The 255,538-nt window shown below is 38.1% G+C and overlaps 1 protein-coding gene, 1 long non-coding RNA gene and 1 pseudogene across 2 annotated transcripts; 2 read left to right on the top strand and 1 right to left on the bottom strand.

The window, feature by feature from the left end:
• Positions 1-43,168: 43,168 nt before the first annotated feature.
• Positions 43,169-70,380, top strand: LOC107651694 (uncharacterized). The gene is made up of 5 exons (XR_001628502.2): positions 43,169-47,171; positions 49,948-50,030; positions 60,088-60,168; positions 64,607-64,805; positions 68,761-70,380. It is a non-coding gene; the product is annotated as an uncharacterized LOC107651694 (long non-coding RNA).
• Positions 70,381-96,241: 25,861 nt separating this feature from the next.
• Positions 96,242-216,663, top strand: ZNF366 (zinc finger protein 366). The gene is made up of 6 exons (XM_056824736.1): positions 96,242-96,522; positions 139,486-139,541; positions 170,214-171,555; positions 178,435-178,626; positions 205,377-205,551; positions 210,093-216,663. The coding sequence occupies exons 3-6, from the start codon at positions 170,227-170,229 to the stop codon at positions 210,626-210,628; spliced, it is 2,232 nt and encodes a 743-aa protein (XP_056680714.1). The 5' UTR covers positions 96,242-96,522; positions 139,486-139,541; positions 170,214-170,226; the 3' UTR covers positions 210,629-216,663.
• A 20,231-nt stretch (positions 216,664-236,894) lies between these two features.
• Positions 236,895-238,217, bottom strand: LOC100011903 (phosphoglycerate mutase 1-like; annotated as a pseudogene).
• Positions 238,218-255,538: the final 17,321 nt, after the last annotated feature.

Raw genomic sequence — 255,538 nt, 5'->3', positions numbered from 1 at the left:
AACTCTGTTTTACATCTTAGGCTCCTCATTACTCAGTCCCTTCCTACCTTTCCAGTCTTTGTAGCCTTTATTCTCCAACTTATGCTCGGTGATTCAGCTACAAGGACCTTCTGGCTTTTTCTTGAGCAAAACATTCCACCTCCCACATCTTTGCTGGCTCTTCCACATTTCTGGAATTCTCTCCCATCTCACCTCTGCCTTTTAGTTTATCAGCTCAAACTCCACCTTTATTATCAGGTCACTCTTGGTCCTCCAGAGGCTAGCACAGGTGGTTTTGACCTTTTTATTGTCCTTGATCTTTCTGGTAGTCTGGTGAGGTCTATGGATCCTTCTTAGAATCATAGTTTTCAATGCATAAGATCAAATACATAGGATGACAAAGGAAGCCAATTATTTTGAAATATGGTTCTCAAGTTAAATAGATATATTTATCAAATATCAAATATATAACTATATCAGGAAAAATATATTTTTCAAGAAAAATATTATATATATATTAGAATATATATTAGAAACCCATGGACCTCACATGAAAAACCCTGTGCTAGGGCCTTCTGTCTGAGATAACCTTCTATTTATTCTATTTTTTATATTTTGAAACTTATTTGCATGTTGTCTCTTCCATTAGAACTTGAGTTCCTTGAAGGCAGAAATTGCTTTTGTCTTTTTTTGAACCTCCAGTCTTTAGCACAGTGTCTGGCCCTTAGAAAATGCTTATTAATTTTTTTTTAAATTAAGAGATTGATTGTTCAATGAGATAAGCTAATGAAGAATTGAGAGACTCAGAGTGCAGCAGATTGAAGCATTTCCTTTATTTTTTTCTGGATCATGGCTAATATAGAAATATTTTTCATGGCTATATACATATATATTTATATGGGCATCAAATTTCTTGCCTTCTCATTGGGTGGAAGGAGAGAATGTAAAACTGAAAATATAAATAAAATTTAACTTAAAAAAAGAGAGATAAGCTCAAGTTTAATTATCTGAAAATTCAAGTTAGTAGAACAAATCATTCTCCTTGGCCTTGAATATGAGGTAGGCTTCATGGAGGATCTGAGGGAGTCCCCCTCCATCCTTTAGTTAATCAAGCAAAAAAAATTAATTAAGACCCAACTTCATAATGTGTTGGACTGTGCTAGATGCAGATAATACAAATACAAAAGTTAGATAGTCCTTGCTCTCAAGAAGCCTCACAATTTATAGAGTTTTTGTTCTCCTTCCCTGTTCTTCCTTCTCAGGCATATAGTACAACCTCTCATGTCTTTGTTCAGAGGATTATGTAAAAAATGGATTAATAAATCTTTGAGAAGCAAAAAAAGCTAAAGCTTTATATATATATGTATGTATGTACATTTTGTATATATAGTAATAATGCCCAAATATAAATACTACACATTTAGCCCATAAATAAAGCTTATTTTATAAACCCTTACCTTCAGTCTTAGTATCTATTCTAATAAGACAGAAGAATGCTAAGGGCTAGGCAGTTGGGGTTAAGTGACTTGCCCAGGGTCACACAGCTAGGAAAATCTGAATGTAATTCATAGAGACTCCAAGCCTGGTGTTCTATCCACTGTGTTACCTAGCTGCCCCATACATAAAGTTAAGTCTGAAACCACTAGTCTACAGAATTCTAGCTGGCAAAGAGTGGTCAATGATTTCCTTTTCCAAGCCAAGATCAATTTACTCATCTAGTGGGTGGAATGATGACAATTGAGTAGATGGTAACAGAAGAAGGTTATGTGACTTTCCTTTCTCTCCGCATTGGTCCAATTAACCTCTAAGGTTCCTTCATGTTCTAGTTTTTTTCCTAGCTATGCCTCAGCTCTCCCATATCCAATCACTGGGGAGCCCTTTATCCAACATACTTTGTTTCCTAAGCCTCTGCCACTGAAGTTGAACACTAGGGGTCACATTTAGATAAAGGCTAACATCCTCTCAAGCACATCTGTCTGCCCTTGGCAAACACACATTCCTTCAGCAGGGGGCTGTGGATTCCCATGGATCCTCCTGGACTCTCACTGTGTGTTCAGCTGCTTGATGCTGATTGGTTTGGTTTCTAAGCACCATGCACTTAAAATAGGACCATGTTATTACCCTTTTTTGGCTGCATTGAAGATTTTGAAAGAGAGTAGGGACCATAGTTTGAGTCAGAGGGAGCCCTGGGGATTATTGCTATTTTCTTTCTTTCCTTAATATTTAACTCTCATTTAGGCCAATCTTTCACCCTTACTTGGCAGCTTGTTGGTCTAGATCCTTAGTTCTTTTGGGCTCTGCTGCCTTGGAAATTAAGTCTGTAGCTTAATGAAATCCCCAAAGTTGGTTCTCCACCTGATGTTATTTGCACATTCGCTATCTTCCCATCCTAGTTTTCATTAAAGAATTAGATATGAAAGTCAGTGTTTAATTTTCATGACTGAGCTAGCCCTCCCCCCCCCCTCCCCTTTTCAGTATTGGTCAACCCAAAGTCCTCAACAATTTAGCACTTCAAGGACCCAGGATTTCATTGATGTGGTTTGTCTCCAATGACTAAGTGCTCTGTGATGCAGCAGGCAGTCTTAGGACACGGTTTCTGTGGCTGAAAATTTTATGCTCTGATTCTCAACTGCTGATAAGCATATCAGAACTTTAGCTAGCTTGTCTTCCAACCATGAACATGCAAGCTGTCACAAGACCCAGCCTGGTAGGATTGGTCAAAGTATTTGCTCCGTGGTGGTACAGTGGATAGAACACTGGGCTTGGAATTAGGAAGATTCATATTTAAGAGTTCAAATCCAGCCTCAGATACTTACTAGATGTGTGACCCGGGGCAGGTAATTTATCCCTGTTTGTCTCAGTTTCCTTTGTAAAATGAGCTGGAGAAGGCAATGACAAACCATTCCAGTATTTTTGTCAAGAAAACCCCAAATGAGGTCATGAAGAGTCAGATATGACTGAATAATGACATGAAAGTCTTTAGGAACTCAGGTGAGGCATTAAATTAAAGCATTATTGATGGAAACTCTCTTAACCAGACAAATCCCTTCTACTCCACAAGACCTCCAAAGAGGGATTGTCTACCACTCACAATTTTTTGTTTCACCTACAAGCCAATCACTGAAGTTTAAGGCATTTCCTTATGCTTGGTACTCAGGGGAATGAGTTGATGAATGTATGAAAAAGTATTTATTAAGCCCTTACTATGTGCCAGGTACTGTGATCCATGATGAAGATACAAATACAAAAGCCACAGTCCTTACCCTCAAGGAGCATAGCACAGGGTCCTCCTTGACTTGTCCCCTTAACATACCTCCTTCATCCAATCTTTTGCCAAGCCTTGTTTATTCTATCAGGGGAAGATAATACATACGGCGAGATGTGGCCAGGGAGGGGTAGTTTATTCTGGGAAGTCATAGAGGTGCTGAGTGGAGTCATAAGGTAATTAATTTCTTCCCTACAATATTAGTCTTCATTTGATTATTGTTCCCTGAGCTAAAGGTAAAAAATAGGAGTAGAGAGTGAGAGTGGGGAGGTATGATGATAAGAAATGATATGAAAATGGTAGGAGAATAGTGTATTTGGTATGGTTTGAGCGGGATATGGAAAACTTTCACTAATCATGAGCCTATGGTTTCAAAATGGGAACTAAAGTGCTAGGTTGGAGGCCAAAAAGAATTGCTGACTTCCATTCCTGATATTGTAATATTGCAGTCAGTTTTTTCAAGTTGACTTATGAAGCCAATGCTTGACTTTCTTTTGTCCGTTCTTTTGTCTATTCCAGTGGTCCTCAACCTTTCTAATGCCGTGACCCTGCAATATAGTTCCTCATGTTGCGGTGACCCCAAACCAAAAAATTATTTTGGTGGCTACTTCAAAACTGTAATTTTGCTACAGTTATGATTTGGAATGTAAATACCTGATATGCATTATGTATTCTCATTGCTACAAATTGAGAGGTTGAGAACCGCTGGACTCTATTCCTTTAATGCTTCTCCCTGAATTCTAATTTTTCTTTTTTTTTCTTTCCTTCTTTCCTTCCTTCTTCCTTCCTTCCTTCCTTCCTTCCTTCCTTCCTTCCTTCCTTCCTTCCTTCCTTCCTTCTTTCTTTCTTTCTTTCTTTCTTTCTTTCTTTCTTTCTTTCTTTCTTTCTTTCTTTCTTTCTTTCTTTCTTTCTTTCTTTCTTTCTTTCTTTCTTTCTTTCTTTCTTTCTTTCTTTCTTTCTTTCTTTCTTTCTTTCTTTCTTTCTTTCTTTCTTTCTTTCTTTCTTCCTTCCTTCCTTCCTTCCTTCCTTCCTTCCTTCCTTCCTTCCTTCCTTCCTTCCTTCCTTCCTTCCTTCCTTCCTTCCTTCCTTCCTTCCTTCCTTCCTTCCTTCCTTCCTTCTTCTTTCTTTCTTTCTTTCTTTCTTTCTTTCTTTCTTTCTTTCTTTCTTTCTTTCTTTCTTTCTTTCTTTCTTTCTTTCTTTCTTTCTTTCTTTCTTTCTTTCTTTCTTTCTTTCTTTCTTTCTTTCTTTCTTTCTTTCTTTCTTTCTTTCTTTCTTTCTTTCTCCTCTACTTCCAGGTTCAGCCATTCCATCAGTGAGTGACAGTGGGTCATAAAAGAAATCAGGTAAGAGAGAGGTAGGAGGGGGAAAATGAGAGGATGAAATGAAAAAAAGTTCAGGGTAGGGGAAGAGGAAAGGAAGGAAGGAGGGAGGGAGAGCTAGAAATAGAAAGATAGAGAGATAGAGAGAGAGAGAGAGAGAGGTATCTATCAAAAATGGTGACCTTCTTTTTAACTCTTGAGATTTTGGTTGAGTCTCTTTCAACATATTACATGAGATTAGTTTATATTAATTCCACATATGATTTTCATGGCTACTTGTTTACCAAGTAGAGCAGAAGATCAAAGGCCCATCTCCTCAGTCAGGTGTCCAGATACTTTTAAATCTGGAAGGCATTTATTCTGAAGAGATAGACTACATTTTAAGAAAACTTGCAAACTAAGTTATTTCTGCTTAGAAAAGTGACTTCTGCATATTTCATAGTCTTTTATCTCTACCCTGAAGAGAGTCAATAATTCATTTCAATAGACTCACAACTGTCCTGTTGATATTAAACAAACTCCACTGCCCTTATGAGATTCCAGAAGGGAACTGTAGTACAAGATATCAACCTCTTTCATTCTTCTTCATCTCACATTGACTTAGAAGGACCTAAGATGGTTTGATTTTTTGAAAAAAATTCCATTTCATTTCCATGAGATAAATGAAATGAAATATCTTGACACTTATTAAAATAAATGGAAGGATTACTGTAAAGTGAAAGCCAAATGTAAGATATGTTCCTGGAACTCCCAGGACTGAATATTCACTCCTTGGCTGAACTTAGGCAGATTCTTTCTTTTGTAATGGGTGGGGTTAGCAATGTGCACCTCCGGGCAGAAGCCTTTCTTCCTGAAAGCATCCTTTCAGTGTTTTCTACCAAGAGAGGGGAAGGGGAAAGTCCTGATCACTGAGTCTAGGAGAAGACTGCTTGGAGGATTCTATTCCCCATATGTTGCTGGGTGTTGTATCAGAAACGTTTTTGCTAAGAGCAAAGAGATCTGGTTTCTAGTTCTGCTTCTGTGACTAAGTCAGAGACTAAGATGCAATGCTCAAAATGAAACTCAAGATAGGTACTGGTGAGCTTCAGATTTTCCCAGAAGTCATGGGGAATGACCAGCAGTTATACTAGGTGGGCTCAAGTTCTTCAGAGCAATAAATGCCCCTTCCAATATCAAATCTATGATTATGTAGTCCAAGAGGTAGTAGCAGACTGGGGTTTGGTAAACTTGTTCAACCTGAGTGATAGGACTAATGGGATTAAATAATGGTGATAAGGGCCATCAGTAGGCTCGAGGAATGTATAGCACTGGAGGAAGAGTGAAGGTTAGAATTCTACTAACATTGTGATCTGTTATTAATTGTGTAGCCTTGATCAAGTCCCTCAATCTATCTGGGCTCCAGTTTCCCCATCTGTAAAATGAGGAGATTGGACTAGCTGGTCTCTGAGTTCCCTTCTAGGACAGAACTCTAGATCCATGTGATTCTATGAACATGACAAGGAGCTTGCATCAATGATTGTTCCCTTTTTCCTTTTCCTTTTCCACCTCTCTTTCTATACTGAATCCTTCCCTGCCACCTGCAAACATAGATTCCCCCATTCTATTAAATGATTTTTCTGAAACACAACATTCTCTCAAGCCATTGACCTATATGTCTCTTCTCTTTTAATGACAAGCTCCTAGAGTCACCTTCACTACCTGCTCCTTGTACTTTGACCTCTGACCCTACCTCTCTATCGAAAATGATGGCTGAAAATTTTCTAGTAAATTTTCTTTTTTTAAAAATTTTATTTAATTTAAAATTTCTTAATATCGAATCAAATGGCCTTTTCTCAGACTTCATCTTCATTGACCTCTCTGCTGTTTTTGACATGGTCAGTTTTCTCTTCTTTATCTATAGTTTCTTCTTTTGGTTTCTGTGACACTACTCTGCTGGTTTTTCAATTTCCTAGTCTGTGCTGCTAGATTGTCATCCATATTTTAACCACTATGGATGAGTCTCTTCCAAGTTTTTTCTCTCTCTATGTTCTCTTCCTCAAATAATCTCCTCCGCCACCATGGATTAAATAATCTTCTTTATGCTTATGACTTCCACATTTATAGATCTATTCCTAATATGTCTATATGGACATAGGCAGGGTTCAGGGATGTCTAGCACCTTTGGAGTGAGGGCTTTTCAGGATCTTTTCGGGGCTGTTCATCAACTTTTGGTCTCCATCAATCTCCTTTCCTTCAACCATAGCTCCAAGAAGCTGTAGCGTGTGTAGCAGTCACACCCTGGTACAAACCATCTTGTCAGAAGAGCTAAAGCAGGTTGAGGATAACTGATAAGGTCTCAGACCTGTTGGTGACTTAGCAGGATGTCTACCCCAAGCATGGGAAGACTTCCCTTGGCAGAATGGGCGAATGAGACAATTTGTTCCAATGACCATGAAGGCAGCTGAAGCAGTCCCTGTGGATTGTTTGGTTAGATACCAAAGATACCAAGCCAAGGTCATCTATGAAATACAAAGCCATTGCCAATGGTCTTGATTTTTGTCTTGCCCCTGGACTTCCAGGAATCTGGAAGAGAGAATGAGGCTGATAATTTTTTTCATCTCTGCCTCACTAAAATCTAATTCACGAGCATCATCTTGTGATATCATCGGTCCTTTTTGAAAATGAAAGATGAACAATTTCTCCCAATCTCTAATTCCATAGAGTTAATTGTCTGTTGAATATTTCATCTTAATGCCTTAAAACTAAAATTCTATTTGGAGTCTATTTTGAGTACTTGAGTTTCTTTATATGTGAAGAATATATCTATGTGCATGCATGTGTATGTATGTGCATATGCTAACACATCTGAGCCCAAAGACCATCATGCTGAACTAAATTTGGCCTGATTAATCAGCCCTGGGGTTCCCTTTCTTTGTTGTACCCTGTATAGCTAAGCTGTTTTGTCTTCCAGAAAGTTTCTGGGGCATCTAAGTGGCTTAGTGGATAGAGTACAAGAGGTCCTGGGTTCAAATGTGACCTTAGACATATACTAGCAAGTCACTGAATCCCGTATGCCTAGCTCTTGCCCTGCTGTCTTACAGTGGTTACTGAGACAGAAAGTAATAGTTAAGGAAAAAATTCCAAAAGGTGATATTATAGATTAAGCCAGTCTCAGGAGGAATTCAGAGGCTTCTCTTCATTCCTGTGAACCCCCCAACACCTTCAGTTTCAGTTCACTCTATTACTCAGATTGAAAAAGAAATTTGACCTCGTGCTGGTGTGTATCCTCCCAATTGAATTGCCCTCAGCACTCAAGTGGATGAAGTGGAAGAAAAAACATCAGTTGCATTTCTCAAAACCAGGTTTCTGCTCTGAGCTCCTGCTGTTCATGTGTGATCGCATACCAAGATGCTTGGCAGTTGTGAAATTAAATTCAGAAAAGAAATGCTGACTGGCCGGATAAATCTACTCTGGGTACACCAAGGGTAGAAATGCTTGAAATCTTTAAGGCAAAAAGGGCCTGAGTTATCTGTTAGTTCAAATTCCTCATTTTGCAGATGAGGAAACTGTCTTCAAGGGGGAAAGGGACTTGCTCAAGGTTACACAGTGAATCGGTGCATGACAAAGACCATTTTCGGATCTTGGAAAGGTTGCTTGGTAAATGTTTTATAAGCAGTTCTTCCCCAACAAGATAGGCACAATGCACTTCTAAATCTAATCTGCATTATTAACATTTGCTTCACGGTTTTTATGTCTAGACAATCCACAAAACAAATCTAGTCCTGGTTTAAAGCGTTTGTCCGTTCCTAAAGTGTTAATTCTCATACTAAAAATTTATCAATCTGTTTTCAGGAATCCGCTCTAGCAAACCACTAGACTGAAGTTTCCAACAGCCAAACCTGGTATACAGAACTGCAATTCAGAATTCCTTTTCCAAGAGAGGTGGAAGGAGCCTGAGGTGGCTCAGGGACAGTTGGGTCAACGATAATACAAGGGAGAATTGGTGGTTGGTGCTCTGATAGATGATAGAGGGGAAGAGCAGCGGTACAAGTGATCTTATGGAGATAGTTGTGCTGGGAGGTGGGAGAGACCATCAGTCAATCCCCCAGAAATACCTGGTTGTACCAGCTAAGCTTTGGGAGGGAAGGTGGCATATTGGGAGAAGTATGGCAAACTGACTAGACCCTGAAGGTGGGGATGAAAGAAGTTACAGGACTGGGTAAGAGAATAGAGTTATGCTCAGTGGTCACTAGACACTTCCTTGTGGAGAATCTACTTCTCCACAGGGATAAACTAGTAAGTGCTATTTGGCTCCTTGGGGAAAACCCTCATATTTTCTCTTTAATTGGAGTTCTATTGGAGTATGAGAAAATTAATGGTCTCATTCTGTGTTTCATCCAAGCCTTGATCGTTGAGATTCCATCATATGAACAAGCCATTGAGTTTTAACTATACATAATAGTAATGTTGTCCTTTATGTATGAGCATAGTATCACTGACCTACCATCAATATGGCAGGGATTTGGAGAGATTTTTAAAATTATGGTGATGGATTATTTTTTATTTTCTTTTTTAAATGTTTTATCTTCATAAGGAATTTCCACATTTTGCAAAGTTATATGATTCATGTGATCTCCCTCCCTTCTACCCTTCCGGAATTGACAAGCAATTCATGGATTTAAAAGTATTTGGCACATTGTCTAACTTTTTGGGGTCACAATAATAAAATGAAGGGACTAAAAATAAATTATATCCATGGGTCTTTCTAACTATATATTCCATGATATGGTGAATAACCCTCCTATCTAGCATTTTAGCAATTCTGTGGGTTTTTGCCCAGACTCTAGAATAATCTTAAATTAAAAATTAATTCATTTAATTAAAAAAAAAAACCTTATCCTCAAGACAAAAGAACAAGAAGGGCTGGGCATGGGGAGGGGGAATAAGTGACTTTCCTAAAGTCACATAGCTAGTAAATATGCAAGGTCAGATTTGAACCCAGGACCTCCCATCTTTAGGTCTGGCTCTCAATTCACTGAGTCACCTAGTTGCCTCAGAGTGGTGTATAGAGTGAAAACCAATGTTATTCTCAATTAATTTTAAGATAAATATCCTTGTAGAGGTTGTTTAAATCATTAGCTTAATTGGATACAGCTGTGCTTTCCATTGACCTTTCCCAGTCTTTCATTTTAGACCTCTAATTGGTGCTCTTTTGCATAGGTGGAGGGTATTGTGTTGGTTTCCTATAAACTGGAGAATCCATTTGTATCTTTGGGTCTCTGACTTGAGAGTAATGTCCCTATATGTTGCAAGAAAGTCACTGTCTGTCTTCATCTTGTATTGGCCTCTCACTGATTATTTGAGTGATTAAAGGAGGTACATCTTGCTATATCAAGACACCTCCCCCAAGTTCCCCCCCCCCCCCATACAGAGGTGATGGATTTCTATGGTCATCCATATTCTTTCAGATACCAAAGATACCAAGCCAAGGTCATCTATGAAATACAAAGCCATTGCCAATGATCTTGATTTTTGTCTTGCCCCTGGACTTCCATGAATCTGGAAGAGAGAATGAGGCTGATAATTTTCCCTCTCGCTCAATGGCATGCACTTTGGAGATGGTTAGTTGAGGTTGGGAGCTCAGCCTGTAACTGTGGAACTGAGAGGAGCCAACTGGTTGATCTAAGATAAGAGTCAAGTCTATGATTTTGACTCATTCATTATCATGTCATCCTGTGACCATGGTCAAATCACTTACTCTCTCTGGGCCTCTGTTTCCTCATCTACAAAATGAGGGATTAGATAATCTAACTTCTATATAATAAGACTTCTAACATCTCTTCCAACTCTAGATCAAAGATCCCCAAGTGTCATGAGGAAAGAACTCAGCATCTTCCCTAGTCAAATTTGACCCTTGAGTTTGCTCCTGATACTTTCTTCAAGACTGTGAGTTCCTTATGGGTAGGAGCCTCATTGATGCATTTCTTTGTACATTCACCACCTAGCACAATGCCTGGCTTACAGTATTTGATAGATGCTTGTTGACGGACTGATTGGGCATAGCCTCGATTCCCTAAAAACACTGAAGTAGTCAACACATATCTACTGACTAGATGCCCACACTTTCATTAACCAGAGGTAAGTTATATAATGCACGGGGAGAAATTGAATGAATTCCAAAATGACTGACTGTATGGTTCTTATTCCCTTTCATCATTCCGACTTTTGATCCTTACCCAAAGGCTTTTCTAAAAGCCTCAGAAAAGGTCTGGGTTTTAAAGAGCAGCCTGAAATAGGAAAGTCAGGAGAGTAATGATAAGAAGAAGAAAGCTGGCTTTGTTGCAGAAGGAAGGCCAAGAAAAACACCCAAGAACATGGGCAGCAGAAAAAATCCTAGGGAGTTATCCAAAGGCAAACTTTGAGTGAAAGGAAGAAAGAAGGAGAAGGGTAATGATGGAGGGAGGCAAGGGAGTTATGGCAGTTGGAAGAATGATATGATTATGAAGGACAAAAAATTTGGGTTGGATTTGTAAGATCAGAAATAGAGTTATTTGTTGTTCGGTTGTTTCAGTCGTGTCTGACTCTTTGACATCTCACATGGGGTTTTCTTGGCAAAGACATGACAGTGGTTTGCCATTCCTACTCTGGCTCATTTTACTGATGAGGAACTAAGGAAAACAGGATTAGATTACTTGCCCAAGGTCACATATTAAGTGTCTGGGGCCAGATTTGAATTCAGAAAGATAAGCCCTCCTGACTCCAGACCCAGAACTTTTATCTACTCTTATGTACTATAGTGACTTTGTAAAGTCATTTTGGAGGTAGCATAAGGAACACTGTACAGAAAAATGCTTAATGCCCAGATGCTCATTTATGGTGAGGAGAGTATCAAAGAATGAAGGGAGTATTGAATCACTAAACTGAAGTTCCCCTCCATCAGGCACAACCCCCTGCCTGCAGTCAAAACTACCTAACCATCTTGGTCACTCCTTAGAGTCTCAGCAAGGAGAATTCATACCTTATTTTGTGTGGTTATCCATTCTAGTGTCTATTGTTATCCAACACATTTTCTTTGGGGAAATGAGAAAGAAAAGGGTAGAATTTAAAAATATGATGAAAGGAAATACTGGCAGAATTAGGAGACAGCCTGGATGTAGGAGGTGGTAACTGGAGGGGGTAAGAAGGAAGATGCCAAAGATAACAGCCATTACTGTATCAAGTCTTGGCTATTTTTATAAGCTATTCCACAGATCATTTACTAGAATGCTATGAAACACTGCCCAGAGAAAAAGACCAGCATATTAACAGGCATGGGAACAGTTTGTGGTGCAGTAACCTTGAGAGTTGAACATATTTTCCCCACACACTTGCTAATTTGAAGACCAGAGTAATCTGCCTTCTTCCGTGACTAAGGCTCTCCTAAGCCTGCTCTTCAAGATGGAGAACAGCTGCAAAAGATTTCCACAATTAGAGAAGCTTCTAAGGATTTATGTAAAGATGTCATCATTGCTTTTTCTTTCCCTTCCTGCATGTGTAGCTTTTCAAGTAGGGATCCATCTTTCAGATCCATCTTCCTATCTTTTCCTTCATCTTCAGCACACTCTCCTAAGAGGGTTAAGCTCTGTCCTTAGGCCTGTTCTGTATAACATTTTTATTGAAGATTGTACCCATTATGATGACTAAAAACTGGAGATAAGATGTCCCATATTCGAGGAACGAGTTATGATCTATCCATATGATGGAGTATTATGGCATTGTAAAAAACAAAGAAATAAATGATTTTGGAGAGACTTAAATGAACTAATAATGCAGAATGAAGTGAGGAGAATCAGAGAAACAATTTATTCTATCACATCAATAATTCTAAAAATGAATTTTTTTAGAACTTTTTATAAACAGATAAAAAAGGCAAATAACAGAACCAGGAGGGCAATTTATACAACAATAACTGCAAAAACAAATAACTTTGAAAGCTATAAGAACTCAGACCAAGATAGTAACTATTTTTTATTCCAGAGGGCTGATGATAAAACATGCCCTCTATTATAGAAAAATCATGGGTTTAAAGGGTAGCTAGATGGCACAGTAGATAGAATGCTGAGCCTGGATTCAAAAAGATTCATCTTTCTGAGTTCAAGTCTGGCCTCAGACCTTAGCTAGGTGACTATGGACAAGTAAATTAACCTTGTCTGTCTCAGTTTCCTCATCTACAAAATGAGCTGGGGAAGGAAAAACCATGCCAAGAAAACCGCAAATGGTCTAAGAAGGGATACACATTGGAAAAGTAGTGAACAAAAGAAACTGGACATCGGAGGAGGGATATGTGTGAATTTTAGATTTACTCCACCCTGCTTAGTTTTTAGAATTCTAGCAACTAGGAATGTATATACCCCCACTTAAGGATTAACTGTGAGGAGGATGGCCTATTACCAGCATGTACTAATAAGTGACAAATCAGAAACAACGGACCCAGAGCTCCCAAAGCTGCTAAGAGGGCCCAATGTCTCTGAGAGAGAGAGAGAGACCCAGAGAGAGGAAGTGATACAAAATATATAGGCAGTTCTACATTACTTCCTGCGTCTCACATGTACCAATGGTCTTGGCTTAGGACAGCCCAGGGGGTCAGTCCATTGGAAGCTCTGGGAGGCATTTTGGCATGCTGGCAGCATTTTGGTTCTGTAGTGTAGTTTAGGTGAGGCGTCTTCTCTGAGCGACCTTGGTGAGTGGTAAGACTGCTGATTCTTCCTTTCCTTGACCTCCTGAAAGGGCACTATCCTCCCAAGGAAGCCCCTCATCTCAGAAGAGACCTCGTGGCTGGAGGTGAGCTAGATTTAATATTCTGAGAAGGCCCCTTGGCTGAGGCCTCTGAAATCCCTTTGACTTACTCCAGGCCAGAGAAAATTTCCTACCCTTACCCTCTTCTCCTTCTAAATTTCTTCTTACTATTATAATTAAACCACTATAAAAAATCCCAAACTGACTTATTTCATTGAGATTGAATTTTAATCCCTGGAGACCACTAATATAATATAATCAGTTAACAACCCTAATTTTACCTTTACAGTCAGCAAATAAATAAATAAAAAAAAGAGTAGTTATGTAGTTATGACTTTGAATGTGAATGGCATGAATTCACTCATAAAATGAAAATAGCATAATGGATCAAAACCTCAAACCCAACAATATGTTGTTTACAAGAAACATAATTAAAAATGAGAGACACACAGAGTAAAAATAAAGGACTGGAGCAGAATATGCTAGGCCTTTGCTGATACAAAGAGAACAGGGATAGCAACCATGATCACTGATAAAGTTAAAGCTAAAATAGATCTAATTAAAAGAGATAAACAAGGAAACTATATTATGCTAAAAGGTATCATAGATAATGATGTATTATCACTGCTAAATCTATATGTACCAAATGTTATACCTACTAAATTTTAAAAAGGAAAAACTAAATGAGTTACAGATGGAAATAAAAAGGAAATCAATAATAGTGGGGGACTTTAATTTTTCCATCTCAGAATCTTAGATATGTTAAATATGACATGTATCTGAAAAGAATTGAAGGGAAACAGAAATAAGTATATCTTTTTAGCAATACATGGTACTTTTATGAAAACTGACCATATTTTAGGTCATTATATTACATACATTAAGGCATAAAACTTTACAGTTGAATAAAAAAAGCAAAAATATTAAATGCATCCTTTTCAGACCAAATGCAATAAGAATTGTATATAATAAGGGATAATGGAAACAAAAGCAAAAGCTATTTGGAGTCTAAATTACTTAGTCTTAAAGAATAAATGGGTTAAAGAACAAATCATAGAAAAAATAAAGGGATTCATTAAAGAGAATGATAATGATGAAACAATATACTAAAACCTATGCGATACAGCAAAAGCAATAGAGGAAAATACATATCTCTGAATACTTATAATAATAAAGTAATTGAGCTCTTTCCTCTCAAATCTATTTTCATCCAACCATATTTTGTGTTTGCTCTTACTGGTACCTGACAATACATCACATAGAAACTTGCCCACCATTGTCTGGAATGCTTTCTCCACAATTCCATCTCTTGGAATCGCTAGCTCCCTTTAAGTCTAAGTTCAGCTTCCACCTCCTAAAAGAGGCCTTTTTTCACTCCCCCAGTTAGTGTTCCCCTGCCCTTTGCCTATATCCACATATTTAATTTTATTCTTATTTTCAAAGTATTTTATCCCTTGCGGTCAGGAACTTTTAATTTTTTAGTTACTGTATCTCCAGAAACTAGTATAGTGCTTATAATGCCAAATTAGTATGTGGGGTATTTAGGGAGGTCTGGCACCTCTGGTGTGAGAACTTGCTAAGCCCTTTTCAGGGCTGCTCATCCACTTTTGGTGAATCCTGTCCCCCCACTTCACACCTGTGGCTCCAAGAATCTGTAGTATGAACAGTGGCCACTCTTTGGTAAAAATAATCTTGACAGGTGGGCTAAACCAAATTGAAGGTAACTGTTAGACCTCAAACCCATAGTTGACTTATGGAAAAGTCTTCCCTTAGCAAAATGAATGGAAAAGAACAATTTGTTTCAGTGGTCATGAAGGCTGCCAAAGTAGGCATGAGTGCTTAGAGCTTTATCAGCCATCAAAAAAGCCATGGCCATCCACCTCAGCCTTGACTTTTGTCATTGATTTTGATAACTCTGGAAGAGAGTTGATGACTTTGTGTAGCTTTGACTCACTTAAATTCAATTCATGAGCAAATCATAACTTCACTCATGATGCCACTGGTCCTCTTCAAAATGAAGGACAAACAATAACAGTGCTTAGCACATAGAAGCCCATTAATTGTTAAATAGAACTGAAATATTCTAATCATCCCTTTCAGATCCCCATAAATGCACCAAGTGAAATATGTCAAGTAGATGATGATGGCAGTGATGGTGGGTGATGGTAATAATGATGGTGATGATGATGCCAAAGAATTGACTTTGTAAAGGAAAGTAGTAAATGTTGGAGAGGATGTGGCAAAATTGGGGCACTAATGCATTGTTGGTCGAGTTGTGAACTTATTCAATTATTCTGGAGGGCAATTTGGAACCCAAATTATAGCTTCAAAGGACTATAAAACTGTATATACCCTTTGATCTGGTAATACCACTACTGGGTCTGCATCCCAAAGATATAAAGTGAAATCATAAATAAATTAGGTGAACATAGACTAGTATACCTGTAAGATCTGTGGGAAAGAAAGGAATTTAAGACCAAGCAAAAGAAAAAGAACATTACAAAATATAAATTGGATGACTATGATTATCTCAAATTAAAAGTTTTTGATGAAAAACCCCAATGCAAACAAAATTAAAGGGAAAGCAACAAACTGGGAAAATATTTTTATAACAAAACTTTCTGACAAAGATTTAATTTCCCAAATATATAAAGAACTGAGTCAAATTTACAAAAAATCAAACCATTCCCCAATTGACAAATGGTCAAGGGACACAAATAGGCAGTTTTCACATGAAGAAACTATCAAAACTCTCAATAAGCACATGAAAAAGTATTCTAAATCCCTCCTAATTAGAGAAATGCAAATTAAAACAACATTGAGAAGACTGGCCAGTATGACAGCAATGAAAATGATAAATGTTGGAGGGGATGTGGCAAAATTGGGGCACTAATACACTGCTGGTGGAGTTGTGAATTGGTCCAACCATTCTGGAGGGCAATTTGGAATTATTCCCCAAGGGTTTTAAAAGAATGCCTGCCCTTTGATCCAGCCATACCACTGTTGGGTTTGTACCCCAAAGAGATAATAGGGGGAAATACTTGTACAAAATATTTATAACCACGCTCTTTATGGTAGCAAATATTTGGAAGATGAGGGGGTGTCCCTTGATTAGGGAATGACTGGGCAAATTGCGGTATCTGATGGTGATGGAATACTGTTGTGCTGAAAGAAATAATGAACTGGAGAAATTCCATGTGAACTGGAAGACCTCCAGGAATTGATGCAGAGTGAGAGGAGCAGAACCAGGAGAACATTGTACAAAGAGACTGATACATTATGGCATAATCAAATGCAATAGACTTTTCTACTAGCATCAATACAATGATCCAGAACAATCCAGAGGAATTATGAGAAAGAATGCTATCTACATCCAGAGAAAGAACTGTGGGAACAGAAACTCAGAAGAAAAACGTATGATCAATCACATGGTTTGATGGAGGTGTGATTGGGGTTTTGATGTTAAAAGACCACTCTATGCAAATATGAATAACATGGAAATAGGTTTTGAACAATGATACATGTATAACCCAGTGGAATTGCTTGTCAGCTATGGGGAGGGTGGGAGGGAAGAGGGATAGGAAAAATCACAAATCATGTAACCATGAAAAAATATCCTAAATAATTTTTTTAAAAAGAGATAATAAAAATGGGGAAAGGACCTACTTGTACAAAAATATTTCTTTCTCCTCTTTGTGGTGGCAAAGTATTGGAAATCAAGGGGATGTCTATCAGCTGGGGAATGGCTGAACAAATTGTGCTACACATTGGTAATGGAATATTATTATGCTACAAGAAATGATAAGTAAGATGATTTCAGAAAAAGCTGGAAAGATCTGCAGGAACTGATGCAGAGAGAGATAAGCAGAACTGGGAGAATATTGTACACAATAATAGAAATATTGGGAGATGATTATCTGTGAATATTTGGCTTCTTTTAGCAATACAATGATCTGGGACAATCCTGAAAAGACTTATGACAGGGAATGCTATCCAACTGCTGAGAAAGAACTGTTGGAGTTGTCTTTCACATCAATGTATTTTTGGTTTTATTTTGGGGTTTTGGTTATATATGACTTGCTCTTACAATAAATGACCAATGTGGAAGTATGTTTTGCACAATAATGACAAAATAAAAAAAATTTGTACAAGTAGAAAAAAAATTTGACTCCTATAGATCTACGATTTTATCAATTTAATATTCACATTTTGAAAAAGGTTAAATACACTAAGGACCCATGAGATGTCTCAATAGCCTGCCAGTCTAAAGTAAGCATGAACAAAAAGAGGGCAAAAATCCATAGCTCCAGTGACAGGATCACCTGTCAGTCCAGTCACTCCAAATTCCCATTTACATTATTCTGTAAACATAGATAATGCAAAGGTTAGTCATTGACATTTGTAGATCAGCTAAATTACAATCTCATAGATTTAGAGCTAGAAACTGGGACAATCCCAAAAGGCTTATGATAGAACTGTTGTCTTTCACATCAATGTATTTATGGTTCTATTTTGAGGTTTTGGTTATGTATGACTTTGCTCTTATAACAGTGACCAATATGGAAGTGTGTTTTGCATGATAATAAAAAAATGGGAAAAAAAATTAGAGCCACAAGGGGTTTTTGTTATTCCTTGAGTTGTTTCAGTCATGTCCTACTCTTCATGACCCCATTTGGGATTTTCTTAGTAAAGATAATGGAGTGGTTTGCCATTTCCTTCTCTGAATCATTTTACAGATGAGGAAACTGAGGCAAACAGGGTTAAATGACTTTCCCAGGTTCACATAGCTAGTAAATGTATGAAGCCAGACATTCAGGTATTTCTGACTTCAGATCTGATGATTTATCTACTCCACTTCCTAGATGCTCCTGGAAGGAATGGTAGAGATCATCTAGTTCAAATTTATCACCTTATTGGTAGAGAAAATGAGGCCCAGAGGAGTTAAGAGATTAGCTTAAGGTCAAACAGGTAGTGACAGTCAGGATTTGAACTCATATCCTCTGACACGTGGAAGTAGGAAGGACAAGCAGGAAAGGAAGAATCTTAAAGGTTCAAACTAGAACAGTATTTGATTAACAGGAATTGGTGAGATTGGGAGTGTAAGTAATATTTAATATTTCAAGTATTTAATGCATCAAATCTCTGCCAAACTTATAAAAGAATTAAGCTGTGAACTTGTAACTCACCTTGGTTACCTACAGTTTGATACCCAAGATGTTTTCAAGCTGTAGTAAAAATTTCTGTGATTTTAAATAGCCTCTCTGTTTTGCATTGCGGTGGGCAGTCAACAAGCTTTCATTAAGTGCTTTCTTTGAATGAGATACAGTGCTAAATTCTAGGAATAGAATTATAAACAGAAAGAAGATTGGCCCTGTCTTCAAGGGGCTTATAGTCTAAGAGAAAGACAATGCATAATAGAAAGCTAAAAATGGGGGAAGGGGAGGGAAAAATATCCAAAATAGAGGTATCATAGAGAAAATCCAGAGAGTCTGAGCTTTCAGGTCCTAGTGAAAGAGAAGGATTGGCTGACCTGGACACTTGTCTTAAAATAGTGGTACTGGGAGGAAACAATCAGTCAGAGGAAATGACCACAAGGGCAAAGTTAACTTCCATTGTGAGAAGGACCAGAGTGAGGTGACTTTCCATAGTGAAGAGGCCACAGGGACAGAATGAACTTTAATGATGGAGAAAATTTGGAGGATCTGGAGTGGAGCCCAGAGATGAATGGACATAGTAAGGGAAGGTGAAACTGGGGAAAGGTTATGAACCCAGAGAGATAATCTTTGGATGAGGACTCTCTTTTTAGTCACTAGATTGATGACAGTGGAAAGCTATCAAGACAAGTGACAGTGAGAACTGAGTCGGGGGAAACTTCTATTGGGGAATTTTGTTCAATCATCTTTTTCCAGTTTCTAGCTTTTAGTTGCACTATGAACATGAAACATAGAATGGTAGAACTTTAAAGGACCATGGAGGGCTTCAAGCAGAGAGTCTGTATGACCAGATGTCAAGAATGTTGTAGACAGGATTATTATTATTTTTTGGACAGAGTTATTTTTGCAAAAGGGTCAGCAAACTATGACTCACAAGACAAGCCCAACCTACCACCTGTTTTTCTCTATGATACCTCTATGATACCACCTGTTTTTATATGGCTCATAAGCTAAAAATTATATATATATATATAATTCTAATTCTAAGACAGAAGGTAAGGGTTTAAATAGTTAATATATAATATATAATATATGTTATTATATACATAATAATATATATAATATATTAACTATATATATGTAATATATGTAATATATTAACTATATATAATATATAATTTTATTATTATATTATATTATAATTATAATACAATAAAAATATATATAATTATATAATATATTATATATAGTTAATATATTACATATATTATATATTATATATTAACTATTTAAACCCTTATCTTCTGTCTTAGAATTAGAATTATATATATATAATTCTTATATATAATATATTAACTATTTAAACCCTTACTTTCTGTCTTAGACTCAATACTGTGTATTAGTTCTAAGGCAGAAGAGCAGTAAAGGCTAGGCAATGGGGGTCAGGTGACTTGCCCAGGGTCACAAATCTGGGAAGACCAGATTTGAACATGGGACCTCTCTGGGCCTGGCTCTAAATCCACTGAGCCACCCAGCTTCCCCGATTTTTATATTTTTGATTTGCACCTCAGGCCATAATTGTTGATTCCTGAACTCTCAGACACTAACTATGGTGTTCTTCCCACAGCTGAGAACTAAAGAAATGGAATTAGAAACTATAAAGGAGATTTGGTTGGACAGTTAGGGAAAGTGCCTGAAAATTATGAATAATGTATGTCAAACTGGGCTCCATTAGGAAATTATGAATTCTTTGTCACTAGAGATACATATATATTTATCAATGACTGGATTAGTGTGTTAGGGTCATGAAATTGATTTAGTCATTAGATTGAGCAACTCAGAGAAGAGAATACATTTTTATACAATCTACTGTGTGCCAGGTACTGTGTTAAGTACTGTTACAAACATTTGATCCTTCATAATAATCCTGTGAGCTAGCTTATATTATTTTTCCCATTTTTACAGTCAGTTGAGGAAACTGAGGCAAGTAGAGGTTAAATGACTTACCCAAGGTCACACGTTAGTATGTGTCTGAGTTCAGACTTGAACTTGAGTCTTCCTGGCTCCAGACCCAATATTCTAATCACTGTACCACCAATTCCCTTTAGCCCTGGGATACAAAATAATAGAAAGGGCATTTGTCTTGAACTCAGGAGACAACTGGAATAAAATCTAGCCTTCTTTAATCTCTAGCATTTATTAGCTATATGATCCTGTACAAGATGCTTCACCTTTCCAGGCTTAGCTTCTTTATTTATTAAACAAGGGTTGTGGCATCTGTCTTATGGTATTCTGAGGATCAAATGAGAAACTGGCTAGAAAGTATTTAATACATCTTATAGCATTTTATAAGTGTCATTTATTATGATTACTGTTATGATTATGAAGGACATGCTTCCTGCCCTCAAGGATCTTCTCCTTCCATTTGGGCCATCATTCCCATCCCTTCTTGACATTACTCCATTAATCATCCTCTCTGTCTTTTGCATATTCATTTTCTTTCTTTTTTGGTTCCTTTTTCTTAGATTACAAATATTCCCAGAGACAAGAACCATTTTTTGTGATTCTTGCCACTTTCACTTCCTCATTCCTCAAACTTGGACAATCCTGCTTCCATTCTACCATTTTACTGAAACATCAAATTGATCACTATTTATTAAGTACCTTCTATGTGCCAGGCACTATGCTAACATCTGTCTCCAATTACCTTCCTCCAACCCTTGTTCCAATCTTCTGGGTCCTCTCTATAATATCTGAAACATGTATAACCCAGTGGAATTGCTTGTCAACTCTGGAAAGTGGGAGAAAGAGGAAGGGTGGGAAAAATCATAAATCATGTAACCATGGAAAAATATTCTAAATAAAAAATTTTAAAGAGATAATAAAAAAGGGAAAGGACCTACTTGTACAAAAATATTTATAGCTGCTCTTTGTGGTGGCAAAGAATTGGAAATCAAGGGGATGTCCATCAATTTGGGAAATGGCTGAACAAATTGTGCTACATATTGGTGATGGATAAGAAATGATAAGCAAGATGATTTCAATAAGATAGACTTTACTTTTTATTGTTTTTGATAACATTAAATAACTTGATTGATATATTCAACATTGGTTCCAGTGAAAGGGAAACCATCGTTGGGGTTGATTTTGGTTCCCTGAATTTGAACATCTCATGTCAGTGATTTCTTCTTTCATGACAGAAATCGGCAAACTGGTTACTCTTGGGGTAAATCTTTAGAGATCCCACAGTACTCTCCTTATTTAGAAGGAGAAAATTGAAGCAATGGTGAGTTGCCTCTTGAAAGGCAGCTTTATGGTAACAGTAAATTAAAGTGTTCTCTGTAGCATTATAAAATGCTATGTGGCCTTTTTCATAATCTAGGAAAATGTCCAACTTGTGAAGAGGCTGCCTTATTTGAATACTTTCTTTCATAGTTATTACAGAGGTAAAAATAATTTCCCATTTTCAAACTGAGTAGGGTGTAAGCATCCCCAGGTAAACATGAGAAAATGCCCTTCCTTCTGACTGATTCTTCACAGATGCCTACTTCCCACTTTGTTTTTTCCCCTCCATGTCTACTTCCCAGTAGTGTTTCCCTGAAGTGAAACTCTGGATGGCCAAGACAGTATGAGAAAAGACAAATCTTTCTGGGTTGTTGGGAACACCCTGTGGGACACAGTCTTCAAGTCATCAGAGACAATGAGATGACAATTGACAGTTTCTGGATCAAGAGTGAGTGACATCATTGTGAAAAGTCATTAGCATTTCTGTCATGCCAGAGATGAGACATTTGGTCCATCTGGGTGAAACAGTTCATGAAGGAGGAGCTCCTCATTTCTTTCCAAAATGCACTTTGCATCCTCGAGCATTTCGATGTGAGGCTTATCAAAACTATCTTCTAATTTTGATATCGCTATTTTCAGATTGTGGATCTGTTGGCTCAGTCTAGCCTTGCTCTCTTCAGACTTTGCCAAATTGTCTCTTACCTCCTGGTCTAGTCTTTGCAGATGAAGCTGCTCTTCCTTCAACAAGAACTGGTGCTTCTCAAAATCAAGTGTCTCTGAATCTTTCACAACCTACTTTTGGCTCTTCTCTCTCTTCCACAGTCCAATTCCATTTGAACTTCAACATTTTTATCTCTTAAGTAGTTTCTACACTCTGGGGATTCTCCTTGATCATCCCTTGGAGATTGAGGGTCATTTCACATGACTGGGCCTTGCTCTCCTAGATTTCCAAGTCATCTCTTACTTCCTTGTCCATTCTTTACAAGTATAACTCTTCTCCCAGCAAGAACTGGTGCATTTTTCTATATTCAGATGCAACAAATGCTTTCATAGCATCCCCCTAGAACTCACAGCATGTCTCTCTAAAATCTTCAAAGTATAGAACATCTTGAACTTCATCCTTCTTTCTCCCTAAAATAGTCAATGATTCCTGGAGCTTCTTTATACACTGACCAGCAGCCTTTTTCATAGGAAGGACTTTGTGGTCCTTGTGTTAAAAAGTAAGAACTACACAAAGGTCATTGGTCATCCACACTGAGCAAGGTTTCTTCTATCCCATGTTTGTCACAGCTGGTCAGGTCCCTGATACTCTGCATTAAATGAGATCTAAGAATTTGCCAATGACAACTAGATTCTGCAGCTTTATGTTGCAAGAAGTCTCCAAAATGAATATTTGCCCTGCATGTTGGACAGGTTGTTGGTGTGTTGTCATCCTGCCAGCACCTGAGAAGACACTCTTAGCAAAAGTTATGGCCATAATTGATAATCATTGGATCAATGAAATATTGTAAGCAGCTGGGACAGGTAAGATCCAATTTGAAGCTTACAAGCAAGGTTTTGGCAGCCTTGTTCCAAGTCCTGGGAAGAAAAAGTCAGTTAAAATTTTGACCAGGGCATTCATATTTAAATTACACAGCTCAGAACTATGAGAGAGACTAATTTTCAGGGGTTGAGAAGAAGTAGAGGACCAGGACCAGAACAGAGCCAGATTCTCCACTCCTCCTAAGCTAATGGATGGATTCCCAAGTTTCAGGTTGCCCACTCAGTGTAATCAGGGAACTGGGAGTTCAGGGACTGAGAGGTTAAGGCTTCTGCTCCCTAATGGGTTCCTTCATCTCCAGTGATTTATTGTAACAAAAAAAAATGTCTTTTTTTCTTTTTCTGGGTTGATGGTTGATTTTTCCAGGTTCAATTCCATTCCCACCCTACTCCCAGGCCAGATTATTAGGAATGAGACTCTTTGCCCAGAAGCTACCATGTTCCATATTAAATTCTGATTTAGGAGATAACTTCACATCTCCATCCAGCACAAGGATCACTCAGCAGTCCCAGAATTCTCCTTCCTCATCCTCTCCAATCCTCTTAAATATGTTAAAAAACTGTTTTAATGTGTTCATGCATTTGGATCAAGGAGACCATGAAACATGATACATCTGGAGGCAAACCTGAGCTCAATCTTCCATGCACCTAGAGTAAAGGAGGCTCTCATCAGTGATTTCATCTTCCTAACTTCTATTCATCTTATCTCTCAATTCAGAGCCACTATATTCTGCATGAAACCTCTTTGGTTTCTCTTAAGTACTACCAGGCTTCACTAGTTTAACTTAGCTTATTGGTTTTCTTAGGAAAAATTGATCTCATTTCTAAGGATTGGACAATTATATATTTTTTGAAAATTTTATTTAATTAGCCAATTTAGAATATTTTTCCTTGGTTACAAGAGTCATGTTCTTTCCCTCTGACAATTGCATTTTTTAATTCTATGAAATAGGTGTAAATGGTTATGTCTTTTCCCCAAACTCTCTTGATTAAATCCTCATATGTGGGTGTATGTGTCTCTCACCTTCTATAATTCTAAATCATTCACTAAACTGAGATTTTATCTTCATCTTCCCAAATGTAACGAAGAGAAAAAAGCATTTCTAAGAGATACTTCCCTTCTAGTTCTTTCTTCAATGATAGTCAACTCAGAAAGGATGCCTCTGGCTATTTACTCCTATCTTGCAGCAAAAGATGACAGGACTGAGTCTTTGGGATCTTTTAAAGGGCTTCCCTGGCTTAGCCCCACCCCTTGCTCTATCAGCAAAAGTGTTAACTCACAGAGAGTACTTCTAGGTTTGTTTTTTTTTTTTTAATTCAGATAAGTTGTCACCTAGGTGAGTTGCCACATTGACATTTAAACTAAGAATTAGACCATAGTATTCACAATGTTATTTAAACATAGGAAATTCAGGCCACAAACACAATTCTAAAGGCCCAAAGTAATGATGATGGGGTTCAAACAATTTCACTTTTCTTGGAATCTTTTAATGACAGTAGGGGAATGGAACACTGGTCAATCACTGGTCACATTGCTTTGTACTGTTTGCAACACAATTGTCTTACACAGTTCCTGGATAAGATTTGAACCAAGAATCCCTCATCAAATTTCCAGGGCAGAAAAGTTGTGGTTACAAGTAAACAAGTATCCCTTCTAAGTTGGGACTAGAGTGCAGACCAGGAGAATGGTATAACCACACTTTCTCCAAATCAAACCACCCTATAAGAATCAAAAACTTATCCTATAATTATTTGAACAGAATTACAAAGCACCTTTCACATAAATAAGGGCAGATCTAAATTGCTCATGAATAGGCAGAGTCAATATGATAAAATGATAACCTTATTAAAATCAATTTCAGTACCATATCAATCAACTACCAAATAATAATTTTACAGAGCTCTCTTAATATAGGTACATGATTAGACATAAAAGACGATATCATAAGTCAATTAAGGGAGTATAGAAAAGTAAACAATATAGATCTAGAAGAATTTATGGCCAAATGAAGCAGAATGAGGAATATAAAGTATAATTTTAATTGTATGATCTTAAAACTTTTTTCCACCAACAAAACCAATAAAGCCAAATTTAAAAGGAAAATAGTCAAGCTAGGGGGACAAAAGCAGCCTGTAAGTATTTTGGGTTAAGCCTTAGGAGTTTGTCTGGGAACTTGCCTTAGAGAGGTCCCAGACTGACCTTGTCTTAGACCCTGAAGTACCCAATGATCAAATTTTAAGTTTCCCATTTTATCAAAGGCTTCTCCCAGGTGATCAAGCCCTAGGGCTGAAATTATCCTCTTGTATCCATTATAAAACATCAGTGTCTCCCAGTTAATCCAGCTCTGAACTCCTCTTTTTGTTTAATATTCCTCCCCTTTATTTCTGGATTAAAATCTGTCTCCAACCATTTTGCTCAGTACTTCAAAGATCTGTGACTGTCTTGTGAGTTTTTCTTTTCTTTTAAGAAATTTTTATTTTTTAAACCAATTACATGTGATAAATTTCCACATAAGTTTTCTGAAGTTATATGATTGAACTTATGTCCCTCCCTCCCTCCCTTCCCTTCCGTCCACCTCTTGGAGCTGGCAAGTAATTTGATCTGGGTTACACTTTTATTATCTTGCAAAACATATTTCTATGTTGTTCATTTTTGTAAGTGAATAATCACATAAAACCCAAACCTCAGAACAAAAACAAGTGAAAAATTGTATGCTTTGATCTGTATTCTGACTCCAGCAATTCTTTCTCTGGAGGTGGATAGCATTCTTAGTCATAAGTCCCTCAGTATTGCCCTGGATCATTGTATTGCTGAGAGAAGTTAAGTCTATCACATATGATTGCGTTATTACCCTCCTCAGAGGGGGAACTCTGTTATTGTTATGAACTTTGATTTGAATTTGAGCTTAATTTGGAACAAGAGACTACCTCCCAGAATCCAGAAGGTGAACTTTTCAGAGAAGGAATCACCAAGATGCCTGCAGAGACCACACAGTGCACCAAAAGATCCAGAGTGGACTTTGAGTTATAGTGAATTTGAACTATGGGGGGTTGAATGAATTTATTTTGAATATACACTCTGTTTTTAAAAAATAATTTTTTATTTGATCCATTTCCAAGCATTATTCATTAGAGATAAAGATCATTTTCTTTTCCTCCCCCATCCCCCATAGCCGATGCGTGATTCCACTGGGTTTCACATGTGTTCTTGATTCGAACCCATTTCCATGTTGTTGGTATTTGCACTAGGGTGTTCATTCAGAGTCTCTCCTCAGTCATTTCCCCTCAGCCCCTGTAGTCAAGCAGTTGCTTTTCATCGGTGTTTTTACTTCCCACAGTTTATCCTCTGCTTGTGGATAGTGTTTTTTAGATCCCTGCAGATTGTTCAGAGATGTTGCATTGTCCCTAGTGGAGAAGTCCATCACCTTCGATTGTACCACAATGTATCAGTCTCTGTGTACAATGTTTTCCTGGTTCTGCTCCTTTCACTCTGCATCAATTCCTGGAGGTTGTTCCAGTTCACATGGAATTTCTCCAGTTCGTTATTCCTTTGAGCACAATAGTATTCCATCACCAACATATACCACAATTTGTTCAGTCATTCCCCAATTGAAGGGCATCCCCTCATTTTCCAATTTTTGGCCACCACAAAGAGCACAGCTATGAATATTGAATATACACTCTTATGCCAAAAGGGGACTTCCCCCTAATTGGCTTTTTTGTCAATGCACCTAACATTGGTTTTGTTCTTTTTCTCTTTTACTTCCCTCTTATCCACATATTATTGTAATTTTCCTTTAGAAATTGTAATATTGTATGCATCTCTAGTTAAAGTTATAAGATGATTATATTTAAAATTATCCCTTTGGGGGGCAGCTGGGTGGCTCAGTGGACTGAGAGCCAGACCTTGAGACAGGAAGTCCCAGGGTCAAATCTAGCCTCAGACAATTCCTAGCTGTGTGACCCTGGGCAAGTCCCTTAACTCCCATTGCCTAGCCCTTACCACTCTTCTGCCTTAGAACCAATACACAGAATTGATTCCAAAACAGAAGGTAAGGGTTTAAAAAAAAAAACCCAGAAAACCAAAACAAACAAAAATAAGATGATCTTTTTAGGAAGACTGGTCTCCCAAGGATCACAGGGGGAATGTGTAATTAGAAAATCTTGAACCTTTGAACTTCATCTCCCAGAATCCTTTTCCCTTTGTCCATGTAGCATTCTTGCATATTGTTTATAAGTTCTGTAACTCCACCTTTTTTCTTTCTCTTTTCCCACTACCACAGTTAGGTTAACTCCTTCTTTGCTCTAGCTTTTTATTTTCCTTTACTTCAAGTTATTATTAGTAAATCTTATTAAATATAATACTTGGGGTATTTGGATATTAATTTTTAATCTTACACTATCATTCCATAATATTGCTGTTACTGTGTATAATGTTCTCCTGGTTCTGCTTATTTCACTCTGCATCAGTTCACAGGTCTTTCCAGCTCTTTCTGAAATCATCCTGTTCATTATTCCTTATAGCACAATAGTATACCATCACCATAATATACCACAACTTGTTCAGCCTTTCCCAGATTGATGGATATCCCTTTAATTTCTAATTCTTTGCCACCACAAAAAGAACAGCTATAAATATTTTTGTTCAAGTAAGTCCTTTCCCTGCCCCACCCACCCCTTTTAAAAAAAATCTCTCCAGGATAAAGACTTAGTAGAGGTATTACTGGATCAAAAAGTATGCATTGTTTTATAACCCTTTGGGCATAGTTCCAAAATTGCCCTCCTCCCTTGTGGGTTTTTTTTCTCCCCTAGTGAAGATTGGCTTAATAGATAGATTTTAAGAGGTGCTGTGACCAAAATTTCTTTACCCTGTTTCCAATCTGATGCAGGGCTTCTCTAGATTTACCTCTGCTGGTCCTCAGACATAGCTCACCAGCTGCTCCATACCTGAAGCCTATTCTGCCTTTGATAGAACCTCCTAGGGATTCTGGAATAGGTTTCTAGAGTCCAGAGTCACCTTCATACCACTCTTGGATACAGGAGTTCCTGACGCATGCCTGTTGAAATGAGCTGAATGTCTCCAGAGGCAGTTATGAGTAGATAGAGCACCAGGCTTGGACTCCGGAGCTCCTGGGTTACAATCTGACCTCAGATACTTCCTAGCTGTGTTACCCCTGGGAAAGTCACTTAATCTCCAGTGTTTAGCTTTTACTCCTCTTCTGTTTCTGAACTACAACTTAGTATTAATTCTAAGACAGAAGGTAAGGGTTAAAAAAAAAAGATAACTACCTGGAAAAAGCTGTTTAAAGGTCATTTGTAAGAAGAGTTCCAGGGAAGAATGCTGTTACTGTCAAGGGGGGCTTGAGGTGAACCCCCATGGTTTGGGAAGGGCCCCTTTTGCAAGGATGCAAGACTCTAAAACTTAGCTTAAAAATAAAAAGAGAAATGTATTCATTTAGAAGGTAATGTTGAATCTGGCTAGAAAGACTGCCTCCTAGGGGAACAGCATGGATGGGAAAGCTGTTCTCCCAGATGGCATGATTTCTGGGGACTTAACAACAGTGGAGACATGACTTTGTGCCACACTGAAGATGTGACTCTAGAGTGGTCATGGGCAGGGGGGAAGTCTGCCTGAAGACCCAAGGGGTGACCCTCATAGTTTAGGGGATGTAACAGGTAGATGTCTTAGATACAACCTGATGGTATCAAGGCATAGGCTGGAGGTGTATCTTTCTGTCCATCTTGAATCTAAAGGACAGGATGATCCAAGGAGGATCATCTTCTCAAGGTCTTATAGGAGTTATCAGATGTTCTTGGGTCAGGAGACACAAGGATAGAAGAGAACAAAGGAATTTCCCTGCTTATACCTTGCCTGAAACACTTCTATGTTTTGGGGGGACAATACCCATGCCATTACTACCCTTGGAAGTCACAAAAAGATGAAGATAAAGGAGTGGACTTATTCCCTTTTCTTAGACAGGCGGGCCATTGAGCGTAGTATAGTAGGAAGAATGTTAGATAAAGAGTTAGGAAGAAACTGGGTTCAAATTTTGCTTCTGATACTTACAAGCTGGGTCCACCATCTTGGGCAATCTCACCTCTTTGAGCCTAAAACTGAACTGAGATGATGTACAGGCAGTGCTTTTAGGTCCTGAAAACTTCAGGAAGGTCAGCTGTTATCATTTCCTACTTCATCTTAATTGAAACAGTGAGTAAATGAAATTTTAAATGTGTTTTGTTAATGACTTTTGTTTTCCTATCACAGACATTTTTGGATATAGCTATCAATGCAGAGAAGCAAATATTACCCAACTTTTAATCTTGGGGAACTGCATGGGGCAGGCACTTTGCCAGGGTTTGACAATTGGTATATGTCAAGAGATAAGGCTTGAACTTCATAGACAATTTTGGTGACATAAAATTTAAAAATTTCCTCTTGCCAAGGATATATGAAAATATGTGAATAATTACAGAGCCATCTTTCATTTCTCTTTCCCTCAGCTAAATTTTCTTACTTCTTCTGAGAGCAGTTCTTCTGCACACCCTACCTAATGAGTTTTCTAATTTCCCCATAGTCTAATCAGTTTTCCTAAACTTAATATATATTTGCAGACATACATGTATATTTTTTTCTGATTTTTTTTAAAGCTTCCAACAATGACTCTGTCCATTCCTATTTGGAAATCTGACCTTCTCTCTTGGCTGGTACCAGTAATTATACATCTTTATGGATTCAATTTCTCACCTCAGCTGAATATCTTTTGTCTTGGCAACTTGGGCTTTCCATAAATGGGAAAACATCTTGTTTGTTCTCACTTATTTACTAAGAGTTGTGTCTTTACCCCAAAGCATTTTATTTTGGTGATTTCCTTTCTGTTAGTATCCTTAGTTCACACCTGAAGCCTTCTACCAATTCTGTACTTCCTGGAGTTAACACCTGAGGGAACAAAGGTTTCTCTAATCTACCTCTGAGTTTCCCCAAGCCCAAAGTTCTTTCTGGGAAGTTATGTATGCCATGTAGCAAGGAGAGGCTGTTTAATAGAGATCTGAGATTTTTCCCTCCAGATAAAAAGGTCAGGCTTCAGAAAATGACCCTACCCTCATCCTCAGTGGACTCAGTGGGAACTTTGTTTGGTGAATTAATGAGGAAAAATAAAGGGAAAAAAAAGGAACCAAATCACTCTCTCATTGTGTTGTCATGTGCATAAACAAATGAATCCTTAAGCAATGGATCTTAGCTGCCAAAAAATCCACAATAGGCTTGGTAAAGACCCTTATTCATTTATTCATTCCAATCACTAGCATTTATTAAGTGCTAACAGGGTGCAAGGTACTCCTTCTCATGGTTATTTCATAGCAAGAATAAGAACAGAACATTTTTACATCTACCACGAATTTTATTCTGGTCATGACTCTGCCACAAATCACAGGCTCATCATGTGAATTGTGTGTAGGTCTGGCTGTTTGCTTCCTCTGGTCTGGAGCACATTTTCAGCTCCAGCAAGAAAACTCCCTCCCTCTGCTTCCTCTGCCTCTGCCTCATATTTCACTATGGTAACCAGGTAGAGGCACTTAAAATCTACTTCAGAGAGATCTTTATTTTCAAAAGGCCAAGCAGAGGGGTAGGAGAAAGAGAACTGATTAAGAGGCCAGAGGTCCTAGGTCCCTTGATAGTTTGGGGGAAGAGAATATGTCCCCTTAATAATAAGCTTGAAGAATATTCCAGGAGTGTTATAGTATAGTAGAATGGAAACTGAAGGTGCAATCAGAGGAGCTGGGTTCAAATTCCATCCCTATATGGTATAATCTATATTTCTGAGTTTTTATTCACTTATTAATTTGCTTTGGCCTCAGTTTCTTTATCTGTAAGAAGAGAAGATTGGATTAGAATGGGGATAAAGTCCCTTCCAGCTTGACACAATCATCCTTAGATAAATTTGCTTTATCTCCCTTGGTCTCAGTTTCTTCATTTGATTAACCCGGGGATAAGATTGTTGTTCAGTCGTTTCAGTTGTGTCTGACTCCTTATAGCCCATTTGAGGTTTTCTTGGCAAAGATAATGGGGCGGTTTGCCATTTCTTTCTCCAATTCATTTTGCAGACTAGGAAACCCTGGCCAATAGGGTTGGGTCACTTGCCCAAGGTCACACTGGGAATAAATGTCTGAGGCTGGATTTGAACTCCTGTCTTCCTGACCTCAGGCCCACCGGCTGGAGAGGAGATTAGAAGACCTCTAAATCTCTTCCATCTCTAGATATCCTGTTCACATTAGCTGTAAAATTCCAAACCAGATGGTGAATGTAGCTGGTAGCCTAGACCACCTCAGCCTCCTTGTTTGCTGTCCGCCATCTGACTTCCTCCCCAAGAGCTGAGAAGCTCCGACTCCTCCATCTCCTGGTACTCAGTATTTGTTGTTGTTGGTTCAAAGTGTCCCCTCCACCCATTTCCTTCTCCTCCTCCTGCTGAAGCCATGAGGAAACAGAATTAGGCCCTCTCACCCTTTTCTAAATCAACAGGGAGGGAGCTCCGGGCTTGAGATCTGCCTGCTGTATTTATTGCTTGCACGGTTCCCTCCCTTCCTCCTTGCACTTCATCGAATTGCTTTTAAAGTGTTCCGAATTACTGATTCTACCTGAGCTCTATTCTGCCCCAGCACTCCGCAGCTCACAGGTGCATTGTTTACTGGAATTTGAGATCCACGAATCCCCCTCGCTATTCAATTCACGTTGCTGAATAGGTTTGAAAAAAATGCGGCTTCCAGCCCTCCTTGAGTTTATTTTTACCCAGTCGCCACAATATGTAAAATCCAGGGATAGTATTTTCAAAGGCACAAAACAAAAATTAGTTCATGAACCCCAGGTTTAGCAACCCTGTCTTAAGCCTTTGGCCATCCCCATCCCCAATATACAAACATGCGCAGATATTTTTGTGTCCCTAGGGTCCCTTCCTAGGATGGTCGAATTCAATTGTTCTCCTCAAAATGTTCAAAAAAATCGGGTCAAAGACAGCGGAAAGATCTGAAGAAACCCCAATCTCTGGCCCCAGCTCAGCCCTGGCAAGGAATTCAAATTTGTTATCTTGGATTAATTTATTGCAGCCTTATTGGGGCTGTGCCTGTGCCTGCCATTTTCTACTTGCAGAGTGGGTGCCTGGTTAGATGCTGGGAGGAGACCATTGCTGAAATGGTAACATTTACTGTGCCTGAGAAGCACTCATCATTAATATTTTAGCGAGGTACTAGCATCTACATTTTATTTTATTATTTTTTTAATTGAAAAATTTTATTGAATTAATTTAGAATATTTTCCCATGGTTACATGATTCATGTTCTTCCCCTTCCCCCCAGCTTCTACATTTTTGTTTGAAATTTGGGTACAATTGTGAAAAGGTTTTGATTTTTGAAAGTGGTCAAGGAGTTTGGGTTTTGTTTTAGGAAAAATAAATAATGAAGGCCACATGATAATTATCCTACCCAGAGTATTCACATCCAAAGCTAAGTGCTAGCGGTTCATTTCAAAATTAACTAATTTAAATGTAGTGAGTAGAAGGAGGAAGATCATGAAAAGACTATAAATTTATATAAGGCAGGTGGAGAGGCATTCTGGGAAGCTTAGGTCATTAAAAAAAATCAAAACCTTATTTTCTGTCTTAGAATCAATACTGGGTATTGGTTATAAGGCAGAAGAGCAATAAGGGCTAAACAATGGGAATTAAGTGACTTGCCCAGAGTCATACAGTTAGGAAGTATCTAAAGCCACATCTGAATCCAGAACCTGAAGCCTTGCTCTCAATCCACTGAGCCATCTTGCTAACCTCTGATTAATTGTTTAAACAATGAACCAATATACTGCTGCTGTACCTAGTGGCTCAATGCCTCCCAAATTTGGGCTTATGTGATTTGGTTCCAGCTTGGGGTGGCTTCTCAAGTTAGGTCTCTCTGGATTGTTTTGTCCTTTCCCAGAGTTCCCTCTAGGAAATGCTATAGCTTGAAGATAACTCATATTTAGGCAAGGCGTATGCCAGTAAATGTTTAACAACTGATTTTCTAGGGGGAAAATCTAGCTGTTACACACTTAATAATCTGCATTGTTAACATTTTCTTCCTCATTTTCTTAAGTCTAGACAATAAACAAAATAATTAAGTCTTGATTTGTAGCTTTTCTTGATTTCTTAGTGTAAAATGAGAATTGAAGTATGAATGAACCTCATTAGAGTTCACCCAGGTGTAAATGCTCACATTGAAAATTTAACAATGGAGTTCAGTCTCCACTAGAAAGGGTAGACACATCTCATTCCAAACAACAGCAACAATGCATGATGACTAAGTGTGAATGACTTGATTATTAACAGCCATGCTTGTTCCAGGACAACACCAAAGGACTCAGGACAAAAATGGTGCCCATTGCTATAGAAGGAGTCTGAATGTAGATTCATGGTTTGCTTTATTTTCTCCATGACTTTTTCTCTAATGTAAGCGATATGTCTTCTTTCACAACATGATGAACATGGAAATTTGTATTGTGTGATAGCACATGTACAACCTATATCACATTTCCTGCCATCTTGAGGTCAGGGGGGAAGGATGAGAGGGAGAAAATGGTATGGGCATTGTATCCCCAAAACTATAGAAGTGTTTCAGGCAAACTGTAAGTAGGGAAATCCTTTACTCCCTTATGTTCTTGTGACTCCAACCCAAAACATCTGATAACTCTGCAAGGATCATTCTCCTTGGATCAACCTTTCGATGGACAGAGATCCAACTCCTTGTTATCATCAAGTTGTATCTCAGGCATCCATCTGTCCTCTAAACTATGAGGATCAAGGCAAACCTTCCCCTCCATGCTTTAGTGAATACCACTCGAGAGTCATGTCTTCACTGTTGTAAAGAGTATAAAGACCCCAGAATTGATGTGATCTAGGAAAGCTGTTCAGCTTTCCATCTATGCTGTTCCACCTATGAGGCAGTCTTTCATCTATGCAGCCCTCCTGGCCAGATTCAAGATTACCCTCCAAATTGATAAATTTCTCTTTTTTAATTTTAAGCTAAATTGTAGAGTCTTGCATCCTTGCAAAAGGTACCCTTTCCAAACCCAGGGGGTTCACCTCAAGTCCCTCCCACAACAAAAGCATGTCAGAAAATGATTATTAAAATTGTATTGACTTGTAATCTGGAAAAATATTTTTAAAAATCATCTCATTCAAGTATTCAAGGCACTAACACTTAGTGAGCAGGGGACAGCCTTTCTCTTCCCAGAAACTGTATAAAGGACTCAAAGTAACCCATAAATAGTAAATATCATTCTCTCTGTTCTGTGAATTCTCCCAATGGCGTTAAGACAATACTCAAGACATAGTTTAGACTCTTTGGAAGGAGAGACAGCATTAAACTTGCTATATTGGCAGCTCCATGACATCAGGCAAGTCTTACTTTCACCCCAGGATAGTACTTTCTGGTACTACTCTTAAGGTTTATACTTTAATCTCAGAAGGAAAAGGAAGTTGGATTACTAGAGAGGCAACCTTCTTGTCAATGCACCTGCACCACCTGAATAACTCCTGGTGATATCAGGGAGCCAAATCCAAGATTTTGAGACTTAATCTATTGTTGCCCTTCCAGCTGCCAGGGTCAGTTGGATAGTCCCCCTAATCCCAAGAGGCTGGTGCCACTCAGGAACCACTCCTTCTCTCAAAAGAATGTTAGACTCTGGGATCCTCTTCTTTCTTAAAACCAATCAAATAAATAGAATGCATTTTTAAAAATTCTGAACATAGGGCAGCTTGAGGGCTCAGTGGATAGAAAGCTAGTCCTGGAGTCAGGAGATCTTGGGTTCAAATATGACCTCAGACACTTATGACTTGGGAAAATCACTGAACCCCAATTGCTTAGCCTGTACTGTTCTGTCTTGGAACCAGTACTTATTATTGATTCTAAGACATAAGGTAAGGGTTCAAAACAATTTCGAACATTAGAAATCTCACAAAAAGAGAACACTTTAATATGCAAAGTAAAAGAGAAAAAGATTTTGTGTGAATCTGTGAATTCTTTTATGAATGGCTTGATTTTTCCAAAGTATATACTAAATTCGACATGTTACTTTCAAAGCTATCCTGGTTGTTTGTCTGTCCTCTTGAACTTTCTTCCATGTCTTTTCTTAAATGCTTCTAAGGAACAGTTAGATATTGTGGTGGGCAGATAGAGTATCTGACCTTGAGACAGGCAGACTCATTTTCCTAAGTACAATTCTAACCCCAGATATTCACAAGCTGTGGGATCTGAGGTATGCCACTTATAACCCTGTTTGCCTCAGTTTTTTCATTTATAAAATGAGTTGGAGAAGGAAAAAGCCAACTGCCTCAGTATCTTTGCCAAGAAAATCCCAAAAAAGAACTATCAAACAACTGAATAACAACAAATATTTTTGTAACTCTTTCTTTTTCTTTCTTTCTTTCTTTCTTTCTTTCTTTCTTTCTTTCTTTCTTTCTTTCTTTCTTTCTTTCTTTCTTTCTTTCTTTCTTTCTTTCTTTCTTTCTTTCTTTCTTTCTTTCTTTCTTTCTTTCTTTCCTTCCTTCCTTCCTTCCTTCCTTCCTTCCTTCCTTCCTTCCTTCCTTCCTTCCTTCCTTCCTTCCTTCCTTCCTTCCTTCCTTCCTTCCTTCCTTTCTTTCTTTCTTTCTTTCTTTCTTTCTTTCTTTCTTTCTTTCTTTCTTTCTTTCTTTCTTTCTTTCTTTCTTTCTTTCTTTCTTTCTTTCTTTCTTTCTTTCTTCCTTTCTTCCTTTCTTTCTCTCTTTCTCTCTTTCTCTCTTTCTCTCTTTCTTCCTTTCTTTCTCTCTTTCTCTCTTTCTCTCTTTCTACCTTCCTTTCTTTCTTCCTTTCTTCCTTCCTTCCTTCCTTTCTTTCTTTCTTTCTTTCTTTCTTTCTTTCTTTCTTTCTTTCTTTCTTTCTTTCTTTCTTTCTTTCTTTCTTTCTTTCTTTCTTTCTTTCTTTCTTTCTTTCTTTCTTTCTTTCTTTCTTTCTTTCTTTCTTTCTTTCTTTCTTTCTTTCTTTCTTTCTTTCTTCCTTTCTTCCTTTCTTCCTTTCTTTCTCTCTTTCTCTCTTTCTCTCTTTCTTCCTTTCTTCCTTTCTTTCTCTCTTTCTCTCTTTCTACCTTTCTCTCTTTCTACCTTTCTCTCTTTCTTTCTTTCTTTCTTTCTTTCTTTCTTTCTTTCTTTCTTTCTTTCTTTCTTTCTTTCTTTCTTTCTTTCTTTCTTTCTTTCTTTCTTTCTTTCTTTCTTTCTTTCTTTCTTTCTTTCTTTCTTTCTTTCTTTCTTCTCTCTCTTTCTTTCCTTTTTGGGCAACACTATTTCTAGTTCCCCTTTTCCCACCAAATCCATACCCCATGGAAAGAAGAAAAAGAAAAATTTTCATAAATAATCATAGTCAGATGAAGCAAACCCACACATTACAGCTAGCATGCCTACTCAATGACTAGGCACTCTACTGGGTAGGTGTTAGAGATCTCAAAGGCCGAAGTGAAATAGTCTCTGCCCTCCAGAAACTTACATTCATTCCAAGAGATGGACAACTTTTACATGCATAAGAATATTCAAACTGCATACAAAATAATTAAAAAGGCAAAGTGTATTTGTAGGGGTAGGGGAGGCAGTAGGTAGAGGTATCAGGAAAGCCCTCATGTAGGAAATGGCATTTGAGCTGTTTAAACAAATTTTTTTTAAATTTTATCTTTATTATCAAGCAAAACATCTTGGAAACTGTTGAAGACTTCCATATTGGTCATTGTTGTAAGAACACATACATTTGAACTGAGTTTTGAAAAAAAAAAAGGCAAACAAGGGATTCTAAGAGTCAGAAGTGAAGAGTGAAGACAATGGGGGCAATTACAGTTGGATTTCATTTTACATGACCAAGACCTTTAATGTAAGTTGAAAATCATAAATAATAGCAAACCCCATTACTTAATAAGTAGTTCTATATGAATACATTTATCACACTTAAAAGTGTGATTTTTTAATTAAAAAAGATTTTAAAATTCAGGCAAATAAACATGAATAATGCAGATTAAACAAAAGGGGGTCATTGTGAAACAAAGAGAAGCAGTACTCTGACCCAGTCATAGCTTGTTACAATGAGAACATTGGACAAATTGACATGGGACCTGATGTTTGGTGCAAAACAATATAAGGACTTACACTAAGGCTTATTGGTGCAAGAATGAGGGGAATTAGGTGAACTGAAAGATTTTATGCTGATTGGAAAAATGGCACAGATCCAACTCACAATTAAAATTTTGTTTTCTGTATTTTTCTGTCTTTATTTTTTTTATTCCAAATCTCATATACTTTGATTTGTGTGTGTTGAGTTTGAATAAAACAAATTCCTACTATATTGAAAGAGGCCTGTAGATGGGAGATGGAGTGTGTGTGTGTGTGTGTGTGTGTGTGTGTGCGCGTGTGTGTGAGGAAGGGCAAGAAAGTCAATTTGACTGAACTATAGAGTATATGAAGAGGAGTAATATGTTTAGAGTAGAAAAATAAAATAATTCAGTCTAGGGTCTCAGATGCCAAAGAAATAAATTTATATTTGACCCCAAAGATAATAGGGATCCACTAGAGTTTATTGAGTGTGTGTGAGTGACATGATTAGACATATATTAGGAAAACCAGCTTGGCAGCTATGTGGAGCATGGGTCGGAAAGGGAGGAGACTTAAATCAGGTTTATAATAGACCAGGACAGGAATAATGAACCCCTGATTCAGGATGGCACTTACATGAATGGGTGCATGTAAACCCTTCATTTTCACCTCATTGGATCGTTGGGGGCAGCTGGGTGGCTCAGTGGATAGAAATCCAGGTCTAGAGATGGAAAGTCCTGGGTCTAAATCTGGCCTCAGATACTTCCTAGCTGTGTGTGTGTGTGACCCTGGGCAAGTCACTTAACCCTCACCACCTAGCCCTTTCTACTCTTCTTTCTTGGAACCAAAACACAGTAGTGATTCTAAGATGGAAGATAAGGGCTTAAAAAAAAAGAAAAAGACAGCTGGATCCTCAAACATTTGATCTTGGGGTTTCTAGAGAGAGAGATCATTTTGAGGTTGGTAATTCTTGGGAATATGCCCCCTCCTGCTCTTGAAAGTTGGAATCCACAACTTTTCACATGCTTGTCTATCTGCTGGCTGGAGAAAGGGAAAAAAGAAACACTTTGGGGTGTAGGAACAAGAACTTTCCTCTTCCTAATAGGTAAAATCGCATTTAGCTGCAAAGTGTCTATATTCTAAGTCAGTCATGGGGAGGAGATAGATGCATGCAGATTTCTCCTCCCTAGACAGAGGTATCTCTGAATCTTGAATCAAACCAAATCATCCATTATTAATATTTCACTATAATGATAGACTCTGCATTTCAATTTGCAATAACAATTCACAGACCATGGACCCCAATCTTTGACAATGGGTTGATTGGCAGTCACTTTCTATCCCTTCCAAAGATCCCAATCAAAAGCTGAGCTCATCAATACCATCAGGGACCTCCCCAACCCAACCCCACTCCTATATACCTAAAACTCTTACTGGGATATTGCAATAAGAACCCGTTGATTTCTGTCATGAAATACTTGCCAAACCAATCAAAAGCTGGCAACCCTCACTAACAAGAATCATACACTCGGGCAGCATCCCCACTAAGCAAAGGAAAAGAGAACATTAAAAAATATTAAACTAGGCTTTTCAATCAAATTGAAGGCTCTGACTTGCCAGGGAACTAATTCATCACTCCCAGTGACTCTTCCTGGCCCAGCTCTTTCTCTCTCTGATCCTAGGACAGCATTTGAAGAGCCTCTTTGCATGCACAGTGTGATATTTCAAATTGCCTAAATCCTATCATAAGAAACTCTATAGACTGGACTAATCATTTTGGATACAACAAATATTGCTTGAAATCATCAGACCTATGCTCAGGGAAGGGAACCGAAAGGCAGAAGAAGCAAAGGCACAGCAATCCCAAGATTCTTATTTCCAGACAAGAACCTCTAATAACCCTCCATACTTTACTGGGTTTGGCACACCCAATTCCACCTGGCTCCCCCAAAAGACTCCTTTCCAGAATCTTTGACAGCTTTTCTTATTGTATTTCCCTCCAATAAAGGGCTTGCTCTCTACTGACTCTGTCTGTCTTGTATTCTCTGATTCCTTGTACTACAATTGAGAATCCCAAACCTCACTTCAAACTCCATTAAGTCAGGCTCCTACACACATAATAGTAGTGGGATGGTCTATGGTGGAATACTTAGCATGTTGGACCCAGAATCCAGTGCTGTAAGCTCAGTATTTGGTGGATCCTTAACTTTCCCCCAAAACAGATGATCACAATACAAAACAATTTGTGTTATGCCTGTGAAAGAGGTATAAACAAAACAACATGTGAGGACTACACAGAGAAAGGTCTATACTGACTGGGAAGGTTTCTTGAACAAGGAGGGCATTGGAGTTGGACTGTAGGCAAATGGGTGAGAATTCAGTTACAGTAAGTTGGGGGGATGTCCAAGAACATGGAACAGACAATATGAGCAAAGGCTTGATGGTAAACAATTACAGAACCTGTCAGGGGGGTAGAAAACAGTCATTTGATAGAAGTTTAGAAGAGATTAGCAGGAGAAAAGATTAAAAAATAAAATTGAAGGCAGATTGTCCAGGGTCTTTTATGCCTAACAAAAGAGTTTGACTGACTCGCTTGGCTTTAGGGAGTCAGTGAAAGAATTAAGGTCTAAAATGTCTAGGACTATTCATAAAGAAAATTAGACTGACTGCAGTGTGAAAGATTTGAAAGATTTGAAAGTTATTGCTGTAGTACAGAGTCTTTACTAGGGAGGTGGCAGAGGGAATAGATTTTAAAGGCAATATATTGAATTTCTTTTCTTTTCAGGACTCAGACTGGCCAACCTTCATTTCCTAGCCCTAATTTGAGCTCATAATCAGAATTAAATTCCAGTATTTCTGACTTTTCTAGACAGCAGCATCATGCATCAGCTTTATGATTTGGGGCTCCCTCAGTGAGAAATATTCCTCCTTTCTGATAACTTTTCACTCAGAAATCTCTCTCCTCATGCTGCTCAGCTTTTCTTTTTCATTTTAGAGAGGAGCCCAAGAAAGTCAACCTTCATTCCTTGCTGGCCTGTATTCTGACATTCTGGAATTCTGTGCCCCAAGACAGTATCTCTATTCCTGGACCCATTCTCAGATCCCTTTTGTGTATTGTTTTCTCCCATTAGAAAGTAAGCCTTTGGGGGCAGTGAGATGGCACAGTAGATAAAGCATCAGGCCAGGAGTCAGGAGGATTTGGGTTCAGATGTATCCTCAGACATTTCATAGGTATGTGACCCTGGACAACTCACATAACTCTAATTGCCTAGTCCTTGCCATTCTTCTGATTTATAATTGATACAGAGATAGAAGGTAAGAGTTTTAAAGAAAAAAAAGAAGGTAAGCCCTTGAGGACAGGAACTGTTTTTTGCTTTGTATTTGTATCCTCAGTACTTAGCATAGTGCCTGGCAATAGTAGGCATTTGACAAAAGCTTACTGATTTGCCAATATTGATTTGTAAGTATAGGCATATTTATTTTTTAAAAGCCTACTGAGCTTCTGTTCCTTTATAATCATTCAATTTGGGTAACTATAGTGAAGGTGATTAAGTAGATCAGGACTTCCTAATCTTTTTTCTGTCCTGGACCACTCTGGCAGGCTTCAATGAAGCTTGGGGACCCCTTCTCAGAATATTGCTTTTAAATGTATAAAATAAAATACACATGATTATAAGAGAAACTCATTATATTTAAATACCGTTTTGAAAGGTTTTTTTTTTTAAACCAGTTCATGAGCCTTAAGTTTAGAAAACCTGAAGATGAATATTTTCAATCTTTGAGGGTAGCACTGCCAATAGCCTCAGTTCTCTTTGGTCTCTGGATCTGTGAACCTTTGATCCTCTTCTGTTCTGGACAAAGCTCATTAGCCATTCATAGTATCTGTACAATATATACATTCTGATGGAGGACCTTTATGAGCTGTCCATCTAAATGCAAATCATACCGTGGAAAATTAGCATTCTTTCTTCATTTGGTTTTTCTTGTGTGAAGTGTTAGGTTGAGCACAGTATTTTGACAGAATGAAAATTAACATTTATATAACATCTCTGAATCATCAAGGAAACATTCAGTTTTTAAAGATAGTCAATAATTCATACAGTCAAGAATTTATTAAGAACTGCTGGAGGGGGCAGCTAGATGACTCAGTGGATTGAGAGAGAGGCCTAGGAGGACCTGGGTTCAAATCTAGCCTCAGACACTTCCTAGTTGTGTGTCTGTGGGCAAGTAATTTAACCCCACTGGCTTAGGCCTTACTGCTCTTCTGTCTTAGAACCTTATTTAATATCAGTTCTAAGATGGAAGGAAAGGATTTTAAGATGAAAAAAAAAGTTTACTATATGTTAGGCATTGTGCTAAGCACTGAGGATAAAGAGAAAGTAAAAAAAAAAGCATCATTTCTGCTTTCAAAGAGCTCATATTCCAATTAAGAGATAATATGTATATATACATAAGATATATACAGTGTAAATGGAAGGTATTCTCAGAAAACAGGCACTAGTAGTGTGTATTTACTGGGGATGGAACTGGGGAAGGTTCCTTGTGGAAAGAGGAATTTGAGCTGTGCCTTAAAGAAAGCCAGAAGGCAGAGGTAAGAAGAGAGAGCATTCTAGATATGGGGGACAACCAATAAAAAGGCATGGAATTGGGAGATGGGTGTCTTCCATAAAAATCTTTATCTGATTTCTAATTAGAGTGTGAAGGTAACTTTGTGTTCCTGAAGGTTATATTAGCTAAATGAACTTTCTGGCAACTTCTACCATGATGAAAAAGTTTCAAGCATCGTCTCAGTCTTGAATTATGTTTGTTTTTTGAGGACCAGACAAGTCAAGGATGGAGTTGTCCATTGCTAGTCAACTGCCCATCTAGTGATGTTTATTTGGCCATAGCAACTCATGTCCTATTTAGTAATGCATTACCTATTGTTCATGTATAAGACGTACCCAATATAGTGAAGATGACACTCCTTTCTCCTACTGGATCTATATCCCAAAGACATCAGAGACAAGAGATAAGGACCCACCTGTACCAAAACAATTTTTGCAGCTCTTTTTGTGGTGGCAAAGAATTGGAAACTGAGGGATTGTCCAGCACTTGGGAATTGGACAAACAAGTTGTGTGTATAGTTGCAATGGAATACCATTGTACCATAAGGATCAATGAACAGGATAAGTTCAGAAAGACAAGAACTGATGCAAAGTGAAGTAAGCAGAACCAGGAGAACAATGTATGCAGTAACAGAAATATTATACAATGATAAACTGCCATTATCAGCAAAGCACATCTCCAGAATAACCACAAGGGAGCCATGCAGATCAAAGCATGTTTTCTTCCACTATATTTTTTTCAGGAAATTTCTAATGTATGTGCAATTTGTGTTTTCTATCATGAAATGAATGTGAAAATATGAATTACATGAAAGTATGGGTATAACCTATATCAAACCATTCACTGCTATGGAGAAGGTGGAGAGAGTAGGGAGGGAGAAAAATCTGAACTTTAAAATGTCAAAAGACAATGATCAAAAATTGTTTCTACATGTAACTGAAAAAATAAAATAATGCTTTACTTTACATCTTAGTAAGACTGTATTAAAACAGTGATACAAAAAGTGTTGGCTTTGGAAAGTCTGGACTGCAGGCTATATGGTAGAATAATATAAGATACAATAGACTGTGTTAATTTTTCAAAGTTGCTATTTCCTTTTCATTCTTGCTGCCACAACTGCAGTCTAGGTTTTATCACCTCAATCGAGCTTATTATAACAGTTTCTTATCTGACCTAAATGAACCTTCCAAAAATAACTTAAAAAACCCCCCAATACTATTTTCCCATTCAAAAACTTTTAAAAGCTGCCTATTACTCACTGTTGTCAAATATGGGCTCCTTGCTCTGGAATTGAAAGCTCTCCATTAAGTGGGTTCATAATAGACCTGTTAATTCCTATTCTTTATCATAATGTCTTCACTTCAGTTGTATGTTCTCCCCATTGTCCCCTTCACACCTGTGCTCATTCATGGCTTTATTTAGGTTGTTCAAAAAACTGGATGGATAAAATTTACTGGATGCTACTTGATCTGTGCTGGGGACTGCTATGGAGTTGCAAGAAAGAAAGACTGGAACATTATCAAAGAAAGGATAATGAACGTTTATTGTAAGCAGCACACAAGATTTTAAGCTCTTCTCGAGAGAAATAATCTATCCTCCCCAATCCTCCCCAGAATGTGAACAGGGGAGTTAACCCATTCTCAGGAGATCTTGAAACTGTTCATGCATCCTTGAACTGAGATTACTATGTTTTGGCGTACTCAGTAGGAATGGTATGTCACAAATACCTGGGAAGAGGAACTCTATTCCATGAGGTCATGAAAAGTTCACTGCAGATCTGCCTTCACAATTTATTTATACCAAGTTGTTTTCCATGAATGACGAGAAGAAAGGCTCTTATTTTATATACATAGCTATTTTGTGTGCCTTTGTGTATTACATGTATGTAAATGATATGTTCTTAGATATTGTGTTCATCCCATGCCAAGTTTGTAAGAGTGAAAAAAGGGATTAATTATTGTAGCAATCCAGCCCATATGTATAATTAAGAGGCAAGGATTGTGTGTGGGCACATGGCCATTCTGTGCATGGCAATGAATTCTGTTCCCAGCATGGCTAAGGCTAGGGCGTGAAATCTTACTTCCCTTTGTCTTACCCACCTGGGATACAACCCCACCTTCACCTTGTCGTAATTTGCAATTATCCAATGGCAATACACTATGTAATTCATCAATATGTATTGGGTACATTTGCATGTCAAAGAGATTAAAAGGAGAGCTCGCAGCCATCTCTCTCTCTCTCTCTCTCTCTCTCTCTCTCTCTCTCTCTCTCTCTCAGAGATCTCACAGGATTGCCTAACCCTATCTCTTCTCTCTTCTCTCTCCTCTCTATCTCTCACCTGAAACCTGGCCTTTGGCCAGGCCTCTCTCTTTTCCAATGCTAATACCTAGCACTCTCTAATTCATCCTACTATACTCTGTTTATTCTCCCAGCTAAGCTATAATATCCTCTGACCGGTGAAGTGTTAAATTGGGATCATTGGACGGAATTAGCCTTTTGAGAAGTCCACTGATTGGAGTATGGCTGCGGCTCCATTGTAATCGATACGGCCTGGTTTCTGACTCATTTCTGACATCTCGAACTTGGTTCCCTCACGCCCTTCATGGAATCCTAAACTACTATCCTTTCTCTATCTTTCTTATCTTGTGGCTTCTCACTGGCGAGAGGCTATAATTATTAAAAAGAGTAGGGTCACTAGGAATTTAATTTATTCCAAAGAGATTTATTTACAATTTATTTTCAAAATATAGAAAGAGTGAAGTAAGAAAATCAGAGAGGATAGGGTAAGATATCTAGCCTAAGTACTAAGTAATTTACTCCTGACCCTTGGCTCAGTCCGGACAAGGAGAGTTAGTCCTTAGCTGGTCTTGGCAAAGCCAAGGACCTGGGAAAGTCTCTCTCAAGAGGTAGTTCTTTCCTGAGGCTAGTTTTTTTCCCCCAGAAAATCCAGGAAAGGAGTCAGCCTTTTCACTTACCATGTGTCAGGAAGAGATTTAAGAAAAGCCTCACTAGGAACAGGGTCTCAGGTCCAGTCAGTAGATTCTTTTCCAGTCTCAACTCCAAAGAATGAAAAACTCTGTTTCACAAGAAGTTCTACTCCAAGTAGAACTATACTCAGGAAGTTGTAACTCCCCTTTAAAGACATTTTCTTTTGTGTCACTTCCTGTGCCTCCCCCTAATTTTATGTCTACCAATCACAGTTGAAGCTTTGCTTTAAGACTGCCCAGGAGCAGTCAGTTTAATTCTGATTCATCACCCACTATTGCATATGTAGGTCACGGACCTCCCACTTAATGGTACATTTACACTTTTGGTGATTAAATCTAAAAATGGGCAGGGGAACTAATTTAATTTTCACAATCAGGGGGAGAGTTAATTAATTTCATTTTCACAATCAGGGGAGAGTTAAATTTAATCTTCACAAGTTCTATATAAATAAAATGGTGTCTGTATATATAAGTCGTGAATGATAAGAAAGGAAACAACAGTGCCTAACAACAAATCATGGTTTTAGGACTTACCAAATAATTTAGTGCAATCTCTTCAATTTATAAATAAGTAAATTGAAATCCAGAGCAATAAAGTAATTTACCCAAAACCACACAGATAATAAATAGTAGAAAAAGGATTTGAACCTAGAACCAGAGGATGCAGTTTCTCAAAATTCAAATCCAATGCACTTTCAGGTGTAGATAAATTACAATCCAGGGTACACAAAGTTTTGGGGTAGGTGTTCATGAATTCACTTTGAGAAATCATCTAGAACAGGAAAAAAATGAAGAAGAAACCTAGGAATAGGCAGATATCTCAATTTTCATTAAAAAATGAGAAGCCAGAGAGGTCATGATAACATGTTTTCAGATACTGAATAAGAAAAGACTTAGAAAGAATGTGATAGATGGCTTCAATTCTAGAAGGGCTGTTAGAAATAAAAATGATGTGTGTGTGTGTGTGTGTGTGTGTGTGTGTGTGTGTGTGTGTGTATCCAAAAGGCAAAATTAGAACCAATGGATGGTAAAGGGCAAGAGTTCAATTCAATGCAAAAAAGAATTTTCTAGCAATTAAAGCTATCCAGTAAGGGAACAAGCTGCCTCACAAAATAGTCAGCTCCCCTGCTGGGAGCCATCAGATCACAAAGCCTTGACAGAGTCACATGTGGTAGCTGGGGATACCACAGAGTGGTCCTTGGTGAGAGATGACTGCCCACTCTATCCCCTTTATATGACCTCTTTCATCAATGCCCCTTACCTATGAATTGGCATGATTACTATTCCCCCTAGTCTCAAAAGAAATAATGCAAGAGCAAAACACCTGTACCCTAATTCTCCAAAAACATCACCAAAAGATCAGACCCTTAAACCCAATCCCAAAAAGACTATCATGGGTTAACTTTTACTTAGGTACATAATTCTCACTAAATTCTCACTAAACCACAGCTACAGGCCAAGCCCAAAACTTTCTCATGAAGCCAGCACACAAATCAATAATAAAGGCCCATACAATACATACAGGTACACTACAAGTATATCAAGCTTCAATATGCCTCAGTGACTCGATTTCACAAACCAGTAACTTGCCAGTGGGAAACTCCCTAGTAAGAACCCTGAGAAATGACCAGTCTAATACTAAATTTGAATTGTGTTCCCAATACCCCTCAACCTCAATGATATGATTGTTGAATTGTCTTTTAAGAACTGCTGATTAACTATTCCATTTTATTAAAAGCAATAAGTAATTTTCCTTGATTGTTTATAAGCTCAGAACTTCGCACAGGATAATGAGAAAATTAAGCCACCTGTGATAAAATCATTTATCTTGTATTCTGACTGTAATCACAATACAAAAATATAGAATGTTAATCAAGTGATTTGTTAAAAGTTAATGTATCACTTTTCCAATTATCTCTCTTTGATTTTATGTACCTGCATGCCAAGAAAATGGGTATAAAAATAAAAAGCAGACATTGGAATGGCGGAGCAGCTGTCAAGATGCAAAGCAGTTCCAAGGCCATAATTATTAAGCTGTCTTCAATTTGTTATTTATTTTGACTGATTGTTTGCCACCTGTCAGGAATCCTGGAGTCGATAGTGAGGCTGGATCCTGCCCGCAGCACTCCCCCTTCCAAGAAATGCTCAAGCAAAAGGTGAATGATTTTTTTTTTAAATCAGGAATGTCAAAAAGGGAATACCTAAACTGGCAGGGAAGTTAGACGAGATGTTCTCTAATTATGGTAATAGTCACAACTGTTCCATCTACATTATTATTATTATATTATCTGGCACAGAACCCATTAGCTGAGACCTGTAGAATACTGCCTATTGCATGTTCATCTGCTGGGTCATGGTGTGGTAAGTTTCTTGAGGACTGATTTTGATGTGAACATGAGGGCAGCAGCTGGAGCATCCTAATTTTCAGTGATTGGGGAACTTAGGAAAGATAACTATAATTTGGGACTTTAGGCAGAAAAATAGAGAACTAACAAGTTAGAGTTCTCCAAAAGTCTACCATTGGACAATAGTCAACAAACAAAATTGTGTACACACACATACTGTAGCAAGGGAGAGAATGATTTGACAGGTCTTGAGACATAGAATATTGCCTGAGCTGGTTGAATCAGAGTTCTAAGGAACAGTTTTACCAACTGCCACTCTGGAGCTGAAAGGTGAAGGAGGAAGGTGTATAGCTGAGACATCCTGGAAATCCATCAAGCAACTGGCCTTTGAGGATCTACTGACTTTGGAGAGAGGAAATCTCCGGTCTTCTGGTGGACAGATACTGGAGATCAGACCTGTACTTTGCTGGGACCATCTAAGAACACCATACCTGAGATTCCTGAAATCTGATCAACAATTGACTCTGTTTGTGAGATTAGAGGTTTGCAGTGGGATTTAGCCTTGATGGTCTTTAGTTAGATAGGTAGTTGGGGGTAAGCTTAATTAGATAAATATAGAGTATAAGAGTCAGATGCTAACCTTTTCCCCTTATTCCATTCCCCAAACCTTTCCCTTACCTGTTAATAAATTCAATTTTATTTATATGTGCCTTCTCCTTCTGTATAACCTTCCTTATCCCCTTTTCTAAAAATCATAACAACACACACACACACACACACACACACACACACACACACACACACACACACACTCTGTGCAGAACTTTATGAGAGGCTTTGGAGGTTCAAAAAGTTTAAGCAGAAAATTTGGTCTCCCCCAGAAAAGTTTATGATCTAGGAGAAACATGACGCACGATAAGATAAGAGCTATAATATAAATAAAATAACAAAGAGCATTGTTAACCATAAGATGAAACATTATCTAATAGGTATGCTAGAGAATTACTACATAAAATACTATGTGAGGTACAATGGACAGAGGTCATTACTGCCTGGTCAGATCAGGGAAGATGGTCCCACTTTGGTGGGGCTTTAAAAGATAGGGAGGTATTCCATGGACAAAGTCAAGGAGGACATTTCAAGCATAGAAAACAGCCTGAGCAAAAGGGTAGAGGTGGGAAGATACTTAGTATATTTGGGAGATAGAAATTAGTTTGGGTTAGGTGGACAATAGAGTACATGGTGGCTAGTAATAGGAGAAGGAGGAGGAAAGGTAAGGTGGTACCCGATTGTGAAGGATTTTAGATACTAAACAAAAGAGTTTGTAGTGTATTTGGAGTCTGGGGCAATAGGGAGCCAATGACTTTTTTGGTATTTTTTTAGCAGAGGTATGATAGGATTACATTTCTGCATAAGGAAGAGTATTCACTCAGTACTTTGAGGGAAAGGTGAGACAGGGCAAAAAGTGGAGGGGAGATTTTTACATAGATCATTGCTGCAGGGCAGGTGAGTAGTAATGAGAATGTGATTTGGAGAAGTCATAGTAGGAAAGGAAAGAATGAGATGAATGTGAGAGATGTCCTTACAGTCAAAGTGATAGGACTTCTTATAAAAGTTGATGGAGAAGAGTCAAAACAATGGAGTGGAGTTGGGGAGACATGCCACAGAAAGAGATGATGATTTTGAATATGATGGGTGACTAGACAGAGGAACCTTACTGATCTGAGAGTTGCTTCATGTATCTCCTAAACTGGAAAAACTGGACTTGGTAAATGACATTGTGAGACTATAGTTAGAATGTTTTATATAATTAACTTATTCTTTTGGTAAAATCTCTTATGCATTCTGAACAACTTGCTCAAGTGGGATATAGATGATGGCTCATTACTTGGAGATCTATGATGGCAGAGTGAGGAATTATGACTATAGTCCAAGGTGGGCAGTTAGGTGGCTCAGTGGGACTGAGAGGCAGGACTAAAGATAGAAGGTTCAAATCTGACCTCATACTTCCTAGATGTGTGACATTGGGCAAGTCATTTAACCCCATTGCCTAACTCTTCCTATATTTCTGCCTTGGAACCAATACAGAGTACTGATTCTAAGACAAAGTAAGAGTTTTAAAAAAAGACTGTAGCCCAAGGATGCCATGAGTCTTTGGGAAGGGGAAGCAAAATGGAGATTGGCCTTTGGCTTTACCAATCCATGCATTCTGATTAAGGGGCAGGTAGGTGATACAGGGGATAAAATGCTGGGGCTGGAGTCAGAAGACTCCTCTTCCTAACTTCAAATCTGACCTCAGATATGTACTGGTTGTGCTACCCTAGGCAAGTCAATTCATTCTGTTTGCTTCAGCTTTCTCATCTATAAAATGATCTGGAAAAGGAAATGGTAACCAACCTCAATATTTTTGCCAAGAAAACCCCAAATGGGGTTGTGAAGAATTGACCAGGACTGAAAAACAATACAATTATTTGCCTGCTTTACCTTGTTCCCAGCATTATGTAATAATGGTAAAGTTTGTATTAACTACTTTGTATTGCTTTGTCTCCTCTCTATCATTTAAAATTTTCTTCTCCTTTTTCCCTAGGTAGGTTGTCAACTATTTGAAAATGCATGCTAACCAAGACTTGTGTTTCTTTTGTATATCCCCAGGACCACAAATAGTCTGAGGTAGGTAGTAAGTACTGAAAAATCCTCATTGAATAAATAAAAACATCATATTAACCCTGCAAGCAAATATATTTTATTTATTTATTTTTTAAACCCTTACCTTCCATCTTGGAGTCAATACTGTGTATTGGCTCCAAGGCAGAAGAGTGGTAAGGGCTAGGCAATGGGGGTTAAGTGACTTCCTCAAGATCACACAGCTAAGAAATGTCTGAGGTCACATTTGAACCTAGAACCTCTGGTTTCTAGGCCTGACTCTCAATCCACTGAGCCACCCAGCTGCTCCCCAAACAAATATATTTTAAAGAAAGGTTTCCTGTGGATCATTGCTTAATCATTGATTGTATTTTTATTAAGATTTCCTTAACTCTTTTCTTATGGCAGATTAAAAATAGTAAGACCTATTCAGATGTTGATGAGGTTCAGATTATAGGTTTACTCCCCAGACCAATCACTTAGTTTTACAAACTGAAAAACTGTTATTTACTATTGATCACATGGTGATGTTAGGGAGGACCCATTGAGAAACTGGCTATCTTTGCCCTTAATCTTTGTAGAAGCACCCTGCATCCTTGAATTCTGACTGTCTATCTTCCCTGGATGGGAGGGACAAAATAATTAGTTAATGAATAATTATTAATGCTGATTATGAACCTACTGAGTATGCTCCTGAACAGCTGGTCTGTCATTCAGGCATTGAGCATTCATAATCATCTCCTATGTCCTAAAACCGAAGACATGAAATAAAAATTAGATAGTGACTCTTCTCAAGGAGCTTATCTTTTTGAAATTACATTTTTTCATTTAAAAAATCTATTTCCTCTTCCTTCCACTTCCAAAAAATTAAAAAAAAACAATACTTTGTAACAAATATTCATAGTCAAGCTAAACAAATTCCTGCCTTGACCGCTGGCTGTGTAGAAATGTGTGTGTACATAAATTCTGCACCCTGGGTCTATCCGGTCTCCTTCAGATGAGCTTAATGAAATTTAATAGGGATGGAAACATTAATAGGGATGGAAAGGGAGTTTTGGTTTATGCAGTCACAAAGATTGTGAGTGAAGCCATAAGAAGAGTTAAGGTCTTTCCAATAGCATAAGGAATATTGATTTGATAACTGTTTTCCAAAACGAGGACAAGAGTTGAAAAGGTGGAAAATGGGATACACAGGGAAACAAGGTGGTGCAGTGGATGGAGCACTGGGCCTGAAATCAGAACTGAGCTAAAATCTGACTTTGGACACTTACTAGCTGTCTTCCCCTGGACAAATCAAGTAACCTCTGTTTCTCTCATTTTCCTCATCTGTAAAGTGGGGATAATAATAGCACTTATCTTGTAGGGTTGTTGTGAAATTCAAATGAGCTATTTGCAGAAGTTCTTAGCACAATACTTAGGACAAGCATCCCTTCCACATCACAACTTTCCCTATGTTGGTTTACATATGTATATTCTCTGTCTCTCTGTCTATCTCTCTCACTCTCACCCTCTCTGCCTCTCTCTTATTCTCTCTCTCTATATATACATAAATATATCTATATGTATAGAACATATCTGATATATTCTATATATTAAATGGGAATTGGAGGGAGTTTTGCTGAAGCTGCAGAAGACAGATGAAGGCCAGCAGAAGACACAGAAAAAGTTTAGAAACTCAGAAATGCAAACTTAACCCCAAATTTACAATAAGGTACTATAAACACCTCATAAAAGAAAAAGGAAAAATTCAGACTTCTTTGTTATGAAAAGACGGCCAAATTTTTTTTACAAGAATTTTCCAGACCTTTGGGGCAAGAGCACCCCTAATCCCTGGAATATGAAAGGGATAACTGTAGTTGCTTTATTGTTGTTTAGCTACAGTGAAGAAGTGTCTGAGTCTGTACTTGAACTCAGGAGGAGGATCATCCTGACTCCAGGCTTTGTGCTCTATCCATTGTGCCACCTAGCTACGCATTTGTTTTTATAAAAGTTAGCCATTATTATGGCAAGATGCCTATGCTAGGTATAACTCTGAAGACATAGTAGATGGCTAGATAGGAAATTTTAATGTGAGAATCAGTCTAAGGAGAGATAGGAAGGGAGGACTGAAGGGCAAGAATTACTCTTTCTGTCTAGAAGATGAGGATAAGAGAAGGTGGAGAGGGGCATTTCTAAGCAAGTTGCTAGAAGTTCTTTAGTCAATTACAGTCAGAGCTGGGAAGAAAACTAGCAGGATGGCATCCTCTGATTCTATCTATGAATTCATCTGCCTCCCTCTTTGATACTGATGTTTGTTTTCTAGGAAAGAATAAAAAGTGTAATTAAGGGAATGCCATTACCCAAATGGACACACTAGTGTGTATATGGTTCAGGTTCTTGGCCAGGGTTCTCTAAACTTGGGTCTGGATGTTACAAATAATGCAAAAAGACCATTTTTCATAAGAATAAAAGAGCTTACAACCAAAAAAGGCTTGCAACTTATTGCTTTATGCTTGCCCCTGGATCCCTGAAATGCTGTACTTGTCTTTCCTCCCATGTCCTTGCAGTCAGTGCCCAAGGGCTGTCTGACCTATAGATTGAGACAAGATTATGGTAGGTTGTCTTGACTCTCTCTCCTTCCCTGGTCTCCTCAACTCCCATCCCTTCTTTATGGTTTCTTCTCCATCTCTGTAGGGACCTCCTTAAAAAAGAGATGGGCTTGTCATGGCTAAGGTCTAGAAGCTAGCAGTTCTAGAATGATGTGAACATATTTGGTTTACTTTACAGAACTGTATTGGTAAGCTTTGCCATGTTAGAGAAATTACAATAATATAATCTCTAGGCCTTTTCTTTCCAGTTTTTCCTTTAAATGTAATCTTCTTCCACTAGAATGTTAGCTTCTTAGCTGCTAGATGCTCAGTGGATAGAGCAAATGGATAGTGTTGGGATGACCTGAGTTCAACACTGACCTCAGACTCTTCCTACCTGTGTGACCCTGGGAAAGCCACTTAACGCCAATTGCCTAGCCCTTGGCACTCTTCTGTCCTAGAATTAATACCAAGACTGAAGGTAAGGGTTTAAAAAGAAAAGAATGTAAGTTCCTTGAGCTTATATTGTCTTCTATGTTTTTATGCTGTCTTTTATGTATTTATGTCCCTAACCCTTAGGATGGTGCCTCGCACATAGTAAGCCTTTCATAAAAATTTATTGAAAATGTTATTTGAGGCAACTAAGTGGAACAACTTATTTGAGGGAACTAAGTGAATAGAGTGCCAGACCTACAGTCAAGAAGACCTGAGTTCAAATGCTGCTTCAGCCACTTACTAGCTTTGTGACCCAGGGTAAGTCACTTAACCCTTTTTGCTCTCAAAAAAAAAAAAAGGCTCTATGGAATAGCTAGTTGGCTCAGTGATTAGAAAGCCAGGCCTAGAGATGAGAGGTCTCAGGTTCAAATCTGACCTCAGATACTTTCTTGCTATGTGGTCCTGGGCAAGTCACCTAACCCTTACATTCTTCTGTCTTGCAAATGATACTTAGTATTGATTCTAAGACAAAAAGTAAGGGTTAAAAAAAAGGAAGAAAATGCTTTTTGAATTTGATATAATGAGAAAGCTTTTACTTTCTTCCTTCTGCTTTATTCCTACCTTTGACTTTTTCCCTGTCCTGATTTACTTTACCTCTCATTTTAACAGAGTGCTTTTCATTTTAGAAAAACTGATGAGCCTGCAAAAGAGAGCAGAGCAGGACTTTGCTTGGGCTTGCAGCCTGAGAAGGAGTGCTCATGCTTAGAATATTGATGTCCAAGGTAAAGGACTGTCTCCAGAATGCTCAGCCAGAATGCTCATTGGCATGAATTAAAGTCATGCACTGGGAAAACCCCATCTCTGAGCAGACTTGTTGTTGTACAAGGGGGTACGTTTCCTGGAAATCATACATGAGACAACATAAAGAGAAAAGACTGAAATCAGAGAGTCAGAAGATGTATTCAAGTTTGGCTTCTGATGCTACCTGTAGGATGTCACTTACCCACTCTAGACCTCAGTTTCCTTATGTGTAAAATGAGGGAGTTGTATTTCTTGGCCTCTGAGGTTCTTTTTACCTCTAGATTTATAATGGAGATAAGTCATTGATTTTCAAGCTGATGGAGGCCTCAAAATGACCATCTGGTTTAGTCTTTTCCCGTCAGAGAGACGAGACATCATTAACTACATAAAAAATCCTTCCCTTCCTTCTTAGAATCAGTCTTAGTATTAGTTCCAAGGCAGAAGAGCAGTAAGGATTAGGCAATTGTAGTCAAATGATTTGCCCAGGATCACATAGCTAGGAAGTGGTTGAGGCCATATTTGAACCCAGGACCTCTCTTCTCCAGGTCTATTTCTCCATCTATTTCTCCATCTCACTACCACATTATTAATTATATTTAAAAGAGAAAATGAATTAGGACTAAAATCTACCTCAGTTCCTTGCCACATTCAAATATACCATCTTGGAATAGTGGAAAATTTCTAGATCTCCAAAGTTAGTTCTAAAGGCAGCTACACAAAGAACCTGAAGTTTGGAATAGTGCTTCCTTTGCCATAGGAATGGAGTCCATACATAACAGTTTTTTAATTTAAAAGACAAGAAAAAGGTTAGAAATTAAGCAAACAACAACAACAAAAAGAAAATCAACCTAGAAAATTATTTGGTGACAGGGAAAACCAAAATACAAACTCAGATGTCAACAAAGTCAATACTGCTGTATGCAGAGACTTCAAGAAAAATGTGAATGAGCAACAGGCTCAGAAAGAATTACTAGAGGAGTTCAAGAAGGATTTAAAAAATTAAATAAGAGAGGTACAAGAAAAATTTGAGGAAAGAAATGAAAGTGATGCAGGAAATTCATGAAAAAAGAATTGACAGCTTGGTAAAGGAGTTATAGAAAAATATAGAAGAAAATATCTTTAAAAACACAATAGGTGTTTAAAAAAACACAATAGGCCAATTGTTTTTTTAAAAAAAGGCCCCCAAATCCACTGAAAAGAACTTCTTTTTAAAAATTTTTAAATTTAAAAAATTTTATTTAATTGACTAATTAAGAAAAAATGTCCATGGCTACATGATTCATATTCTTTCCCTCCTTTCCTTATACCCCCCTCCCATAGCCAACAAGCAATTCCACTGGGTTTTACATGTGTCATTGGTCAAGACCTATTTCCATATTATTGATATTTGCACTAGGGTGATCATTTATAGTCTACATTCTCAATCATATCCTCGACTAATATGATCAAGCAGTTGTTTTTCTTCTCTGTTTATACTCCCACAGTTCTTTCTCTGGATGTGGATAGTATCCCTTCTCATAAGTCCCTCAAAATCTTCCTGGATCATTGTATTGCTGCTAGTAGAGAAATCCACTACATCTATTGTGCCACAGTGTATCCATTTCTATGTATAAGGTTCTCCTGGTTCTGCTCCTTTCACTCTGCATCAATTCCTGGAGATTGTTCCAGTTCACATGGAATTCCTCCACTTTATTATTCCTTTTAGCACAATAGTACTCCATCACCAACATATACCACAATTTGTTCAGCCATTCCCCAACCGAAAAGCATCTCCTCATTTTCCATTTTTTTTTTGTTACCACAAAGAGCGTGGCTATAAATATTTTTGTACAAGTCTTTTTCCTTATTAAATAGAACTTAAGAAATCAACATTGGCCAAATTGAAACAGATATATAAAAACTCACTGGGAGAAAGAGCTTCTTAAAAATACAATTGGTCAAATGGAAAAGGAAGTTCAAAAGCTCACTAAAGAAAATAATTTCTTATAAATTAGAATTGGGCAAGTGGAAGCTAATGATTTCATGAGATATCAAGAAACAACCAAAGTCAAAAAGTAAAAAAAATAGAAGAAAATGTTAAATATTTCATTGGAAAAAACAACTGACCTGGAAAATGGATCTGGCTAGCACTAGCATTAAGAGATGAAAAAGAAATGGAAGAAATCAGAGTGGGCAAAGAGGTAATAAAATTACCTCTTTTTACAGATAATATGATGGTATAGAAGGAAAATCCTAGACTTTCAACTAAAAACTTTGTTGAAATTATCAACAAATTTTAGTAAAGTAGCAAAATTTAAACTAAACCCACATAAATCATCAGCATTTTTATATATTGATTACAAAGTCCTAAAAGAAAGATACTCCATTTAAAATTACCATAGGAATTCAGCAGTAGAACAAGATACCCTAGAAGTATGCCTTCCCAAACAAACCCAAATACTACACAAATAGAATTATACAACATTAGTAACACAAATTAAATCAGATTGAAATAATTAGAGAAAAAGTAATTGTTCATGGATAGACAGACATTCTAACTTAAATTATATACCTAAAATAATCTACTTATTCAATGCTATCCCAATCAAATTACCATAAATTTATCTTATTGGGTTAGAAAAAATAAGAAAATTCATTTGGAAGAAGAAAAGATCAAGAATGTCAAAGGAATTAAAAAAGTAAAGGAAGCAAGTTTACTAATACTATATTTTAAACTGTATTAAAAAGGAGTAATTATCAAAACTAGCTAGTGCTGGCTAAGAAATAGAAAGGCAGATCAATAGAATAGAAAAGACACAGAACAAAGAGTAGTAAAAGATTATAGCAACCATCTATTTGACAAAAGTATAGATCTAATCTATTGGGATAAGAAATCACTATTTGGTAAAAATTGCTGGGACAACTGAAAAATATTTGGCAGAAACTAATATGGAACAATATCTTAAGCCTTCACTAAGATAAGATCGAAATGGATACATGACCTAGGCATAAAAGGAGATATTATAAGCAAATTAGAAGAATGGAGAACATATTACCTATCAGATTTATGGAGAGGAGAGGAACTTATAAGTAAACAAGAGATGGACAGCATTGTAAAATGTAAAATGGATAATTTTGAGTATATTAAATTGAAAAAAATTATACAAAAAACAAATTTGCCAGGATTAGAAGGGAAGCAGAAAATTGGGGGGGGGGGATTTCGGAGATAGTCTTTTGGATAGAGGTCTGATATCTAAAATTTATAGAGAATTTTGTCAAATTTATAAGAATAAGAGTGATTCCTCAATTGACAAATGGGCAAAATATATGAATAGTTTTCAGATGAAGAATCGTTTTCAGATGAAGAAATCAAAGCCACATATAGGTATATGAAAAAATGCTCTAAATCACTACTAATTAGAGAATTGCAAACCAAAATAGTTCAGAGGTATCATTTCCCACCCATCTTATTGGCTAAATGACAAAATGATACATGTTGGAGAGAATGTGGATAAACAGGTATACTAATATACTGTTGGGGTGTATGGGGTGCTCAGGGAGGGATAATATCTCTGGTATGGAGGGCTTGTCATGCCATTCTAGGGCAGCTCTCCAGCTACTGACCCTCACCTGACACCCAGCTCTCACTTGTGGCTCCTAGTAGCTGCTAGCATGCACCAGCGGCCACACCCCGGGCAACCGCTTCGACAGGCCAGCTAAACCTTGTGAGGGTAGCCATCGGGTCGACGTCGACCCCTGGTGAATTAGGGCTTTGCTCACCCAGCATGTGAAGACTGCTTCAGCGGAACAGACAGAAGAAACCAACAAGAAGGTTCAACGGCTGAGATGGCGACGCAGCAAAGCACTGTGGAGTGCTTAGGGCGTGTTAGAGCACAAAGGACAACACGGCCATCCAATGCAGCTGAGGAAGTCTCCAGGTGTAACGACTTTTCGTGCCAATGGACCCAGGCTTCCAACGCCGAGAGAGTGGGACTGTCTTTGTGCATCGACTTTTCCTCTTAAATCTTCATGCACAGGTGTCTTTGTGCACAAAAACGCACAAAGAAAATCGTCATCCTCGGTTCGAGTGACAACCAACAACAAATATACTGTTGGTGAAACTGAACTGATCCAACCATTTCAGAGAGCAATTTGGAAATATTCCCAGAGAGTTATAAAACCATATATCCTTAGACTGAGCAATATCATTGCTCATAGACTGAGCAATATCATTTCCAAGATTCAAGGAAAAAGGAAAAGAATATATATATGTTCCAAAATATTTATAGCAACTCTCTTTGTAGTGGCAAAGAACCAGAATTTGAGGGAATCAGTTGGGGAATGGCTAACCTATTGTGGTATATGATTTTGATGGAATACTATTGTACCATAAGAAATTATAAACAGATTAATCTGTTAAAACTTGGAAAGAACTACATGAAATAATTAGGAGCCAAATGAGTAGAACTAAGAGAACATTATATATAGCTATAGATTTAATATTTGAAAACTAACTTGTGAATCTGTACCTTCAGAGAATGAACTGAAAAATGGAAACATGAAAGACATAATAAACTGTGTATACATATACACACATACACACACACATATACAGTTTTGCATCTATGGTATGGGGAGAGAAAAGCTAGGATACGTGGAAATAAATTTTATTAATACATTTTTATATACTTTTTGACCCAGCTTTAATTTTGATTATGCAAAAGGTTTTCTATTTCATGAAATAAAACTTGTTCATTTTATCTTTTACTAGTATTTTTATCCTATTTGGTCAAGAACTCTTCCTTTTTGGTACTTAAGAAAAGTATCTCCTTAACTTCTTTGTTTATGACATAATCTTTTATATTTATATTATGTAACAATTTATTTTATCTTTCTTTTATGTATCCATTTAGAACTTAATGTGGTATATAATGTAAATGTTGATCTAAACCTAATTTCTGCAAGACTAAAATATAATTGGGCAAAATAGTCTGTACTAAGTCCCATTATTTCTTCTCCATTAATGCTGAATTCGTCTTCATTTTTAACCTCAGTAATTTGGTTTCCTTTTTTTACTTAAAACAACAACTACTACATTTACTAATGGCTTTTCTATTTTATTAGTTTTCATCCCAGAAAAAATAAAAAAATAAAAAAATCTCTCCTTCTGCATAATATTTCTAATTTCCCTTAATACCAGAGTCTTTTCTCTGTTGATTACCTCTAATTTGTTTTGCATATAGTTTGTGCAACCCAAACTTCCAAGCCTATTTATATGGGATTCTCCTTATTGGTGGAGATTGCTTATTTAATACTTTGTGACTACTGAGTTGGTGAGAGCTTGTGAGGAGAGATTCTGGTCTTTTCGCTTTTAGCTTTAAGAGAAAGATGTGAATTCCAAACTCCCTTTAACCTCATTCCCAACTTACTACCCTAGGGACTTTGAGGAATTTCCCCTTGGGTGAGATTTCTCTATCTTGGAATTCATTCACTCAGTGTCTTGTTTGATAGATGTTCTCCTATGTACATCCTCTCTGATTTTTATTTCTTTATCAACTTGGACATAAGTGTTTATTTGTTATTTGCTTTGTGTGTTCACTGTGGAATTGACATGGTGGGAAGGGAATCGGATAAAGAAATTGAGACTGATAGAGTTAAGAAACTTGCCCAGATGACTTGTTCAGGGTCACATAAACTCTTTGCCCTAATGGAGCTCAGTTTCTTTACTTTTAAAACGTGGTGGTAATGGTGGTGGTGGGGCAGCTAGATGATTCAATGGATAGAGAGCCAGTCCTAGAAACAGGAGATCCTGGATTCAAATTTGACCTCAGATACCTTCTAGTTGGGTGTCTCTGGACAAATCAACCCCCCATTGCCTAGCCCTTACCATTCTTTTACCCTGGAACCAATATATAATATTGATTCTAAGACAGAAGGTAAAGATTATTGTGTGTGTGTAGAGGTAGGTAGGTGATTCCAATGATAAGGGCACTGGGCTAGGTGAGCTCAAATCCAGCCTTAGGCACTTACTAGCTTTGTGGCACTAGGCAAGGTACTTAATCTCCATCTGCCTCAGTGAATGGGGATCAACTCTTATGTAAAATCAAGATAATAATATCATCTATCTCCCAGGATCATTGTGGGGATCAAATGAGATCATATTTATAAAATGCTTCATTGTTGTTGTTGGTCCTTCATTTCCAAAAAAGACCAGTGGCATCACTGGGGTGATATCTGGACTTACATGTGAATTTTAGTGAGACAGTACTGAACAAAATCATCAGTCTCACTTTTTCTTCCAGAGTCATTGATATCCAGTGGGAAGACAGAAGTCAAGATGATTGGCGATGGTCCAGGATACAGCAAATAACCTTGGTGTCTAGGTATTAATACATCCTGACCCAAATCTTATAGGAGGCCAGGAAAACTAAGAGATGGAGGTGGATAGAGAGAACATCCCAAACCTAGGAGACAAGTAATTCAAATGCTGGGATATAGGAGAGGGAGCATCTTGTTTTAGGAACAATAAGGACAGTGAAAGTAGATTGTATAGTGCTGGGAGGATATTAAAATGAAAGAAACTAGAAAGGTAGGAAGGGAATAGGTTGCCTAGGGCTTTCATTGTCAAATGGAGGCCTTCATAGGGGTTGTGGGGAGATATAATCAGAATGATGCTTTAGGAAGATCATTTTGGTAGCTGAATGAAGGATCTGGAAGACTAAACACTTGAAGCAAGGAAACCATTAGAAGACTACCATGATAGCCAAGAGTTGATGATGAGGGCCTGTGCCAGGATGGGATGTCTAGGGACATAGAATCAAGATGGTGGATGGCTGGTTCAGCTTTTTTGTTGATCCATTAACTTATATAATTTAAGGAAGGAAGGAAACAAGCATTTGTTAAATGCCCACCATGTGTCAGGCATTGTGGTAAGGGCTTTACAAATGTGAGCTGTGCGGATCCTCACACTAGCCCTTGAAGGTAGGTGCTATTACTATCCTTATTTTATGGTTGAGGAAACTGAGGAAGAACAAGACTAAAGCTAATATTTACATAGCATTATGTGCCAGGCATTGTGCTAAGCACATTAAAATTATTGTCTCATTTTTTCCTTACCACCACCCTTGGATATAGGTAGGTGTTATTATTAACCTCATTTTAGAGTTGAGGAAACTGAGGCAAACAGAGATTAATGACTTGCCCAGGGTCACATAACTAGTTATGTATCTGAGGCTGGAATTTGAATTCAGATCTTCCTAATTCCAGTACAGAGCTCTATTGACTGAGCCAATATATTTAAGAAGGTTTATAGTGTATAGTCAGGTCTGAAAGTAAAACTCAGATAACTAAATATTCAAAAATAGCATCATGAAACTTCCATAGCTTATTCCCTCTCCACCCCCAGCCCCTATCCCAGAGTACAGTCCCTTAGTACTGCTTCATAGTAAACCACCTACAGTAAGGGAGTGTGGGAAAGCCTGAGAAGCAAAGGAAACTCCCTTGTTCTTTTCTCTTCGGTGAACGAGGGGGAATGATGGCAGCATTAACCATGAAAGAGGCAAGAGTGACCTGGCTTCTTGGCTTCCTGGTAGGGTTTGGGGAGTGCAGGATTGATTCACTCTTATGGTGACTCACAGAGATACCTACTTTGGAAATTCTAGATTGTTTGCCTTGCTTTTAAGAAATCAAATACTTTTGGAAGTAAGGCATTTCATTAAACTTATGAAAATGGTGAGACTCAACCAAGCCCACATACTCTGGAGACCATTAAAAGGATAGCAACACAGGGGCTGGAGTGACAGGTCATTGAGCCTTCAGGGCTCTGAGAGAGTGTTCATTTCTTTATGTTGTTGACAGAAGGGACACGGATCAAAACTCAATCCAGGTGTGCCCAGATAACCACAAAGGCTTCAGCTCTCAGACAGCAGGGTTTTATTTGTGGTTGAGAATTAAAATGGTCAATTTGCCACTCCAAATTGAAGTCTCCTGCCCTGGCTTTAATTTTAATGAGTCCCATTCACCTAGACAGAGAGATGGAAGACATTTTGCTACATGCTAATGTTCCCTCAGGAATACTCCTAAACCATTTGGGGCTGGGAAGATAGTTCATGAGCAGGAAGTTTTAATAAAAGCCACTATAGCCCATGCATGACCTACTGCTCCTTGTATAGAAGCAGAACAGGGTTCTATGATGAGGGCCTTCTTTACCTGGAATTCTTCCTCCTCTTCCCTCATGTTCTTGTTCTCCTCCTCATCCTTCTTCTTCTTCTACTCCTCTTCTTGTCCCCCCCCCCTCCTCCTCCTTGTTCTTGTTCTCTTCCTCTTTCTTCATCTCCTCCTCCTCTTCTTCCTCCTTTCCTTACTCTCCCTCCCCTCTCTATTTTATCAAAATACATTAATTCTCTTCCTTGACTCCCTCATCAAAACACACAAATGTTAGACTACCTTCTTCCTGCCCACTCCCCTCCCTTAGAGCACTGAACTCCTGATAATTTCCTCTCACACTTTCCATGGGCACTTTCCTACTTTCCCTAGAATGTTCTCTTACTTGCTTACCTCCAGTAGCTGTAGTATAAGACAATCTGAACAAAGCTGCCTAAGCTCTGGCAAATGTTTATAGTTTCAATTGCAGGAGAGCCATCTGCATCTTTTGATTTCCCTGATGTACCCAGGATGCATTCAGATGCCAGGATGCTAGGGCTGAGATATTACAATTAAATTCAATAATTCATTGTACATTTATTAACAGCCTATTTACTACATGATGTATTGGGTATGGGGGAAGGGGGTGAGATAACTATAGGGGTTAAATCAGAAGGGGTCACTGACCCTTCATGCAACCTGTAGTCTAGTAGCTCATTAGAGGAACCGTGTAAACCCACCTTCTGATCATTCTATCTAAATTCTTGCCCCCACCTCCTTGAATGTTTCACTTCCTCACCAGTGTGAGATGAAAGGGAAAAGGATCTGATCCCTTGCTCATGATTATAATTTTTATATGCTGAGCATAATATAGGGATTGCAAACTGCTCAAAGGCATAAGGAGTACAGTGCTAGGCACTCTCTGAGGATCCAGCCAAAACTTGCTGGAAAAGAGGAGGAAGGAGGTCTTTTTCATATGTCTGTTTTGCTCTTCCTGAATCCCAGACTCCATGTCTGATATCTTACAGCTGTAAAATCTTGTGATTCCTTCCCAAGACAACCCCAAAATCCACTCCAAGGGTATGTGTGTAGGTATGTATTATGAAATATTTGATCAAAAGCATGGCCATTCTTCCCTGTCCACTGTGTAAGCTTGTTCTGTGGCAAGGCTCAAACTTATGGAGTTGGGAATGACTAGACAGAATGAAGGGCATCACAAACAATTTGATGAGTTCCATCATTCATCAATACTAGAGGTGGGTTTTCAGAATTCTTTTTTTTTTTAAACCCTTACCTTCCATCTTAGAATCAACACTAAGTATTGGTTCCAAGGCAGAAGAGTGGTAAGGGCTAGGCCAGTGATGGTGAACCTTTTAGAGCCTGAGTGCCATGATGCCCCCCTCATTGAGTGCCTGGCATGCCTTGCCCCCCCTCCCCTTATCCCACACAGGGGAGGGAGACAGTGCTTCTATTGGGCAGAGGGGCAGGGGATGTTAAAAAATGTTGTCAGGCTGGTGGAAAGGGGGAAGGGGAACAACTCCACTCAAGTCTCTCTGCTTTTCTAGTTATGAACTCTGGTGGGAGGTGGAGGGTGACCACATGCCCATAGAGAACACTCTGTGTGCCATCTTTGGTACCTGTGCCATAGGTTCACCATCACTGAGCTAGGCAATGGGGGTTAAGAGACTTGCTCAGGGACACACAGCTGGGACTGTGTCTAAGGTCAGATTTGAACTCAGGACCTCTTGCCTCTAGGTCTGACTCGCAATCCACTTAGCTACCCAGCTGCTCCCTCAGAATTTTTCCAAATCACATCTGCTAAGTTCTGTTTTTTATCTCAATGTACTTTGGAGAAGAAGGAGCCCTCTGTTATTAACATCTGTTTCCTTTTCAAAGGGAAAACCAGAGCAGGAACTTAGAAGTAGAGTGGAGAAATGTACCCATGTAGAGATGAGAGAAGGCAGCAGAGTGCAAAGATGAATTTGAAACTGGGAGTCAGAGGATAAGGCTTTCTATCCCGGATTTGCCATTACTGCTCATATCACTGGACAGTTCCCTTTACCTCACTGGACCTCAGTTTTCTCACTTTTAAAATGAAGAGCTAGATAGGGGCTATTATAGAAAAGAACACCGAGTCAGGTGTCAGGAAGACCTGAGTTCAAATCCAGCCTCAGATGCTTACTAGCTATGTGATCCTGGGCAAGTCACTTAAACCTTTTGTCTCAGTTTCCTTATCTATAAACTGAACTGGAGAAGAAAATGGAAAAGTATTCTAGTATCTTTCCAAGAAAGTCCTCAATGGGGCCATGAAGAGTCAGACATGACTAAAAAGTGACTGAGTTGATCTTCAGGTGTTGGGCAAGGCATTGAATTTCTGTCTGCCTCATTTGATGGGAGTCAACTCATATGTAAAATGGAGATAAAAATAGTACCTACCTTCCAGGGTGACGGTGAGGATAAAATGAGATATTTGCAGACTGGTTTGCAAACCTTGAAGCTCTATATTAAAGCTAGCAAAAGGAAGAAGTAGATAGACTCTAGGATCTTTTCTAGTTCCAGATCTATGAATATATGGTATTGGGTTCATATTAGGATAAGATTTGTTACATTATGTGAAACAGGAAAAGGAAGGCAAGAGTGTGTTGAAGAATTATGAAATTTCCTTTTATCTTTGTACAGTGGATACCGTCAGACATCTTTAGAAGCTTCCTAAATCTGTGTCTGTCCTGGGTTTGTTCTTGGTACATCGCCAGAACCAAAGCATGTTGTTTTCCCTGGTGGGTACTAATGAAGATTGATTGTTACAAAATCAGAGTTAGAAAATGCAAAAGCTGGAAGGCCCTTGGAGATCATCAGACATACATCCCTCACTTGATAGGTAAGGAAAATCAAGTCCTGAAATCTTTAGTCTGCCTAAGCCAGATTTCAAACCCAGGCCTTCTAATATCAAGTCCAGTATTCCTTCCATGATGCTACATTTCAGAATTTCAGTAATTCTCCAGAGAGAATTAAAAAAGACAGCAGTTTTCAGCTCTCCAATTTCTCTGTAAAATTTCCATTTTCTCCTGCTGCTATACTCACAAGTGTTTCTCTCAAGAGAATCTCCCTGGTTTTTTTTTCCTTTTTTTAAGAAGTTGCTTTCATTTCAATAAACATGCTTCTGCTCAGAGGTCTTTCTCTGGTGCTCCTGGCTGGCATTTTAGATGGATGCCTACCCTTAGATCTTCAACCTGCTTAGTATTGGGAAAACAAAATAGTCTAATCCAGTGGAGTTTCCTTTAGAACTCTGGCCCTTTAGGAAGAACTATATAGGAAACTAGCACATCCATGTGTTTGACCAGCTTTTCCTGAGATTGTGAAGCTCTCCAGTTACCATTAGAGGCAGCTGTGGCTCACTGGTTAAGAGCCCTGGGTCTGGAGTTGAGATAACTTGAGTTCAAATACAGCTTCAGACACTTCCCAACTGTGACCCTGGACAAGTGGCGTAGCCTCTGATTATTTGATGGAAAGATCCTCTGGATCTTATGAAAATTAAAATTTTGGGAAACTGAGGCAGGTAGAAATTAGTTTCTTTCTGCAAGGAGTATTATTTTTATGAGGTTTATTAAAGGTCAAGGGTTAAAGAAAATACAAGCAAGAGAAGCACGTGCTAGGTGGGCCATGAGGCCCACCCAAATTTCACTCACATCATAAATCACGTCTGTTTGCCAGAGGAGCCAGGAAGAGAAGACCCTGCCGTGGGCGGAGACCCTTTAAATAATGATTTTGTTCTCGGCACAGGTGAGAATTCAGTGAGATTACAAAGCATTCTGGGGAAGTGGAGCAAGGACTTCTGGGGACTGAAGTCCTGGATTCAAGTCTATTTTTACAACCTGTTGCAGAAAGCTCCCCTTTCACTTATTCTCATAGGTATTATAAACATTTACCACCATGTCTGGCTCTTCCTTGCTAGCATTCAAATGAATATATATTATATTACATAAATATAGAATACAAAATATATATAGAATAGCATAAGAATATGTACTATTCTCTCTTATATATAGTTTCAATAGATTATTTTTTTAAATCACATTTACTTTGAACACTCCATATTTAACAAGATTATAGGTTTTCTTCTCTTAACCAGTGTCCCCCAGCCTCCTTTGCTCAGCACGACACTAATTTAAGAGAGCTCATCTACCACAGTAAATAAACTGAAAAAAAAATCCTCTTCTTGTCTTCCCCTAATCTCAAAGTCAGGATACATGCACTCTCTCATACCATCCCCCAAACAGCCTAGTGAAGTAGACTGAACAGGCATAAAAATCCTTGTTTTACAAATAAGGAAACTGACATCATAAGCCAAATTAATGAAAGGGTGAGTCAAAAAAAAAAAGAAAAAGAAAAATTTTAGCCCTCTTTGGGGCAGTGTATGGATTTTTGGTTTTTGTATCCTCAGTGACTTTCACATTATATATAGAATGGCACTTGAGAAAGGGTGCTGAACTTGGTGTCAGGGGCACCTGGGTTGAAATTCAGCCTCTGCCACCAGCTCTGTGACCATGGTCAAGTCATTTAGACTTCTCTTAGCCTCAGTTTCCTCATTCACAAATGTGGATAGTAATACCTGGAGTATTTACTTTAAAAGATTTCAGGGATGATCAGATGAGTTGATGGATATAAATTTCTTTGCTAAACTTAAAGCCCAATGTAAATGTTAACTCATAGTAGGCACTTACTAGATGTTTAATGAATTAAATTAAATGCAGAGAAAGAAACTCTTAAGCTCTGGGCATAATAATAGTTGGCATTTTTATAATGCTAACTATTATCTCATTAAAACTTCACAAATGAGATATCCTCATGTGTAGAAACGAGATATCCCTCTATTTCCTCACAGATGAGACATCCTCACATATAACCCCTACCTCAATGTAAGGTATCATCATGCCATTTTACAGATAAGGAAACTGAGGGAGATAGAGGTTAAGTGGTTTATCCAATTATACAACTAGACAGCATATGAAGCTGGATTTGAATAGAAAATATTCTGACTCTCGATCCAGGTACCATCTTGCCACTTAGTTTAGCATATTGGCCAATATTTATGTCCATGACAGGCTCAAGGGGTAGAGACTAGGTAGACAGGGCCTATGGAAATATAGACCTAGGGAAATGAAACTTTGAAATTCAAATTTTAAAATCTTACAAAGATAACTTACATAGCCAAATAGGACCTACATTCTGCTTTACCACTGAATAATTTTCACTACACATGTTTAGATTTTGGTATATTTTAAGATATTGGTTAACACCCGACATGCATGAATATCACATTGCACCATCATTTAGCAAGTTAAAATGAAAGAAAAGCAGTGACAAGGTAGTAGTCGTAGGCAAATGGTATACAAGAAAATTCCATTCTGCCAATAGTTAGTTGATTGCTTTCTTAAAAGTAGCCCATTCAATCTCCCAAGCCCTTTTTCTCAGTGGTTATCTAATCATTCAAAAGCTCCACAGTACAAAGTGGTATAATGGGGGAGAAATATTGATTTGGGGGATAAGGATAGTTGGGTTCAAATTTCAGCTCTGAGCAAACCAGTTAATCTCTCTAAGCCTCAGATTCCTCAACTCTAAAACAAGAGCAACAACACTTGCCTTACCTACATCAAAGGCTTAGAGAAGATATGTGTAAGTCCTTTGAAAATTATAGGATGCCAAATAAATATAGAGAAGCATCTTGGAATTGTGGCTAGGAAGTTGGCCTTGGAATTAGGAAGACATGGGGGCAAGTCTTGTCTCTGACGTATGCTCCTTTATGTAGTAGTAGTAGTAGTAGTCTCTCGGTAACCGAGGATGACGATTGTCTTTGTGCACTTTCATCTGAGGTGTAGATGAGTGTGCACAAAAAATACTTGTGCGAGAAGGAGATTTAAGTGGAAAAGTCGATGCACAGAGACAGTCCCACTCTCTCGGTATTGGAAGCCTGGGTCCATTGGCACGAAAAATCATTACACCTGGAGACTTCCTCAGCTGCATTGGATGGCCGTGTTGTCTTTTGTGCTCCAACATGCCCTAAGCACTCCACAGTGCTTTGCTGCATCGCCCTCTCAGCCTTTGAACCTTTCTTTATCTGAAAATTGCCTATTCATGTCCCTTGCCCATTTATCAATTGGGGAATGACTTGCTTTTTTGTACAGTTGATTTAGTTCTTGATAAATTTGAGTGATTAAACCTTTGTCAGAAGTTTTTATTGTAAAAATTGTTTCCTAATTTGTTGCTTCCCTTCTAATTTTGATTGCATTGGTTTTGTTTGTACAAAAAACTTTTTAATTTAATGCAATCAAAATTATTTATTTTGCATTTTATATTTTTTTCTAACTCTTGCTTGGTCTTAAAATCTTTCCTTTCCCAAAGATCTGACAAGTATACTATTCTGTGTTCATCTAATTTACTTATTGTTTCCTTTTATGTTCAAGTAGTTCACCCATTCTGAGTTTATCTTGGTGTAGGGTGTGAGATGTTGATGTAAACCTAATCTCTCCCATACTATTTTCCAATTTTCCCAGTAGTTTTTGTCAAATAATGGGGTTTTGTCCCAAAAGCTGGGATCTTTAGGTTTATCATAGACTGTCTTACTGAGGTCACTTACCCCAAGTCTATTCCACTGATCCTCCCTTCTGTCTCTTAGCCAGAACTGTATGGTTTTGATGATCACTACTTTATAGTACAGGTTAAGATCTGGGACTGCAAGGCCACCTTCCTGCACTTTTTTTTCCCGTTATTTCCCTTGATATTCTTGATCTTTTGTTCTTCCAAATAAACTTTGTTATTGTTTTTTCTAATTCAAGGTAACCATCTAAAAGGAAAGCAGTCTGAGGTCTCCTACAAGAGCTCCTCCAGGGGTCGAATTCCACAGCCAAGTGTCTTCACTCCAAGTCTGGGTGTCTATTTTCCAGTCTCTCCTCAAGTGACTCTTCTTCACTCCTTTATGTACCCACAGGCAAATGACTTAAATTCTTAGTTCTCCATGTAGACAATTTTCCAAGATGAAATTACATAGAAATTGCTAGATTTACATCAGTGGAAGGACTTTCCTATACCTATGAAATAACGAGTTTGGAACAAATATCTTTCTGTCTTCCTGTCTTTCTATCTACATATCGGTGTATCTATGTATCCATATATTTGTTTGTCTGTTCACCCATCCATCTGTCCATCCATCCATCTATCTACCTATCTCACCATGTTCTCTCTCTCCTTTCCCTCTGTTTTTCTGTTTGTGTGTGCATATGTCTAACTGTCCATCTATCTATATATCTTTGTATTATTAACAAAAGGACTTTTCCCACCTCCACTAAAAATTGTCTGGACAGCTAGGTGGCACAGGGAATTGTGTACTGAACCTGAAGTCAAGAACACTCATCTTCCTGAGTTCAACTCTGACTTCAGACATTTACTAGCCATGTGACACTGGGCAAGCTACTTCACCCTGTTTGCCTCCGTTTTCTCATCTGTCCAATGAACTGGAGAAGGAAATGGCAAACTACTCCAGTATCTTTGCCAAGAAAACCCCACACGGGGTCACAAAGAGTGGGACATATCTGAAATGACTAAACAATAGACTCTCATCACTTCATGCCCAGGCTATTGCAATAGCCTTTTGGCTTCCTTTCCCTGTTAGAATGAAAACTGAACAACAACAACAATTGTCTTTTAATAATCTGCTTTTATTTTTGGAGTAATAATTTCTATGTCTAAAGTTCAACCAATAGCAAAAAAGAAAAAAAAAACCTCTAATAGTTAATCCCTTACAAGGGGTCATTTGACCTTCTTTCAGAAACCCATTGATGGGAAGCTCATTACTTCTCTAGGCCATTCATTCCACTTTTGGATAGTTCCATGTTAGATGCCTCTCTCATATTGGATACTATGGCTCTATTAATACAGATCACATTAGATATTTTGGCTGCCATATTATACTGTTGACTTAGTATGAGCTTGGGGTCCACTAAAACTTTCCAGATTTTTTTCAATATGAGCTGTTATTTAGCTCTGCTTTTCATTTCTTATACTTATAAAGTTGATTTTTAAACTTAAATATAGACATTCACATTTATCTCTATAAAATTTCATTTTTTTTTCTATTTTGCCCAATGTTCTAGCCTATCAAAGTATTTTTGGATAATAAACTTTGGCATCCAACATGTTACCTATTCCATAGCTTTGTATCATTTGTAAATAAAATAAGGACACTTGTTATTTAAATTATTGATGAAATTGCTAAGTAGCACAATTTGAAACTGTTTTACAAGTTGATAAAATCATTTGTCTCTATCTTTTTCTGAATCCATCTACTTGTTCTTTGTCAAGTCCATATCCTGCCATCATCTTGGCAAAAAGGCAAAAGACTTTGTCAAATGTAGTTAACTAAATCTATGACACACACACACGCACACACATGCATGCACATATAAAGAGAGAGAGAGAGAGAGAGAGAGAGAGAGAGAGAGAGAGAGAGAGAGAGAGAGAGAGAGAGAGAGAGAGAGAGAGAGAGGTCATATAGATAATGATTTAATGGAAAGAAAGTCAGACTTGAAATAAGGAAAGCTTGAATTCAAGTCAAGCTTCTGTCATATAATGGCTGTGTGACCCTGGGCAAGTTACTTGATCTCTAAAACTTGCAGAGTAAATTGCAGAGAAAGTGCCAACCTGTGTTGGTAGAAGGAGTTTCCTCAACTAAGAATTTTCTATACCAATGAAATCACAGATTCAGTTCCTATCCCAATAAAATTAATATCTCTATCTCTTGGTCTAGCCACCCCTGTCAAAAGAAAAGAAAGAAGGAAGAGGGGAGGGAAGGAAGGAAGAGAGGGAGAAAGGAAGGAAGTGAGGAGAGGGAGGGAGGGAAGAAGAAAATTCATATGGTCTGACATGATCTGTGCTTGAAAGCATACTGGCATTTTTGTGGTCACTGCTTCTTTTTCTGGATATTTACTGGCCATCTCTTAGTAATATATCTTAGAATTTCCCCAGGAATTGAAGGAAAATGCAGTGATTTAGACTTTGAAGGCGTGCTCTCTCTCTCTCTCTCTCTCTCTCTCTCTCTCTCTCTCTCTCTCTCTCTCTCTTTCTGTTTTTCTCTTTCTCTCTCTTCCCTTCTCAGTCTTGAATTGAGAAATTGATTCTTTTCCAGGTCTGCAGCTCCTCTTTCATTAATCTTTCAGAGACTATATTCACACCTGCAGTTCTTTCCATACTCCATAGTGTAATTTCTTTGGCTCTGATAATTTGGACTCATCCAGGAAAGCTAAGTACTGTCTTCTCAACTTCCTATTTATCTTGAGGTCCAATTCCTCATAACATTCTCCTAATCTCCCTCCTCTCGTAACCCCATCAAAAAAGGAAATGAGTTTAGCTATAATGACTTATTCTTGATGAAGTCATGCTAGCTCTTAGCAAACACCACTTCCTTTTCTAAGTATTCACAAACCATCCCTCAAATAATAATTTCTAGACTTTTGCCAGGAATCAAAGGCAAGTTTACTATTTTATGGTTTGAAGACTTCATTCTATTTCCTTTTTTGACATTTCAAAGGGTATTCAGTTTCACACATATATACAACTATGCAGCAACCACTGGAGAGACAAGAGCCCCGGCAAATGCTAAACAAGGAATAAATGCAATTTTAATATTGCATTATGGACAAACTCCTGATGAAGGCCATGTAATTTAGTCCTTAGCTGGAAGCTGGGAGACCTTTGTTTTAAATCTATCTGACTTTTTGTCCTTATTTAATTTTCCTATGCCTCAGTTTCCCCATGCAAGATGGCAGCAATATATTTGTTACTCTTTAAATAAGAGATGTAAAGATAAAAGTAGTTATGAAAAATAATAACTTATTTGCATAGTGCTCCTAAATTTGCAATGGGCTTTTCTCACAATAACCATTTGAGGTAGAGATTACAAATATTCTTAACCCCATTTTACAGATGAGGAAACTGAGGCTCAGAGTCGCTAAGTGATTTGTTCAAGATTCACTAGTACTGTAAACTTGGTTTCTTCCAACTCCAAGCCCAGCACTCTTTCTAAGTAACCAGGCTGGAGAGGAAATTTCTTTCATTTCTTAGTAAAGAAAGAAAGAAGAAAGAATCTATAGAAACCCAAGGTATTGTAAAAACCTCTAGTTCTTTTTTAGAGAAAGGCTGCCTAATGATGCCTCACTTGTGATGTACTTATGATGTTTATTCTCTTCTTATTAAATTTTGCCTGATTTGACTTGACTCCATTTCCTAACTTGCAAAGATCTTTTTGAGCCCTGATTGTCCTGCAGTTTGCTAGCTATCATTGTCAAATCTGAATCATCTTAAAACTTGATATACATGAGATTTCTAGCTTTGCCTAGGTTGTGGATAAAAATTTAACAATTAAGTCATTCTTGAGGTTCCTGGAATCCTAAGTCTACAGCTGGAAGAGTCTTCAGAGGCAATTCAGTCCATTTTTTGTTGTTAAATAACCCACAATCACAGCAGTGATTGTGCTCCCCTGCAACATTCTCCTAGTTGATCTTGAATGATTTAGAACTCCTTTTTGTGTCCATTCCTTCTCCCCAGTCATATTTTTATTTAACTTTTGTTCCTCCATCTTTTTTGGATGAGACACCTTTTCAAATATTTTGTACAAATTTGGTTAGACCACGTCTACAGAATTCTTCTGCTTTATAAATTCAAGAAGGACTATTTGTTGACTTTGGGTTTTGATATAAAAACCATCTTGTAAATAAATCATTTGTACAGTCTGGTGCCCACCTGGTGTCACATGGAAGTTTTGATGCACTATTGCTGTGGGATTTTAGAAAGCTGGGAGTTTTGTTTATGTTTAGGGAAAAGAAACACTTTTACTTTGCTAGAGGGTAAACAGCTCAGTAATACTAGAATGAGGTTATTATGATGGAGTCATAGATATTATGAAGTCATTGACAATTTAAATCAGGCAAGATTTTTACAAGAGGTGGTTTCAGGAAATTTTTGAAACAATAGAAATCAGAGAACACTCAGCAAAAGGATAGAGAATGTAGAAAAAAAATTTAAGAGCAAAGAGAGATGTGAGAAGACAGGAGAGGAGAGGGGAGGAGAGGTGGAGAGGGAAGGGAAGGAGAGGAATGGAGAGGAGAGGAAGAGAGGGAGGGAGGGAAGGAGGGAAGGAGGGAATAAGGGAGGGAGGGAGACACAGACAGAGACAAAGACAGAAAATAATATAACCAGAAAAGTCTAGGGCAGGGGTCTTCACCTTTTTTATATTATAAATCTCTTGGGCAATTTTGTGAAGTCTATGGATGCTTACTCAGAATAATGGTTTTAAATGCATAAAATACAGATGATTCCCAAGGAAATCAATTAAGTTGAAATAGTTGTCTATATCATATATACACATTATATATATATGCATACATGTATATATGGGGAGGTATACACACAAACATACACCCACATATACATATATACCTCCAAGTTCATGGACTCTCAGTTAAGAATCCCTGGTCTAGTAGTAGAAATTCTATGGCTTCCCCAAACCAGGGGATTTTTTGTTGGGATCAGAGGAACAGAATTAGAAAGGAGGGAAATCATATCAAGAAAACATAAACCTAAATGATTGTATCTTCTGGGTCTTTCCCAAACACCTCCCTTTCCCTTGACTTGCCCATTTCCCCTTTTCCACAGTCAATCATAGTTTAGGAGCAAATTTCCCAAAGACCAAGCTTTCCCTTGAAAATAAACAGAAAAGAAATCAGCTTGACTATTTCTTTCTTGATCAATCTCTGTGCACAGTGGTTCTTTTTTCCTAGTCCTACTTTTGCAAATGTGACCATAGACATAGGCCACCACTCCTGTCATGTCTCCCTTCCTGAAGGGTATCATTTCTGAATGCAGAAGCCATTATCAGAAGACCTGACCAAAAGGATGAGTCCCAGCAGTCCCCTTGATGAGATTTCAGCCAAATGACTAGAGCTTTCCCTGATTACTGCTACTAGATGAATAAAAAGCAATCCCCTAACAAGAACCACCCCTCACCAAAAAAAAGCTACTTCCCTAACATTCACATAACCTCTCCTCTTAAAAACAATGAGCAACAACAATAAAAAACCAACCACCAGCAGATTGTTTGATTTGATTGTCAGTGAGACACCAGTGGAACCATTATTGGTTTGGAAGAGGATCTCTTGGCTTGGTTATGGGATGCCCGAAAGTCTAAGGGGTTATGGTCAAGGTCCTGGGGATGGGTCTCTGGGCTGAGCCCTAGAAGGGAAATAAGCAGCTGAAACCCTCCTAATGGCAAGGCTTCCAGGCAAGTCTATGACTCTTCCTGTAAGAGAATGCTTTTTCCTGTGCTTTAATTTGCCACCAATGGCCATCTTACCAAATATAAACAACAGCAGTACAAGCAAACTTCTCTTTCCCCAAAAGAAACCTTTCAACTTAAAAAAAAAAAAACTCATGTGTCATTGCCTGCCTTCCCCCCACCCCCACTCCCACACCCATAAGGGGCAGGGAGTAGAGTGAAGAGGGAGGGCCGGCAGAGCAGAGGAAACCCAGCCGACCTTAGAGCTTCTCTGTTCTTTTTACCTCATTCATTATTCTTGGCAGAGACCTTTTAAAGGCCACTTCTATGTGCTGATAACTGCTTTGAAGCGCCGACAGCAGCCATACGGGTTCATTTGCCAAGCTGAGCAACTCTTAGTCACATCCCTCTGAAGCAGGAGAGAACAATCGTTCTTCCCATTTGTCATCTCAAAAGAACTTTATAAGCACTAGCAGACCCTCTAAGAAAGATTTTTAAGAAAGGAGATGGTGATATATGATCAACAAACATTGGAGAGTCGAAAGGAAGAATGAGAATTTTGGGGGAAAACAATTAAAAATTTTTGTCAAGCACGCAATTCACGCAGAGCATCTTGCTAGACTTTGGGGGATGTACAAAGCTGACAGGGTGGTGCCAGATGACTGGAAGCTTTGAATTAGCCAAATGTCATGTAGGAGGTGATGGGAAGCCCCTGGAATATTTTTTAGCAGAAGAGTGATGGCTCAGATCATCTGAGTATAAGAAAGACATTCTAGCAATGGTAGGAAGGATTGGAGGTGGGAGAAAGTAGAGTGGGAAGCCTCCTCATAAAACAATTGTTTTTGTTCAGTCTTCATTTTTTTTTTAGATTTTAAATATTCTTTTATTGTTTTTCTAATTTCTTCTTTAACTCACTTTTTAAAAAAAATTTAAACATTATTTTATTTGGTCATTTCCAAACATTATTCACTGGAAACAAAGATCATTTTCTTTTCCTCCCCTTCCCCCTCCCACCACCTTTCCCTCTCCCATAGCTGACGCAGGATTCCACTGGTTATCACATGTGTTCTTAACTCGAACCCATTTCCCTGTTGTTGGTATTTGCATTAGAGTGTTCATTTAGAGTCTCTCCTCAGTCATATCCCCTCAACCCCTGTAGTCAAGCAGTTGCTTTTCATCGGTGTTTTTACTCCCAAGATTTATCCTCAGCTTGTGGATAGTATTTTTTAGATCCCTGCAGATTGTTCAGGGACATTGCATTGCCACTAATGGAGAAGTCCATCACCTTCGATTGTACCACAGTGTATCAGTCTCTGTGTACAAAGTTTTCCTGGTTCTGCTCCTTTTGCTCTGAATCACTTCCTGGAGGTTGTTCCAGTCTCCATGGAATTCCTCTACTTTATTATTCCTTTTAGTACAATAGTATTCCATCACCAACATATACCACAAGTTGTTCAACCATTCCCCAATTGATGGGCATCCCCTCGTTTTCCAATTTTGGGCCACCACAAAGAGTGCAGCTATGAATAGTCTTGTACAAGTCTTTTTCCTTATTATCTCTTTGGGGTACAAACCCAGCAGTGCTATGGCTGGATCAAAGGGCAGACAGTCTTTTATCACCCTTTGGGCATAGTTCCAAATTGCCCTCCAGAATGGCTGGATCAATTCACAACTCCACCAGCAATGAATTAGTGTCCCCACTTTGCCACATCCCCTCCAACATTCATTACTTTCCATAGCTGTCATGTTAGCCAATCTGCTAGGTGTGAGGTGATACCTCAGAGTTGTTTTGATTTGCATCTCTCTGATTATAAGAGATGTAGAGCACTTTTTCATGTGCTTATTAATAGTTTTGATTTCTTTGGCTGAGAACTGCCTGTTCATGTCCCTTACCCATTTGTCAATTGGAGAATGGCTTGATTTTTTGTACAATTGATTTAGTTCTTTGTAAATTTGAGTAATTGAACCTTTGTCAGAGGTTTTTATGAAGATTATTTCCCAATTTGTTGCTACCCTTCTGATTTTGGTTATATTGGTTTTGTTTGTACAAAAACTTTTTAATTTGATGTATTCCAGATTATTTATTTTGCATTTTGTAACTCTTTCTAAGTTCTTGCTTGGTTCTGAAGTCTTTCCCTTCCCAAAGGTCTGACATGTATACTATTCTGTGTTCACCTAATTTTCTTATAGTTTCCTTCTTTATGTTTAAGTCATTCACCCATTTTGAATTTATCTTGGTGTAGGGTATGAGGTGTTGATCTAAACCTAATCTTTCCCACACTGTCCTCCAATTTTCCCAGTAGTTTTTTTGAAATAGTGGATTTTTGTCCCAAAAGCTGGGATCTTTGGTTTGTCATATACTGTCTTGCTGAGGTTGCTTGCCCCCAGTCTATCCACTGATCTTCCTTTCTGTCTTTCAGCCAGTACCAAATTGTTTTGATGACCGCTGCTTTATAATATAGTCTGAGATCTGGGACTGCAAGACCCCCTTCCTTTGTATTTTTTTTTCATTATTTCCCTGGATATCCTTGATCTTTTGTTCTTCTAAATGAACTTTGTTATGGTTTTTTCTAAATCAGTAAAAAAATTTTTGGAAGTTCCATGGGTATGGCACTAAATAGATAGATGAGTTTGGGTAGGATGGTCATTTTTATTATATTGGCTTGTCCTACCCATGAGCAGTTAATGTTCTTCCAATTGTTCAAGTCTAGTTTTAGTTGTGTGGAAAGTGTTTTGTAGTTGTGTTCATATAGATCCTGTGTTTGTCTCAGGAGATAGATTCCTAAGTATTTTATTTTGTCTAAGGCAATTTTGAATGGGATTTCTCTTTCTAGTTCTTGCTGCTGAGCTGTGTTGGAATTATATAGAAATGCTGATGACTTATGTGGGTTTATTTTGTATCCTGCAACTTTGCTAAAGTTGTTGATTATTTCAATTAGCTTTTTGGTTGAATCTCTAGGATTCTTTAAGTAGACCATCATGTCATCTGCAAAGAGCGATAATTTGGTCTCCTCCTTGCCTATTTTAATGCCTTCAATTTCTTTTTCTTTTCTAATTGCTACTGCTAGTGTTTCTAATACAATGTCAAATAATAGAGGTGATAATGGGCATCCTTGTTTCACTCCTGATCTTAATGGGAATGGATTTAGTTTATCCCCATTGCAGATGATATTAGCTGATGGTTTTAGATATATACTGTTTATTATTTTTAGAAACGGCCCTTCTATTCCTATGCTTTCTAGTGTTTTTAGTAGGAATGGGTATTGTATTTTATCAAAGGCTTTTTCTGCATCTATTGAGATAATCATGTGGTTCTTGTTGGTTTCCTTGTTGATGTGGTCAATTATGTGGATAGTTTTCCTAATATTGAACCAGCCCTGCATCCCTGGTATAAATCCTACTTGATCATGATAAATGACTCTTCTGATCACTTGCTGGAGTCTTTTTGCTAGTATCCTATTTAAGATTTTTGCATTTATATTCATTAGGGAGATTGGTCTATAATTTTCTTTCTCTGTTTTTGTCCTGCCTGGCTTTGGAATTAGTACCATGTTTGTGTCATAAAAGGAGTTTGGTAGAACTCCCTCTTTGCTTATTATGTCAAATAGTTAGTATAGTATTGGAGTTAGCTGTTCTTTGAATGTTTGATAGAATTCACTGGTGAATCCATCAGGCCCTGGGGATTTTTTCTTAGGAAGTTCTTTGATGGCCTGTTGGATTTCTTTTTCTGATATGGGATTATTTAAGAAATCTATTTCTTCTTCTGTTAGTCTAGGCAATTTATATTTTTGTAAATATTCATCCATATCACCTAGGTTGGTATATTTATTGCCATATAGTTGGGCAAAGTAGTTTTTAATTATTGCCTTAATTTCCTCTTCATTGGAGGTGAGGTCCCCCTTTTCATCCTTGATGCTGTTAATTTGCCTTCTTCTTTCCTTTTTTTAATTAGATTAACCAGTACTTTGTCTATTTTGTCTGTTTTTTCAAAGTACCAGCTTCTAGTCTTGTTTATTAGCTCAATACTTCTGTCACTTTCGATTTTATTAATTTCTCCCTTAATTTTTAGGATCTCTAGTTTGGTTTTCTTCTGGGGGTTTTTAATTTGTTCATTCTCAAGTTTTTTGATTTGCATTTCCAATTCCTTGATCTCTGTCCTCCCTAATTTGTTAATATATGCACTCAGGGATATGAATTTTCCTCTAAGTACTGCCTTGGCTGCATCCCATAAGGTTTGAAAGGATGTCTCGCCGTTGTCATTTTCTTCAACGAAATTATTAATTGTTTCTATGATTTCTTCTCTAACTATCCAATTTTGGAGTATCATATTATTTAATTTCCAATTAATTTTTGATTTGGCTCTCCATGTACCCTTACCGATCAATATTTTTATTGCCTTGTGATCTGAAAAGGCTGCATTTATTATTTCTGCTTTTCTGCATTTGAGTGCCATGTTTCTGTGACCTAGTGTATGATCTATTTTTGTGAATGTGCCATGTGGTGCTGAAAAGAAGGTGTATTCCTTTTTGTCCCTATTTATTTTTCTCCATACGTCTATTAACTCTAATTTTTTCTAAGATTTCATTCACCTCTTTTACCTCTTTCTTGTTTATTTTTTGGTTTGATTTATCTAAATTTGATAGTGGTTGGTTCAAGTCTCCCACTAATATGGTTTTACTGTCTATTTCCTCCTTCAATTCTCCTAGTTTCTCCATTAAAAATTTGGATGCTATACCATTTGGTGCATACATGTTGATTAGTGATGTTTCCTCATTATCTATACTCCCTTTTAACAGAATATATTTACCTTCCCTATCCCTTTTGATCAGGTCTATTTTTGCTTTGGCTTTGTCAGATATCATGATTGCAACTCCTGCCTTCTTTCTATCAGTTGAGGCCCCAAAGGTCTTACTCCAACCTTTAATTCTAACCTTGTGAGTGTCAACCCGCCTCATATGTGTTTCTTGAAGACAACAAATGGTAGGGTTTTGGGTTATAATCCAATCTGCTATTTGTCTACCTTTTATGGGTGAGTTCATCCCATTTATGTTCAAAGTTATGATTGTCATTTGTGGATTTGCTGGCATTTTGATATCTTCCCCTAGTTCTGACCTTTCTTCTTTAGCTATCTCCTTTTGAACCAGTTATTTACTTTAGGTCAGTCCCCCTAGTCCCCTCCCTTGAGATGCTTCTTTTCTAGCCCCTCCCTTTTTATGCTCCCTTCCCCTCCCCCCTCTCCTTCCCTCCCTTTTTAGATTCCCTCCTCCCTCTCCTTCCCTCCCTTTTTATACTCCATCCCCCTCCCCCTCCTTAATTTTCCTTTCTTTCTTGCCCTAATGGATAAGATAGAATTCAGGATCCCACTGGATCTAGATGTTCTTCCCTCTCAGATTTGATTTCACTGAGAGTAAGGTTTAAGTAATTCCACTTCACGCTCTCTTCCTCTCCTTCTCATATGAGAGTTCTTCCCCTCCCCTTCCCATGTATATCTTTATATGAGAAAGATTATTCTATTAAGTCCCCCCCTATTTCTTGAAGTAAATCTTAGTATTATCGACGGTTCCCCCCCTCCCTTTTCCTTTCTTTGCCCCCACTTTCCCCAAATCTTCTTAATGCCCCAATCTTTCCCTATGCATGTTTCTTCTAACTACTCTTATGATGCTACAATTTTTGAGAGTTACACAAAACATTTTCCCCACATATTAATATATATAATTTGATGTAAATGTAGTCCTTATAGAAGAGAGTTTGACTTAAAGAAAAAGATAAGATTTATCTCCTTTTCCCTTTCTTTTATATTTACCTTTTCATGTTTCTCTTGCTTTCTGTGCTTGGATATCAAATTTTCCACTAAGTTCTGGTCTTTTCTTAGCAAATGCTTGGAAATCTTCTATTTTTGTTGCATGCCCATACTTTCCCCTGGAAGTATATAGTCAGTTTTGCTGGGTAGTTGATTCTTGTTTGGAGACCCAGCTCTCTTGCCTTTCTAAATATCGTGTTCCATGCTTTGTGGTCTCTTAGTGTGTTAGTCGCTAAGTCGTGTGTGATCCTTATGGGAGCCCCCTTATATCTGAAGCTCCTCTTCTTGGCTTCTTGTAGGATTTTCTCCTTTTCTTGGAAGCTCTTGAATTTGGCAATTACATTCCTAGGGGTTGTCTTTTGGGGATTTAGTATAGAGGGTGTTCTATGAACCCTTTCTATTTCTATTTTGCCCCCTTGCTCCAGAACGTGGGGGCAATTTTCTTTTATAATCTCCTGTAGTATAATATCGAGTTTATTGTTTATCTCTGGTTTTTCTGGGAGACTGGTAATTCAGAGGTTGTCTCTTCTGCCTCTGTTTTCCAGATCTGTGACCTTCTCAGTGAGATATTTTATGTTTTCTTCTAATTCATTAATTTTTTGGGGGTTTGCTTTATTGATTCTTGCTGTTTTATGATCTCATTTTCTTTGAGTTGCTTAATTCTGGTTGTTAGGGACTGGTTTTGGTTTTCAGCTTTGTCTGCCCTTCTATTGGATGCCTCGAGCTCTTTTTCCAATTGAGCAGTCTTATCTGTCAGACTGCTGATCTCTTTCTCCCATTTTTATCTCCAGGTTTCCATCTTTTGAATAAGTTCCAGTTTGAGATCTTCCAGAGCTTGTTGATAGTTTCCATTTTGGGAGGCATGTTCTGAGTTTTTTTGGATTTCCTCCTCATTCTCTTCTTTTCCTTGGGTACTTCCACCATAAAAGTTTTCAATAGTCACCTTTTTCCCTTTCTTCCTGGAGGCTTGATTTTGGGCCATGTGTGCCATCCCTTTGGTGGTTTTATTCCCCTTTCCTTTTTGGTCTGGGGTCTGGGTGATATGGGCGGGTTTTCTGTGAATTTAGGTTGCCTCAGACTAGTTCTTCCCAGTCTCCGAGGTTTCTTAGAGCGCTGGGGCCCTGATCACAGCCAAACTGTCCAGGTGCTCAGCTCCGCCCAGATAATCAGTGTGTGGTCCACCCCTGGTGTTTAGCTCCGCCCAGATGTTCAGCGCAACCGCCCCAAGTACAGCTCCGCAGACCCCCATGCTCAGCACCGGGTTCTCCCGTGAAACCGTCCTGAGATGTTTTTCCTGGCAGTCCCCAGATCCCAAGGACCCTGGAGTGCCCCCCCCCCCCCGACAGAGACATTCCCCACTCACTCGCTGTCTCAGTGAGTGCTCAGGTTTGGTGGGGGAGGTGGGGGGGGGAGGGCAGCTCAGTTCACGTTTCTGTGCAAGCTTTTCCTCCTTCTTATTATGGTGTGGAAATGTTCAAACCCCACGTACCTTCGCCTCTGTGGGGTACTGGGGAGTACTGGGGTGTCCTTCTGTTCCTCCAAAGGTGATTTTTATGCTCCTTTGATGTAGTCTATTTCATTCGGTGCCGGGGAGAGGAAGAGTGTGGTGTCTAGATTGCAGCCATGATTACCCGGAAGTCCTCCAGTCTTCATTTTTGAAGAGGACCAATCGTGGGGAAGACCATCACAGGGCAATGTTTTGACTTGTGACTGAACTGAATTTAAGTGAGTCAGAGTTGTACAAAGTTGTGAGCCTCACACTCTCTTCCAGTCATCAAAGTCCAGTGGTAAGACAAAAGTCAGGATGACTGACAATGACGCAGGATGCAGCAGATGACGTTGGCATCTTTGAAGTCTGACTGAACTCTAAGTGCTCCACAGTGCCCAAGGCAGTGGAACAAGGAGCTGAATTAGGATAGTGACAGCAGAAATATAGAGAGGGTCAAGGATGCAAGAGATACTGTAGGATGGAGTCAAAAGGCACTAGTAACAGTGAATGTGTGAGGATGGAGAAGGAATATTCAAAAATATCAAGAAGATCATGAAAACATGGGAGACCAAGCAAGCCATCAATGTCTTTATTTTGAGGTTCCATTTGAATCTGTTTAGTATTCTTCTCTAGGGTGTTTGTTTTAAAAAATCTTTAAAATTTTATTTTTAAAAATATATAACAACATTATAATACATATGATTTACTATAAATATGCAATAAATCACAATAAATTTGTTCATCTAAGAGAAACAAATTCTCACATTAGCTATGTCCAAAAAATCTGTCTCATTGTTTTTTCTTCTTCTCTCCCATCCCATCCCCTACCCAAGAAGGCAGGTAATATGATATAAGTTGTATATATATTATCATATAATGTATATTTCCCATTTCATCATTTTGTGAGACAAAACACATATTGCTTACACTATAGAAAAAGTCATGGAAGAAATAAAGTGAAGAATGGTATGTTTCAATCTACATTTGGACTCTGTCTGTTCCTTCTATGGCAGTGGATAGTCTTTTATTGTTATGAGTCCCTTAGAGTTTTCTTGGATCCTTGTCTTGTTGATAATAGTTAAGTCATTCACAGTTGACCATTATATATTATTGTTGTTTCTGTGTACAATGTTTTCCTGTTTCTGCTTACTTCACTTTCAGGGAGAGATACCATAACTCATGTTTTGAATCTTTGACTTTGAGATTTCAATAGAAATATGGGTAGAGATATCTAAATGGCATCTGAAAATGCTTAGAGTACAAGAGAAAGCTTAGAGCTAGAGATATAAACTTGGGATTTTCCCATGTAGATTTGATAGTTAAATGAAGGAAATGGATCAGATTACTAGGAGACAACAGACAGAAAAGAGGGGAGTGGACAAACCTTGGTGAATACTCACAATACAGAGTTAGGTAGAGGAAATCAAGTGAGTGAAATAAGACGTAGAAGGTAATAAGATAACTGGGCAACTAGGTGGCACAGGGGATAGAGTGCTAGAGTTGGAGTCAGGAAGACCTGAGTTCAAATTTGACTTCAGATACTTAATAGCTATGTGATCCTGGGCATAGGGCTGTTTGCTTGTTAATTTCTATTTCCCTTAGTTTTCTCATCTGTAAAATGGGGGCAGTGATAGCACCTATTAGGATTGTTGTGTGGATTGAGTCAAATAATAATTGTAAAGTACTTACAAGAGTGTTTGGCACACAGTAAGTGCTATATAAATGTAACATATTATTATTATTAATATCATTAGTCCAACAAGAAGTTATATACTCTGCCCAGTGTTGCACAGCTAGTAAGTATCTGGGGCAAGACTTAACTCCAGATCTTTTTGTCTCCAAGTCCATTGCCCTAGCTGGCTAGAGCTGGAAGGAACTACAGTGTCATTTAGCCTCACTCCTTCATTTTACAGAGGTGGAAATTGAGACCAAGGGAAGATGAATGGCTCTCACATAAGTCATATGCATCAGAAATGGGAGTTGAACCCGTTTCTTAACTCCAGAATCAGTGCTCATCACTTCACCTCATTGATACCATTCATTTTGACAATATTTCTATGCCATTTTCTATTAGTTTCTAAATGTTCTTTGTCATTGGTTTTGTCTTCCAGCAAGGATATCAGCCCACAGGGTTGAACCATGAACTATGAGTTTTATCTTCTTCTATTCCCTTGCCTGGAACAGTGCTTAAGTAGGTGTTTTAAATGTTCAATAAAGGTTTGTTGTGGTGAATTAAATACTCCATGTTATCTTTCTCTCTTTGAAAAGAAAAGAAAAATCATAGTTTTGTCAATTGGAACAGTCCTCTTTTCTCCTCTTCTGTCCTTTGACACCTGAGGAAATTGAACCCTTAAAGCATTAAGAGACATTTGCCACAAATTCTGATCTAGGACTTGAAAATTCTTATGTCCAGCCCTTTCCATAGACTACATTGTGTAGTATCTCCAGTACTCTGTTTAGTCTCCCAACCATTAGAATATGGTGTTATGGATAAACCATAAAGCATAGTTACAGATAAAGAGGAAGATATATTTTATACGCAAGTTTGTCAAAGAAATGAAGAATCATTTAATTGAGAATTTTAAGCAGAGGAAAAGAGGATCTCAAAGCTAGAAAAGTGAAATGAAAACAGGAGAGATTAGCCTTCAAAGCCCTGGTTTTTACAACTCAAGATCATAGGATTTCAAGCTAGAATGAAACTCATCATCTATCTCATTCAGCTTTCTTTCTTTTTATTTTATAAATAAGACCACTGAGGCTCAGAGAGGTATAATTGACTTGGTGGCACAGACAGGAATTGAGTTCATAGAACAAGGAAAGAATTAGGGATAATGGAATAGTAAAGTCAAAATTTTGTTGATTTTTTTCAGTCGTGTCCAACTCTTTGTGACTCCATTTGGAGTTTACTTGGCAAACATATTTAAGTAGTTTGCTATTTTCTTCTCTAGCTCATTTTAAAATAAAAATAAATGTGAATTTTAGATTTACTCCACCCTGCTTAGTCTTTAGAATTCTAGCAACCAGGAATATATACACCCCCACTTAAGGATTAACTGTGGGGGAGGCTGGTCTATGATCCTCGTGTGCTAGCAAGTGACAAATCAGAAACAACTGACTGACCCCCTGGGATGTCCTAAGCCAAGTTTAAGCCACCATTGGTACATGTGAAACACAGGAAGTGATGTAAAGAGCTGCTTTTATATTTTGCATCACTTCCTGTAAGAGGGACCCTTGAGAGCTTGGTGGTGGAACTTGGCTTGGAAGAGCTGAAGCGTGAGACCTCAGACTGTTTCCCTTAGACTGTCACGTGGTGAGTCCAAGGCTTAATCCCCTTTCCCTGGCTTTCTAAAGGCACCAGCCTCCAAAGAGGTGCCTGATTTTGGAGGAGGTCTTGTGGCTGGAAGCTGAGCTAGATTTAATCTTCTGGGAAGGCCCCTTGGCTAAGGCTTCTGAACTCCTCCTGGCTCAGACCAGGCCAGAGCAGATCTTCCCTTTCCCCTCTCTCTTCCTCATTCTTAATTTCTTCCTTTGATTGTAAATAAAACACCATAAAATTCCATTCTGACTTGAGTATTTCATTGGGATTTAGAATTTAAATTTCTGGTGACTGCTAAAAATATATTCAGTATCAACCCTAAAAATTACTCTTATAAAATAAAAAGTATCTCAATCTTTAAATATGAGGGAACTGAGGTCAACAGAACTAAGTGATTTGCCCAAGGTCACACAGCTAGTAAGTATCTGAAATAAAATTTGAATTCAGGTCCTCCTGACTCTAGGTATAGCATTCTATCCACTGTGCCAACTAACTGCTCACACAGTCAAGAAGAGGGCCTCCATAAAATTGGAATCTGCCCCCAAATCCATAACCATTTTCATTGTACCATACTGAATTCTCTATATTTCATTAGTGAGATGCTGGACTCTTCTCTTAATGATTTTCCTTTCGTGTGGCAGTCAACTTCATCATCATATATTTTGTTCTTTCTACATCATAATTATTCAAATATTCAATACTAATATTCTCTTATTGTCAATAATAACTTATGAAGATGGGGTTCACTCTCCCCTTGCCTACTTTTAAATTTAATCAACTAAAAGCGAAGACACTCCTACTTAATGTTAAGGGGAGGATGTTCACAAACCACTTACTAAAGTGAGATATACCTCCAAAAGTGACTGACTGCTCTCTGGGCAGTGCTAAGCAAATTTAAAGACTACAATTGGTCCCCGAAAAGTGGAGGAAAGGACCGGAAGTGATGTTAAAAAAAGGACTATAAAAGATGATGAACTTCCTGTCCAAGAGGGTGTTCTGCCTGAATCTTGGGCTTGGAGGATCTTGGAGTGGGGCTGCAGCTCAGAGCTATGACTTGGGTCTTCGCCCTGAATTTTTGGGTTGGAGGATCTTCTCCTTTGGGACTTCTCCTTGGGACTTTGGTCTTTGGCTTCACTTGGACCTGGGACTCTAGCTCTTGGACTGCTTCTGGATCTTTTCCCTTTGGACTTCAGTCTGGTGAGTGAGTGAAAAGCTGACCTTTCTTTCCTGGCTTCTGGAGAGATTAGTTCCAGAGAGGCCTCCCTTTCTTGGAGGAACCCTTGCTTAATTCACCACCAAGTTCTCTGGCTGAAGGGTCAACGAGTCCTGTGTTGGTTGAGCTGGGGACTGGAGCAACATTTAGGTTGATAAGCTAGACTTCTTACTCTACCCTCTTTCACATTTCTCTACTTTCAATCTCTCCACCTTCTTTGTAAATAAAAGCTCCTAAGTCATTTTGACTTGGGCTGTATTAATTTTAAAATTGGCAAACAGTATTATCTTTAAATTCTTATATATTTAGTCCAACCATAAAATTTAATTCCTTAAGCATGACATAATTCTAGGAGCAGTATTGTTACATCTCAATATCTCAAGGATCTTTGCCATATTCATGCCAAAAAAACTCAAAGCAAATTTCATATGAATTTTTTTTAATTCCATGAAATACTTTTTTTTTAAACCTTTACCTTCCATTCTGGAATTAATACTATGTATTGCCTCCAAGGCAGAAGACTGGTAAGGGCTAGGCAATGGGGGTCAAGTGACTTGCCCAGGGTCACCCAGCTGGGAAGTGTCTGAGGCCAGATTTGAACCTAGGACCTCCCATCTCTATGCCTAGCTCTCAATCCACTGAGCTACCCAGCTGTTCCCCTATGAAACACTTTTAAGATGGGGTGGGGAATGATGAACAGGATGATTTCAGAAAGGGCTGGAAAGACCTACATGAACTGATGCAGAGTGAAATAAGCAGAACCAAGAAAACATTATACACAATAACAGCAATACTCAAATGTGATAGACTTTGCTACTAATAGCAATGCAATGATCCAGAACATTTCTGAGGGACTTATGAAAAAGAATGCTCTCTACCACAATGTTGGAGTAGAAATGTAGATGAAAGCATATGGTTTATTACTTGTTTATTTGGGTATATGATGTGGGGTTTTGGGTTTGTAAGACTATTCACTTGCAAAAATGAATAATATGGAAATATGTTTTGTGTGATATTACATGTATAACCCAAATTGAATTGCTTGTCAACTCCAGGAGCAGGGAAAAAAGGAAGAAGAGAGACAATATGGATCATATAACTTAAGAAAACTTATGTGGAAATTTGTTATTAAAATAAAAAATCCAAATAAAAAAAGAAAGGGAGGACATCATGAAATACAAAAACAGTGTATGTGTCTCAAACTCCCAAAAGGTGAAGAAGAAAGAAGTGTGGGAGAAAAAGGTCTAGACATAGGCTACCTTTGTGGTAGGAGGGTCTAGGTTAAGACTGTTACTAACTCAAAAAATTTTCTGGGGGAACCAAAACATTGTAACATTATATAAGCTAACAATAACATTATAAAGACAAGCAGCTTTGAAAGCTGAGAGATCAATACAATCAATACAATAGCCATCCTTGACTTCAAAGGATCGATGATGAAACATATTATCCACCCCCTGAGAGAGACATGATGGATTTAGGGCACACACTGAATGAGATAGACATATTTTTGTAAATAGTGAGGGAATTTGTGTTCCTTTATTATGTCTATTTGTTACAAGAAATTCATTTTTTCTTTTTCTCCTCCTCTTTTTCAATTGAGTAAGGATAGATGGAAGAGAAAATAGATTTCTGTTAATTTTTTAAAAAAAAATTAAAAATACTGCTTACTGTCAGTGGAATGGGAGGGAAAGAAATTGAAACTCAAAATTAAAAAAAAAAAAAAGGATGTTCATGATTGCCTATGTAAAATCTCTGTCAGAGTGCTATCTGTCCCAGGGAATGGGGAATGGGGAGGGGTGGAAGAGAGGGAGAGAATTTGGAACTCAAAATTAAAAAAAAAATAAAAAAAGGAATGTTAAAATTGTTTTTTAGATTGCAATTTAGAAAAAATAAACTCATAAACATTTAAAATAAAAAAGATGGTGGAAAGAGACACTACAGAAATGGAATATTGCATGCACTTTCAGATGAGGTCAGTGTATTATTAGTTTTGCTTAAATGTTTTACTTTGTTAAAAGGGCTCTCTCAGGGAGTATGTGGGAGGGGTAATCTGTAAATGTTTGTAATGTAAACTTTTTTTTTTTAAGTGTACTGTGTTTGAAGTGCTTCCGGGCAGCTTGACCTGGCCAGCCCGGACCAGTCTCCAGCTGACACAATATGCCCCTCCCACAAGAGGGAAGGAGCCTTCAGTCCAGTTCCTACTTTGTGGTGGGGGCTCGGTCTCTACTTGTCACAGCCTGTCTATTGCCCCTGCCTTCCTAATCACTTTTCCACCCGAAGGTCTGGGTCACCTGTTTCTCCACAGGGAACTCCCTGGGACTTCACACAAATGAAAGAGAGATGGGGGTGGGGTGGGGTGGAATTGGGGTGGGATGGGGGGTATGGGGGCCATGGGGCGGTGAGGGTTTTATCAGGAGTGATTGAATGCATGCTAGATAATTATTTTTGAATGTGGAATGCGATCTGAAAGAATGAGGTGATTCCAGAAGCCCTTTACACTTTACACCACAATAAACCAAGCAAATTAAAATAGTTTGGCACAGGCAGGCTTGGGAATTGGCCTGATGCTCTCTGCTGTGCTTCTCCAACATGGACTGATAAGATAAAAGCCAATCATGGGTAGGACATATAAAGCAATTCAATTTATTTCCATTCAATAAACATCCATTATTTGTTAGGCTCTGGGGATACTGAGAAACAGAAATGAAACAGTTCCTGCCCTCAGGGAGCACACATTCTACTAGGAGAAACATCCTATAGATAAATAAGTAAAAAGGTTATAGGGGGAGAGCCTTTAGGGTGCAGACCAAGAAAGGCTTTAGGGAGGAGATTGCATAACCTTAAAGATGCGTTCTTAAAGGCTGCAGTGGTCATTTGCCTTTGAAACAACAACAGCAGGGTCTAAACGTGACAGTCCCCACATTCTGGGCTCCTTGGAGGGAAATCCTTTGGATTCCACCTGGACTCCTGTGGCTCTTCATGTTGAATGACTCTCAAGTCAGTCCAGCCTGGAATGTCACAAAAAGAAATAAAGATACACAAACAGCTCTATGTGGCTGCTGTGACAGTCATTCTTGGGTTGGCTGGAACTTTTCAGAACTGCTTTGTCATCCAGAGGACTCTGCAGTCCAAGTTCATTTTGTTCCTTCTCATCCCCCCAGTTCCTTCCCTGATTTCTTGTTTACTAATCACTGAGTGACTTTGAAGTTCTCTGACAGGCAGCCCTGGCTATATTTCTTTTTCTTTTTTGTCTCCAATAATATTTTATTGTATTTTTTCCCTCACACATAGAAACAATTTTTGACATTTGTTTTCTGGCATTTTGTTATCCAAATTTGCCCTTTCTCTCCCTCCCTCTCCTCTCCCTTCCAGGAGACAAGTAATCTGCTATAAGTTAAATATGTGCTATCATGAAATACACATTTCCATATCGGTCAGATTGTGAAAGAAGACACATAGTGCACATACAAGAAAAAACTCATGAAGGAAATAAAGTGAAAAATGAATACCAGTTCTTTTTATAATTATTTCAGTAAGCTCAATGATTTTTGAGGCAAGCAAAGCATAGGATTATAGCTCTGGAATTAGAAGGGAGCTTAGGGCCATTTTATTAAACTAGAAAAAATAATAACAAAATTCATTTGGAATAGACCCAGGTTGTATTTCAAGCTTATCCCAGCTATATCCTTTTTTTCCTCATTGGCACCTACAGAACATTAATTTCAATGTCCAACACTCTCTGGTTCCTGACTCTCAAATGTCTCCTTTCCAAAGTGAATCTCTAGTATTCTATCCTCTAACATTCTTCCTGCTTCCCCTTCCCCTTCCCCCCAGTGTTAAAATAATAATAATATTGGTTTCCTTTAAAAATCTACATATGTGTAAAATCATGATTCTTTTTTAAAAGCGTATTTGTTTGTTTATTACATTAAGGCACTCAATTTACTCCCTCCTCTCCTTCCCCAGTTAGAGACAGTATCATTTGATAAAAAGATTCATGTATATATAAAAATACGTCTTACTTAGGTCTATTGATCAGTTCTTTCTATGGAGGTGGATATATACAAATCATTCTTTAAACACTATTTCTGGTGCTATATAAAATGTTCTCTTAATTCTGCTTGTTTCACTCTTCATAATTTCTTATAGGTCTTTCCATGTTTTTCCAAAATTAACCTGTTTGTCATTTCTTACAGCGCAGTAGTATTCTACCATCTTCACAACTTGTTTAGCCATTACTCAATTGATGGATATCCCTTCAATTTCCAGTTCTTTGCCATTACAAAGAGAACTGCTATAAATGTTTCAGAATATATAGTTTCTTTTCCTTTTTTCCCCAATCACTTAAATAAACCTAATAATGGAGTTACTGGGTAAAAATAAATATCCAGTTTTATTACTCTTTGAGTAAAATTCTAGATTGCTCTCCAAAACCGTTGAATCAGTTCATAGTTCCACCAACAGTGTATTAGTGCCCCTATTTTTCCACATTTGTCTTTTACCCTTTAATTATTTTAACCAATATGATAGGTGTGGGGTGATATCTCAGAGTTATTTTGATTTGCATTTTTCTAATCAATAATGATTTAGAGCTTTTTTTCATATACTTATATATAGCTTTGATTTCTTCATCCAAAAATGGTTGGTTCATGTCTTTTGCTTTCTCTTCTCAGAATATAATTTCCTTGTCTCTATTTCTCATTTTAAAAGGTTAAGGAGGCTCATATATGATAATGGGGCTATAGACAGAACTAGAAGCTCTTAGCAATCACATAGGCCAACATCTTTGTTTTATAGATGAAGAAACTGCAAACAAGATAGATTAAGTGACTTCCTTGAAGTTACACAGAAAATGGCAAAGTTGGCATTTGATCCACATTTTCTAACTCCAAATCCAGAGCTTTTACCAGGAATAATTTTTAAAAAATTACTTTTATAATAGCTAACTTCTAATAGAAAGACCAATGAAGCAGGTATCTGGAGACCAAGAGGCAGCCAAAATGGTACAATGGATAGAGTGTTAGCTCTAGAGTTAGGAAGACTCATCTTCCTGAGTTCAAATCTGACTTTAGACCCTTACTAGATGTGTGATTCTGGGCAAGTCACTTCACTGTTTGTCTCAGTTTCTTAATCTGTAAAATGATCTGGAAAAAGAAATGACAAACTTCTCCAGGATCTTTGTCGAGAAAATCCCAAATGGGGTCATGGAGAGTCAGACATGACTGAAAACGACTGAACAAAAAAAAGTGGGAGAACAAACTTAAAATTCTGAATTTATTCTTGAGTTGCTTTATGATCTTGAATAAAACATTGAATCTTTAAGGGTCTCAGTTTTGCTTTTTTACCTAGAAAATGGAGATGAAGACATCCCCTTCTTCCTTCAACTCTTAGCTATTTAGGAAAAATGCAATAAATGGGAGCTTAGTTCTGTCAGTGGCATCACCATACATATGTTAAGCACTTTGCAAAATTTAAAGAGAGATCCATACAAATATTATTATTATTGCTCCCATTATTATTAATCCAAGATTTGCCCTCTTGGTGGACCTGCTCAGACTACTGTTCTGCTCAGAATCATTTAGTGGCTCCTTACCTAAAGCTGAGAGAAGTTTGAGCTACTTTACACTCTCTTCAATTTGGGGAATCACTCAGTTGTGCCTGGTACCTAGTTCTGGTTTTCTTGGCAGAGTCAGGAGTGATTTGCCATTTCCTTTGCCATTTGCCATTTAAGTGAAACAGAGGTTAAATGACTTGCCCAGGGCCACAAAACTAACAAGTGCCTGAGGCTGGATTTGATCTCAGATTTTCCTGACTCCAGGCCTAGTGCTGCTTCAGTGGGGCCATTCTACTTTTATCATACTACTCCTCTCCACATTCTGCCCTTCATATATATAACTTTATATTATATTAATATATATATGATATATTTTATATCACATATATATAAAATAAAAAATAAATTAGAATCTCTCTCTCTTTCTGTGTGTGTGTGTGTGTGTGTGTGTATCAACCTTGCTTTCTAACCTAGTAACAACTCTAAGATAGGAGGGCCAGAGATAGGGAAACAGGATTAAGTGACTTATCCAAGGTCACACAGCTTGGAAGTATCTTAGGTCACATTTGAACCCAGGTCCTTCCAATTCCAGGCCTGATGTTCCATTGAATAAATAATAATACTGTGCCACTTCACTGTGCCATATCTTGCAGTCACACCTCACACAGTGACCCCAACAACACACACATGTCTGTAGGAATTCCTCATCATCCTTCAAAGCTCAACTTAAAAGCTACCTCCTCCAAGAAGTTTTCCTTGATTCCTCACTTTAGTAACAACATAGCACTTCACTTCTTTCTTATATATTTCATGTATTATTTTGTATTATAGCCATTTGTGTATGTCCTATTCTTCTACTAGACTGTAAGCTGTATGAAGGCAAGAGCCACATTTTTCTACCCTTTGTGTCTTAATGCACAACTTAGCAGGGTATGTTGTTGCATCTGATAAGAACTTAATAAACATTTTAAATTGAATTAAATTAAATTGACTAGAAAGATTTTTGTATTCCTCTAGGGGAGAGATGTTATATGGAACAAAGAAATGATCTTCCAGAACCAAGGATCTCTATTAGAGCCATGTTTGATAAGGGACTCTACTTTTTAGTCTCTAGAGACTCAACAACAATAATAGCTTGCATTTATATAGATTTTTAAGGTTTGCAAAGTGTTTTTATATACATAATCTCTTTTAATCCTCAGAATATCCTTGTCAGGTTGATGCTCTTGGTTCCTCCATTTTACAAAGGAGGAAACTGAGGCTTATAGAAATTAAGTGACTTTCATGGGGTCATAGAATTGTCAGAGGAAAGATTCAAGGCCAAGTCTTCTCAGCTCTACCCTCTGTTCTGCTTACTGCTTCCTTACAGGTTCCTTCTCCTAAGCTCATTTTAGTTTCTTGCTTTCAGGTATAACTTCCCTCCTCAATTTTCCCCGTTATATTAAATAAAGGAAGTAGCCCCAAGGCTGGTTTTCCTCTAGCTACCACAAAGGTCTGTGTAACTGCTTGTTCCTCTAAGTGGTGAAAATGACCTGATACATTTACCTTGAGGCAGTTGATTGAAGAGGCAGAAATGCACGGAGGTGGGATGGAACAGAACACAGACTAAAGCAAATGGGGAAATCTCCTTGGTATGAAGCTGACCTTAAACAGAGCTCAGTTTCCACCACACTTGGCTCTTTCTGTTGGTCCTAACTGTCACATGTTAGATAAAGCAGAAAGTGTAAATTTTCCTCTCTGTTTTCTCCTTACTTCCATCCTTAACCACTCTCCCATTGCTTCTTTTTAAGATAACTTGATTTCCCACCACCTTTATTCCAGATAGATTGCCTACCATCCCTTACTCAGAGCCATCCCTTAGAATGAAGACAAAAAGAGATTAAAAAAAAATCAGCAAAACTGAGCAACATATCAGCTGAGTCTGCCAATATAGCAGTTGTTCCATACCCAGAGTCTCCCAGCTCTTTAGAGAAGGGAGGAAGGAGAATTTTCTCATCTCTTCTTTGAGGTCCTGCTTGGACATAATAACTACATGGGGGTCAGTTTTGCTATTGTCCTTTCCAATTCCATTATTGTGGTCATTGTGTATATTCTTTCTCTAGGTTCTGCTCACTTTGTTTTACATCATTTCATATAATAATGTCTTCCCATACCCCTCATTTTTTATGGTATAATAATAATTCTAGGACATTTACATACCACAATCCTGAGTCATTCACCAATCAACGAGCTTCTATTTTGTTTCCAGTTCTTTGTCTCTAGGACAAAATATACTACTTTAAATGTTTTAGTGTACATGAGACTTTTCTTTCCTGGTACATGTCTAGTAGGGGGATATCCTTGGGAGGAATTTCTGGGTCCAAAAGATGGGCCTTTTTTATCACCTTCTTAGCATAATTCCAAAATGGTTTCCAGAACTGTTGGACCAATTCACAGGTTTATCAACAATACTAGTATCCTAGGCTTTCCATAACCCCTCCATTGTTGATGGTTCCTTCCCAACCCTTTTTTTTTCTCACTATCTTTGCCAATGGGTAAGTTATCAAGTGAAATGTCTGTTTTCAAAGAAAATTGTATCCTTATTGATCCTTAGGAAGCTCATTTGATTTTATTCAGTTTAGAAATTTTGCCACTCAGAAGTTCTAGAAGGACAAGGTCAGTGTCTTAGCCAAATTTTGTATCTTACTCATTGCCCAGTATAGTTTCCAAAGATAGTCATAATTTCCAGAGTTAACTAATGCTAAGAAGCCTAAAGAGTATGAGGAATGGGGCGGGGTGGGGTGGGGGTGGGGGAGCTAAGTGGCTCAATGAGTTCAAAATGGGCCTCAGACACTTCCTAGCTGTGTGACCCCACGACTTAGCCCTTACTGCTTTGGAACTGATATTTAGTATCAATTCTAAGACAGAAGGTAAATGCTAAAAAAAAAAAGAATGTGAAGAATGATATATGTAAAAATTAGTCAGATATGGTGATATCCAATTATTGGATCCCAATTCATTTAGGGGTGAAGGAAAACTAATTTGACAATGTATTGCCAAGCCAAAAACAGATCAGTATATTGGATAAACCAAATGGCCACAAGCATCAGTCCCAAATGTCTTAATCAAGAGAATACTAAGGACCAAGGTCTGCCTGCAAAACTCAACCAAAGTGCTAAGCAAGTCTTCCTTCCTTCCTTCCTTCCTTCCTTCCTTCCTTCCTTCCTTCCTTCCTTCCTTCCTTCCTTCCTTCCTTCCTTCCTTCCTTCCTTCCTTCCTTCCTTCCTTCCTTCCTTCTTCCTTTCTTCTTTCTTCTTTCTTCTTTCTTTCTTTCTTTCTTTCTTTCTTTCTTTCTTTCTTTCTTTCTTTCTTTCTTTCTTTCTTTCTTTCTTTCTTTCTTTCTTTCTTTCTTTCTTTCTTTCTTTCTTTCTTTCTTTCTTTCTTCTTCCTTCTTTCTTCCTTTCTTCTTCCTTTCTTTCTTCCTTTCTTTCTTTCCTTCTTTCCTTCTTCTTTCTTTCTTTCTTTCTTTCTTTCTTTCTTTCTTTCTTTCTTTCTTTCTTTCTTTCTTTCTTTCTTTCTTTCTTTCTTTCTTTCTTTCTTTCTTTCTTTCTTTCTTTCTTTCTTTCTTCTTCTTTCCTTCTTCTTCCTTCTTTCTTCCTTCCTTCCTTCCTTCTTCCTTTCTTTCTTTCTTTCTTTCTTTCTTTCTTTCTTTCTTTCTTTCTTTCTTTCTTTCTTTCTTTCTTTCTTCTTTCTTTCTTTCTTTCTTTCTTTCTTTCTTCTTCTTCCTTCTTTCCTTCCTTCTTTCCTTCCTTCTTTCTTCTTCTTTCTTTCTTTCTTTCTTTCTTTCTTTCTTTCTTTCTTTCTTTCTTTCTTTCTTTCTTTCTTTCTTTCTTTCTTTCTTTCTTTCTTTCTTTCTTTCTTTCTTCTTTCTTTCTTTCTTTCTTTCTTTCTTTCTTTCTTCTTTCTTCTTTCTTCTTTCTTTCTTTCTTTCCTTCTTCTTCTTTCTTTCTTCCTTCTTTCTTTCTTTCTTTCTTTCTTTCTTTCTTTCTTTCTTTCTTTCTTTCTTTCTTCTTTCTTTCTTTCTTTCTTTCTTTCTTTCTTTCTTTCTCTTTCTTTTCTTTCTTTCTTTCTTTCTTTCTTTCTTTCTTTCTTTCTTTCTTTCTTTCTTTTCTTCTTTCTTTCTTTCTTTCTTCTTTCTTTCCTTCTTCTTCCTTTCCTTCTTCTTCCTTTCCAATCTAAAGTTCCTGAATTGCCCCGACTGGACGCTTCCATATCTCAATGACTGCCATCTCTCCAGAGCAGGACTGACAAAACTTTCCCTTGCTCAGAGTCAGGATGAAGTGATTTGTTCCCTCTGGCTGGGTCGGTTCTGCAAATCAGATAGCAGCCAGTCGAGTGAACTCAGAAGTTGGGCCCTTTTGGAGCTCCATTTGTTTGGACAGCACAACACATTGGACAATCAACCCCTCCAGGCAGGAGCCTGGTGCTCCCAGCCCACTGGAGGTATTCCTTTTTTGGATTTTCTTTTCTTTTTTTCTCCAAGCTCCCCCCCCCCGCCCCCCCCCTCCCCAGTGTTTAAGAGAAAACGAGATGTCTATCTTCTGTTTCCTTATTTTTTTTCAGGAAAGCAAAGGGTTGTTGACTTCCTCCCTCTCCCCTCCCTTCCTTCCTTCTTCCCGAAGGTACTCATCTGAGAAAAAGAGAACGAAGTAATTGTTCCTGTTCTCTTTCTTAAGTCATTTGAAACACTGTCCCCGCTCCTTCTTTAAGTTCACTGCAATCAGAGAGAGAGAGAGAGAGAGAGAGAGAGAGAGAGAGAGAGAGAGAGAGAGAGAGAGAGAGAGAGAGGAGGGAGTGTATGAGAGCCAGAGAGCAGGTAAAGGAACTTGGTGCTGCAGCTATTCAGACCTCAGGAGCTGGTAAGTTACCCATCAAATCATTGCTGCTTCTTTTTCAATGCAACTAACACAGATTCTCTGCTAGGCATCTTTAGATGAAGATGTCTCACTGGCCACATCCTTGACTCAGAGACTGAAGAATGGTTGACCCAGAACTGGAAATTCGATTTTTTTAAAAGGGAATACTGATGTTTAGCATCCAAGATCTGGCAAGGATGAAAAGAGTAATGCGTTGGGGATAAGGAGGTGCATTCTGTGGTCAGGCTGATTGGGGCAGAGATAATGTGACTAGATGAGCCCTGAGTCACTAAACTGTTACTTCTCCTGCTGGAAGGGTTATTGTCTTTCCCTCTTCTGGCTTCAGTCAACTTGGTTGTTGGGGTACATCTGCCAAGGGTTGCCATTTGCCATAGGGATTTTGTATAGAAATAGCAATGCCTTCCTCCTTCTCTCTATTCCCCAGCAGACATTCTCCAAATAGGCATTGTCATATATGAGATTCATTAAACTAAAAGAAAGAGAAGAGAGTTGTATGATGTTGGGGGGGTTGTGTTTGAGGCATGGGTGTAGATTGACCGTGAACCTGTGGCCCATATATATTGTGGACCCACCAGAAGGCATAACCTCTAAGGTGCTCAACTTCCAGTTGAGAACATCAACCTGAGATTGGTTTGGAGGTTAAGGACTGATCTTATATTACAATAATTCCATCCTAGACTTTACTGCAAGCTCATTTTAATACTTTCACTGAGCTAAACAGCTAGCTGCTTTCTAAACACCAAGAAGAATGTCACCCATTAGCCAAGCAAAACCAGCTGGTAGATATTTGGATCAGCCATTACAAGGAGTCAAACTTGAAATTCATGAGCCAGAATACTGTAAGAGCCTATCATGACATGCTGAGAGGGAATCTAGGACCAAATAGGTAATTTAGGTCACCTAAAAGGACCATATGCATTTGAGAAACTTATAATACAATACAGGGAAAGAGATGCTAAGCAAGGGATATTACGTATTTCTTTTCTATCTAGTTTTTGATGAAATTTGCCGACTAAAATTGCTTTGCGGGTAGGATGAGACTCAGAACAGCCAGCCTTTTAACGATAAGGATAAGGACCTAGTCTTATATCAGAAACTTGGTCATTATCTTCATAAATGATGATAAAATATAGTCGTGGTGGGTTATTGAGAGACTTCTATTTGAAAAGGACATCTGTGCTTTTTCTTTTCTTTCTCTTTTTCTCTGTAGACTTTCCTTGGTAACTCTATAAAACAGAGTAACTTATGAGATACAGGAATGAAAGTTTATTTTGTAGCAACTTGTTAATGTACTCCAATATATCCTTTTCTGTATTTAAAACTATGACTTTGGTGGTGTTGCGATTAACTTAATAATCAATAGCTGTGACATATAAAAAGTCCCTTCTTTCCCCCCAACCCCAAATTGATCTTAAGGTGGAAAGGGATCATAGATTGATAGTCTAGCCAACTGGGCAACTGTGAATTTATCAGCAATCATGACCTCCAGGAGGGAATTTTGACCTGCACTCTCATTTGATTTGGGTCTTTTGGTTTCATTTTTGTTTGATTCTATACACCGGATTGAAAACAACATCAGAAAACTCCCTTGGCTTTTGGTTGTTGAAATACAAAATCAAAATGTTGAAAAATAGAAATATAACTATGTGTTTTCTGATGGAATGAAAAGAAAAAGCTGATGTTTATGATTTGGAGAGTAGCCTCCAGAACACGTAGAGAGGGAGAGCACCTGAATGGCCCCAGAGCAAGATGAACCCAATTTATAATCCTGCCATTTGTTCCTGTTTGTGTCTAGGGATTTGTATACTAGCCTTCTTTTATTTTCTTTAAAAAGGTCGCAACTTCAATATATCCATTTAAAGGAAAAAAAGAGAGTCACATGAAAATATCTATTGGTTACTTGAATAACATATAAGGAAACCATGGCCCTTATCTAGTTTGCTTTGTTCTACTGCCTTCTAACCCATAATAGTCTAGAGACACTGTGCCCTGTCAAATAAGTACATTTCACCAAGAAGATTTGGACATTTCCAATATGTGGTTCTGTGGTGTATACCAATTCTTTTATGTCATCAAGGAGAATTCTTACATGGAATCTCCTACTATACCAAAATTATGGCTTTAATTCATCTTTGCTGTGTGTGGGTATGTTACAAATAGATAGATCAAAATATCCAGTTGGTAGCCTTGCATGCATAAAAAATACATTTTTCCGGGTACACACTTGGCAATTCTTTAATACTGCTTCATCTATTTAATACTTACCTAGCCCTTTCCTTTCTTGAAATACACATTAATTCAATTTAAAAAATGTTAAAGTTAATTTTATTTCCATGTTCTGCTTTTTCTCCCTCCCACTTCCACTGCACCTCATTGAGAAAGCAAGAAAAATAAAACTCCTATTGTAAATATGTGGAGTCAAGCAAAATAAATTCCTATACTAGCCATGTCCAAAAATATATTCCTTAGTCAGCAACTCTGAGGCCATCATTTGTCTATCGGGAGGTAGTTAGGCTGTTTCATCATGAGTCCTCTGGAATCGTGGTTGGTTATTCATTGTGTTGATCAGAATTCCTAAGTCTTACAAAGTTGTTTGTCTTTACAACATTTTAACAAACATTAAGATCTCCTTTCTGGAAAGCAAAGAGGCCAACTTGTAAAGTGATAAGAGTATTGGACTTGAGATCAGGTAGCTCTCATTTACTGGTTTAGATAAATCTCTAAGATTTATTTGCTATTTATTGATGAGCTATTGGAATCCTTAAACCAAGGAAATCACTGATGTACAAAAATCTGTACCTTTAATAGTTTTCCTAACCGTGGGTACCTAAATCTTCATCAGTATGACACTCTACCTCTGTCTGAGCTTAAATTATTTCTTGTAGCTTTGTGGATGAATACACATTGAGCATAGATTTTCTGTATTCAGAACTCCTGTGAAATAATCACAGATGGGCCTTAAAATATTGATGATTAGCTCTCAGCATTGCAGAAAAGCTAAATCTTTCTTCTCCAGAATAAATTTACTAACGGTGCCCAGTGGAGATCAATGGTGGAGAAACAGTGGCTTGGAGATGAATCTTTCAAGTTACAGAATGTGAAAAGACAGTGCTCAGGTCTATTTTTAGATTTCTATTGTCCCCTTCCCCCACTTCCCCATCCTCCCCAGTCCTGTGTCTATGGCGACCTTTCCCCTGTCTACAGAGAGCTGGATTCAGTTTTTTTTAGAGTCCACCAGCTCTCCTCTATGATTTAGCCAGAGAAGATGATTTGTCAATAACCTGAACATTCTTCCTCCTCCACACCACCTCACTACTGAACCTCTCCCCTCTCCTCCAGAATAGATCAAAATAACATTCTTCTGGGCAACTTAACAAAAAAAAAATTCAGTTCAGGAGTAAAAATCAGATCTCTCTTGTTTCTACTTTTGTGGGGAGGGTCAAGAGAGTATGTCCAACTTTTTTTCCCCTATACTTGAAACTATTGAAACACATATATTGATTTTCTTGTCTGGTTTAATTGCTATTCTAATTTATTAGAATTAGTCCATTTCTGATTTAATTTTCCAGAAAACCTTTGCTAGAATAACAGAAACTGGATCCTTCTGATGACTTGTCTGGACATATCTCTATCAGGATGAAACAATGCTGGGTTATGTTATACAAAAGGGCATGAAGTGCCTTCCAAGGCAACCTGATCTGGTAGAAAGAATAAAGTGCAGTCAGGAGCCAAAGTGCCTTTTCTAGATCAATAGCTAATTGATTGCATGACCTTGGATAAACAGATACTGGATAATATTAGGGATGTTTTAGAGGAGATTTCTCTTTCAGGTAAGGGTTTGGATAGATGGCTGCTAAGGTCCTCTTATCTCTGAGATTTCCCAATGCAATGAAGTCACTTAGTTCCTTTCATCTTCACAGACTCTAGTTATAAAAATGATGGGTTTGGACTAGAAGCTCTTAAAGTAGATCCATATTATGGCCAAAGGACTTTAAAAGAATGCTTGTCCTTTGATCCAGCAATGCCACTACTGGGTTTGTATCCCAAAGAGATTTAAAAAATGGGAAAGGTTCTATTTGTACAAAAATATTTATAGCTGCGCTGTTTGTGGTGGTAAAAATTTGGAAAATGAGGAGATGTCCCTCAATTGTGGTATACGTTGGTGATGGAATACTATTGTACTACAAGGAAAGATGAACTATTTGATTTCTATATGAACTGGAAAGACCTCCATGAATTGATGCAGAGTGAAATGTATACATAAAGTGAAATATTGTGGGATGATCAAATATAATGGATTTTGCTTCTAATAGCAATGAAACGATCAAGAACAAACCCCTGGAGCTTATGAGAAAGAACACTATCCACATCAAGAGAAAGAACTGTGCCAGTAGAAATCCAGAAGAAAACATATGATTTCTTACTTGTTTATATGGGTATATGATTAGGGATTTGGGTTTTAGAAGGTTATTATAAAAATGAATAATTTGGAAATAGGATTTGAGGGATAATATATATATATATATATATATATATATATATATATATATATATATATATAAAACCCAGGGTAATTGCTTGTCAACTCCAGGCTCTAGGAGGGAAGAGGGTAGGAAGACAACAAGAATCATGTAACCATGGGAAAATAATTTTTTTTAATTAAAATACATTTGTAATGAGCAGTTTTGACTTCTGAGGCAAGCAACACAAAAACTGCTTGGGTCAAGCTACGATGTCCTCAAATCAATTTTAAAGACAAATTTAATTAGGGATCTAGCCATATATCTTCCCTACTTGGTAAACTCTAGTAGCTCCCTATTACCTCCAGGTTCAAATATAAAATCTATTTAAAGCCCTTCCCAACCAACCTCCTTCCCATTTTTCCTTTATTTCTACACAGATCCCCTCCACAGACTTCATGACCCATCCCCACTGATCCACTTGCTAAGCTCACACATGACACACACTCCATAACATTATCTTATACACCCATTCATCTCCCAACTACATGTCTCAAAATTTCCCAGTTTCCCTGGCCTCTTTCACGACCATCCTTTCTGGAGTAGCCCTTTCCCTGTCCCCTCACAAGTGACTTCTTTCTACATTGCCTGTATCTTGTTTCACATCCTTTTCTGCACATTGTCTCCCTCATTAAAATATGAATTCCTTCAGAGCAAGATTAGTATTTTTGGTGTCTTTTTCTTTCTTTCTTTTTGCATTTCTTTGAATCCAAGATACGTAACCCAATTCTTGGAACAGAGTAAATGCTTAACAAAAGTATATGACAACTAGCTGACCCAAGGTGAGGTTGAGAGGACTGAGCTATAACCCTGTAATGGAGAGACCCAGCAAGGGAACCCAAGAGGGCTGTATTGGGGAAGAAAGCAGGGTGGGGAAGGACTGGGGAGGAGGTTGTCTTGGGTGGAAACAATTATCTAGCTAAGCTTCCCACTTTAAAACCTTTTTCTGATTAAGTAGGTATTGGGCTCAGTTGTTTATCCTTGTAGAAGAGGGTAAGTGCTCTTAGAACCCTATCCATTTCAGCTCCCTGTGTGACCCCACCCTAGAAATGACTGCATCTGAGGTCTCTTCTCTTTCGAATTTTCTATGATTTTCAAGGGTTCTTTTTCCCTCCCGTTTCTTTGGTATTGCTTTAGAAAACCCAATGCATAGAATTCTAGCTATTTTATTTCATTTCATTTATTTATTTTTAAAGCCTTACCTTCCATCTCGGAGTCAATACTGTGTATTGGCTCCAAGGCAGAAGAGTGGTAAGGACTAGGCAATGGGGGTCAAGTGACTTGCCCAGGGTCACCCTTCTGGGAAGTGTCTGAGGCCAGATTTGAACCTAGGACCTCCTGTCTCTCAAACCACTGAGCCACCCAGCTGCCCCCCCAGCTCTTTTATAATGTAAAATAACTTTGAATATAGATATCCCTCTAGAGAAACAGACTTAGAAATGGAATCCAAATTACGTTTCAAACATTCAAAACTCTTCTAATGTGTCATGTGGATTTATTACTTATATTCATACAATTAAGTTTGCAATTACAGAGACAAATTTTTCTTTTTGATTCTTTAAGCCATTAGAAGTTTCAAGTGAGAAAGTTTTTTCTTTGTTTTTGTTTTTGTTTTTTTCCTCCTGCATGTTGCATGAAATTATATGAGCTGAAGATACTGACGTTTAAATTTTGTCCTCATGGGGTGTGAGGGGGCTGAAGTAGACCTACAGTAACTCTTTTTTAATGGCTTTTGAGGAGTTAGCTTTCCTGGAAAATCTGAAATTGCTTCTCTGAGAAGAACAGTACTGAGCTCATTTTAGTAATCTTGACTACAACACCCATTGCCCTATTGGGTATTATACTTCCTTACTTCCTTTTCTTCGTTTCCTCCTATCAGTAGCCAATCACAACCCAATCCCACTCTTAACTGCCATAGGACTTTTGACTTGCTCCATCTCTATACTGGGCTGGTTCACCCCTCCTTAGGCAGCCTAGTGGTTCCCCATTCCCAGGAGTTGGGGGACTCACAAATACCAGATGGGATTTAGCCTATCTGCAGCTCAGAACTTCAGAACTCCAGCAGTCCATCAACCCCAACCTCCCTTGTAGTAGGGATACAGACACTTACCATCATGCCCTTCATACTATAAATTTTATAGGTATGTCTAGTAGATTATATGCATATATATGTATACATGTATAAATATATATGCATATATATATATTTTGGAGATGGGAAGAGGGTCTAGGCCTATGATTTAATTGGCTCAGAAATCTCCTGCCTAGGTAGAAAATCTTTTCATCCACAGATGAACATGGATAATTTCTCTGTAACATAGTCCCTTTCTTCCATTATCTATTTATTCATTTAATATACATATATATTTACATTTTTGAGTTCCAAATTCTTGGAAGGCACTTTCTTTACTTGGTCAGGACAAGTAGCGATTTAGAATCACATATATAGAACATCATGATTCCCATTTTAAAATTGGAGAAACTGAGGCTAAAAGTAGTGATGTTCCCAAGGTCAGACAACTAAGAAGTGCCTGAGTCAGGAGTATCACCCAACTCTTCTGATGTCAGTCCAATGTTTTTGTTTGTTTGTTTTACTTTTATTATCATATAAGATATACTTCATTGTTGTAAGAGCATACTCATACATAACCAAAACCCCAAAATAAAACCATAATCACATTGATGTGAAAGATCCACATCCATCTGACTTTGATCCACATCCATCTGACTCTAACAGTTCTTTCTCTGGAGATGGATAGCATTGGCTCTCATAAATCTTTCAGGATTGTCCCAGATCTTTTCATTCCTGAGAGTAGCCAAGTTTTCATAGTTGATCATCATACAATATCACTGTTTCTGTGTACAATGTTCACCTAGTTCTGCTTATTTCACTCTGCATCAGTTCCTGCAGATCTTTCCAGCTTTTTCTGAAATCATCTTGCTTATCATTTCTTATAGCACAATAGTATTCCATCACCAACTGGTACAACAGTAAAATATTGCAGCACCTGGCAAAATAGTGGATCTTAAAAAATGCTTGTTACACACACACACACACACACACACACACACACACACACACACAATTTGTTCAATCATTTCCCAATTGATCAACATCCCCCCCTTCAATTTCCATTTCTTTGTCACCAGAAAAAGAGCAGTCATAAATATTTTTGAACAAGTAGTTCCTTTCCCTTTTTTTTAATTATCTCTTTAGGATACAGACCTAGTTACTGGTATGACCAGATCAAAGGATATGCACAGTTTTATAGCCCTTTGACCATAGTGCCAAATTGCCTTCTGGAATGGTTCTATCAGTTCACAATTCCATGAAAAATGCATTAGTGTACCAATTTTGCCACATCCCCTCCAACATTTGTCATGTTTCTTTAGTCATATTAGCTAATCTGAAAGGTGTGAGATTGTACCTCAGTGTTGTTTTAATTTGCATTTTTCTAATCCACGAGGGATTTAGAAGTACCTTTAAGTGAAAGGTATCAACCATAAATAGGCATTTATTAAATACCTATTATGTGCCAGATACTGTACCAGGTCATGGTAATACACAAAAGAAAATGGAAAATATACAAGTTGTCCTCAATAAGTTGAATTTTTATAAAAGCTTCCAGGTCAGTTCAATAAAGAAAACATAATGACATGCTTGCTATGTGTAATCCACTTTTCTTTATTAAATTAGACAAATGAGACACTTAGAAATAATCCTGAATGAGCAAGGAATGGGCTGTTTTGGAAAATTCAAAGCACTAAATGTCAGTGGTAAATAATATAGCTGAGTTGAATTAAAAAACAAAACAAAACAAAACAAAACAAAACAAAAAGCAAACAGCGATGCAAAATAGTTGCTATTTGGTAAAGCAAAGCAACACTGGGACAGCCAGGTGCCATTCCTGGAGTCAGGAAGGGCTAAATTCAAATCCAGTCTCAGACATTTACTAGCTGTGTTAACCTGGACAAGTTGCTTAATCTTGTTTGCTTCAGTTTCCTCATCTGTTAAATGAGCTGGAGAAAGAAATGGCAAAGCACTGCAGTATCTCTGCCCCAAAACAACCCCAAATGAGGTCACAAAGAGTCATATATGACTAAAATGACTGAACACCAACAAGGAGCTGGAGGTTTCTAATTAACAGAGGCTGAGGGGATTTTCCCTTAGTCCTTTCTCTCCACTCATTCACAATTTAGGGGAGGTCTTTTCCCTCATGTCAGTTACCATAGACATCCAAAGACAACTCCATCCTCCCAGTACCCCAAAATATCTGAGTCTTATAGTCCCTCTATAAGCCCAGGCCATCATGTGTTGGTTTGGTTTTTCTGTAGCTACTTCAGCTTGCTCTTTAAGCTGGAAGCTTTTCATCCTTAATCCTTTTTAAAAATCAAATATCTCATACTCTATGATAAATAGAAATATAGAATTAAGAAAAATGAAGGAACCTTATATGTGAGTTACATCCTCAATATTTTTTGCAGAGGAAGACTCTGTGGCCCTTAAACATGAAATGATTTACCCAAATCTACTTAAGTAGAGCCAGGATCTGAACCCAGGTAGTCTGACTCCAAACTGAGTACTTATTCTGATGCATACATTATGTCTAACTTTGACCCTGGCAAGGACAAAGGAATTGCTTATTTTATCTTCAGGAAGCACCACATGGGCTGTCTCAGTTTTGTGTAGCCTTGAATGGTGTTATCCCAAAAGCTTTCCTCTGCCCATCATCATGAAAAGACCTCTTAGAAATTTTTCTTTCTTCCTTTTTTCCTTCCCTCCTTTCCTCCTTCCTTCCTTCCTTCCTTCCTTCCTTCCTTCCTTCCTTCCTTCCTTCCTTCCTTCCTTCCTTCCTTCCTTCCTTCCTTCCTTCCTTCCTTCCTTCTTCCTTCCTTCCTTCCTTCCTTCCTTCCTTCCTTCCTTCCTTCCTTCCTTCCTTCCTTCCTTCCTTCCTTCCTTCCTTTCTTTCTTTCTTTCTTTCTTTCTTTCTTTCTTTCTTTCTTTCTTTCTTATGAATGAATGACTGTAGGCTTTCCTTTCTCACATGAACACAAGACAAAGCTAACTTCCTTTAACCAAGATCCTGTCTACTTTCTCACATTTCCTCAGGGATAAAGAAAAGAAAATCTCCCATGACACTGCCAGTACATATACTCCAGCTTTTGAAATTTGTTTAGGGGCAAAAGACTCCTAAAGATCTTTATGGTTTACTTCATTGGCATCAAGGTATATGGAACTCTATTCTAGTCAGCGTAAAATCGAGGAAGATTTGGTTTCACATCAATGCCTCTGACTCACACTGGCTATATGACCCTGGGCAAGGTATTTGTGCTCAAGACAACTCTAATATTATAAGTACAGAGAAATTAATGAGTGGCATTGATAGAGTTTTCTCACCTGGGAGTCCCCTGTACAAATGAAATCATAGGTGCAGTTCTTTTCCCCATTCCCCATGATAATCTTTGAACCATGGGCTTATTGCTCAATCTAAAATTCATGAACACATTACGGTCAAAGATGAGAAGAAAATGAAGGGAGGTCAAGACAAAAGGAAGGGAAACATCAGGATAGACTTGAGAAACTAGATACACAGCTTCTAAGTCTTTCCTGAATTTCAGTCCCACACCATTTGTGGGATGTCACTTCTTGACTGTCCTATAAGAATTTCAATATTAATATTTCAAAAAAGGAACTCATTTTCTTTTAAAAGATATAATATTTATTTCCCCTCAATTATGCATATTATTTTAAACTTTGTTTTCCAAAATTTTGAGTTCCAAATTCTCTCCCTCTTTCCCTGAGAGAGCAAACAACCTGGTCTAAATTTATTTATATATATTATATATATACATATATATATATATGGTGCAAAACACATCTCCACATTGGTCATGCTGTGGAAGAAGACATACAAAGCAAGAACAAAAAAAGTGGGAAAAAAGTGAAAAAGGTATGCTTTGATCTGTATTCAGACTCCAACGGTTCTTTCTCTGGAGATGGATCAAATTTTTCATCATGAATTATTTGGAATTGTCTTGGATCATTGCATTGTTGATAACAGCTAAGCCATTATTATTTGATCATTGTATAATACTGCTATTACTGGTATACAATGTTCTCCTGGTCCTGCTCACATCACTCTGCATTAGTTCATATAGATCTTTCCAAGATTTTCTGAAATCTTCCTGCCTGCCATTTCTTATAGCACAATCATTTTTCATTATAATACCACAACTTGTTCAGCCATTCCCCATATGATGTATATACCCTCAATTTCCAATTCTTTGCCACTACAAAAAGGGAACTTATTATCTTTGCCCCTAAGTCTGATCCACCTCTGAACTTTCTTTGTCCAGGGCAACACCATCCTTCCAGGCATCCAGATTCTTCCTCAACTCTCCCTTCTCTTTCTCCACCATATTCAATCAATTGCCAAGTCTTATTGATTACACCTGCACAATATCTCTGGTATCTGCAATTCTCTGCACCCACAATGTTACCATCATAATTCATGCCTTCATCAGTTTTCACTGGGATTATCACAATAACCTTGGTCTCCCAGCTTCTAATCTCTATTCTTTCCAGTCCTGGTCCAAAAGAATCTTCCTAAACACAAATCTTATCATATTTTTTCCCCAATCAAGAATTTTTAGTGATCCTTAATTGTCTTTAGAATAAAATATAAACTCCAGCTTAGCATGTAAAGCTGGCCCAAATGGATTTCAATCTACCTTTACAGAGTCACTTCACACTACTCCCTTTTGGGCATTCTACATTGCAACCACATTGGCCTAACTGACCTTCCCTCACATTATGGTGCTCCATTTCAACTCAAGTCAACAAACATTTATGAAATGTTTACTATATTCCAGTCACTGAGCTAAGCACTGAGGGTGCAAAGAAAGTACTTTAAGAGCTGACAGGAGCTGACAGTCTAATTGGTGAGATAACATGCCATCAAATATTTACAAACAAGATATATGTAAGAGAAATTGAAGGTCATCTCAGAGAGGAGATGCCAAGACTAATGAGGACCAAAAAAAGGCTTTTTGCTGAAGTTTGGACTTGAGGGAACACTTGAAGTAAACCAGATAGTAAATATGAGGCCGGAGGAGTTTCAGGCAAGGGGAAAACCAGTGAAAATGCTTAGAGTTGGGAGATAGTGTCATATATGGGTAACCACGAGGAAGCCAGTATCATTGGATATATGTGGAAGAAAGACTGGAAATGTTGGAAGTGGGGCAGGTTATGAAGGGCTCCAAAAGACAGCTGATTTTTATATTTGATCCTAGAGGTAATAAGGAGCTACTAGAGTTTATTAAATAAGAGAAGGGATATGACCAGACCTGCATTTTAGGAAGATTTGTTTGACAGCTGAGTGGAGAATAGACTAGAGTGAGGTGAGAAGAATTAGAAAGACCAACCAGCAGGATATTGTGAGTCTAGGCATGAAGTGATGATGACTTGTGCTACAGTAATGGCAGTGTCAAAGGACAGACATAAGTATATATTAGACATGTTTTACGTTAGAATTGATAAGGCTTGAAAACTCGTATTTGTATTTGAAAGAAGAGAGAGAGGAGTTGAGGATTACTCCTAGAGTGTGTGCTTGGGTGAGCAGGAAGATGGTGGTATCCTTGAAAATGATAGGGAAGTTAGGAAGAGTTGAGGGGATGGGGAGAGGAGAACAAACTCCTTTATGGACATAGAATCCAAGATGTTTCAAAAACATCAATTCAAAATAGTTACTAGGTAGATGGAGACTAGAGACTGGAAGTCAAGAGAGATCGAAGGCTCAAATAAACCTGAGATTCATTTGCAGAGAGATAATAAATTCATGTGCCCTGAGGAGATCACCAAGTGAGGCAGTCAAGACAGAGAAGAGAAAAAGGTCCAGGACAGGTCCTGAGGGACACCTATAGTTAGTGAGAACAACCTGGAAGAAGATACAGTAAAGACTGAGGAGGAACAATTAGATGAGTAGGAGAACTAGAACAAGAGAGTGGCACCCCCCCAAAAAAAAAAACCAAACCCAACCTAGAGAGAAGTGAGAGAAAGGGGTGATTCAGAGTGGTAAAGATTGAAAAGAGGTCAAGAAAAATGAGGATTGAGAAAAGGTCTTCTCAATTCCTTTGTGTAGACATTCCCCATCTTTGGAATGCAGGTTTCCTTACCTCTGCCTCTTAGAATACTAACCTTGCTTCAAGACTTGATTCAGGTAGAACTTTTCCTTGGAAAGCCATTACTGACCCCTATGATTATTGATACTATCACTTTTCAAATTATCCTGCATTTCCTTAACTGTTTATATCTTATATCAACCCTCACCTTCCATTCCCAGAAAATTGTAAGTTCCTTAAAGTATCCTTGGACTGTTATTAGCATAGTAGACACTTAATAAATGCCTATGGAATTGAATTCAGAAGGGGCAATCTTCACAATTAGATCATGTCTCTGATCCAAAATTTCAAGTCAACAAGCCACTAGATGGTTCAGTGGATAGAACGCTGGTCTTGGAATCAAGAAGCCTTCTCTTCTTGAGTTCAAATCTGGCCTCAGAAACTTACTAGCTGTGTTTTCCTGGGCAAGTCACTTTACCCTGTTGGCCTCAGTTCCTTATCTGCAGAATGAGGTAGAGAAGGAGATGGTAAACCACTCTAGTAGCTTTACCAAGGAAACCACAAATGGGGTCATGATAAAGAGTTGGGCATGGCTGAAACAACTGAACAACAACATGTGTCAAGGAATGTGTTAAATGCTAGGGATTCAAGGTTAGACAAATAAAACAATTCTTTTTCTCAAGCAGTTCAAAGGACCTTTTAGTGAGATGGACAAAGAAATAGGATCTGAGGCTACTATGCCTGGCTGGCTGCTATGATTGTCAGGGGTATAGGAAGAAGAAAGAAAACCATCTAGTCTTAATTGTTAACATCTTGATATTTCCCTTAGCTGTCTTATAAAGTTGCTGTTCAATAACACATTGGCTTCTGGAGTCAGGATTTCAGGGGAAAGAGAGATCTTTTCTCTCTTTTTAGAAAGAGAGTTTTTAGAAATTCAGTAATTCTACCTAGCTACCACTTTCCTGTTGCTCGGTCCATTTTTACAGTGTTCCCCCATTTCCTTCCATTGGAATACTTATTCAACAAACAATAATAAAAACAGAAATTTTGAGTTGTCTCCATCTAAGCTGACATGTCCCCTAGCTTTTAGATGAGCATATTTTCAAAGATTCAGAGAAAGTAGAGTCTTATGGATTAAAATTGTATAGGAGAATGAAAATCAGGAGAGATCATTGATGATAAAAGAATGAGAATGAGATTTATCAAGACATGCAAAAGTTGGAAACAAGGGTATGTGATGGAAGGTGAATGAAAAAAGAATGATGTGATCCTTTAGGAATAGTCAGGAGTCTTGAAGCTCAGAATGAGTTGAAGTTAGAAAGGAAAGCTGAAGGCAACAAAAATATTTGAGATTTTAGCTATATTAGAGGAAAGAAGGGGATGAATAAGGGTTGGGGCCACTGACTAGAATAGATAGTATAATGATAACAGATTATGGATTATGGAGAGAAAGCAGAACTGCCCAAATTTCATTTTGCTTTTATTTTCTCTGCCAAGGTGAATAGTCTTTACAATGGAAAGGGCAAAACAGAGTAGTAAAGGAATATATAAGAAAGCACTTAGCTGTCTTTGATGAATTCAAGTCACCAAGCCTAGATAAATGGCATCCCAGTTTATTGAAAGAACTGGCACATAAAATGGCTAAAATCTTAGTGTGCTCTTTGAAAGGCCCTGGAGAACTAGAGACAAGTTGCAGGTCTGTAGAAGGGCAAATGTTGACACCATTTAAAAAAAAGAGAGAGATTTGTTGTTGAGTCATTTCTTTCTTTTTTTAACTCTTGCATTGTCTTAGTATCAATTCTAAGACAGAAGAGCAGCAAAGGCTAGGCAATCAGGGTTAAGTGACTTGCCCAGCATCACACAGATAGTGAATGGATGAGGCTGGATATGAACTCAGATCTTCCTGACTCCAAGAGTGGCATTCTATCCATTGCACCATCTAACTGCCCCCAAAATGAGATAACAGCAATCATTAAACTCTAGGCCAGAGAGCTTCATTTGAATTCATTCTAAATGAATTATTAAAAGAATGAATAGTAAGCACCTTGAAAGGAAAGCAATGATCATAAAGAGTCAGTATGTGTTCATCGAAATTAACAAGTTGTGACAAACTAAGCTCATTACCTTAATTGACTGTATTACAGTAGTTTGTTGTGTAGTTTGCAAAAAAAAAAAAAAGGAGAATTTGGTCTGTTCCTTCTCTCTCCCCATATACCTTCTCTCTCTGTCTCTCTCTGTGTCTCTTTTTCTCTTTCTCTCTGTCTCTCCCTCTTCTCTGTCTCTCCTGTCTCTCTTTCTCTTCCTCCCTCTCCCTCTCTCTCTCTGTCTCTGTCTCTGTCTCTGTCTCTGTCTCTCTGTCTTTCTCCCTTCACCCCCCACCCCCACTAGTTTTTAGCAATGCACTTGAAAAACTCTTATGCTTTACAAATAAGACAGGGAGTTGTACTTTAGACAGTGGTACAGTTTGGCTGATTTGGAAACAGTTGAAAAGCTGGACCCAATGAGTAGTCTTGAATGGTTTGATGTAATCTCAGACAGGAGTCTGTGATGGAGGGCTATAAGGATCTGTGCTTGGTCCCATACTCTTTAAAACCAATATTGACTTGGATAAAAGTGCAGAAAGCATGTTTACTCAATTTGTAAAGGACAGAAAGCTGAGGAAAAGGAAGAGCTAATAAGCTACATGAAAGAATCATGATCCAAGGGCAGTTAGGTGGCTCAGTAGATAGAGAGTTGGGCCTTGAGACAGGAGGTTCTGGATCCAAATGTGACCTCAGACACTTACTAGCTGTGTGACCCTGGGCAAGTCACTTAATCCTGTTTGCCTCAGTTTCCTCATCTGTCAAGTGAGCTAGACAAGGAAATGGCAAACGATTCTAGTATCTTTGCCAAGAAAACCCCAAATGGGATCAGGAAGAGTGGGATACAACTGTAAATGACTCAACAATAACAAGATAGATTTGAGAATCATTAGTTTAGAGATGGTAATTTAAAAAATGGAAGCCTAAGAGATTACTAGGTGAAGTGGCATAGGATGTCCTTTGGACTCCATTCCAATTCTGAGTCTATGATTATGATTCCATGATTCTGATCACCAGAAAGTCCTGAAAATCATGGGGTATCAGGATTTGTGCATACCAACATAAGCACAGTTCCTGGCTTCTAGGCACTTGACTTCTAAAGAAATCTAGACAGCATTGGATGGCCCTTCACTATCTAGTTAGTGCATGCTTCCAGACTCACTGCTCATCATTCCTTCATGTATCCTACATTCCAGCCAATTCAGCCTCAGGGGATCATTCATTTCCTGCCTTACTCTCTGCATAGATTCTCTTTCTTATCTGGAATTCTATCTTCCTCACCTCAGCCTCAGAGAATCTCTAGATTCCTTTAGTTCTAGAGGCCTCTCTAGATTTCTACAGGTCCCAGTGATCCTCTCCAAATCATTTTTCTTTAATTATGTGTTTCTAACTTTACTTACATGTACATATGTTGTTTCCCCCAATAAAATGAGAGCTTTTTGAGAATAAAGGGCTATTTTGTTTCTGTCTCTGTAATCCCAGAGCCTGGCACATGGAAGGTATTAAAAACAAGCTTTTTTGGATGAATGATTAGACAGCCAGGTCTGCTAACTAAGATCTATAATTTCTGCACCATAAAAGCCTTTAAGAGATGGGCAAAGGAAGAATCTTCCTGAAGATGATTATATTGGTTTAGTTTAGATCTCAGAACCATAAAATCATACATTTAGAGCTGAAAAAACCATTGGATATTCTAATGTCCTCATTTTTATAGATGAGGAAAGTGGGTAAATGAGACTTTCCCAAAGCCACATGGGCAATGAGCATTAGAGATGGCCTCTGGAGAAGGAGAAAGGCTTCCAGAGACATGAACAATAAGAAGCTGAGATTTTCTTTTAGCTTTCTTCCAAGGCTGCCTCACAAACCTCTGGACATCTACAGTGTCTCTGGCACTCAAAATACCGGGTCCCTTGAACACTCAGAATATCTCATCTCCCCTCACCAACACCTCCCATAGAGCAGAAGGTTGTTGAGCTGTTGCTCTTATCTTTTGCAGCCTTGCCTCAAGGTTAAACCTGGAATTTAGAAGAAGGGGAAAACCCAACACAGATTCTGTTTTTTTGTTTTTGTTTTTAAGAGAGAAAAAGGCTCCGCGTTAACAATACTTCACTCTGAAGTGTGAAATCCCACTTGGTATGTGCTCCCAGCCTACACATGCCCAGGCTCAACCAGCCATTTAAAGTTGCTTCCTGTCAGCTCCTTTGGATGCCCTCTGGACCATGCAGGCAGTAAAGGGGAAGGGGCTGCCATATCTCTTACGTTTAAAATGTACTGATTGAAAGGGCATTGAATTATAAACAAGTTGCTTTCCAAGGACGGAGCACCAGCCACAATGTCATGAGTTTCTTTGCCCTCCAAATCAGAGAAATTCAATTCCTTGTTTTACTTAATAAAGTTCTGCCCCTTTGTTTTTGTGAAGTCTTTCTCAGCTCATCTCTCCATCTCTCCTTCCTCTGAATTACTTATGTTACCAAAAGGGAAGAACAGCTAATTCCTGCATTGCTTCCATTTGGCTTTGGATATCTTTACTCCAGAGACTTTCCTTCCTAAATATAATTTTTTAATCTGGTGGAAAAATACGCTTTTAACATATACATATAATATACACACAAATAGACTACTTTTTTTTTTTAAATAACCCTTACCTTCTATCTTAGTATCAATTCTAAGAAGAGTTACACAACCTAGGTAATTGGGGTTAAATGCCTAGTCCTGAGTCAAACAGTTGGGGAGTGTCTGAGGACAGATTTGAACGGAGGACTTCCTGCCCCCAGGCTTGGCACTCTATCTACTGTGCTAACGAGACTAACTACATTTTTTAAGTTGATGGGAAAATATGCTTGTAAAATATACATATATACACATACAAACTACATTTTAAAAATTGATGTGAAAATGTATGTATTTTGTATATATGTTAGATATTTATTCATATACTACAAATATATTTCTAATATTTATATATAAATGTATTTTTAAGCTGACAAGAAAATACACTTATATTTTATTCATATTTAAGCAGATAGGAAAATGTGCTTCTATTATATATATAAATACAGATTCTATCTATAATATATGAAATATTATATATAATATAATATGCTATATAATATATTATGTCATTAAATATATAATATAAAAATTATAGTCAGGAAAGTATGCTTGTGATATATATATGTATAAAACATATGTAATTACAGTATATCTATATAGCATATATCCTAACTACATTTTTTAAGCTGATGGGCAAATACACTTGTATATTTACATATATGTATGTATATATCAAACAAGCAGACTTACGTATAGTATATAAAATGCAAGCAAGTTTGCCCATCAGCTTACAAAATTGTCATTAGGAAGATAGATCTCCCAAGTTAAGAAATTGTTGTCCAAAGCAATGCAGAGATTAGCTACTCTTCCCTTCTAGTGTGTAAGTAATTTAGAGGACGGAAAGGTGGAAAGACTGGGAAAGAAAGGCTTTATAGAAACATAGGAACAGCACTTTAATTATGCATTATTATTCTTTAATTATTAATTAAGTATTAATCTCTCTCCCTCCCACAAAGCTTTAGCAGGGACAAACCTATGAGAAGACAGCTCAGTGAAAATCCAGACTGCAGACCACCAACAAAGAGGACAAGCAGATAATTGGGCACTGACTGTAAATGATTTTGAGAATAAAAACAAAGGAGAAAGAGCCAGTTATAGAGAGTATTTTGTTCAAGACCAGGCCATCTTGGATCTCTTAGATTTTCTCCATTTCTCATAGTCTGTTGCTGACTTGGAGTTACCAAATCCTACAGTTAAAAGCCAAGGCATCCAGGTGTCATTTCTCATAGTGACAACTATTTCCTCAGTGGCAGCATCTTCAGCATGTTTGTAATAATAGCTAACAGTTAACATATTATTTTATGGTTTAAAAAGGACTTTATAAAAAAGAAAAGAAATAACTCTGCATATAATATCTAATTTGATGCTCACAACAACCCTGCTGTTATTTACCTCTATTTTACAGATGAGGAAACTGAGGCACATAGAGGTTAAATGACATGCCCAAGATCATATAGCTCCCAGGATTGTTGTGGAGATCAAACGAGATAACATATATAAATTGTTTTCAATCTTGAATGGGCTATATTTATTGTTGTTGTCTAGTCCTTTCAGTTATATCTGACTCTTTGATGCCATTTTGGAGTTTTCTTGGCAAAGATATTGGACTGATTTACCATTTCTTTATCCGGCTTATTAAATGTATGAGGAAACCGAGGCAAACAGGATTAAGCAATTTGCCCAGGGTCACAGTAAGTGTCTGAGGTGGGATTTGAACTAAGGAAGGTGAATCTTCCTGATTATAAACCCAGTCCTCTACTCACTGAGATGCCTAGCTGTCTCAGACATACTATATAAATGTAGCTCTTATTAAGAGTTTGAGGCAAGATTCAAATTCAATTCTTCCTAACTCCAAGTCCATGATTTATCCACTGAGCTGTCTTGCCAGCAGTAGCAATAGAAAATGTAAGCAATATACATACATATATATATATATAAAAGTATATATGCATATATATATATATATATATATCACTGAGTTTGCTTACCCTTAATCCTGAAAAAACCTAAATTCTTCCACCTGGTGGGCTGGGCAGGGAGATGGGTCACTAAATCACTGGGTTGTGTCATGATAAAACACTAAGAGCTTTTGGGTCTGGGAGTGAGAATGGAACTACCCCATCTCCAAAGAGAAGAAACAGAGTAGAATAAATTTCACAGGCTGAGTGGTGTGGGCCATTGAAGATAATTCCTTTTCCTATCCCCATGAGTCAATTTTATGTAGAAACTATGATCAATGTAGGCTGTAGAATTGTGAAATAATACCGCTGTGCAAAGGGATGGAGCCACTTAAGTTAAACAACAGAGGTTCCATTTGTGTGATGCATAGGCTTTAAATTATACCTGGATCAAAATATCATTAAATATTAACATTAAGACTGTGTGCACACCACCACTGATTTAAAGCCCTCATGCCCATGCATAGAGGAGAATAATTCCCACCCTAGTTTCCAGACACCTAAATAAGAAAAGGCTGCCTTCCTTTCAAGAGAGAAATATTTTACCTCAGTAGCTCCCCTATCCCATTAAGATAGGGAAGTCACAAAAAGAGTTTCATCTCCAGTGTAAGGTAGAAAGTATTTTTCTTGGAGAGTAGGGAGCTTGGGGAGGGGATGACTTGCTATAGATCTGAAATCTGAAGATCTATGCCCAGGTTCCTATGCCTCATAGTACCTAATATTCCTGAATGGTAATGCCTTGCAAGGCAGGACAGTGCAGGAGAGGGAGCAACTGAGGAGGGGATGCTCTTAGAGTTAGAAACTTTCTAAAGTCTCTATCACTTCAGATCATTTGGCCACAAATCACCCCACTCTTCAGTCAGTAATAATTTATTTATTTAAATTATTGTTATGAGTTAAATGACTGTGTTAAGTGCTAGGAATCCAAAGAAAGGCAACAGGTAAATAAATCCTGTTCTCAGAGAGCTCACAGTCTAATGGTGGTGGTGGGGGACAATATGCAAATAATTTTTGTGCAAGTCATAGAAAGGATAAATCAGAGATGATCACCAGAAAGAAGGGATTAGCATGAAAGAGAATCAGGAAAAGCTTCCTGTAGAAGGTGGAATTTTAACCTGAACTTGAAAAAAAAAACAGGAAAGCAAATAAGGATAGAGAGAATTCCAGGCATGGGGAACAGCCAGTGAAAATGCCAGGAGTTTGGAACTATAATGTCATATTTAGAGGAACAGCAAGAAGGCCAGTGGTACTGGATATGTGTGATGAGGTAACTAGTCAAGTCAAGTCAAGTCAACAAACATTTCCTTAAGTACTTATGTGCCAGGCATTGTGCTATGTACCAGAAATACAATACAAGCAGAAAGAAAGGAGCTGAGGAACTTACACTGGAATAGGGGAAGACAACACACACACACACACACACACACACACACACACACAAAAGATAAAATGGGGAGGTAGAGAGATGAAAGTACCTAGTATGGGGACATGGTAGAGAAAATCCAGTCAAGAGTGCAGACTGAAGGGGAATAAAGACACAATTGGCTTGGCCCTCCTCCTTAAAATAGAGGACCTAAGAAAAATTCGGTCAGTCAGAGAGAGAAAGGGGCTGAAGGGCTGGAGGGTACTTCCACTGTGAGAAGTAGTCTAGGGTAAGCTTTCAGCATGAAGAGATTTCTGAGGTATAGTAGAGAGAATCCAGAAGTCAGGGATGCATCCTGGAAATAGATGAAGAAATTGTTTTAACTCCTATCCTTATCAATACAACATGGAGCACCTCATTATATTCTCTTTCTCTCATGGTCTGCGGTGCATTGCAAGTTAGCACATTAATTTACTGTCTAGTTAAAGAATACTACCTATCCTTTTTTGGCCTCCTCAAAAAAGATGGTAAGATCCTTTTGAACAGAGAGAGACCTGCCATTGTAATGATGATGAGAACGATAACTAATATTGATATAGCCTTTGAACGTTTGCAAAATGCTTTATGTACATTTTGCCATTTATGGAATCTTCTAGATTGCTCTTGTGCTTTCTAACACAATGCAGATGTTCAACTGATATCTGTTGATTGATACACATAATAGAACCCTTTACCCAAACTCATACTGTCCCCTGAGAATCAGAGGTTGGCTTATAATTAGAGTTTCTTTGTCTTTTCAAAAATCCTCATCTTCCATCTTAGAATCAATACTAAGTATTGGTTCCAAAGTAGAAGAGGGCTGTAAGGGTTGTAAGGGCTAGGCAAATGGTGTTAAGTGATTTGTCCAGAGTCACATAGATAGGAAGTTTCTGAGATCACATTTGAACCCAGGACCTCTGTCTCTAAACTTGGCTCTCATTTCACTGAGCTGTCTAGTGGCTCCTCCCCTTTCTTTTGCATATTACTAACTACACCATTGTCCAAAGTCTTCCAGAATTCAACTAAGAAGCAACTCAAGGTGGCTGAGTCTCTACAAGCAGAGATTCTATGACTCAAGCAAAGTTTTGAAGTCTGGGAATAAGATTGTTTTTTTCTAGTGGAACAACTTCTAGCCTCATCTTGATAACTCTATCTCCTACTTGGAGAAACTAGAATATTATTAGTTCCTTGGTAGGTTTCCTTTCTGACCCAGAGTGTGTCACAGTGTCTGGGAAGATGGGAAGGTAATTGTTTGTTGAATTGAATATAATTGTCTTATATAAAATTCTGTTCATTCATCTATCTACTATTCATCCTTTCATTCATCTGTCCTCTATTCATCCATCCATTCCTTCATTCTATAAGCATTAATTAGGCACCTAGTATGTGTTACCCACTGTGCTTGGCACTGGGGAAACAAAGACAAAAAGTAAAAGAGCTCCCTGGTTTAAGGAGCTTACATTTTATTGTTGATCCATACCTTTAATTGCAACATCATCATCACAATAGCTTTATGGTTTGCAAAATACTTTAAAAGTATTATTTTATTTTTTTAATCCTTACAACAACCTTAGGAATTTGCCTTATATATTCATGAGGACTCCATACCTCTGCCTATACTGCTCTGATGGTTTTTCTTTATCTACCCTCTATACATCTCTTTCTTTTAAAAAAAAATTAGTTGTTTGTTAGCTACATTAAAATTTCCAAATATCCCTCCACTCCCCCATTAGAAGAGGCATCATTTGAAAAAAATATGTATATAATATATATCTGTATGCATGTATGCAGATGGAATCCCTCAATTCTTCTGGGAAGTAATTGGACTCAGATACCTAGGGAGTTTCTGACAAGAGCTCCAAATCCTTGTTTGTATCATTGCTCTTTCCCCCAACAAAGAGCACAAAGGTGTGTGTGAAAATTGAGTTCCAAGAACAGTTCAGATTAACTCAAAGTTTTTCAATGTAAATGTGAAAACGAATCTCTAATAAACATTTCTGAATTGTACTAATGTTAGAACGTTTGGAATCACTCAAGAAATTTGGTGGCTTCAAACACTGTTAAATATGGAACAAAAGTTGAGTTGCCTTCAGCTCTTGCTACTTCCATTTTCCTACTACCCATAGCCCAACTCCTTGCGTTCTGGTATTGAAGACCATGGGTTTTCTTTTAAAACTATTTTTTTCCATTTGAATTAATTTATTTAGTCAATTTAGAACATTATTCCTTGGTTACAATAATCACATTATTTCTCTCCCTCCCCTTCACCCACCCTTCCCGCAGCCAATTCACAATTTCACTGGGTATTTCTTGTGTCCTTGATCAAAATCTATTCCATATTGTTGATGTTTGCACCAGGATGTTCATTTAGAGTCTACATCCCCAACCATATCCCCTCGACCCATGTATTCAAGCAGTTGTTTTTCTTTAGTGTTTCTACTCCCATAGTTTTTCCTCTGAATGTGGATAGTGGTTTTTCTCGTAGATTCCTCCAAGTTGTTCAGGATCACTGCATTGCCTCTAACGGAGAAGTTCATTACATCAGATTGTCTCTAACGGAGAAGTTCATTACATCAGATTGTACCACAGTGTATCAGTTTCTGTGTACAATGTTTTCCTAGTTCTGTTCCTCTCACTTTGCATCAGTTCCTGGAGGTTGTTCCAGTTCCCATGGAATTCCTCCACTTTATTATTCTATTGAGCACAATGGTATTCCATCACATGGGTTTTCTTAAACTATTTATTCCAAGGTTATATGATCTCATAAATGTTAAATCTGATGTTCATTTCTTAGTCCATCTAACTTTTGTGAATTCTCTGCAGCTTTTGAGACAGTCAAACCACTCTTTCCTCCTGGAAACTTTCTGTTCCCACAAGCTTCTTCTGACAACTGCTCTTTTCTAGGTCTGCTCTTAACGGTCTGACCATTCCTTCTCACACTCTTCAGTTGTATCATTATCCATCTAGACATGGACACCACTCAAGGCTCTGTTCTGTTTTCTCTTCTCTCTCTGTACTTCTCTCCTTTGGTTATGTCTTCATTTCCTGAGTACAGTTATCTTTATACAAATGATTCCAAAGTTTATATTTTGAACCTTGATCTCTCTCCAGAATTCCTAGAATCAAATCACCAGCTATCTGCTGGACATCTGCACCTGGATGTCCCATAGCTTCAAAGAATCTCTAAAAGTCTAAAACTGAGCTTGTCATCTTTTCCCCTTACACACATCAGTTCATTTGCCTTGCTTCTTTATTAGTGGAGTTCTTTTGGGTGTTGGGAGAGAAAGGGAAAGAGTAATTAGGAATGACAGTGATATAAAAAAGAAGCATTAGTGAAACATTTCTTAAAAACCCTGTGATTTCTCAAAGATCATCCAACCTACTGTCCTACTGTTCAATTCTGGGTCCAGCTCAATGTTTGTTTTCAGTGTCTAAGATACATGTTCTGACCAAGTTGCTCTATGGATTGTGTTTCCTTCCTTCCTTCCTTCCTTCCTTCCTTCCTTCCTTCCTTCCTTCCTTCCTTCCTTCCTTCCTTCCTTCCTTCCTTCCTTCCTTCCTTCCTTCCTTCCTTCCTTCCTTCCTTCCTTCCTTCCTTCCTTCCTTCCTTCCTTCCTCTCTTACCTTCTTCCTTAGAATCGATACTTGGTATCGATTCTAAGGTAGAAGAATAGGGAGGAATAGTAAAGGTCACAGCTAGGAAGTGTTTGAAGCCAAATTTGAACCCAGGTCCTCCTAACTCTAGACCTGGTACTCTATTCACTGTGCTAACTAGTCACCCCATGAATTGTCTTTCAAAATATAAAAGCCTGGGGATGATTTATAACCTTTTTCCACTTCACTTTTTCTTGCAAGGGTAGTGAAAAGTTGAGTGAATTATCTTGAGTAAATCTGAGCTTCATTTGGGAGATTGCCCATTGTGTAACAAGATTTGATTAAGTCAGACTGGCATTCTAAGTAAGAACCCTGAAGCATCTCACCATCTCCAGCAGAAATAGTTTTTTCACTTTATTTTGTATGTCTTGGACCCTTTGAGCAGTCTGAGGAAGCCTATGAACCCTTCTCAGATTAATGTTTTTAAATAACTGAAAAAAATACTAAATTTAATTAGTAGAGGGGAAAAGGCATACATTTTTTTTGCCATCTAAGTTCATGTATACCTGCATCCATGGACCCCATATTTCCTAATCAATAAAACATGGTTGTCTAGGCAATGTCTTCTAGCCTATGACCTCTCTTATTCCTGAGCCCTATCTTTGCCATCCTCTCTTTTGCCTATATTTAATTGAAATCAATAAGTATCAAAATATTTATTGATTTAATTTTGGATGATAAATTTAATTTATCAACACAAAATCAATTTTAGTCTTAACTAAGTTTGGTTAAAATCTATCAGAGATTCATTTTCTAGGACCAATTCTCCTTTTGACTCCTCAATCTGAGCTATATTGGGCCTCAGTAGTAGCCATCATTTGGTGAGTAACCCAGCAAAGCCAGCCCAGTGTCCTAGAGGTTTTCAAAGAACAATTTTAAATTCATATATCATATATATCACTATTTAGAAAATTTTAAATTAGTGATTTCTGAAACACTTCTTGAAAATTTATAGTTATATAATTGTGAAATAATATGCAAATATTATTTGTTTATTGGAAAAATCTGGAAGCTTTATTAAAGCAGCCAATATTAATTATATGAAAACAAAAGCCAGAAATGGAAGTAACTGTTTGGTCTTGGGGCTCTTAACATAATGAACAGTTATAATCAAAGCTGTTATTGCTTCATGGGTCATTACTTTAGGTCCTTATTATTCCTTAGGGTTTATTATCAAATTCCATAGTATTACAATTTTAGAGTGTTGGCCCAGATTTTCCTGCTTTCTGAAATATATGGATCCTGGGTAAAGTATTGAAATTGCCTCTTCTGAGTTAGCAAAGGGAAAACATCTGTATTTCAGGAGAAAAAAGAACAGGGGAGAAGAGGGGAGGAGAGGGGAGAGAAGATCGGTATGAGCTGGAATAGTCAGGACAAAATATAACAATAAATACAAAAAAATAAATATAACAAGGGCCTCCTAGGCCTTTTCACAGAAACATCAAAAGATCCCACAGCCTGAGCTTGGCAGATAGAGAGCTTGTTTAACGTCAGCACTTTCTCGCCTTGTGCTTTGAAGTAAAGGAAGCTCTCTTTTGGGCTGGAGCGTTGCCCCTACCCCCTTGGATGTATGATCATGGGTCTGTGTACTATAGCTCCAGGGCACAACTAAGGATCAGCCTTGACCTAGGATATACATTAAAGTGACCAGGAGGCCTGAGGTTGAGCCCTGGCATTACAGGAGTAATATATATGTACGTATCCTTCATTAAAATTCTTAGGAGGAAATGAATGAGCATTAAGACATTTAAGTAGGAGGGAAAATACAAGGCTTTCTCATCAAGAGCAAAAATGCTGACCATGCATCGAGGGAGGTTGGAATGACCTCTTCTGTCAGGTTTTTACATTTTTCTGACATCCTTTTCAATTTCCAGATTCTTCTGTCACTTGTGATTCTAGTTTAAGCCTGCTTCTACTCAGGTCTATATACTCCAGAGAGGACGATGGATGGTTAATAAACCACATTGAGAGTACGTTGTGTAGGGAGCAATGCAAAACATGGGAACTCATAAGGGAGTGGACAAAAGTAGGTTGGAACATAGACAATTACTGTTGTCCTGAGTTTCCTGACTGGCTGACATCATTCTTTTCTCTGTAATTCCTTCCAAGAAGCCATTCCAATCCAAAGAAAGGGGACCAAACTCTTTGAATTATGGTTAATATAAATCCCCTTTCAGTCTCTCTTCAGCCCACCGAGAATTCTTGCTAGGGCTCAAGCAAAGGGAGGTTTGCACATTCTTCTGGGGATCTTGCAGGAAGGTTTCCAGGGAAAAGTCTGGGGAAATGGTTTGACTTGGCTTCGCTCATATTTTCATAGAATCTTAGCCATAATCCACTATAGCCTCTCCATTTCTCCTCCTCCCCCTCTAGTCTGAACATGGAAATGGAAGGAAAGAATGTGGTTTCTAGGAGCATGAATCAGATCCCAGGACAACATCCTGAGGCATTCTGGACATGCTGAGGATTCACAGAAGGGACATTTATGTGGAATAATGGATTAAGCAAGTCGCTCCACCCAACACTCCGAATACTATCATTAATATGTTTTGACCAATAAAATTGTTTGTGAGAAACAATTTAATATAATGTAAAGAGAAGAGCTGGATTCAAGTCTTAACCTCTGTCCTATGTGACTTGGGCTCCTCAGGTAGCCTCTTTATATCCTTTGGGTCTGGGCAGCTCGGTAGCAAAGCTAATAGAGTGCCAGGTCTGAAGTCACAAAGATCTGAGTTCAAATCCAGTCCCAGACACTTTCTATAATTGTGTGACCTGGGCAAACCACTTAACTCTTTCGGTCTCATTTGATCTGTAAAATGGGCTGGAGGAGAAGGAAATGGCAAACCATTCCAGTATCTTTGCCATGAAAACCCTAAATGAGGTCATGAAGAGTTGGACATGACTGAAACAAGTGAACCACAACAACATCCTAGTCAACTTTTCAAAGATTTTGTTATGTTATATATTAATTGTTATATATATGTTATAGATACATTGTTAATCTGATAGGAAGAGGGAGTTTTTGTATTTGGTGTTTTCAAAACCTTCAAAAGCACAAGTCTAGCTCTTCTTGAAACAATATAATACATTGTTACTAGGGGTCTAATTGTGCCTCTAGCATCATTAAAGTCAGATAACTGAAGCCACACAAGGATGTTCTGCTAGGAGGCTTTAAATCTGTTTTTAAAATGAATTACTTGATCAATCAGAATATATCTGACACCCATTTCTGTGCATTTATATTCCTTTAAAAAAAAACAACTCTTACTTTCTGTCTAAGTAGCAACTCTAAGACAGAAGGCTAGGGGCCATGTACTCATACTCCTAAAAATGACTCCGTGTAGTCATTTTCTGTGGGAACCTTCTTCATCCCCTTAAATGAATTTAAATGCTTTAAAATGGTACTCAAATCCATGGCCTCCACAGACTGTAGTTTCCCAACCAAAGAAGAGACAGTAGGCAGTCAGGGTTCCTCTCCCTAATTCATCATGGTCCCTTGTCTAAACAGGGAAGAACCAGAGGAAATTTGGGAGGACAGAAAAATGTTTAGACTTTGGATGTGCCCAGTCTTTTGATCCTGGCTTCCTCTTTCCCCTTAGGAATTCTGGTAAAGCTACCTGGTAACATATCTAGATTAGAAAAGCCAAACCACTAATATATGTTACAACAGGAAAAGTGCTAGGCTAGGTGGCAGCAGACTTGGGTTCAAATCCTAGCTTTGGCATTTACTATGTAAATATAAATAAGCCATTGCACCTCTTGGGGCTCCTTCTTCTTATCAATAAAATGAAGGGGTTCCTGTGGAACCTCTGTGTAATTCCCACTGTGTAATTAAGAAAGGAAGGATGAGAGATGCTGGATGGCTTATAGTAATACTAATAATATGGCTTATAGTAATAATAGCTGGGAGTAATAATAGTAGGATTTATATAGTGCTATAAAGTTTGCAAAGTGCTTAACACACATCACTTCTCTTATTCTCACAACTATGGGAGGTAGGTGCTATTATTATCCTCATGTTACAGAAAAGGAATCTGAGGCTTAGAGACACCAAATGACTTGCCCAGAGTCACTCAGTAAGAGCCTGGAGCAAGATTAAGTGATAGCTAGGTAGCACAGTGGATAGAGGACCAAGCCTGGAGTTGGGAGGACCTGAATTCAAATATGTCCGCATACACTTCCTAGCTGTGTGACTCTGGGCAAGTCACTTAACCCTGATTGTCCAGCCTTTGCTGTTCTTCTGCCTAAGAAATGATACTAAGGCAGAAGGTAAGGGCTTAAAAAAAAGTCTAGAGCTAGATTTGAACATAAGCCTTCTTGAATCCTGGTCCAGTATCCTATCTGCTGTATTGTTTGCCTGGCTCTAGTTGCTTTGAAAGCAGGCTTTGGTTTTGAGTCTAGACCTTCTGACTCCAAAATGTCTTCCTTTCATTACACTCCACCAAGAGCTTTTATTGCTTATTTCCTGTTTCGTGTGTATTTGTCTCATATCCTCCATTAGATTTTAAGTTCCTTGATGGTCAGGATTGTGCGTTAGACCATTGTGTAACCCTCTTTAGCATCAGTTGTTGTCCTATGCACATTTCATGTTTGTTGATTCAAAAGTAGATCATAGGATAAAAAATTAAGTGCTAGAAAGGATCTTAGAGGTCATGTAGTCCCAATCCTTCATTTTAGAATTGAGAAAAATAAGACTAAAATCATACAAGTATTCATTACTCAGGAGAATTGGGATTTCAACTTCTCTAACTCCAGATTTGATGTGCTATTGATAGTTAGATAGATAGAAGGTGGATAGTAGATAGATAGATGCACACTTACACAGACAGACAGATACGGGCTGATGGGCAGATGGGCAGATGGGTGGATGGGTGGATGGGCAGATAGGCAGACAGACAGGCAGGTAGACAGATAGACAGACAGATAGATAGATGGGTATATGGGTATATGGATAGATTAATGAATACAGAGATAGGTAGATAGGTAAATAGTTAAAATGAGGGCCTTGATTAGATGATCTTTTAAGTCCATTTCAGTTTTATCATTGCATGATTCTATAACTAACCAGGCTGCTACCCTGACACTAGCCCTATTCTGAACCAAACCAAATTACCAAATTAAGGCTGTCTGTGTGTTTACATGTGTCTGCATGTTTACATGTGTCTGTGTGTATGTACATGTGTGTGTGTTCTTGCCTGTGCACTCAGGGTGGGAGGAAGAAGGAGAAGGTGAATATCCTAAAGCACTATATAAACAATTTACTGATTCTTAAATAGGACCATCTCTTTAAAGTTGACCATTGTGAAAATGAAATATGTAATAGGAACTAGATGAGCTAAAGCATGTGAAAATGCTTGGTAATAGTAAGGAGCAATTATGAGCATTATTGTCTTTGTGTCATTTTCTCATTTTTAATTACATTTTTGATGTGGCATATTTCCCAGCTCATTACTTTAATGTGTCTAATAATGAAACCAAGACTTGCTTTCCCATTAGTTGGATGGAGATGTTGCCTACTGGTCTAATTTTTATTTTTTTGATTGTGAGGGAGGATATTTGTACTGTCTAAGTCATTCCTGAATCCAAGTCCATCATGCTATTGACTCTAGAATGCTGCTGAAAAGAATACCAAATTAATAAACATGATTTAAAACATAATTGTTAATCAATCACCTTCCATTCATCACATCATTTAAAAAATTTTTTTGTTAGACAAAATGTGTTGGCATGGAGCATATCTGTAGCCTAAGGTTAAATATTTAGTCTTGTAGTGGGATAGCTTTAAAACATGAAGTCTGGTACCAATCAATTCAGTACCATTCTATTCATTTATTTATTTATTTTAATTTTAAAATATTTTGTCCATGGTTATATGATTCATTTTCTCTCCGTCCCCTCTTTCCTTTCCCCTCCTGGAGCTGACAAGCAATTCCACTGGGTTATACCTGTATTATCACTTGTTACCTATTTCCATGTTATTTTTTTTGTAACAGAGCAATCTTTTAAAACCAAAACCCCAAATAATACACCCACACAAACAAGTGGTAAATCATAATTTTTTCTTTGACTTTTCTTCTCCCACATTTTTTTCTCTGGATGAGGATAGCATTCTTTCTCATATGTCCCACAGGATTGTCCTGGTTCATCGCATTGCTACTAGCAGCAAATTCAAATACATTTGATCATTCCACAATGTTTCAATTTTTGTGTACAATGTTCTCCTGGTTCTGCTCATTTCACTTCACATCAGTTCATGGAGATTTTCCCAGTTCACATGCAATTCCTCCAGTTCATCATTCCTTTCAGCATAATGGTATTCCATCATCATCACATTCTACAATTTGTTCAGCCATTCCTGAATCGAGGGATACCCCCTCATTTTCCAATTTTTTTCACCACAAAAAACACAGCTATAGATATTTTTGTATAACCCTTTTTATTATCTCTTTGGGGGTACAAACCTAAGTGGTATTGCTGGATCAAAGGGCATGGATTCATTTAAAGCCCCTTGGGAGGCAGCTGGGTGGATCAGTGGGTTGGAGCCAGGCTTAGAGACAGGAGGTCCTGGGTTCAAATTTGGCCTCAGACGCTTCCCAGCTGTGTGACCCTCAGCAAGTCACTTGACCCCATTGCTTAGACCTTACCACTCTTCTGCCTTGGGACCAATACACAGTATTGTTTCCAAGATGGAAGGTAAGGGTTTAAAAATAAATAAATAAAGTGACTTGGGCTTAATTTCAAACTGCCTTCCAGAAAAATTGGATCAATTCACAACTCCATCAGCAATGCATTATCACACCCAATTTTACCCCCAACATTTATTATTTTCCTTTACTGTCATATTGGCCAACAAAGTACCATTCTAGAAAGAAGACAGCTAATATATCAGCTTAGGCTGAACATACAATGACAAAGAAAGGGAAAGAAACCCAACAATGGAGCAAGACCAGATAATTTCAAGACTGAAGGGGATTTGAGGAGATATCCCCAAACTAATTAAAGCATACAGTTGTTCGGTCATTTCAGTCATGTCCAACTTTTCACGATCCAATTATATATATATATATATAAGAGTTCTGCTTTCCATTTGTCTTTAACATTGTTCAGGGGAGGGGGGGATTCCATTGTAGCTTTCAAGAAAATACTATATTTAGTAACAAATTTCCCAAAGAGTTTGAACCATTTTATTTATCTGTTTTTTTTTTTTAGTGGTGCATTAGACATATTAGTAAAATGTGAAGAAGGATACATAGTTTTTTAAAATTTCCTATAAAACTCTTTTCAAATACTGCATATACTCCATAGAGTAGCTGGAAGGGTCCTGACAAAAATTGTAAAACACCAAAATCCCTTTTTAATACTATAATGGAATGTGGCTGTTTGGCCCCAGATTCTCATCATATTCTAATTTGCTCTGGTGATCTAAGTGGTAACATGATTTTCCTCCTCCACCCTTCCCTTTTGCACAGAAATGGAAATCAACTCAAAGTTATGGCAGGGAAAAATGGGCTCCTGTCCAAATGAGAGTCCAAGTTTCTCCAGTACCACACAGTTGATTTGTGGAATGAGGAGCATTTTATTAAATTATCATTTGAGACAGAGGATTCTGCAAACTTGGAATTCTATTTATGCCCCTATTTTGTTCAAAGGATGGGTCAATTTAGGTCCATGGCCATAAAGAGAGATAGAATGATTCAATGGAAAGAGCATTGGTTCTGAAATCAAAGAATCTGGATTCAGATCCCACCTATCACACTTAATTCTTGTATGACATTTGGCAAATCATTTAACCTCTTTGTGGCTCAGTTTTCTTATTTGTAAAATGAGGGAAGTGATAGATTAGATGACCTTTAAGGTCACTTCCAGCTCTAAATCTTATCTTCCCAATCCATGGATTGTGAAAGAGTAAGAATGTAAGGAGCATAGCAAGCTTAAAAGAAATATTATAAGAGAGGAGAGGAAGGAGCAACTTGAGGAATATAAGGCTAAGAAAGAGAATGCAGATGGGGGACATTCACTGTTGCCCAAACCATTAAGTGCTCTGGGCATAGTAAACACTCAATAAATGCTTATTTAATTAAGAAAGAAAGGAAAGAATGGTCATCATGTGGATTTTTGTTATGAAGATCCAGAAGAAAAACTCTTACCTGTAGTACCTGCTATGCTAGAGCCAGCTCCTAATGGTTCGCAAGAGCTGACTGTTAAATTTTTGTAAGTATTTATACTTCAGTAATTAGTAAATGTGAGAAATCAGAGCTTGATTCATTATCTTATTAATTGTCTGGACTTTAAAAAATGATGGGAAAAATGTTAATAATGCCAACCACTGAAAAGTGTAGCTTAAGGACATTTCTCCCTTCCAAAGAACCAGTTCTTAAACATATAGCAGCAAACCCCTGCCTGCTCACCGATTCACCATGACATACCAGTACAAGTTCAAGAATGACCATCTATTCTTCCAGTGCAAAGGGAACATGGAAAGAAGGGAAGATTGAGAATACGACCCTGAGTCAAGACACATAGGATCAAATGATAAAGAACAAACTAGGGTAGAATAAGGCCATTTTCTATGGATTCCTTTTCCCCTCCAGGTCATATTTCCTAATGACCCAAATGGGATGAAGGCTTCACCTTTTTGGATGACATTCAAGAATTACAAAGTATGGACTATTTGCGAATGACTTTAAATATAAAATGGCTATAATAATAAAAAAAATTGATCCAGGGAATATTTTCCATTTTACAACACCCTCATCCTAGCTCCCACCCCCATAGTGTATTGAAGATTTGGCACAAAAATATAGAATGGTTTTTAAATTTTGAGGAAAACTTGGCTCATGATATACAAAAAACATGATACTTTTTCCATGCATGATGCTTAACTATCAAGATAGGAATTTAGAGCCAGGTTTGCTTAAATGTCAGACATTTTAAAAAATAAAGATTTGAAATTCAAAAACATATGAAAAATAAATGGAAATGTTAATTTGAAAATGCCAAATGAAAGAAATTTGACCTCCCAAAGAAAAGCAGAACCCATCCTGGAAGTCATAGTAGACCACTGGCTAAAAGTAAAAAAGTAATAAGGTAACATTCAAAATTATCACTGGCATAATACTGAGATGTGCTTACAATGCAATATTTAAGAAACAAAGAATGTCTGAATACAGAGACTGTAAGAGGTCACCTAATACAAGATGTCCCCAAAATTGTTTTGGGACACTTTGTACATTCTTTTCACTTTTTGGCAAAACATCCCTGACCCATAGATCAATCAAAGTCACAGAAGCCCCAGTTGAAGGGACATCAGAGGTCATCTAGCCCAACTCATAATAATTTCCTTTCTAGACTATTTTTGACAAGTAGTCACTAAGCCAACTATAAAAGTTATCCAGGAATGGGAGCTCATTATATCCTGAGGTAATCCATTCCATTTTTGAATGGATTTAATTGTTAAGAAGAGTGCAGCGAGATGGCCTGGAATCAGGAAGGCTCATCTTCCTCAGTTCAAAACTGACTTCAGACACTTAAATCTGGGTGACCCTGAGCAAGTTACATAATCCTGTTTGCCTTAATTTCCTCATTTATAAAATGAACTGGAGAAGGAAATGGCAAATCACTCTAGCATATTTGGCAAGAAAACCCCAAATGAGGTTGCAGAGAATCAGAATCAGAAAGGACTGACAAAGGACCGAACAACAAAATTTTTAAGTTCTTTATTTTATTGAGCCAAAATCTGTATCCCAGCAGAATGAACTCATTGGCCCTGGTTCTGCCCTTTAGGGCTAAGCAAGACAATTCTTATCACATTCCTCAATATGACAGTCCTTTGAATATTTGAAGTCATTTCTCATGTCCACCAGAATGCTTTTCTTCTCCTCCTTTTATCAACCAATCTTTGACTCTATCAGGGTATCCTGACCTCTCATCATTTTGGTTGACCTCCTCTGAACACTTTTTGGGCTTTATATATTCTTCCTAAAGTGTGGCACCCAGAACTATATTCAGGACTCCAGGTGTGTCTTCCAACCAGGATAGAGCACAGTGGGGCCATTATATTCCTTGTTTCAGATATTCTGTCTCAACCAATGCAGCTTAGCACAACATTAATTTTTGACACCACACACTCACATTAAACTTGTTCATCCAAACCCCAGTTAACATAGAAACAAGTGAAAAACCATTCTAGAGCAGGAAATTCCAAAACTTCTTAAGGATCTTTTCTATCTATCAGTAGTTCTTCATTGCCACGACAGTTTCCTTTGAAATGAAATAATGTATGAAGGGGGAAGTCTATCCCATTGCTCCTAATAGATACCCAGAGACATGGGCATTGAGAACAAGTTTCAGAGAAGCATATTAATCAGAACCATTCCAAGGAAGAGAGAGCTGCCTTGGGAGAGGAGTAGGGTTTCTTTCCTGGAAGTCTTCAAGTTCCCCCGCATTGGGGAAACATTAGAAAAGAGACTCCTTTTTAGGAATAGGCTAAATCAAATGACCTTTTGTGTTCCTGTCCAAATATGAGATTCTGTGATATTGAGATACATTTAAAACCCTTTCTTCAGTCTTACTTAATTTCATTCATCTTCAAATAATTTATTAAGCTTATGAAATCCACTTGAATTCTGTTCTTGTCCACTGATTTTCATTAACTTAATCTCATCTAGAAACTTTAAGGTTGGTTTCTCAGACCTGTCACATAAATCATGAAAAGAAACTCCAAATAATGCTGGTTCCACAAATATTCACTGTAGGCCAAATTTGCCTTCAGGTCTTCCTAATAATTAGTCTCTGTGTGCTTTATATAGGTGTGCTTCTGTGGCTAAAACCACTTAATTCCCAAAGGATAGATAAGGATAGTAGGAGAGGGATGAAAACAGATTCCAATACCTTGCTAAAGATTTCATGGGGATAAGGGTGGTGAGTTTCCTGGACCAGTGGGAAAAAGAGTTTGGGTCAAAAGTTAGAGAGAGAGGGTTTTTCTTTCTAGTTGTGTCATCAATAAATTGACTTTGGGCAAGTCTCTTAGTGTCTGTGCCTCATTTTCTCTTCTATCAAATAGGGAGAATGATATCTGATCTATATGATGTCTAGATGATATCTAGATGATGGGCTCTTACAATGCTATAGTTCAGACTACAGCCAGCTCCTAATTAGTATAAATAAAGATTCCAGCAAAGTGGTGGCATTATTTGAATTCTCACTGCATATCTCAATTGGGCTGGAACCAGTGACTGTATTTTATATGATTATAATTTCAAATGATATAAATTTGAATATACCTGAGGAGGTTCATTGTTGGTGGGGACACAGGTATACCTCAAAGAATTTCTCTGATGCTCAAATGAGATAATAGGTATAAAAGAGTACCTTGAAAAAGTTGAAAATGATATTTTTACAAAGTATCATAAACTCCTGAAGTCCCACATTTTGGACAAGTTTTATTCTTATTGTAATATTGGATCAATTTTAGGAGTTCATATATAAGGGAGTGTAGAAATGGAGAGAAATTAGACATTAAAAAGATAAGTTAAAAGATGAATGATTCAAAATTCTTCTCCTTTGTCTCCACTCCCAATGGCAAATTACTTTGTCTTCTATCATCACCCATCTCAGCCTGTTTTCGTGACTTCCTTCCATATTCTTCCTGCCAACTGTTATGATGTGTTGGCCTTAATTTTAAATCTCTCACTTTACCAGTTAGCCCACATAGCACCCGGAGTGCTAAGGCATTTACCACTCTCAGGGTATCCACATATGGTATTCATTCCGTTCTTAAATATCCCACATGGTTTCTTTTCATAAGTTCTTTAACCAAGACATTTATTGACCCAGTGTTCATTTCTTCTGGAAAAACCTACACTCTCAAACTTTTGTTTATTTCAGTCCCCCAAGAAGCTGCTTACTTGGAGCATTTTCAGGTCTCTTTAAATTTCCCATTTTCCTTTACAGAATGGCTACTTTCTCCAAATAATGAAAATTTAAAACTAAACATTTACAATTCCAAGATATTTTTTAACCTTTGAATCACTTCTTACTATATTTTATTCCACTCCATCAAATTAGTCCGTAGGGAAAGGCAACAAGCATTTATTAAACACTTTGTTATCAGGCACTGTGTTAAATGGTAGGGCCAAAAATACTATAAAAAATAAAAGATGGGCTTCGCCCTAGCAGAGGTTACATTACATACAGTACACGCCTTAAGGGAACTTCCCAGTTTTAAGTCTCTCAAGTCTCCCATCTTCTTCTTTTAAGCCAAGAAAAAGTTCATTGCCCATTTTGATAATTACTTTTCTACCCACATAGTCATTTTCTTCTCTTTCAGACTCTTCTCACAATTCCTTCAACCCAAGTCAATGAGGAAGTATATTTAAAGGGTTCCATAAAAGGCTGTGACTCTATAAATGATACTTATTATATAAACAAAAAATGGAGAATAATTACGTTTTAATTTGTTAATTTCCCCTCACTAAGTGCTTGAGAAATAAAGATGAAAGAATGCAGTCTTTTTTTTTTGTAGTTTAGTAGGGGTGAGGTAAATACATAAACAATGATAATACAGAAAAAAACATCAATCATAGGAGAGTTCATAACAGAATAACGCCAGGAAGGAACAGAAAACTTTGAACAGTCTTGATTTAGGGAGGATCACAAGGGGGGGCGGGTCATGCCATCAGCTATGGTTGGAAAGGGAGCAGCGCAAAAAAGTACCCAAAGTCCCACGAGCAGAAAATGACTGGATGAGATTAAGGAAGTCACATCAATCAGCTCTGGATGGAACATAGAGGAACATGAAGAAGAGCAGTATATGATAAGACTGAAATAAACATATCATAATTGGTGCTTAAGGAGCAATATGACCCTAGTGAAAGAAGACTTGGTCTGAGAATCAGGAAGGCTAGGATGCAAGTCTCATTTCTGATACATGCTATACACTAACTATCCGACTACTTAGCTTCTCTGTGACCCAGGCAGCTAAGACTACCATTGCAAAATAGGTGCTCCCTATACCAATGAAGTTACAAGTCCACAAACATAGGGTGCTCTAATATTGTAAAGAAGATTGCATGCATTATTTCATTTGGAAAGGTAGTTGGGAAGCAGGTGAATGACCTGAATACCAGAATTAGCCTGTTGCTACTAACACACATGCACACATACCCCCATCCTATGTGTCCCTCAAAAGCTAAAGAATCGCTGGTTTTTGAAGGAAATTAACAGTGCTGTTAAATGTCTCCAAATCTGCCAATGAACTATTCTGTTCTCTATCATCCAACTCAGCCTTTCTACATTCTGGCTCATGAAGCAGACCCATTCTGTCTGTCAATTGACTTTCCCTAGCTCAATAATGTATCAGAAAATTATTCAATAAGCTCTATTTTTGCCCATTTTTTCATTGATTTGGAATGTTTTGGAATGTGACCCTCAGAACTTGGTTTTAGTCTTTTCAAAAGGAAGCTTCCTAACTATGATTGCATTTCTCTCCTAAATATCTGTCTCTGATTTGGGCCACAGGCTTGAGAGGTTTCTCTATCAGGCCACAGAACTAAGTACTGCACAGAATTTGCAGTCAAAAGGCTGGGAATGGTGCCTCAGACCTGCCATTAGCAATAAGTGTGACATTGGACAAATTACTTCATCTCTTAATTTCCTCATTTATAAAATTATGGGGTTGGACCACCTAGTCTCTAAGGTTTTTGCCAGTTCTAACTCTTTGAGTATGTCATTCTAAGTAACACTGAAAAATAAGGTACTAGTAGGACATTCCACTCCCTTTTCTCCCATCTCCAACTCTATTTCTTCCCCTTTGCCCAAATGCTGATATACAAAAGGGTTTTTTGGGGGGAGAAGGGAAGGTCTTACTATTGAAAATACTTTCATTGCTGATTTTAACATTTATTTAAAAATATTTTGAATTGCAAGTTCTTCTTCTCCTTCTTTGGTGTCCCTCCCTCAACCTTTGAGAAGGCAAGCAATGTGATATCAATTACACCTTTGAAATCATGCAAAACCTATTTCCATATTAGCCATGTTGCAAAATAAAAACAGTAAAAATAAAGAGAAAATATTATGCTTCAGTTTGTAGTCAGACTTCATCAGTTCTCTTCCTGGAGGTGGATAGAATTTTTTAAATCATATTTCCTTTGGAATTATCTTGGATCATTGTATTGATCAGAATAGCTAATTCTTTCAGTTGATCAATATTGTTGTTACTGTGTATAATGTACTCTTTCTGTTCACTTCACTGTGCATATATGTCTTCCCAGGTTTTTCTGGAAGCATCCTGTTCATAATTTCTTAAAGCACAGTAGTAATCCTATCAAAATCATATTCCACGACCTGTTCAGTCATTCCCCAAATGATGGGCATCTCTTCAATTTCCAATTCTTTGCCATCACAAAAAGAGCTGCTATAAATATTTTTATACAAATATGTCCTTTTCCTTTTCCTTTGATCTCTTAGGAAAATTGGTCTGTAGTTTTCTTTCTTTGCTTTTGTTTTCCCTGGTTTAGGTATCAGCACCATATTTATGTTATAAATGAAATTTGGTAGAACTCCTTTGCCTTCTTTTCCAATTAGTTTACATAATATTGGAATTAATTGTTCTTAGTTTCAAATTGTTCTCTAGAATGACTAGATCAGTTCACAACTCCACTAACAGTGCAAGAAGTGTCCCGATTTCTCCACATCCCCTTCAGCATTTGTATATAGGTTCTCTCTATATTCTTTTTATTGGAGAAACTTTGTATTTAAAAAATAATTTCTCCCATTTCCTGCTTTCCTTCTAATCTTGACTTCATTGGTTTTATTTGGGCAAAACCCCTTTTAAGTTAATATAATTTAAATTATCCATTTTTACATACCATAACGCTTTCTATCTCTTCTGTGGTCATAATCCCTTCCCTTATACATAGATGTAACAGGTAGAATCTTCCATGTTCCCCTAATTTGCTAATGATATCACCTTTTATGTCTAAATCATCTATCCATTTTGACCTTGGTATATAGTGTGAGATGTTGATCTATACCTAGCTTCTACCAAACTTCTTTCCAGTTTTTCTAGCAATTTTTGTCAAATAATGAGTTCTTCTCCCCAAAGTTTGGATATTTGGGCTTATCAAATATTAGATTACTATCTTCATTTACTACTCTGTATTGTGTACCTGGGGCAGTGAGGTGGCATAGTGGATAGGGCATGAAACATGAAGTCAGGAAGACTCTTCCTGTGTTTGAAACCAGCTTCACACATTTACTAGCTATATGACCCTGGACTTAACTGTTTGCCTCAGATTCTACCTCTGTGAAAAGAACTGGAAAAGGAAATGATAAAACACTCCAGAATCTTCAATATATCCATTATTTATCATGACACAAATGAGGTCAGGAAGAGTCAGACACAAATGGCAATGACTGAACAATAACAAAAACATTGTGTACCTGCTATTCCATTGGTCTACCACTCTGTTTTCTTAACAGTTTATTTTGATGATTAACATTTTGTAATGCAATTTAAGATCTGATACTGCTAGACTACTTTCCTTAACAAAGTTTAATCAATTCCCTTTATATTGTTGATATTTTCTTCTTCTAGATGAATTTTGCTATCATTTTTTCTATCTCTATAAAATAATTTTTGGTAGTTTAATTGGTATGGCAATAAATAAGTAAATTAACTTAACTAAATTTTTATTATATTGGCTTGGCCTACTCATAATCAATTAATATTTCTCCATTTGTTTAGATCTGACTTTTCTTATTGCTATAATTAGCATTTTTACAATAATATTGAATGATATCGAAATATAATAGTGGTAAAGTTGGGCATATGTGCTTTCATCCCTGATCTTATTGGAAAGGCTCCTAGCTTATTATCATTACAGATTATGCTTGCTGATAGTTTTAGATAGATACTACTTATTTTAGGTGCCAGGGGCCATCAAGCCACAATGTTTTGACATGGTCACTTGTAGAAACCAGGAGATCACAAAGTGGCTCATTGGAGAGATGAGACACCCACTCAGCCCTCCTTTATGTGACTTCTCTTACTAATTTCCCTTACTATTGGAATTACTATGATTATTGTTCTCTCCCTAGCTGCAGGGAAAATAATATGAGAGCAAAATACTTGCAAGACTAATCTCACTTTAATCCCCCCAGAATATCACCAAAAGATCATATTTACAGAATTAAACCCAAAGATTCCTATGTACCACTTAGGTGAAAACCCCCCTCCTCTTTTCCTTCCCAGGCTTAAACAGATTCTTCACTCCCACTGCAAGTCAGGGACAACAGGCATATTAATCACTTCTCAAAGCACAGGCTGGCATGACACACTCCACTGCTCTGTTATGTTTACTGAAGTCCCAGCAACATTTCTAAGATATTGAAATGAAACATAGAAAAATGAAACCTGGAAATTGGAAAATACCTAAATCTGGATTGTGTTAAATTTATCCTTTAACCCTGCACCTAGCAGCAAATGTTTTTGTTACTTATCTCCTAAGTAATTCTGATTGATTATGAAAGTTGATTAAAAGCAACAATGATTTTCTTAGCTGATCATCCCACAGGTCAGTGGGAACTGACCCCTGGTTACCCTGCCTGTGACATTTATCTCTAGCAAGCTTTGCTTTGTTGTAGCAACTTGGTATACAAGATGATCTTAGAATGTTAATTAAACAATTTGTTAAAAGTCAATGTGCGACATATCCAATTATCTGCAAGAGAGCATGTATGTTGAAAAATGAGACTGTGTGCCAAGAAAGTATGTAACCACTGAGGTATAAAATAAAGACAAACCCTATGCCTGGTAGAACAGCTTTGTTGCATTTCATTAAAAGTTTTTCTTGCATCTATTGAGATAACCATATGATTTCTGTTGGGTTCATTATTGATATAGTTAATTATACTTATAGTTTTCCTAATATTGAACCAGTTCTGAATTCCTGGTACAAATCCCAGCTCTTCATAGTATATGATCTTCATGCTATATTGCTTTAATCTTCATGTTAGTATTTTATTTAAACTTTTATATCAATATTCATTAGGGAACTTGGCCTATAGTTTTTGGTATACCTCCTTCTTTGCCTTCTTTTTCAAATAGTTTTTTATAGTGTTGGAATTAATTGCTCTTTAAATGTTTGTGTAGAATTCATTTGTGAATGCCTGATGTGGGGATTTTTCTTCAGGACCTTATTTGTAGTTTGTTCAAATTCTTTTTACTAAGATGTTTCTTCTTCTGTTAAGCTGAGCAATTTGTATTTTTGTAAATATTCATCTATTTCATTTAGATTGTTAGATTTGTTGTTACATAATTAAACAAAATAGATCCTAATAATTGCTTTAATTTCATCTTTATTGGAAGTTAATTTTGCCTTTTCATTTTTGATACTGTTAATTTGTTTTTTCCCTTTATTTTTAAAGAATCAAATTAACCAATGGGTTTCTATTTAATTGCTTCTTCCCCCCATGAAACCAGCTCCTAGTTTTACTTAATAGTTCAAAAGTTTTCTTAGCTTCAATTTTACTAATCTCTTCTTTGATTTTTAGGATTTCCAATTCAGTGTTTCATAGGGGAGTTTTAATTTGTTCTTTTTCTAGTTTTTTTAGCTGCATTCCCAATTCTTTGATCTGCTCTTTCTCCATTTTATTGATATAAGCATTTGGAGCTATACATTTTCTCCTAAGTACTGCTTTAGCTTCATCTCATAAATACTTTGGTATGGTTTTCATTGTTGTCAGTCTCCCTCCCTCCATTTCTCTCTCTCTCTCTCTCTCAAACACACACACACACACACACACACACACACACACACACACACACACACACACAAACAAACCATTTTATGGGAATCCAGGCATGAACTTATCATTAAGATATAAAAGATGTATTCTAAAACTGACTCTTGAGAACAATATGCTCATATACCAAACTTCATGACTGATTACTTAAGCATTGTAACAAAGTGTAACTCTGATTTTATGGTATGCTGACCACTCCCTAAGCCTATAGTCCAAAGGTTATTATCTTAGCCCCTTCCTCTTTAATTTTGTGGTTTTTAACTGAGCCAATATTAAATAGTCTGCCATGTCACATGTTCATTAACTATCTCCCATCACCTGTTCCTTGATTCTCCAATAAAAGATTGGGGACATATGTAGCTCTCTCTCTTTTCACCATCAGAGGAGCACACATATGGAACCCCATGTTGTTGAACCTTTTGTCACTGTGTCTTTCTTTCTTCCTCATGTTCCCTCTCTCTTATCTTTAAACACTTTCATCCATTTTCCCTCAGTCTTCAGCTTCCCTTCTCAGGTATTCACCCACAAAGATAATATTTTGTGGCTACTGGTCAGCTACACATTATCTTCTGTCTTAGAATAGATATTAAGTATTGGTTCCAAGGCAGAAGAGAAGTAAGGACTAGACAACTGGGATTAACTTATTTGCATATGATCACACATCTAGGAAGTGTCTGAAGCCAGATTTGAACCTAGAACATCACATTTCCAGGCCAGGGTCTCTATCCATTGAGCCATCTAGTAGCTGCATTGTTGTCATTCTCTTTAATGAAATTATTTATTATTCTTTCTAGCACTTGCTGCTGTTCTGTCTTGGAATTGATACCTAATATTGAGTCTAAGACAAAAGGTAAGAGGTTGTTTTTTTTTTTAATTAAGCTATGTTTTCATGGCCCTTTATTGAATATAATTTTATTGCATTATGGTCTGGGAAGATGCATTTAATATTTCCACTTTTTTGCATCTAGTTGTAAGGTTTTTATGCCCTAATACATGATTGATTTTTGTGAAGATGCCATGTATATCTAAGAAAATGGTAGACTCTATTCTTTTACCATTCTGTTTTCTCCAGATATCACTTTTCTAAAATTTTTTTTATTGTTTATTGTTTATTTATTATTGTTTATTGTTTATTTAGTTCTGTGAGGAAAAAAGTGACATCCCTGACTTGTATAGTTTTGCTATTTCCTCTTGTAATTCATTTTACTTTTCCTTTAAGAATTTGGATGTTAAGCTATCTGATGCATATATGTTTAGCATTGATATTATTTCATTTTACATGGAACATTTTAGCAAAATGTAGTTTCCTGGCTCATATCTTTTAAATGGATCTGGATCTATTTTTCCCTTTGCTTTGTCTGAACTCATTATTGCTATCCCTTTTTAAAAAACTCAACTGAGGCATAATAGGTTCTTCTCCAGCTCCTATTTTTATTTTCTATGTTTCTCTGCTTCAAGTGTGCAGAGCATTTTGTTGGATTCTAATATTTAATCCATTCTACTATCCCTTTCTGTTTTATGAGTTCATCCCATTAAGATTCACAGTGATAATTAGTGTATTTTCCTCCATTTTATTTTTACATTGTTTATCCTCTCTCTCTCTCTCTCTCTCTCTCTCTCTTTGTCTTTATATCTGTCTCTGTCTCTGTCTCTGTCTCTGTCTCTCTCTCCTGTCCCTCCTTAAAGGTCTGTTTTGCTTCTGATCACTGCAGCTTTTAATCTGCATTCCCTTCTATCAATACCACCTCATCCCTAACACCCTTCTTTTATCTCCTCTTACTTCCCTGGTGGGTAAGATAGATGCTTATACCCTACTAAATGCATATATTATTCTCTCTTTGAGCCAATTCCAAAGAGAATAATATTCCAGAATTGCCTGCCACTGATTTCTCCATTTTCCTTTCATGCTTTTTTTTATGTGAGATAATTCCCCCCACTTTATCCCTCCCTTTCACTTTTTTCCAGTATATCCTTTCTTATCCATTATTTTTATTTCTTTTTCTCATTCCATCATAGTAAATTCATAACCATGTTCTCTGTCTATGTGTATTTCTTCAAACTGCCCTAATAATAGTAAAGTTCTATGGAGTGACAAGTATCATCTTCCCATAAAGGAATGTAAACTGTTTAACTTTACTGAATCTCTTATGATTTCCCTTTTATGTTTACCTTTTTACACTTCTCTTAAGTCAAAATAAATATAAATAAATATAAAGCCAAATATTTCTATTCAGTCTTTTCTTCAGGAATGCTTGAAAGTCTTCTATTTCACTGGATATCCATTTTCCTCTCTGAAGAATTATATTCTCAGTTTTTCCAGGTAGATCATTTTTGGTTGTAATCTTAGCTCATTTGCCCTTAAATTCCAGGTCTTCTGATCCTTTAATGAAGAAGTTGCTAAATCTTGTGTGATCTTTACTGGCTCCTCAATATTTGAATTTTTTCTTTCTGGCTGAATTTTTTTTTTGTAATATTGTAATATTTTCGTAATATATTCCCTTGACCTGGGAGTGTTCACATTTGGCTATTATATTTCTGGGAGTTTTTATTTGGGGATTTCTTTTCAGGAGGTGATCAGTGGAATTCTTTCAATTTCTATTTGACCTTCTCTAGGCTCATTTTTTGGTCATGACTTTCAGTTAGTCCAATAATTCTTAATCCAATAATTCTCTCCTGTATCTATTGATCAATTGTTTTTCCAATGATATATTTTACATTTTCTATTTTTAAAATTCTTTTGATTTTCTTTTATTGTTTCTTAATGTCTCCTGGAGTCATTAATTTCCACTTCCTTCATTCTAATCTATGAAGAATTGCTTTCTTCAGTGAGCTTTTGTACCTATTTTTCCATTTGGCCAATTCTACTTTTTAGGAAGTTCTTTTCCTCAGTGAATTTTTGTATCTCTTTTTTCCACTTGGTCAATTCTGTTTTTTAAGATGTTATTTTCTTTAGGATATTTTATGCCTCTTTTACCAAGATGTTGACTCTTTTCATGGTTTTCTTGCATTACTCTCATTTATTTTCCCAAGTTTTCCACTATATTCTTTATCTGATTTTAAAAATCCTTTTTTTGAATTCTTCTGGGAATTCTTTTTGGGCTTGTATCCAATTTGTATTTTTTTGGGGGTTCTGCTTGAAGCTATTTGAATTATTGTTTTCTGAGTTTGTGTTTTGATAGTCCTTGTCACCATAGTAACTTTTTGTAGTCAGGTTCTTTTTTCATTGTTGTTTGCTCAGTTTACCAGCTTATTTCTTGATTTTTAATTTTATGTTAAAATTCATTTCTGCTTCTAGGGTGAAGGGAACACTATCTCAAGCTTCAGGTTTTTTGTGCTACAGTTTTCAGAAATGGTTCTGGGAGCAGGGGTGGGGTTGTAAGTTTTGGGTGCTTCCAAAATTGTATGATCTAAGGAGAATTATGGTCATTTGTCTCCTGGCCCATGCTCTGGTCTTTCCCCAGGAAGGGATCTTGTTCCCCTGTATCCACATGGACTAGTGTTCCTTTTGACCTGGAACTGTGACTAGGTCCCCTACTCTCCTGTAGCAACAAGAACTAGTGCTCCTTTATGCCTTGGGATTGAGATGAGGGCCCCTACTCCCTTGTGAGTGACCACAAGCACTCTTCTCCACCCTGGAATTGTGACCAGGGCTCCTGATCTCAATGATCACAAAAGCTAGTGGCTCCTCTTCACCACGAGGACCCAGAACTATATATGGGCAATGAAATAGGATACCCTGTAATCTCTTTCTGGCCAGTTCTCCAAACCCTTTACCATCTGTGGACTTAAAGCTCCCAAAGCTGCTCCTGCTGCCACTGATGCAGCCACCTCCAAGTATGATACCTAGATTTAGAGTCTTGGTGACTAGGAAGATAGCTGTACCCTGGCAGTAATGGGGAATTTAAGAAGACTGGAAGGCTTTAGAAAAAAACAAGGTCAGTTTTTAAAACTTAGGGCTTCTGGTGTTCATTTCACTTTCCCATGTTGCTTCATTTTTTTTGTTCTGTGTCTGTTTTTTTTTAACCTACAAAATGAAAAAATAATACACTATCAATCTCACATAGTTGCTGTGAGGACCAAGTAAGTTAATACAAAAGAGCTTTATTGTCATAAAATGCAATATAAACAGGGTATTGCTTAACATCTTCATCATTTCTTTCATTCCTATATCAATCTTTCAAAGGAGGTAGGACACATAGAACTGTCTCCATTTTCCAACCTAGGAAACCAAGGTAGAGAAGGCATCATCGGATCACAGAGCTAGGGCCAGAAGTTACCTTAGTGGCCCTCTAGTGTCATTTTATAATTGGGGAAACTGAGGCCATGGAGGCAAACTGACTTATCCAAAGTGGCCTATTAGTTGGAGTCCTGGGATTTTTCTTATTATACCATGTTTAAAGGATTATCAGTTTAGATCTAGAAGACACAACGGTATTCTGTAATAGGTGGGTTAAAAAGGGGGTTAAAAACTAACTATATATAAAATAACAGGTTTATTTAGCTAAAGGGAAGAGGGGGAAAGGAGAATTAGTAGAAACCTAACTTCTAACCCAAACAGAGATTAAAACCCTTATACCCTCTATAATTATTCTAAAATAATTCCTAAAGTAGTAATTAAGGTTAGGGGTTTTGGTAGAAACAAGTACAAGGGCCAAAGAATCTCACAATACAGGAGTCCTCTTTGATTCAAGCAGTAATCCAGTAGTAAGTCACCAGCACTGTTGAAATCCACTTCTCTGTAGCAGCAGCAGCAGCAGCAGCAGCAGCAAGGGCAGACAGAATAACAAGAAAGTCAAATAAGAGGGAATCACTGGCTCTCTGGGTCCACCCCAGAAATACCAGACAGACACCCTCTGGGCTTTCCTGACTGCTAGAGAAAAGCAGCCCCTCCCTCTTCCAGAGGTCTACCAACTGTGTTCAGCAACTGCCTGTGTCTTCAGTTCCCCAACTTTTGAAAGTTCTGTGTGGAATATTGGTTTGCAGGATCTCTTGCTGTCAGCTTACAAAATCTCGTACTACAATTCAAGCCCATGGCCCTCATTTTACTGGTGAGGAAGCTGAGGCACAGAGAAGTTGACACACCTAGGGTCAAACTGCTAGTGAGTGTTTAAAGCAGGATGTGAACTCAATTCTTCCTGCCTCTCAGTCTTCTATTCTCTAAACCATTATGCTTCATGTTAAAGGGTATGAAGGCTGTGGAACATACAAAAACACCTTCTCATTCAACTTCTGTTTTCATTTTGTGAGATATCAGCTCCCTCAACTCCACTGAACAGTTCATCTTAACTCTTGGGGGACCCAAAGTATTGCCAGTGGCCTCATACTTTAAATTTCCTGGAATTTCTCTCAGAACTTCTCAGTTCTCAGAACTTAATTGGGACCATATCAGGAGGTATGCTTTGGTTTTTATGAATTCATGGCAAAACTGGGTTGAGGCTCAGATCCTTTCTAGCTGTGTGACCCTGGGCAAGTCACTTAACCCCAATTGCCTTGCTCTTTCTATTCTTTTGCCTTAGAATTAATATGAAGACAGAAGGTAAGGGTTTAAAAAAAAGAATTAGGGTGAGAGGCAGGCCAAGGGCCCCATGGGGAGGTAGATGAGTCTGTAGCAGAATTTAAGACATCTAGAAGATATGAGCCAAGCTCCAGGCATTTGAACAGAGTGCTGGATCAGCACTTTAGCTGACAGACGGGACCACTATATAATCAGGCACAGTTGGAGTTTCTGCCTGATTTGCAATGACACTTTTGCAAGTCAGAGACATGTTGAAGCATAGGCATACAAAGAAAGGGAGCCCCAGCTGCAGGCTTCTGGAGAACTACCCCCTCTGCACCCTCCTCCTCTCCAAACAAAGTTTTTGGGGCTAAAAACAAAAAAATTCCAAATCTTTCATAGGTGAAGACAGCTACTGTCCATGTTTACATGGCACCTTAAGCCTTAAAAGGGCTTTCCTCAGGACAATGCTATCAGGGAGTTAATGCAGAAATTTTTATTCCTATTTTACAGAGTGGGAAACTGAGGCTCAGAGAGGTTAGGTAAATTACTAATTGTTGGGATCTTAGATTTCCTGGCTCCAAGTCCAGGCTTTTCTTCATCACACCCCAATGTTTCGATAGTTGGATTTACCTCATTCTAAGGGTTTCCATCTCAAACATTTTAAAAGGATTTATGTTTGTTGTTCAGTCATGTTTGACTCTTTGTGCTGTTGGGGTTTTCTTGGCAAAGATACTGGAATGGTTTGCCATTTCTTTCTCCAGCTCATCTAAAAGATGAGGAAACTGAGGTAAACAGGGTACCCAGGTCACACAGCTAATATGTGTTTGAGGCCAGATTTGAACTTGGGAAGACATATCTTCATGACTCCAGGTCTAGCACTCTATCCATTGTACTATCTCGCTGCCTAAAAAGGAATAGTGGTTAGAATATCCATCTATCCATGGCGCCATCCCCCAATAAGTGATTCCATTGGAAAAATAATCATTGCAATGACATCGGTCTAGTTTCAAAGGCATTAACACAGGATGCCTCCCCCCATCCCACTTAATTCAGGTCAGTATAATTGGACATTCTCCAAAAAATGTTTTATCTCCTAGGGAGGGGAAAGAATGGCTAAGTTTTGTTGGAACTAAATGTCAAGAATACCAGCTGCTTCCTCCTAAATGTAAGTAATAAATATTCCAAAGGTATGAAATGTCAATCAAAGCACAAGGGAAGGCTTTCTTTTTTAATTGTTTGTTGCTGGGGAGAAGAAAAAAAACCCCGCACAGCACAAAACAATGGAGAACCAACCTTGTGATAAATGATATGGAAAGCCATTAAGGGAGCTGACAAAACACTAGTCCCACTCTGCAGCATAAATATTGATGGGAAATGCTTCTCACTGGAAAGAAGAAGTTTTCTCGTGAAGTTTAATTCTTGTACAGTCTACTCAGTACATAAAGGTAATTTCCCAGAGAGAAGTGAAAAAAAGGGGCCCAACCTTTCAGCAGTGTTGGCTTCATGCAGAAAGAAAAATCTCCTGACCATTTCCCCATTTTCAATCTCTCCTTCTATATTAGTGTGTATGTATGTATACATGTTGTATGTATATGTGCGTATACATATATATTTACATTTGTGTACATAGATATGTATAGATATGGATGCACACATATTTCTAGGTAGGGAAGAGCTTCCTGATCTTTCTTTCTCCATCCAATGGGGAAAGAGGAGGGGAATAAGAGGAAGCTAAAACCAAAATAAACAAAAAACTGAGGCTTAGCTGCATATAAACAAAGGATTTATTGCAACCTACTAATGGGATTCTACTACTGCTGCCACAGCAAAATACACTTTGAGTTCTCCTAGATAACCCCTCTGAAAGGATGACCTTGAGCCCCATCCTCCTCAACTGGACCCTCTAGACTAGGCTGGGAGTGAGATATTTCTAGTTCCTTCAAGCCTTGAACTCTAATCACAAAATGCCATTGTAAAAGTCCTAGTACAGATTTCCTTCTTTATTGGAAAGCAAGCCAATGGTGACTTCTAAGGACTGAGGGCTGGATGTAGGCAAGAGAACAAAAAGTATTTGACTTAATCCACCCCCCTCCAATTCATTTTGTCAACGTTGTTCCCTATAAATCACAGAGTCCCCAATTTTCACAACTTGCTATTGAATCAATCATATTCTGTTCTTGGAATATATTCCTACTCTTGATTCACTCAGTTGAAGCCAATGATTCCAAGGTCACAAGTCTGAGTCCATTTAGCTTGGCTCTGTTCCATGGGCTCTAATTAATTCCATTCTATTCCATTTCTAATGGGGAAAAAACTGGATATAGAACACAGAGGACTTCAGTTTGGATTCTGCTTTGGTACTTACTACCATTTGAGCTGTGACTTAGTGGGTGCTGGGTCTGAAGTCAAGAACCTTAGACACTTAATAGCTGTGTGACCCTGGGCAAGTCACTTAATTTCTAATTGCCTGACAAAAACATCTGCTGGATCCATTGGAAAAGAAAATGGCAAACTCTGTCAATATCTTTGCCAAGAAAACCCCATGAATAGCTATGGCCTTTGGGTCATAGAGAATCAGATTGAACTGAAGGACTAAAATACAATAACTCAAGTCTAATTTGGTTGGGTAGTAGCACCAAGGAAAATAATACGTAAGAAGGCTTCAAAAAGTTTATGGGAGCTAGATTATGAAAGGCTTCAAGATTCAGTCTCAGCAGTTTGTTCTTCATCATAGAGGCAATAAAATCACTGAAGACTTTTTTTAGCAAAAGAAAGATATAGTACGATATATGCCTTAGGAAAAAGATTTCTGCAGGGGCATGGAGAATGGCTTTAAAATGGAGATACTGGAAAGTGAAAGACAGGCCATCCCGGAGGCTAGACTAGTAACATGACTGAGAACTGGAAGGGAAGTGGTGGCTGTGTGGGTAAAGAGAAAATGTACTATATCATTGGCAACAAACATATCAGATGGGAAGCCTGGGTCCCTTGGATCCGATCTTTGGTGCCATTGCTCTCTAGAATGTGGAGAGAGGAGTAAGCTACAGATGAGAGAGGTATTATACAGAATGGAAGCATGGCCAATGTGCTGAGGAACCAGATTTCAGGACAGGCTTTGCCATTTACTAAATTATTTCACTTCTAGGAATTTCCATTTCCTCAGCTATAAAATGAAAGGTGGATGTAAGGGGTGAGTCGGCTATTCTGATTATTCTCAGAGTAATTCTCTACCTCACCTCTGTCATTACAATCTGAACAAAGCCTTTGCCAGTTTGAACAAGGCACCTGAAGAACAAGCTAGAGTAGTCAATCCATTGCTTTAAAAATGTTTAAATGAATAGTTGTAGCTTAGTAGAAAAGCATTGCAACTATTTTAAGTTTTAACCCTGGCATTAACAGACAAATGATTTTACCTTTCTGAGTCTCAGTTTCCTTATTTGTAAAATTAGAATACTATTACCCAAACTATGCAAAAGTTGGTATAAGGAAAGTATGTCGAAACTTTAAAATCCTATGGAAATGTTGATTGCTCCAGCCATTAGAACTTAATTAGATAAAACAAAAAACAAACAAAACCCCATGTTTGACTTGGAAAGGACAGAATAATTAAATAATTGTTTTTGAGGTAACTTGCTGGCAATATAGCATAAAGTTGTCCTAATTTCTCAGAAAAGATAACATCACCAGATGGCCTTTGAGCAACAAAGAAATATTGACCAAACTGACCAATAGTGAAGGGCTGAAGGAAATTCACTCAGAATTCTATGGGAAACCAAATGAATGACTTAGCAGAGTGCCTGAGGAGGCAGTCAATAAATATTTGTTAGTATGATTTCATGTAAAGTTTGAAAAGAAAGAAGTCTGAAAATGACCTGATAAGTTACTTCCTGGTTTGAAAAAAGGATCAGGGATTCTGGAGAGTTAACTTAATTTTTCAGAGGGCATTATTACAGAAGGCTTCTTCAAAAGACTTGTTTCCATGGGTGTTAGTGGTCATTCCATTAGATTTGGCAATTAAGACCACTGCTAATTTTGGAGAGAGAAATTTTAGCTGAACATTGAAAGCCTGATTGGAGAGAGTTAGAGAATGAGAGGAAGTTAATTCATCACCAAACTAAATGGCTAGCCTATTGGTGACAAGCCTTTCTGTAGGATGATTCTCAGAAAGCAAACATAATAGTTGCTGGAACTATACTTAAAGTCTCTCCAACATACTGGCTATTGCTAGAATCTCTAGCATTGCCTTCAAGCCCTCTCCATAAATCTCAAGTCATCTAGAGGAAGACCCCTAGCATATTGGGGGGCATATTTCTGTGGAGGACTTATGGAGGACATGGACAAATACATCAGAGAATGAAAGGGAGAAAGCAGCCACATAGATAAGACCTCAGATTTATGGGACTAGCAAAATATCACAGTGATAAGAAAAAAGAGCTGATTTTTAAATAGTTTTCTTTATTTTATATATACTGTCTTTTCACCACAGCCTTCCAAAAGTCCTGTGAGGTAAGTAGTCTAGGTATTATCGTAGGGTTACAGATGAGGAAATGGGTTTTCACAGGTAATATAATTTGCTCATGAAGTCATAAGCTAGTAAATATTGGAGCTGGGTCTTTGAATTCAGTACTGTCTCCCCTTGGCTAGTATAGATAATAGTTATTTCTCTTGAACATTTTTGAATAACTAATTAGGAAAGGGGACTTCCTATGCCCCCATTGCAATTGTCTACTGCCTTCCAAAGCTGGGTTACTTAGCTCTGCCTTCCCTATGTTTTGGCTGCCTGAATTTAAGAGGGAAAAAGAAGGAGTTGAGAGGGATGACAAAGAGGAACAAGGAGGGAATGGAGGCAGAAAGGAGAGATATCTTCCATCAGCATACAAGAAAAACTCATGATTGTGTCTGAATTCTAATTTGTAGTAAGTAACCCATTTTCTCATTCATCAGATCCTGGGCTAGGAGCTCACAGTATGGGTGGGCAGTGATGTGACAATGTGGTCTTCGTTTTGGGTAACCTGTAGGATACCTTTAGATTTGTGGCAAGTAGGTGACATCATGGATTAGAGAATTAGGTCAGAAAGACTCATGTGCCTGAGTTCAAATCTAGCCTCAGACACTTCCCAGCTGTGGGACCCTATGCAAGTCACTTCTCTCTGTAGATTTCAGTTTCTTTATGTCAAATGAGCTGGAGAAGGAAAGGACAAACCACTCCAGTGTCTTTGCCAAGAAAACTCCAAGTGGAGTCACAGAGAGTCAGACAAGACTAAAAAGTGACTAAACTCATTACCATTCCAGATATGCAGAAGTGGTACTGACTTGTTATTTACACATTTACCCCAAGGGAGAGAAAACTTTTATGATGGAAACCTTTCTTTTTCCATTCTTTCATTTAATCAAATCCAAGAAATAATACTAAATAAAACACTGAATGACAAAAATGGTCTCTATCTGTAGCTAAGAATTCTTACATATAAAGAGAGATATAGCCTGATTTAGGAGGAAAAAAGAAAGTCCTGCATTTGGAATTTGGAGTCCCTACGTTCGAATCAGAGCTATTCTCTACTACTTACTACCTATGTGACCTTAAGTGAATTACTTAGCATCTTTGGGCCTCAGTTTCCTTAATTATAAAACGAAGTTGAATGAGATAGTCTTTCCAGTTCTTTCCAGTTATAAAGCTATGATCTTAATATCCTAAAACCCAGGCCCCCAAAAGAATGAGGAGCTGGAAAGGAAGCAGTTCCGGTGATATCCCTAAAAACCAACTCTCATTCTTTGTATTAGATTGGAGATAAAAGCAACTTGAGACTAGAGGAAAAGACTGATTTTGGTCTGGGAACCAGGAAATGCAAAAAGATAGTATGAATTTAATGACCTTTGTAAGAATGACGTTCAAATCAGGGAAACTAGAGGTGGAGAAATAAGTCACTTTGGGGGATAGAGTGGGGAATAGAGCCCCCTTTCTGCCCCTTCTTTACTTTTTCAGTCTCTACAGCTAGAAGGTATAATATGAACCCAAGAAGATGTGAGTCCTGGAACCATTTCAATTTCACAGAAAAGTAGTTAAAATTGGGAACCTTTATTACTTGGGGAGAGGCATTTGTCCTTTACCCACTCTTTCCTATTGACTCAGAGGATGAGTTCTTTGCTAGAAGAAAACTCATTGATTTGAAGCACTGTAGCTGCCCCCTTTCCCTGAGACAAGCTAGCCAATGAGCTCAGAGCAGTTCTCTAGGCACCCCTCCACCACCTCATTCCAGATATTGCTTGGTCTTTTCTCCAGCAGTCTCCCTTCAGCTTTTTTTTGGGGGGGGTCTTCAAGAATCTGGTGGTGGTCAGAGGGAAGAAAAAAATCATGCATGATCCATCCCATTCACATTCATTTATTACTGCTGTACATCTAGACCCAGGCTTAAGAGATATGGGTTGATCCATACTACTGGCAAGTCTATCATAAGGATTATAAGGAAAACACTAATCTAAATGCTGGCTGCATAATAATGATGGTAATGAATAATTGACACAACCTCTAAGTGGTTGCTAATGCCTCCATGTCAAATTAATTCAAGTTGATTCTGAATTGGCAGAAGCAGACACTATTTCCCCAGATGGGGAGTCTGCATGAATTCACATATTATATTAATGCTAGAAATAATTCTGGTTTTTTAAAGCAAACACAAGTCTGTCAATGTGATCTCAATTAAGCAATCCTCAATCTATCCACTCTCTTACAGAGTATCAGCAGGGGAAAAAATGCAAGAGAAATTTGTTTCTGGTCCTTGAGGAACTTAAAATCTAGTTGGGAAGACAAGGCAAGACTAGCTGGTGAAATAAAGGAAAAAAGAAATACTAAAGAAAGTAAAGTGGTGTAAAGCAGGGCATAAATATTCTAGAAGTTCAGAGTTCAATTTTCCTGAGAAAATTTGCTGAACTTGAAGTCAGGAGAGGACTCAGTTTCAAAGGCATCTGTGACATGAGAACCATTGGCTGAATCACTGCTGTACCTGAATTTTAGTTAAGATTTTGAACACAATTGTAAGGGTGGAATAAGATAAATGGGAGTAGAACTTAGCAAACCTCCAAGTCCTATAGGAATAACGGTAGTAATATGATGAGGATGATTATTAGCAGTAGTGATAGTAGGAGTAGGGAGCTAAGACTGACAGTTGGAGTAGTTTTGGAAGGCTTCCTGGAGAAATTAATTGAAGCAAATTCAATTATTTGATCTCATTCAAGGTGAATCTGGAAAGATGGATATAATTTCATCAATAGAAAAAAGGAATAAAGGTATTCCTGGTTGGGAGAGCCACTGAATACAGGCATACCTTGGAAATATTGCAGGTTTGGTTACAGATCACCACATTGAAGTAAATATCACAATAAAGTAAGTCACACAAATATTTTGGTTTCTTAGTGGGTATAAAAGTTATTTTTACACTATACTGTAGTCTATTAAGTATGCAGTACTTACACAGATAGTAAATATCAGAGCTGGGACTCCGAATCCAGTACTGTCTCCCTTTGGCTAGTGTAGATAATTATTTCTCTTGAACACTTTTGAATAACTAATTAGGAAAGGAGACTTCCTATGCCCCCATTGCAAATGTCTACTGTCTTCCAAAGCTGGATTATTTAGCTCTGCCTTCCTTATGTTTTGGTTGCCTGAATTTAAGCCAGAAAATGAAGAGATTGAAAGAGATGACAAGAGGAAAAAGGAGAGAATGGAAGTTTGTGAGTATCTCTATATGGAATAGATACTTATCTTTTAAAAAAATAACATACATACCTAATTAAAAATACTTTATTACTAAAAAATGCTAACCATCATCCAAGTCTTCAGCAAATTGTAATCTTTTTGCTGATGAAGGGTCTTGCCTCCATGTTGATGGCTGATCAGGGAGATGGTTGCTGAAGGCTGAGCTGGCTGTGGCAATTTCTTATAATAAGATAACAATAAAGTTTGACACATTGATTCATTCTTCCTTTCATTTGAACACTTAGAAGCCATTGTGGGGTTATTAATTGGTCTAATTCCAATATTGTTGTATCTCAGAGAATAGAGAAGCTTGAGGAGAGAGTGAGCCACGAGAACAACTGGTTGGTAGAGCAGTTGGAACACACATGACATTTATTGATTAAGTGATGTCTTAGATAAGTGCAATTTGTGGTGCCCCCAAATAATTACAATAGTAACATTATATATCACTGATCACCATAACAGATCTAAAAATAATGAAAAAATTTGAAATATTGAGAGAATTACCAAAATGTAACAGAGACCCAATGTGAAACACATGCTATTGGGAAAAGGGCACCACTAGATTTGCTCGAGGCAGGGTTGTCACAAACCTTTAATTTGTAAAAAACACAATATCTGTGAAGTACAATAAAATAAGGTGAGCTTGTAAAGGCTCAGGGATCAAAATGAGTATTTTACATTTGGAGAAAAGTGAGGAGATTGACCCAGTTAAACTCTGTTTCAAAAGTCATGGGAAATAAGGTTGACTAGAAGGTGTGGGGCCCAACTATGGAAGGCCTTATAACAAAATAAAGGAGTTTTCAGTTCAATGGGAAAATGGAATATTTGTAGGATCTTGAGAAGGGGAAAAGAGATATTAAAGTAGTATTTTAGGAAGATTGGTTTGTCATAACTATGAAGAATAAATTGGAGCCAAGAAGATGGGTGGCTTTTGCAGTGATCCAAGTGTGGTAACCAAGGTATGAACATGGTTGTGGCAGTGAAAACATGAAGAGGTAGGAGAGAATTAGAGAAATATACTCCAGGAAGTATAAAGGTCTGAGTGACAGATGAGAGCCAGAATTAGTCTTTGAGGAAGAGAGAATACTTAAGCAGAAAGTCATCTGTTGTTGTTTAGTCGTTTTCAGTTGTGTCGACTTTTTGTGACCCCATTTGGAGTTTTCTTGGCAAAGATACCAGAGTGGCTTGTCATATCCTTCTCCAGATCATTTTACAGATAAAGAAACTGAGTCAAACAATGTGAAGTGACTTGCTCAGAGTCCCATAGCTAATAAGTGTCTAAGCTCAGATTTGAACTCAGGCCGATGCCAGTGATGCTCAATGGTATGAAAGGAGGAAAAATTAATCAAAAGAAGCAATATAAAAATATTTTGAGACAGTAACATTGACTTAATTCCTTCTTTTACTTAATTGGTTATAGTCAAAGGCAGAAGTATAGAGAATAGGAATGGAGAAATTTCACCATGAATTGATTATCTTTGCGGGGAAAGGATTTGAGCCCTTTCATGTCATGTTCTCCAAGAAAAATGTATCTGTAACTTTTGTCAGGTTACTTGAGAATCACAAAATCTTAGAACTAAAAATTACCTTAAAGGTCATCTAGTATTTATATAACAGGAAACTAAGGCATAAAGATATCAGAACCTCCTCATCTCCTGAATTCTTATTAGGAGTTCTTTCTATTATGTAACTTCAGTTCTTGTTGAGCCTCAGTTTTTTAATTTATAAAATAAGGAGGTTATACTATGAATTCTAAAGTGTGTGCTAGCTCTGGTAGTCTGAGATGAACTAATAGCAGTTGCTGAAAGAAATCTCTCTGGACTATATCTTTGGAAACAAAAAGCTCCATTTGAATCAAGAATAATAAATGGAAAAAACCCACAAATCTGTTTTTCAAAGAGTGGAATAGGGTGATGATTTTAGACTTAATCTAACTTTTAAAGACCATTTTTTTGAGCCCTCAGATCTTTTACCTAATATCAGGAAAAAATTAAAGCAAAAGAAATTGCGGTGGCTGGGCCATGTGTTCATAGCCACATGAAGGTTGGATAGCATCCTGCTAGGATGCAGCTAGAAATAATCCTCATGCTTCATAACTAGAAACTAAGAGATATGCAGAAGTTCCAGTACATCTACTAAGTTATCAGCTATTCTAGGTCATGGAGGACTCTTAAGTGGCTGGAAGTAGAACCCCAAAGTTCCTATATCAGAGCTGACTGGAAGTACTGAATATCTATGCATACTCTCCACAACCCACATTGCATATATGTATATGGGGTAGTTCTTTCACCTGAGCTGGGGAATTTCATTTGTTAAAAGTAAGTGCATGAGAGCTAGTCCTCAAAACAGCAGGTTCTAGGTTCAAATTTGACCTAGACACTTCCTAGCTGTGTAACTCTGGGCAAGTCATTTGACCCCCATTGCCTAGCCCTTACTCTTCATCTGCCTTGGAACCAATCCATGGTATTGATCCTAAGATGGAAGGTAAGGATTAAAAAAAAACCAAGTAAGTGCATACAACTTATCTCCTTACTCATCTTGAGTATCATCTCCCTGTTAGACTTTTGTTCTGCTATTTCTAGCATAAAAGGTCATTCTTCCTTGCAGAGAAAAAGAAATAAAAGAATGGAGCAGTTGTGCCAGTAATCATCTGTTGCAGATCATCAATGTCCCATCCACCCCAAGAAATCTGCTTTCTCAACCACCTTTTATTCCTTACCTTCCTTACTTCTTTCTTTTACCAGTCTCAGCCCATCTGAAATGTTGCTGAATGCCCTGGAATTACTCTAAAATGAGTAGCTGTCCTTGTGCTATTTGTGCCATTCCATTGTTCAGACTTCCTATGTCATCATAGACATTTTCAGAACTCTTTGCTTCTTTGTATTCAATCTACCTTCATTTCCAAACCTCCACCATTTCATTAAAACAAGCATTTCTCCCAGTTTAGACCACAGAAGTCTATCATACTTACCCCAAACTCCCATATTAATTCCAGAGGAAGGCCACACAATTGAAGCCAAGACTTTGGAGCAATAGTTTGACATAATAACCTACTTAGCACCCTGGGAATAGACTGGCAGGCAGATCGTGTAAAGTCAGGTTGGCTTGGGCCCCAGATGAGCAGAGAAGTCCTCCAAGGGACATCAAAATACTGTTTGAGTTCAGTAGCCCAAATGTACCCTGAACATGGTGCCTGCCAATCAATCAACTTTCACTGGGTCTTAAATATGTACAAAGCACTGTGTTATGTATTTTTAGCACAGGAAAAGAGACTAAAAATGGATGAAATGCTTTTCCCAAAGAGTTCATAATCTAGCTTGGGAGACAAACATGAAAAGCTAACAATAGCTGATAAATGTAAATACAATGAAGAATACAGTAAACTCAATACAATAAACACAATAGTATATAGCCTAAGATACATAACACAACATACCTAACATAATATAACAGATTGTAATGTAACATAACATGAGCTACATGGAGAGATCGTTTCTGGAGGAGGTGACCAGGGAAGACATCATGGTGGAGATGAGTCTTGTCCCTTTCTAGGGAATATTCTAGCCATGCTCTTCTATGATTTACCAGAGTGGTATTTTCCTAGGGAAAGATGGGTAGCTTCACTCCTGTTTTTAAGAAATCAGATCCATGTCTTAAAAATATTTAAATAGGAACTTTAACTTTTTTTGAGCCCAAATCTGTGATTATTTTTACCTATTCTGGAACTCCTTCCCACTATCCACCCCAAAAAAATTCTCTTATGATGAGATATAACTTTCCATATCTACCAAAATATAACAGTTTCAGTTGCCTAATTCACATGCAATTAGATATCAGCATCAATGAAAAATATAAACTTATTGTTGAGAGCCAGGTCTAGAGAGAGAAGGTCCTAGGTTCAAATCTGGATTCAAAAACATCCTAGCTGTGTGATTCTGGATAAGTCACTTAACACTCATTGTCTGGCCCTTACTGCTCTTCTGCCTTTGAACCAATACACAGTATTGATTGATTCTAAAACGGAAGGTAAGTCTTAAAAAAAATCAATGAATTATCTATATCAGTAGTTCCCCCAAAGGGTGTATCACCCTGGGTAAGTCACTTAACCTTGTTTGTTTCTGTTTCTCATCTGACAAATGAGCTAGAGAAGAAAATGGCAAAATACTCCAGGATCTGCCAAGAAAAACCTCAAATGGGGTCATGAGGAGTCTGATATAACTGAAATAACTGAATGAGAAGCTTAAGGGGGTATGGGAAATATTTGATAAACCTTATCACCTATTGCCTAGTCCAGTGATGGTGAACCTTTTAGGACAGTGGTTCTCAACCTCTCAATTTGTAGCAATGAGAGTACATAATGCATATCAGGTATTTACATTCCGAATCATAACTGTAGCAAAATTACAGTTTTGAAGTAGCCACCAAAATAATTTTTTGGTTTGGGGTCACTGCAACATGAAGAACTGTATTGTGGGGTCACAGCATTAGAAAGGTTGAGAACCACTTTTTTAGAACCTTTTAGACACTGTGTGCCATGCTCTGCCCCCCACCCCCCCCAGACTGCATATCATGCCTTTCCCCTTGCCCCACCCCAAGCATTTTACCCCAGACAAGAGAGGGAGAAAGGGAGGGAAGTGATCTGAGAACTCTGCTCAGGGGAGGGAGTAAGTACTTCCATTGGGCTGCTGGGCAGAGGAGGTGGGGAGGCATGGTAAAGAGGGAAAGTGGAGCAGCTCTGGTAGGTGACAGCTCAAGGCCCCACAAAGAGATCTCTGCATGCTCTCTTTGGCACATGTGCCACAGGTTTGCCATCATGGGCCTAGTCCATTCCAGTAACTTTCTGGTTCATTTTCCTGTCTCAAAATTTTCCCCACTGCAATCCAACCTCACCTCAGCTGTCAAGGTGATTTTCCTAAGGTGTAGTTCTGACCATGTCACTCTCTCAAGAAATTTCAGTGGCTCTCTATTGCCTCCAGGATTAAATATACAACTCTATTTGGCATTATCAGTCTCCTTTCTATCTTTCCATTCATTTTCCCCTTTATTCCTCTCCATAAGCTCTATTCCATATAGACTGACCAATTAAGTTTATTTTTAAAATCTTTTAAATTTGTTTTCCTTTTTCCTTTTTTCTTTCTTTTTCCTGGGTTATACATGTATTGTTATGCAAACCATATTTCCATATTATTCATTTTTGTAGGTGAACAATTTTATAAAACCAAAATACCAAATCACATATCCAAATAGACAAGTGATAAATCATATGTTTTCATCTGTATTTCTGCTCCAATGTTTTTCTCTAGATATGGATAACATTCTTTTTCATAAGTCCCTTAAAATTCTCCCCGATCATCATATTGCTGTTAGTAGCAAAGTCTATCACATTTGATCTTTTCACAATATTTCAGTTACTGTGTACAGTGTTCTCTTGGTTCTACTTATTTTACTCTGTATCAGTTTACATAGGTCTTTCCAGTTCTTTCCAAAATCACAATTCACTGTTTCATAAACATCTCCATTTCCCCCTCATGCATGGGATACTCTCCTTTCTTATATTTCTTCTAAAGAAGGTCTTTCCTGTCCCTTCCCTATTCCTTAGGGGCATCTCTCAGTAGATAGCTCACTGGACTTGGAGTCAGGAAGACTCTAAGTTCAAATCCAGCCTCAGATACTTACTGGATGTATGACCCTGGGCAAGTCACTTAGCCTGTTTGCCTCCGTTTCCTCATCATAAAATGAACCAGAGAAGGAAATGGCAAACCATTCCAGGTTCTTTGCCAAGAAAACCCCAAATAGGGTCATGAAGAGTGGTACATGATTGAACAATTTCCCATTCCTTCCTAAACCTCCCACTTCCCCCCTGAGGCTGCAGAATATTGCTTATAGGCATGTACTTACATATTGTCTATTAGATGGGGAGTTCCCTGAAAGCAGGTGTCCTGTTTTTGTCTTTCTTTGCATCGCTAATGTTTTGAAACATGCCTAGCACATAGCAAAAGGCTTTATAAATGTTTGTTGACTAGTTGATTAAACCCTAATATTAATTTTCTTCCATATTGAATAAGGGGTACAGGAAGGTTTACTGAAACCTTTTTCAGTTGACAAACTCCAGTGAACAGCTCTTCCTCCAGGATCAGAGGAGCAAAGAGTTAACGCTAGAAGGGTAAAGAAATTAAGTCCTCCCCCCCCACTCATTTTACAGAGGAAGAAATTTAAAGGGGGAAAACAACAGAAAATCCAGGTTGGGAACAATGACTTTTGGAATCCAGGGCACCTAACCAGGCACTGTGAACAAAGGGAGCTCATTTGTAATGGAAAGGAGGAAGTTGGGTCTGGGAATTAAATCATAACCAGCACTGTCGGCTGATGCATTACAAGAGCCCAGAGAGAGAATAACCTAACCAACAATCAGGGTTCTCTACTTGTCTTCATGACTCTGCAACATTTAATTATTCAGGACAAAGTTATTCAGGGCAAATGGCTTAGTTCTTGGAGGTCTCTATGGATTCCTCTGTGAAGGCCCAGGCAGTCCCTCCCCATCCCTGGCAGGGGCCTGATGAGGCTGAGCATCACTTAGCAAATGCTTTCAGGTGGGAAGAGACTCAGCAATGTTTTTATGTAAGATGAGAAAAACCTCTTAGGGACCTAGACCCAGTGGAAAGTTCCCTTGATGTAGACCTGAAGGGTCAGCAGTTCACATAAATGTAGAAAAATAAGCAAGCCCGTTACTTTTGTTGTTGAGTTGTTTCAGTCAGGTCCAAATCCTCACAACCCCATTTGGGGTTTTCTTGGCAAAGATATTGGAGTGTTTTGCCATTTCCTTCTCCAGATCATTTGACAAATGAGGAAACTGAGGTCAACAGGGTTAAGTGACTTACCCATGGACACCCTTTAGGGGAACTCCTGATATAGATAATTAATTTTTTTTAAACCCTCACCTTCCATCTTAGAATCAATTCTATGTATTGATAATCTAAGGCAGAAGGCAGAAGGCAATGGGGGTTAAGAGACTTGCCCAGGGTCACACAGCTGGGAAGTGTCTGAGGCCAGATTTTAACTCAGAAAGATGAGTCTTCCTAACTCCAGGTTCAGCAATTCTATTCACTGGGCCACCTTAGCTGCCCCCATCACCATAGTACCTTGCTGCTAGATCTCTTTCCCTAAATGAGGGTCTGACCTGAGCCCTGGATCTCTTCCTTCTCCTCTCTCTCATTCTTGAGTTCCTCCTCAGAATTGCCCTCCTAGGGAATTTCTTTTTCTGATACTTTTCCTCTTTCCTTTATTTGCTGACCCATTAAGGTCCCCTTGAATCTCTTCCTTTAGAGTGGGATTTCTTGGCTGGGGGCAGTGCTGAGCCAGGCCTAACCAAGCTTCCATTTCTCCAGCTCACAAAGGAAAGAAAGAGAGAGAAAAATAGTGATATGTTCATTTAATAGAATTCTAGACAATGTATTTTCCCAATGCTACTGACCTTCAGAAAAAACTGATGGAGTCGGACTCTGCTGATCAAAGCACGCTTTTTTACTTTCTTAATTTTTCCTGTTTGCTTTTTGGTCTGTGTTTCCCTTTACAACATGGTTAATATGGAAATATATTTTGCATGACTGCACATGTATAATCTGTACATCAAATTGCTTGTCTTCTCAAGGAGGGCGAAATAAGGGAGAGAGAGAATTTAGAGCTTGAATTTTTATTTTATGGTTTTTAAAACCCTCACCTCCTGTCTTAGAGCAAGAAGGGCTACACAATAGGAGTTAAGTCACTTGCTTAGGATCACACACCTAGGAAGTGTCTGAGGCCAGATTTGAACCCAAATTGTCTCTAGGTCTGGCTCTCTATCCACTGAGCCACCTAGCTGCCTCCCAGAACTCAAAATTTAAAAAAATGTTAAAAATTGTTTTTACATATAATAGAGCAAAAATATTAATTAAAAAAAAGACAAATATTCCCCCCTCTTTTTATCCGAAGATGAAAGTGTGAATTGAGGTATTAAAGGAATGCCCACGTCCTCCTGTGGAGAGGACTCAAGGAATGAATATGTTCTCTCTTGTAATTCAAGCTGAGAATTAATCAGCAGCATCACTAGAGGCAAATAAACCTGCTCCTAGCTTGCTGACTCATTGTGGTTTTTCTAATAGCATTTCCCAGAATGACCTTGCATTCAAATAAGAACCACAAAATTTCAGAAAATTTATCTGGGGAGCATTTACATTTTGGTGCAATAGGTGAATCCCCACTAAAAGGGTATCATTAGAAGCATTTTCTTTCAGACCCAATACAAAGGCTAGCTCTCTGTGGGAATACCCTATTTTTCAATTTACATATTTACTCTTTATGGGGAAAGCTCCGTGGTACAGTGGATAGACAGGAAAACCCATCTTCCTGAGTTCAAATCTTGCCTCAAACATTGTGTGTTCCTGGGCAAGTCACTTCATCTTATCAGCCTCAATTTCCTCATCTGTAAAATGAGCTGGAGAAGGAAATGGCATCCACTCCAGCATCTTTGCCAAGAAAACCTTAAATGGAGTAAAAAAGAGGCAGATATGTTATGACTGAAAAGTGACTGATCAATATCCCCTGAAGGCTTTCCCATCTTCTGAGAAATATGTCACTAAAGATCACTAGATGACAGACCTGGTGCTTGAAGAGCACCATTTAGTCTAACCTGAACTGTGAGATGGAGGTGAGAAAATGCCCCCCAAATAAAAGAGGATCATATGCTTCAGGTCTATGGGTAAAGGCAAAAGTTTTCTAAATAAAGCATGTAGAATATTAGGACATTAGAACAAAGAAAGAAAGAAAGAAAATAACTAGCTAGCATTTATGTAGCACTTTCCATATTTTAACTCATTAGGTCCTGACAAGAACCCCAGGAGGCTGTTACTATGTCTATTTTACAGATAAAGACATTGAAACACAGAAAGCTTAAGAGACTTTGCCTAGGGCAGTGTTGGCGAAGACATGACATGCGTGCGGAGCTGGCACTCTGGGCGCTTCTCCATCCCCCCCCCTTCCCAGCACCTGAGGACATTTTTCTTATGCCCACCCCCACTCTGTTCAACTGCCTAAAACAAGCACTTTGTCCTTCAACTCTCTCCTGTAATCTGTAGGCTCACAGACAGCTTGAATTTACCTTCTGTGTCTGAGACAGGATTTGAACTCAGATCTTTCTGACTCCAAGTCCTGTGCTGTGTCCACTGTGTCATCTATGCTGTAGACATCAACTGGTTCAACCTTTTTATTTGACAATGAGGAAACTGAAGCCTCCAAAAGTAAAGTGACATGCCCAAAACCAATCCACACCAAGTTAGTGGCTTAGTCAGGACTAAAACCTAAGGCTTTCACTTTCCTATATAGTGCTTTTTCTCTGTGATATTACTTTTATTGATATTATATATGTCGTGTTTATGTATGGTTATTTGTATTCCCAGCCCCCTCCCCCAATTAGAATGTAAGTTCAAATTCAACCTCAAACCACTTACTGTGTGATCCTGAACAAGTCTCTTTACCTCAGTCTGCTTCAGTTTCCTTCACTATAAAATAGGGATATCAAAGGCACCTAACTTAAGGGGTAGGAATCAAAGAGGTTCAAATGAGATAGTCTTTGTAAAGCTCTTGACATAGTACTTGCTTAACAATAGGTGCTTAATAGATGCATGTGCCCTTCTCCCCACTTCTATAGTAAATCAATGAAATATTGGTGATCCCTGAACATGAAGACATTTGCAGACACAGTCCCCGTGCTTTTCTGATTTAGCATGAATCCCCTCGGAATACTGACCTGAGCATGACCCCATGGTCAACTTGTCTTCTATACTGACCCTCTCATTGTTGAGCTGGCATCCTGCTTGTGCCTTACTAACCCATCATAACACTGCAAAAGGAATTATATAAAGCAGTTTCACTCTCACTTTTGCATTTCCCCTGAACTCTTTAAGATTTACATGGAAGATGGAGTTGTACAGGGGAGGGAAGAGATATATGATCCAAAAGGCCATAGTCACAAGGAAACAGGTAGTTATTAAAGGTCCATTATGTCCACAGCACTGTGCTGGGGGAAGATGACTCAAGAGCAACTGTGGAGTAAAGGTGATGATTTCAGATTCTGAGTTTGAATCCTGGTTTTACTTGTATGTAGGGAAGCTTCTTGATCTCTCTGTTTTTCAATGCCCTGATATGTCAAATGATGATAACTCTTTTTGGGGATGCTGTAAAAAATGGAAAGGAATTCATAAAGTAGTATATAATTGTAAGACAACATTCCTGCCTTTGTGTAGTTAACCAATGATTGGGGAAAATACACACAAATCATTTAATTTCTCTGGACCTCAGTTTCCTCATCTGAAAATGAAAGGGTTAGATTAGATAGCCTCTAAGTTTCCCTCCAGCTCAAAATCCATGTTCCTATGATCCTTAGTACTCCACAGGTATTCACACATCCCAAGTATCCAGAATTCTTCTGAAGGTTGTATGCTTTCTTTTGTCTTCCTCCTCTTGGTCCTAGTTGGCAAATCCCTTGCCCATTAATTTGATGGAAGCCCAGCAGAGCCAGCAGGTTTGATTAACCAATCTGTTTGATTAGATTTATCTCTGTGAAATTTGTTAATTATGAAGTCGATGAAAAACATCCAGAAGGTTTTGTCTGTCAGTACCCAAACTGGGAAGCATCTCCAAGAATTTCACACTGGTACCTTGTTCTCAAGAAACATAGGGTGGTATGGGGCAGGAATTATAAAAGCTAAGAAATGATCAGGAGTTGTATGTGAATGTGTGGTTATAGAACTCTGCCTTTGATATGAAAGTCCAACTGACTTAGTTGGAAACATGAAAATTTTTTGTTTGTGTTCTTTCTATCTTGCCCAGGCTAGAAGCATTGTAGACACTCATGGGCTTGGTCTCACTACTAATGGACACAAGAGTTTTAGTATGTCCCATTCCTAACCTGGGCCATTTTGTTCCTCTTTTGGAGGCTCCAAACTTCCAGAATGACTCACCACATTGGTTTGGGCACTGAGCTGAAGTGCCCAACCTTGGTCTCTCCAGTAACAGAATTCATTGGTGTGTGCTTCTGCCCAAGACAGGGCCACACAGCTGCCCCAATTGAAATGAACTGGTACTCTCTGGTGGCAATCAGGTCCATCTCCTCTAAAGAGCACTTTCTGTGAAGGGATCTTCGTTAGCCAGTTCCTCATGGAATTTAGGAAATCAAATTCTTCCCTGGCTCCACTCTGTCCTAATTAGACCAAAGGGCAAATAAATGGTCTTAAGTTTAGAGTTAGAAGAATTCTGCATTAAGGTTTCCTAGGATTCAGCTAAAATTCTTAGGGCTCCAAGCAAAAAAGTTCACAAAGAACTCACAATAACAATCTAAACTGTTTTTCAGAAAGAAAGGAATGCTTTCTCAAAATGTAGGGGCTAGTTTTGGAGGTGGGAGTTCTGCATATCTCTGCCAGGGCCTTTTCTTTCTTTAGCACTTGGTGTCCATGTATCCACACCTTCCAACTGTGTTCCAGGACAGGGATATTAATAACTGTCAGCAGCTTATGCTTGAGTTATCCTGTCATGGGTACAAAGAGCCAAAAGGATCCTATTCCTTTTAACCCCTTGAGAGACAGATGGTAAATGCCCCAAACCCTTTATGAGGAATGAGACTCCATACTGTATAGGTTCTGGTGGATGAATCTTAATGGCTTCAGGAAGCCATTGGATCACTTGTTTCTTTTAAAGCTAGCAAACTGTTTTCTAGACAAAGAAATCTTATATATACACTTCTTATAAAAACCTTCAGTGTAAATAGAGTGTCAGATATTCATTTCTAATTTTGTAACTCTATGGCTCTATGTAAGATATACTATGTGGGTTAAATGTATCTGCCATCTTTGCTTTTTAGATACTGATACATTAAAAAAAAACAACCCTTATCTTCTGTCTTAGAATCAATACTGTGTATTGGTTCCAAGGCAGAAGAGTGTAAGGGTTAGATAGACAGTGAGGGTTAAATGATGTGCCCCAGGTCACACAACTAAGAAGTGCCTGAGTTCAAATTTGAACCCAGGGTCTCTTGTTTCTGGGCCACTGAACCTCCAGCTACCCCAGAATCAGATACATTTTTTATGTTTTATTTTTTAAAATTGACTAAGAAGTAGATATATTATCATAACATCTAGCATTTATATAGCTCCTTAAGGTTTACAAAACACTTTACAAATAATATCTCATTTTATTCTCATGACAGCCCTGGAAGGTAGATGCCATTATTATCATTCCCATTTTGTTGATGAGAAAAATGAGGTATATAGCGGTTAAGTAACCTTCCTGGGGCCACACAGCTAGTAAGGGCCTGAACCTAGAATTGAATTCAGGTCTTTCTAGGTCCAGTGCTCTATCCATTTATTGATTCTACATCTTCCTATACTCTTGAGTCCAGTCAAACTGGTCTTCTCACTGTTCTTTACATGATCCTCCATCTTCCATTTCTGAGTCCTTGCCCTGGCTGCCCCCCACAAGTTGAGTGTAGTTCTCCCTCACTTCTGACTCTTGGAATCATTGCTATGTGCCAGGCACTGTGTTAATCACTGTGTTTCCAAATAGGAAAAAAAGGGACAATCCCTGCTCTATAGAAGTTCACACTGAGTTCAATAGCAGGGTCCAAGGAAAGACCTAGAAATCCTAGATGTGGTGGAACATCAAATGCTAAGACCCAGGGGTCTTTACACTATGCTCATAGGCGGGGTGTTAGTGTTGGTGCATGTGTTGTGTAAGGGTATAAATTTAGGGCAGATGATAAGGCTGGCTTGGTGCCAGCCTCACCTCCTACATGAGGCCTTTTTTGATCATCCCAGCTGCATATGCATTCCCCCTAAATTACCTTGAATTTTAATCTTATATAGATTTTACACATACCCTTATTTTGCATATACTTACCAACGTACCATAGCCAGAGTTCTTTTATCTGGGGTCCATGAACTTGTTTTTAAAAATATTTTGATAACTGGTATATGTTTCAACAGACTGTCAAATTTATTTCAAAAGATTTCATCACAATTGGTTTCCTATGTAATCCTATATATTTTGTTTTATTCATTTAAAAACATTGTTTTGAGAAGGGGCTTTTATGCCTCCACTTGCAAGAATGCCTACTTCTTTCAAACAGCTTTCTCTTTCCTTGGGCAAATAGAGGTGGGTATGATCAAATCCTCTGTGGACAAGAGAAGGTCTGAGGGATCCAGCCTCAATCTGACTTATGCCTTATAAGTTCTATTTAGGATTTGCTTCTTTTTAATTTTTTCAATTATTATTATTTTTTAAAACCCTTACTTTCTGTCTTAGAACCAATACGAGTGGTTCTTTTTTTTTTTTTTTAATTAAAAACCCTTACCTTCCGTCTTGGAATCAATACTGTGTATTGGCTCCAAGGCAGAAGAGTGGTAAGAGCTAGGCAATGGGGGTCAAGTGACTTGCCCAGGGTCACACAGCTAGGAAGTGGCTGAGACCAGATTTGAACCTAGGACCTCCCGTCTCTAGGACTGGCTCTTAATCCACTGAGCTACCCAGCTGCCCCCTCGAGTGGTTCTTAAAACCAATGTTCTAAGTCACTTAAACCCTAGCTCTTACCTTTCTGTCCCAGGGTGACACCGCTAGGAAGTGTCTGAGGCCAGATTTGAACCTAGGACCTCTTGTCTCCAGGCCTGGCATTCAATCTACTGATGCACCTAGTTGCCCCAGATTTGTTTTCTATTAAGGAAAAGACTTCTCCTAGTTTCTCTGTGGATCTCCTCATCAGCCTTTCTCCTACTTCCATCCCTGGCTTTCTCCTCCGACCATCCTGGCATACTGTTTCATCTCTATCTCCCTGCCCCACATCAAACATCAGCTGTAATGGATTGGCTACCCAGCCATAGGCTAACTTTAGGTCTAGGAGATTACATAGATTGGTAGAAAAGGGAGAGAAGAGACCCAAGACATTTTGTGCTCAGTTTGGGCTCAAAAATCCATATCACTCTCTCCAATTTGTAAAAAATGTAAGATGCTTGAGAGCAGAGATTGCTTCTTTTTCAGTCTTTGTAACAAATGCTTTTTCATTCATTTAAGAAAGTAGAATGTCAGTATGATTCAGTAATCAATCAGCCAATCACTACTGCAGGCCAGGCAGGCACTCGGTTGGACTATGCCAATAGGTCAGATGGCAGTGCTGGAGAGTGTAAATTCAGGGCAGATGATAAGGCTCAGATGACCTTAGGAGGACACAATGGCAGAGCAGATGACAAAGGATTGGTCCTTCATCTCATTAGAATGAACAGAGTTGGTGACTCCCATCTTCTCCAAGCTTTGTGTGCAATCAAATAGCCAGAATAGGTTCTAGGCAGTCCCAGGCAGAGAGGAAAAAGTTGGTGTAGGTGAGTCTCTCCAGCCATCAACCCTTCCCTGATATCTACTTAATATTAATGCTAATCTCACCCTTTCCCACAGCATTGGGAAAAGATGAAGTATCTTATTAGGAATATTAGGAAATTAATTTTCTCTAGTGGAAAGAGCACTGTATTTGGCCTCAAAGACATGGGTCCAAGTCCTAGTTTTCCTTCTTAACTGTCACTGACTGTTACCTTCAATTCTGAACCTCCTTGGCCTCAGTTTCATCATCTCCAAGATGGTAGTAATAAAAATAACTTCCCTGTGCATTCCATAGGGTTGTTGTTATAGTGCATGTAAAAGGTTTTGTAGACTATAAAGTACTATATAAATCAGAGGTGTTTTGGAAAACGGAAGAAAAGCAGGAAATACGATTCTTGAGCATTCCTGGCAGGACTATTTCAGCAATGCCCCTCTTCCGTCTCTAGGCTTCATTTTCCCAGGAAGATAAACCAGTGTGGTTTTCCCATTCCCACTGGGGAAGAAAGGACAAATACAAGGATAACAATAATGATTTGGGGACATTCTAGACCTGAGATTTCAGTATAAGGAAATTAAAGTAAGGAACCTCTTCTTTCTGCAGCAGATCTATAATTGTCCTGAACCTTATGGCCAATGCATATCTGGGGACAGTGAGAAATTAAGTGACTTGCCCAGACTCACACAGCCTGATGTGGCTGAACTAAGCTCAGATCATTCTAATTTTTCCCAAGTCAGATTACGTCTTAATAATAACAGCCATAATGACATCATATCAATAATCTAATGTTTCCAAACTAAAATAGCATGGGCAAAGTTATCTACTCCATAATCTCATTTGATCCTCACAAGTTGGCAAATATCATTATCTCTATTTTATAGATGAAGAAACTGAGGCTCAAAAGGAACTTGCTTACAGATCACATGGAAAACGTTTATCCTTTCTTTGTATTTAATCCTCTCGTGATTTCAGAGGTTCGAAGAAACTGCCAATTATTTTCTCAAGTTAAAAGAACTGAATTATTAGCCATTTGGGGCCATTGTGTATGTATGTGTGTTTCATTCCAACACACACACACACACACACACACACACACACACACACACACACACACACACACAAAGCGCACTTAATAGTTAAGAAAATTAGCTTTCATTGTACAAAAAATCCACAAACATCTTATTAGGACATTTATGTACTAATGAGGGATAATCAGTGTGCTTTCAAACCCTGCCTAGAGTAGAGATAAACACTATTTAACTGAGGACTATAGCTAGACTCTAGCATGAAGTGAGCCTTCCTGATCCTTGTAAATTGCCCAATTTTATACAACCAACATTTCAGTCACTGTGTAGAGGACTCTGGGCTCTAGATCCCGAGGCTATCTAGGAATCTACCTTAGTCCCATCAAATAAGCAGGGTCATAATTAATCCTCAGGCCCAGGGAGAACACAAGGCTGACATACTCTAATCATGCCCTGACCACTTCATTCATGTAAGGACAGTTATCCTACTGGATAGAGAAATGGGTGTGGAGTCAGGAAGTTGGTGTTGTGTTGTTTCAGTTGCATCCTTCTCTTTGGGACCCCATCTGGGGTTCTCTTGGCAAAGATAATGGCATGGTTTGCTATTTCCTTTTCTAGCAAATTTTACAGATGAAGAACTAAGATCAAGAAGATTAAGTGACCAGTCTAGGATCACATAGCTAGTAAATGTCTGAGGCTGGATTTGAACTCAGGTCTTCCTGACTCCAGGCCTCACATACTAGACCTGTGATCCCTGGGAAAATCATCTAACATATGTTTGTTTCTGTTTTCTTGACTGTAAAATGTGGATCATAATAGCCCTTACCCTCAGCGTTGTGAGATCAAATGGGAATAACTATAAAATGCTTAGCATAGTACCTGGCACAAAGTAAGGTCTATCTAAATGTTAGTTCTTATTATTCATTCAATGACATTTATTAAATGTCTTCTCTTTGCAACATTCTGAGCCAGAAGTATCTAACACAAAAGATCCAAACCAAATTTTAGGAAATATTTAACAAAACAAATAAAAATCCAATAGAACATAGATAATGTTAGTATGTGGTTTTCTAAATCAATATGAATCCAAGGGAATCCTTAACTATAGTTTAGGATTAGCCTCAGCTTCTATTTTAATTTAACACCACTGTATTGAATCAAGTACTGAAATTATTTGCCAGGAATGGCAAGAACCCATCACGACCCAACCCAGCTGCAAGTAGAGCAACATGGAGAACAGAATCAGCAGCTTCACTAATATGGGGAATGAGGTGAATGAGAGTCATGTGGCTTGAGGAGATTGTTCATTGCTGGATAATAAATGGATAAAGGTGAGAATGACTTTCTGAATGGTTTAGAGGAGGAAACATTTCCATCCTCTTAGCTGACATCTTGAAGTCACTCCACCTCTCATATATAACCAGTTTATTGGGACTCATAACTTTCTTGGTTGAGGAAAATGGAAATTTCATGTTTTGGATAGAGGAAAGGGTTGGTATGACCCATGCAAACTTGTCACAAGAGACAGGGCTCAGGTAGATTACATTCTACCTCCTATCACAAGGATACCTGGAATCAGGGATAGGGAGGGACCAAGTCATACCTAGAGAACTTTCCCAACTTGGACATTTTGTTTCAGACACCCTTGTACAGTGGGTTAAGGGAGAAGGACAGGAGTCACTTCTAGTCTTAGCTATTCCCCTACCTGCTAAATCATGGGCAAGTCCCTTAACCTCTTATAGCCTCCATTTATACATTTGTAAATCAGAGCTTTAGCACTGGAAGGAACCCGAGAGGCCATTTAGTCCAATCTTCTCATTTTAGAAAAGAGTAAACTGAGGTTCAGTAGTGCAGTGGATAGAGTGCCAGGCCTAAAAACAGGTAAACTTGTCTTGAGTTTGAATCTGTCCTCAAGCACACGCTATCTGTATCATCCTGGGCAAGTCACTCAACCTTGTTTGCTTCAGTTTCCTAATCTGTAAAATGAGCCAGAGAAGGAAATGGCAAACCACTCCAGTCAGTAACTTTGCCAAGAAAATCCCAATGGGGTCATGAAGAATTGGACATAAGTGAAATAACTGAATGATAAAAACTAAAGCCCATGATCGATGACACATGTAAAACCCAGTGGAATTGCGTGTTGGCTCTGGGAGGAGGTTGGCGGAAGTGGAAGGAAAGAACATAAATCATGTAACCATGGGAAAATATTCTAAATTAATTAAATAAAAGTTTCCAAATTTAAAAAAAAAAAAACTAAGGCCCATAAAAGTGACTTGGTCCAGGTTGCAAAGCTAATAAGTGAGGGGCTGAAATTTTCTCTTACTCACCTCCACGTGATATAGCAAGGAAAATGCTTTGTAGACCTTCAAAGTGCTATGGAAATGAATTAACCTTTATTATTTCAACCCTTCCATAACTACAGATTGGAACTTGGTGCTTATAAATTACATGATTAATTATTATAGAATTGGAGCACTTAATATGATTTACTCCAAAATGCTGTGATGTAAGTTCAGTCACTAAAAAAATAAATATGCCTTCCATGGTTCCTTACACATAGTAGAGGCTTAATAAATATTTCAGGATTTGATTTAAGGGAACTCAAGAGAATGTCAGATTTCACAATGGACTTGAGGTTAATTTAGAATGGAGGTTCCAGGATATAACGCCAATGCTCTGGAACTCCGGTGACCTTGTGTGCATGGGGAAAGTTAAATGGTATCAAAAATGACCCTGGGAAGAAGAAATTAAAGTCAATATTAAGCAAGTATTACTTTCCATAAATCAGTGCTGAGTTTATCCACCTGAGACCTGAAGGTGAAGAGTTTTCAAATAACTTTTCTTTCTTTTTGAAGGAAGCCACCAACAATGCAGAGCGACTCGAGGATGATCAAAGACGAAGATGTATGTTTTAGTATGAGCATGAAGAGAGCTCCCGCCTTCCCCCATTGCCTACAGTTGGGAGCGCCAAGGATGAAATCTCACCAGAGACAACTCTTCACAGAAGAATTCAGGGGGCCCTTTTCCCAGTTTCGGTACGAGCCTCCATCAGGAGACCTGGATGGATTCCCAGGCATCTTAGAAGGTGGCGGGTCTCGGAAACGGAAGAGCATGCCCACTAAGATGCCTTATAACCTCCCTCCAGCTGATGCCACAACTTCCCACCAATCCGACAAGGGCAAAAGCCATGGGTCTCCCAGCCTGCCTTTGCTCTTCCAGCAGCCCCCACCCCCCAAATATGACGCCCAGATGATTGACCTCTGTAACATAGGTTTCCAGTTCTACCGAACCCTAGAACACTTGGGGGCCAAACCTATCAAGCAAGAGCCCATCAAGCCCAGCGCCATGTGGTCCCATCCTCCTCCCCCGCCATTCCTATCGACGCCTTACCCCTACTACCCCAAAGTCCACCCGGGCTTGGTGTTCCCTTTCTTCATGCCTCCCCCAGGCTTCCCCTACAGCCAGCATCCCTTCCAGCCCAAACGCGCAGCCCAGCCCCCGATGCCCCCCAAAGCCGAGCTGCAGGACGGCGAGGAGGGCAAGCAGAAGGTGGAGCGGGTGGATGTCAACATCCAGATCGATGACAGCTACTACGTGGATGTGGGCGGAGAGCAGAAGCGCTGGCAGTGCCCCATGTGCGAGAAGTCCTACACCTCCAAGTACAACCTGGTCACTCACATCCTGGGCCACAGCGGCATCAAGCCCCACGCCTGCAGCCGCTGCGGGAAGCTCTTCAAGCAGCTCAGCCACCTGCACACCCACATGCTGACCCACCAGGGGACGCGCCCCCACAAGTGCCAGGTGTGCCACAAGGCCTTCACGCAGACCAGCCACCTGAAGAGGCACATGATGCAGCACAGCGACGTGAAGCCCTACAACTGTAGGATCTGCGGCCGCGGCTTCGCCTATCCCAGCGAGCTCAAGGCCCACGAGTCCAAGCACGAGAGCGGGAGAGAGAATATCTGTGTGGAGTGTGGCCTGGATTTCCCCACCCTGGCCCAGCTGAAGAGGCACCTCACCACTCACCGGGGCCCCATCCAGTACAATTGCACCGAGTGTGACAAGACTTTCCAGTACCCCAGCCAGCTCCAGAACCACATGATGAAACACCAGGACATCCGGCCCTACATCTGTTCCGAGTGTGGCATGGAGTTTGTGCAGCCCCATCACCTCAAGCAGCATTCCCTCACCCACAAGGTAAGCAAGGCAGATCAGGGAGCTGGGGAATATTTGAGCAAAGAAAGACTTTAAAAAAAAAAATCTGTTTTTCTTTTTTTAATTAATTAGTTAATTAAATTAATTTAGAATATTTTCCCCTGGTTACATGATTCATGTTCTTTCTCTCTCCTCCTCCCTCTCAGAGCCGATGAGCAATTCAACTCGATTTTACATGTATCGCTGATAAAATCTGTTTTTTTTTCTTTTTTTAAACCCTTACCTTCTGTCTTGGAGTCAATACTGTGTTGGCTCCAAGGCAGAAGATCGGTAAGGGCTAGGCAATGGGGGTCAAGTGACTTGCCCAGGGTCACACAGCTGGGAAGTGGCTGAGACCAGATTTGAACCTAGGACCTCCCATTTCTAGACATGGCTCTCAATCCATTGAGCCACCCAGTTCCCCCCTAAAAAAATCTGTTTTTTTCAATAAAGAAAAATTTGTTTTCTCATCTTCTTGCTTCATCTTCTTACTTGAAGTAAAACAAGTATGTATGTAAAATAAATTATTGCTTTGTCCAAACAAAAAAAAAATGAACACATGTTTCTTTTTGCATCTCTTTTTCAAGAGATGGGTAGCCTAGTCCAACCTTGGCCTGGCAGCCAAGGAAGTAAGAAGTCCAGATTTATATTAAATTGGGGGATCTTGAGATAAGGGCAGAGGAACCAATGACCACTGAGCTCTGTTTCTTCCTTTCCTATAACATAGTCCTATAACATACATCACCTCTCCAGAGAAGTTAGAAAAGTTATAGGATATGAGAGACAGACAGACAGATACAGAGAGACAGAGACAGAGAGAGAGAGTCAGAGACAGACACAGAGACAGAGACAGAGAGACAGAGACAGAGAGATATACAGAGAGATACAGAGAGACAGAGACAGAGAGACAGACAGAGAGACAGAGAGACAGAGAGAGAGAGAGAGTCAGAGACAGACAGAGACAGAGAGACAGAGAGATATACAGAGAGAGACAGAGAGATACAGAGAGACAGAGACAGAGAGACACAGAGAGACAGAGAGACAGAGACAGAGAGAGAGAGTCAGAGACAGACAGAGACAGAGAGACAGAGAGATATACAGAGAGAGACAGAGACAGAGAGAGAGACAGAGAGACAGAGACAGAGACAGAGAGAGAGACAGAGTGAGAGAATGTGTGTGTGTTAAACTCTATCTCTGAAGCCATCTAGTCAACATAAAACATTCCCTTTATTCATTTATTTTTGACTAGGTCTCCCCATTTTGCCCAGGCTGGAAATGGAGCATCCATTCTTAAGTCAAATCCCACCACTGATCCATTCAGAAGGCTTTGATCAGCTCCATATCAGATGTGGGCTGGTTCAGCCCTCCTCAGGCAGACAGATGCCCTTCTCCTGTTGAGGACACTCAACATAGCAGTTGGAAATGCAAATAGCTTAGCCCACTACAGCTCAGAACTCCTAGCTCAAGCTATCCACTGGCCTCAGTCTCCCCACTGGCTCTTGTTCACTTATAGATGGGGAAATTGAGACCCAGTGAGGTGAGTGACTTGCCCCAAATTCCCCAAATAGATGCTGTGACAGAAACAAATGTCCTTAGACTTCAATTAGTCTAACCCATCCATTTTACAGATGAGGAAACAAAGTCCCAGAGAGGTAAACAGCATGCCCGAGGTCTTAGCTCTGGCAAGTGAAGCGTCTGGGACTAGAACCTATGTCTCCTAACTCCTCATCTCTTGGACTGAAGCCCCCTGACACCGATTCGCTTCTTTGGATGCCTGTTTTCTGGTGCAAAAGACAAGAACAAGAAGAGTCTTGGTCTGGGCATTTCCTTATTTCTAGATTCCCAGGCACTTTCTCACTTCTCCCTGGAGTGGAGCAGCCTCCCCTTCCACCTCTTTTGTAGGAGAGGACTGAATCCCCTCAAAAAACCCCTGAAAGCCACCTGTGGTTCCCCAGTGTTAAGCTCCATCTGCTCTCAGTCCTATATTCAATACTAATTCAACACTGTCTTCTCACTCAGATGCCCTGGAAGTTTCAGGGCAGAGAAGGTGCTTGAACGCTTTTTTCTCAAGTCTTTGGTTTGCTTTTTGTTTTTTCTTACTCTCAGACTCAGCAAACAGAGGCAAGGAAAGAGAAACAATTGCCATCATAGTTGAGTTTGACCCCCAAACTCTGAATCCATTTGGGTTGAACCCAAATGGCCCAACTGAAATCTCACCTGAACTGGGGTGATTTTGTCCTGTTTTGAGCTTGAGAGGGCAGTTTAGCTTCCTCCCACCCTTTTGACCTCAGCTGACTTCTCTCCTAAGCCAGAATCTCAAAAACATCCTTTAATACTACAGGGTCAAGGGAGGCCCCTGCCTGACCAAGATAATATTTCTGCCTCACTAGAATGGGTTCCATTTGAAAGGCCTGCACAAAATCCAACACCCTTTCTGGGTCCTCAAGGAGTGGCGGCTTTGTGAGTTTTGTACAAACAGTTTCTGCCCTAGTCTATTAACAAAAAGCACCTGTGGATATCATCCAGGGAGACAGGGCCTTGCCAAATCCAGGAACTGGAGACAAAGGGCCTAAATTAAGACCAAGAGACGAGATGAATAGCTCATTTCAGGAGACCCAAAACAGCTTGAAAAGGAGCTGATGGAGAGTTTCTAAAATCCTTTTTAAAAGAGGTTCAAGATATCTAGGAGGAGGAAGAAGGGGGAACAACAACAATAACAAAAAGACCAGAGGGAACAAACTGGCCCTTATATCCATAGGAAAAATCTCATTTGATTTAGGAATCAAAATGCATTTAAATGATGAAAAATTTTTGATAGAATAAAATCTACTTTTCTATGCTTGTTTCAGGACTGTCTGAATACTTAATAAAAGGCTTCCCTCTTTCCCCACATTGTACCTGCCTCTGACACCCCTGGATTTCTCTCTGGCCCTTGGCAGTCTCTGAAGGCTTCCACTCCCAGCAATCATTTTGGGCCTGTAGGGGACACAGCAATCAATATCCTTTACTCCCTAGGGCTTGTTACCAAAATTGTGTTTTCTTGTGTAGGAAGGTTCACATGGGATTTTCATTTCAGAACCAGAATATTAATTTTTTGGTTAATACTAAAAATAAGCAACAATATATACCTGTAAGATCAACAGATAGACTCCTCTGGTGCCAGGATGATCTAAGGGGTCCCTGGGGTTCACACTTGCAGTGTCTTAACTCTGCCTTGCTAGAAAAAGCCCAGAACTGAGAGTTTCTGATTAGGACTTAATCCTCAACACAGGTTAAGGTCCATAAGCAGAAAGGAGGCCATTTATGAATAGGGTGGTTCATCTAGAGATTATCATAGGATTTTTAGGTCCAGGAGACAGTTTGTTAGAAATTTAGACCGATCTGCTCATTTTATAGATAGAAAACAAGCCTAGAATGGGGGAAGTGATTTGTCCAAGGCCATCCAGCGTAGGTTATAAGTAGCAGAGCTTGGTTGAGAACCTAGATTTTCAGATTCCCACTTGCCAGTTCTCTTTCTACTGGGCCATTTTGAGCAAATGCAGGAAAAGCTGACTTTAAATCTTGCTTCAGACACCAGATGGGTCACCTTGGGCAAGTCACCTATACCTACCTACATCTCTCTGAATCTTCGTTTTCTTTATCTGTAAAAAGGATATAATGATAGCATCTACTTCACGGGTTTGTTGTGAAATTCATAGGTGATTCAGATATAAAAGTATTTGCAAACTTAAAAGATTGTATAAACATGAGGGATTGGAATTTTAGTATATACCTACACAGAAAATCCAAAATGTAGTTGTTTTTTTCCATCTATAAATAAGGGGATTGGCCTCATGATCTTTAAGGTTGTTTTCACCTTTACCTCCTTTTAAATTGGAGTTTACCAGTGGAATTGTGGAATTGTGGAATTGTGCATCAGATACAGGAAGGGAGGGAAAGAACATAAGTCTTGTAACCATGGAAAAATATTCTAAATAATCTAATTAAATAAAAAAAATACATTGGAGTTTAAAAAGAAATGAAAACAAATTTTAAAACATAATACTTTAGAGCATTTTCACTGAGTTGAAGCCAGAATGTGCTGGTAAATGATTAACAACTAGCTTTCCCTCTAAAATAGATAGGTAGATAGATAGATAGATAGATAGATAGATAGATAGATAGATAGATAGATCTCTCAATAAAGAGAAAATAAATTGTTCAAGTATATAAAGAAAATATATAGATATAACTCTCTATACATATATAGGTATATCTATCAACAGCCCACAACTGACTTTTAAGACTAATCTGCATTCTTAACATTTTTCTCTTCACTTTCTTAAATCTCAGTATTCAAGAAAGCATTAAATAAAGCCCTAATTTGTAGCCTTTGCTTATTTCTTAGGTGTTAAATGTTCACACTGAAAATGTAATAATCAGCTCTAGTACCAGCTGGCTCCAGCACCCCCTGGTAAAACAGAAATGAACTTATATTTGTTTTGTAATTTTAAAACTTATTTTCTGAATACTCAATAAAAGACATTCCCCCAATTAGATTTGTTCTAAAATTTTATTTTTATTAACAAAATGGAAAGTTATATTTTTATGTTTCTTAAAACTCTAAGTTTCTTTGACACTGTAAGCATGGTTTTTGCAGATGAATTGGCTTCTGCATTTGGTTTTAACAGATATCTATCCATCCCCCACCCCCCTTATTGTTTTCATGGATTCTTTCTCTTAGTCATTCTGAGCAATGGTATTTTCTTATCTTAGCCATCCTAAAGAGGAAATGCAGTCATAAGTAGTAATAATAGTAATAGCATTAACAGCAACAACCATTTATATAGATTAAAAATTTTTTAATTTTAAATTTAAAAGTTTGAAAATCACTACATATATTAACTGGTTCATTTCCCACAACAATCCCATTAGGTAGGTGCTTTTACTATGTCCATTTTAGAGATAAATAAAGAAACTGAGGAATAGAGAAAGAAATGGAGGAACAGTGAGATTAAGTGATTTACCTAGGGATCACACAACTAGGGAACATCTGAGACATTATTTGAACTCTAAGTCCTTTGCTGTAGCCATTTCCCCATCCAACCAGTTACATAATTTCTATAAACCTCTATAGACCAGACCTATAGACGGGAGGTCCTAGGTTCAAATGTGACCTCAGACACTTCCCAGCTGTGTGACCCTGGGCAAGTCACTTGACCCCCATTGCCTAGCCCTTACCACTCTTCTGCCTTGGAGCCAATACACAGTATTGATTCTAAGACAGAAGGTAAGGATTAAAAAAAAAAAAACCTCTATAGAAAGTAAATGGCAAGGGTCAGCTAGGTGATTCAGTGTATAGAGAGCCTGGCCTGGAAATGGGAGGACCTGGGTTCAAATCTGTGTTCAGACACTTCCTAGCAATATGACCCTGGGCAAGTCACTTCACCCCAGTTGCCTAGCCTTTATTGCTCTTCTGCCTGGGAACTGATTCTTGGTATGGATTCTAAGGCAGAAGGTAAGGATTTAAAAAATAAGTAAATGATAGACATGAGTTTCGAATTTAAAGTTGTTAAACTACCCAGGTCCTGCTTAAGCAATTCATTACAGTTAACAATATATTGTTGCATTATTAGGACTTATAACTTACTTAAGAATATAACTTAAGAATGGACTTATAACTTACCAGTCAATTAACCAACCAATGAGCTTTTATTAAGTACCTACTATGGAGCAATCGCTATGCTACAAAGAGAAAAATGAAAAAAAACAATTGCCTTCAAAGAGCTTACATTCACAGGATGTATAATCATTCAAAATTCTGTTGCTTTAAAAAAGCTTTTCCTCTCAATTTTAGTTTCCAAGATTTATAATGGGCCAAGGTCTCTCTAAAAATCCTTTTTTTCTGAGACGGATGACTAGCTGGGGTTAGCTAATGGCCAAACCCCGGTTATGAATCCCAGGAAATGTTCTCAGTTGAGAGCATCATTACTTAAGCATTCAAGCACTTCTCAAAAAACAATGCAACAAGAACAACTCCTTCTGTACTTTTTTCTAATCCCAGAGGGTGATCCCTCTCCTTGCCAATTCTCTTTAGAAATGAGCAGCCTGTCTCTTTGGGAGCTTTGGAGCCATGTCCCACACTACATACAGTGACTGGGGTCTGAAAGTTCAAAAGGCAAGGCCACTGTTCATTCATTCAAGAAACTTTTATTTTAATTATTTCATTTATTAAATGAAAGCTGTTCACAAAGCATTAGGCTGATCAGAGATAAATAAGGCATAGAGCCACCCTCGAGGAGTTTATAATCTGGTACAGTGTAGAAGTAGAGTTAAATAAGGAAGGGACTGTGATTTCATTAATTTGGGGAACTCCCTCCATCTCCAGGTAGCAACTCAAGTTTAGAGCTACTTAAAATATAAATCCTAGGGGGCAGCTAGGTGACTCAGAGCATTGAGAGCCAGGACTAGAAAAGGGAGGTGGGCTGGGTTTGATTCTGGCCTCAAATTCTTCCTGGGCAAATCATTTAACCCGTCTTGCTTTAGGGTTCTTCTCTGCCTTGGAACCAATACAGAATAATGATTCTAAGACAGAAGAGAAAGGTTTCCAAAATAAATCCCAGTGAAATCAGACTGTGGTCTGAAAAACAACAACAAAATCGATGTCTGTTCTTCTCCTCTGATAGTCTTTCTCACGGAGATTTCCCAGAAGAAAGCTATCCACTTCAATCTGTGCTCCTTTAGCAGAGTGACCTTTAAGGAAAAGGGTGGAGTAATAGACGCGGCAAATGGCCCGGCATTCAGAGCCCAGCATTAATCATTGAAAAGATAATGTACCCATTGAGTCCGGGAACAAGCGGCACCTGCTAACTGCCCTATTTCCTGCCCTTTGCCTCCTCGTAGGGTGTAAAGGAGCACAAATGTGGCATCTGCGGGCGGGAGTTCACCCTGCTGGCCAACATGAAGAGGCACGTGCTGATCCACACCAACATCAGGGCTTACCAGTGTCACCTGTGCTTCAAGAGTTTCGTGCAGAAGCAGACGCTGAAGGCGCACATGATTGTGCACTCCGACGTCAAGCCTTTTAAATGCAAGGTCTGGTGCACCTGGGGGAGGCAGAGGGTGAAGGGAGGCTGAGAGCAGCGCTTTCTGTGGGAGGAAGCAAAAGAGTCCTGGAGTCTAGTCCCTAAAGAAAAAAAGGCCTTCCTCAGGCTTGGGGGTGCTAGAAAGTTCGCTTGGAATTAGGAGTAGCAGCCGGGCGCTGGGAGGGACCTTAAAAGTGTGATCAACCATTTCTTCATGGCACAGATGTGGAAATGGAAGCCCGGAAGTATTTAAACGTCTCGCTCGAAATCCCATACAAAACTATCGGCAAAGCTGGGACCATCTTTTCCTTTGAGGTGCGAATATGCAAGTTATAGCAGCTCTGCATCATCTTCCCTGTGTAATGAGCACAAGGTTGTCCCAGGTCTGTTAAGGTCCAAGAAACTCAGTCACTCCACGTCTTGATTTTCTCCTCTGGAAAATGGGAATCATAATACTTGCCTTGGTTACCTCAGAGGATTGTTGTGAGGAAGGGATGCTGGAAATCATAAACTAATCAATCAGCAAGGTTAGGCATCTATTCTATATTTAGGACAGTTAGATTTCTATATTTTTATAGAAAAATTATATATATATATTATAAACATATTTATAATATGAGTATATACAATGTAAATACATAATTATGATAATTATAATTTATATTTTAAATACTATAAAATAAATTATTAAACAAATATAAATAATATAAATATATTTACATACAATAAATAAATATTTTCTATGTAATTAACATAAATATACAAATGTATAAATACATGTTTTAGTATAACTATAAAATATAAACATGACTTTATATTTGTACTATAAAAATAAATTATTATAACTATATAAATAATATAAAATAAATGAAATATAAATATATTTATATGTTATAAATATACAGTGATCCCTCACCTATCATGAGAGTTACTGTTCCAGAGACCCTTGTAATAGGTGAAAATCTACAAAGTAGTGCATTATATTTATTTTATTATTTATAAATAATTTAAGGCTTTATAAACCCTTCCCACTCTCCTATAAACTTTTCCCACACTCTTATTAACTTTTCCCACACTGTTATAAACACTGAGCCAATCAGCACCTAGTATACTGTGCTATGGTTGGTCACCTTTCACTCCATCAGCTAATATTGTACTGTGTACAACTTGGCAAACAAAAGTGGTAGTGGCGCACTCCATTTCCATTGTTACAGTACAGTATTCATCCACAAAATCCCACAATATAACAAAAACTCTGCAATACAGATATATACATGCATATAGGTATATGTATATACATATATATTTTTAAATTTGAAATACGGTGAAGCCTCGATGAGTGAACTGATATATAGTAAGGTACAACTGTATGTATATATATGGCTAGCATAAAAAATACAAATACATATTTATAATTTAAATATATAACATATAAATATGATTTGTTATATTTATGATATAAAATAAATTATAAAATACACATAAATAATTAATATGAAATAAATAAAATACAAATACATTTCTATATAATATATTTTAAATATATGTATACATATATGTATACATATATAATGCATATAAATATATTTATATATAACAAACTGTATATAATGAATATATGAATGTATAGAATATATACATGATCTATAATATATATAATATATAAATATAATTTAACATAATAAATATACAAATAATATATAATTATATTAATAAATGCATATATCTATATTTAGTTATAGTGGATAGAGTACTGGGCTTCTAGTCAGGAAGACTCATCTTCCTGAGTTCAAATCTTGCCTTAGACATTTACTAGTTGTGTGATCCTAGGCAAATCACTTAACTCTATTGGCCTCAGTTTCCTCATTTGGAAAATGTGCTGGAGAAGAGAATGGGAAACCACTCCAGTATCTCTGTCAAGAAAATCTGGAAAGGGATCATGAAAAATCAAACACAACTGGAAAACAACTGAATAAAAACCTTTATATTCAGATACTATGTTAGATGTTAAGGAGTTTTTCCCTTAAGGAATTCTGTCTCTAGCTCTATTTTTTTTTCCTTCTTCATTTGGTTGTAGGTATATATGTTACCTCTCATAATAGAATGTAAACTCCTTAAGTTTATATATGGACACATGTATACATTATCATATATTGTGCATAACTATGTGCTATAGAAAAACAAATAGCACATAGTATATATGTCTGTGCATATGAGCATATTTATATATAACATATGATTAGGCGCTATTTACATACATTTGCAATATGAGGAAGTTATTTTGAAAAGTTAGTTTTAATGATGATAAAACTTATTCTAATTTGAACACAGAAGCAGATCACAGCGACATGTGAGATAGAGAAAGGGATTCTTAAGTAGGATTAAGCTCTAGATCTAAGGGGAAAGAAGAAGGTTACTATGAAAATGTGGGATTGAAAAGGATGAAGAGAGCAGAGTGGAAGACTCTTGTTAGGGATGGGTTGACTCCTTTCATGTTCTACTGAATTTTGTTGTTCAATGGTTTCTGTTCCATCCAACTCTTTGTCATCTCATTTGGGGGTTTTCTTGGCAAAGATACTGGAGTGGTTGATGAGTAGTATATGAATGTTCCCGACTCTGGGCCAGGCACTCTAGCCACTGTGCTATCTGGCTACCCAACTAGCTGAGGCTCTAAAAAGCTCATTCCACTGAATGAAGCTGGTGGGGGGGGGGGTTCCTAAATGATAGCTGCGTTGATCTTCCCTCACTTAGTTCCCTCTAACTGCTCCAAGTCTTACACTTGAACACCCTACTCAGCCCTGTCTTCTGGCATGGCAGCCCTTAAGGACCTCCCACCACTACCACCACCCGAAACCCTCATTATTCTAATTACCTCAGGGTCTTTACTTTTTTTTTTTTTATCACAAACTAATATCTATTAGGTGAAACTTTCATCAGTCTGAGGTGCTCTGCCCCTTGCAAGGAAGATGATAGGACTTGTATTCATATATTCAGCAAGGATTTATTAAGCCTACAATGGGCAGGACAAGTGGATGCTGAATATTGGTGGAAGAGAAAAAGTATAGATATGGCACATTGTCTGCCCTCATGGCATTTACAGTCTAGTGAAGGGGCAAGGCCCATACACAGATAATTGCAATACCCCACATAATAGAATAGATTTAATAGAAAGCTATAAAACTGGGTGCTACAAAAAAAGTTTGAATGGGAAGGTAGTGACCAACTGAGGGATTAGGGAAAGGTTCATGATGTGGTGGGACTTTTCAGGGTGGGTAGGAATTCAAAAGAAAAAAGAGAGGGAATGAGGGGATTCTTGACCTAGCGAAGAGTGTAAACAAAGGCAGAGAGCTAGGAGAGGGCATAGGGTTCTTACTTGATTAGCTCATGAGTATCAAACTCAAATAGAAACAGATCCTTGTGGGCTACATATTGATTTAGAAAACCACAAATTAACACTATGTTGTATTTTCATTTATTTTGTTAAGCATTTCTCAATTATATTTTTAATCTGGTTCTGGCCATACTAGGGAGTTCTGGGTGAGAAGTTTGCTACTTCTGGTATAGCATACAAAAAATGGAATAATATTTGATAAGTTTGGAAAGGTGACTAATCATAGAAGAGTTTGAATTTTATTTTAGGACCAATAGAAAGCCACTGAAAGTGCCTTTTTTTTAAGTACAAGAGAAACATTGAAAATCTAGGCTGTAATATTGAAAATATTACCTGACAAGACATAGCATACGAAGAAATATTCTAGCAGTAGTTATAGTATGTGTGTGTATGTATGTTTATTGTATGTGTATATTTGGAGGGAGTTAATAAGCTGTCTTTTAGACATGTTAAGTTTGAATTGGTGTTGGGATATCTACATAAATGGAGCTGTAGAACTAAAGGTCAGAGAAGGCAGTCCAGTCTGTAAGGACAGATTCGGAAGTTTTCTTCCTAGTCATGAGAGCTGAGGCCACGGGAATAAAATGAGAATTCCGAGAGAGAGAGTCTAAAAAAAAAAGTTCAAGGATAGAACCTTGAGGAACACCCTCATTAAAGAGTCAGAAAGAAGTTGAAGAATTGGCATAGAAGACAGAAATAGAGAAGATGATGTCTTTGAAGTAAAAGGAAGAGAACATTTTGAACAGGAAGAAATTGGGGTGTCAAAAGTTGCAGAGAAGTCAAGGAAGATGAAGAAGGAAAGGGGCTATTTTTTTTAGTTATTGATGTTGTTCAGTCATGTTCAACTCTTTGTGACCCCATGAGAGGTTTTCATGACAAATAAAGTGATTTTCCATTTTCTTCTCCATCTCATTTTACAAATTAGTAAACTGAGTCAGGCATGGTTAAATGGCTTAGCCAGTGTCTGAGACCAGATTTGACTCAGGAAGATGAGTTTTCCTGATTCCAGACCTGGCATTCTATCCACTGTGCCCCCTGACTGTCTTTATATTTTCATTAGGGGTTCTCATTGGTGACTTTTGAGAGGAAAAAAAAAGATTTTCTAGAATGATAAAAGCAGAAACCGGATTGCAAAGCGTTGAGGAGTGAGGAAGTAGAGGCACTGAAGTAGACAAGAAAATTAGGATGTTAGCTTGATGGATCCCAAAGAAAGCTTTTTTAAATGGATTGGGGGCATCTAAGTTTGTTGTAGTTAGGTAGCAAGTAGTCAGTACAGAGGGAATGTAAACTGCAAGATTTTGGAGGAGGTAATACACTCTAAAGATTCCTGGGTTTTCCCATGTGCCCTGAAGCTGTACCCTTAACACTTCTGAGCCTTGCCATCTTCCTGCTCTTTTATGAGCTGTTGTTTCAGTCACGTCTGATTCTTCATGTCCCTATTTTGGGTTTTCTTGGCTACTAGAGTAGTTTGCCATTCCTTCTCCAGTTACTTTCACAGGTGAGGAAACTGAGGCCAACAGAGTTAAGTGACTTGTCCAAGGTTACACAGCTAGTGAATATCAGATTTGAACTCAGAAGCTCATCAGGAAGATGAGTCTTCCTGACTTCAGATCCTGTGCTCCATCCACTGTGTCACCTAATTATCTCCCCCAATTACAGTGTGAGCCCTTTCAAAGCAAAGACTTCTCCGTTTTTGGTTTATTTCCTCAGTTTAACAGTCCTTAGCTATTACATAGTAAATGCTTCATAAATTCTTTTTTTATTATTTCTTCAAGTGGAAGGGATTAGGATCAATGACACAGAGGATTAATGTTAATGAGAAGAGATTCTCAATTAGGGGACAATGCTGAATTCTAAGGAAATTATGAAGGGAAGAGTTGTGAGTGCTCATATTGTGTGCACTCAGTCTTCTAAGAAAAGTGGTAAGTAGCCCAAGTATCTTTCTGGAAGCAGGAGGCCTAGGGAAATCAGTGAATAGGCTAGAGAAGAAAGGGATATTTGGAACAAACATTTGCGAGAAGTGAAAAAGCGAATAAATAAGTAAGGTTAGAAAAGACGTATTGTTAAGAAGATGTGAGTTCCCAGCCGAGGTTAGGAAACATAAACATAGAAGAACATGAATTCAGTTCAATTTCAAGATTTCATTCATCTGTGTTCAGAGGACCTAGTAGTGGAGCAGAGAGATCAGATAATAGGGGTTAACCCAGACTGAGGCTGTGGATATGGGAAATGGTAGAAGGAAAGGAATTTTGAGGTAACATAATAACAAGAAACTTTTATTAAGCACCTACCATGTGCATAAAAATGTACTAGATAAGGGATACAAAGGCACAAATATTTCTTGTCTTCAAGGAGTCTCTATTCCCCTAGAACATACAGACATATAAACTTACAACTAAGTAAATTTGAGGAGGGATAAAATAAATACTAACATCTGGGGAAGAGGAAAAACTTGATGGAGAAACATAGAAGGAGTAGTCACTAGTTACTAAATGCAAGCCCAAGGAATATTTCTTTTGTTGACACACATGGTCATATTGAAGAAGCTCCAAGAGCGGAACAGGAAGAATCTCTCAAAATGCTTAAACAAAACTTCCTGGGGTAGAAGAATTAAAGGATGGAAAGAGCAGGACAGGGAGGACAGGGTACAGATCATCATAGCTATAGAATTGTTCACAAAATTATGGGCATATTTAAAGAACTGGTGAGACCTAGAAATCTTTATGGAAGCCTCCAGACTAATCATTTAAAAGGCAAAACATTAATGGATAATGTGATTATCAAAAATTACCTGAAAAAAAAGAACAAGTTTTTCATTGTTCTGCTGAAAGGAGATGCTGACAACAAGGTTGGGAGAGAGAATGTGGCCACAGGACTATACGATTTCAAGCTTTAGAGGCCCCTCATTTTATAAATGAGGAACCTTCATAAAGGTTAGATGACTTGCTTAAAGTCAGACTGGTAGTGAGCAGCACTGCTGGGATTGGAATCCAGGCTGTGTGTCTCAAAATCTAGCAGTCTTTCCACTGGGCCACTGGTGAGTGCAGTGTGTGGACCTCAAAATATAAACGGTCACTAAAGGGTCGTGTTAGAGATGTGGCTTGGAAGGGGAAACTGGGAGCAAGAAGAATAGCTAACCTTCCTTTTTTGAGATGGAAAGAGCAGAAGTCGTAGACTCCAGTGGAAAGAGTTGGCCATGGTGTGATCCATTCAGGGGAGAATTGGGTTTTCGATAAAATGGACATAGCAATAATTTAAAAAGAAGCACCCCAAAGTTTACAGACACTTTATATACATGATTGTATTTGAGTCTCTGATTGATATCTCATAACATATAAATAGTTAGAGATTAAATGACTTGGTGGTGGTCAGTGGCAAGTGTGAAAGGGAGAATTTGTCTTATCCCTCAGACTAGCCATGTGGCCTTTAGTGAGCATGATGGTTCTTATGGAGGGGACTTAAAGAGTTCTGGTCCTAACCCATCATTTGACAAATGAGGAATTGAGGCCCAGAAAGCTAAAGCGATTTGCTGGTAAGAAGTTGCAGAGTCAGGGCTTGCATTGCTCTTTCTACTCCACTATATTTCTTTTTTTTTCCTTCTCTGGAAGGGAGACTCACAGAGCAGTCATAATTAGTATTGGGATATGGTTATTCCCAGTATAAGCAAAGTGATTCAGGGATCTAGTAATTCAGTCAATAAACATTTATTAAGCACCTACTATGTGCTAGGTTACTATTCTAAGTGTTAGGGATACAAATATGAAGAAAAGAAAAATAGTTCCTGCCTTCAAGTTGTTTATAATCTAATAGAGGAAGACAATACACAAAAAGAAGCTGAAAGGAGGAGGGGTTGAGAAGAAATCCAGTATGGAGGCATGTTGAGAAAACAAAGAAGTCTCAAATTAGGGCAGCCCATTGAGAAATGAGATAATGCTTTTTTTCAACCTTGACCTTTTCTCTTAGAATCAATACTAAGTATCAGTTCTAAGGTAGAAAAACATTAAAGGGTATTCAATTGGAGTTAGATGACATGCCCAGGACCACTTAGCTAGTAGGTGTCTTAGGCCAGATTAGAACCCAGGTCCTCCTGACCTGGCACTGTACTATCTAGCTGCCCCTGAAATGGAGAGATAGATGTTTGAGTCAAGCTCCCTTCTTAAAAGTAGGGTTGGTAGTTCATGGCTCTATGGGGGGGGGGGGTAGAGAGGGACAGAGGGTAGAGATGAGGTAGAGTATCTAGACTGATGGAATCTTGCAGGATAATGAAATTTTCCCAATAATGAGCTTTCTGGGGCATGGTGGGGAAATCTGAGAAGTCACAATCATGTATCTAATTATTGAGCAGATAGATAGCATAGTGGGAAGAGTGCCAGGCTTAGACATTTTCCTGAGTCCAAATCCGGCCTCAGATACTTACTAACTGTGTGATCCTGGGCAAGTCACTTAATCCTGCTTGCCTCAGTTACCTCAAATGTAAAATGAGCTGGAGAAGGAAATGGCATACCACTCCAGTATCTTTGCCAAGAAAACTCCAAATGGATTCATGAAAAGTTGGACACAGCTAAAACTCAACAGTCATCAAGCAGTACAACAATTATACTTAACATTAAATGTTTCCGAATTAACTTGGATGTAGGTTTTATTTACTTACACCATGAAACCCCATTCACAGATATCCTGTCTTCCTGATTCCACTTGCCTGGTTGTCCTCTCACAGCTTCAAAACAAAACTAGAGAGAGCAACTAGGGAGGGAGGGGGCTTAATTCAAAGAATTCCCAGGCATAATCACTGTCAGGAAGAGGAAGAGGAGGAGGAGGTGAATGTGGAGAAAAGAAAGACAATGGCATCACCTAATTTGTTTTCCAGTAATACTTTTCTTGGAGGATTTAAATACTCTTTGAGGATAGAAATGTTTCTCTGTTAGTACTTTACTGATGGATGCCATATGCGAAACTTTATACAAATCTACATTGTGAAAGTATGACTTCTGTGGGCAACTGGTTTTAATCTCTATGTGAAGGTTAGGTTTGTGCTGAGCTATAGAGAGAACACTTCTCAAGGCACCTCCTCTCCTTTACTGGCCATGCCTGAGATGGGATGAGGAGGAGGAATGGGTCTCGTGCATATGGGACATGGGATTTGAGGTGAGGGTGGAGCAAGTGGAAGTTGACTGTACCTGCTCTCTCATTAACCTTATCTCATGTTCCCAATGGTCTGAAAGTCCTGTGGGGAGCATAATCCATCTTCATTTTAACCATTCCTTTTCACATTGGAAGCGCAGTGAGATTTATCCTACCTCTGTTTCTTAACGGGTGCATTAACTTCAAACACGCCTGAATTTTTGTATTAGAAAAAGGGAGATCCAATTCAAAAAGCATTTACTAAGCATCTTCTCTGCTCCCCAAAGCTGTGCTTGGCCCTGGGAATACAAAGGCAAAAATAACTTTTGCATTGCCAACTCACACTACTGTAAGCATTTTGGGGTAAAATCTAAACATTTAATATAAATATCAGCATTAAGATGGTGTTATCATTATATATATGCATCCCTACTGAACCATTTCCCCATAGCTTTCCATTAATAGCCAAGTACTTTACTCTTGATAGGCCTTTCTATGTCTACAAAAGAAATGTTCCTCTAATACAAATCCACCCATTTAGGCTGAGCCATCTGCAGTGATGGAACAGTACCAGGATTCTCTGCTCCTTTTCCTCAGGCATGGATGTTTTACACCAGAGTCTAAACTAGACTTGCATTTGGGTTCTGATGCAAATGGTGGGTTCCCCATAATGGTTCTGCCTGTAACTATGAAGTTGTTAAGAAGTGGATAGACCCCTCTGAATGACTGTCTGGGGACTCATCACAACTTGCAATTCATTAAGAATAATGCACCTTCATCCCTAGTCAGATGCTCACCTTCCTCCTCCTCCTCAGACCAAGAGATGAGGTGAAGCTGGGCAGAAAGGACTTCTAGATCTGGTAGGAATTTTCAGTTCAGTTGAGTCATGGGAAACCCAAAGAAAAGTACAGAGGAGAGTTGTGGTGGGAGTGGAGCAATGCTATAATCCTAGAGTGCCATGGTGGTAGCCAAAAGGAATCCCTGGGATGTGCATTAATGTAGGAGAGCAACAGTTTTATCAGTGGGGAGTAGACTTAAAAGTCTTAAGGCAAAGTGGACCTGAATGAATATCTTTGAAGTCTATTCACTGCTTTGTATAAAGTCTTTCATGTGATTCTTAGAACCATCCCATAAGGTAAATTAAGGAACAGGGACTAGACCTGGGATTTCATTAAGAGAGAAAGAATTCCCATATGTGGAAGCATTCTGTCTTCCAACACAAGTTGGAAACTTCTTGGCCATGTAGAGTCTTAAAGAGCTGCCTAAAGCACTGAGAAGTTATAAGTGACTTTGAGATGGATGAAGCCAGAAGAGAGCTGCTTAAGTCGTGAATCAATCAAGTCTTTTGCAACCTCTGCAGAGCCCCAGACTAGAGGATGAAGGCATGAGGTTCCGAACGTATGTAAGCTCAGGGTTCAGGCTCAGCTGATCAGTGAGTCACCTCGACCCAGGTCTTCCTGATTCTAAGGCCAGCTCTGTTGCCATAGTGCCTCTCAGGCAAGTATTAAAAGGTATTATTGTCCATATTTTGAAGCTAAGGCAACTGAGGATTACCAAGGTAAAACTGTGCAGTCACATGATTAGTATGTGTCCAAGGCAGCATTTGGATCTAGATCTCCTCTAATACTTTTCCCATCATACTGCCAAAATGTCAGATAATTTAAGGAACCTCTTCAATCTTCTTTAGAAACTGTCTCCAAATCATAACATGGAGGTACAGGAATGGTCACACCGGAGACTTCCTGCAATCAATTTATTCCATCCAAGTTGGATAGTGGCATTTACAAGAATGAATGCTCAAATCTGAAAGAGTTTTAGAAAGAAATTTATTAGGTCATTTGTTAGAGATTGAGTGGAAAAGAAGGTATAGCTCCCTGTCCTCCAGGCCCTGAAAGGTTTACATCATAAAGAATTTAAATACACAAACTACCCATACATAGTTGAGCAATTTTGCCAAGAGGGTAGCTTGAAAGCAAGGTAGATTAAGATGAATATCAGGAAATAAAAAATCAACAAAATTCGAACAAAGTTGAAATGAGAGGAACCCAAAAAACCTGGGTGACTTATGTTTTTGGTGAATTTAGAACCTGGGGGAACCCAAATTTCTTTCCCTATCTTTCCAACATTCCTGGAGAGTTATTGAAACCAAGGTAATAATTTAGGTTCAAATAATCCCCTGTCAAAGAAAGTTATATTTCAATAACATAAAAATAAATTTTCTTAACAATATCATCAAACCTTTTCCACTATAGTCTTGAAAATCTGCCAGTAGATGGAAGACAGGAATTTGTGGGAGAAAGGGGGATTTAGACCCAGCAGCAAAAAAAGAATTGAATTGTAAAGAGCTTATGAGGGTACCACTCATTGGTGGAACCTAGTATTGCTGTAATAGTGTGGAGTAGTTTAATCAGAACTGGAAAAGATTCTTCAGGCATCCCCAGAAAGTAAGCTATGCTGCTACATTTACCTATAAGCTCCCAAAGGAGAAGACCCCATAGCCTTCCTTGATTTGAAGACGATAGCAATATGACTATAGGCAAGTCATTGACTCTCTTTTGAGCCTTTGTTTCTTCATGATTAAAATGGCTATAATCATATTTGACCTACTTATTTAATCAGATTATTGTGAGATAAACCCTTTAATAATCTTAAGACAATAGATAAATGTGAATGATCATTTTAATATTCTCTTAAAGTCCTGTACTATCAAGTGCTTCCTTGTGTCTGGCCTAAAACCTTTCTTTTACCTCTATATGTTTATTACAATAGAAAGAACACAGGATTTGGAATCAGAAGGAACTGGGTTTGAATCCAGTAGTTAGCCATTTCATTTTGAGCAAGTTAATTAATCTCTTTGGACTTCAGTTTCCTCATCTTTGACTGACAGGAGTAAGAGGTAATGACGTCTAAGAACCCTCTAGCTCTCAGGCTATGACCTTATGAGGTCTGAGTCTCAGTTTCTTTATCTGTAAATGAGGGGGTAGAAGTCAATCACTTCTAAAGTCCCTTCTAGCTTAAAACCTATGATTCTATGAACCTCTAAGCCTCAGTTTCTTCCTCTGTAAATGAGGGGATAGGAGTTACTGATGTCTAAGGTCCTTTCCACTTCTAAATTATGATCCTGTGAGCCTCTTGATTTTGTACTGCCCTCAGTGGAAACAGCTGTTCAGGACGCACAGTGGAGCTCACTCACTGTGGGATCCAGCATTAACAATGGGATGGAAAATTATGGAAAGGAATAGCTTCGATGGGATTGCTGTTGTTTTCTATTTCTGAAACCAGATTATTGCCCCTTTGGGTTCTTTGGCCATTGGCTCTACTTCTCTGGTCCTTATTAGTTGGAGTCAGTTGGAATTTCGCCAGGGACACGAGCCTGTCGTCTTGAGCCATGTTTCAGGAATATGCTTCCCAGATTCTGCGTAAGCATGCTGGGGTTGATTTGGATGCTATCTTCGGAGCTGTTTCATTCCATAATAGCAAAGAACCAGCTGCTGTCTTTGGGAAACCTGTCCAGGAAAAGCAGCCATCCAGAATTTCCGGGACAAAGTCTCCTTTGAGATGGGTGAAGCCAGAAGAGAGCTGCTTAAGTCATGAATCATCGAGTCATCTGCAGCCTCTGCAGAGCCCCAGACTAGAGGATGAAGGCATGAGGGTCTGAGTGCATGTGAGCTCAGGGTTCAGGCCCAGCTGATCAATGAGGTCTAGGGTTTGGGATCATTTCTTATAATGGGTGGCATGGAGTGGTTAGAGCTTTTGGCATCCCTGACAAGGGACTATTCAAGGGGAAAACATCCAGGGCACTTTGGGAAGGTCTCATTCCAGGCGGTGACCCTGGCCCTGAAGGGGACTTGAGACTGTCAAGGATTCAGGCTGGTAGTCAGGGGGTTAAGGCAATGACCAGATAGCAGCCTTTTGGCACCAAATTCCTCCTCAACAGAAGGAAGGATATAGCTGTATGAACTGCCTGCCTAACAATGGCTCACATGTCCCCAGGGACCCGCCTGCAAATAGATTTCATCTTGCTTTCTCTGTACTTTTCAAAGCTTCCTGTTTTCTCACGGTCCTTTTGGACAGTTTACAGTCTCTCTCTCTCCCTCCCTCCCTCCCTCTCCCTTTGAGGAAAGGAACACCCTTCTTATTAAAAAGGAGAGGGGGGGGAGAAGAATGCAAGGGAAGGTCAGCTCAGCAGGGGCCTTTCTCCAGCTCTGCAGGCCACTGAAGCTCCCTTTGACCTTTTCCCTCAGAGTAGGGAAACACGAGGCTTCTATGTGTATCCAATCCCAGTGGAGGTTAAAGACTAGCTAACTATCTGGTGGGCAGTCTGTCTTGGACCTTTGGTTTTCCTTCTGTCCCTGAAATTTCACTTTCCCATTTTAATAATAATAATAATATTTCATTTATTTCTGTTATATCCAACTCTTTGTGACCCTGTTTGGGGTTTTCTTGGCAAAGATACTGGAGTGGTTTACCATTTGCCTCTACAATTCATTGGACAGATAAGGAAACTGAGGCAACCAGGGTTAAGTGACTTGCCCAGGGTCATACAGCTAGGAAGGATCCAGGGCTGGTTGTGAACTCCCATCTTTCTGACTCCAGGCTGGTACTCTATCCACCAGATAATAATAACAATAACAACAATATAATAATAATATTCTAGACAACAGCAATAATAGCTAGCATTTCTATAGGTATTTGTGAAGCTATTTTCAAAGATCAATACGTTTGATTCTTACAACAACCCTAGGAGGTAGGTATTATTATGGTTCCCATTTTATAGATGAAGAAACTGAGGTGAAGTGACATATTCAAGGTTACACAGCTAGGAAGTATCTGAGAAGGGATATGAAATCAGGTCTTCCTGACTCCAGGAAGTATTTTCTATAGTTGCACATAACCCCTCTGTACCCTATCCCTCAAAGAAACAGTCTTTTCCTTTGGAGTCTGTTTAATAATTCAGGGTCCCACTGGGGATCCTTTCAGATGCTACATCATTCAGGAGGGAGGGAGGGAGGGGGAAAGAGAGCCCCAAAAGAAAGGAATGAGGCAGGAGACAGGGAACTGAGGGTTCAGAAGGCTCAAAAGGAACCTAGGTCTTCTGTAGAGAGGGAAATATGTCAAGGATCATGATGTTTTAAGGCCCATGGAGGGAGAAAAAGAGGCATAGGTTAGATATAGGGAAAAACTCAAAGATGAGGAGGGCTGGAAGAGCTGAGTGATCATAATACTAACAAATATATATATAATTATGTAGTTTACAAAATGTTTCCTGGAAGAATCTCGTGATCTGATTAGGTTACCTGTTTTTATACCCATTTTCATGATGAGACCCAAGCTTAAGGAAATTCAATAACTAGCCCACAGTCATACAGGTATTGTGTTGGAACCAGGATGCATTGCCAAGGAAAGCTGTAGAGTCTTTTTTGAGAGAGATGCATATTTGATCCCTTAGAAGTCTGGATTATAATCCATTTCCCTGGGCCAATCCCAGGCATACTCACATGAATTTTGAATTTGCACCCAGCAGTCTTTCACTCCAAGAAATGCTCACACATGGATTGAGAGTAACTAGGAAGTGAACCCAATTGGACACTTATCCAAAGGAACCCTGGAAGAAGAGGCAAAGATCCTTGCAGATTTTAGTAGCTTATCATAGAAATGGAAGCTCTTTAAAGGCAGGGACTTTTGCCTTAGTATATTGAATACCACTTAATAAATATTCCAGCCATTCTCCATTCACAGGAACATGTATTTGGAGCTACAAGAGTCCATAGAGGACATCTTATCTAACCCCATTATTTTACAGATGATGAACTGCAACCCAGTATCATGTAGGCATTTAAGTGGTAGAGCCAGAGTCTTTTGACTCCAAATCCAATATTCTTTTGCCTATAATATGCTTGTTGGAAAAGCTGGGTAGCACAATGGATTGAACCCCAGACTTGTAGTCAGTTCAAATTTGACATCAGATCCTTCCTGGCTGCATGACCATGGCCAAGGCTCTTAACTCTGCTTGCCTCAGTTTTCTCATCTGTAAAACTAACTGGGAAAGCTGGAGAAGGAAATGGCAAACCACTCCAGGATCTTTGCTGGGAAAATCTCAATGGGAATCAGATATGACTAAACAATGACAATACCTATTGGTTGATTGATAGGGAAAGCTGGGACTTTTATCTATAAAGAAACTCACGTTTTTGTCATTTGCAGAAAGGCTATGTGATCTCTCCTCTCTCTTGCCCCTACTCTAGCACCTGGTACAGATCCTTCTGCCTATCTGGCAGTCAGTAGTTGCTGACTTGAGGATCTGAAATGAATTGAGGTCTATGATTTCTAACCCTTCTTTTTTGGACATCTCTTGGGATTTCATAGTAACCTCCCAGTAGAGCACTAACCCTAGCAGCCCATTCCCTCAGCTCAGTTCACCAGGATGCTTTAGAGAGCTAAAGAGCCGAGTATAATACACCCAGATTGCCTGCCCCCATTCAAAAAAGTCAACAGTCTTCTGCCTCCTCTTCACTAGTGGCTCCTAAGAAGAATCGGTCTCTTCTACCAATTCCTTACAGTGGCAGGCATCATTCCCTTGCAGACAGCACGTATCTTCAAACACATCATCACTGTCAGGGGCAGTAGGCTTTGAACAGTCATTCAGGAAAGGCAGAGAAGCCAAGTCTTTCTGGGGAAGGAGGGATCAAAGGGCTTTGTGGCAGGGGTCAGAGGTGCCTATGCAGAGGTGTTAAGGGAACACAGCTAGTTAGATTTTACATTTCCACAGAAGAGATCTCATTTACACATTTTTATAGAAGTACGTTTTCTGAAATTTTTTTGAGTGAGGGATCAGAATCTACCACTTCATTAACATTATTTTTTTTTAATTCCCAATTACATATAGAAATGACTTTTAGCTGTCTTCTGACATTTTGAGGTCCAAATTTCCTCCTTTTCTCCCTCTCACCTCCCTCTTCCCTGAGACAAATAATCTGCTATGGATCCTACATGTGCTAGAATGCTTAATAAGCCTTTTGAATACTATAACAGTTAAAATTTAGGGGAGATGGGGAGACTGAGGCAGGTAGAAATTAGTTTCTCTCTGCAAGGAGTATTATATTTTTTAGAGGTTTATTAAAGGTTAAAGATTAAAAAATATACAAGTAAGAAACATGTGCCTAGGCTAGAGGCCTAGACAAAATAACCTCACATCATGGAAGAGCCGCCTCTGCTCCAAAACGGAAGTCCAAAAGAGCCGAGAGCCCCTCAAAAGCCTTTGAATCAACTTAAATACCTTCTTGATCTCGGCCCAGGTGAGATTACAAGGCATTCTGGGGAAGTGGAGCAAAGGCTCATGGGGATTGTAGTCCTGTATTCGAGTCTATTTTTTACAATACTTAATTAGTCAATGTGCAAATCAAAGATGAAACAGTCCCTATCCTTAAGGAATTTACATTCTAGCTGGGGAGATATAATGTGTTCAACCATAAATTTCTATAAAACAAGCAAAATATAAATTCTGATGGGTGGCACTAGAAGCTGAGGGAAAGAGGGAAGGAGGGGAAGAAGAAAGGTTGGAGATGGTACTTGGGCTGATCTTTGAAGGAAGCCAAGGAGTCTAAGTGGTGAGAACTTGAACAGGAATATATTAGAGGCCTTGGGGATGGCCTTTGCAAAAATAGATAGTAGAGTCAGGACATGGAGTGTTTTGTGTGAAGAATAGCCAAGAAGGCTAGTATGGTGGAATCAAGAGGTAGTAAAGGGGTGTGATGGAGAATATGTCTTGAAGGGTAGGCTGGAGTCAAGTTGGGAGTCAATGGCAGCTAAGTGGTTCAGTGGATAGAAAGCCAGGCACAGGGGGTCCTAGGTTCAAATCTTGCCTCAGTTACTACTAAGCTGTGTGACCCCAGACAAGTCACTTAACCCCAATTGCTTGGCCCTTGCTACTCTTCTGCCTTAGAACTGATTCTAAGACAGAAGATAAAGGTTTAAATAAATAAATATACTTTAAATATATATAAACCATATATAACATTTAACATATTATATGATATATAGAACATATTTATATGTAATATAAAGTTATATAATAATGATATATACTAATAATATATATAATATATAAAAATAAAAACTCCCACTTGATATATGCATATATATACATGATCTAGAAGACAATAGGGAACCCCTGCAGCTAGTTGAGGATGAGAAAGACATGATCAGATCTGTGTTGTAGTAAAATTACTCTGGCAGTTGAGTAGGAGATGGATCAGAGAGGAGAGAGACCACAGATAGCAAGATTAATTAGAAAGCTAATATAGTTGGCTAGAGGAGAGGTAAGAAAAGCCTGAATCAGGATATTGGTTAGGATAGGAGAAAGAGCAGTAAAGTGACAGTGTATGGAGTGCTGGGCCTGGACTCAGGAAGATTCATCTTCTTAAGATCAAGACAGCCTTAGACACTTGCTAACTATGTGATCCTGGGCAAGTCACTTTTTTGTTTCCTCTTTCATAAAATGAGCTGGAAAAGGAAATGACAAACCACTCCAGTATTTTTGCTAAGAAAACCGCAAATGGGATCATGAAAAGGAACAAGCACAAAATAGGATTGGGGGAAAGGGAAATGGATGACAACCATAATAAACTCTCCTGGGGAGAAATACATAGGAAAAAAAATCCAGGTACATAGGGATGCAAATATCAAAAGTCCCTTTGATATGAGGATCTGGAATACCTTTCAAGAGCAGCATTTTTGCTTTGGCTTACACATCCAGCCAGAAATTGGGGAAGATCTCACCCCTAAAGTAGATGCCTACTCTCCCACTTGCAGGTATGCCAGCCACAGGGCTTCAAAGGGAAATTTATCTAGATTTGGCACTTGCCAAGCAGAATCTGGATGATTTTCTGGTCAGAGAGAGACCTCATTTGGGATTTTCTCTGTCAGAGGTGAGCCTGGATGCCTCCAGAGGTCCTTTACAACTCTCAGATTATAAAGTGGAAATAAAAACAATTACTATTGCCCATCAATTAGCAAATGTGCCTTATGAACCCACTGTGCTTAATCACTCAACAAATGTAAAGCACCTACTATCTGCTTTATGCCATAGTATAGGAGAAAGAGCACTGCCACTGAAGTTGGAGGATCTGAGTTCAAATTCTGCCTCTGAGGCTTATCTGTGGGACTTGGGACAAACCACTTCATCTTTCTCTGTCTAGGTTGCCCCATCTGCACACTGAGAACTTTAGAATGGATGTCCTCTGAAGTTCCCTCCAACTGTAGACTTTAATCCTCAGATACCATAATAGTTTTAGTATACAATTCTTTGTCCTAATGAAAGAAAAGTACCCTGGAGTCATTCAACATTTCTTAGGCTGGAGTATCTGGGGTATTCAGGCAAGACTAGACTGTCTGGTATGTCAGCCTTTACAGAGCTGCTCATCCATCTTTGGTGCCCACCTTTCATACAACTCTTACCTGTGGCTCTGAAAAGCATAAGAATGCACAGCGGGCACATGTTGGCAAAACCAGCTCTGCAGACAGGATAAAACAGGATGAAATCATCCTTTAGGGCTCAAACCCATTTGTGAGTTAGGTATCTACACCACGCATATGAAGACTGCCTCCAGCAGAATGGGTGGATAAAAACAATTTTTTTTCCAATGGCCATGAAGACTGCTAAAACAGACACTGTGAGGAATTTAGAGTGTGGCCAGACATCAAAGATGCCAAGATTGTCCACTGCATCCTGGGTCATCACTAGTAGGTCTGACTTTTGTTTAGCCACTGGACTGAATACCTGGAAGAAAGTGAGACCAAAGACTTTGTAGTATACTACCTCACTTAAATCTAATTTATGCTCCAGTTAAAAGATATCACCCAGTAATGCCATTTAAAAATGTTTTATTTTATTTTATTTCATCTTAGAATCAATACTGTGTATTGGTTCCAAGGCAGAAGAGCAGTAAGGGTCAGGCAATGGAGATTAAATGACTTGCCCAGGGTCACACAACTAGTGTTGAAGGCCAGATTTGAAACTAGGTCCTCCCATCTCTAGGTCTGACTCTCAACCCACTGAGACACTTAGCTGCCCCTCAGTGATATCATTTTGATCCTCTTCTAATATGAAAGACAACAACCAATATGATTGGTAACTAAGGAATAATGTTCTAAATTGACTAAATAATAATAATAAAAAAGAAAGACAACAACCAATCAAGCAATTTTTCACTGTGAGAAAGAACTGGAGAAAAAAACAGGTTGGTTCCTGGCTTCTAGGTGCATATGCTCTAATAAAAATGGCAGATTCCAAGATTCACTGGGTGCCAAGAATTGTATGCGAATTATGCTAGCAATTGCAGGTTCACGAATCTCCAATAGAGCACACTGATTGATTTCTACACTGCAAAGAATAGCATAATGCCACGAAGAAGAAAAAAACAATTTAATGTTGAGAACCATGGAAAATATGAAGAATGGAGTCAGCAAAAATCAATTGCTCACAGAATTTTGCTATAGATTTCAGTGTATAGGTTTGGAAGCTGTAGCTCTTAGGAATTCATTTGTACCTTAGTTTTTCCTCCAAATTATTTGACCATTTCCATTTGAGGTTTCTCACCTCAAAAGGACCTACCACCTATATTCTAAGTGTTCCATTTAGCAATCCAGGTAGAAAAGGATCTCCACAAATTGCACTAAACTCTCTAAGGGTAACACTTATGGAAATAATAAAGGTTTCCCTCCGTTAATGGCTCTCTTTGGTAAGCAATCATTTATTCCAAGTCATTTGCTGTTCATTTCAGGAACACTGAAAAAAACTAGAAGTGCCTAGCAAATTACAAAATCTGCCTATCCACAGGACTTAAAATTGGGTCTGAACATCCTGGACGCTAACACATTATTACAATACTTAGCACGACCCAACAGAGAAGCTTAAATGATTGAGTGAACATTAGCATGGCTATTTCATCTCCTATCATAAAAGGAGGGAGGGAAGAGTCCTACTTGAAAGAAAATGAAGATACAAGTTGAATTCTTAAAATATCTATCCTTCTCGGACAGCACCAATGGAATAATTTTTGTTGGATTTTTTGTGTTCAATATTTCACAAGTTCTAGGGGAATTTTTGATTGCTACATTGGCTTAGCTAGCTAAGTTATGCCTTCTTAATTTTTAGGAATATTACTTTAAACAACATTATTTAAAATAAAAAAAGGAAAGAAAAGAAAAGTCTTGTTTTGGGCCATTGCTTAACTCAGGCCAGTCCCCTGATACTGAGCAAAATGAGAAACCATTCAACAGTCAACAAAATAAGATATACTTACCCATAGCAAGGAAAAGCTACCCAACATGAAAAGGTTGCAAGGAAACAGAGTTGATTTCTGTTGATTGAATCACTCCTGCCTCTGAGTTGTCTGTCATTGACTACCAGCCAAGCATCAAAGAAAGACATGGAAGTTCCTAGTCTTTGCTTGTACTTGGAGTATCCAGGATGCAGCAGCAGTAGCCAGAGCGTTTAAGATGGCATCAGTAATTTCTTTTTTTTTTAAGGTAATTAAGAAAGGGGGAAAAACAAAAATAAAAGAAAACTAAAAACAAACTTTTCTTTTCTTTTTTTAACCTTCCATCTTGGAGTCAATACTGTATATTGATTCCAAGGCAGAAGTCAAGTGACTTGCCCAGGGTCACACAGCTGCGAAGTGTCTGAGGCCAGATTTAAACCTAGGACCTCCAATCTCTAGGTCTGGCTCTCAATCCACTGAGCTACCCAGCTGCCCCCATCAGAATTTCTTAAGGAAAAAAGCTAGCCTAATTTACATGGGATTGAGGAGTTAGTGTATCAATCCCACCATAAGGTCCAGTGAACATTCAGCTCTAGCTATTTGTAGCATTTTAACTTTCTTTATAATCACTGATGGCAGGGTGCATATGGTTTTTATAAAGTTACAGTTACTGCAATAAACACTGTCTTGTGTTTTGTTCTTTCACTTAACAGTATTTACTACCCTACCTTCCCAGGTGTCAATCTTTTACCATTTTAGTAGCTGCCTGGGATTCTATATTGTCAATAGCACATAGTTTGCCTTGTCCCAATTCCACAGTTGGACATTAGATTTGTTTCATTTTTTCCTGATTATAAATAGTGTTAAAATGAATATCTTTGTGTAAATTATTTGCCTGCTCCCCTGCAATTTTGGGATTATTGCTTTGGTTTATTCTAAAAAAAAAAAACAACCTCACCCCCCCCCCCCAAAAAAAAAAACAACTTACCTTCAGTCGTAGAATTGTTGCTAAGTATTGGCCCCAAGGCAGAAGAACAGTAAGGGCTAGGCAATTGCAGTTAAAGGACTGGTTCAGGATCACACAGCTAAGAAGGGTATGAGGTCACATTTGAACCCAGGACCCCCCAATCTTTAGGCCTGGCTCTCAATTTACTGAGCCACCTACCTGTCCTGTTTTTGTTTATTTTTGCAAATTCTATTTTGCAGCATTGCAAAATGGATAAAGAGTCAAGCTTGGAGTCAGGAAAATCCAGGGGGAAAAAGCCACACACTTAGAGGCTATATAACCTTGGACAAATCCTTACTTCTGGTATTGGAAGCATTTCTCCCTACATTGAAATTAGTTCAGGAAAAATTAAATTTGTTTTAAGGTACATTTTTCCATGTGATAGATTGCTATTGATATTTTTCCTTGTATTTAAAATCTTCATTTTCTTCAACTATATAATGAATATCCTTCAAGTACTGACCTCATTTATTTGCATCAGATCTTTATGTATTTTGGATAGTAAGCTTTTATCAATTATATTTGCCACATTTTCCCCATTCTGTTACTTTCTTTTTGTTAGCATATTGCCTTTCATTGTGTAGAAGGATTTTTAAAATTATTATATCTGAATATATAAATTAATAATTTAAATTAACTCATCTATCTTTGATAGTCTCTATTTCTTCAGTAGCTCTAAATTTGTCTCCTCTTTCCAACACAGACATGCTATTCTGTTTTGAGGATTTTTAAGTATGTACTTTTAGAAATATCTACCTTTTTGACCTATCTGAAATCAATTATAATTTATAGTGTGAATTTTGTTTCTAGATTAATGTGTCTCTATACTAATAGCTATTATTTTTGTACATTTGGCTTTTTAAAAAGGAATAGTAGAAAACTTCAACATGATTGTGTTCTAACAGCCAAATTTCAATACTAACAGCACCATAGAACACTAGGACGGGATGGGTTTTGAGAGATCACTAAAGATACTAATGCCCTTTCTTTATCAAGGAGAAAATGGGTATCCTAAAAGATTCAGGCCTACACAATTACTTTAAAGTGTCTACCTTTGACATTTTGAAGTCCAGGATGACTCAATCAATAAAAATGCTTTCTTCCATTTCCCTGACTTACCATTCACATACTCATTAAATTTGAGGTAGAAAGATATAGATTCTTTAATAGTTTATTATCTTTACTTTCTCGAGATGCAATGTAGCCAAATGTTTTATGTTCATGAAAATACTACTGAAGAGGTTTCTAGCAGTCCTAGTGGACAGGACAGGAATTCTCTCTGTCTGTCTGTCTCTTTCTTTTCTTTGACCAGATGATTCTGATTCTGACCTGATCTTTCCATAACAAAATCTTCATAAAAAATTAATACTTAAAAAATAGAATGAGGTGAGAGGTATTGGCGGGGTTTGGTGGCAAGGGTATCTATTTGCAAGATACATGTATTTTCTCCCTTCCTTCTATATGGGCATAACTGAAATTTGGACATTTTCCCTCTTGCATAGAATCTAAATGTCTGTTTGAAAACATGCCAAGTTCTATGTAGGAAAATTTATGGACATTAAAATACCACTAAGATTTTTGACTTGGATGACAGAAAATCAGAATATCTTACTCCTCCCAAATAGAAACTAGTTTTCTAGTCTTTCTTGGCATCTCCAGATCATCAAAATCGTGATCTCAGAAAATGAATATCTCAGAAATACCTTGGTTCACTGTATTTGCTGTTTCTGTTTCCACCCACACAATTAACTTCAGGTTTGGATCACGAATCTACCCTTTTCTGAGTGTATTGACATTTCAGTGCTTGTCAGAAGGAAAATCAATCAGAATTAGAATCTAGAAGGGCTCTCAAAGGCTGTTGAGGCTAACACAGAGCTCAGTAGCATTCTGCAATGATCCAACCCCTGATGGATGAGTTCTGTCAATAGTGGAACTCCATCCCTTCAAAGGCAGTCTATTCTCCTTTTTGGTAGTTCTCTTTGCTAGGGAGGTTTCTGTTTTTCTTTTTTTGTTCTAAAATGTACCTTTCTGCAATTCTTCCTCTTTGCTACTCTCTAATTATTCCTAAATCTTTGGGAAGGGGAGATATAAAAATAATTCTTATAGTGCTTTAATGTTTGCAAAACACTTATAAAGCATTTTATTTCATCCTCACAACAACCCTGGGAGGTAGGTGCTATTATTATCCCCCCCATATTTGTTGTTGTTCAACCATTTCGGTTATATCTGACTTTTTGTGAATCCATTTTGGGTTTTCTTGGCAAAGACCCTGGAATGGTTTGCCATTTCCTTTCTCCAGTTTATTTTACAGAGGAAAAAACTGAGGCAGAGAGTGGTTAAAGGATCGCACAGCTAGATTTGAACTCGTCTTCCAGACTCCTGATCCAGTACTCTATATACCACCCAGCAGCCTCTAATAAAAATGTAATTTCTCTTCCATAAAACAATTATCATTCCAACCTGCCCCACCCACCTGAGAATCTTCTCTAGACTAACCCTCCTCATCTCCCTATATTTGAGGTCAGAAATGCTTCACCTAGTGTCCTTGGTTAAATATCAGGAAGTCCATGAACTTGGAAGGTGAAAAAACAAAATCTTTATATTATTTATATTATATTATATTATATTATATTATATTATATTATATTATATTATATTATATTATATTATATTATATTATATTATATTATATTATATTATATTATATTATAACTGGAAATGAACATTTCCCTCAATATTTAAAAATATTATTCTGAGGAGTGTACAGGCTTCATCATACTATTCAAGGGTTCCATGAAACAACAAAAAAATGATAACCTCTGATTGAGATAATCCTTGTACAACATGAAATTATAACTCTTCATCATTGTGGTCATCATCCTCTAGATGCTTGCCATGTCTTTCCTAAAATACAGCACCCAGAATTGAATAAAATCTTCCTGCTAGGGTCTGACCTGGACAAAGTAGAGTGAAGATTTTCTTCTCCCTTGCACCATATATTGTATTTCTATTAATGTAGCCTAAGATCAAATTAGCTGTTTAAAAATAGACTCTGTCATGATTTGGACTCATTTTCATCTTACAGTTCAATGAACCCCATATTTCTTTGTCATGTGAACTATTGTCTAGCTATATTCCTCCATTCTTCCCTAATACATTTGAGCTTTTTAACCCAGGAGTAATATTTTATACATATCCTTATCCAATTTCATCTTATCAGATTAATCCCATTTTAGTTTGCCATGATCATTAAAAGTGTTAGCCCTGAGACAGCTAGGTGGCTCAGTGGATAGAACTCCAGGCCTAGAATTAGGAAGACCTGGGTTCAAATCTGGCCTCAGACAAGTCCTAGCTATGTGACCTTGGTCAAGTCATTTAACCTCAATTGCATAGGCCATACTGCCTATTGATTCTAAGGCAGAAGGTAAGGATGATATTTAAAAAGAGAAGAAAGGGAGTAAGAAAGGATGGATGGATGGATGGATGGATGGATGGATGGATGGATGGATAGATGGATGAGCCCTTTCTGGGAAGTTGATTATTTGGCTATTGAGGTCCTGTCTAGCAGTAAATTGATAATTCTTTGTGATTGAACAACAACAGAATTGTCCTCCAAGTTATGAATAGCTTTAATACTTTCCCCTCACTTTGGCAGGGCTGATGGTGCCAGTAAGTAGACAGGCATGCTGGTCTGCAAACAGGCCAAATTTTGTATCAAGGTTGCGACATCCATTCATTCAACAAACATTAATCTCCTACTCTGTGCCAGGTGTTTTGCAAGGCCCTGGGTATTCAAAGACTGAAACAAAAATCCCTTTCATGAGTCAGAGGGCTGTGGTGAGGAGTAATATAACATACAGACTGATAAATCAATACAAAATGTACACACAGCAACTGGGGGAGAAGGCATTAACAATTGGGGGGAATCAGAAGAGACTTCATGTAAAAAAATGGTTCTTGAACCTCTGTAGCCTTGAAAGGAGGAAGGGATCCTACGAGGCAGAAGTGCATTCCAAACACAGTGGACAGCTTATGCTAAGACACAGGTGGGAGATGAAATGTCCTGTGTGGACAATAGCAACTTGGCCAGTTTGATTGGACTATGATGGGGAATTTGTATAATTATCCTGAAAAGATACTTGGAGTACAGATGTTGCCTCTCAAGACAGCCTAGATGACTTTGAAGGTCGAAATAACAGCCAACAAATTTGTGTAGTCTTCTCTGTGTTTATACTTTAACTCCAAAAGCTAAGTCATTCATTATTTCAATAATGTTTTATCCCATGGTCCCAGGCATTTCCATAAGAAAGTGTTGACTGAGCTTGACTTCCTGGTACAAAGAACAAGATTATACTTTTATTTACTAATTACCATTGTAGTCTGAAGTCAAGGGACAGCCTTTTAACTAAAGAAAAAACAACAACAAGATTTTTTGTTTGAAGTAGAACTGAGGATAATTCATGAGTGTTTCCATTGTTCTTAACCCCAGGAGGCATATGTGTCCATTCTCCAAGTTAAAATTGGTTACTGGAAAACTCTTAGGTCATTGCCCAACCCCTCTCTAGCTTTCAGAATATGTGGGGCCAGCAGTAAAAAAGAAAATTGAATTCCAAGTTAAGGAGAATCTTGTTATTTCTATGATAGTGTCTGATGGAAGTCAACTCAGTAAGTTTTTATTGGGCAGCCATCATGTAATCAAGTTTGGACACAGTAAGTCTGCAGCTAGGAAACAATGCCTTTGAGAAGTCTCCCCAAATTATTTCCCACTTAGACTCAATTAGAGTATTTTAGGATTTAAACCTGAGGTCATCTGGTTCAGAGGTGCTGAACATGCAATCAGCCCCCAACCAAATATGCCTGAATCCAGTTAAAATGTAATTATTAAATATTTATCAAAATAAATGAAAATCCACGAGCATATAAATGATGTGATATGGCTTTCTAAATCAATATGAGGTGGTGGGAATCCTTAGGTACAGTGGCCCCTTTCTTTTATTCCAACAAAGAGAGAGAGAGATACATTTGTGTATTTGTTGTTTCTTCTCCAGCTCATTTTGTTGATGAGAAAACTGAGGCAAGCAGGGTTAAGTGACTTGCTTGAGATTATACAGCTAGTCAATGTCCAAGACCAGTCTTCCTGACTTCAGGCCAAGCCCTCTCTCCACTGTACCACCAAGCAACCCCCCCCCCCCACAGTTTTTATTTGAGTTTGACATCATTGGTCTAGTCTTAAAATGAGGAAACAGAAGGCCAGAGAGATTAATGGATATATCCTAGGTTTCAGGGTTAGCAGGATTCAAACCCATGTCTTCTGGGTCCAAGTCCACTGATCAGTTGTATTCAAAGAGAAGGAAAGATAAGAATCCTGATTGTAGCCCTGGTGGATATTGGATGTATTGGGGGTGACATTCCTAAGCTTTGCAGTCTGTAATCAAAGAAAAGATTCATCTACACGGTCAAGCATTCTTGGGTCTCTCTCCATATTTTAAATCTAGAACCAGCCTTGATTAGGTACTGAACTGAAAAATCAGGACTACTCCTGGCTTTGCTGGCCTATGACACCTGTGATTGTAGAAAGTGAAACATACTTCTAGCTGGGGCTTCCTGAGTCACGGTGACTTCTTTTCCAGAGATTGTTGTTGATTCAGAAAGACATTGGAGTGTCCTTTGATTTTTACCATTCCCCGCCCCCCCCCCCCCCATCTCCCAACAAAATAAAACAGAGCCTGTGACCCCAGGGCTCCTATGTGCTCCATCTCCGAAGGTGGGCAGAATTGGACCCCACCCTGGACTTCCACAGTACCGTTTTCCTTGGAAGCAGTTCAGAGCTGAAAGATTCAAAACAAGTTTGCAGCAGTAGGGTCTGCAACACGTCCTTCTACGGGGGCCCGAATACTGCATCCATTCAGCCAGCGAGGCTCTCCCTGTCTAGAACCCCCGTGAGTAACTCGTGCGCCTTCCTCTCTTCTTATTTCCGACAGCTGTGCGGGAAGGAGTTTAACCGGATGCACAATCTCATGGGCCACATGCACCTGCACTCAGACAGTAAGCCCTTCAAGTGCCTCTACTGCCCCAGCAAGTTCACGCTCAAGGGGAATCTCACTCGCCACATGAAGGTCAAACACGGAGTCATGGAGAGAGGATTTCACTCCCCAGGTGAGCTGTCACGGCTCCTTCGAGGCTTGGGGAATCCCATAACTGAGCGGGAATCCAGAGCAGGAAAGATACTATGATTTCAACTGGCCATTTCTTTTTGGAGTCAGCAGATCTCCGTTCGGATTCCCCAAACTGCCATTTACTAGCTATGGAACCTTGACAAGTCACCTACTCCCTCTCGATCAAATCTATTTCCCTTTGAACACTGAGGTGAGCTCTAAGGTCCTTTCCAAATGGCCACAGGTGTCAAAAGAGGGGGATTATGGGGGAAAGATCAAAGTGAGCAAGTTTAAGAAGGTAAGACCTACACAAAAAGGCCTTTAATGGCCCAGAAAAGAGACCACTCCCCGTAGGTCAATGGCTTTTGGGGGTGAGCTCAAAGGACAGTCTACCAAGATTTGTCAGGAAAATGCCATAGTGTTCTCCACTCTCCTTCCAAGGTGGGAGCCAAGCTTCAGGAGGCTTATTAAACCCAGTAAAGAAACATCCATGGAATCTGTTTATGAAAGTGCTTTGAGTTTGTTTGTTTTTATCCCAGTACAATTCTGATTTCAGCTAACCTGTATTGAGGGAAAGGGAATGGAAGGGAGAAGGAGGAAAAATGAGGCAGACGCTGCCTGGAGTTTTGTAGGATTTAACTTCTTCATTGAACAATAAAGAAATGAAGCCCCAGGAAGTAAAGTTGGAAAAGAACTTTGACACAGTCAGATAGATAGATGGTAAGTAGCAGAGCTGGGATTTGAGCCCAGGTCCATTGACTCTAAACGTATTCCGAAAGCACATTTTGGGGCAGATTTTATCTCTGCTTGGTCCCCACTGTATTACCACTTCTCTATTACCTTCTTCATGTAAAGTAAAGGAACAAAACAGAGATAGAGACATATTTAATTTTTTCCTATTACATCTCACAGCTAGGATTTTAAGATTATTAGGGAGCAGAGAGGAGGGGTGGTTTTGGCTTAGGGCATCCTAGGTCATAGGAGTAAAAATAAACTACTTTTTAATATTAGATTCAAATTATCCCTCATGACAAATAAAACATTCTATCAACCTTCTCTTATGCAACAAGTATAGTACTAAAACCTAACCCAGGAAAGAATAAAGGAAAGCAAGAAAGAAAACTATAGATCAATATTACTAATGAATGTTGAATCAAAAATAACACTGAATCAGTACGACTTGATCACTTGAGCTTCAGGGAAATCTTATGGTCATATGCTCGTCCTGCATTCCCTCTATCATTCTCCTGAAACCCCATGTACCTAAACAAACAAACAAAAGGCCTTTGACTACAAAAGAAAAAGATACTAAGTGGGCCAAATTTATGTTCTCTTTTACCCTCATCCTTTCTCCTGCCAATGTTAAAAATAAGATATAACATTTTATAAAAAGAAAAATATTTAAGTTATTTCTTTCATCATCTACCATGTGGACCAGGAGAGATCTGATTCTCATTTTTGGATGGGTCTCCTTGGTCCAATTTTATAACTAAACATACCCCAAAGGAGATTCTTTTCCATTCTTGGGCAAGAGGAATACTACCCATTCATAGAATGAGCACTTCTCAATGCTTAAATTTTAATAGAAAGTTCTTGACTCTCTTGCCTCATGAATCCCTAGGTGCATGACTATGATTCTGGAATGTTTATTTTCAGGATTCTATTTATCCTCAAGACTGCAAGGAACCTCTCTGTTTCTTTCTTTCCAAGTTTTCTTTAGAGCTTTCCTATAAACTCCAGAAACCTTTTCTACTAGAGAAAGGAAACTTCACTTAGAACTTTCTTTTCCAGCTATATAACTTTTTATATAATCAAATCACACTTAACCAAAGAACTTTATCAAGTCAAAGTTGTTAAAATGCATTATGGAATCAGTTGATGTCAAACCTGACTCTCTACAGAAAGAAAGTCAGGCCTGAAAATTTCTCTCATCAGTAAATACACTTTTAGAAATATCAGGAATAACTTCTGGCATAGATATGAAGGCCCATGGGGAAATAATTAGAAAAATTCAAAAGGGAAAAATATGTCATATTTTAAATGTCCTCTAAAATTTCATTTTTTATTGTAGCAGATGTACCAGTAAGACACCTTCCCCCACCCCACCACCTACCATGCTACCAATCCTAATTTCATTCCAACTTTATTGATATGATCTATGAGCTCTAGTCTCACCTGTAGATTACCCTTGTTTGACTTAGTCTCACATTTAATTTCATTATCCTGGCATCTGGTACAATCCATGCAAACATATGTTTGGATGTTCCTTAATTAGTTAGTAAAAGTTCAACATATATCTCATTCAACTAAGCTCTGAGCCCCCCACCTCATTCAACAGGAATTTATTTAATAAACTGGAAAAAACATTCTTTCTCATATAGTTACTTATATTTCTCTATATAATAAAAGTACTAGTTTCCTGGGATTAAATACCTATTAAAGTTGCTGAATATAGTGTATAATTATTTATAATAAATTTACTAATACAAAGAAATAAATTATCATTTATAATAGTTTAACTATGAGAAAGATCAAATCAGCAACATCTCAAACCATCCCTGTAAATACATGCAACTTTACTGCAAAAAAAATACAGTACTATGCCATTCAGTTTCTTCAGTATAACAATCTTTTCATATAATTCTTCTTTATCTTTTTTTTTCAATGAACCACAAAACCACAGAAATGTATTCATTCAGATTTCAGTGGGAGCTCTCTTTATCTTCTTTATAAGATAAAGGTTTTAGAAGTTTATTAAAAAGATTTATCTTTTTTCTTTGTCTTCTCCAGTTTATCTCCAACTATGAAAGAAAAATGCATCTTCAGCTTCTCTCAAATTATCACTTTTAACATAATTTTTTGTCCAGATTCACTTCTCATAATATTTTTTATGTTTCTTCATAAGTTAACATTCTCCCAAAGAAGTTTTCCACATCCTCTTTCTGTTTGTCTTCTCCATAGTTTCTCTCTAACCATCTACATTAACTCTTTTCAATTTCTCAAAAACTGCCAACTTTTACTGCCAAATTCTAAACATTTCCATTTGGCTCTTAAAGCTATAGTGAGAGTTAATTGTAACCTCAGTATAAGAGGCTTTTGAAACAGGTGTTACAGTTAATGAAAAGACAACTACAGAAACATGTTTTCCCTAATAATTCCAGTGTTTTCAGGAAGTTTGTATGTCTAGTCCCAGCTACAATTTTCTAGGCTACATTAAGATTTTGAAAAGACATTTACAAAAAGAGAACTCATGATAAAGCCTAACATAGTAGTGGGTGTGATACAGTGGGAGAGGCTTCTGGAGACAAGAAGAGGCACTTGGCTTGGGCTTGGCCCCACCTGACCCAGATTGTCATTTACCTTATGGTTCATTATTCAGTCTGAAACGGCTAACCTGGGATTCCCTTCAGGGTGGATTCTGATGGGACCGGGGAATAAGCACAAGCTTTGGGGTGTCCAACTTACAAGCTAGTCCCAAAACTTGGGGTTCATCAGATCTTACGAGGCTGCAGGTTTGGGGTTTCTAGATTCCACGTTGACAGTCACTAGGAGAAGCTCAACTGTCTGCCCTCTGAAAAAATAATTCAATTATGTAATTCACTCAAAGTTTTGTGCTCTAACACAAAGCAGCATGAAGTAATTTGGTATTATGTCTAGAGAAGAGAGGAATGTCAGTTTCGTACAAACTGGGCTTTGTCAGGCTTTGTCACTTCATTTTAAAGGGATTTCAGTGCTCTGGTCTGTTAAAGGTGATGACATTTCTCCACTCTTCTTTCCAAAATGGCCCAAATTAAAACTCAAAGGAAAATGTCCCTCCTCAAAGCTCTGACAGGGTAAAGATGTGACCAGGAGTATCGGGAACTGATTGTTCCCAGCAGATCAGATGGAATTATTTGCTGCTAAATAGTCTGATGTTTTAGCTAGCCAGAGTTTTACCCTTAAATAAAAACCATAGGTCTCCAAAAGACTTATTTGGGGGCATTAGAACAGACTGGCTAGGGTTGATCAAATAACATGTCTCCTTAGGTGACTCTGAAGTCTTAAGTAGGGTCCTCGGTGTATATAATTTCCTTTGCTTCTTATAGAGGATTTGGACTTAGAAATGACCTCTGATTTCCTGTCCAGCTATAAATCTACAATCCTGACAGAGGTTGACTGCTCTTTGCCTTAGTCCAGCCACTCTGATAGAAAGTCTCTCCCCACTTTTTCCATTTTAAAAAAGCCAAAATAATTCCAAAGGAAACCTGACATCAGAAAGAATGCCTCAATTTCTTTTAAGAGTTTTTAATTTACTATGCTCTTTCTTTTTAATCCTCTCCATTTAAAAATATATCCTTCTTCCCTCATCCTCCATATCCCTTGTAATAAAGAAAAAAAAGCTCAATTCAGGAAAACTAGCCAAGAGTCTGTCAGTAGATGCAATGTTTCATGCCTATAGTCCTGCCACTTCTACAAGAAAGGGAGGAAGACACATTTATTTGTCCTATCTCTAGACCCCTGGGGGTGTTGCATCACATTTAAATTCTCTCTTGTTTTCATTAGGTTTTGGAAGAGGAAGGATGGCCCTATCCCAGACAGTAGGGGTGTTGAGGAGCTTGGAACAAGAAGAACCTTTTGACCTTTCCCAGAAAACTCGAGAGAAGGGCACCCCCTTCCACTCTGATGGAGAGAGTGCCAAGGGCAGTTCTTGCCTTGAGGAGGAGGAGGAAGACAACTGCTTTGAGCCTGAGCCATACAGCCCTGGCGTGTACCAGCAGGACAAGCCCCTGTACCCACCCCAAGACCTATCTAGAAAAACTGAGGAAGTGATGAAGAGCCTCCAAGAAACATATGGCGACGAGAAGAAAGGAACTCTGAACGAAGCCTTGGAGGAGAAAGGCAAAGACAGCATCAGTGTGGAAGGAGGCCAAGAGAGAGACTTTGCATGCAAAGATGAGCTCCGGAGCTTCAGGGCTTTCCAAAGTGGCAGGCTCGAGTCTTCTTTTTCTGATTATCTTTACTTTAAGCACAGGAATGAGAGTTTAAAAGAATTATTGGAGAGGAAAATGGAAAAACAAGCGATGCTTTTAGGTATCTAAATGGACAGCTTCAAAATTACCTTTGGAAAATGAGAAGCTGGCAGCTCAAATGCAGCTTTCAGTAGGAGCTATAATTTGCAGGGGGCTGCCCATTTGGGCGGCTCTTTAGAGACTATCGAACCAAATCAGAAAGAACAATTGAAAGCAAAGTAAACGCCTTGCAGGTGGTCTGTTGGCCCTTTAATGTCAATAGCACAGTTTGGAGTCTTCTCTTCAGTGTTATGGTAGTTCTTACTATTAGAATGATGTAATATCACCGTGGATATTTAATTGCAAGTGAACTCTCAGTGGCTTACAGGGATTTTGTTTTCCTCTTTCTAATAATACTCACATGCATCACATCCATCCCCTTTCTTGCTTGTTGCCAAATAGAAACAGTACTTCAGGTATTAACTTACTAATGATGATCTAGTAACGAGTAGATATGATAGATCTCAAGAAAATAGTTTTCCCAAACAGACTAAAATATCATGAAGTGCATTTATGATAATAGCTTTTAGAAAATGTTCCCCACACACCCTAAAAGACTCTAATAACTCAAGAGGTAGTTATGGAGCCTGGATGTTCCCAAAATATTGCTGGAAGACTAAGATGATATCTAGGATAAGAGTTTCTATGCTGTCAAGTGCCTGAGAAGCTGGATTTAGAGAACAAAAAGGAAACAACATGCTCCTAACTATATGTACTGATGCTCTGTCCTTGCTCACTTTGTTGGGGGAAGACTAGAGACAAAATCTTCATGGTCATCTGACAACAGGCTGTGTGTTCTAGATCTTCAGTCAAACCTGCAATGTGAACATCAGGAAAGAGTACCAGCTGTGGAGTTCAACAATCCTATGTTCCAGACCCAGTCTTGGTTACTTGGTACCTGGGTGACCCTAGACAATTCCTCTTCCTTCTCTGGGACTTAGTTTTCATTTTCATAAGTAAGGGTGTTGGACTGGATGACCTCTAAGACCCTTTCTAACCTTGAATCCTGTGTTCAGAAGATTTTGAGAAATCTGACTGATACCTCAACTAAGCTTTATGCCAACAAAAGCAATGAGGGGAAAAAAGCATTTTGATGAGAGAGAATTAATTTATTCACTCTTCATCATCTCAGGCCGGGAGCTGGGACAGAAATTCTCCCTGAAATTTTTAACTTTGACTCTTTGGGATTTTACAGCAGTGAGCGGAAGCCTAACATAAATGAGTCATTGTAGCATTATTCACCTGCCTTTGGAATCTTTTCCCTATAGGACAACAAACACTTGTTCCCTGACTTCTAAATAGCCAAGTCATCAGCATGACTGACTTGGCTCACTCTCAGTAAGAAAACCACAGATTTCCAACTTCTGTCTCTGCTTTGTTTTAATCATTGATAGAATATGTACATACATAAAACATCTATATATTGACAAACGTGTAGAGGTGTGTGCATACGTGCACATTTTTTTTTTTGTATGAGGATGCTTGTGGTATCTGTTGTCACTTCATTTCTTTGGAAAAAAAATGCAAGATCCACCTTAATGAGGCTGGATATCACTATGCCTATAATTCCACTAGAAGGCACTGGGCAAATATGATGGTCTCAAGACACCTTTGTTGCACTTACCTTTATATGTTAATGTCAAATACTTGAAAATTTATCTCTTCTTTGCTGATCTTTCAAGAGATTAGTTCAGGAAAATACCAGGGCATTTTCTACATCCAAACAAGTGCCTTCTATATTCAGATACTAAGGTAGGGGTCGACTACATTCAGCATTCCACTGTCTTCCACAATCCTCTTTGGGATTCCCATTGCTCCACAGCTCATCCCTCTGACTATTCCTAAGGATTCCAAAACACAGGAAACAAGTAATTTATTGAAATGGCACATCGTTATGAAAACTCTTCACAAAAAGGAATGTGCAAAGCTATTTGACCAAACGTATTATTCTTCCTTTGATGGACCACTTTATAACAAAAATCCAACTCCCAAAAGGGCAAATTTCCACATGATCCAGGAAGCAGAACCTGGCTCTAAATGGTCTAACTAGTCCAGGTAACATTTCATTCCCTCCTCTTCCCTTCCTTTAGGTCACACTTTGTTGACCACATCAACCAAAATCATTGGTAGTAGTGTCAGAACAAAAATGCTTTTCCATGATTTCTAATCTACAGAAATCTGGAATGTGAGAGCATTGGGCATAGGCTTAAATGCATTCAATGGAAAAATGTCATAAATTCGGCCCACAAGCTTATCCTTAGTAGAGTCTCCATGGCACTAATTATCAAGTTAGATCTAAAAATCTGACAAGAGTGACCAAGCTTAAGTGAGTATCTCACTTCCATATGAAACCTTCCTTCCCAACCATCATGCTTTCATTTGAAAAGTTTTAGAGGTTGGAAGTAGAACAATACACTCAACAGTTCCTTTTAAAAATGTTATTTTTGAAAAATTCTCATCAGATCACATTTTGGACCATCACATGCTGTACATTTATGTCCATGATAAGAATTCCTCAGAGTATCTTGGAATATGCTTTTCCCCTGGCATTTGTGTTGGCCATCTCATTCCAATGGACCACTCCACATCTGGATGAAAATTTAGGAAAGTTCATTAGGAAAACCATTTTTAGGTACTAAAGGAATTTAATCAGTTCTCAATTAAGGGAACTTAACATCAATTCTCAGCAATCATTTTAGGCAGCAAATAATGCTCTAGAGCAGAAATGTCAAACATTGTAGCCTGGGCAGCTAGAACCAGATTAAAATGTAATTGGGACTATTTAACAAAATGAATGAAAAAATGGCAAAACAAAGATAATAAAATGTGGTTTCCTAAACCAGTTACCTGAAGTGATCCTTATATATAGTTCAGTGGCCCCATTTCTATTTAATAATAATAATAATAATATACAGTGCTTATATTGTGTTGAGTGCTTTGGTCATCTCATTTGATCCTCATCACAATCCTGAGAAATAGGTGCTATTATTATCATTCCCACTTTACAGATGGGAAAACTGAGGCAAACAGGGGGTAAGTGATTTGCCCAGGGTCTCACAACTAATAAGTAAAATATTTTGTTAAATATTTCCAGTCTGAGATTAGACTTGAACTCAAGTCTTCCTGCCCCCAGAACCAGCACTTTATCCATTGTGCCATCTAGCTGCCCCTGAGTTTGACACTACTGCTCAAGAGTTTCCAGTATAGGCTCCAAGGAATATGCCAACATATTATTATTTAATAACATTCTGAAGGTAGATATAAATTTTCCATCTCTGTTACATAGGTGGGATCCAATATTAGTCAGGTGAGTTACACAGCTGTAATTCATCTCTTTTGTCCACTCTACTCTCTACTTCTGCCCTTTCATTCCCCTCTTACTCTGCCCCTTTAAAATTGTATTCTTCCCCAGCCAAGAACATGAGGTTGAAATACATCACCAGTTGCATCCTCCACAGGGCATGGAGGTAAGAGGTTTAAGTGTGTTTGGCTACAGACGGTGCTATGCACATACCCTATTAAGCTAAGAAGGTATTTAATGAGATATTAACACGATGTTTAGGATTTCAATCTTTGCTCAGCAGGAATAGAACATAACAGAGCTAACTTTCAAAACACATTTGGAAAACACACCGAATGTGAATGTACAGAATACTAGTTTGTTATTTAAAAGGAAGAAGCCAAGTGTACAGCAACCCAAGTTGTGGATACTTAACTTTCTGCTTTCACTTCTAAAGCAGTTTTATCTGAAAATAACATGCAGCCTGTATTTTGTTAACTTAAGCGAATAAAAGACTTGTTAAAAAATCTAGTTTGTTTTTTTTAAAACGTAAACTTCTGCAATGAAAAGACATGTATATTCCTGCCCTCTGGATACATCCATTTCCAAGCTTGTTTTTTTAATTTAATTTAGTTTTGTTTTGTTTTGCTTTTGTTTATACTTTGTATTTAAGAATCTGTGCACTTGTTGTTTTCCTGTAGTTTAGGGATTCCTTTTTTCAATTCATTATCTATTTTTTAAATTAAAATTTCTTTTGAGTTCTATATTTGCTCTTTCCCTTCTGGCCCTCCCCTACTCATTGAAAAGGCAAGAAATATGATACCCATTATATATATGAAATCATGTAAAACATTAGCCATGTCACAAAAAGACCCCCAAAAAATGAATTGAGAAAATTATACTTCAATTTGCATGCAGAGATCATCAGCATTTTTCATCATGATTCTTTCCAAATTGTCTTAGATCCTTGTATTCATCAGAGTAGCCAAGTCTTTCACAATTGATCATCATTCCAGCATTGCTGTTATTGTGCATCATGATTTCCTGCTTCTTTTCATTTCATATTGGATCAGTTCATATAGGTCTTGCCATGTTTTTCTGAACCACCCCCCAGTCAGTTTTTATATCACAATTTTATTCTATCATAATCATATGCCATAGCTTGTTCAACCATTCTCCAACTGATGAGCATCCCCTCAACTTCCAATTCTTTGCCACCACAAAAGGAAGTGTTGTATTTTTGAACAAATAAGTCTTTCCCCCCCTTTTTTTTTGCTTCTTTGGGATTAGTAGTGGTATTGATGGTTCAAACAAGTATGCACAGTTTTATAGTCCTTTGGGTATAGTTATAAACTGTTTTCCAGAATGGTTGGACCAGTTCACAATGCATCCAAGAGTTTATTGGTTTACCTATTTTCCCACATTGCTTCCAGCTCTTGTCATTTCTGAGAGGTGAAGGGTGGTACCTTATAGTTGTTTTAATTTGCATTTCTCTAATCAATAGATTACTTAGAGCATTTTTAAAAATATGACTAGAGATTGCATTGATTTATTCTGAAAACTGTTCATATCATTTTACTCTTTATCAATTGGGGAATGACTCTTTTATTAATTTGGCTCAGTTCCCTATATGTTTAACAAATGAGACTTTTACCTGAGAAATTTGATGTAAAATTTTTTTATATTATTTCATTGATCTTGGTACCTTTTGTTGCAGTGTACTTTCCCTGATGATCTCTTCTAGTTAGGTCCATATTTGCTTTTGCTTTGTCCAAGATTATGATCAAAATACCTGCCTTTTTTACTTTAGCTGAAGCATAATAGATTCTATTCCTGCCCTTTATTTTAACTCAATGTGAGTATCTTTCTGTTTCAAGTGTGCCTCTTGTAAACAATATATTTACTGGATTCTATTTTCTAATCCATATGGCTATCTGCTTCCTTTTCTTTTTTGAATAAATTTATCACATTCACAGTTAAAATTATGGCCTAGTTCCCTCCATCCCTGTTGTCTTCTGTCTGTCCTTCTCTCTTTTTACCTTATCACTCCTCATAAGTCTGTTTTGCCTCTGACCACTGCCTCCATTAATTTACCCTTCCTTTTATCCCCTATCTTTGCTCTTATATCCTTACCCTCCTACTTCCCTGTTGGGTAAGTTAGAGTTTTATTCCTCTGTGTGTGTGTGTGTATGTATTCTTCTATCTTTGAAACAGTTTTTTTTTTAAATTGTTACCTTCCTTCTTAGAATCATCACTGCATATTGGTTCCAAGGTAGAAGAGTGGTAAGGGCAAGACAATAGGGGTTAAGTGACTTGCCCAGGGTCATTCAGCTAGGAAGTGCCTGAGGATAAATTTGAACCCAGGACCTCCCATCTTTGAGCCTGACTCTCAATTCACTCAGCCACCTTGCTGATCCCTTTTTGAAACAGTTCTGATAAGAATGTGGTGCAATCCTTACCTCATTCTCTATTTTCCCCTCTACCATAAATGCTCTTCCGTGGATGCCATTTTTTTTGGTAAGATTATTTCCCCTTTCCCACTTTCCACAGTGTATCCCTATTTCTTAACTGTTAATTTTATTTTTTTAAGATCATTCCATCACAGTCAACTCATACCTACATCCTCTGTCTACATAGAATCCTTACTGCTCTAATAATGATACAATTCTTGAGAGTTACATGTAGAATCTTCCTGTATAGGAAAATAACAGTTTAACCTTATTGAGTCCTTTATGATTTCTCTTTCATGTTTCCTTTTTTTATGTTTCTCTTGAATCAATACCAAATTTTCTATTTATTTCTGGCCTTTTTTTTTTAATTCAAGAATGCTTGCAAGTCCTTTATTTAATTAAATATCTATTTTTCCCCTGGAAGGATTACACTTAGTTTTGCTGAGTAAGTTATTCTTATTTATAATCCTAGCACCTTTGCTTTCTGGAATATTATATTCCAAGCTATCCACTCCTTTTGGTGTGGAAACTACTAAATCTTGTGTGATATTGACGGTGGCTCCATGATGTTTGAATTGTTTCTTCCTAGCTGTTTACTGTATTTTTTTCCTTGACTTAAGACCACTGAATCTGGCTATAATATACCTGGGAGTTTTCATTTTGGGATCTCTTTCAGGAGGTGATAGGTGGATTCTTTCAATTTCTATTTTACCTTCTGAACTTAAGGTATCAGGGAAGTTTTCCTTTGTAATTCTTTGAAATATGATGTCTAGGCTATTTTTCTGATTGTGATTTTTGATTAGTACAATAATTCTTAAATGATCTCTTGATCTATTTTCCATGTCAGTTATTTTTCCAATGATACATTTAACATTTTCTTGTATTTTTTTTCATTATTTTGACTTTGTTGTATTGTTTCTTGGTGTCTTGTTGAGTCATTAGCTTCTGCTTGTCCAATTCTAATTTTTAAGGAATTATTTTCTTCAGTGAGCTTTCATAACTCATTTCTCATTAGACCTATGCTGTTTTTTAAGTTATTTTCTTCATTTTTTGTACCTCTTTTATCAAACTGTGAATTCTATTTTCATAATTTTCTTGCTTCATTCTCACTTCTTTTATCACTTTTCTCCCTACTACTCATCTCTTTAACTCTTTCATGAATTCTTGTTGAGCCCAATTAGCATGCTTTTTCTTCTTTGCATCTTTGCTTATAGCTGTATCCATGTTATTGTCTTCAACTTTGTGTCTTGTTTTTCCCTGGCACATTAGTAGCTTTTTATGGTCAAATTATTTTGTTTGTTGTTGTTTGATCTTTTCCCAGTCTATTTCTTGACTTTGAACTTTATGTTAGTTTTAGATTCTGCTTATATAGCAGGGAGTGAGTGGGAAGGAGCACTGCCTCAAGTTTCACACTTTTTCTATTACTATTTCCAGGTCTAGTTATTGGAGTCTACAAGTTTATATTGTTCTGAAGATCTAGGGAGAAGTAAGACCACTACTCTCCTAGTCTGTGCTCCAGTCTTCTGGGGTTAGAGGGTGCACTCCTGTAACCACAAGCACTAACATTCCTCCTCTCTGCTTTGGAACTGCATTCTAGAACTGAGATTGAAAACTGAAACCTAGAACTGAATATGGGCAATAGAGTTGCCAAGCAGCACCAAGCTCTGCACTAAATGTCAGCAAAGGGTCCCCTATAATCTTTTTGACCACTTGACAAATTACGTTACTGTCTCTGGGAAGAGACCTCTCAAAGAGGTTGCTGCCACAGTCCAGTGCTGCTGTTGCTGCTGCATGTACTCTAGGCTAGCTCCTACCCTGGTGTCATAGACCGCCTATATTATCTTAGGCTGGAAAAATATCTTACCTTAAACTTTTCTTGGTTCTACTACTCCAGAATTCTATTTGAGGCATTATTATAAAGTTATTTGGATGGGAATGTTGGGAAATTTTGCCTGGGGTGGTGTCTTTACTCTGTTATCTTGACTTTGTCTCCTCCAACCTTACTTTCAACTGTCTGTGCAAAGAAAAAAATGCGCAAAAATAAAAAAGAGACAATGGCAGCTTTTCCTGGTAAAAGAAATGATCATAGATTTAGGCTATATATACTAACACTCTATTTTTACAAATTATGGAACTGAGACCTAGTGATATTAATAACAACAATAGCCAGCATAGTGCTTCAAGTATAGTGTTTGCCAAACATAGTATTCATAATATATGATTTGATTCTCACACCAACCCTTAAGGTTAGGCACAATTATTATTCCCATTTTACAGATGGGGAAACATGGGGCTAAGAGATTGATTAATTTTCTTATGATCATACCGGTAATAAAGTGATTGAGGCTAGGTTTGAACTCAGATCTTACTAATTCCAAGTTCTGCCCTCTTACCTAAACCACCACCTAGCTGCCTTTAAAGTAAATGAATTTCCCAAGGTCATACAAATAGTGAGTATCAAAGGTAGGATTTAAATCTAGTTCCTTTATCTTAAAAAATCAGTGACCTTTATATGTCTTTGTTGTTGCTGTTTTATTGATTTAGTTGTATCTAACTCTGTGATCCCATTTGGGGTTTTCTTGGTGAAGATACTGGATTGGTTTGCCATTTCCTTCTCTAACTCATTTTACAAGTGAAGGCAGAAAGGGTGAAGTGACTTGTCCTTGGGCCACAAATTAGTAAGTATCTACAGCCAGATTTGAATTCAGGAAGATTAGTCTACTATGCCACCTAGTTACCCCATAATCTCAGTTTACACAAAAATATATTGGTCTCAGTTTTCACATAAACATATATCCACTACATTAAAAAATAATAATATCTATGAACACTACAAGTACTCCATAAATATTTCTTAAATGAATGAATCAAATAAAAAGTAACAAAACATTGTGTTTTCATGGACTAGCTGTTCAGAGCTGGAGGTAGGGAACAGAACTCTGAAATATTCATTGTCGTAAACTTAGCTTCTGAGTAAAAGCAGAAAACTATTCCCAAGCGCTTTTATTTTCTCAGAGTCAGAAGGGATCTCAAGAGGCCATCTGGTCTAACTTCCACTTGACTGAGAATCTCTAGTACCCTCAACAAGTCATCCAGCCTTCGCTTCATGACTGTCAGTGAGGCAAAACCCAGCAGAACCTATGAAGGCAACCCATTCTACTTAGGCACAGGAAAGTTTTCCTATCAAGTCTAAATCCAATTCTCTGTTACTTCCACATAGTTCTGCTTTCTGGGGTCAACCTAAACAATTCTAATTTTTATTCCTTCTGGCATTTCTTCAAATGCTTAAAGTCAATTCTCATCCACCCTGTTTTTTCTTATTTCTACTTCCTTCAAATTGTCTTTGGATGGTATGTTCTCATAATAAGTTGGCCCATAATCCTTGCTGTCCTCTTCTGGATGTGCTAGAGTTTACCTATGAGACCAAGGTGAATAACTGAACAAGTTACTTCATATAAAGTCTAAACAAGGCAGGGTAGAATGGCACTATTTATGCTTCTCTTAATGAAAGTAAGATAACATCATCTTTTGGTGATGCACGGCACAGTGTTGATTCTAATTAAGAATATCATCTACTTAACCTTCCTGTCCCCTTCTCAGCAATATCTTTTTCACAGTAAGTATTTTCTGATCAAGTCTTGCCCATCCCAAACTTGCAATGTTGATTTTTTGAACCATAGTGTAGAAATTTACATTTGTGCCAATTAGATTTCAGATTAATATTTGGCCCTTTGTTCTAGTCTGTCAACATCTTTTTTTTTTTCCATTCACATTTGTTATCTAAGATTTTAGCTATCCTTTTTTATGATTAATTTTTAAAAACCAGCTAGTGACATTTATTGAGTACATACCATGTATGTATAGCCTCTTCTCCTTTATTGAGACTATTTTTAATGTGGGTATCATTTATCTTTATTTCTTCTCCAGAACTGGCACTATATATACATATATATATATATATATATATATATATATAATTAGTGTTTGATAAATGTTTGTTGAATGTTTTAAAGATGACTGTTAATAGAGATGTGCAACTGAATCAATCATACTTCTGAAACATTGAAATGAAATATTTTCCCTTGCCTGGAGAACAAGATGCCCATTAATATGAGTTCCATTGAATGTCACTGCAACTTCAGTCCCTGTCTCAGTTCTTTTTCCTTCTAACTATCCATTTCCTGTGAACATCCCCATATGCTTCATGCTTCCCCTGATATGTAGCAATAGCTGCATATCACTTTCCCTTTGTTCTACCTCTTTTAAATGGAAGGGAATGAGTTAGCAATGCTTTCAAGCATTTTATCATGTGTAAGCTTGAAAAGCATGCTCTTTATGTGTAAACGTTGGTCCAGTTACTCTCCCCAGCCTCCAAGACTCTTGGCTCACATGAATTGTATCTTAACTTAGGAATGGCCCAAAGGACTTAAATCTTTTTTAGTTTATTTTGTCCCTACTTTAGAGTTTACACTGGAAAATCTCCAAATATAGTTTATGTGCAACTCATACCTAAGTTTCTGTAAATCTGGGTGACAAGATTTTCAGATCCAATACATTTACCTTACATTTAAAGTATGCTGCCATTATAGCTATTGTTTTTCCACATAGACAATTCAGATGGTTCAAAGGAGACCATAAATATATACAGGAAAAAACTCAGAGTAGCCCATGAATAATTAATAGGATACTTTTCTCTAGTCAATCAATAGGATTCTCCTCCATTGGGTCTCAATTTTCTACCAAGATCTTACAGCCTTTGGACTTCCCTCAGAAAGGTATTAAAATTAAATTTGCTAATAAAACAATACCTTGCTAAGACTATGAATTCCTAGGTCTACCCAGGATCCTGTATAGTCCCTCCCAAATGTTTTAGTCCCTCCTTCAGTGCATCCCTCACCCATGCATTATGGTTTGAGCTTTCTCTAGAAGGAAAAACACATTTAGGGGTTTCTGCTTCCTTTTGGACCTGCACTATCTGAATAATTCCAATCAATAGTTTAGAGTAAAATATATATTTTTCTGCACCACTGCATCATTATCTATTATTGTTCTTCTAGCTCGATGGTTCCTGTGGATCAGAAGTGTCAAACTTAATTGGGAAATATTAAACCAAATAAATAAAACTAAAATATAACATAGATAATGTTATTTTGTACTTTTCTAAGTTATTATGTAGCCTTTGTGGATTTTCCCATTTGATACTGACACTTCTGCTATGGACAATTTTCTTCTCTCTCCAAAAGATAATGCTGCTCAAGAATTCTACTTATCTCCCTAGAAGGAAACAAGAAGGGATTTTTAAACTTATACTATATGCCACATACTTTGGTAAGGGCTTTACCACTATTATCCCACTTTATCCTCACAACAACTCTGGAATATAAGTATTATTATTATTCCCAGTTCACCACTGAGGAAACTGAAGCAGATCTGGGAGGTTAAATGACTTGTCCAGAATTACAGTGCCTGAGACCAGATATAAACTCATCTATTTCTGAAACTGGTCCCTACTAGCTGCTTCCAGCAATCAGATCCCAGAACTTTCAAACATGAGGTTACTTTTTTAGGCAATACCCATGGTTGGTGCTGCTCCTCAAATTTCCTTTCTCTTGTTACAAGATCACGTTTTGAAGACACATTGACAAGAAAAAAATTTAATTCCAATTCTTCCACAGAGAGGGGGCTAAAGTTGAGACACTCTCTATGGACTTTCTGTACCCCAGGCCACATGGACAAAAAACATACAGCATTTTTTTAACAAAAAACTCTCCACAAATTCAAATGCTTCACTGATGTACTTTCATAGGATTATCAGTTCCTAATGTCTCCCCCTACCACACACACACCTACAATAGACACCTTTGTCACAATGAAATTCAACAAAGTAAAACCAATAAGCACATTGAGTACGTCTGGCATCATATGCATCATTTCCACTCTCTAGTCCACCATCACTCCACTGGGGAAGGAGCCATGTTTCATCAAATCTAGATTATGAAAGTTACAATTAGTCACTGAATTAATCAAAATTCTGATAGCTTCTAATATTTATCATCTTTTATATTAGTGTGATCATCACATAAATTATTCTTTTAATTGTTGCTCTGTAGCAGTTCATATAAACCCTAATAATATAATATCCCAAATTTCTTCATATTTATCATGTCTTATGGCCCCAAAATATTTCATTACTTTCAGAAACCAAAACTTGCTTTATGTGAATCTTAAAAACTACTCAGACTGTACTTTAGAAGATTTGATTTAACTATTTCCTTATTGTAACAATGGAGATGCTTGATCTAACAAGAATCAGGAAAGTATTGGGAACTTTTAAAATTACTCCACCCTAATTAGACATACTTTAAGGGAAGATAAAGTTGTAAACTCCTGATTGAATAATGAAGGTACTTAACTCATACCTTATAGTGAAGCTAGCACCTTAAACTAGGTCTATTTTTAGATCTAATACAAAAAGGTGTTAAGTACCTGTAAAGGTTAAATTAATCACAAAAAGGTCAAGTAACTCACAAAAGGCAAGCTTAACAAAGAAGTGTGAAGTACCTCAGAAGATATAATCTAACCAGAGAAGGTGAGAACTAAAGAGTGGTAAGAACTAAGAATGGGCAGTCCTGGAAAAAAAGCATCTACTGTGCTTGGTAGACATGAAAATTTAGGGGAGGTGACATAAGAGAAAATTTCTTTAAAAGGAAGGGGTAAAAAGTCAGTTGGAGGAATTCAGTTCTGAGTGGAGATTCTGAACTGAGTTCAGGAGATTAAGTTCAGTGGAGGACTGGAACCCAGCTTGAAGACAGTTTCATGGTGAGTGATAAGACTGACTCCCTTACCCTTAGGCTCAGGGAGACCACTTTGGCCAAGGCCTTTAACTACTGCCTGGCTGAGCCAGAGCAGTTTAAATTAATTCTCTCTCTCTCTCTCTCTCTCTCCTTTCCTTTCCTTAATTCCTTCTCTCTATATTAATTAAAATCTCCATAATTTCCAGACTGACTTGGGAATTTTATTTGGCGACCATTTAAATCTAGATTTCAAGTCACAACACTAAAATTATCTTTATAGTTTGCCATTTTCCAACTGCTGGACATGCTCTTTGTTTTTAATTTGTTGCTACCACAAAAGCACTGCTATAAATATTCTTGTATATTTGACTCTCATTACTGAGTTTGTTTTCAATTTGCTTGTTTACTAGCATAGAAAAGTGTTACTATAAATGTTTTTGTATATTTGATGTCCATTTTATTATGGGCCTTTGACCTCCTTGGGTTATAAGCCTAGAAATAGTATCTACTTGGTCTAAGAATATGTGCAGTTTAGGGATTTTTCTAATGCAACACAAATTTCCATAGTAACTGGACTAATTCAAAACTCAAAAAAATGGTGCATTAGTGTGTCTGATTTCCCAAAAAACTCCTCCATTTGCTATTTTCATCTTTTGTCATCTTTGTTAATATGATGGATATGAGGTGAAATTTTTCCTATATATCCCTCTGTAATACAACCTGCTCCATCATTTCCCTAGTTACTACCATTTTTGATCAACCAATTAGTCAATCAGAAAATATTTATTAAGCATATAATATATGCCAGACACTGTGCTAAACAATGGGGCTAAAAATACAAGGAGTGCAATAACCCTCACTAGAAAAGATTTAACTAAAATAGTATTTCTCTCTAGAATAGTCTTTCTGGACCAAGCAGACAAAAAACCTATAGGTGAACAAATGAAGCTCCTGTTTGTTTCTGCCCCAAGGCAAAACCAAGAACCTTAATGGTTGCTGGTTGAGTGATATAAGGGAAAACAGAAAGAGTTCCCCACTTTATTGTCAAGCAAAATATGAGAGACTTCATTAGAGTACTTTGCTGAAGTAGAAACATAGTATATCAACATTTCCTTCATCTGTTGGTCTTATCCCTTTGACAAAAAGGGAGATCAGGTTAGTCTGGCATGATTTGACTTGAAGATATACTGGCTTTTGGTGATTACTTCTTCACTATCTAACTCTTTAATAATCATCCCTTTAATTTTGCCATTACATTTCTTTGCATTTTTCTTCTAGTATTTTGTCAAGTATAGAAAGCATGTTCAATGGTTTATCGCTTACAGGCTAGGCTATTCCCTTTTAAAAGTGAGCACATTTGTCCTACTCCAGTCCTTGAGTACCATACCTTTCTCTTATTTTCCACAATCTTTTTTTTTTAATTTTATTTAGTCAATTTAAAATATTTTTCTATAGTTACATGAATCATGTTCTTTCCCTCCCCTCCTGCCACCCCCTCCTATAGCCAACGAGCAATTCCACTGGGTTTTTTTACATGTGTATCAAGATCAAGACTTATTTCCATATTATCGATATTTACATTAGGGTGATTACTTAGAGTCTATATCCTCAATCATATTCCCATCGACCCATGTGATCAAGCAGTTGTTTTTTTTGTGTGTGTTTCTACTCCCACAGTTCTTCCTCTGAATGTAGATAGTGTTCTTTCCCATAAATCCCTCAGAATTGTTCTGGATCATTGCATTGCTACTACTAGAGAATTCCATTATATTTGATTGTACCACAGTGTATCAGTCTCTGTGTACAATGTTCTCCTGGCTCTGCTCCTTTCACTATGCATCAATTCCTGGAGGTTGTTCCAGTTCACATGGAATTCCTCCAGTTCATTATTCTTTTGGGCAAAATAGTATTCCATCACCAACGTTTACTACAATTTTTTCAGCCATTCCCCAATGGAAGGGCATCCCCTCATTTTTCAATTTTTTTGCCACCACAAAGAGCTTAGCTATGAATATTCTTGAACAGTCTTTTTCCTTATTATCTCTTTGGGGTATAAATCCTGCAGTGCTTTGACTGGATCAAAGGGCAGGCAGTCTTTTAGCACCCTTTGGGCATAGTTCCAAATTGCCCGCCAGAATGGTTGGATCAATTCACAACTCCACCATCAATGCTTTAATGTCCCAACTTTGCCACATTTTCTCCAACATTCATTACTTTCCTTTCCTGTCATGTTAGCCAATCTGCTAGATGTGAGGTAGTACCTCAAAGTTGTTTTGATTTGCATTTCTCTAATTATGAGAGATTTAGAACCCTTTTTCATGTGCTTATTGATAATTTTGATTTCTTTATCTGAAATTGCCTATTTATGTCCCTTGCACTTTCATCAACTGGGGGATAGCTTGATTTTTTTGTACAATTGATTTAGCTCTTTATAAATTTGAGTAATTAGGCCTTTGTGAGGGGTTTGTGTTATGAAGATTTTTCCCAATTTGTTGCTTCCCTTCTAATGTTGGTTACATTAGTTTTGTTTGTACAAAACCTTTTTAATTTAATGTAATCAAAATTATTTTACAATTTGTAATTTTTTTTCTAACTCTTGCTTGGTCTCAAAATCTTTCCTTTCCCAAAGATATGACATGTATACTATTCTGTGCTCACCTAATTTACTTATAGTTTTCTTCTTTATATTCAAGTCATTCACCCATTCTGAGTTTATCTTGGTCCATAATCTTTCTTTTAAAAGACTTATTTTTAATTTCATTTCCAAATTATTTCCCTCTTTTTAACCCTTTCTCCACTCTTGAGTAGGTAAGACATGATATCCATTATGCATATGAAGTCATACAAAATATATTTACCCATTATCCATGTTCTGGGAGGTGGGGTGAGGAAAGGGAAACAAAAAATAAGTAAAGGAAAAAATATGCTTCAATCTGCTCCTAGAATCCATCAGTCCTCTGTCTGGGAGCTCCATGATCTTTCAAAAACAACATCAGCTTGACAATTATATTTGTCAATTCTGTTAATACTCTAGGGTGAATATGTGGATCTGGTGACAAGAATTCATTGAGGACAACTATTTGCTCTCTAAGATGTACTTTATGTTTTGCCTCCTTGCTTGCCCTTTTTGATTCTACCATTCCCAGTCTAAAAATCATGTTCATTTGTTTTTTCTTAAAACCCTTACCTTCTGCCTTGGAACCAATACTATGTTGGTTCCAAGGCAGAAGGGTGACAAGGGCTAAGCAATGGGGGCTAAGTGACTTGCCCAGGGCCACATAGCTAGGAAGTGTTTGAGATAGGATTTGAACCCAGGACCTCCTGTCTTTAGGCCAGGCTCTAAGTCCACTGTGCTACCCAGCTGCCCCCTAAAGGTCATGTTTTCTTGAAAAAGAAAACATATAAAACATGAATTAAGTATTTAGCCTTTTCCTAATCATTGTTATCATTATGCCATAATTATACCTTAAGAAGGACCTTATTGCATATTTGATATTCTACTTGTCCTAACATTATTAGAAATAAATAGATAAACCAAACCCCCATACACTGGACAAAATCTCTTTGCTGTCATTGAAGTGAGTCCTGTAATTAAGTTTCTGTGAACCTCACAGCCTACATAAAATGAATTTATTGATAGTCATTTCTAGTTGGACATGATTTTCTTTCATCGATTTTTCAGTTTGGGGTCCTTTGCCTCCTTCGTTGAATTGTTTCAGTTATATTGCCCTCTAAAAAAAGTGAAGTGAAGGATCCTGGGATTCATAAAAGTTTCCATAATAAGCAAAAAAAAAAGAAGAATCAGTCATGTAATCTCTTTATCTGATGACTTTTGGCATTGTGCTAGGGACTAGAGATACAAAAGGAAAAAATAAAACACCCCCTGTCTTCAAAGTGCTTGCTTACTTTCAAATTAAGGAAAGGAATAGCTATGTGGCATTGTGGATAGAGTAATGGGCCTGGAATCAGAAAGACTCATCTTCCCGAGTTCAAAACTGGCTTCAGACTCTTTCTAGTTGTGTGAGCCTGGGCAAGTCACTTAACCCTGTTGGTCTCAGTTTCCTCATCTGTCAATTGAACTGGAAAAGGAAATGCAAATCACTCCAGAATTTTTTTCCTATTTGGGATTGCAGAGAGACAGACATGGGTCATTGTCTGGGATCAAGGCTTAGGTCAAGACTCTTTGGGGTCAAGGGACACTGCTGGATAGAACTACAAGATAGCCTGAGGTCCCAGAGGACATTTTTCCTAGTTATCTCCCACATCTGAAACTCCTTCCTCATCTCTACCTCTTAGCTTTCCTAGCTTCCTTTAAGTCCCACCCCAAATCCTACCTTCTGCAGGAATTCTTTCCTGATGATCCTTAATGCCTTAGTACCTTCCCCCTGGCACGATCTCTAATTTAGCCGTTGTATCTTCTATTTGTACCTGGTTCTTTGTATGTAATCTCCCCATTAAACAGTGAGTGCCTTGAGATCAGGAACTGTTTTTGCCTTTCTTTGAATCCCTTAGCATTTTGCACTATCCCTGGAATATAGAAAACAGCCAATAACTGATTTTTAATTTAATTTAAGGACTTAAACTTGGAAGGAAAACTAGGAAGCAAAATCTAGAAGGGATGGAGGTTTCCATTAGCAAAATCTAAGAGAAATTGAAGCTCCCATCATAATAGATGCTTGATTAATATTTGAATTGAATTGAACCGAACCCTAGTCGTACCCAGAGTGACTGGGCATTCAATAGTTTCTGGTTCTAGATCTTCTTTGTAGAATGAGAAGGTTTAGATTAGATCACTTCCTAGGTCCTTTCCAGATTGAAATCTGTAATCCTGTGATTTTAGATCTCTTCCTCTGAATAGTAAAACCTACTGAGGGAAACTTAGATGGTAGGAGGGCTGACATTCTAGGACGTAGTCCTCACCGTCTTTCACTGCTCTCTTCTCCACCCTGCCAGCAACAGCATGAGAAGTGAATAGGAAATGACAAACATGTTAATTCTGGAAAAACATGGAAATACATGAAATTGCAAAGAGTGAAATGAGTAGAACTAAGAGAATATTATATATAGCAACAAAAATACTGTTTGAAGAATGACTTGTGTATGTCCACCTCCAAAGAAAGAACTGAAAATTGAGAAATAAGCAAGACATAATTTTACATATTTATATATCTTTTTGTTAAATGGTGCCCTCTCTAAAGAAGGAAAGGGGAGAAAAGGGGGGGGAAGTTAACCGGGTATCTTAATGTAACAAATTAATAAATAATTTAAATTTTTACAAAAGAGAGAAGTGAATAGAGGAAAAGGATAAGAATCTTTATGTGGAAGAATATCTGTAGCATCCCTTTTTGTAGTTACAAAAAATTAGAAAAAAACAAGGACCCATTAATCAGGGAACAGCTAAACAAACTGGAGTGTATGAATGTAATGGAATATTAGTGTGTCATAAAAATGATGCCTATAACTGATTCAGAGAAACGGGAAAAGACTTGGATAAGCTATTGCAGGTTGAAGCAAACAGCACCAGGAGAACAATTATGCAAGAACAACAAAAATAGTATGAAGAAAAGCAATTTAAAAAAACCTTAGAACTCTGATCAAAGCAGCAAATAATAATGACATCAAAAGACTGACACTGAAGCATTGCTCCTCCTTCTTGACAGAGGTAAATGCATTAGAGATGCAGAAACGAGATAGACTCAGTTTGGGACAATGTATTGATGTATTTGTTACAAAGGAAAGGAAAGAGAGGTAGAAATTGGTGAATAGTGATAGATATACAAAAAAGGGCTTCTGTAAACTTTTTTTCCCTAAATTTCACAAAAGAAAACACAAAGGTAGGGAAGGATATAAATAAACAGAATAATGTTGTTACTACAGTGTTACATGCAATATGTGTTGATTTTTTAAAAATACTTATCTTCTGTCTTAGAATTAATACTATGTATTGCCTCTAAGGCAGAAGAACAGAAGGAGCTAGGCAATGGAATTTAAGTGACTTGCCCAGGGTCACACAACTACTAAAAGTGTCTGAGTCCAAATTTGAACCCAGGACCTCCCATCTCTAGACCTGACTGTCAGTCCATTGAGCCACCTCGCTGCCCCAATATGCTGATTTTTGAAAAAAATAAACCTCCTAACAGTTCACAGTTTCTTGTACAAACCTATTTTTAATTTCTTTGTATATGAAAATGGGGAAAGGTAAGATAATGGGGAAGGGTGAGGAAAAAGCATTTCTTTAGTGTCAGACACTGTGTTAAGTACTCATATCTCTAAGTACATAGATCTAGGGGCAAGGGCTATTATTATTTCCATGTTAGCAAAGGTTTAGAGAAAACTGAGGCAAACAGGTTAACTGGCTTATATTTATGATGAATTTCACAATCAAAAAGGGGGGGAGTGAGTCAAGAAAAGAGGTGGCCACAAAGGAAAGGAATTGGAATCACCCACTAGCACTTGTCTCATTTAAAACAAAATTCATTATTTCAAGAATGAAGCTAGAGTTATTTAGAATTTTTAAACCCTTACCTTCTGTTTTAAAATAAAACTGCATTGGTTCCAAGGCAGAAGAGCTGTAAGGGCTAGGCAGTTGCCCAGGCATATATAACTAGAAGTGTCTGAGGTCATTTTTGAACCCAGCCTCCCTGCTCTCCCTGCCAGGGCTCCAGATCTGGAGTGACCTAGCTGCCCCCCAAATTTTTCCTCTATGTAGAATACCTAATTTTCCAGTGGTATTAGATCACTCAAAGCCTTTCAACATTTAAGTGCCTCTGAACTGTGTTAATAAATCCTAGAGATGAAAACTTTATACGGAACATGTATTTCCTTCAAATTGCTTGGTCTAATGTGGTCCGAGGTTCTTAATCTGGGAATTGTGAACTTAAAAACCTTTTTTTTTTTGTAATTGTGTTTCAACAAAATTCGTTTCCTCTGTAATCCTATATATTATATTTTATGAATGTAAAAGCATTCTTTGGAAGGATCCATGGGTTTTACCAGCCTGCTCGGTGCCCATGTGCCCATGACACAAAAAAGCTAAAGAATCCCTGTTTCACAGGTGGGCATACAATGCATTATCACAGGAGTCAGAGTTGGAAGGAAACTCAGAGATCTAGTTCAGTCCTTCATTTTACATATGAAGAAATGGAAACTCAGACTTGCAGAGGTCATAGAGGGAGAGATGGGATTAGAAATGATGTTCTTGAACCCCGAACCAAAGCACTTTTCAAGGTAGGCAAGGATGGGTTGTGTGGTAGTTAACATTAATATATAATAACTCAAGTATTATATTTATAAGATTGATTAAAATAAAAACTAGAGTTAAAAGGAAGCTAATTAACTCAAGCCTCCTCCTGGAGAAAGAAGAGACAGAGTGAGGAATGCCAGAAACTTATAAACAATAATGGAAAGCTGCACATAAAGGAAGGAAAAAAGGATGCTGGGAAATTCAAAAGGCATTCTGGGGAATGTAGTTCAAAGGTAGAAAATGTCCACTTATACAGTTGGTAAATATTTAACAACTAACTCCAGGGTGGAGGAGGCAGGCAAGATGTTTGGAGACACACTTTTAATCTACATTATTAACATTTTCTACAAGACTGTCTGGAATCTAGACAATCAACAAAACAATAAATCAATCCTTGATTTGTAGTTTGCCTATTTCCAAGATATAAAATTGTTCCTACTGCAAATTTAACAGTCAGTTCAGGCTGAATATTATATTAATATATTATATTATAATATTATAATAAAATATTATAATAAATTATATTATATATTATATTACATATTATAATATCATATTATTATATTAATATTATAATAAAAAACAATCAGTGGGGAGTACCAGACAAAGAGTTCTGGGAACATCTGAAGAGAAAGATCACTTTTAGCTGGGTGACTCAGGAAAAATGCCACAGGGCACCTGAGCTGAAAGAGAGAGAACATTCTGGGAATAGAAGAAAACCCGTACTAGTGCAAAGAGGAGGTTATAAATAAGATGTCCCTGTAGTAGCAATATAGCTCCATAAAGTCAGAAAGAACAAGGTGATGACAAAAATAATGAGAATGATGTAGCAAGGCACTTAATAAGTAAATGGAAGGAGCAGCTAGATGGCTCAGCATATAGAGCCAGAATTGCAGATGGGAGAATCTGGGTTCAAATCTCCTTCAGACTCTTCCTAGCTGTGTTACCCTGGGCAAGTTGCTTAACCTCAATTGCTCTTCTGTCTTAGAGTTGTTACTAAGATAGAAGGTAAGTCTCTTTAAAAAATAAAAATAAATAAATGTGGCAGTTTTACTAAAGAGAATAGGAAACAGTGACATCCACATAATAGCTTAAGGTTTACAAAGCACTTAATAAAGATAACCTTTTCAACCTCATGACCACTCTCTCTGAGGTAGGTACTACTAGGTACATGTGTTAGATACAATTAGAGGTATTAGATTTTATCAGTACTATACGTACTAGATTATACTGCAGGCATTAGAGATAATCAGAACTACAAGTGCTAGATAATATTACAGATATTAGATATTATTACTATTGCAGGTACTAGATAAACAGGTATTAGCTTTCCCATTTTGCAGTGGAAAAAAACTACCAAGATAATTTTGAGTATCTTTATTTAAATAATAATAATGAAATAAACATTAAAATTTATTTTTAAAAAATATTTTTCTTAATTTTATTCCAGTAACAAATTTACATATGAGTTTTCCAAGGTTACATGATTCATGTTGTCTCCCACTCACTCCTTTTCCCTCTCCCCTCCTGGAGTTGACAAGCAATTCCACTTGTAAACTTTAAAATTGAAGCAAACTTTAAATAATGTGATCAAATGGCTAATAAATCAAGATTTGAACTCAGGCCTCTCCTGACTTCAAGCTTCAGGGTTCTTCCCAGCGTACCACCCAATATAGGAAGAAAGAAAGGAACAAAGAAGTATTAACAAAAAGGTCTTTGCCCTTGAGTGGTTCAAAGTTCCTCTTAAGTAGGCTGAGGCTAGCAGGAATGTGACTAATAACTTCCTATCTTTGAATCATAGCAAACTGGAAGCAATCTCAGAGACGAGGAAACTGAGGTCCAAAGCAGTTAATTGGTTTATCCAGAGTTACCCTGATAGCCAAGAGTAAAGTTAGAATTGGAATGGGGATCCTCCTGCTTTCTCCGAAGCTCTCCAGCTCAAAATTTCTAACCAAGTGAGGCACCCAGGTGAAAGTCTTGGCCAAAGCTCTGGTGTTTTATCTTGGGAACCAGAGCAGACACATGACAAACTCGTTCTGCATGTGGAGGAAGACATGCCTGTTTGATAGCTGGGGAGTGACCTCCTCGAGTCCCAGGCGGCTTCAGTATCAGCAGCTCTCACCATTTCCTCTCCACTAGATGCAACAATATATTAAGAAAAAAATAAGGAGATGGCTGGCTCTTTTCATGATTTTCCTTTTTAAATTTTGTTGAAAATGGAACTGTGTTCTCTTGATCCTTTAAACAAACGAAGGGGAAGCGGAAGCAAAAAGATTTCTCTTCTTTCCCCCAGGGACCAAGCTGTGTTTATAGAACAATGTGGGGAAAACATCAGTCCATCTGCAGCCTTGTCAGGTTGCCCCAATGTGATTTTCTGTAGGAAGTGTTGGATGAAAACCATTTATATGTCAGAGAAAGTGATGGAGCCACATCCTTTGAATCAAAGATCTTTATTGGCTCCCCTCTTAAATAGATGATGAAAGAAATCTCTGATCTTGTACCAAACTAGAAGCCCAGCCAAGCAGGTCTTACCCGTGCATGGTATGTGTGGGTCTAGTGGTGCTGGGGAGTGAAGAATCTCAGTGGTAAATTGGGCTAGTGACAGTGAGGTGCCTAGCATCGGAGTGGCACACCAATAAGAATAATGATAGTCATACCAGATGAAGAGGTAGTTTCTCTCTCTCTCTCTCTCTCTCTCTCTCTCTCTCTCTCTCTCTCTCTCTCTCTCTCTCTCTCTCTCTCTCTCTCTCTCTCTTTCTCTGTCTGTCTGTCTGTCTGTCTCTCTTTCTATCTCTGTTGCTCTCTGTCACTCTCTCTGTGTCACTCTCCTCCCACCCCTCTCCAAACCCCTATCCTCTGTCTTAGAATCAATACTTGTATTGGTTCCAAGGCAGAAAAGTGGTAAGGGCTAGGCAATGGGGGTCAAGTGACACATGGTCATATATCTAGGAAGAAATCTGTCTGAGACCGTATTTGAATTCAGGATCTCCCATCTCCAGGTTTGACTCTTAATCCACGGAGCTATCTAGCTGCTCCAGAGACATGGACAGAAAACCAGTTTGGCTCTGATTCATCCTGGCTCCAGAATCCTGATATGCTTAATCTCTGAGAGCCCCCAAGCAACTCTCAAAGACCATAAATTGATGGGAGGATAAAGAGCAGTATTGAGAGAGACAATTTCTTCATTAGTTCCTTTTATCAGCAAATTGCAGATCTGTTCACCTGCTCCAACATGGATTTGTTGGGAAATTTTAGGCATGCCAAGGACTTGCCATTTTCACGAAGCTTTCTTACAGCATTCTTTGTTTATAAGGTGACTTTTATGTTGGAAATGTTTGTAAAGTGGCTTTTTTCATTATTCGTATTTTTTACTCTGGGAAGATGCATAGTGATGAAGAAAGAGTCTTGGCCTGGGATTCAGGGGACCACAATTCTGCCAATAACTAGCTGTGGAATCTTTGGGAAATCACCAACTGGGCTGTAGTTTCCTCATCTATAAAATAAGACATTGAAACATGATTTCTCAGGTTCCTCCTGGTTCTAACTTTCTGTGATTCTACAGGCCAGAATGACTACTCAGGCTTACAAGATGAAAACAAAAAGCTGGGGCACTGAGGAATAAGATATTTAGCAAAGCTAGAATAAGATTTAGGGACTCAATGTCTTACTTCCTCTTCAGCTTCCATGCGTTCCATCTCTGGACACGAGATGGGTGTAACCATAGCTACTTTTGAGAAGTGGAATCAGGTTTAATGGATGAACTAATCAGTTAATGTCCTTAAGTTTATTTTAGTGTCACAATTCTACATAATTGTTACTTCAGGCTAGGTCAATTCAATCTTTTGTGGTGCTTTCTTTCTTTGAAGGGGCTATAGAGAAAGAAAGGGAAGAAGAGAGGGGGCAGAGAAGGCTAGAGAACTAGGAAATTGGTGGCAAGGGAAGGGTGAGAGAGAGGGTGAAGAAGAGAGAAAGTGAGAGCTAGAGAACCAGAAATAATACCTGACATTTAGAAAACACTTTTTTTTTCCATAATAGTAGTAGTCTCTCAGAAGCTGAGAATGACTATTGTCTTTGTGCATTATCATCTATTGATGTACCCTCATGTGCCTTTGAAGTCCCCAGAGTTTGTGGCACATGGGGCATAATATATATACTAATAGACTACCTAGCAATATAAGTTCTTTATCTCCCTTCTTTTCCTGACATGGATAGTTAGAACAATCTCTTCCTTTTTGTTGTGTTTTCACTGAAGAGGTTTTTAGTCTTTTGATACTCAAAAACACTAGAAGTACAAGACTTTTGCAGACATTTGGAGAATCTTGGCATCAACAGGAATGCTTTTTTGATTAGGCTGTAGACAAAACAGATTTTAAAATAAAACTAAATAAAAATGTTTTTAACTATATTTCATTAAATTTTTTCCAATTACATTTTTAAATGTTAACACTCATTTTTAAAAATTTGAGTTCCAAAATTCTCTTTCTTCCTCATGCTCCTCCTTGAGAAAGCAAGCAATATATGGATTATACATGTTAAGTCATGCAAAACATGTTTCTACATAGCCATATTGCAAAAGAAAATACACCCCAAACCAAGAAAAAAATAAAATGAAAAAAGGATGATTCAAGCTGTACTCAAAGTTCATTAATTTTCTCTTTGGAAGTGGGTAGCATTTTTCATCATGAGTTCTTTGGGATTTTCTTGAATCATTCCATTGATCAAAGTAGCTAAATTGATCACAATTATTTCTATATAGTGTTTCCCTGGTTCTACTCACTTAAATTTGTATCGGTTCATATAAGACTTCCCCAGTTTTTCTGAAACCATTCTGCTCTTCATTTCTTATAGCTCATTAGTATTCCATCTCAATCATATATGACAAATTGTTCAGCCATTCCTCAATGGATGGGCATCCCCCAATGTCCAATTATTTGCCCCCAAATAAAGACTTGTTATAAGTATTCTTGTGCATATAGGTCTTTTTCCTTTTTCTTTAATCTCTTTGGGAAATCTATTGCTGGGTCAAAGGGTATGCACAGTTTTAGAGTCCTTTGGGCATATTTCCAAATTGATTTCTTTAATTGTTCACAACTGTACCACTTGTGCATTAATGTCCCTGTTTTTCCACTTCCTCTCCAGCATTTATCATTTTCCTTTTCTGTCATGTTAGCCAATCTAATAGATATCCAGGGGTAGTATCTCAAAGTTGTTCTGACTTGCATTTTTCTAATGAATAGTGATTTACAAGATTTATTCATAAAAGTTAAATAAAAATTTAAAAATAGAGAAAAAGTCTGACAGGCATAGTAGACTTCTCACACATATACACATACACATACAAAGAATCAATATAAGAATATATTTTCATAACTCTTCTTGGAGATCAAACATGATCATTATAATATATATTGTTCTCTCAATTCTACTTATTTCACTTTGTATCGTAGTCACCATTTCTTATAACAAAGTAATATTCCATTCATTAAATATATAACCTGTTTAGCCATTCTGGCATGAATGAGCTTTGTCCTCAGCTCTTTGTTACTACAAAAAGTACTGGGGCAGCTAGGGAGCATAGTATATCTAGAGTGCCCGACTTAAGGAGGACCTCACTTCAAATCTGGCCTCAGACACTTCCTAGCTATGTGACCCTGGGCAAGTCACTTAACCCAAATTGCCCAGTCTGTGCCACTTTTCAGTCTTAAAATGTGTAAGATGGTAAGAGTTTTTTAAAAAAATGCTGCCATGCATAGTTTGGTATACAATATGCAGGGCCTTTCTTTTTGCCATTATCCTCCCTTGGGGTACAACATACCTGCCAGTGGAAACTATTGGTCAAAAGTTATGGACATTTATTTAGTCATTCTCTTGGAACACTTTCAGTTGGCTTTTCAGAATAATTAGACTTATTCCTAGCTCTACCAACAATGTATTAATTAGTTTACTGATTTTTCCATAATTCCTCCAACATTGACAATTTCCATCTTTTGTAATGTTGCTAATTTGCTAGGTGTGAGGTGAAAGTTCAGAGTTATTTTGATTCATTTCTTTTTATTAGCAATTTGGAGCATTCTTTCATATGATAGTTAATAGTTTGCAATTCTTCTTTTGAGAATTCATATTCTTTGACCATTTATTATTAGGGAATGGTTTCTGCCTTACTTTTTCTGTTAGCTATCTACATTTTTTAAAATTGCACATCACTCCTTTATTATAATCAACAACAACAACAACAAAAAGGAGGTGAGGGGTGGGCAGGGTTAGTACTTATGTTAAAACTGATGAGGACCCTGATGGCAAGTCTGTGTGGCTGGAAGGCAATGGGAGACAGAGACACATTTTGACATGACTTAGGGGCATTTCACTGCCACAGAACAGAGATGGGTCTATAAAATGCACAGTGGGATGTACTCATCCACCCTTTAGAAATCAAGAACTCCTCCTCTGCACTCTGCTGCAGCTTGAGTTCCCTGATGATTACCACGTGGGACAGGTAATTTCAAGAAACACTAAAAACAACCAGCCTAGACAGATCTTTTGTGCAAGTAAAGACAAAAGTAAACATTAGCACATAATCTCAACCTCTCAGATTCCGTTTTCTTGGGTTAGGGAGGGAAAATGATCAATATTTAGACTTACTGCAATAGCCCCTGAGAGGGCTGCCCTGCTGGCAGGACTGGCTCACAGGAATACTTGGAACAACTGCTTCTTTCAACTCCCCACATTGGTCACTTCTTACCATGTCCCCATCCCTAACCCCCAACCAGGTCCTTATTGTGCCAACCACCCAGCAGGTATTTTGACTAATGTGGTTGAGGGGAGGGTCCACAGGAGAGAAATGAATTGGTCTGAAATAGTAAAAAAAAATGAGAGAAGGAACCATCAGTCCCCACCTGAAGCTATATGTTGATTCCCTAAGGCGATGGTCAGTGTGCTGAGCAGGCAGGGGAGGGATGTGGTGGGGACAGTGAAAAGGGAAGGAATGGCTGCTGCTGTGTTAGTATGTGTTAGTAGCCTGCTTTTCACTTCTTGACCTTGCCTTGGGCTGCCACAGCCTCCATGGCATTGCCCATGATCTCTTCATCCCCAAGGAACTGCCTGGGTTTGATGGGTTTCAGATTCTTGTCCAACTCATCCAGGATAGGAATGCCAGTGGGCAGGTTCAGCTCCATTATTGCTTCTTCAGAAGGGCACCCAAGATGTTTGACAATCCTTTGAAGGCTATTGCCATGGGCTGCAATCAGAACACGTCTTCCTTCCTTGATCTGGAGGAACGATTTCCTCATTCCAGAAGGGCCCGGCCAATGGTGTCTTTCAGGTTCTCACTGGAGCGCAACTGATCCTCGGTAGGATCTGCATAGCGCCGGTCCTTGTTGATGTTGCTGTAGAAGGGGTGGTTGGCTTCCGTGGATATCGTGGGATGGTCGCCAGATCTTGACCTGGTCCTCACCGTGTTTAGCAGCCATCTCTGCTTTGTTCAGCCCGTTAGACTTCCTTAATGCTGCTCATTGAGGTGCCAGGTCCTCACTACAGGCAACCACGCCTGGTCAGTGGCATCTAATACTATCCAAAGGGTACGAATTGCTCTCTCCTGGACAGAGATGAAGCAGATATCAAATTCATGGCCAGCATCTCGCAACACACCCGCTGGGCCTCTTGGTGCCCCTCAGGGTTCAAGTCAGCATCTAACTGCCACCGAAGCTATTCTCCAGATTCTAGGCGTCCTCTCCGTGGAGTGGCAGATTAGCACGCATTTGTAGGTGGCGATGGCAGGTAGAGGATTGGAGCAGTGAGTACAGAAGAGGCCAGGGATTGAACAGGAGCGCACAGAGATTTCTATATACATATTTTGGATATCAGACACTTATCAAAGATATCTGATACAAAGATTCCTCCCACCCCCAATTGACCACCTTCGTTTTTTAGATTAGATGCATTAATTTTTGTGTGTGAAAGTGTCACACTTGTACGTAGTCAACATGATTTCTTTTATCTTTTTTAATTGCCTCTCTTTTGTTGAGTTAAGGATTCACCCTCTGTGGAAAGGCATAGAATTTGTACCTTTTGTTAGTTTGTTGTTTATTTTATGGAAGGATGGTTAATAATTTTGAACTGATTGTAGTGCATGGTCTAAGATGTAGATTTAACTCTAATTTCTGGCTGTTTTCCTGTTTTCCCATCATTTCCTGACAAAAAAAAAAAAGCTCTAGATAAAATGTTTTCTGGTTTCTGATTATTTCTTGTTTAGGCTTTTCTGGGTTTTCTTCTGTTGTTTTTTTTTTTCTTAAACAGTACCAGATAGTTAAAAAAAAGTTTACATTTCTTCTTAAAATCAATAGTATGTATTGGTTCCAAGATAGAAGAGCTCTATGGGCTAGGAAAAGAAGGTTACCTGATTTACCCAGGGAAACACAGCTAGGAAGTATCTGTGTCCAAATTTGAACCCAGGACCTCCCATCTCTGGGTCTGGATCTCAAACCATTGCTCCACAGTACCAAATAGTTTTAATGAATATTGTTTATTATATATTTTGAGGTATAAAATATTTTCCGTTCATTCCTAAGTTTAATAATCAAGGATCCTTAATTATTTTTGTGTCATGAACCCCTTTGGCAATCTGGTGACATCTACATATCTCTTTAACTACTTTAAAAAATATAAAATAAAATGCCTAGAATTATCAATGAAACTAATGATAATAAAATAGTTATCAAAATATGTATTTTTTTTAAATCAAGTTTATGAACCCCAGGATAAGAATTCTCCTCTGTACTAGAACTCCAAAAGAATTTTTATTATGTTAATTCTTTATGAAATCTCTTTGAGCTTATGCCATATATTGAAATAAGACCAAAAAGGATAAATGATTCTGACATCAAAGGTGATTATCATAAGTAAATTAGGCAAACATGGAAAAATTTACCGGTCAGATCTATGGATAAGGAGAGTTTGTGACCAAATAAGTAACAGAAAGGATTATGAGAAATGAAATGGTAAATTTTTATAAAAGACATTAAAAAGTTTTCTCACAAAATTGAAGCCAAAACTAGAAGGAAAGCAGGAAACTGGAGAAAATGTATAGCAAGGTTCTTTAGGTCTCATTTCTCAAATATATAGAGAACTGAGTAAAATTTATAAAAAAAAAAAGGAGAGCCATTTCCCAAATGATAAATGGTTAAAGAATATGAACAGCAATTTTTCTAAGGAAGAAATCAAAGCTATCAATATATTCTCACATGAAAAATGCTCTAAATCACTATTGAATAGAGAAATGCAAATTAAAATAAATAACTGAGGTATAACCTCACATCTAACAGATCAGCTAAAATGAAAGAAAAGGAAAGTGAGAAGTTCTGGAGGGGAAGTGGGAAAATAGAGGCACTAAAACTCTTTTGGTGGAGTTGTTAACTGATCTAATCCTCTGGGAGAGCAATTTGGAGCTATGCCCAAAAGGCTACAAAGCTGTGCATGTACTTTAACCCCGAAGTCCTACTGTTAGGTTAGGGATATATCCTAAAGAAATTAAAGAAAAGGAAAAAAGACCAATATGTACCAAAAGTATTTATAGTAGCTCATTTTTTAGTGGTAAAGAATTAGGAACTGTGGGGATGCCCATTAATTGGGGAATGTCTGAGCAAGTTGTGGTATTTGATTGTGATGGAAAACTCTTGTGCTATAAGAAATCAGGAGCAGATGGTTGAAGGAAAACCTGGGAAGTTTTACATGAGTGAGTAGAATTAGTAAAACATTAAACACAGTAATAGCGACATTGTTAGTCTTACCTACTCTTATCAATACAATGATCAATAGAATTCCAAAAGACTCATGATGAAAAATGCTATTCACCTCCATAAGATTATTGATGGCTTTGATTTCTTCATCCAAAAATTGCTTGTTCATATCCTTTAACCATCTGTCAATTGGAGAATGGCTTGTATTCTTATAAATTTGACTTAGTTATTGCTAAATTCGAGAAATTAGATCTTTACCTGAGGGATTTGTTTTAAAAATGTCCCCAGTTTGTTGTTTCCCTTCTAATCTTGGTTAGATTAGTTTTGTTCGTATAAAAGTTTTCAATTTAATGTAATCAAGATTATTCATTTTACATCTTATAATATTCTTTATCTCTTGTTTGATCATAAATTCTTCCCTTCTTCAAAGATCTGCCAGGTAAACTATTCTGTGTTCCACTAATTTAGTTGTGGTTTCACTCTTTATATCTAAATCCATTTTGACCTTATCTTGATGTAGGGTGTTATTTAGGGTTTTCTTGACAAAGATAGTTATATAGTTTTGCCTTTTCCTCCTCTAACTCATTTTACAGATGAGGAAACTGAAGCCAAAAGGGTTAAGTGACTTAACCAGAGTCATACAACTAATGTGTCTGAGATCAGATATGACCTCAGATCTTTCTGACTCTTGAGTAAGAGCTTTATTTATTGAGCCACCTAGCTAACCCTTATCTTCCTCTAGGATTAATTTATTATGACTATCCGTGTCTCATAAAATTAGTTTTCTCAATTTTTTGAAAATCAAATTCTTTTCTCCAAACAAACAGTGAAAAGGAATTGCTAAATGTTATATTCTATGTATCTCTCAGTTGTGTGAAAACAGAGACCCTGCTGTAGAAAGTCATCCTTAAAAGCCAGTCTTTTCAGCTTTTCATGGTGGACCCCTCTGAGCATTCATGAACTGTTCCCATAAAGATTTTTATAGAAATAAGAAACCAAGACCCTGGATCAATAGTTACTGGCACTGCTTTTTTCTTTCTCTTTTAAGGTTAGCATCGAAATATAGTTGGAGAAATTGAGTCCTGACAACTACTAAAATTACACTGCTTTCAGCACAGATCTCTTTGTTTCCAGTCTGCCCGATTTGTTCTTCCTGATTTAATCATATAGCTATTTTTTTCACATAGTACATTGGGAATTGAGTCCAAATATGAACATTTTACCTTAAGCAGTAAGTAGGGAAAAAACCAACACTATAAAAACACAGGCAGATCTGTCCCACTTAGAATCTCTTTGTTTTTCTCTTTCTGGTCCCATTTATAAATGCTCTTGGGATAATCTGGCTAACAGAATCTGGGGCAAAGCACTCTGCCAGCTAACATTTCTCACTATTTGTTACTGTTTTGTGGTGCTCTTAGCTTTCACATTTCTTAATGGACAGGAAAATTAAATGTTTACTGGTTGATGTGGTTTCTGGGCTTTTTTGGTTTCATCATCATCATATCTAATTGATAGAAAAATGTAAATTTCTCTAAGAAATAATAATAGAGCTAATATCTTAAATTTGGCTTATTTCCCATTTTTCAGAATTGACAGTTTGCTTAAAGATCATGTTAAAGCTGGTAAATTTAAATGCTATGTCTTTCACCCTTTATCCTTTTTTTTTTCTAATTTGATATTTATTTCAACCTCTGTGGTAAATGGTCTAGCTCTGACTGTACTTAGACAAATAGTTTTAGGATGTTACCAAGATTGATTTGTAGGCAAGAAATGAGATAGGTTTCCAGTTAATGTAATGCCCTCCTCCCCCCCAAAAAAACTCAGAAGAAATTTGAAAGGACATCAGAGTAAATAATTATTAGTAATAATATAGGAAAATACCAATAACCTCTTTCATTCAGTCCAGGACTATATAAGAAAATCCCAGAATTTTACATTTCCTTTGATCAGGGATGTTACAGGAATGGCAGATGCCAGCTCTGTCTTTGTTAAAGGGGCCCTGAAGCTTGGGACAGCTCTCATGGGAACTGTGGGATTGGGGAGCTAGTTCAGTCTCTAATAAACAGGACCCCAAACCAATGGGATATTAGCCCTGGTAGCATCAGGGAATGGAGTTATCCCTGATATTTAAAGCCACAGCAGGAAAAAGGAATAACTCAGCTTTGAGGGATGGGAAGGAGGGGTGGGGAGGGTGTGAAGAGAAAGAGATAACATGAGTCCAAAAGGCTAGATACAAGTATGATCTTCATTACATAGTTGGATTAGGACTACAGCAGGGGATGGAGCCAACTCCTGATTTATGATTATACAAGTAGAAAAAGACAGGGGCAAGGACATGGCTAGCACCCATGTGGACTAATAAGAGAAGGAAGAAGGAGTCAGGGATAGCTGCAGACAGTATAGCCTGTCTTTAGGCACTTAATCCAAACTGAGAGGATTAGGGGCAGCTAGATGGCACAGTGAATAGAGAACTGGACCTAGAGTTGGGAAGACCCAGGTTCAAGTCTGATCTTAAATACTTCCTAACTTTATGACCTTGGGCAAGTCACTTAATCCCCTTTGTCTAGTCCATGCCCTTCTAATTTAGAATTGTTACTAAGACAGAAAATAAGGATTTTTAAAAAAGTGATAGGACCAAGTAGATTATGCCTTCAACTGTGCAGGCAAGGGCACAATTGAGGCCAAGAGAGATGTGTCTAGGGTCACAAAGCAACTGACTAAAACTGGCTTTGGGTCTTCCTGACTCCAAGTGGATATCCTATCCACTAGATCTGTGTTGGTGAACCTATGGCACACGTGCTGGAGGAGGCTACTCCCCTCCCTCTTGAGATGCCTGACATTTCTCCCATCACCTGCCCCTCTGCCCAGCAGCCCAGTGGGAGCACTTCCTCTTTCCCCTGTGTGGGGTAAGGGGGCAGCTCACATGCAGTGTGAGAGTGCAGTTTAGGCACTTGGTCTTTAAAAGGTTCATCATCATTGCTCTAAACTATCCTGCCCCACCCCCTTTTTCACATTCTTTTCTGTATGTGTGGAAGGTACAAATCTGTTTTTCCTAAATGACACTTTCTCACTTAATTTTTCCTTCCTTCTGAAGTGTCCTAAACCTATATGCCATGTCATCCCACCTATTCAATAAATCCCACTGGCTACATATAATTATCAAGATAAAGTAGAAAATCTTCTGTTTTTAAAGCATTCCATAACTTGATCCCTTCCTACCTTTTTCTTCTTCTTAAACCTAATTTCCCTTTATATATTCTGTAATTCCAGGATCAGTGGCCTCTTACTCTTCCCCAAATATGATACTCCATCTCCCCACCGAGAATATGGATACTCAAGACACTGGCTGTTTCCCGTACCTAGAACTCTTTCCATCTTCATCTCCATCTCCTGACTTCCCTAGTTTCCTTCTGATTTCAGCTAAAGTCTTACCTTTTCCAAGAAATCTTTCCTAATCCTCCTTAGCCTCAGTTCCTTCCCATCCTTAATTTATCCTGTAAATACCTTGTTTGGACATAGTTGTTCCCATGCTGTCTCCCCCAGTAGATATGAACAGCTTGAGTTGAGGGACTGGATTTTGCCTTTTATAATTCCCCAGGGTTTAGCACAGTGCCTAGCACATAGTAGGCATTAAGAAGTGCTAGATGACTGACTGAATTTGCCAGGGAAAATAATGGAGAGTTAGTTTTAGAGTGGAGGGCCAGAGAAAAGGAGCATTTGTCTCCCTTCTATGTACCCGTTTTCTCTATTTCTCATTTCCACCTCACTTTCCCATCTGTCAGCACTTAAAAGACATAGCCCTCTGCAATGTGGGCAACTCTAACAGCCTGTCCTCACCCGTCCCAGTATTAGCATTTGCATTCTCTTCATGTGAATTACATGGAGTCAGACTGAAGGGAAAAGTACATCTCTGACTGTGATAGACAATCAAGCAGAATGGCACTCACTGATGTTCCCTAAGTACTTCTACCAAATTACAGCACATTTAGTCTGACTTCTGAGCAAGACTCAGATTTAGAATGCCTCCAGGATATTCAGAGGGATGTCTTGTACCCACCAGGTTAAAGGAAGGCCCTCTTAGAGGCCCAGCCCCTCTGGTTTTTAAAACATTATTCTAAATTTAATAATCAACAACAAACTAATATTTCAACATTCAAAGAACAAAGAGGATTGTTTAAGAAACAACTTTTGTTACAGAAAATTGTTAGATAGCTTTGTATTTAAGAAACAGATTCACTTAGATCCCAATTTTTTTAAACCCTTACCTTCTTCCCCCTTAGATCCCAATTTGGGAAAATGATGAATCCCTTAAATCTGATATGGCTGAATTGTTCACACTGAATATTTTTATATTGGACTAGAAGACCATATTTGATATAACTATACTTCGAATAATACTAATTCAAAAGCATGCAATTACTGCAGGAGATTAATTATTTACACTCTCAATAGCAGACAGATAAATGGATAGATAGATGTAGAAAACCTACTAGCCTACCAAGCCAGCTCTGCAGAGAAGCAGAAACTCTTCAAATGATCCAGAAAAACAAATCAACACAGTGCTGTCAATATCTATCTCACTCTGCAACTCCAATCAATTACATATCTGTCAAAAGGAAGGAAGTATGTTTCCTTATTAGTCTCTCAAAATCACTCTTATTTGATGCTTTCATTATATAAGAAATATAAAAACTCCAAACAGAAGTCATAATTATATCCAAAAGTCTATACTGACATGTATATATACAGGCAAAGGCAAAAATAATTGCAAGGGAAACCTAATGACCTTACAGTTACTAGATCACATGGAAATAAGGCAGAAGTGTCATCTAATCAACTTGCTTGGGTATGTGTTGGGAGAGTTCTGCTTTTATACTATGCTCAATTTTTATAAAGGAAACAAAAAAATCAAAGAAAACCATTTAGACATAACAGAACTGCTTCATGTCTATTGATGAAATCAAGGAAGAGAGGTTTCCTTCTGACTCCTTTGGTAATATGGGCTATAAATAGCAAAAGGGATCATTGGGCTAATATGAGTGCCCCTGACCAATGAAGAAACAGAGTATAAGCTTCTGATGTAGAGGAATTGTCTTCTATTCCTTAATATCTCAAAAAAACTTTTATCTCATTATCAATATGGATACTCCTTCCAGAAATTCTGGTGGCAACCCATCCATACCTCCTCAGACTCCTTAATTCTTGGTGATATCCTTGTTATGACAGGCAATTTGGTGCAAATGAGTTGGATTTGGAGTCAATGACTCTGGTTGCAATCCAGACTTTGCTACTTAATACTAGTGTGTGACACTGGGCAAGACAACTCCCCTGGGCCTCAGTTTCCTAAACTGTTGGGCTAGATGACAAAGATCCTTTCTAAGGTCTTAGTCCAGGAGATTTACCCTGAGCAAATCACATAACCATGTTTGCCTTCATTTCCTCATCTATAAAATGAGCTGGAGAATCACATGGTAAACCATTCTAGTATCATTCCCAAGAAAACCCCAAATGTAGTCACAAAGAGTTAGATGTGACTGAAAAACAACTGAACAACAATACAATAAATAATGTAGCTTCATAGTAAGAGACAGAGCTGAGAGCAAGAAGGTCTTGGATGCTCCAGTAAAACAAAGAGCATGGCATTCACTTAGTACTTACACCATAGATTGCACACAAAATTCCACATGAGCCATGGGACTCCCCAGAGAATGGCTAAGAAGAGCAGGTCAGGCCAGCAGTAACAATGGAGTTGAGGTTCTAAGAGAATAGAAAATAGAGTGAACATATACCAGTACTGAGGGTCACAGGGAGATAGAAGGTGAGCAATAAACAGAAAAACATTAAAGGATCTGGCAGATCTTTCAGTTCAGAGCTAAGCATTGGGTTTGAAGTTTAGGACAGAATGGCCACAGAGATCAGAACATGAGGCAAAGAGCATGGACCACACAAAAGGGGCCAACAGAAGCAATAACATAAAGGAGTTTAACATCTGAAAAAATGCTTTTCTTTACTTTAGGAGGTTTTCAGAAATGGAACTTCAAAGCATGGCTATCTGGGGCTTTCAGGTGCAGAGAAGTGAAATCAACTGACCAAAGGAAGGAAACAGAGTCATTTGTGAGAAAATTTGACATCTGTATTCATGGAGAATAGTGATCCATCCAAAAACCCCTGAGATCATACAATGAACTCAAAGTCCTTGCCCTTTATAAGGATGATATTAGGAGCTAAGTGATTTCCTTTTTCAACTTGGGAAACACTAGTGACTATCTATTGCTGTTTCATAAATTGTTTTATCTCTGAGAAGACCAAAGAAAGACCTGGTCTTTGGTCTGGACTCTGAGTTTGCTAAGGCTCAGAGTCCTAACTTGGTTCTTGCTGAGGCTCAGCCAGCTGGCCTTTGTTATTTTTATAACTTGGAGACAAAGTTAAGAATTATATATGTCTTATAAGGATAAGAGTATTAGTTTATTATAGAATTGGGAAAATTTGGGTTAGTCAGATCAGGAAGATCAGTGTATCCTGTGGAAACAGAAGAAGTGGTTCCTTGCAGAACCTGGGAGTTTTATTTGGTGGAGTTAGAATACCTTATAGTTAGAAATCCTTTTATATCAGTAGTTCTCAACCTTTCTAATGCCGTGACCCTGCAATACAGGTCCTCATGTTGCAGTGACCCCAAACCAAAAAATTATTTTGGTGGCTACTTCAAAACTATAATTTTGCTACAGTTATGATTCGGAATGTAAATACCTGATATGCATTATGTATTCTCATTGCTACAAATCAAACATAATTTAAACATAGTGATTAATCACAAAAACAATATTTAATTATATGTTGAGAAATATTAATCCAGCAGAAGGCAGCCAGAGTGCTGGGGTGGGAGGTAAGTCCTGCTTGGGGAAGGGGTCCGCAGACACTGCCTTCTTCTTCCTGTCGTCTCCTTCCAGCTTGAGCTGAGGCTTCACTTTGCTGGGGTTACTCAGCTCCATTATCCGCTCCAGGAGTTATCCGCTCCAGGACTAGTTCTTAACCCCTCCAGAGCCAGCGCCCGGGTGCTCTCTCTGGGTCTCTGTTTGAGTCCGGTCTCCAGGCAACAGGGTAAATCCATCGCCCCTCATAGGGGCTGCTGATAGGTAACTAATATTAGTCCAATGTGCAGGCAGCAGGGTCCCCGTTCTTTCCGAGATCTTGCTGTAAAGTAGCGTGATTTCTCAGCAGCTAAAGCCATCAGAAATTTTCTGATGTATTTTCCGATGGCTTTAGGCGACCCCTGTGTTTTGGTCATTCAACTCCCACTGGGGTTGCAACCCACAGGTTGAGAACCACTGTTTTATATCCTTATGTTCTCAAAAGTTTATTTTTGTATAACAAGAGTCTCCTTAGCGTCCTTGTGCCTGGCTCTGAAGAGAAGTTCTCATAATAACTTTACTTCTCTTATATAAACTGAAGATACTTTGTAAGCACAGCAAGCAGAGTATCTAATCAGTTTATATCTGTAATCAATTCATTCACCCATTATTTTTATACCTCCTGTGAATTTTCAGCTAAAACACCATTAGACTGGCCAAGTCTGAGAGGCGTAAAAGATTCGTTGTTATCATTGAGTCCTTTTTCAGTCATGTCTGACTCTTTATGACCCCATTTGGGATTTTCTTGGCAAATATACTAGAATAGTTTGCCATGTTCGCCTCTAGTTCATTTTTACAGATGAGGAAACCAAGTTAAGCAGAATTAAGTGATTTGCCCAGAATCATACAAGCAGTATGTATCTGATGCCAGAATTGAACTCAGTTCTTTCTGACTCTAGACATGGTACTCTATCCATTGCACCACCTAGCTGCCTTTAGCTGAAGATTTAGGTCACAGAAAATTTCACACAGGTAAAACATGTTTGACTGCGCTGCCTGAGTTTTTTGAATGTAGCTAGGGATATATATAGGATATTCAGAAAACAAGCTAACCTGGAGCCTAGGCTTTGGACACCAAATATCCCTCCTCTAAATAGCAACAGATAAATATACTACCTGCATTTGAAGCTTCCTGAATAGGAAATCCTACATTGTGCCTGGCTAATCAATTCTAAGGCTGAACAGCTCTCCCCTCTTGAGGCAGTTTAAGACTTTCCTTTTGTTCAGCCTTCAATGAACACTTAAATAGATGCTCTTGTTTCTCTAGATAATATTCTTTTTCTCCTTTCTTTTCCTTTGTGAGGTTAAATAACTCCACTTCTTTCAGCCAATTCTCTGAGCTTTTGTCTTTGAATGCTCCACCTGCAGCAGCTCCTCTGACATAAACTATTCCCATCTTTGGTCATCTTTGCTAATATGCTGGGTGTGAGGAGAAACCTCAGAGCATCTTTTGACTACTTATCTACTGGAGAAACTCATCTTAGTAGCCTCTGCCCCAGGAACCCCTCCCTCCCTTGGATTTTGAGGGCAGAGAATAGCTACATACATATATATGCATATATACACGTACATGTACATATATAGATATATGGATGCATAGTATATATGTATGTATCACATTTATATAATACTTACTTTGTGCCAGACACTGTGCTAAATGCTTTATAATTATTAACTCATTTGATCTTCACAACAGACTTGGGAGGTTGGTGGTATTATTATCCTCCATTTTATAGATGAGAAAACAGACAAATAGAAGTGACTTGTCCAGTTTCACACAACTAGTAAATGTCTGAGAGTAGATTGAACTCAGTTCTTCCTGACTCTAGACCCAGCAGCCTATCCACTGTGCTCCCAATTGCCTCTTAGACATGGAGATTTCCTCCCCAGATCCTCTATATAAAGATGGGGTCAAGGGCAGCCGATTCATAATTTCTCAACAAGCTACAGCACTTCAGCATGACTTTCCCTCCTTGCCCTACCCCCATATTTCTCAATTTCTTTTACTATCTCCATAGATTTTTTGAGCTCCTTGAAAGTCTTTGTCTGTCTTTCTATCACCAGTGCTTTAGCATATTGTCTGGAATGCATTAAACACTTAATAAATTTTTATTGACTGAGTAGTTTTTGGTCAGATATTTCTGCTAGTTGCTTATATATTTTTGGATATCAGATGCTTATCAGAACTAATGTTTTCCCAGTTCACTTCTTTTTTATATACTACTTGCAATAATTTTGATCATGTAAAAGCTTTTCAATTTTATGTAATTAAAATTTTTACTTCTTTTATAATTTATTTGGTAATTTACTTCTGAGTTTAGTTAAGTATGGTCTCCCTAGCTATGGCTGTAAAAGATATATGATCTTTTTTCTTCTCTCTTTTTTTTGTATGACTTCTAAAATTCAGGTCATTCTCACATTTGGAGCTTATTGTTTTATGTGATTTAAGGGGACTTTTTGGTCTGTAGGTGATTTTAGTGTAAGCAGCTGTAGCGGAATGAAAATGAGAATAAATAAGGCTCTGGTGTCTTGATTAGTTTCTATCCCAGCAGAAAGTAGTATCAAAAGGGACTTCCCCAACCACATCCTGAAGATATCACTAAGTTCATCTTGGCAGCTGTTGCTTCTTAGTGTTACAACCAACCTTTCCATTTAAGATGCCAAAGGTCTTTGCTGGATTAACTGATCCTACATGTGGCACTTGGCTCACATACACTTTGGATGAGTAGTTCATACTCCATATTGAATTCTCATTGGCTTTCAAGAAAAATATTCAACGAATGTTGGATGCAAGCCATGGATTTACCTGGAAGAGAGAAGAGGAAACTTTCCATACCTGAATTAGTCACACCTCCTTAAGTGACTGCGGTAGGAATCTCTTGGCTTGTCCCCAGATTCCCAAGAAGCTAAAAGTAGTTTATGAAATTCCAATATCACTGAAAGGGCAATCTTTCTGGAACAGTAATGCTAAGGTAACTGAAGGAAGGATTTCTGAATTTGAATAGTTTTTTGTTTGTTTTCCTTGAAGAGGTTTGACATTACAATATATGACAGATTTCTAAAGGATAAGGATTTTTATAAAGCAACAGCTAGTAGATAAAATGTGACCCATGGGTGGTATCCTTCTTCCTGAATGAATGGTGGCTCAATGACTTTCCAGAGGCATGGCTCCCATGGGTTATTGGCATAATGACATCACTTAGCTATCAATCAGATTTAAGTGCCTAGCGCAGAAGCAAAAAGTCCCATATAATGCCTAGAGTAGGGGCCAGTAAATTATAGCCTGTGGCCAAATCCAGATCTCTTGTTTCAATGGCCAGAGTGGGCCTTTGGGTCATAACTTGCTTCCCTAGAAGGTATATAGGGTAGTTGTCTTTGAATATCTGTAGGGGTATCATCTATTAGAGACACTAAACTTCCCTGTTACTTCAGAGAGCAGAATTAGGACTAATATGTAGAAATTATGAAGGAACTATGTGACTTTTTATTGTTTATTATTATTTAAGTATTTAAACAATGCCTTAAAGTTTGCCATATGAATGATAAAATTTGAGCTTCACAATAACCCCATGAGGTAGGCATGACAGGTTTTATTTTCCTCTTTTTATAGATAAAGAAACTATCTCAACAAGATTCAGTAATGAACCCATGATCACATTGCTAGTAAGTATCAGTCAGGATCTGAACCAAGGCCTTCTGGAACCAAAGTCCAACACACTTGCCACTAAACTGCATTACCTTTCATGAAGATAATATAAGGAAGAACAGGTTTTCTTGCAATGTACTATATTTTTGTCCTTGGAAGCATTCAAGCAGAGTTTCTATTAAAGATGTCAAAGAGGAAGTATTTCCTTGGAAGGAGGTTGGCCTGGATGACTTCTAAAATACCTCAAAATCTGATTATTCTTTTTTTTTTAATCCATACCTTCCATTTTTTAATCAATACCAAGTATTAGTACTAAGGCAGAAAAGTGGTAAAAGTCTTAGGCAATTGGGATTAAGTGATTTGTGCAGGGTCACACAGCCAGGAACTATCTAAGGTCAAATTTGAACCCAGGACCTCCTATTTTTAGGCCTCTCCTAAGCTACCTAGCTACTCCAAAGCTTGGATATTTTTGATATGAGAACACATTTATTGTTCTTGATTTTTTTATTCATTGTCATAAACATCTTTTCCTTTCCCTTTTTATGATTCATATTCTTTTCATCATTTCTAAACATTTCCTAACTCATCTTTCCTCTGTGAAGCATTCCCAATTCATTCATTGACTCAAAGAAAAATATCTACTAAATGCCAGATGCATGCAAAGCAGTAGGTTAGACACCAAGAAAGACGGGAAATTGAAATTTGACACAAAAATTAGCCTATGAAGGTTACAAGTCTTCCCAAAATTACTTTACCTACTCCAAGGTATTTATTCTATATCTTCTTCACACTGAAGTTCATACCATTGCTATTTGCACAGTTTTATTCATTCTCTGTAATCCTTTGCAATATTTCACAAATGTTTGTTCTGGTAGCCTCAGGATTATGACATTTATTACTTTAATTATTTAGAAGAGCGATATGCCCAAAGTGGTCATTCAATAAACATTGGCTGATTGATCAAAGAAATTCATGTCAGTGGTACCAGGTGGAGTGTGCCTGTCTGACTTCCACTTGTTTACTCAAGGCACATCACCATCTACACAAAGACCTATAAGCAATACAGCATGGAGGGTAGAGTACCAGGTGTGGAGTCAGGAGGAACTAGGTTCAGATCTGATCTCAGACACCTCCTAACTGTGTGACCATAGGCAAGTTGTTTAACTCCATTTGCCTAGCCCTTATCCTTCTTTCTTAGAGTTGCTACTAAGAAAGTTTTTAACCCCCCAAAAAGCGTACACTACACCATATGTGGGCAGAGCATCACTGATAACAGGATTCTATCACCAGTTCCTCCTTTCCCTCACACATGGACACAAAAAAATGGTGTTCATTCTTGCTTTTGTTGTCTTTTTTCAAAAAAGGTCCAATAACATCACAGGGTAATTAATGTCTCCCCTTACTTGTGAATTGGATTAAAGTGAGGCAGAGTTGCACAAAGTCATCAGCCTCACTTTTTCTTCCAGAGTCATCAAAGTCCAGTGGCAAGATTAAAGTCAAGATGACTGGTAATGGCCTGGGATGCAGTAGATGACCATGGCATATTGGATATCTGACCTAGCTCTAAGTGCTTCACAGAGCCTGCTCAACTGCCTTCATGACCACTGGAACTAATTGTTCCCATCTGCCCATTCTACCAGGGGAAATCTTCACATGCTTGGGTTTGTGACCTCAACCTGGTTAAGCTCATCTGTTGAGATGGTTTACTGGGGTATAGCCAGTGTGCCTGCAGCCCAATACTCAACCCTCTTCTATGGCTTCAAGAAGCAGTAATTCTTGCTAATATTCTTGTGAATAGTTAGAAACTAACATTGCCTGCTTTGGTGATGACTAGGTCATACTAAAAATGAATGGCTAAAAGGGCTTTAAAACTGTGGGTACCTTTTGATCCTGTAATGCCATTACTGGGTCTATAAACCAATGAGATCATAAAAAGGGGAAAGGACCTACTTTTAAAAATATATTTATAACAGCTCTTTCTGTGGTGGCAGAGAATTGGAAATTGAGAACTTATCCATCAATTGGAGAATAGCTGAACAAATTGTGGTACATGTTGGTGATGGACTACTATTATGCTATAAGAAATGATAAACAGATGATTACAGAAAAGCTGGAAAGATCTATGGGAACTCGGGAACTGATGCAGAATAAAATAAGCAGAATCGAGATAATATTGCACACAGTAACAGTGATATTGTATTATGATACTGTGAAAAACTTAGCTATTTGCTTCTCTAAGCAATACAATGATCCAGAGCAACTCTGAAGGATTTCTGACAATAAAGTTATCTATCTCCAGAGAAAGAACTTTTGGAATGAGATGCAGATCAAATAATACTCCACATTACTCTTCCACATTAGTTTACTTTTTTATTTGGGGTTTTGCTTTTATATCACTATTCTCTTACAGTAATGACCAATATAGAAATATGTTTTGCATGATGATACCTATATAATCCAGATCAAATTATTTACCATCTCTGAGAGAGAAGAGAGAGACAATCTGGATCTTATAATTTCAGAAAAGGTACAGAGGAAATTGTTACTACACATAACTGGGAAAATAAAGTATCATTGATTATAAAAAAAAGAATAGGTAGTAGGACTAAGCTGTGAATTGATCTAGGGAAACTCCTACTCAAGCTTTGAGATCCCAATTTGATCTGAATATTGCCTAATTGCCTTAGAGAAGAAATAGTATGGCATGGTGGATAGTAATTTTGCTTAAAGTCAAGAAAATCTAAGTTTAGGTCTTGCCTCTAATATATTAACCATTTGACCCTAGGCAAGCCATTTGACCTCAGTTCTCTACTCCCAACCACATCCTCCATCCTTAATTCTCTAAGACTAAATTTCAAAGCTGTTGCCCACATTGGTGTATTTTCCCTCAGTTATGAAATCTAGCTAGGGGAAAAAAGGCCTTGAAGACCTATTTCCTCCAGAGATTGCTGACACTAAAAGAACATATTTACCTTTTGGAGCTTATCACATACCTGTCATCATACTGCTATTAATATTCTCATGGAGTGAATAAATCACAGAATCGAAGAACTGGAAGGCATTTCAGAGGAAAATTAATCCAACCTAAGAATTCCATTGACTACATTGCTAAAAAGTGGTAATCTGCCCACTAGGGAGTGAGAGAGCCCATTCTGTTAATAACTATTAACTGTAATTTTTCCTTATATAGCTATCTGAGTTCTGCTCTTCATTAGGCAACTAGAAAATATTATTACCTAATCCAAAAATGGTCAGATTTGGGTAAGGAGGGATAACTTTTCACTCCTGAAGCTTTGAGATCATCAAAGGACATTAGATGCCATCAAGAATGCTCCTAAGGGTATGTAGGTGGATAGAGCAAAAGGCTTGGAGTTGGAAGGTCCTGCGTTCAAACATGATATCAGACACTTCATAGCTGTGTGATCCTGGGCAAGTCACGTAACCCCAATTGCCTGGTCCTTTCCAATTTTTTAGAATTGATACTAAGACAGAAGGTAAGGGTTTGTTTGTTTTTTTTAAGAAGAAGAAAAAAGAACAACTTCCTCAGTTTACAGATGAGGAAGCAGAAATTCAGATAATTTCAATGATTTTCCCAGGGTCACCTGGCTAGTAAGCATCTGAAGAAGGATTTGAACCCAAAATTTCTAGCTTTCAATTTTGCTCTCTTGTTTACTACTCCATGTTGCTTTTCAAAGAGGGAAGTGCAGAAGTCTTGAGAGTAAGAGAGCCATGAATAGAACAGGGGAAAGAGGCACCATTGCCAGTGGTGCTCCCTTCCTGCTGGGAATTTTAGAAATTCATGGTCACAAAGAGGGGAAGTAGGGGGTGGGGTGGGAGTTAGTTGGCAATGAGGCAACCAGCTTGGAATGCTACCAGGTAAACCTTTAAAATCTCCTGGTTCGGAACCCTGGGTCTTTTCTACTTACCCTTAAATACTGGGATGAGAACACACTGTCAACAGGACAATGGACTTAAAGTTCCAGGAAAACCTTTGCCTGGAAACTGTTCATTCAAATGGAGGATTTGCCATAGTTGTTCTTTCCATTCTACCTTTGTCAAGCTTAGCATACTTTACTACTCCCAATTCTATTCAACAACCATTTATTAAGCACCTACTATGTGTAAGGTACTAAGCTAAGCTATAAGCTATAGAGCTATAAAGACAAAAATGAAAAACACAACCTGCCTTCAAAGAACCTTCATTTTACTGGTTAGAGAGGAACAACATTTATGCAGATAAGTAAATACAAATTAAAAACAATTTTAAGGGGAGCTAGATGGCTTAGTGGATAGAAAGTCAGGCCTAGAGACAGGAGGTCCTGGGTTTAAATGTGACCCCAGACACTTCCTAGCTGGGTGACCCTGGGCAAGTCACTTAATCCCAGTTGTCTAGCCCTTACTGGTCTTATCTTGGAACCCATAGTTAGTATCAGTTGTGAGACAGAAGTAAGGGCTTGAGTTTTTAAAAGCATTTTCAGGGAAGGGAACAAGTAGAGGGAATCCAGACAGCTTTCTTGTAGGCAATAATGTTTGAGCTGAGCCTTGAAGGAAGTGAGGGATCCTAAGAAGCAGAAGAAGTAGATCATTTTAGGGAAGGGGGACAAGCTCAGGCAAAGGCATGAAGCAGGGCTGTTGTTCAGTCATTTCAGCCATGTGTGAGTCTTTGTGACCCCATTTGGGAATTTCTTGGCAAAGATTCTGGAGTGGCTTATCATTCCTTCTCCAGCTTATTTTACAGCAGAGGAAACTAAGGCAGGGGGTTAAGCAGTTTTCCCAGAGTCACTCAGCTACTAAGTGTCAGAGGCCAGATTTGAACTCAGGAAGTTTTTCTGATTCTGGGCACAGTGCTCTGTAGCACCTAGCTGTCTGTGAAGATGGGTATATACTG

Source organism: Monodelphis domestica, chromosome 3 (assembly GCF_027887165.1).
Source record: "Monodelphis domestica isolate mMonDom1 chromosome 3, mMonDom1.pri, whole genome shotgun sequence".
NCBI lineage: Eukaryota > Metazoa > Chordata > Mammalia > Didelphimorphia > Didelphidae > Monodelphis > Monodelphis domestica.
This window is presented reverse-complemented; position numbering and strand designations above follow the sequence as displayed.

Excerpts from the sequence above, each read along its gene's own strand:
- ZNF366 (XM_056824736.1), top strand. The coding sequence starts at position 170,227 with ATGCAGAGCGACTCGAGGATGATCAAAGACGAAGATGTATGTTTTAGT. Across the intron at positions 171,556-178,434 it reads AGCATTCCCTCACCCACAAG|GGTGTAAAGGAGCACAAATG; the intron begins GTAAGCAAGGCA and ends GCCTCCTCGTAG. Across the intron at positions 205,552-210,092 it reads GAGAGGATTTCACTCCCCAG|GTTTTGGAAGAGGAAGGATG; the intron begins GTGAGCTGTCAC and ends TGTTTTCATTAG.